The 241568-nt window shown below is 42.0% G+C and overlaps 1 protein-coding gene across 11 annotated transcripts; it reads left to right on the top strand.

Moving 5' to 3' along the window:
* Positions 1-5890: 5890 nt before the first annotated feature.
* Positions 5891-213876, top strand: UNC13B (unc-13 homolog B). 11 transcript variants are annotated; one of them, XM_071425661.1, is made up of 41 exons: positions 5892-6006; positions 32313-32342; positions 35594-35693; positions 39527-39644; positions 40607-40730; positions 48484-48554; positions 51686-51743; positions 63137-63172; positions 69417-69639; positions 84727-85053; positions 86967-87057; positions 128642-128688; positions 132977-133055; positions 134800-134874; positions 135518-135737; positions 143402-143629; positions 143922-144063; positions 152615-152784; positions 153641-153756; positions 155571-155734; positions 157753-157903; positions 158899-158967; positions 161205-161294; positions 162740-162874; positions 163676-163809; positions 164717-164802; positions 172286-172412; positions 177508-177604; positions 178393-178536; positions 178675-178752; positions 179298-179375; positions 186368-186456; positions 189527-189679; positions 191592-191715; positions 198243-198299; positions 202787-202867; positions 203259-203406; positions 206789-206845; positions 209364-209456; positions 210527-210686; positions 211887-213876. In XM_071425661.1, exons 1-41 carry the CDS (start codon positions 5985-5987, stop codon positions 212170-212172), a joined length of 4878 nt encoding a protein of 1625 aa, XP_071281762.1. In that variant the 5' UTR covers positions 5892-5984; the 3' UTR covers positions 212173-213876. The 11 variants fall into 11 exon arrangements, with proteins under 11 accessions (XP_071281764.1, XP_071281765.1, XP_071281762.1 ...); XM_071425663.1 differs by lacking the exon at positions 206789-206845 and having other exon boundaries at positions 5891-6006; XM_071425662.1 differs by lacking the exon at positions 63137-63172.
* The last annotated feature ends 27692 nt before the right edge of the window (positions 213877-241568 follow it).

The raw sequence follows: 241568 nt of genomic DNA, 5'->3' as shown, positions 1-241568 counted from the left end.
AAACTGAAAAGGTGCAAAACACAAATAATACAGTCAGAAACAGGAATCTCTAGACTTAAAAAAAAAAATTCCTTTTTTTTTTTTTAATCTGAGAAAGCAAAATTAGAAGATGGAGTTCATGTCTGGCTGGCTCATGTCTAAATATTAGAAAGACAGAAACACTACTTTAACTGGAAGGTGAAGCTGGCAGAATGATGAACATGAATATGTTGGGATGTTGGAATAGTTCCTGTAGAGTGCCATGGTAAATACCCAAACTATTTGTAAATGAGAGACAGCTGGGGAATAGGGGCAGTGTGACTGTGGGAACAGGGGTTCTGATCCCAGGGGTCTTCTCAGTCCTGTGTCCCATATCACTATCAGACTGCCAGACAGTATGTGTGTGTTGAGGAGAGCATAGTTAAACTAAATGCAGCCAAGAATAAATATTGCTCAAAGTACAGTATTTTTGCTGATCAGAATGATCCTTTCAGCCTAAGGCAGAGGCTTTCAGGGCACCTGAGCATCCTTCAGCTTGTGGATATGCTTCAACAGAAATAGTGTGTCCACCAGGATCAGGGAAGTGATTGTGCCTCTGTATTTGGTACTGGTGAGACCACACCTTCTGTCCTGTGTCCAGTTCTGGCCCCTCAATTCAGGAGAAATATTGAGGTGCTGGAGTGGGTCCAGCAGGAGCTGGGAAGGGGTCTGGAGTTTGAGGAGGAGTGAATGAAGGAGCTGGGGGTGTTTAGCCTAGAGAAAAGGAGGCTCACAGGGAGCTTATCTCTGATAAGAGTGGTATTGCTCTGACAGGGACCTGAAAGGAGGGTGTAGCCAAGTGGGGGGCAGCCCCTTCTCCCTACAACCAGGGACAGGATGAGAGGACATATTCCCAAACTCTGCGAGGAGAGGTTTAGGTTGGACATTTGGAGGAATTCCTTCACAGAAGAGGAGATTAAACACCGCAATGGACTCCCCAGGGAGGTGGTGGAATCACTGTCCTTGGAGGTGTTTAAGGAAAGACTGGACATAGCCCTTTGTGCCATGGTCTGGTTGACACAGTGGTGCTAGGCAACAGGCTGGGCTTGATGATCTCAGAGGTCTTTTCCAACCTAATCGATTTCATGATTCTGTGATACCTGCTTTTGGGAAGGCAGCAATAGTGGCACTGTGCATGCTGGCTAGGTGAGGGATCAGTCCTAGCATGCTTGGTTAGATCCCAGGGAATTATCCCTGGTGGGGTCTCTGCTTCACTCTGCTGCTTACTGCTTGGACAAAGACCCATATTTCATGTGTGTAGCTCTGGGTGTAGTCTGCAGTATAATCCTAGTGTATTGCTCAAGGAAAACTGCCTCAACATGAACAAGAAATGCCATGTCTGGGATGCTTGGTACAATTGTATGAGAAATGGGTTCATTTGTATCAACTCTGCCATGAGCAGTTGAAAGACTCTTCTGCAGAGCAGCTGTAATTGAAAGATCAGTTCCCATGGAAGCTGCTCTCATGTAGAGGGTTTTTGCCCTGAGATGAAAGGACCCCTCTTGCTTCTCCAGCCTTTTGAATATGCATTTGTAATCTAAAAGCTGGCAGGGCTCTTTGTGCTTTTTTAAATGGTTATGCAGTGACAGTGTCCATGCATCTCATCACCCCTAATGTATTTATAATCAGGACACCCTTTGATACCTGCTTCCTTAAAAATTATCCTCACCTCCATTTTGTGGGTGGAGAATTAAGGCACAAATACTGAAGCCTACCCAAGTGGTCATACTGTGCACTGAGAAAAGCTAAATGGCTGCAGAGAGTTCCTGAGCATGCCAAAAGGGAAGGCTCAGTACAGGGACTTCAGTGGCACAGTGGTGGGTTGGACAGGACAGTTGGAGTGGCTCTACTTCAAGAGGCAATTAAAATTAAGCCACTGATTAATGCCTCAAACTTCCAGACCACTGTCACTTCCAGATGTCATCAATCTTTAGGAAAGGACAAGACTGGGACACTGAAAAGAGGATGTTCCAAGCTGCATCCCAAAGTTTGGTTGCTTGTTTGGTGGGGGCTGATGCCCTGTCCACCTTGCAACAGGTGCAGAAATCCTACCCATTGGCAGGCTGCTTCCCTGTACATTTCAGCGCATGCATATGGTGTTTTTTAGCTAGTGCACTGACTATCGGCTGCAATCCATCCCAGAGAATGGTGCATTTCAAGATGTTATTCAAATGTGTATTGCACACAGGCAAACCACCACATCATCTTGTCCCCTAGCGGTTGTGCAAATATTACATTTTATTAATAAAGAAATCGATCACAAATACCAGTGAAAGCCATTTCAGTAGCCTGTTATTTTACAGTCAAATAAATCTGAGGGCTGCCTCCCAATATCAGAATATCAATCAACTGCTTATTCTATATTCAGCACTGAATTCCTGCCAAATGTCATAGGGTAAATTAAAAGCTTTTTTTCCTTATCTTTAGAGCTTAGCCCCAAAAAACAGGTCTGAGATGATTTTTTTTTTGTCAGTTGCATAACAGTAAAAATGGTTTAACAGATCTAAACCCTTTCATTTAAAATAAAGCCCATGCGGGTTTACTACACACTGACTTTCAGCCTGACCCATTCTCTAGTAATAAATACAAAACTCAAAAAAATGCAGAACAAGAAGAGAAGAAGCAAACACAGTGTATGTAGACTGCAAATATAACTATAGTATTGCTCTCTGAACAGGGAAAGTAGAGCAAATAGGCAGGTATAAAACAGGTGGTAAGCTGCAGTGACTGGAGTGTCACCCATTTATTACTTTCCTATTCAACAGCAGGTGAACTGAGAACCAATGGCTGGGGTCTGAGTAGACAGAGAAAATTAACTCTTGCTCTTCAGAGAGTAAAAAAATCAGGTGTGTCAAATTTGGAGTTGACAGTAATGCCTTTGTTTTGTGTTTGCAGAGTACCTTTTGTTGTTCAGGAAGGCAGACATTCTCAGTGTGTATGGAAGTTACTGTAGTGTGCTCACTGCACTGTCTTTTTTCTCTTTAATTCAGCAGAAGCCTCCAATTAAAAAAAAAAAACATACACTGTTGATGGAGTGTGTTGCCTGTGCTACCAGAACACACTGTCAGCTGCACAGTTTAGATCTGGTCTGCTGCAACAGGTTTTAGGGGTTTGCTTCTAGTTAAGCATTTGTGAACCTGGCACTCCCTTTTGTGGATTTTTAGAAACAAACTTGGAAAGATCAGCCATATTTAATAGCTTGAGAACAGCACAGAACTTGGGGATTTTTTACCCCTCTTTCTACTGCAGCTTTTCTATCTCTAAGCTATTTTTTGTATTTATGACAACAATGTCCAGAGGAAGAACTAAAAACAATAACGGAGCAAAATCCACTGGGGAGTGTCACTTCAGCTGGGAAAACTTAAGGAAGTTGATTTCAAAGAGCAAGCATTATTTAGAAGAAGGTAACTCTACCATGCAGAAGTTTTGCAGCAATGACTTTCTCTTTCTTCCAGCCTATCTGAGATGGAAAGGAGAGGAGAGATGGACAGACACACAAGTAGAAATTATTTCTTTTGATTAGACAAAGTCTGGTAAAACATTTACGTCTAATTAGACCTCAAAACTGCAGGGAAATCATAACATCTGTGATAACCCCAGTGTTCACTGTTACTGCTGTTACTGCCGCACTTGCTAATAATGCATTACTATGATTTTAAAATGCATATGACATCATCTGCCCTTGATGAGATAATTTTCCTATTCTGGTAGAGTTTACAAGCTGTGGGCAAGATAGGGACTTGCTGTACCAGGTGCTGTGTGACGCAGTCTGTGACAATTATTGCCTCGAATGTTTTAATTTTTAAATTAGGACCGTCAGAGCAATGGGGCCCAGTAAAGGGAGGAAAACAGTCATGATGAGATTGTGTGGTTGTGGCAGAAATTAGTTTATGTACAGTTCAAACGATTTTGTTTGCAACAAGGCTGTAAAGAAGACCGGAAAGGAAAGGCACCAGGGCAGCTCATGGACCCCTGAGCACACCCTTTTGCTAATGAAAAGCTCTGAGGCTCTGAAGAAATGCAAAGGAGCAGTAGAGATCTGAAAAGGCCAGGGACAGGGCACTATACCCTGCAACACATGGGAGGTAAATAATAATGGACTTTGCAGAGTGAAACACTAACTTGTTTTCAAGTTAACTAGAAAGTTAGAGGCCCCAGCTCACAGGTGGGGCAGCCTTGGATGAGGTACTGCCACAACGCAGAGTCTGCTGCTGCTGCTGCATGGGATGAACTCACAGAGAAGCAAAGCAGAGCTTTTGAGGAGTCTAGCAGCATTTCAGCAGCACTAAAGCCACTTCAGGGGCAAGAAGAGGAGATGTCTTCCCTGGCTGCCTCAGTGCTGGCACTTGCAGCTCCCTGCACTGACAGTTCCCATTCACACTGCTAAGTGGAAGTGTTCCCAGTCCCTTGAGTCTGCCTTTGGTAACACCCTTAGCACACAGTCTGGTTGATTGTTTGCAGGAATATCATAGTTTATCCTTACAAGTGGTTCCTCTTGGTATCTCAGAGATATGTATGTTTTTGACACATTCCCTTCACTGATGCACTTCTGGGCAGCAAACATAAAGGCAGAAATATCTGCTGTGCAGAAATTACATCTCCCTTGTCTAGGTGTGAACCTTGGGAAGAATGGTTGGTTTTTGAAACAGGAGTCTTGTCCTTCACACTTTCTGCAGACTTTGGAGTTGTTCTAAATATTAACTGAATAGCAATCCCATTATATGACATTTTGCTGTTGAGTTTCAATTTCAGAAATTATTTGCTAGATCTTCTGTTTGGAACTAGAAGCACATTCTGCAGTGTTGTGGCTATTTATAGTTTGGGATGAAGCAGCACTAAAAGCATTAGAGGCAATCAGAGAAAACTGCTTGAACTGGACTCAAGGGAAACCACCTCAGGAGGTTCTTTCTGCAACAGGCAGCTGACCTGTGAGCTGCTCAATCAGAAGATGGGGATGCAAACTTTTGGAGGGGTCTGAAATAGACTAGATAGGCAGAGAGCTGGACTGGGCATTACCAGCCACACAAACAGGAGGGTTCTGGAAACCCTCAGAGCTGGCTGGCCATTGTAGCTGGAAGGGTACGGAGACAGAGCTTTAGTACACAGTAATCACATCTGCTTGTCCCACTTTTCCCTAAGTGTTGGCTTATGGCTTTTTCCACGTGAGGGGGGATACAGACAGCTGCTGCTGTGCATCAGTCGAAATTCTTCATCATCAGCTGAGCTCCTCCATCAACAGTGGAGATGGGGAAGGGCCTTGAGGGGAAGCCATCCATATGAGGAGTGGCTGAGGTCACTTGGCCCATTTATTCTGGAGGAGACTGAGGGGAGACCTCACAGCAGTTTACCTCTTCCTCAGGAGGGGAAGCAGGACAGGCACCGATCTGTTTTCTCCAGTGACCAGTGACAAGACCTGAGGGAATGGCCTGAAGTTGTGTCAGGAGAGGTTTTAGCTGGATTTTGGGAAAAAGTTCTTCACCCAGAGGGTGGTTGGGCACTGGAACAGGCTCTTCAGGTAAGTGGTCACAGCACCAAGTCTGACAGAGTTCAAAACGCGTTTGAACAATGCTCTCAGGCACATGGTGGGATTTTTGGGTTGTGCTGTGCAGGGCCAAGAGCTGGACTTGATGATCCCTAAGGGTCCCTCTCAACACAATCCATAATTCTTCTGCTAGCACACCAGAACCTGTCCAAGCACTCCAGTGAAGACACATCCAGGGCGTTCCTCCTCCATCGAGTTCCCTCACCCTCCGGGAGCGAAACAAAAGCGTGAAAAGAAGAGAGCCTAAGCAACACAGCCCCGCGCCTCAGCGCAGCCCGGCCGGCCGGCCGCGGGCTCCCCCTGACGCGTCCGTCGTCACTCGGCCCTGCCCCGGCGGGACGGCCCCGCCCCGCCTGAGGCGCCGCCGCCGCCCGGTGTCCGCGGGGCGGCATGAGGAGAGACGGGGGCGGCTGCCGGGGCCGCCATGTCGCTGCTCTGCGTGCGAGGTGAGCGGGGCGGTGGCGGCGGCGGCGGCGGAGAGGGGGACACGCCTGGGCAGGGTTTGGCTTTGTCCTGGGGGAAGTGGGTTTCAGCCTCCCTGGAGCGGGGACGGGCGTGCCGGTGCCTCCCGCCCTGAGCCACGGGCGCCGCGGCCCGGGCCGCCACCTGCACCCCTGGGCCGGAGGTGCCTCATGGCGAGAGAGCAGGTGCGGGTCCAGGAGCGGCGGTCCTGGCCGGGGAGGTCCGGAGCCCCGGGAGGAGCCGTGGCTGACTTTGGGAGTTGGCTCGGACACGAGTTGAATCGCCCAGTGAACGGCGCGGGCAGGAAGCAGGCTGCTGTCACTCCGTACACTCGCCTTAGAGCGTGCATTGTTATTTCGCATACATTCCTAATTACCTCCTCATCCTGCTATCGAGCCTCGTCCCCTTGCTGAACAGGTTGCGGGAAGCCGGCACTTTCTCTGCTCAGTGGATTATAATGCTGTCTGCTGTTTCCCATTTCTTGCTGCCTTGTGCTAAAAAATAATGATAAATCCGTGGGGGAAACCATCTGCCAGGGCTCACGCTACTGGGACGTGTCTCCCTGCACTGAACGCCGCGGTCACCGGGCGTCCCCGAGCGCAGCCGTGCCCTGCGGCTTAAAAGTGTAGTTTTAATGTTCTCAGCTCCTTTGCCAGGAATGATAAAAAAACTGGCACTGCTGGCAGTTCAGCTCTTCTTTTACACACACGGGTTTATTGATAACAGCTCCTTATCCAGCTGTTCGTCACTCTTTTGAGTCAAAAGCCCTGTGTCGGTGATGGTGTAAGATGCCCAACAGAGCATCTTGAGGTGTGCTCTTTTGTGGAGAGCGCTGCTTTTGGGGAGTGTTTCTCAATTAAGTTTCAGCCCTTTTATTAAACACATGTTTTGTTTAAGGGCTTAGGAGAGGTGCACAACTGCAAAGTTTATCTTAAATATGCTTTTTGTACACTTCTGTGTAAAATGTGAAGTGCAGACTTGTCTAGCCTATTTTGAAGGTTTTGCCAAAATCTCTTCATTGAAGCTGAGTCTTACTAGCCAAAGGATGCCTATGTGTATTACAGGGGTTTTTTAATTCTTGTTGGTGGTTCGTTCTCAAAATGTTTTCAGAGTGTCCTTTAAAGTAACATGGGTTTGATAGCACTTGAAGCTGATTGTCTTAAGAATGTATTTACATGCCGTTCACAAGAAATAGTGAAAGAACATGAACTGAATGATTGAGCTGCTGAAAGTGTCTTCTGTTTTCAAGGTGTTTATTCTTGATCTGTAGAATTTTTAGGACAAAAGCATTTCAGGAGCCTGGAATGGTGTGCTTTTGTGTTTCATTTATTCTTTGTTTGTGTGAAGAGCTAAAGAAGAAATTTGAGGTGGCTGGTGACTTTGTGTGAAGAATTACTGTGAAAATTTTATCTTCCATTTCCATCTGGTGTGTGAAGACAGTAGAAGACACCAGAATTTGTTTAAATAGATGATACTGAACAACTTTATTGTAAGATTGCAGAATGTAGTCAATTTACTAAACGTCAAGAAACATGTTTTCTGAAATAGGCATGACTGAAAGGATGAGCTGATGAGATCTCACAAGGAGCAACCATCTAACATGATATGGAAGTATGTTGAGGTAGAGCAGTGTGAAAAACAAAACAGATACCAGGAGCTGAGATAAAACAACAGGGGCAAGGAGGAGGCGGCTTTATTAATTGTTACTTTTTAAAAAAAAGCCCAACAAAATGGCATTTCTCTTGATTCTTTTACCTTTCCACCGAAATGAACTAATCTTGTTGAAACAGCAGTGAGCTGTTAGTAAGAAAGTTGGAAAAGCTGTTTTTTTTCTATTCAAAATGGTACACATAAAAGACTACATAGTAGTGTGGGGTTGGATGGTGTAGAGCTGAGACTAACAAAGAAAGACAACAAAAACCCCCATGGAATAAATGTAGGTGATTGGGACACTGTTCATAGCATCTGGATTGCAGTTTTCCATATAAAGGAAAATGTGGAAAAAGCCATAAGTGTCAGCGTCACAAGAAGCCTGCCAGTGAGAAGGACAGTGTTTTAATTTATTGATTTATTTTCCACCCCCCTTGAATTGTGTGCATTAATAGTATTTTAATGAATCGCTAATCTAAAACAGTGCTCAGTGTTTGTGACCAAACATGTCTGGGTGCTGCCTTTGTTCCTGAAAGACCAGCTAGCATATATATCTTCTTGATGTCAAGTGTTACATTTCTCTTACTTTCTTGGAGAACAAAGAATTTTTTGTGTGTGTGTTTTTTGTTTTTTTTTTTCTTTTTCCCCGTTGTTTGTTTTGATTTGTTGTTTGTTTTATTTGTTGTTGTTTTGTTATGTGGCATTTTTTGTTTATTTCTTTGGTGCATTTTGTTTGCTTTGTTCTGTTTTTTTCCAGAATCATTGAGCTGTATCTGCCATAGAAATAGGAAACACCTGACAGAAAATCTAAGCTCAGAGGAATTGTGAGTCTGGGCTTGTCTGCAACAGTTCAGGGGATGTGTGAAATAAGCCAGTGGTAATGGGCTGTTGTAGGAGCAAATTAAGGGATTCTTTTGAAGTAGGAAAATATGCAGTGTGTGTAAGTGAAGTGAAGGAGAAAAGAAATCCTGAATATTACATGATTGAGGCTTTTAGGAGACTTCTTCATATTTTGATTCCACTGCTTAAGTGCAAGAGAGGTTGCATACACTCCTGTTCAGAGCAGCTGTGTCCGGATTATGTCTGATAATCTTCTCTTGGCATAGTTTGCTTTATTAGTTTGCATTTAGTGTTGTATTTGTGAAAATAGTACATATTAAATAAAACTAATCCCAGGGAAGCAGTCTAGTTTTTCGCATCAGTCTTGCATTTTTAACTTTCTTGGCTTTCTCTTGTAACTGTTGATTTTACCCCACATCTAAATTAGATAAAATTTATTTTCCTGATCTTTCCTGTCTCCCGAGTTGGTGATGGGAATAACTGCTGTCTCAGCACAGCTTGCAGGGGTCATAGCAAAGTGGACCCTGCTGAGGCTGGATCACTTGGTCACTGGCTCTGTTTATCATGATCCTGACATATAGTTCATGCCCTTTCACCTGCTCACTGTTATTGCATCTTTCTTTGTCCCCAGCCCTTGCTATCTCAAGACTGATGGTTCTCTTCTAGTTTTTCTCCTCTCTGCTTCATAGCAGCTTATGCTATATCTTCGCTGTCACTGTATTCCGAAGTGTTTGACCTACCTGGCCCACCTGATAATTATAATGCCAAGGATGTTGGCAGTGGGGTTCTTCCCTCATCCCTGTGCACAGTACTTGACTTAGTCCCATAAGGTCATGATGCTTTTGTGTTATGTGCCTTTATCTTGGGGTCTGATATCTGTGTGAGATTTGGCTGCCAGAGTTACGTGAAAGAATGACTTGGGTGAGCTCTTGCACTCTAGAATTTCAAGTTGACTGCTCTGTGAAGTGACATTGTCTGGAGGTTAGGAATGATATTTTTTTGTTTGCCTAATGGTTATCTTGTGGCTGCGCTGAGGAATTAGAAGAGCTTGTGACATTTTTGTCAAAACAGCTGGAGTGTTGGAATACCACTCCGAGAATTAACTGTCCATCCCTGCATGGCCAGAAAAATTTGTGTTCCAGTACTGAATTGAACTGTGTTGACTTCCAAGTGAAGTAAACAAAGAAGGAGAATGGAAATGGATGTTGATGATAAAAGAAATGAAAACATGTTCAATCTTGTGGTATACTGAGAGATACCTATACCTACAAGTGGCCAAGTGCCAGGAACTTCTGTTTAAAGGATTTTCCCCCTACCTTAGTGTAATGGCCTCAGCTTACCTCAGTATTCTCTAAAAGACTGAATGCAGTGCCTCTGGCTTGCTGTTACGACTATTCTGAAATGGTTGTAGAATTGAAAAAAAAAACCATATCCACCTTTTTGTAGGTCAAAATGATGAAGAATTGAACATTAAAAGTAGTAGCAGAAATGCAAGGTTATAACACTAGGATATTAAAATAACATAATGATTCATTTAGAATTTGCTGTGTGACTATTATGAGCTCCATTTCACAAGTTGTCCTTAGTCAGGAAGTTACCAGTGTTGGTAATGCTGGAGCACAATAAAGTGCATTAGAAATTTGGGTAATAAGGCTAAGAAAGAAGTGTTCTCTATTGAAAGAACATTTTGTGTTGAGAGTTAAGTTTTAGGTTTATAAAGGTGTAATTGGAGAGAACTTTTTAAGATTTCTAGCTTTTTCTGTTGCTCAGTAAAACCTGCAAACCACGTCTGGCTTTTGATGCACGGGTGATCATCTGATTTCCTGTTTAAAATCCTCACCCTTTCAGCTTTGGGCACTGTTAGTGCAAACAGTGTGGAATCTACTTTTTAGGTATTCAGGGGACTATGAACTATTTGAAATCTCCATATATTTCTCAGTGGGATGAAGGGAAGGTACAGAGGTTCTTCCTGAATTGGAAAAGTGTCTGCTTCCCCCTTGCTCTCATGGTGTACTCTGAGCTGTCTCTTCAGTGTGGGATCTGACAGGCCTAACTTGTTAAAGTTGTTATTAGCATACTCTTTTAATATGCAATAAAGTGCTGCGTTTAATCTAAATGCTGAAAGAACCTAATTTTAAACTCTTAACCGTCCAAAATCTAGTTGCCGCTTACACGGCAGCAATGAAAGTCCAAGCAAATTAAACTGCTTTTTTAATCCAGGACCTTATTTCAAATACTTGACTTGAATGCATGTGAAATGCATATGTCTGATGGCAAATCATTTTCCTATATATTTCCTTTGAAATTTCTTCCTGGATATTTTTTTGTGCCTTGTGGTCAAATTTTACTGGGTGTTTTGAAAAATACTTTAATCACTCCATAAAAGCTGTTCTTGCTGCTCTTCCAAGAGATCTTGAACTGGAGAGATGTGTCTAATAACTCTTTCTCTGTTGCTTTTTTGTTCTGATAATTCCCTGTGTGGTCTTGCAAACAGATTTGGAGCTGCTGTGAAAGTGCGTACAGTCTTCACTAACTCTGCCTCTTTCTTACGTTAGAGCTTACTGGTTAATGCCTCGCATTTACTTGGTGTGGAAGTGTATGTAAGCAGCTTGGTGTTCTTGCCTCTTGTTTGATAGAATGACTTCTGGAGTCAGGAGTTTAAAGTTTCTCTTTAGCACTTGGATTTGCTTTTCTCTGCTGCCTTTACTTTTGACGGTACTTGAAAAGTTTGTTTAGTAGTAAAATTGCATTTAGTATTGTTTTATTGATCTAATCATTGTCAGAGAACTAAAATCTGCTTTACTTGTATTGTTGGTGTGTGCTTATCTGTGCCTGCTTTAGCCATGTTTACCAAGAGCTTTGCTGAAGTGTTGTTTTGCTTGTAAACTGTCACCTGTAAAATTTGGCAGATGCTTTCTGTGACACAGATTCCTGTTCCATAGGTGTATCCTAGCATTTGGATCAGCTCTCTTTGCATTTAGAAATATTTCAGATGGATTTTCTTTTCTCTTAGGCTCTCCTTATACCTGACTAAGCTGCTGTGCATAATTCTGCTTTTATTATTTGCCTTTTGACTGGCATCTGTGTCATGCTTGGTTTTGTGTAAGTGGCAAATACCCAGTTGAGAAAGAATGAAATATGGCAGGCTTTGGGATGGGAAACACCACTGATCATGGCCAGCCTCTCAAGTGACTCTCTATTACTGTTTCACTGGATACTCACCCATACTAAGTCATTTTTCACTTTATTGAGACACTGTTCTACCCTGAGTTGTGTGTCTCAGAAAATTCCATGTGTGTACAGTTTGGATCAGTCTTTCCAAGCTGGTGCTGAATAGTAGGCATCTTTTTTTTTACCAGAACTTTAACTCCTTAGACATTTCAGACGTTTGTCTGGAGTGCTCAGTGATCTGTAGGTACCTGACCTCCTACAGGTGTGTTCTGTGTGTCACCTTGGGTGTCATACTCTGTTCTTCTTGGAGCCTCTTTTCTAATCTTTCTGGATGCATTTAAAACAAAGGTCACTGGGCTACAGACTAGTTCAGTTACATGCAAGTTGCAGTGTCTTAGACCTTCTGATTTTTATTACTTGCGCACCGAATATTTAACATTATTTTCATTTGCCATGGGCTGGAAAGTACCTGATCTCACAAGTGCTTGCTTCTTCCTGAGCATGTGGCAGATGTTTGCGGGATGCTTAATGCTTTTTCACCATCAGCAGTTAAATCAGCTGATGAGTTGGGAGGGCAATACCTTGTTGGTGTTTTGTCTCTATTCAGATTTTTTGTTAAGTCTCTTGCTTTTCCATGCATTTAACTTCCTACATCTTGGGCCACACAACCTGTGTCAATACAGTTTCTTTCTTGTATTTTACCATGGCTTTATAGCTCTTTGAGGCGGAGTGGAATTCAGCTGTCCTTCTTGCTTGAGGAGTAGTGGCTTTTTGGTCCCCTGGAAAACACCTAATAAATGATTCCTGAATCTGATTATGATGGTTTTGGTTCATATTTTTTCTTCTTAGTCAATTGGTAGTAATTAGTCTCAACATTATGAAATTAACTCCCTCTGAAATGTCCCTCATGTATTGCTAGGGATTGTTTTTGGACAGCCCTTGTTCTGTTTGATTTGATCACAGCCACTGCAGGTAACTATTAAATAATTGCTTTGTAGAAGAAAAGGAGAGTGGTGATCCAAAACAGTTGTTCTGCCTGTTTAACAGTTGTTGAGTTGGAATGCTATTTGCAAGTTTTGAAAGAACTGAAGTAGTACTGGCAGGCATATGAGCTCTTCAGCATTTCTCTGTTTAACTGTCTTTATATGAGTACTGCTGTCTTCTGTGATGAGCAGATTTCAGCTAAATACATTATGAAATACATTATGCGCATCTATATGTCTGTTTCAGCTGAGAAGAAAGCTTCAAGTCTAATGCAGATTAAAAAAAAAAACCCTGAGAAATCTCTGGTTGATAGTTTCATTAAAAGATGCAAATGTGATTTACTTGGTGCATCGTAAACATCTAACACATCTCTAACACATTAGTGACATCTAACTCCTTCACCAGGCTTTCAAAATAGATTTCTTACTGTCCTTTTAAGTTATTTTCCCCATTATGAACTTTGAATAATTGAATAATTACACTTAAAAACCCCAAAATTTTGAGTAGCTACAGATCTTAGCAGCCTTTCCCTCCTTGTGTAGCATGGGGTGCAAGAGACCAGCTGTGGCTAGAGGATCGAGTTAGATGATAAGTCCTCAGCTGAGGAATTTTTTTGACTGATGCTGGTTGAACTTACTAAGCACCATATTATGGCTTGGATTCATGTCCTGCTGTTGTGGAAAGTGGCAAGGAATCGGAGCACAGCACTGGCAGGAATGCTGCCTCTCTGGTAGCTACATGTGGGCATCCTAAAAATGAAAGGGAATGCTGCCAACTAATGGCTGTGACTTAGTTTATGCTTTCTCAGCCATATTGCTCTCGAGTGCATGTTCATCCTTTTGTCAGATGAGCTGGGATGGGCTTTGGACAGACCTGTGTGGGAGGTGGGTCCATGCACTCAGCATGGAATCATTTGCTGAGAGAGGTTCAGCTCATGGAAACCCTGTGGTGAGAGAAAATTGAGAAAGTGTCAGGTATGAGTAAATGTTGCCTGCTTAGTTTGCAGGATTTAATTTTTCTGGTCACACTTAAATTTGTAAAAAATCTTAAAATTCCTGGGCAGGATGCATGTAGGGGTAGGAACTATGTTAAAGGAATTAAAAATCCTGATTTTGTTCCCTTTTGGATTGCCTGCGTCTGGGGAGTTGGAGCATTAAAAAACAGAAAGAAAATGTGTCGTTTCAACAGCTTTGTGCTGACCTCAGTTTCTTGATGCTCTTCCTTGGAGTTGAACATACTGTATAAATGGAAAGTGAATTGGACTGGGATGTCTTGTCTGATGAAGGATAAGAGGAGGTGTCTTGTTCAGGATAATCTCTAGCCTAAATCTGTTGGCGAGTTTGAAAAGAAATTTGGCTTCAAGCCTTGACCGTGTCCCTTTAAGGAATACTGGTTTTAACCTTATTACTTAAAGCTCTTGTGACTTAACTCGCTTAAATCTTTACAACCTAAATGCTCTGCTAAACAGACTCCAACATTTCCACCATAGAGACCTAATTATTAGGTATAAAATAACTGCAGAATTATGATTCTAAGTATTGGAACACTTCTATTTTCTCTGCTCAGGCCAATGTAGTAATACTCAGCTTAAAAAACATCATTTAAAAAAAACCCCAACATGCTTTGTCTGTTCACTTTTGGGTTGCTGCTCTGTTCAGGCAAAATCTGCACCATATAACCAACCTGCTGTTGTCTTTGTTGGCATCTGCTGAAAGGATTTTGGATCTGGAGCTAAATGTGGCGGCCCATGAAAGCCTTCACTTTTCTGAGCTGTTGTGGCAGCACAATGCTGCAGTCCATGTGCCAAGGATTCAGGCGTGCTTGGATAAGGCAAAGGGAACTGTGAAGGAACTACATCACCTGGAACATATAGGATATGTAGAGCTTTTATCCAGCGTCATTACCAAACTCCATTTTTCCCAATCCCTAAGTACTGGAAGGGCTAGGAGTACAAGGGGCTAGTTCAGTAATAGCGTCTCCAGTCTAAGGAAAGGCACACCAACTTCGGCTGTTCTAATGCTAAAGTTAGTAAACCACTTCAGCATAAAAACCAGAAATTCGTCACATATGATAGTCAACATAAAGCTGATGAATATGTAAATACTGAATTTCTAGATAGAAACCTATTAGATACATTTTCCTTCCTAAAAGACTTGTGTAAACTTCAGAACAGGTTTTCAGAAAATGTCCAGGGACTTCAGATTTTCGGTACCTGTGGTTATTTGCTTGTAGTTACCACATACTCTTCTGTTCCAACAACCTCAGTCTTTTGCAAACAAAGTCCTTGTGGAGTGTTATAGCTGCAATTACACAGTGGACAGCTACAAATCCTTGTTGTGCAAATCTTCAGTAATTATTTCTTCCTATAGGGCCAGGAGTACCAGAGACATGGGTGCTAAGGCAGTTTGTCAGCTTTGTGTGAGGAAGGAATTTGGCTGCTCAGTAAAACTATTACACGCTTTGTAGAAAATTGTTCCCCTTCCAAATTTCATGTGTTATTCTTCATTGTAAGATTTCTTTTAAGGCAATCAGTGGTATTCTTCAGGAGATTGTTTGGCCTCTTTGTGCATGGGGCTTGGCTTTGAGAGTTGGGGAGGTCATAAATTACTAGAAAGCTGAGATAGCCTTTGGTTTTGGATTTGGGATTTCTGACCTTACCAAAATCATAATGCCATTTCATAGATTAATAAAGTAATGGTTTTAAATGAAACTCTCAATATTTTGTGGTTCAGACATCCCCCAATTTTGAGTTTCTGATCTGAACCTGATCTAAACTTGTAGTGTGTGACTTGAATTTGGCATGCAACGTGGATATGGATTGGTAGGAAGGGAAAAATGGACATGAAACAGTAGTTTTATTTCAGCCTTTCCCACCTGGTATAACTTGCTGCATGTGCAGAATTTTATTAGATTTTGACCTGTCAAATTGAGTAAGTGGAGTCTGTGTATGCTCATTTTAGTAGGAGATTTTTGGAGGAGATTAACTGCTTAAAAACTCCATAGTTATAAGGCCAGAATGGCTTCTTGTAATCATCTAGTATGACCCTCTGTAATACATAGTATTTTTAAAATGTAACAACTTAGACTCTTAACAGAAAAAGATCAGATTCTGAACTAAAATTGATGAAGGATTTTTTATGGGTCTTGGTAGCTTTATGTTGATATGTGACGAATTTCTGCTTCTTATGCTGAAGTGGTTTACTAGCTTCAGCATCAGAACAGCAGAATCTGGTGTGCCTTTCCTTAGGTTGGAGAAGCTATTATGAAAGTTGTATTCCTTGCCCTTCCAGTACTTAAGGATTGGAAAAAACGGAGTTTGGTAATGTCTGTTACTTGACTAGAGGCAAGTGGATGTTATATTATGAGTAATATAATCTGACTGTAATGACAGGTGTTGACATATTTTTCAGTGGTTAAAAAGAGATCAAGACATGCCATGCCCTAATAGATCTCAGTGTTAAATCATTGTGTTGTTACCCTTTTGCTTGGTGGGAGGAGTGTGGTTTACCAGAGCTCTAGCGACAGACCTTTTACTTCTGTTGTAAACTTGAGTTTGAAGTTACTGATCTGTATAAACCTGACACTTTAGTCAAAGATGTAGAAATGTGCTCAGGCTGTATTGGAGGAGAGTAGCACGCGACAGAAGTTTGAATATATATGAGTTAACCCTGTGCACTCTTCCTGGGGGCCTGCATTGTATATTTCTTTTTCGTCACAGAATGTCATGGAATAGCTAGTGCTGCAGATGAAGTTGGGGTTACTGGATCCCTGATAATTGCTACGGTTTTATGAAGTAAATAATATAAGTAAAACATTTGAATTGATAGTGTTGACTTAGTTTTCCTAGAGGGTGCAAACACCTCTAGGTGTTATAAAGCAGGATGGGAAGCTTGTGGCTAAAGTGGTGGGAAGGGGGCTGTTAGTTTAGGACTCAGAACTAGCCCCAAAAGGTTAGAAGGAGTCATGAGGAGTGGGGGTTATGAGAGGAACAGAGGTGTTGGAAGGGCTTTCCTACTCTAGAAAGAGAGCAATAGAGGTGACTGGGAAAATTCCACTGTGGTTTGGTGATGCAAAATTGTAAAGCAGCATTAGTGTGGATAAAAGAGAACCAGCTGGGCTGAAATTGCTTTGGGAAGAGCTGATAAGAGATTTTGCTGTGATAGCACAAGAGATCTACTGCACGTAGTCCAGGATTTAAATGTGGGTAAAAATCTCGTAACATGGTTAAAGCAAAGTATTTTTGGGTGTTCTCACTGTGGAAGACTGACTCTCCACACCAGAGAATATATGCTGTTGGTCCTTCCTGGGGTACAGGGAGCTGTGTTAGCTGACAGTTTTACCATCAGACAGTGACTGCAGCCATAAAACTGGTGGAGTGAACTGTAGATGTGACTTTGAGAGGCACAGAAGATGCTTCAGAGAAATTGGACATGGAAGTGAACTTGGTTTGAATGATCACAGCTGAAGCTAAGTTAAGGTAAACAGATGAATATGTAGGTTAGCAATTGTCAAGCCTCCAGGGAAGCTGAAGAAGCTTTTTGGTGAAGAGGCTGGATACAGAGGAGGGCAGGAAATTCAGGGAAGATACAGGGGTAAATATTAGCATCTCAAATAACAGAAAAGGCTCTACCTAGGAAATTACCCCAGAGCTGATGATTCACCTGTTCATTACGTCAGGATATGCTGAGCAAACAGAGAACCTGTGAGAGGTGTGGGCAAAAAAACAGTTCATAGAGGAAGGTGTATGTTGAGGATCAGAAAGTCCAAGGCTAAGGCAGGGGCTTCCACCTCAAGAGACAAGGTGGCATCTTGCAAGTGGCAATAAAACAGGTAACAGAAGGCACTTTGGTCACATGAAAAGGGGAAACAACCAGCCTCCACAGGGGAAGGAATCAGACTTCTGTGCATGGGGACAGGGAAGTGTAAAGATGGTTTGGGTATGGTCCCTGGACTAGAGGAATTGTTTCTTGTGAAACTGAAAATGATGCACAAGCATGGGAGAAAAAATTTTAATATCCTGCATTTGAATCTTGGTGGTCTGTATCCCAGAGTGCTGAAACATGAAACGCTTTAAATCTGAATTCTGCCAGCAGAAGTTTAACTATGGCTGCAAACAAGCAGTGACATCACCTAACTGGAGAGGAATAGATGTGGTTTCTGTGAATAGGCGGGAAGATAAAGGAGATGAGTGATAAATGTGGGTAAATATGGATCTTGACTTCAAAAGCAGATGGGACTGTAGCAACATGGAAAGTTTAAAGTAAACTGTTAGGAGAGAATAATAAATTTTTTTTAGACAGGTGGAAACGATGTGGAAGGGTATCATATGAAATGTGACACGGGTTTGCAAGAGGAAGATTTTTCTGGGCTAGCTTCTTGTTACTACATGAAAGCATGCATCTATTTGTACTTCTGTAATATCTCACAAATCCTATAGCAGACTTCTTTTTAAAGAAAATCTGAATTGGCAAAAGATGTGTAAATAGTATAAGGAGTTGACTGTAGCAGAAGCTAGTAATGTTGCTAAGACTAGTGGGAGAAGCAGATAGATGTCTTCCACTTGTGTCATGGCAATAAAGAATACAAATGTGTGTGTCAAAGCCGTTCTTAAGAGAAGTCCTAATTATATAGTACATTTTGGAGCAAATAAATATAATGCAGGAAGGACTCAGTGACCCCTGACAAGAGTGAGAATGAAAATGAGTTGAAGTTTTGTACAAAAACTGTGCACTTAGAGGCAAATGGCAAGCATTGCTGAGAAATGTGAAACTTGCTGAAAGGAGAGATGTTGGGCAGTCCTTGTATCACTGCACCATGCTTGTAAACAGAAGCTGATGGGATCTGTTACTTGTGTTCATTAAAAACATCAGGAAATTAAACATGGAGTGAGGAAAAACATGGAGAGGGCGAATAGTGTTGACCTAAGATACAGAAGGCATACACATGCCATTAATTAAAGTGTTGGGTGGAAAGTAGGAATGATTTAAATGGTGTAAGTGGTCCGGGTGTTGGGAGAAGCAGCATTAGAGTTGGACCCTTCCAGTCTTGTGATCCTCACTGCACTAACTTGTGCAGTGAGTTACTGTTCTGACTACTAATTGCTGTATATGCTGACAAACTGTATATTAAGGTAAAATTTTGATGTAGCATCTTCATTATTTATAAATGTTAATAATAAGGAAAAGAACCTACATGTGAAGGAACCTGCTTATACTCAATTGTTACCTAAGGCTGGTTATTTTGGTTAATGGTTTTGATTCTTATTTAACTTGGTATATTTTCACCTTATTGTTTATGGAGGTCCAAATGCAAGCAAGCAGCATGACTTTCAGGAGAACAGTCTTGAACACACTCCTTGTCAACAGTAAGACCTTCTTATGATTCAGTTCTTTGTATACATGCTGTTTTGAAACAGTATTTTGAAAAGTATGGGCAGGTGAATGCTAATGTGTTTGTGAGGTGCAGCTCTTCTAGATGGCAATCCATCTGACTGTCCTATTTCTGCAATTTGTGGGTGTCCTCCAGGAACCAGTATTGTCCGAGCAGTTTGTGAATGTGAAGATTAAAATCAGACTGCCAGAGGTATAGTTTGCCGACAGTGTTTTTTTTATTAGGTTTCCTGTTCCTGCCTGGAATCTCATTCATTTACACCATAACTCATACTCTAACAAGTTCTTCTACTCTTTCTTAGTTGTTGCAGTCAAAGTTATTTCTGTCTCCTATATACTAATATTTTCTCTGGTTTGTGAAACCAAACAGGTAAATATTAAGTAATATAACAATAAGATTTTGTTAATATTTTACTTAAAAATATTTTTCATGCTAGACCAATCTTCCTTCATTATTCAGTGTGGAAAACACAGGTGCTGTTTTTCCTGGAAGCTTATCATTTACTCTTGCATGGTGGGATGTTTTTACTTAAAATATATATATAAGAATTTACGGAATCCACCACAAATGTTCTGTTGCTTTATTTTTGAGTTTCTCTTTTGGTGAATATGCTATACCAGTGAAGTTGAACAGTGATATTTGTTAGCACCATTTTTTAATCTCGGTGCCTTTCAGGACAAGCTTGTGCTCAGTCCTGCTTCACAAGTAGCTGTGTTCCAGTTGGCTGAGTGCTTGCAATGCTGTAACTTAAATCGAAACTACCAGAAAATAGACCAAGGCTGTGATTAGGTGGCAATCACTACTGGTGTGGTTAGTCAGCAACTCTTTTTCCAGGGTGCATCTTGTTTACACTAAGTCTGAACAGGGAGTGTAGAAGCCTGAGTCACTGGGGAGACTGTTCAGGTGACTTTTGTTGACAGGCGAAAAGCACACGCCAAAGGACAAGCACACAAGTGGGTTTGTTCTGTCATTTCTGCTCTTTCCTCTTTGGTACCCCAGTACTAGTGTCTTCTAGCAGCTGTTACCTTGGCTGTGACCAGGCTGTGTGATTTTACCTAGTAACTCTGGCAAGAATCTAGTAATTTAAGTGGCCTTTACCTCTGTGTACAATATCTGAGCAGAAGCTGCATGTGCTCTGTGTCTTGGAAGAAATGATTCTGCGGAGAGGTGTTTCTTTTTTCAAAATAAATACACCTACCCATGCCCCTCAAACCTGAAGAAACCAATTTCTCCATTCATCCGGTTTCTGAATTACTATTAAGGGGTTTTTGTTACGTTTGGAGTTTTAAAATATTTTTTATTTGTGCTTTGGTTTTTTTTCCCCCCACTGACTCTTTTATTGTAAACTAGTTGAGTTGTTGCTTTGTCATCAAAGTCGGTTTACCCGCTCAGACTGGCTCCTAGCAGACTTGATACATTATCAGTCTATCTCTTTTCCTGCCTTCTGCTGCAAGGATATGGTTTTCATTATGCATATTTCCTTAGTCTTTGGCAGCTGGAGGCATATGTGAGTTGCAGTCTGTTTTGTGTAAAATTTAGTAGTGTGGGTTTTGTTCCCTTAATCAATTAAGGCATTTCCAGTAACTTAAAATAATATATTTCTGCCACTAACTTAAAATAATATATTTCTGAACCTTGCAGAATTTGAAAGAAGGGCATATTATGCCACTGAAAATTGGAAGCCTCCTTTACTACTCTGTCCAGTAGTATGTATCTTATACATTTAAAAATTCTGTAAGATTTAATTCATGTTTTTTTTTTTTCATGATAAAGCACAGATTCTAGAGTAGGATGCTGTGTTTTCTCATCATAAACCAGCTAAATTTCAGGAGAAATCAGTAACCTCTAGGGAACCCCTTAAGGCAAAGTACCAAAGCACAGTCTAACAGAATGCGTCTTCTGGGAGAGTCAGACACAATAACTCGCTCTAGTACACTCCACCCAAGCTGTTTTTTGACTAATAATATTAAGGCTGCAGGAGAATATTGGAGAGGCGTGACAGCTTGGATTACTGCTTAGTTCACCTCTTGGTTGGGGAACCAGGTCGCCTGACAGAGCTGTCTGTGTTGCCAGCGTCAGGAGGATTAACCTTTTATAATCTCTGTGATTTGAATAAGAGATTTTGTTCCTGTCCTCACTGCTCAGTTCAAAGCAGCTGCTGAGCAGAAACTTCAGTGGATCTTCAGAAGTGTGTCTGTGTTGGTCAACTCAAAAAGGAAGAAATAGATGTTGCCAGGATTTCTCCTAGCTGTGTTTTTTAGCAACTGATGTAAATGTTTGTAGGGTAAATGTATATAGGTGGATTTAGCTCTGGAATCAGGGAAGTTGGCTAAGTCCTCAGTTTCCTTTTTGTTTGCAAGGTGTTCTGTTACACAAATAGTATCAAATCCATTTCTCCACCACCACGCTCTGCTTCTCCAGCCCCTTGGGGAGGAAACTTTGGACAAAAGCAGAGTCTTGTAAGCATATAACAGCAAAACTTCAGTTTGTGTTTGTTTTCCCACTTCTCAAGAAAAGTATAACTGATCCAGACCAATCACCTGCCTGTGCTAGGTCACGCCAAAACCAGGAGGGATTACTCAGTCAGCTGAGGTGTATGTGTTTGCCCTTGAGGACTGGTGGTGGTAGTAATAAGGTACTTAACTCTCTGCTTAGAGCCCCACAAAGTTTGAAGGATTTTCTTTTGTGTATTGTGGTTAGGGAAGAAGCTCTTCAGTTTTAAAAAAGCCAGACTTTGCTGTGTCAAACAGGTAGCAAAGCATCTTGCATCTTTGATAGTTCCTTTCTTCTTGACACAGAGCAATATGGGTTTGCTTGTGTTGTCTACTTTAAAACATTTGATTCTGCTGTCAAGTGACAACAAATATGTATAGCAAAAAGGCTTAACTATGAAAAGGTGTCTGAAGCATGTATTCCCTCTTGCTTTTGAGGAAATACCAAAGTGGAATTCTCTTGTAATTGCTGACACCCTTAATCATTGATTATGTAGGTGATAGAGGAGGTTTGGTGGTAGAACAGACTGTATGAAACTACTTTCAAAAATGTCACCCGGGTCCTAAGCCTAGGGGCATATTAATTTGTAGAGTAGGTATTGCTGTATCATCATGTCATGCTCTTTTCTGGGAATTGTCTAGATGTTTGTATGGATGAAATACAGGCTAATGGTGTTGTTTTGCAGCCCTCTCTCTCATGGTGTAGTTTCTCTTGGTACAAACTCCTGCTGAAGCTGTAGAAGGAGCCCCTTGGTCTGCAGGGCAGAAGACATCTGGTTTGGGACCCAACTGCAAGATGTCATTGATATCAACGTGGTTTTTGGGAGCTCTAGCATCTAATTTGAGCAGTGAGACTGTCAGACTTATTGCAGCAACCAATGTTTTGGGGGCAATGAATTACAAATCTGACTGACGTTGTCATGGGGGTGGTAGGGGAGACGCAGTAACCAGAAGACAAACATCTGTGAGACAGCAAAAAGGGTCTTTGTGGCACCTTGCTTATGAATATTCTTGTGTTACTTGGTTGTGGTACTTTGTGGAGAAATAGGACTGACACTTCAGAGTCTTTTCTCAGTGAAGAAAACCATCTGAAGGTAGTTTGAATGGTCCACTGTGTCTCAGAGCTCGGGTCTTTGGCTCAGGCAAGTGGCTGTTGAGGTGACAGCTAGGAGCAAAGTGGAATTTCAGGTACATTTTAACGTGTCTGTGGGAAGGTTATGAAGGAGCAAAGCACAATTCTGAATAAGCATCTGAGGATGCTGACTCTTGCCTTGCTAGAATTGACTTGTCAGTTTGCACTGAGATCATGATTGTTGCTAGATAAGTCGAAAAGGTGAGTAACGAGGTAGAGGGCTCTCTGCAGAGCAGTGTGCAGGCTGGAGGCACCTTGTATTCCAGCACTGGCTGTGGGGTTCTTGAGAGCTGGAGCCAACATTTTGTGCACAGCCTTTAAGGACAATAATGAGATGCATTGTGTAGAGGAAAGATTTTCGTCTGGGCACTGGGAGGCTGTCATTTCAGCAGGTCCCAAAGCAGATAGAATATGACTTATGATTCTTGATCATTGTTGTAATTACCTGAAAGATGACTTGAATTCAGGGGATTTGTCTGTTTTGTGCTGGCCAGAGAAGTGTCCTGAGACTACTTGCCTGCCAGCTGAACTGAGGGTCCATGCAAGCAGGAGAAAGGGAGATAGATACACTCAGAGCTTGGAAGACCATCTGCAGTAATGGGAATTTCTGGAAGAGTATGCTGGTGTTGGGAATTCCACTCCTCAACTGCCACCTCGGCTCTCTCCTGCTCAGCATTTCACCACACAAGCTGCCTGGACATAGAAGCTTCTGCACTTTTTCTGGTTCCAAGTGTATTTAATGAAAAAACTGGAAAATATTTAATGGGCTGTTGACACTCTGGATTCACTGGCAGTGCAGATCTGTTTCAGGAGGTTGTAAAGTTCAAGACCTGCATGTTCCCAGTTTTTTTACTGCTTCCAGCATCTGATTCTAGCTTTCTTGGCTGTATGGTTCATGAATGCACTTTTTTTTTCCCCCCTCCTGGACAGAAAAAACAATAATGTCCTGCTTATTTCAGCTGCTCTTTATCTGAAATCAATTGAATGCTTCCTACTGCCTTTCAGGAAGCTTTTTCTGGGATCAGCTGTAAGTAAACTTCTTGCAGCTTCTACTGCAAAGCAGAAGTTCCACTAAGTGCTAATGTTTAATGTAATAAAGATTTGAGCTGTGGTTTACCAAATAGCTTATCAATGTTTTAAGCATTTTATTGTTATGATCTCCTGAGGCTTTTTTGGATAAAATTATCTGCATGTTTTAAAATGCTGGATTTCTTGTGTAGTGCTGAATGGTCATGATGTATTGTAATCTTTTGGCAGTGTAGATTGTGTTCTGTGCTAGCTTTTTAGTAAAATCTACATATTTACTTGAAAGTTCAGAGATGAGGGTACTTCTGGGTTTTGGGACCTGTTAGTTTATGAATCTCCTCCCTCCCTTCCTCTCTGTGAACCCTGTCCTAGTTGCTCTACTTCAAATATTGTTTTCAAACCAACAAACAACAGTCTGACCTTGCATCCTGATACTACTTTCCTGAGAAATGTTGGTGTAAGAATTTGGGAGAGCAGTCTGATGTCTGTGTCAAGGAAGGAATCAATTGCAGACCTCTTCAGTTTTCCTTTTGCATTTAGTCCTCTGTCATAGTTGCCTTCTACAAGTTGCATACATAGTTTAAGTTCCACTTTTCCTGTTCTGTATTTCCCTAGTAAAATTGTTTGTTTGAGATATGTTTCATTTTTCTGTCCAAAACTGTTCACAACTGCAATCCCCATATCTCCTGCAGCATTTTTTTTTTTAATTTCAGTAGTATTTTCTTCACCTGTGAATTTGTGTTGGTGAAATAGTTTGAGGAGTATTTCAGGCAGGTGAGTTCTTGAGGTATGCAACAAACAAGAATATGTATGAAACCCTTCAGTTCAGGAAGTTGAAAACCTGTGCGATGTTAAGTCAGTATGTCAAATCAGATCTGGTAACAGATTAACCTGTAAACAAGACCCAGATGTGTCTCTTAACTGTCTAAATCTATTTTGTCATTGCAAGTGTTTAGAAGTCTACTTGCATTAACTGCCTAGTATATTAAACCAGAATAGAAAGTAAACTGTCACCCCTTCTGTTGCATGAAATACCTTTTAGAGAAGTAGAACCTTTTAAAAGAAGGCTTCTTTTGCTGATGAGGACTGACTTTTATTATAAAATAACCCCCACAGCTGAACAGCTCTTGACAAAAGATTTGCAGAGTTTATCTGCTCCTCCAGGTATACTGTGAGAATGTGGGGAATATGTGCAAATGACAGAGAGGGTTTCCTACACAGTTTTTAAATTTGTTCTGTTCACATTATATAGTAATTTTGGTGGGGATGGAAGAAATGGAATGCTATGAAGCTATGGTGCAAGCCGAGCTGTGCTGTACACATTTACAAAGTTTTATTCAAAAGCTGAGTTGAAAAGTGACAATATGTGCAGGAGGTATGAAATTCCTTGCTTCACTGAAGGGATCAGACGGTTGAGCAAAATAGTTGTATGTACCTTTCATTTTATAACTGGATCAGCACAGTGTATTAACTGTGGGCTTGCTCAGGTTTGTGTAGATTTGCCATCATATTGTCCTGCAAGCTTTCCTAAGTTCATGTGCATGAAATACTGGGGAATAGTCCAGTTGTCCAGTTAGTGTGCTGTTACTCTGATGTTCATGGGCTGTGGCAGTAACAGAGATTTAGACAAGACTATAATATATAGCTTTTACATAAAAATACTAAGCATTTTCTGCTTAGGTTTTAATACTTTGCTCATGAAAGTTCATCCTATACAAGTGAAAATTCTAGCAAGACACAAGTGTTTGAGCCAAGTTTAGTAACCAGAAACATGCAGCAATATCCCCTTGGGACTCAGCTGTGAGCCCCAAGTTGTGGAGTGTATGGACTATGGAGAGGAGCAAGGGGTGCTCTCTTCCTGCAGGTTGTGACTTGTGTGCATGCAAGGCCTGGATCTTAACTGACCAGAGAATTTACAGAGGAACAGGGAAGCATCTAGTGAGGTTTGGCAGTATGAGATGTTTGTACATTATGTAGTGCTTTCCTGGAAATGCTCTATGAAATGGTGCTGAACCTTGAATGGGAATAGTGAGTGTGTGTCCCCTTAGCACAGAGATTTGGAAAACCCTGCAAGCAGTCGCATGTTCCAGCTGCTATCAGTCACTGTCCAGTGGGCAGGAAGGGTGGAGTGGCTGGTGGAAAGCTGTTTGTTGGAAATTGTATCATAAATCAAATAAACCTAGTAGCTTTGTGTGCCTCTGGACAGGGTAATGAATTTGCAGATCATCTGAGCAGGAAGATGCTAATTCATGTGAATTAGGAAGGATTCTAATTCATTTTCAAGACATCTGGCAATACAGAAATCTCTTGGGTAGATCAATTTGCTATCACAGACTACAGATTAAAAACTCTCTTTTGCCCACCCCCTTCCTAAGAAGAATCCTTGAGTAATGTGAATAATGGCTGGTTGCTGAAGGAAATATATCCTTCCCTTTGTTTGACATGGTTCCCAAGGTCTTGGGAAGGGCAAGTCAATCTGTCCTGTGGGCATTCAGAATGGTCAAATTGAAGAAAGCTCTTTGCTACATGATTGAAAAATGCAATATGTGAGTGCTTTGTGGTATGTTGGGCTTTTTTTTTTTTTTTCTATGAACTATTAAAAATTAATGAACTCATATCACATCTTTTCCATTTATTCTGGACTACTTATTAAAGCAGATTGATCCCTCGGTTCAGTTGAGGTAAACTTGACTATCTGGGTTCCCCCACAGTTGTCTCAATCAAAGAGGTAATGGAAATTTGAAGGACTGTTTCAAGTACTAAGTCAGAAAAATACTGTCCTTAGAAGCAACCTCAGTTCTTTGGGCACTGTTGAAAATCTATGCTGTCTTCCTGCTCTCTGCCAGTTACCAAGCAGAGTGGCATTTCACAGTGGCTTTTCCTTCTGGCAGCAGAGTAGTTCTCAGATCAGTCCAGCCTGCCTTTCACATTAAGCAATAACAGAATGTTATCCCCAGTGTACTGTGAATTCAGTCTCAGCTTTTAGGACTGTTCGTCCATGAACGTACCCACTGTGTTTCCATCATGTCATTCTCAAAGAGAATACTGGGGCATAAAGTACTCTCTTCCCTTTTTGAGTGGAACAATGTTTATATGTAAACCAGTGGTTTGTTCTGCCTGGCAGAAAAACAAAGTATGAAGTAATGAATGTGACTTAGGTCCTGTGTCTCTCAGTGGCCCCTGAGGCTGCAGGAGCCTTTCTGCACTAACCAGTCCAGCTCTGCAGGGCTCTGCTGGGAGAAGTTGGAGACTGCTCTGGGCTCTGCAGTTACAGCAGAAGCTGTTGAGGTGCTTCTGAGTGCTGGTGGCTCCCTGGGGCCTCCTGTGCAATTATGCTTCCTTTGAGCTAGTTCAGGGAAATCTCTTCCTTCTGAACATAATTTAACTCTAAATGTATGAGAATGCAGTGGAGCCTTTCTTTTTACACCTGTCTCAGGCTGGGAATATCAAGGTGGCTTTGTCACATTGAATCTTTGTAGCACACTTGGAAACCCACCAAACTGTTGTTTTATCCTGCTTTTCCTTTCTTAGGAATTAGGAAGGGAGGAGAAGAGTTTCATGGCACAGTCAGTACTGCTGTTCTGCTATGGCACTTGCAGTTAATGGTATAAATGATGCTGCTGGGCTTTAATAGGGATAGTGTGAAACAAAACAGTGACTGAGTTAAAATCACAGGTGAGGTCACTTGATGGCCTTTGCTTCCTCAGGCTGGAACACCTTTTGGGTTTGAGTAGTGGAAAAGAAAAGGTTTCCTCACCCTCAGGTGGAAGATGAGAGTGTGCAAAGGCTGTGCATGTTTTGATCTCCAGGACAGGGAAAGAGGTGGTGGAGTCTCCCTCCTTGGAGGTATTCTAGAACCCTCTGGACACAATCCTGTGCTGTGTGCTCTGGGATGACCCTGGCTGAGCAGGGAGGTTGGACCAGATGACCCACTGTGTTCCCTTCCAACCTGACCCATTCTGTGAAAGGGGCTTGTGTGTCAGGGTGGGAATCTCCAGAGGCAGAGAAGTCCTTGTTAAAGGTGCCAGTCTTGAGCCAGTTGCCAGCCTGTCGTGGATTTTATCGGTAACTTCCAAGAAGTGAGTAGGAGGTGTTGATTTTCTGGCTCTGTTATGGGGTATAGCTGTTGGTGCAGAGTTTAGGCAGCAAAATTGTTTCCAAAGGCTGAGTTACAGAAAGTTAAGGGCTGGAGCTGCCTAACCATTCCATCCCTCACAGAAGAATTTCCCTCCCTTCTGCATGCCTGCTGGAGGGCGCATGGGTGTGAATTTGGTGTGTTGACTTAGTCTTGGGTAGTGTTGCTGTGGTCTCTTATTTATGTTGTTTAAGCAACCTTTGCACCTAGTGCTGCGTGTCACTGAACGCTGAAGTCTGAGCACCTGGAAAAGGTGGAAGGAGCAGAGTGAAATGGAAATATGTATCGATTCTGCTGTTCAGCTGGGGAAAGTTACTGTGGAAGTTAGAGTGCTCTCAAAAACACATTAATGCTGCATTTGTGTTTCACAGAGAGGAGGAAGCTATTTATCAAGTAGCTGATCAGGAAAATGCATTTTGAATGCTCTGCTTTCAGCATTGCATTGCTTTTTAAAAGTGGTAATTAAAACTGCGCCCTTCCATTCTTCTAATTTCTCCCACAGCCCCTCCATGGCACTTTATTGTCCCCTGTGAAGGGATGTAGGTTTTGTTCTAGTGTGGGGAGTGACCGGGTGGTAAGTCATGTGCTGGATTTAGTTAGAATGTAATCTTTTGGCCATCTGCTCAGGCACTCCCTGTGTTGCATTCCTCTCCTTTGCAAGCAAGTGTTAAAGGTGATCTGGGATGTGCAGGTGTTCAGAACACTTGGGTTCCCTTTAACTGAATATGACCGTGTGCCTGCTTAGGAGGTATGAGTAGAGTGTTTTCTGAGCCTTGCAGTAATTTGGCATGCCTAATTTTAATTATCTCACTGGTGTATGTAGCACCTGCTCAGAAAAAAGCCCCCATTCAGACAGACTGAAAAATATGTGGATAACAAGGCTTTCTCCTTTGAACTGAGTTTAAGAATACTCTGATGTATGCTCTGCTATTGTTTTTTTGTCCTCCCACAGTGATTCTGGATGTTTTTTTTGAAATTTCTGGCATGTGTTTTCCTTTCCTAGCCTTTAGGAGTTTGTCTGACCCTCCAGTCCTTTGTAAGTGATGACTGTAGAGCATCTGGAATCTTTCTATGGCTTCTTTAAATACTTTATTTTATTTTATTTTATTTTATTTTATTTTATTTTATTTCATTTTATTTTATTTTATTTTTTTATGGTAGGTTTTTTTTTGTAAGTTGCTGGCAAGACTTCAAGTTGATTTCTATTTTATGTCTATTAGAGTAGCACCAAAATGGTGAGAGATGCTTAGAGGGAGGAAAAAATCTCTGGATGAATTTAATGTTTACATCAAGTTTTGTCTGCTTTCTAGTAACTCCATGGAATAGCTGTATCTCTGATATGCTCAAGTCTTTTTTGGAGATTAAATGAATCTTGGTGTGCAGAAAGAGCAGGTGCCTCTCTGTGCATCTCTTTCATGAAGTGCTTGCACATGGCAGTGCAAAGCACTAGGTCCTGCCTTCCTTTCTAATTTTCTATCATTTTCATTCCCCCCCTGGTGTCCTGATCATCCTGTGCAGTGCCATAGGATTGCGACAGTTTAATGTTTGTGTCTGAATGTGATGCACTTCGTGCAAACCCCAGTTTGCTGAGAGAAGCCATTTGAAACTGAACAGAATTTGACATCTCCAGCTGGTTTAGAAATGCTCCTTCACCTGAGAGTGGGAGTACTGTGGGATTACTGGGAGCGAGTCAGGAAATACCTGACTCTTGACCATTAACTTACTTTATGTTTAGGTTTTTGCTTTGTGGCAGTGCAGGAGCAAATGTACCTGTAAAACTCGGTGTTGCTGGGTTCTCTAGAGAATAATTTCATTTTGTGGTACAAGTTTTATATTATAAAAATGATATTTTATATTATAAAAATGTACTGTTACACATGGCTTGATTTCAAAGTACTTTAATGCTGCATCACGTAGCACTGACTTTTCAGCCTTTGTTGTTACGCTGAGTACTAATGCATCAGTAATTAATGTAGAGTTTCAGGACTCAACTTTGAGTCCTTCCCGAGAGCTTGGCATAGAGAAGCTCTAACCAGAGAGAAGGAGTGGGTGTGGGTACAACAGTTTTCTTAGTAGAGTTCCTTTGGAAAGCTGACATTGTTCATGGCATGGTGTTCGGTGCAATGCATCTGACCTGCAAGTTCCCTGGGCTGACAAACAGGCTGGGCCTTAGCAATGCCTAGCAGCCCATTCCAGCTCCAAACTCCCAGAAATTCAAACTCTTATATGGGGAATCCTGCAGTCTCCCAGCCAGTCCTGGGAGATGCTCTGGGAGCTGCAATCTTGCAAAGCTTTCTGCACACCCCTAGGAAGTGCTTTCCCATAGGGCTAATAAAATAAAAACACACCCAAGTAATTTTTCATGGGAACTTTTTTGGATATACTTTATCTTTGGATATGCTGTGCAGGCTTCAGATAGAGCAAAAGAATTACTGATGAGATGAGACTCCCAGGTTTGTGATTCAGCTCTTAGTTATAAGTTCTATTTTTGCAGCTAAAAGTGTAATTCATTACATGCACTTTGTCTAGAAGGGATGGTGCTCATTCCTAGGTGTTACTAAGGATTCAGGTTTTGACATGTGGGTCTGTAGCAGGCTTGTGATCTTTGTTTAGTCTGGCTGCTTCCCTGGGATATCCGTGGAACAGCTCTTGCTGAAGCCCTAAACAGGCAACCCCTCTCAGCTGCTGAGGCAGTGCAGGGTTTGCTGCTTTTCATCAAAGGAACCTCTGAATATTTAAGGGCTGTGGCCACAATGTGCAAATGGCATCTGTCTCTTAGTTTGCATATTGCTGCTGCAGAGGCTGTGTCTCTTCTCTCTGTTTAGGAGCCATGACCCTCTCCAGCTTCTTTTTTAGCAAATAATACCAAATTTCTACACTGGGGTTGCCTCTGCTTCCCTCCTAACAGTAGTGGAGCTTGTCACAAACAGGGAGAGGCCAGCAGAACCTTCCTGTGTGTCCACTGCCTGGTTTTGCCTTTTTTCCCCAGGCACATGCGCTCGTTTCTTTGTCTCCTGCCTCTTCCAAAGGAGGGGAGCGGGGAGGTTCAGAGATTAGCTGGTGCCTGCCCACTCCAGGGCAGTATTTCATTAAATGTCTGCTTTTGTGTGGTATGCAAAGGAACCTAGAAAGTGGATAGATTGTCCTGCATATTTCTTAGTGTTTAAACAGACTTATTTGGAGATTTAAAGGCATTTGTATCTTCAGTCAAGAACACTGACCCACACTATTGTATGTTTTGCTTGCACCATTAAATTCAGCATCAGGAGTGCTTCAGGCCCTGAATCTGGAAGAAAATGAACCCATTTATTTTGGACCTAAGGGCTTGTGGCCTTGTCAGTCTAGGTGAAAGCTCCAGCCCTTTTAACAGTAACAATTCCTAAAGTTCCTTCATGCAGGCTTCTGCCTGGACTGTAAACACTCGCAAAGGAGAATTTCTCAAATAGCAATCTCAATAGACTGTTACCACACTCTGCTGCAGCTCTGAGTGTAGTGGTGTCAGGGCAGTAAAAAATATAAATTAATGTTTCTTTCTAGAACTTTATTATTGAAAATTGCACACTGTGAGCCTCTAATCAGTATTGGTAGCTCTGTTTTCTGGAGGAAATTCTACTGCATCAGCTTTTAAATATTTTTGTTCTGTGGTATATCTTGCTTCCTAGCTTGTTAAGTGTGTTTTCTTCTTGGGGTTAGTTTTCCTCTGGGACAGCTAGCTGGAGCCTAGGGGTGTCTTTTCTTAGTGCTTGCACTTATAGCTCTAGTGAGGATATGAGCTTGCAAAAAGGAAATGTAAACAAAATCTCCCCTAGATAGACATGGACCTTCTCCATCTGGTGAGATAAGAGCCAATACTGTTTTATGTTTTAACAATTCTACTTTTATATATAAATACTGTCCTGGAATTAAATTAGCAGAGTAGAGCTTGTAAAAATGACATTTGAGTTTACACTGCTGTTTGTTTGGCTTATTTAATTCAATTGACTATGTCATAGTATAGAGCTACTTACAGAGCTGCTATTCAGGCTTGATTATTTTCAATTTGTGCTCTGCTATACAGTGTTTGGAGAATTTCCTTGTTTATAAAGAATTGTTTATTTCTTCTAGAGTGTTTGTAAGTAACTTTGTAAGCGATGCAGTATGAAATGACATCTTGCTAAGCAGCAGTAACTTCTGGTTGCAAAGGGGTGATGTTGAGATTGCTTTGCATTAGACATATCACATTGCTTTCCAAACATTAAGCCTGGGATTGTTTTTTTAAATGCCTCACTTTAGAGAGCTGCCATGGGGTACAACGGAGTTTTTGTCTCCAGATCTGTTTAACTGAGTGTGAATTTCCAGCTACCAGGACTGTGCAGGGGGTGTTGTCTAGTTAATATAATGCACTGGGATGCTTTAACTCAAAGGAAATCGTAGCAGGACAAAATCACTGACAATCTCTTATTTTGTTCTTTTCCTTTTTTCTCTTTACAGTAAAAAAAGCTAAACTCCATGGACCACCAGGTAAGTCCTGCTCTTCTGCTTGTTTGCAGCAATGGGGACCCTGGCTCTCTGCCTGCTGTTTGTGCTGCTCCCTCCAGTTTTCCTCCACCTCATCTCAGCTCCTTCATGTTCTCCTTAGAAGTGACCTAATCTACCTTGAAAATCCAGGCAGCTTGAGTTAGTAGAAAACTTGAGGCTGTGACCTGGTGTCACAGTGGTAAGAAACCTCTATCTGCTCAACCTGGCCTGAGCAGGTGATGAATGAGGAAATGTGCTCTTTAACGGTCACCCTTCCCCACCCACCTGGCCCTTTCATCTCATCCTGCCTCTTTCCCTCTTCAAAACAGGGTCTGAAAATGTCCACTAAGTAGAACTGGTGTGTGTGTGTCTGTGGATTTAGTGCCTTCTCAGTCCTGACTGGGTTTGCTGGATGGAACTGCAGAAGTGAATCTGAATGTGGCAGTCAGAAATGGCTGTGCTTGGAATTAAAATCCCATCTGCTGGTTTTGTGTCTGCAACAGCTAGTCACACCCAGAATTGCCCAGAATCTGGACAATTTCTTTTCACTGTGGTTCAGAAGCCAGCAAGGAATCCCTTAGCAAGCAAATAGATTTATCAATTGAAATTTGATGTACAGTTTACAAAAGAATAAGCACTTTTATAAAATTCCTATGAATAAAAACTTCTGGCATAACACCTATTCAGGTGTTTAGATCTGAAACAGTTGTCCACCTGTATTCATAACTTAATTGTTCAGCTTAATTCTTTGGATATAGCCATCCTCAGAATATGGCAGAAAACTTTTCAGGATTCATCCATATTCCATGGCAGATCAAGGTCTGTCTGTGCACCAGCCTTTAATTTCCAGGGAAGGAAAACTGAGTGCCCAGACTGGAAGGGAGACAGTGTCTACTTTATCTTTTCCCTGATCAAGAGACCTGCTCACAAATGCAAAACATTTGTCCTCTAGACTAGGTTTAACTCAGCCAAGGTGTGTAGTTTCACTGACAAGCTCAGCGTCCCAGGAGGATGCAGGAGTAAAATAGGCAGGGAGGGATAATGTAGTAATGAATAACTGGATATGTAGGAATCGCAATTCAGTGACTCTGACTCCTTCCTGAGCTTCTGAATCATATAATTTCTGTTTCTTCCTTCATTGGAAGCTAGATGCTGAGGTGTACTATAGTAACCCACAGCAATGATGCTTAAAAATGACACAACTATTCAGTCATAGAATGTTAAGGATTTGGAAGGGACCTAAAGAATCATCTATTTCTATGCCATGGGCAGGGACACCTTCCACTAGACCAGTGGCTTATCCTGCCTGGCCTCAAACACTATCAGGATTGGGCATCCACAGCTTCCTTGGGCAACCTGAGCCAGTGTCTCAACACCTTGACAGTAAAGAATTTCTTGCTAATATCTGACTAAATTTCCCCTCTTTCAGTTTGTACCTTTTATGCCCTGTCCTATCACTCTGGTCCCTGATGAAGAGTCACTTTCTGGATTCCCTGTAGGCCCCTTCAGATATTGGAAGATTGCTGTGAGATCTCTACACAATCTTCTCTGTGCCAGTCTGGACAGCCCTGATTTCCTGAGCCTGTCTTCATAGAGGAGGTGCTCCACTCTTCTTACCAACTTTGTTTCCTCCTCTGCACTTGCTCCAACACTTGCATGTCCTTCTTATGATGGAGATGCCAAAACTGTATGCAGTAATCCAGGGGGGATGTCACAAGAGTAGAGGGGATGAATTGTCTTCCTTGACCTGGTGCTCACACTCCTTTGGTTGCATCCCAGGATACATTTGGCTTTCTGGGCTGTGAGCACACACTGCTGGCTTATGCTGAGTTACTCATCAGCCAGCTTCATGAGGTTTGCACAGTCCCACCTCTCCAGCCTGTCCAGGTCCCTCTGAATGGCATCCCTTCCCTCCAGAGCATGATTGCACCATGCAGCTTGGTGTCATCAGTGAACTTGCTGAGGGTGTCCCTGATCCCACTGTTCTGTCACTGACAAAGATTATGAACAGTGTCAGCCCCAGTTCTGACCCCTGAGGGACACCACTTGTCACTGGTAGCCAAGTAGACGATGAATCAAAGACCACAAGTCTTTGGGTGTGGCCAGCCAGCCAGTTCTTTATCCACAGAGTGCTCCATCCATCAAATCCATGGCTCTCTGAATTAAAGACAAGGATGTTGTGCTTTGCTCAAGTCCAGGCAGACAGTGTCAGTTACTCAGCACCATCCAACAGTGCCATAGCCCTAGAAGGTCATCAGGTTTGTCAGCTATGATCTCCCTTTTGTAAAGCTACCTTGGTTGTTACACCTTTGTTTTCTATGTGAAATTTTGACAGTATTGACAAAATTGGCTTGAGATCAAACACAGTGAATAGATGAAGCAGAACATTGAAGTATTAAAATATGTACAGTGTTTTCTGGGTATTTAGCATGTCTTGTTGCAGGCTGTTTGAAACTGATAGATAGGCCTGAGGTGATGACTCCCCTTAAAAGGGAGTTTGTTCCTTCTTGCATGCTGATATTCAAACTTTGAATGTGTCTGTGCTTTGCTGCTTTTAGTTTTATTAGAAAAGAGCAGAAATTAGGAAAAAAGTTCTTCCAGAGTTTTCCTTCAGATTTAAAATTAAAAGCAAAACATCTAAACAGAGACTGTCTTGTCTAGATGTGAGTGTGATGTGGTTTTCCTCGGTCAGGTCTGTTTCAGCACACTTACAATAAATCTGTATTTTTCTTCTGCCCCTGACTGGTCTATAAAGTTCTTTTAGACTCCTGGGTGGAAAACTGAACTGGGACTAGGAGAGCAGTTGGGTCAGGAGGGAAGAGATGATATGACCATCCCAATCTCTTGCTTGTATGTTTTGCAAGTTTGTTTTTCACAGTTTGGTATATGTGATGGGTCCTGTGCCTTTGGACTGTCTCTTCTTCCTTTTGTCTGCATTTCAGGAGCAGCATCATACTAAGTGTCTGTGATCTTTAGGATTTTACACTCTTTGTCCCTGTCTTACTGCAAGTGAATACTTGGGGTTTTTTGTTCATTTGTGCTTGAATTTCTAAAAAGGCTGTAATTGAAAATTTGATGCATGTGGAAAACATCTTGAACATTTGGCATCTAAAACCCAGTGATATCTTCCCATATGGGCTTTTCATCTGAGGCCTCCCTGGATGCACTGTATGAGCTGCAAACATTGCAGTGTTGCAGGTGGTGTGATGAAAGAGTATGATGATGGAGGTAACATTTTGTGTCTCATTCCCCAGATAAATTCAATACGTATGTGACCTTGAAAGTGCAAAATGTGAAGAGCACAACGGTGGCCGTGCGAGGTGACCAGCCCTGCTGGGAACAGGATTTTATGTTGTAAGTATGGTGGTGCACAGCATGGTGCTATGGAGATGCTCGTGTTTGAGTCCTTCTGTGGCCCTGGTGTTCATACAGAGCTGCTAGTGTGTGTAGGAACTGGAATGTTTGGGTAGGTAAAACGCACAAGCCTGGTGACAACCTAAATAATTTTCTTTCCTGTTGTATACATTGGGCTGTGTTGGGAGATTGTCTCGGCTGGTGCCATGGAATTGCCAGTCAGGTTTTAGTGAGAGGCTGAGTCTGAGGTTGAACTGGGAAATTACTGTGTGGGTTGGGTCTGGATTGATGTTGTCCTTGGCCAGTATGTGCACAGCTGTGCCTGTAAGCTGAGACACACACACACCTACAACACAGCTTAGCCAAGGACTAAGCCAAGCCCATAGCTGAGCTTAAATGGAGCTCCTGGGCATGGGAAGAGGGCTGGAGAGGCTGATCAGGGCAATTAAAGGCTGTTGTTAGTGCACTCAGGGCCTCTACGAGGTGATCCTGGTTACCTCAGTTGGGAACTGCTCTGTGAGCAGCAGAACCAGTTCTTTCCAGCTTTCCTGGGGCTTCTGGTGCAGTTGGCACTTCTGATTTGCCTTGGTTCTCACAGACGTGACATATAGTCAAGGATTTCCCAGTGTCTTTTAGAATGGTGGGGGTTTTTTTCTGGTGAATGAATGATTTATTGATTATACTGCATCTGCTTCTGTTTCTATAGCTTTGTAAGGCAAATTGAACTAAATTTACTAAAGGTGGGGGCGGGGGGGGGGGGGCGGGAAATGATGTAGTATTCATCTTGTGGGGTCAAAGCTAGTGCTACTGTTTCTCAATATGTTTGAGGTATTTACATAGTATCTGCAGTAAGAGGCATCCGCCCATGGAATTTTTTGAATATGTTTCCTAATCCAGCAGCAGTTTGTTTCTCCTCAGCTGAAAGTGGGAGGTTGTTGCCTCAGGTTAAGGAGGCCACCTGGGTCAGTACAGTATTTTCATCATAGCTGTGCTCCCACCTCCCTTGTTTGGTAGTAATCTGCTTTTGGAGCAGCTCAAGAGGTGTGTGCTCCTGCACAGAGAGTCTGGAGCCTGTCCTTTGTCATCTGGTGAAATGTACACACTCCTGAGCACCGGCATCTGCTCAGTTCTGCAGCTCCTGGTCAGACAGAGGCCTTGGCTGTCACTGATGTAAAGCATTTCAGGACTGGGTAAGACTGGGACAAGGAGTTGAACCTACCATTCAAGTCACATGCCCATACTCAAACTACTAACTCTTTCTGCCTGTAATTTGTGCTCATCCTGTGGGCAGGAGCTAGCTTTAAACCCAGCCAGCTACAAAGGAGGCTTCTCAGTGGTGATTTAAGAAAGCACTTGAATGTGTTGGTTGAAGGCTCCTGTGGTTGCTTCTCCTCCTTCCCCTCAAGCAGCTCCTGGAACTGCGCTCTGGTATCAGCTGAGAGCTGAGCTAGCATGCTGTAAAGTCACTGAGACGCTCTATAATTAGTTGCTAGGGAATATGGAAGCAGAATATTAGCTGAACTACCTTGCCATTATTGTCCCTGCTTTAGCCAGGCAACTCTACAGTAGTTCTGGTGTCTTCTTATAACAGAAATATGACATGTGGGAATGAATGTGTTTTGCATGATCCTGTACATTAAGTTGTCCTAGGGGAAACAGTGCTGGTATTCCAATACTGCTGTTCTCTAGCTGCTCTTTTTCTTTCTGGAGTTGTAAAAGGATTTTGAGCACAGCAGTTTTTCCCTAAGGGAAGGCTGTTTTTACTGTCTGTGCTGTGTTTACCTTTTTCACGAGGCATAGTAGAAGAACAGACCATAAGCAAAAAAAATGCTTCCTGTCTGTGTTTGTTGGTTTTGCTGCCAAACTCCTTGTTAGACAAAGCACTGCAGAATTTGGGTCTCAGGGGTTGTTTGAGATTTGGCTATGTATCAGACCAGTTAAGCACTTCAGTGTATTCCCTGGGGACATCTTCGAATTTTGAAGGAGCTTTAAAACAACTGTGTATTTACTGCATATTTTCAGGAAACACCTCGAGTGAAAGTGCCCACTGATGCTTAGAACACGGTGATTAAATTGCCGTTGAAGTTGTGAGAAATGCCTTTATATAAATCCTATGTGTGTGTGGAAAGGGATGGACACCAAATTTCAGTCTCAGCTTTTGTTCTTACAAGCTGTTCTGCATCTAACCAGAAGATGGAGAAAGGGAGACGCAAAGGCAATCAAAGTCACTGTACAGAAATTCTTTTCATTTATTTTTCTTACCTGGTGACCTGTCCTTTGGAGATCTGTAGAGGAGCCCTTTGGGTGTATCATGACCAGTGTCCTGCTCTGACAGTGTATGTTGAAGCAAAGTACATGGTTTTACACTGTGACTGAGAATAGAGTATTACTTCCTTCCCTTCCCTTTCTGGACTGACACTGTTCCAGCCAGTAGTCAGCCAGTCATCATCAGCCTGCAATCTGATGAATGTCAAGCAGGATGAGGGCAGAGCACTGCTGGTACAGCTGTTTGCCATACTGAGTAACCCTGTCAGAACAGAGATGGAGACTCAATTACAAGATGCTAGCGGTAAACTCTTAGAAGGCTGTGCAACAGCTTGATTTTGAACTGTTGCAGACTGAGCCACTCAAGCACTGGACACTTCTAACTTCAATTCCTGTGTCTCAAACAAGAACAGATGCACTTGGATTTAAAATAGACATTTATATGCTTTACTGTAACTGTAGGGTTTGTCTTGAACCTTAAAGATATGATGTTCTCTTTCAGCTGTAAGAAGGAGACAAAGTTCAAGTGGATGCTTGGATTTGCAGCAGCTCTTTCTTATTTTGCCGTGACGGCAGTCTATAGAAGTAACACAGTAACATGCTTTAAATTTCCTTGATAGCTGTAACATAAGTGTGTTTGGGCAGAGAGTAGCAGCACTGAATGTCCAAGATGCCTACTTTTGGAGATTAACAGTTGCAATAAAGGGAAGCCCTGAGCTCTAAAAATTATGGGTTATAGCCTTTCTTCATGATAAATGTGAGACAGCTGTGATGTCAACAGACAGCTCAGGATTATTCTCTACTTTGTTGTTTTTACCAGTGTCTGTCATGTATGTGTTAGGCTGTTCTGAAGTAGGCATGTTACAAGCCAGTATGCAGAAGCGAGGCATAAAAGCTATAAAACATTGAGAAGAAGCAAATTTGAGATGCATCCTTTTGTTAATGAAAGGAAAGTTGTTTGTGAAAACTTTCAGTATTTCCAAGAACCTGTCACTCAGTGGCTGTGTGGAAGTAGCTGGTGCTGGAGCAGAAGTGGTGACACACAGCCCTGAGAAATAGGTAGTGCTGCTGATGCAGCTGTGCTGGATATGGGACTGTTACTTTTAGCTAGGAGTACCTCCACTCACAGGTTAAGTATTGGCATGTTTGCACCTGCCAGAGTACACCTGTGTTGCTGTGCTGCTAAGGGAGACACTCACTTTGTTAGAAATGGGGTGCCTCATGACAAAGAACAGCTCACCTCTAGGTTTTGGTCCAAGGAACACTTCCTTCTCCTGTGTACATAGCTGCAGTGATGAGTTCCCTACTGGCAGTTCATGCATGACATAGGTCAGAGTTTTAGTTTGCACTCTTTGTGTAATTAGTATTAAACTTTGAGTTACTAGAAACTGGTGTTCCCTGTGAGTATAACCTGCCTCAACCACACACTTCCAGGAGCTCTCTGTAACTTGACACGGCTCTGTGGAAATAGTTCACTGGTATAATCATGGTGGTAATGCAGAACATGAAACAAAATTAGATTGTATTCTGCTTTTTTCTCATCTGTGCTGCCTTTACTTTTCTTGCAGTGAGATCAGTCGACTGGACCTGGGCCTAATTGTGGAAGTATGGAACAAAGGACTGATATGGGACACCCTGGTTGGGACCGTGTGGATTGCTCTGAAGGCCATTCACCAATCTGATGAGGTTAAGCTGACAGAGAACCTGTATTTGCTCCAGTGTTGATAATTAATGCATTACAAATCTGGCCTGGCGCAGCCCAGACTGAGCTCCTCAGCAAAACTTCCGCTTGCAAAGTCAGGAAGGCTGAGTGAGCAGAGAGGGCTGTCTCATCACATTAGTTTTGATTTTGTAGTGAGATCACAACTGAGAGCCCTCACATAGGGCTCTTTGGTTTCATTTCACTTGTGTGGACTCAAGAACTAGGGCCTGATCTGTTAAGGAACACAGACCTAAGTGTCTGAAGTCTTAAGAACTGACTGCTTAGTTTGATGGTCAGATTCCTATGACTTAGTGCTAAAGACCTCTGTTTTGTCCAGCTGACAAGGTAGGCCCAGAGCACATATGCAGTATCTTCTTAGGGCTTCTGGTTGTAGTGTTAGGTGAACCTTATGCTAATATATGTGGACAAAAATGGGAAGTTGGATGTGTCAATGTCTATAACTGTCCTAACTACTGAGTTTGGCAGTTGTTGCAGCTAAGCATTTTTAACTTAAATTTTAGAGTATTTACTTAGAAGATTATTGGATTTGAGCAGGGAGAGATAGATTGTATTTTCCATAAAAGGAAAAGAGTGGGGATGCTCTGCAGTGTGGGCATGAGGTCTGGCTGGTGCTCAATCCCACTCGCTGTCCAGATGCTCCTCAGTCCTGCCTTTGAGGGTCTGCCTTTGCAGTTCCACTGAGAAGGCAGCACTTCTCTTTGCTGCTTGCTCTGGTAGGTGCCTCTGAGATTTGGAAGAAATTCAGTTTGGAAGAAAAAGCCAGTGCATGCTGAATGGATGTAATTTGATGTTAAAATAGGGTTGAAAATGCTGTTGAGCTCTTTTTGGACTGTATTAGCAAATGTGTGAGGGTTGGTGCATAAAGTTGGTGCATAAAGTTGGTGCAGACTTGAATGTTTGTTCACTTAAGGCCTTTGATTCACAGGAAGGTCCTGGGGAGTGGTCTACGCTGGAGGCAGAAGTTGTAATGAAACATGATGAAATCTGTGGAACCAAAAACCCAACTCCTCATAAAATTTTGCTGGACACAAGATTTGAATTACCTTTTGGTGAGTGCATTTCTGTAACTTACCGAGGATGCTGGCAGTGGAGAGAAAGTGAGAACAACTGAAGCTTTATAATTAAGTTGTGTTTTGTGTTCATTCTCAGTTCAGTCAGTATAGTTCAGTGGAGGTCATGTGGCTGGTATTAATTTTTTGTTTGGCTTCTTTCTAACAAGATCTGAATAAGTATGAACTATTTGAAAGTCCCTGGTTGCTGGAATATTTAGACTAGCAGCAGTTTTTTCTTCTAATAGTGTTTCAGGATTGTGTAGTCACACATTTTCTTCCTGAGCAAGAGCATTTGCTTCTTTGAATCTAGACAGATTTGGCTCTAGAGGAGGTCAAGTGTGTTGTTAGAGCTATTCTGTGGTGAGTGCACATAGCCCTCTTAGACATGTGCAGTTCAGTTAGTGAAACATTAATGCTTAGTGCTCCTGAACATTATCATTAGCAGAGTATATAAATAACTTAATGTGGTAAGAACTGCCTTTCTGGCAATTATTTATGGTTGAAAAATGCAAAATACGCAAAAGCAGCTAATTGGAACAAACTGATCTCAAGTAAAGTTGTGTGTAATTTTAAAATTTTATTTTACTTAAGCAAACAAAAACAGCCCCCAAACCAAATAAACCCCAAAAGTAAGGCCTTAGCCAGAATGCATCCTAGGCTTGTATAACTTCTCTTTCCAGCTCTTGGCTGATGCTTGGGATCAAGAACTGAGATGATGTTTTTGGGGTTTGTGCTATTTTTTTTTTTCATGCACTGGGCATTGAAGTGTTTCAAAGTGTTCTGTCATTGCAAGGCTCATCCCTCTCCCTCTGCCTGTTGCATCCTTTTTGCTGCAATGCCCAAGTCAGTGTGAGCAATTTGTATCCTGCTCTAAGCAGGGGTAGAGCATTTGTGCAGGCACTGGCATTTGGTCAGCACCTGTCAGGATTGTTGTGGGAAGAACTTAGGACATCTGTGGGTCTCATACTCTGCTTCCTGGTGCCAGGGGATGATGCAGGCTTGGCCCTGCAGGTGAAGAGTCAATCCAAATTGAGTTTTGTGCTGTGAATGCTCTGTTGTGAGTGTGCACAAGTCCCCTGGATGGTTGTACTTCTGGGAGAGCACAGTGTTCTGTAGGAACAATGGCACTGCTCTTTAAATACAGTTCAGTGTGCAAAGGGGAAGAGGTACCTGACACCTCAGCTGTCCTGACAGCTGTCTGATGCTGGTCAGGAGCCATCCCTCTTCCCCAGGGAAATATCCTGGTGTTCCACTGCTGCTGTTTGTGCGAGGTTTATTGCTGAAGTTACTTTTAATGCAAGAAGAGGAACAAGCCTGTTTTACCTCACCAAAAATCTTGGTTATTTGCTACAAGTGTTGAGGCTTCTTGGACGGACAGAACAAGTACACATAGCTGAAGGCAAGGCTCGTAGCCACTGCCTTCTCATCTGAATTAATTCTGCCACACCTGCTTTTAAACTGTCACTCTTTTGCTTTAACAGAATATGAGGTTCTGGTGTCTCCCTTTGTACTGAGAGCGCCCAAAAGAGAATTTGCTTTCTTCTGCCATTTATATTATGGACTGCATTGCATTTTGAAGTATTTTTTTCAAGCATAAGAAAACAGACTCCATGTAGATATGTTAGAACATCTGAATTTTAAAAATCAAAGTATTTCAGGTAATAATGTGTTTTTGCATTACTTATGTCTTTGCTTACCATGCCAAATACTGAAATAACAGGGACTCTGCACTGTTGTGTTGAACAGTTTTTGTTCTAGAGTGTGAAAAGTTATCTGCCTGTTCAGGGTCTCATAATGTCCAGGAAAATATGGATGCATGAATTAGCTCTTCAAAGGCTGCTCTTCCCTAGAAGAGTGCTGCAGTTTTTGCTTTGATCTCCATTTTCAGTCTGATGTGCCATGGCAAGGTCAGAAGCAGGTTGAAAAGCAGGAGGCACTAAGGGTGTGTCATACTCCTCTAGAAAGTGGCATCAACCCTGCTCCAGTGGTGCTTCCCCTCACACCATGACTAAGTGTCTCCTCCCATCACCTTTGGGACAGAGGAGGACTCTGCACCATGGATTAGGCTCTGTCTCCTTTCCCTTGGAGGGGTGCATGAAGCTCACAGCACTGCCTCTGCATCTCTCCCAATGGATTTGCAGGTCAGTTTCCCTTTGCTGGATGGCAGTAACATGGATTCTTAGTGCCCTGCATGTTAAGATTTTTTGTCATATGAGTTGGGAGCTGCTGCTTTATCCCTACACAGGGAAGTAAATGGATCACTGATGTGCTGTGGAAGTTCTTAAGTCACCAGCTGGGCCATAGAGGCAAGATTTTACTAACAGGTTTGGAGTGACACTTAAGAACATTGTGTGTTGTGTTTTGTTTCCCAGGTGAAGATCTCTGGGCTATTGTAGATGCATGAGAACCAGAGTGATGTGTGGGCTCATGTACAGCTTGTGCTGCTTTTCAAGTTGGGTAAAACACTGCTGCCTGGGATAGCAGCTTTAAAAAACCTGTGTGTTCTCCTGTTTGGCTGTTTGGCTGTGCTTTTTCTATAATTTCTGGCTGCTGTCTCATTTAGATGCACACAGATGCAGTACCCCAGGTTATTCAATGTATTTAAAATATTTCATTGTATTTAGGCGGAGCTTGAGAGGTTTTTAAGGGTTTGTAAAAAAGAATAAATTAATTTGAAAACTAGAAAAGCTGAAGTCCTTGATGTAAAATATGGTGGTGTATGCAAAGAGATTTAGAAACTGGTTTGTTGTTTGCACTATATTTATCCCAGATTAGTTTGCTGTTTCTGCTTCTGCCTTGAATCTTGATACATTCAAGATTCTTTTTCCTGATATCTCTTCTGCTGGTACTCTGGAGATGGGAGCTGCTAAAGCTAAAATAAATGCAAAACATGCTGATGCTGATAGTGGTAGTATGTGATGAAGACAGCTTAGAGATTTTAAATTTTTTTTCTTTCATATAATGTTGTTTTCAAGTATTTACCAGGAATGGAGTTGGGAAGCAGTCATCTCCTAGCAAAGGCTGGTGGGAGTTTAGTCTCTGCTTCTGGTGATAGAAAATAAGCTTTTTTGAGGTCATGCAGGAGTTAGACTTTGTCAATGGCCAGATTTGTAATGGGACAGAGAGCACTGATGGTGGCCCTCATGTGTCCCCTGTGTGTGCCATGGCATGTTCCAGATGCAGCTGTTGCCTTGTGGTCAGTTAGTGTGACACCAGCACGTGCTGTGCAGGGGAGGGCAGCTCTGTGGGCCCTGCTGTGTTTCATATCTCTGTGTGATGGACTGCAGTCCTGGGGACCAGCCTGTCATACAATGCTCTCTGCCAGCCCCATGTTCTTTGATGTGCAGTCTCATGGAAACAGAAGGGCTGCAAATCCTCTGCTACAAAAATGTAACAAATAGTGAGGATTGGAAATGTGAGCATTATATTAACCTGTAGAGTGAGAAGGTTTGTGCTTGGTAGTCTATTAAAAATGGCAATAAACTGCCCTCTTCATGGAAAGAAGTGGTTGTTAGCTGAGACAGGCTGGAGCCACTTTCTCCTCTGATAATATCTGTTTCCTCTTTGGAACAAGAGAGACAGTGGAGGGATACTGCTATCCTTGGTTGATTTAGAAAATTTTCTGGTAGGCAGAAGACAATCTTGCTATTATTGTTTTGATGCGGTGAGTATGCATTGGCACAGATTTTTCAGGATGCTGCTTTCCAAGTGTAAAATTGTTCTGCTTGATAGCAATTTACTCTGTCCCCCCCTTTTTAGAAGTGCAGTGACTGTGCAAATCCCTCACATGATGCAGTACTCAAAAATGCTTTTGGCTCCCAAACTATAACAGTTTGGTTCTGTGCCAAGCAGTTTCTAGTTCATAATTGGAGTGAAGATGCTTTTAGTGTTCTCAACACTCCCAGGGTGGGAGCATGCTGATCTGCATCTAACCATGAGGTAGATAAATGTGCTTTGTTATTTTAGTGTCTTGGGAACTGAACAGGAAGAAAAAACTCAGCTCAGCCAAGTCATTTCAGTGAGAACTTATACACTGGAAAAGGGAAGAAATTTGGGCTTGGAAGAGAGGAAGCCAGGTGAACACTTGCAGGAAAATAGGAGGAGAGAGGGTATAATTTCTGCTTTCAGCACTTGTTCTCACTCCTGCCAAGCTAGGTTTTGCCCCAGCCCAGAACTTGCTACCTTGGGAAAGCTCAGAAGGAACAAGGTGATGTGCAAGGTTCAGAGCAAGGACCAGAAAACCTGAGGAGATGAAAAGCTTTAGGGCTGAAGTGCCTGGTTGTTGCCAAGCTAGAGATCTCTAAGCAGGAATGCTGCCATATTTTGCTTTCTGAGGTGTTTAACTGAGTGGTCTGTATGGATGCACCAAATTCTCCTCTTTTTTCCTTTCTCACTCTGACAAGTCACTGTACTGCTGTGTGCCCATTCCAGGTGTTAGGGCATGCACTTGCCCTGAGCAGACCCACCTGGGACCTCCACCCACACCCCTGCTCCTGTGCCGAGGAATCTCACATCAGCTCAACTTGGAGCCTTCAGTCCTAAGAGATGCTGTGGGAGTTGCTCAGCCCCCACACCAGCCATTGCCATGTCTGTGCCTGCTTATGGACCCTGCAGATTCAGGCCCTGCAGATTCAGGAGCTCAGAGAAGATGGGGTTCAGCTTCCAGCTGAGGATGGCAGTAAGAGCAAGGATAGTAAAGCTTGCAGTGTTTCTGTGTGGCTTTCAGATTAATAAGCACCAAAAGATACTGACTCTACCTGTCTGTCTCCTCTCTGTTGTTTTTCAGCAATTTTTTTTCACTGACATAAGGCCCTACTCCTTGTGTTCATCAAGCATGATGTCAATGGAGTCCTGAGATGGCTGAGGCCTCAGGTGGCCTCTCTCTGGACTAGTTCATCTTTTTATCTTTTAAGCAGAAGTTAAGGTAGTGCAGTAATTTCCACTGTGGTCAAAAGCTGAGCAGTGATGCAGGAGCTGGCCAGGGGATGGAGCCTTGCAAGCAGTCTGTGATCTCTGTGGTAGGGATTTCCACTCTGTGCATTCCAGAGAAGCAGCTTCAACAAAACTGCTGATTGAGGCAAAACACAACAGAAGCTTCCTCAAAACAAAAAAAAATTCTATCTCATTGGGATTTCTTTTGGGCAGGTAACTTGACTCAAGATCATAGGCCAGTTGCTTCATGTTTAAAGTTTGCTGAAAAATAATTTTAATGATACTAGTATTGATGACAAGTGTTTCTCTGAGATCAGGAACATGTCCTTACAGCAGCGGTTATCTGGATAGTAGCTGATCTTTATCTCTGACCTGCGTAAGAAGCTTCAATAGAAGCAGCAGTCCAGCAGTAAAAATCTGCCAGCCCTGTTTATGAAATGGGCATCTGGGCTGTAAGATAAGACCAGTAAATCCAAGAGACAAGTGTTGCTCCTTGATATCTGGGCATGCCACTACATCATGGTTTTTGGGAAGGCATTGAGGCCTCTACCCTGAGACATCCTCAATTTCTGCAGTGTTGATGGTAGTCATTGCTTCACCCTTCCTTAGTCTCTTTTGTCTTGATTTCAGGCTCCAGATTTGAATTGTTTGAGCTCTGACTTTTAGTTCTCGTTTCATGAGTTTTTCTTTACCTCTTAGAGAAATGATGTCTTTCTAAGACAATTCCATGGGCTTTGCTGTAATTTTTCGATTTCTGCATGTCATTGCTGGAGTTTGTTCTCCTAAATCTCATCAGGTTGCATGTTGATAGCCATTCACTTCACTGATTCTAGCCTTCTTTCTAGATCAGTTCTGTCCAGATTTGCTTTGAATGCCAGCCCTAATTTGCACAGACTATCTAATAAATCTGTGAAGCTGTGATCCACAGCCCTGAAGATCAAAAACATGTATGTGTTCCTACAACGCTTGTAGTTGTGGAAGAGTCTCTCATGTTTCTCTTATCTTGTTTTCTGATGGGTTTTCACAACAAAGTAATGTACTGTACATCAGAAAGCAGCTGGCTTGTGTATTTTGGTTAAAATAAATTACTTTGGTTTCTCTCCAAGCAAGGAGAAATGGGTTGTCTTTTTGTCTACTTATTGCAGGTTTTTTGGAGTCAGATCCTAAGCTTCCATAAAACTTTCTCAACTGTGGAGTATTTTAACACCTTGTGTGGGTGAGGCTAGTTCCATAGAAATTCAGTGGTGTTTCTGTTACAAAGATGTGGACATGAGTTCATAGTCCAAGGAAATATCTACTGCTGAAACTTGAAATTCCACTAAATCTGGCATTTACCTGTTAACAGTGGTTTGTGTTCTGTTACCTGCAGTGTTTTTGGCCTTGTTGCTTTCCTAGGATGGTCGTTTGTGTGGCTGAGAGAGGCCACATGTAGAACAAACATTCTCTCAGTTACAAGAAGAAAGCAGTTCTTGGTCCTTTCTGAAAGCATTGTGGGTTCCAGTGGGATGCTCACCTGCCAATAAATCTTCTTATTTTTTTTTCTGTGAGGAGTGAAAGTGGATGTAACTTTTAGAATGACCTTTTCAAAAACCAGGAGGCCACCCTGTCCTGCTTCTCCCATTCTTGCCAATGCATAACTTAGCATATCATTGTGGTGGTGTCCATGGAGTACAGCTCATTGCAGGGAAGCAAACTTACTGGCTCTTTTTGAGGCCACCTGAAGGTGTAAAGAGTCACAGGAGATGGGAAAACCAGCTGAACTGGTATAGCACTATCTTCCTGTCAGCTTGCAGGGCTGGTGGTGTTTTTAGCTGGAGCACTCCCTCCATTTCCTTCCTCTGTGAGCTTTTATGTTTCTGCAGTGGTGCAGTTCCAGGCCATAAATAGGCAGATTTCAGAAGTTGCTACATTCAGGGATGTTGAGTGGCTAGAAAAAAACGCAAACAAAACAATCCACATTTTTTTTTCCTTTTCCAATGTTTTCACACCACTCCATCCCTAAATAATTTTGTGTTAAGCTTTTCACAGCAGGTTATCTGCATCTCTGAGCATGTGCTTTGAAAGGCGAAATTTTGAGTCACAGAAGTCAGTGTTCTATTAGGACAGTATATTACTTCAGGGTGTGAAATAGAAAATAGTTACCACAATAAAAGTGATAATGCTTGCTACTTGCTGTCAGCTTGGTAACTCTTCTCGACAGTGAAAATGTTGTGATTCATTTCACAATGAAGCTGCAGTGTGGCATAAAAGTAAGAATGTGCTTTCATGTGAATATGACTGCCTATAACACTCTTTATACCCTCAAAATATTTGGCTTATTGCTGGCAAAGAAATAAGAGATCATTTATTTTTTGGTACCTAATTTGTGCTACACCAGGAGGTGTGCTCTCAGTGTGCATAAGGTATGCTATTCAAAGGCAGCCCTTGTTCTGCCTTATAAAAATTATAAAAAGCCTCCAGAAGATGCTCTTGTGTTATGTGTTACCAAACATAAACAAGTGTATTAAAATACACTCGCTGTTGTGAAATGGCTCTCCATCAAGCTAATACTTGAAATAAATGTGAACTAGTTTGTCTTTCTCTTTCCTACCTTTGTGTAAGTGTGGATTTGGTTAATCAGCTTTAAACAAGAAAGCAGGTAAGCCCTTGAAATGTGCTGCTATTTACAATGTTTATTTTCCATCTGAGTGGTAACATAAGACAGTAATTTTTCTTAGAAATCACATGTGGGTTTTTTGTGTGTGATCTTTAATAGTAATGGTGATGAATGCAAAGTTACCTGGTTAATAAGGTGGTGTGACTTACTCTTTTGACTTAGATATCCCTGAAGAAGAGGCCAGATACTGGACCAGAAAATTAGAACAAATAAATTCACTGGGAGATGATGAGGTAAATATCTAAACTGAAAGAATATTGTAGCCCTGAATGTCTTATAACTAGCTTTTATTCCTTGTATTGGATCCCTGTGATTAGTGTAAGTACTGAATATTGATAATTTACAAGTCTTCCATACTGCTTACAGAACTCTTTTCTCAAGCATGCTGTTTAGTGTTAAGGAGGAGAATATTCTTCTGCAAGCTGGAAGTGCTTGAAAAGTGTTCTGTTTATGCAGATATGTTCAAAGGAAAGGCAACACCGTGCTTTACCTGAGCAGACAGTGAAACCACTTGAAACCATTTTTGACAGGCTGTGGTAGGTTCTTTTTGTGAAATCAAGTCAAAAAGGACTTTTTTTTGCAGTTGAATATTTCTTTGAAGATGACAAAGCAAGATAATGATTCTTTATTTGAACTGAGGACTGTTGGATGTGTTGGCTTTTGTCCTAATGCAGTTGTTAATGGCTCAGTTTGTGCGTATCTTGTGTTAGAATAAGTTGTAGCTATGGCTTTGGTTCCCTAGCTCTGGTGTGTACTTGGCTAAGCAGCTATAAAATAGAAGTTCCTTTTTTATTTTTAAGAGAGACTGTTGGATGACTAAAATTTTGTTTGCAGTTCATGCTGTTTGCAGAATAAGATTTAACATGTTAATGCCTGTACCAGAAATGAAGTTATAGAAAACCCCAATACTCATATGTTGTTGTTAACATCATTGAGTGAGAGTATGGTGCTGGTGAAGCCTTTTTGACAGGTCTCTTTCCATAGCAAGTGTTTCCATAACAAGATAACTTGCAAAATACTCTACCAATGCAATGACTTCAGGAGCTTTTTGTTCTGGGATCCTTCATCTATTCTTTTCAGTTTATTATGTGAGTGATTTGGTTTACTGCGGAGATGAAGGAAGTAAGGTGGAGTTTATTTTTGACTGAGGACAGACCAATATTCGGGTAGATAAAAACTTAAAGACTTTAGGGCAGCCTCTCCTGCCTTCCTAGAAGTTTGAAAGCCTCTAAGAACGGATGAAAAGCCCAGTCTGTCAGTTGTCCTGTCAGTGGTGCTGCTGTGGTGCCTCCCCGCTCCCGCGGGCTGGAGCAGCAGTTCAGGTACTTCAGCGAGGCACAGGTGCCCTCTAGTGCTTCACTGAGCTGGTACGTGCTGAAAGATATCCTGAGCTTTCTGGGTCTCCCCTTTCCCTGCAGTGCCACACATCTGCTTGCTAACTGTGTGCTCTTATCAAATACCAGTAATGAAGTAATATCTCTGTATTTGGGACCTAGTGATTTTATATTTGTTATGGATGTTCCCTTCGACTAGGGCGAAAAAAACCTGTGCAGGGCCTGACCTCAGGTGGTTCTTCTATAGTTCTCCACATTAGCCAGCCACCCAAAATGGGGATGATTCTTTGCATATTCCTGTAAGTGGCAGTGACTTGTAGCTCAGGCACTTCCAGAGCCAGAGGCAGTATCCTTGTCTTGAACAGCACTCAATGAATTTCTCTTTTGTGGATGCCAGTTGCCCTTTAAATGCACCCAGATCAGTTATGTTTTTGCAAAGGAATTCACCACCTTAATTGTGCATTGCCTGAAGAAATATCTTAATTGCTCTGAGCAAACAAGCCCAGTGTTTGAGAAACCAGCTGGAGGCAGGTTGTTGAAGAAGTTAAATGACTGATTCCCATGCATTCAGTCCCTGCCACTCAGCTTTACAGACCTCACCTTTTGGGCTGCGGAATCCTGGTCTGCACAGTGTTTTTTAGCACAAGACAACTTTGTGCCTTTGTCTACTTTGTTTTAAGTGCACCTATCTCTGTTTGAGATAATGAATGAACAGACAAAAGCTGCAGAGGAGTATTGAAGGAGCAGGTTCATTTGGAGTTCAGATGGTGTCACAGAAAGGCTTTCCAGCCTCTCTTCCTACGAACATTTAATATTCCGTTTTCATTTTGGGACTCTTGATAGCCGTGGAGCTGATGCCTTAAAAAGAGCAAACTGCTGCCATTCTGGGATCTCTGAGGATAATAACTCAGAACCCACTGCTGTCCTGTGCTACTGAAATTGCTCATCAGCAGACTTCCTTTCACCACTCTGTCAACCAGTCAGTGCTGTGAGATCCGGCAGTTCTTGTTTTCACAGTCCTGATTAACTCAGTGGGTTGGCAGTTTGCTGATGATAAGACTAACCACCTTTCAGGATCCCTTGTGCATTTTAAATAGCACAGATTGAAAGATAACTGCAGCGGAAGTCTGCTGTTGTCACATTCCATGCACAGAACTGGTCATTAATCCCTACCAAATCCAAGGAGAGACTGTGTTGGTGGCTGTGTTTTGCACAGGCTGCAGCACCAGCTTGCTAAGTTTGCCACTTCCTTTGTTGTCAGATCTTTTTGTCCTCGCAAATACCGTTCTCATTATTTTGGTCAATTGTCCTAATTTTCTCATATCTTTATGTAATACAAGATAGAAGAGAATAACAAAATAAAACCACTGGCATTCCCCTAGGGAACGCTTTGATGCTGTAACAAACAGCTTTGCAAAAAGTCAAAGCTGGCTAATTGAAATATCTCTGTGTTCTCTAATTTAGTATTAAATGAGATGAAAAATTCTTCACTTTGGATGTGAAGTGGATCACAGGAGAGTTTGCAAGTGTTGGCCGGGCAAACATTGTGTTCTTGCCTTGCCAGGCACATTAATTACCTTACTGCTGCCATCTCCTACTCTGGATTTGGTGCGAGCCCACATGAGATTTGAGCTGTTGAGGCTGTGCTGGAGTGCCTAAATGTGAACAGGCTTATTCCCAGTTTGGAGCTCCCTATCACACTGGCATTGTGGTGTGGAAAGTCAGGTCTTTTCAATGTCTAATTGAAGGTCTCAGAATTGGTAATAGGGCCTGCGCTTGTTCTAAAGCAGACTTCACCTTAAACAGAAGTGCACTTTGTAACGTGATTTTGGCATGAAAAAGAGGACATTTCTGGGAGTGTGTTTAAATACAGATATAATGGAGATTATATTACAGATATTATGCTTATAGATATTGTGCTTTGATCATACCAGGGATATTTTCTCTTATGTGTGGCATGCTGTCATAAAGTTACCATGTGCTTTCTTATCTCTCTATATTCCTTCCTATTTTTTCTTTCCTTCCTTTAGTATCCCTTTCAGGAGGAAGTCCAGAAGAAACCATTGCCCAGTGCTGCCTCCCAGTGTTGTAAGTTAGACTTATTTCTTCTCAATATTTTTTCCTCTTTCAATTTACTTGATTTCCTTTTGTGGTTAGATGTCAAGTGATAGTACATCTGACCGACATTTTCTTATTAGAAGTACTTAAATTTCTGTGCAGTTATGAAAAGCTGTGCTCCTCAAAATATTGCTCTGCAGCTTCTGATGCCAGGAAGTGAAATCAGGCATTGAGTCTTGCACTTGCTCTTGTCCTTGTGTGCAGTAGGCACAGAAAATGTGTTCAAAGTCACTAAGATTGTCAGACCCTTGTAATATTTCTACCAGTAAGAAAGCTGTGTTTTTTCATGTGACTATATTAGGCTATGTTCTGCTAAAACTTCCTGTGTTAAATAGAATTTTTATTACTGTTTAATGAAATTTTAAGAGGCAGAAAATAAGTGGAGACAAGTACTACTGGTAGCCTTTTAAAATGCACCAGAGATTTGTGTACTTGATGTCTAATTTCTTCACTATTACTTTTCAATGCTGCGTTGATGGATGGAAAAATATTTTTACTAATTTCTGCTTGTCTTGTCTTGCATTTTTTATGCTTCTGAAAACATGGATGGAAAAATAATATAGCACTTACTGTATCTGATGATCTGCAAAATTAGATTTCTGAAACACTGCTTTTAACACACAATAGATGAAAGCTCAGTGATGTCTCTTGTGAATGTCTTATCTACTTTTGGCAGCAACATTAATAAAATTCAAGCCTCATAATTTAAACAAATCTTTTATCCTCTACTTCAAATCCTTTAAGATCTGCATATTACACATTGCAGGCTGTTTATCCATTAGGCTGATTATAGGATCGCCTCAAAACTGATAATATTAGGAAATGCTAATTACTGTTTACCTTTTTTGAGTAGAATTAATTTCTCTGTATACTATTGTTATGTTATCTTTAAAGTATCTTCAACAACTCTAGACATTAACCAATTGCCCAGGAAACCTGATTGTGCTGTGTAGCTGGAACATGTCGAACTCTATATCAAAGTATCAAAGTATTCCAGTAATATTTTAATTCTAGCTCATTCTAGGCAACACTTTCTGCGTCCTCCCATTTTGGAAAAAAAAAAAAAAAGAAAAAAAGTATGTTAAGAATAAAGCAGAGGTTTTTTGTTTGGTGGGGTTGTTTTTTTGTTTGTTTGGGTTTTTTGTTTTGTTTGTTTTTTGTTACTTTTTGGTTTTGGGGTTTTTGTTGTTATTGTTGTTATGCTGTTCTTGTTCTGCTTTGGGGTTTTTTTTTTGGTGTGTTTTGTTTTGTTTTTTAAATGGTCAAAAGGGTACAGTTCATTTGCTAAACCTGTAAATAAGAAACATTTTGGGAGAAACTAATATTTGATTAAATCATACCAACATAGTTTGCAGAACCCATAATGTCAAAAAGTGAAAGAAAAACTGTCTGCTGTATGAAGTGTCCAAGAAATGAATGTGTTATTTGCTGAAATTATTTTCCTTGCTCTGTGCTCTGGGCTTTCCTTTTGTTTGAGGGAGGCTGATTTGATTGAATCTCCCAAGTATTGAGATGTATGGGTAAATTAGAGGTAATGCTTCTGTGTGGGGAAAATAGCTGCACCTGTTCCCACATCAGGGTGCTTTTACATCCGCCTGTAGCTGGTTTCTCCCCTGGAGAACCAGCTGGGCTCTTGCAGGCAGACACAATGAGAAGCAGCACTATGGCCACCCTTGTTGTGCTGCCTGTTAACAGCCTGCATCTTGCTGGAAAGTGACCTTTTGCAATATTCAGTTGAAGGCCCTGTGGTTTGAACAATTAATGTCACATAGAAATTAATATAATCATTCATGGGATTAAAACACTCATTAGAATGGATGTTAAACATTTCATAGCAGTCTGTTGTTAATGTATTTAAGAATTTTCAATAAAGCTGATGGCACTGCATGTACTTTGGCTTGTTTACTGCCTGCAAGTATCTGATGTCTATGAATATCTATTTAATATCTATGAATATCTATGGAAAAAATACAAAATAGACATTTAATATAGAGGTACTTTTGAAAAACGAACTCTGCCTGCATCAACTTGTGCATAAGAGTTGTCAGCTTGCCTCAATACAGCACAGTCCTTTGAGACTCAGGAGTTTAGCACAGAGCATGCACAGATTGCATCTCTATTGAAAGCTGACCTGACCTTGGCATGTGACACAGGAGCTCAACCCTTTTTACACAGGAGCAGGGTGGGTGTACTTTACCACACTAAAATGTGTTCAATATGGAATGTTCTTACTTACCATGTGGGTAAGTAATTGGTAGGTATATTTTTAGATAAAATAAAAACATCCTCAAGAACACTTAAGGCTCATCCAATTTTCCACCGCATCATTTTTCATTTTCATTTTCTCAATGTACCAGATGAGGTATGGTTACTGTTTGGAACAGGACAGCAAACTAAGCATTTATTTAGAAGAAGGGAAAAAACATGCTCAGTGTGAGTAGGTTTTACTCCACAAGAATGTTTTCCCAATCCTTCAAAAACCACAAAATTATCTTAAAACCTGAGGCACTATAGAACAAGAGTTCTGCAAAACATTTCACATAGCTTGCACTTAAAAAAATAATTGTACATAACTGCACGTGTGACTGGTGTCCTGCTTAGCCACTCTGGCTACTCTCAGAAGACCATTTTGATGTCCTTGTTGCAGCTAGAGAAAATACTATTCCAGCAGACAGGTTCAGGTTCACTAATTAGGAAGATACGTGTCCTTGCATGTTAAAATTAGATTACACTTCTGCTCTCTTCTGCATCTGTATTTTTGCACATCTTTTACCTTTTCCAAACCAGATTTTCTTGTGATGGTTTCCCACTTCCTGCAGGGATGCAGCTTGTTCTGTTACCTCCCCTGAGCAGAGGCGGGGAGAAGGATGGAGCAGGATGTGAGAAAAGTGGCCCCATCTGAAAGCCAGCCTGTGATCTGAGGGTGGTTTTTTGTCCCTGGGCATGCATGGGCTGCTGCTGCCTTGGCTTGGTGCCATGGGAAATCTCAGCCCACACTGGGAGCTCTAATGTTTCCAGAGATTGTTGAGCTTTCAGGCTCCTTTTCACAGTCTCAAATGCTGTTTTGTTCTTAGAAGACTCTGACCCATAATTTCTGAGGTAATGTGGGATTTGAGCTTCCTACCTATTCTTAAATGAGGCAGGTGGTTCTGTTGCATATATAGTCTTTTCTAGGCCCTGCTGATTTTGGCACTTTTGCCTCTTTCCTTCATTATAGTTAACCATTTCATTTTAAACTCCCAACTGCTGTGCGTCCCTGTGTATTCCTCCTGCCCCAGAATGATCACATGCTTCCAATTGATTTAACTTCCAGTGATCCCAAGCAATAAGCAAAGCACTGGAGTGTCCATGCATCCAGTTTTGTTTGCCTTTCTATTAAATGTAGTCATAATTATTAAATTTTGATATGTCGTTGTTAGAAAACTGCAGCATCTCCATTTTGGCTTTTACCCACAGCCTGAAATTAAATGTAAATTGAAAAGAAAGCAAGGTTTTGTTGTCTGGAAATTCACTTTAAATTATGCAGATTGAAAACATATTATTTGATTACTTTGGCATTGAGTCAATAACCTCTAAGTTATTTATTATGAGGAGTTACAGAAATGTTTTCCTTGTATGCTCAAGATAATTTCTGGACACATAGAAATCCATTATAATCCACAACTGAGTCATACTGTGAGTATTTTAAATGCAACTCTGATTTGGATCAGTTTCAGTGCAAACTGGGATGAGAAGGATACTCTGCATCTTTGCAGAATCAATTTGGCAGACTTGGTTAATATCAGCTGCTGTAAATACTACCCTACGCCATTTGTCAGGGAGTTTACAAATCTGGAAGAGAGAAAGTTTGTTCAGTATGATTTTCAGGAAAGATAACCTAAGTGTAACTTATTGTCCCTTTTCTGCTTCAGTGTTTTTGTTCCATTTCCTTTAGTCCTTTGCTCTATAAAATCCCTGGTTACCAGAGTTGTGGTGGGTCTTGATGTTTTATTGTGGTTTATATTTTTGGGTTTTGTTTTGTTTTGGTGGGGTTGGTTTTTTTGGGGGGGGGGAGGGGATTATTTTGTTACTGTTTTTTGTTTTTGTTTTTTTTAATTTTTGGTTGGTTTTTGTTGGTTGATTGGTTGGTTTGGGGTTTTTTGTTTGTACATTTGTTTGTTTTGTTTTGGATTTTCTTTATTTTGGGCGGGTTTGTGTGTCTGTGTGGTGGTTTTTTGTGGTTTTTTTTTTTTTTTTTCTTTTTGTGTATATGTGTGTGTGTGTGTTTTATTGTAGGTTTTGTTGTGCTTCTTTTTTATCAGAAGAAGGTAAAAATTTTGCTTGGCTCTGGATAGGTACCCGCAGTAGGTTGGTACTGGCAACAAAAGAAGCAATAGCTTCTCATATACTCTTTTACCAGTAGAAAGAATCAAAGCCAGCCTGTGCTTGGTCTGCCATAAGATGAGAGAGAAAAAAACAAGATTACATCTCTTAATGCTCTTTGGAACACATGTGTGTGTGCACATGCATGCAGGAAAAAAATGCTGTAGTTGTTTTAGATACATAAGCAGCTTTTTATCTACTTAAAATCTGGCAAAATGTTTTATACATGTTTTAGGAATGTGTATGGTGCTATTTGATGCCAGATCAGTTTGTTGTTGTGACCCTTCTTTGCACTGATATTTGAAGAAATTTGGTTTTGCAAAATTCTTCTAAATCCTCTGCATGCACTGCTATTTCAAAGGTACCACAAAGGCTGACCCTTGAGAGGTTTCATTCCTGATGCTCACTGGTTTTCTTTTTGGAAGCTAAAATTCCACTGGTGCATCGGGCAGGCTTATTCATTCCCCCTGTTCTAATGCTGAGATGATGATGCTTCCCATGGCACTGTTGAGGAGTTTTGTCTGCTTAACAGCCAGATGAATGCCTTCCCTGCCCCTTACTCCCCAGCAAGCCCCAAACACTGATTTTATATTTGTGCTGTACTATGGATGCAGCATTTTCTGCTGCCATTAATGTGTTACTGGGCTGGGGGTGTCCAGCCCTGCTGTGGGGTGAATGACCCTGTTGCAGCAAATGGCAGAGTATTTGCTTCTTTTCTTCTTTGGTAATAGTATATATAAAAAAAAAAAGAGATCTGCTCTACCAGTTTCTCAAGGCATCAGCATCAAAACACTTAAACAGGCCAGAACATGCCACTCCTAATTGTTCACAGAGGTGCATGATCCGTGACAGTGGAGGGTCAGGCAGCATTGAGAATGCTGGGAGGTGACACTGCCCTCTTTGTTGTAAAGGTGTGTGCTATACATCAAGATTCTTGCTGGTTTTTTGTGGTTACCAGCCTGATTCAGCACTTAAACAACAGAGGTCAGCAGCCACCTACAGCATCTCTAGTCCACACCACTTTGGGAAGGGTAAAGTAATCATTAATGGTTATTTTACCCTACTCAAAGATAGGTGACCCCAAAGATTGTGTTGCAATCCTGTTGTATAGCTGTGCTCTAGTGGGAGTGGAACTTCTGGCTGCAATGCAGTTACAACTCAAAAGACTGTTCAGTGTAAGTGTAATTCAAAACACCACACATGAATGGCTTTATTTATTTATTTATTGATTTAAGCTAGGCCAGGGAAAAACTGTTTTAGTCCATACAAGGGGAACCATTGTGTGAGCTTTTTTGTGATAGTTTACTGCTGGGCTGGGAAAGCTAGATCCTTGGCCTCTCTGCTTCTGGGTGACTGGCAGCTCCTGTTTCTCTTTGTTTAGGATAAATCCCCTCTGGGATACTTGTTTTCCTGTGGCTTTGTGGCACTCGCTCTCTGGGCTGACTTGAAGGCATGATAGATCTGCTGAAAGGAACACAGATTCAAGGTTTTATTCTAAAACATCTGCCTGCAATTTCAGGACTGGATATGCCTAAGGAAGAGTACTCAGCATATGGAATTTAAAAATAAAAATACTGGTTATATTAGGAGATGATACAGTAATAAAGTTTGATGTACTGCTGAACTCGAGAGAACTCTAGGGCTTTGATTTTGCTGCCAATCTTCTAAATAGGGTTTTTTAGTTGTTGTTTTCCTAGAGTATAGGCTGCATTTTGAAAGGTGGTGACAAGGAAATAGTTTTTACTTTTACATAAGACCTGAATGTAAAGTTCTTATTGAAATGTTGAACACTGCCACTATTGACAAGTGTCTCTATAAGCAGTGATCAGACAAAGCAAATATTCATTTAAACACTCTAGCTTTCATAATTTGTCTAGTGCTCTTCATGAAAGCTTGTTTTTTTTCTAATGCAGTTTTTCAAGGACTTTAAACTTTACTAGTCATCATTTAGTATCATAGCAATAGGAGCAATCAATTTGAATTTTTTTATTACAGTGAAATATAAACTGTTTGAAAGTTAAAGATTTTAAACTGGTAGAAAAATGATTCCCGAACTTTATGCACAAGTCATAAATATGTGTCCTCCAGCAGTGAGGCTTGTACTTAAAGTCTGAGATTAAAAGTCATAAGAAGAAAAGGCACCAAATCTTTTATCTCTGCTGCTGTAGATTAAATTCCTCTTTGCTATTATGCATGTATGTCATGTTAGGGGACCAACTGTAGTCCAAAATTGTATCTCAGGAAGGGGTATATAAATCTTGTCTGTAACAGTGTTTAAATCTCTTAGCCAAATATGGTGTGTGACTTGGTAGCCTGGAAATTTGTAGGACAAAGCAGCTGTGTTAGGCATCAATGCAGTGGTAGAAATGTTACAACTTTACATTGAAGATAAAATTAGGTGGCACTCTGCCTTTTTGCTATGGTTACTGATAAGATGCACAAGTTTGTAATAACTTAGTGGGTACACTGGATGATTTGATGTAGATCCAAGCTCTGCTTAAATTTTCAGATCTCAATTGATTTTGTTTAGCCAACATAAAGGTGGCTAAAAGGGCCATCTGGTTTAGTGAAATAAAATACTCAAAAATTTCAGCATAAGCTGAATGTGGTGAACTGGGGAGCAAGGAGAGCATTCCAGTGTCACACTCCAGTACCTGTCCTTGTCTCTGTCAGATCCTTCTAGCTCACTTGCCTCTTGTGCTTTCTTATCTCCTTTTATGCAGAGGCCTTAGCCCTCATCTGGAGTGTTCCAAAACTGAGCTGGAGAGGGTGGTATTTGTTACAAAACCTTCTTTGGCACTGTGCTTACTGAAAACTTGACTTCCTTCTAAAAAGCTATTCAATGTATGTTTTCTATTTTAGAAGCTTATTCCACTAAAATACCACCTGTTTAGTTTTGGGAATTACATTGAACACTGGAAGAATGTAGACTTTTATGGAATCTGAGATCTGTTCACACTATGTTGAGGGTATTAGCTATGGGAATAGGAGATTTTTTTAAGCACAGATAAAGAACTGACCAGAACATTCTGCAAATGATACTTTATCAGAACCAAATATACTATCGGGAGTTTAGTTTGCTTTTATAAACTTACTTAGATGATTTCTGTTTGGGCCTAACATGGGATATAATGGGGGATTGAATAATTCACCAGCATGACTATAAGCAGTGGTCAGCAGCAAATGATAATGTTCTGACAGAGATAGTAGGTCCCAACCAATCTCAGAGGCTTGTGAACAGAAATGAAACAAAGTGGCACACAGGCAGTCAAATTAGATGGCATCAAAAACTTGGAATATTCTGCTTTTTTACAGTGTCCCTGCTGATCCAGGCTTGACAGTGTGAAGTGGGGAGGAGGAGTTCCTCCTTGAATGGTTTCATAACTGAGGCACAGAACAAGCATATGTTATATTCAGCTAACAGTGGAAACCTAGATATGCTTTATAAAATGTGTTAATGACAAAACTGTTTTAGCTTCCAAGACACCAGGCTGCTTGCATTGCTTAGTCCTTAATTGGAGGTTTATATGAAACCTCATTTTTTGAGTACTGAAACTTACAGATACAAAATAATGTGATAACCAAGACACACACTGTTGGTATTTATGAACACATGGAGTGACTAGTCTGACTTGTCTGTATCATGTATTCCATTGTTGCTGTATGTTGTTGTATGGTTTTGGAATTACAGCTTCCCATTTTATATCTGTCTGGACTTCTTGGTGTTTTTAGTTTGAGTTTGCACAGGTTTAAATTTGTCCAAGGGTGATCTGGAAGGGATGTTTTCTTAACAAATCATGGTTATACATATTTCTTTTATGAAGCACAAAAACAACTTGAAAAGGCTAAAAAGAAATTCTGTTTTCATTAACCTTCAAAATATCAAGACTGTCAACTCAGGTCTTCTGCGATTATGCTGAAGGACTGAGATGTATACTGTTAGCTCCTGAATCTTAAATGAAGCAGCATATGTGTTGAATCTTTAATAAATTCATTTTTTTCCAAAATGTTAGACACTAAAATGAAGTGGGTGTTAGTAAAAACAAACAAAAGCAGAGTTTTGAGCTTCTGACTGAAAATCCCTTACTCTCTGTTTTTGCATCTCTTTCTCTGCTCCTGCAGCATTGCTTTCCCCAGTCTGTAGCTGTAGCATAGCCTGGTCAGCCAAACCCAGCTTCTCAGTGGGAGAAAATGTGCAGGGTAAGGAGCTGCTGTCTAAAGGCAGCTGCTCCTCTCTTTGCCCTGGCCTGCTTGGCATTGGCTGCTATTTGCCTTGGGCATGGAAAGTCTGTGGAATTTTCATGCTGTTCATATGGAACTTGGTAGCACTGAGGTGGACAGGTAAGTAGCTGGCTCAAGGTCATCACTGTCAGCTTGAGGACTTTTTTTATCCTCAAAAGAAGGGAGGATGGGTGGTGGTAATGCTTCTCCTCCAAGGACAGACCTTGTATCCATGAGGGTTGTCTTAGCACTTGGTGGTTTTCTCCTTGTTGCAGTTTCAAACAATGAGTAGTGTTGTGCCAACCATCAGGCCTTTTTCTGTCAGGGAGGTAGTGGTTAGGAACATTCTCAGCTGGTTTCAGAGATCAGTCATTCCCTCCATGCAGATTGAGTACAGTGGTTTGTGCAGAGGCTGGCAGTGTGGGATTTTTATCTTTGTAAAATCTGGAAGACAGATAAGCTCCATTTCCTCTGTGTTTTTTCTGATCTGCATACCAGCTTTGGAAATTTATAGTTATCATCTGGTGTTTCTTCCCAGTTGCTCTGGGGTTTTACATGTGCATTCATTTGTGAATAATGACATGCATTTCACTAGAATGTAGCCTGACTGCAATAATGCTGTGTCACTACAGAATTTTTCTGGATCTTTGATAGTAATACAAGCTGCTAATACTTGAATTTTCCTTCGTTTGCCTCTTATTGTTCACCTGAGATACAGACATTTTTGATGTGCTGGGGTTGCTGTTACATGTGTTAGTGTCTTGAGATTTTCAGGAATGGGATACATATAAGCTGTTGTTCAACTTCTCCATTAATAGGAAATTATTTTTAATGGGAACTCTTGGTTACAGCAAATCAAAGCTCAGTGCAGGGCTCTGCCAACATCTCCCTCTTTCCTCAGTCCCTTTTCATATGTCCCTCTCTACTGTCTCTGCTATCCCTGCCTTTGGTTTCCATACCCTTTCTCCATGGTTGTCTCCCCTTTTCATTTCTTCACCATGTCTTTTATTTCTGTTTTCTTTGCCAGCTTGGTTTTGCATTCCTCTTTTTCTTCTCCTTCCCCCCTGAAATAACACTCAGATCTCTGTAAACCTGGTATTTAGGTTTTTGTTGTGAAAAACAAGCCTGAGGTGATGCCTCTGTGGTCAGGATCATGCAAACAATGTTAGGTGGATCCTGGGAGGTTTCTGATGCATTTGGATACATCTTCATCTCACCAGCACACCCGGCTCAGCTGAATTGTCACTCTTGCTGCTGAGTGGCATTTGTCTTATCTCAGGCTGTAGATTGTTGCTGCTTGACTTGATGGACTTCAGTTCTCTTCTCTTGTTAAATCCAGTAAACCAGAATTTCTATACACAGCAGAGGAATAAACCTTCTGTACTCTATGGTAACTGCATGTGTTCAGCATTTTACCAGTGGTCTTTCTAAATCAGCACCATAAAAATTGTCATTCAATTTGTTCCACTTTGTTAGGGCTGCTTCCTTTAATGACCAAAGCAAACATACATTTGTTGCTTTTTTTTTTGCCTTTTTTTTTTTTCTGACTACTACTATAGGAACCAGAAGGTAATGACCAACCTTTGAAATTCTACCAGATATAAAAGTGCCACTTGAACCTGAGCAATGCCTGTGCCTGTGCAAAGCACCACACGTGTGTTTGTCAGAGCCTAATCCAGGGACCTTGAAGTACTGATGTGCATCTGAGGGACTGTGTTGCTTTGTAGACCTTTTGTTTCTGAAAAGAAAGGAATAATCTGATTGTAGCTCTGATGCATCTCTATACCTGGCTGGTAGCTAGAGATGGTAGCCAGAACAGAAAGCTCTTGCTCGTTTTCTGTCTACATGTGATGAATTTGTTTATTCTCAGCTGCACTTTATGCATCAACACTCCTGTAAATGTAACTTTTTAAAGTGTTTTTTACACCGTCTTCTAGAAATGCTGATTCTGAAGCATTTCTTGGAGTTGCAAGTTGAGTGTATGGTTCTGAAGTGATTTGAGGGCTGTATGTACTGGTTTGTTGAATCCATGGTACTGAGTATGACCTTGGGGTGACAATACAGATATTGATAAGTAAAAACTTTAATGTCTTACAAACTTGCTGTGCAGCTTTAGCATGAATTTATTTTCTTCTTCAGTTTTAACATGGAAAGGTTTGCTTACTCTTGCAGGATTAACTTAATAGGTGTTTGCCTTAGAATGTCATGAGAGCCCTTAAGCTTTTACCAGTGTGTATATCTGCCTATCTGCCTTCTCTTCACTTCACATTGTTTACATGCACACAGTTTTTCCTGCTGTTATTGTTGAAGTGATGCTCATCACCGGGTTAACTTTGTTCTGGAAAGGGGGCAGAAATGGAAATGTGAAGTGACTTTTGCCTTTTGATTTGCAGAGTTTAGCCTGGAATCATATACTGCTCTAAACTGGGCTCTGGTTTCTGCAACATTTGAGTATGCTAGGGAATAACAATGTTTAACTGCTCTTGCTAGGTTGACTGATAAGTATTTTGTCTACTTGTGTTAATAAATGCATGATTGCTTATCAATTCCAAGCATTTATAATGATCTCAGTTTTCAGAATGTCTTATAAACAAACTGGACATGAGGTGGAAGCCCCGACATAAAACTAATGTTGCATTTATAAAGAAAAAGATCCCTTAAATTTTCAAGCTCACAATCTGTAAGGCATTTTAAATACATGAAAAGTATGCTTGTGGTTTGTTTTTTCTAAGCTTTCTTTTTCCATTCCTATTCTTTTCTGCCATTTGTGTTACATGCAGGCAACTGGAGTTATTTCGGATGGGGAGAGCAGCTGAGTACGTAACAGTTTGATTTCTTGCAAGCTTTCTGATCGTATAGTGATGCAGCATGCTCCAGTACAAGGAAAAGTGGAAATATTCATGCATATACAAAGTCTGTTCCGTTGTATTTTATTTTACTTTCACTTAGTCTTCATATTTGTGTGGATGGATGGCTGTTCATTTTTTCACTTTTTAGCTTTGTTTTGGTCATGTTTTATATGAGTTGCTTGTGCCTTCTACTGGAATTTGAGGACATGATGGCATATTTGGACTGTTATTCTTGTCCTATAAAGGTGATTCTAGTTTTTTACTTGTGTGTGTCTTTTATGTTGGTCTTCATACCTATGTGAGCCCAAATCAGTGTTTGAAGTAATAGAAAAACACAAGGAAATCTGTAGTCATTGTCTTACTAAGATGAGCTATGGTGGAAATATATTCCAAATACTACAAATAGGAGTAAATCTGAAAGAAGAAAGGACTGTTGCACACCCGTGAGGCTGTAGGTATTGTGTTATGTTCAGCCTCAGTGGGACAAGTATATCATGGCAAAAGTTTCAGGGCTTTGCTTTCACTAGTGCTGAGGAAAAGCTCAGATACTTCAGCTGTCTGTGATCTGTAGAGCTGATGCCACACCTGGAGATTGCTGTGTTAACTTCTGGTTACGCTGCAAAATTTTTGGTTTTTGTTCTAGAAAATGCACCTTCACTTTCTGAAGGTGCCACAGATGCTAACAGGCAAAGTTGAGCAAGCTCAAGATACAGTGTGTGGCTTCCGTAGTCTTTAGAACATGCAAGGGTTGATTAATCAGTCTTAAAGCAAAGGTGTTTGTTCCCTGTGTGCAAGACAAGAATGTGAGTGTTGTTTAGGGAAGCATGCAAAGAAAGATCACTGTGGCTGCCTCCAGCAGGGCAGAGATTGTGCTTCATGCTCTTCCATTTTTGACATAATGGAGTTTGTAGAGGGCGCTCTTACTGCTTCTGAGCCTAATGTCCAGCTGATGTTACAGTGCATTTCATATGTGGATCTGTTCTGCATTCTAGAAGTCTTCCACTAGTGACTTCCCCATTTCTTCTCCCACAACATTTTTTGTCCTCCTTGTTCTCCTCTCTTTGATCAAATGTAAGTTCTTTGTGCATCGTCAGTGTTGACCAACTTGCTTGTGCTGTCAGTGCTGGATGTCTCAATTGTTTATTCTTTGTAGGATAAAGGAGGTGTAGGATAACTGAGGTAACTGAGGTAGGATAACTGAGAGGTAACTAATTAACTTTTTGACACTAATAAGAAGGACTAGTGTCCTAAATAGCTTTCTTTTCCATTTTTAGGTATTTGGAAGGGAAGTGGGATGTTTAAGCATCAGTCAATGAGAAGTCTAGGAAGGCTGTGTACATGTATTTCTCCTGTTTATTTGGAGAGTCAGTGTGTGGTTGTTTTGCTTTAAAAGGTACTTGTATTCATGAGGGTCCCTCCATTCCTCCTTCCCCTTCTTCCTTGCGGTGCTGTCCTCTTTGAAATCATTTTAGCATCCTTACAGTCAACCTCGGGGCAGTGTTAGTGGTGTTTCCAAGTGAGCTCCGTTAGCTTGATATATGAAAAACAATATAAATGAAAAACACGCTTCTAATTGTAATGTTTAAAAAGCAGCTGAGAAGGAAGCAGCAGAAACAGCATATTGGTAGCTGGAAGACTTTTTCCTGGTGGGAGCTTCATGCAAGAGGAGTGCTGTAGCACAGACCCTTGTTAGTTGGGCAGAGGATGCTTTAGGAAAGAGGCATCTTGTACTGCTGACCTAGTTTCGTTTTAGGAAAGGGAAAGGCTTGAAGAAGTAGGGTAGATGTTAAAGGGAGTCTTTGCACTTCAGCCTGTCAGTTCTGTTCTTGGCTGATGAATGTTTCAGCAGCAGAGTATTTTCAAGTGAGAAAAACAGGATTATGAAAGCTCTTAAACTGGAGACTTAGTATTGCAAACATACTGTCTTAAAAATATGCAAATTTCAAATGTATTTTTAAGCTGTGAGGGCAACACAATGAACTAATGACCTGCAAAGTTCCATTTAAATAATTTCTCAAAATCTAGGCAGTTTTAGCATAAAAAAGATATAGAAGAGCCTCAAAAATCATCCTTGTGTCCTTTTGAATTTTTTTCCTTCCTTCTTACTTCAGTATCCTCTTTCAGCTAGTATGCATTTTGGTTATAAGATTTTAGAAAGTGTATTTGTCAGAAGTGACTAGTGGTTCAGTAGATGATGGTGCAGTGGGTTCTGAGACTTAAGGAAAGAAACTGTTGGCAGCTATGATGAGAAGAAGTTTAAATGGATGACAGGAGGGGAAGGTGAATTAGTTGCAAGGCCCATGGTGTAGAGCGAGCAGAGGCTTTTGCTGACCTAGAAATTATTCCTTCAGTTAGTACACTTTATTTTCTTCTACCATTATTAACATAGACAAAAGCTGTAAAAAGCTCAGGGCTTGTTTTGGAGAACTTACGAGGGTTTTGCTTTTGTCCAAGATTTTCCTCAAGTTTGTAGAGGATAACTTAAGCTTGGGGGACTGGATGTCAGCTCCCAGGGGCTGATGACGCACTGTGCTAGGAAAAGCAGGAGGCAATTTCAACTGAATATGTTTTGAGAGGAGCTCCTGCTGTGCCTTGGGACTTTAAACCAGGCAAAACCACTTCTTCAAGTGCATTCATCCAGCCACCTCTAATAATTTTGCTGCTAGTTTTCCTTCCTGTCCTGAAGTTTGATGTAAAGAAAGCTGCCAGAGGCTAAAGCAGCCTAGTTGAGCTGGCGTAGCAGGACTGTAAAAGTGTTTTTGAGGTCAAGATATTAAAATCTGTATGTGTTCTACCCTGCAGCAGTCATGTTATAACTTCCTCCCCCTAACTCCCACTTCTGGGGGTGGGAGTTAGGGGGAGGAATAACAGTCACAGAAGGTATCTCCTTCCTTGATTTCCCCATTCTGTGAAATCCTACTGTGTGATGTGACTGCCCCCATGGGTTTTTTTCTTATGCTCCCTATATGCATGAATATTCAGTAATGAAACGTGAACAGCATGCTTCTGTCCTGCCCTTCAGCCTTACCCACAGCTCTCTACTCAGTAGGTTCAGTGACAAAGAAACAATTTTCATCCCTTGACAGCTCTTTGGTATATGTGAAATTTTTCAGTCTTGGGTAAAAAATTACTGGGTTTTTAGGTTTATTGTTACATGTTTTGTTACCAGTTTTACTGATCTTCCAAGACTGAGGCTAAGCTCCAGCTTTGCTTATAGAAGACTTGTTTTATCACCTGTTTGAAGAAAACTACTTGAATTTATTACACCATGTGTGTTATGAGGCATATTTTGCTGAAACATGGGCTGTAATGCCTCCATTTGAAGGGGCGCTGCATCCCCAAAGCCACTTCTGCAAGTTCTTGTCAGTCTCTTAATTAAAATTTAAGCGTCAAGTATGTTAATGAATGGCATCATCATTATATGCTGGCATTTCAGAAAACACTTTCTTGCCAAGATAATGTTTGCTGTAAGCCACATATGGGCCAGGTTTTAATGCTTTTGATCAGGCTGAGCAATGTCTTTGTTTGAGAACACTTCTTTTAAATAAAGGGAGAGTGCTCATAGGTTAGTTGCAGTTCAGCATGACTAAGAGTTTTTTGAGTTCACTCTTATTTATGAGTTGAGGATTTCTGTCTGGTATTAACATCTGTGGATGCTGTTAGGTTCATGTGGCATACATCAGAGAAAAAACATGTTCCTGCCTCATGGAGCCTTGCATCCTTTAAACATGCCTCAGGGAGGCATTTTGTGTTGTGACCTCAAAGAGGCTTCCTGCTGCTATAAACCAGTAAGAAGTCTGAGAAGTTCTGGTGTTAGCTTTTATAAACTTATATGCTCTAAATGTTTGATTAACATTTATGCTAATCAGCTATTTTGGGATGTTGCTTACTGGGGTTTATGTCAGAAATCTTCCTTTGATAGTGCAGAGGTGAGATGCGATGACTGGTGAACAAATCCAGATAGTGCTTCTGCAACAGTCTGATTAATTTGGAACTCTCTGAGCCTGTCAGCTGGTCAGAGTTGCTGACCCATAGAAGCAGTGTTCTGCTTCCTAATAAACATAACTGTGTAAATCTTTACACTCCCAGTATTAGTGAGCCACTGGATTCAGCTTTTCTCACTCTGATAATTTTACTACTGGTTTGTATTTTTTGTTGCACATTTGAGGCTAGCTAAAATGTTTATCCCTAAAGCTGTTGGTCTGGTGACTTTTACCAGATCTTAAACCTGTATCTCAGTTAGACTGCCTTCAGCCTCTACAAGTGCTGTGATGATTATGGAGCCACAGCTGAAGAACTTTCCATCATACCAGAGTTACTTAGTCTTTACCTTAAATGACAGTTACATCTGATGGAATGAAGAAATTAATTGAGCAGTAAAGTGAGGCCTTAAGAGACTGTTTGGAGCAGTGTGTTTTCTGTCCAGTAGAAGTAATTATTGTTCATTAGATGGCAATGGCTCAAGTCTTGAGCAATAACAATGACATTGCTCAGCTGAGTAATAGCTTATTATTCTTGTGAGGTCAATGTAAGACTTGTGATTGACAAATAGATCAGCCTTTGCTCCACAGACTGGAAGTTTGGTGCTCCTCAGTGAGGTTTGGCATATGAAAGCATTTCTGTATAGTAAATATTGAATATTTTTCCTAAGCACTGAGCTGGGATAAAATTGATGGACACTGTGCTTTTCATAAAGCTGAATACAGCAGCATATGATTGATACTCATTTCTATTCAATTGACTAGAGACTGACAAGAGCGCTGCAGCATTTAAACTACTAAAAGGCAGGAGGCTTAACTCAGTTTTCGGTGTGGACAATCAAATTGAATTGGTTCCACTTAAGAGTGTAGAGCAGAGCTTTTTCAAGTGGCCCATATTTTGCAGATGTTTACTGCTGCTATTTTTTTCTCCTCTTCCATCCACTTTAGAGTGCTAATCTTACTATGTTGTGAAAGAACCGAAAAGATCACCAAGAACAAATTTTACCTCATATTAAAACAAAATGGAAATTGAGTTAGGGGTATGGGAAGCACCCATGGAAGAAAAGGGGGTTCCCTCATGCTGCATTCCATCTACTTGGAATTTCAGCACTGAAATGCAGGGTTCTTTAAGGATCTGACATGTAAAGAGCGCTCTCACTTCATTGTTCAGCCTCATGATGAATGACTGTGTAGGACACACACCACTGGATAACCTACCAGAGAGGGCTTTAGTTTGATTGTCCCTTTTAGACAGATTTGGTGGCAGAGAGAATGAATAATGGCTGATTATTTTCTGTTGTTTCGAGCATGTTAATGGTGCACTCCACTGCCTTATGGTGTGTGTATTTCACTTTAAGCTTGCAAAGATAACCTTGCATCCTGCGCAGCCACACACAGCCATATATTTTTCATACCTTACCTCACTATAACTTGGCATTCTCCTTTCCTGAAGGATTACCAAGCAGAGGTGTTTCTGTAGGGAGAGGGACTCGGTCGGAAAGGAGCTTTTTCATTTGTGAAGGTTATTGTTAGTGTTAAGTACTGTGCTTAAGAAAATTTACCTTTATGTGTTAAATGTAGCAATTTTCCCCTATAAGAAGTAGTGTAATTGTTTATTGGCAGAACTGCTCTCCCAGTTCTTCTGATTTTCCTACTGAGTACTTTCCATTAATTTCTCTTAACTTAAACTAATACTTCCAAAAAAAAAAAAAAAAAAGAAAAAGCATTTAAAAAAATCCAGAAGCACAAAGTTCTGGTTAGGAATGTTGAGAAGAAAGGACAGTATTACAGTTTAAAGGTTGAAAAGTTTTCAGAAAGAGCTCCTTTCCACAAAGTGTTTTTGAGTTTGTGTTGTTTTTTTTTTTCTTTTTGAATATCTAAAAGTTCATTTTGGCAGCTGCAAAGTAACTGAAATTTTAGCTGCTGGGGTTTGTTTGATTATTTTTTTGTTGGGGGGGAAGGTGTTTTGTTTTAAATACAGATGTCTTAATCTGCCTCTTAGTAATGATTAAAGAAAAATGGGAAGGGGGAAAGGAGGGTATGGATCTAATCACTGCAGTTCCTTGGTGCACACTTGAGAGAACTGGAGATTATAGCCAGCTCCCAGATGGAGATACAGCCACAGCAGAAATAGTGGTTTTTTTGGTCATTCTTCCAAAACTAAACGGGCTCCACTGTCCCAGCAAGGCAGCTTGAGAGAGCTGTGCCCTTAAACTGCTTTTGTCTCTTAGCCTTTGAAGATGCTGACAGTGCCGTGGATGACCGGGACAGCGACTACCGCAGCGAGACGAGCAGCAGCATCCCCCCTCGGTACCACAGCACCGTGCAGCCCAACGCCTCCGTGCACCAGTTCACGGGCCCGGCCCGCCTGCAGCAGCAGGGGGTCCTGCGGGATTCCTGTGCCAACTCCCTCCACAATTATGATCTAGATTATCGGGAGCATGTGGCCGCCAGGTGAGTGCTCTCTTATGGGTAGCTCTCCTTGCCCTTTGTTTTTCCACTGCAGACCATGAAGGTACTGAGCTGGCAGAGAAGGGCAGATCAAGGGCTCTGGAAGTCTTCTGGTAGGAAGGTGTTGTCTGTGTTGTTGACCTGGGATTCTGCTGTGAACGAGGAGAAACCTGTGGAGGGTATGTGTTCTGGCAGTTTAGGGAGTAGATATGCTCAACTTCAGGTCATTTGCGCTTGGCTGTACTTTACCGTTACTCTCTGAAGGCTAGAGTAGTGGATAGTTGCTTGCTCTGGTACCATGGCGTAGGTGTGCCTCTCAAGCCAGTGAAACACATTCTAGCAGAGTTATCCTATTGGGAGCTTCTTCCTTGATGCAGATTTATTTTCTCTTCTGGATTAGCTCCAGTTCTATTAGATCTGCCAAAACAATGTATTCAAGAAGAAAGTCTGTAACAGATTAGTTGTTGGGGTTTTTTTCCTTCTGTTCCTGTTACCATTTAACACTGTTGAATGGTGTGTTTTCTCTTTCATACTTTCAGCTGTATGAAAGATAGTTTGTTTGCTCTGAATTTTTTTTTTTTTTACATAACTTAGTAGTGTTTTTTCACAAGTGTTTTTAACTTGTTGAAGTATTGAGCATTGCTGCACTAACTTACCAGGATCATTGGCTGTGAGCTAGAACTAGTTGTGCAAGGTGAAAGCAGAAGATTTTGGACAGTGCTGCTAATTTTGGTCAGCTTGCTGAGTGGTTCTGTAGAACAGGCTAAGCTGCTACTTCTGCCTTTGGTGAGGAAGGAGGAGGCACTATGACAGTTAGAGGTGCAGAGTTCTATTTGTATTATAACTGATTTTTTTTTTACCTTATCTCTCTTGGTGCGAATGTTCTTGTTTGCTAAAGTCTGAACCTAAATTCAGTTATTGTCTTGGGTGACTGAGGTTAAGTTTTGCCCTTCTTGATGTATGATCTTTAATAGTAAAGGGTGAAGTTTTATGGTAACATCTAATGTTGTTACTGTTACTGAGGTTTCAAGAATAGAAGCAAATGTGCCAACAAAATGCATTTACTGCAGTGTGATGTGTCATTCCTAGTGCTCTATTCCTAGTTCATTAAATGTCTTATATATAAGCAAATTATTCCCTTTCCCATGTGAGTCTGTGCTGCTGGCTTGCAGTGGTAAAATTGCTGAAGATCTAATTGAGAAGATGAGCTGAGGCTTTTTCTTTTTGGAAGAGCTGAGTTGAACAGTGATGTTGGACCCCCAGTCAGGGGAAGCCAATGCTGGTGGCATATTTTTGGAGTTGTGTGATTTCTTGGAGTGGTGTTGACAATACAGGTAGTTTTTCATTGCTCACTTTGCTAGGAGGCAGTGTGTATGTGAATTTCTATCTGTATCTAAAAGATAGAGGTGTTTTTAAGACCTTCTAAAGAACCGCTGCTGGTTTAAATTTTTAGAGAATACCAAGCTGGAATGTATTTCTTTTTTTTCCCCCTGATTTCCTTAAGGTATTGATGTGAAAGGGTCTGGACTGATAAAATTTACTTGAAAACCATGAGGTTTGTAGTTTGCTATGGTCTAAAATTACTTTCAGTCCAGAAATGCAGATCTTCAAATGCAGATCTTTTTTTTCAATGGTGATCTGAGAGTTTCTGTTCCCATGTGCGTTTTCCACGTGCCCAACAAGATTCTTTGCTACTTGTTTAATCTTATAACATAAAATGTGCAAATAAGCTTTCCAAAGAGGCTATGTGGGATTCTCTTACTTACCAGAAAGGTATTTCTAACAAGCTAGCTGAAAAGAAGCATGTGGGTAGACCTGAAATATTTTCAAAACAAAGCTGTAGCTGAGTGTTTCAGGAACAAATTGTATTTGACTTCTGTTCCTAGCAGCTCTGAGTGCTGTGTGTCAGGCAGTCACCTGATGAAATCAGTGTTCCTGGCAGACTGCAGCTGATGGTTACTGTGAAAATGAGGGCTTGTAGGAGGCTATCCTGGGCAGACCCAGAGGAACCAGACAAGAACCTGCTGAAACCTGTCTTGAACTGTGCAGAAGGTTATCAGTGCCAAAATGCCTCAGTTGAAAGTGTCTGTTCTAGCACCTGGGTTTTTTTCTTACAATATTTGGATTTGGATGAAAAAGTTCTGCTTCTCTATATTAGCTGTTACATGTGATCATATTCCTGTGATTGAAGTAATGTATTTTCTTCCAACCTCTTGTAAGGATGACAAGCAATATTATTATGTGTTCTTGGAGTGTGTTTTGCTGCCAGCAACCAGTTTGGCTTCAGAAGAACAGACATCTTTCCCTCAGTTTTGGTTTGTGGGTTGTTTTTTTTGTTTGTTTGTTTGTTTGCATTTTGTTTGGGTTTTTTTTGTTGTTTTTTTTTTTTTTTCTTTTTTGTTTAAGCACTAACTTCTTTGCAATGCTCATTTTCTTTAACTGTTTGTCCTCCATACCTCCCTAGTCTTACTCAGTATGATAGCATAGATTCCACTATGAGAATCTACATCTGAGTCTTAAGATCTGTCAGATGAGTGGGTTACCCTCTCTGCACCTCTCTGCCTGTCTCCCCAGTATTGCTGCTTTGAAGTGTTCTTGTGGTACATTTCAGCTGATATTCGCTGTTTGCCTTGGCTGTTTTTTAGATCTGCAGTAGTTAAATGCTGGGCTGGTGTCTTTTTCTCCTCTCATGTGTTGGGTTTCTCATCATTATTTCTAATAGGAGGGATGCTTTGTAAAAGAGCAGAGAAAACACATACAGGAAAAGAAAGAAAGAAAAGAAATTTAGAAAGATTAGAAAGAAAAGTAATTTTCTTTACGCCTAAATTAGTACATTTTTTCGGTTCCGCATTTACAGATAATGGCTCTTCAGACATTCATGTAGCACCCATTGTCTTCAGCTGAGCTCTGGAAGGGCTTGATCCAGTAACTATGGTGGCCCTGGGAATCTTTTGAAAGAAAATGATTTCATTTACTGACTTAAAATAGTGAGCAAGAAGTGTAATAGGTGTTCTAAACTGTGTATAACAGGATTCATTTAAAGTAATGAGCATCTTTCCAATTAGTATAAGTTAGCTAGTACTGTTGGAAATGCAGCACTAATGCAGCAGTAGAAAATGCAATGACCCATCTGTCTTTCAGGATTATCCCATCTGTATCCTATGTTGTCATGTTTCATGCATGGTGAATACTCTTGGATTAGCAGTATCCATAAAATGCCTGCTGTCTTGGCCCTTCTCCAGCACTAGGGGGTCAGGGGCACACATGCCCTCATGCTCCTCAGTTCTCAGCAGTGGATGATGTGAGGCAAAGCTGCATCTTTCAGATGATCATGTTGATATCTTTACATCCACTTTCTACCTGCTTGTTTGTATGTAGATTGTCAGAAGCTGTCCTTGTGAGGTTTAGGTGAAGAAGTTTCCTTGCTATTACCCTTGGGGCTGTTGAACGATTGAGATTATCCTGCTGACCAAGGGATAAGAATTAATCCCAAAATCCCAAGGGTCATTTACTTGGGTTTCTAGAAAGCATCAGATTGTTTCAGCTTAATTGCTGCAGCTTAATTCATTCTCCCACAATGGACAATTATAAATTGATGGATCTTTTCAAATGCGTTATAAATGGGAAATACAGATCCTGAAGATCATCTGAGGCTTATGATGGGCTAATATCCAGCACCAGTGTTTTGATTTTCGTTCTGGTCTAGTAACAGCTCTGAGAATCTTAATTTTGTGTTGTTTAGGGGCACCTTGAGGCTATTAGCTGCAGCAAGAGCTCTCCCAGCAAAGAGGAATGGTGAAATAGCTGAAACTCCTCTTGCTGCTCGTGCCCACAGTTTAGGTTTTGTCCCCTGTCCTCACTTGCCTGGGGTCCAGTGACTTCTAAGTCTCCAGATGAAATCCCTGCTCTGTTGCCACCTCTGGGAGGTAGAAAGTGTCTGAAGGCTTAATGAGTACTGCTAAAACAAAGTCTGCAGCCCAGGGCGACCGAAATGCAGGCACAACATAGTGGAATGGTGCGCGTGGGCACTGCATCTCGAAGTAGTCCTGTTGCTGCAATAAGTGACTTCTTTTCAGCATGCCTAAAAAAGCAACAGCAGAGTACTGGTACTGCCAAGGCTGTGTGCCCTCACTTGATCACAAAAAGCTGTTCTCCCTCAAAAAGGCATTTCTAAATTTTGTGCAGACATAACCGATGGAATCTCACAACCCATGCTGCTTTTTTTGACTATTTGATTGAAGTGTAATGGTGGTAGGTTGGAAGGTTTTCAATTTTGTTATTTCTGAATGTTTCTGATTTTAATTTTCATTTATTCAATGCATGTTTTTCCATTACTATTTTTTCTGTCCTTCCTATAGCTTTTTTTAAAACTGTTGTTTTTCCCTTCCTATTTTTTTTGCTGCCTCTCTTCCTTTCCCTCCCACTCCCTTTATTTCTCATCTTAGACAAGGATCTCTAGCTAGAAATGAAAGAGTCAGGATCATTCCATTTGACACTGAAGATGGAGAAGAAGAACAGGACAGTAACTATGAAGAGCTAGGAAAACTGTTAATAGAGGATTTCTTAGAAAAAACTCATAAAACTAGAAGTTGGCATGAGAAAAATGGGAAAAAGATACAAACTCTCTCAAAAAGAGAAAATTTAAATCACTATGAAAGATCAAGGTACTGCCAAAATGTGTGTCTGGAGTCAGGGTCTGTAGATGTCCCTAGATATCCTCAGGAATATGATACAATTGACAGAAGAAGGAAAAAGAAACTGCGATACAATTTTGAAGAGAGAGAACGAATAAGCCTGCAAAGAAATGGAAGTCTGCAGTTTCCTGGGGAGAAAACAGTTTATTTCAATGGTGTGGCAGCTGATTCTGAACCCATTGATGATTTCCCAGTATATGATAGAGTTAGAAAATATACCAGGAACTCTGAAGGTAAGGGGTTGCCTGCTTATCCAGTCCTGCGACCATACAAAAATGGGTTAATGGTTAAAAGTGGCAAGTTACCCAGCAAGCAGGGGATGAACCATGACGACTCACTTCACCTGAGTAACAGTGAGGACATGAAACACATGAGGATGCTAGGGAACACTTTTGTGCCTGTTGATGTCCTTGAGGAATTTGATAGCAGTGCTTCTGATGAGTTTCAGTACTCGCCTGTTTCAGATGAGGAAATGGGAGAACTTTCAAGAAGATGGTATGATTCTGACATCAGCCATTTGAGAAACATAACTGCTAATTTCCCTGCAAATATGGGCTCCCAGTCAAAAGATGACTCTGATAAAAAACATAAAACTAAAGAGAGCAAGCGTGATCATCCTGTGCAAGACTTAACACTGTCACCTGTTGAAGAACCCAATGAGGAGTACATAGACACAATGGATGAACTTCAGTGTCTAGTAGAATCAGTCTCTGAATATTTGGCTGAAAAGGAGGAAGAAATCAGCAAATTTGGTACATTGCCAGAAACAAAAAAAAATGTTGAGAATGTGCCACTGAAGCAGGATAATGCTGATAATACAGCAGAAGCTAAAAAATCTGAGCAGACCAAACATCTTGCTGCAGAGGAGAGTACCAAAAGCAAATCTGAATCTCTTCCGGACTTGTCAGGTGTGAAAAATACAGTGAATTCCCTCTTTAGTTCTTTCACAGAGAAGGTAGGGTCAAGCACAAAGCAACTCACAGCATCTGTTGAAAAACTTGTGTCTTCCACTCCAGAGAATACAGAAAACAAAAACTCATCAGAAGGCAGAATCTTGAATGTATTTACCAGTAAGGCTAAAAGTGAGAGTTCTGCTTCTGGAGGAGCAGCAGATAGTAAATCTGACACCAAGTTCTCCATTCAGTCTTTGCTACCATCCCAGGTGAGTGGTGATAAAAGAGCCCAGAACACAAACTCCAACAAGCCAGAAACCACTGAGACAGACAGTAAGGCTTCTGCACCACATCCTCCCCAGCAAACACAAGGAAATTCTGGCGACAGCCAGCAGAACCAGCATTCAGTTGTGAATTCGGTTCTAGGAATGTTGAATCCTTTAAAGATCTTCTCTGAGAAGGAAGTGCCAAAACAAGAAGTCACAAAAGAGGAGCACCCCAAGGGCAGCCATGCTGTGAAAGCTGAGGAGGCAAAAAGGAGCGAAGCACCAACTGAACAGATGTCAGCCAGAACCAGCAGCACTGTTCCAGAGGCACAGAAAAGTGAGACCAAAAGTGAGGCAGAGGTAAATGCAAGTAGCACTTCTGTGTCTTCCATCTTTGGCAGGCTCACAAACTCAGTCAGTTCCTTCAGTCTGAAAGCCAATCTTGATGGTCTCTTGGCTCCCAAGCAGCCAGATGTGCCACAGAAGCAACCAGATTTGCATCCTATTACAAGTCAGCCAGGTGCCACTTTGGTAGAGGGTGCACCCATGGCCAGGGACCAGCCTCCTGCAAATCACTCAGAGGATCAGCATCCTGCAGGCCATGGACTGGCAAACAAGCAAAACAGAGGTAATGTGGAACCTAAGTCACAGCCTCAAGATCAGGGTACAGCATCTGAAAGCTTTTTTAGCCCACTTAAAAAGTCTTTCAGTCAATTCTTACTTCCTTCTACTGAACAACAGAAGAGAGAAAGTACATCTGAACATTTTAAAGACCATAAGTCTGAGGAGGATATAAAACAAAGTAGTTCATCAAAGGAAGAGCACTCATTTCCTTTCACTGGAAAACTTCCTTTTATCAGTGGGCTGGGTTCATCAGCAAAGCAGGAGCAGAAGAATGAAAAGGGAGGCTTTATGTCATCATTATTTAAATTTTCTTCTGCAGAAAATATAGCACCTACACAGCATCAAAAAAGTCATCAGGGTTCTAGTAGCAGTTCCCTGCATGAAAGCAGAAACAGTAATTCCGGAAATGCTGTTTCAGTAAAATCTAGCTCAGTTCCAAATTTATCAGACAATAAGGAGGAACTTTTACAAAGGAGAAACATGACTAAAGAAAACCTATCTACTGTCCAGGTAAACAGAGAAAAACACCAGGATAGTGCCTCTGCTACCCTTAAGGCCAAAGAAGAGCAGCAGAAATCTAAGAGTACTCAAGAAGAACCTAGAAATGTGAAAGGAGGACAGATGAAAGAGGGAGTAAATGCAGCAGACTTGAGCAAAGGCTCAGTTGAATCCACCTCTTCAGCCAAAGGGCCAGAAGCTCCAAGGGCAGATGATACTCAGAAGAAGCACACAACAGGTTTTCTTCCTGGCTTTCTTCACATTTCTTCAAATGAAAATACAGCAAATAATCAAGATTCAACTCTTAAAAGTGAGGGTGACAGCCAGAAAACCACTTCTCCTGGATTATTTTCTGGCTTATTTAGATTTGCCTCGAATGAAAACTTGTCTGAATGTAAGCAAGAGAAGACAAAACCAAATTCTCTGGGCTTCATGAAGCTTTTTGATAGAGGTGAGGATTCTAGCTTGGAGACAAAACCCAGTAATTCAGGAATGGTTTCTGACAGTCAAAGCAGCACTGGAGAAAAGCAGGAAGCTTCCAGCTTCTTAAAAAATCTGCTGCCAAAGCCAAAGGAGAAGCAGGATAATGTGAAAACAGTGGAATCTTCCACTACTGGCCACCTATCCAGTGCAAGAGTAAATGAAACAACTGAGCCTCATGTTCCTCACAGTGCACATCCTGTGCTCTCTGAGGCCCTAAATCTGCAAGCCAATGTACAGGACTTGTCTGGAAAGCCTGTAAATAGTAGGCATATTCCTCACCAGGATGCAGAATCTAAAATTCTTCCAACTCCTTTAAACAAAGGATCAAATGAATCTCTCAATTTGACTAATAAAGGCTATAACCCTACAGAGCAGTACTCAGCTCATCAGGAAACAAGGAGCCATTCTAGCTTTGAATGGGAATATGAAGTGGGTGGACTGGCTGGCACTCATGGAATAGCAGTACCAGTTTACTACGTATTAAACCAGAACCCTGTTCTGCCCCCTCAGTTCTTGGACTGGCCTGAAAACGATGTGGTAATGAATCTTTGTAAAAAGGATGGGAATGCAAATGTGATGGATTGGCAGACTAATGCCAATTTTGATGGACAGAGTCTAGATTTAAGTGCGATGTCATATGAGTCATTTGACCAGTTAATGTTCCAAGACATTTGTTTGGAAGAAAACGATGCATGGACTGCTAATTCTCTCAGTGAAAGTTACAGTAACTTTCAGCCCTTTGAAAGAGATGGCAGTTACTCATTTGAAGAGTTGCCCATGGATTTGAGCTACTCCTCTGGCTGTGATGGAACAATGTGGACACTAATTGACCAAGACACTTTAAGTATGGATGAAGGCTTAATGTACTCATCCTATAGCCGGGAGTATCAGGAGTGGATAATGATGCTTGAGCAGGGCGTGTGGTGGCCATCAGAAGATGGTGATTGTGGATACTACATGTACAGTGACAACCAGTATGTGTATTCCCTGCTCACTGATCCCACTGGACAGTATGTCTACGTGTGTGCTCCTGAAACTTACTCCTACATGGACTGCTGGGATTATAATTTCCAGATGGATTCCATTCCAAGAGCTGTGCTAGAAGACAGCACAATTGCTGTTTGTGGTTTCAAAGTCCCTCTTGGCAGTGAAGATGAACTGTTTTGGTTTGCTGAAGAAGAGTGCCTAGATGATTATACAACAAATAAACCCCTGGATTTGTCAGTAGCTTTGCAGAGGAGCGACCAGCTAATGAACATGAATTTGGAAACTTTTTCACAAATGTTTGAGGAGTCAATTTATTATCAGAGAGAGCAGCCATTAGATTTTTCAGGTTATAAACTTCAAAAACTAAAAGTGGATTTCAGACCTGAGAAGGAAACACCAAATCATTCAGAGGAGCCTCCACTAACTCTTGATCTCAGAACACATTCCAGGGCAGCTTTCAATAAATCTCTGAGTAAGGAAGTCCACACCAAGGAAGTTGGTAAGGCTGTCCCAGTGACAACTTCTGGGAGTGGGTCATCTGGATTCTTTGGATTCCAGCTGTTTCAGTCTACTCCTAAAGCTGAAGAAACTGCAGCATCTACTGAAAGAGTAACAGAAGCAAAAAAGACTGAGGAAGATAAGAAAACACCAGTGAACAAAGTTAGCTCCTTATTTTCTGCTTTGGGTGGACTAATTGGAAAGTCTACAAGCTCTGGGTCTGAGACATCAGAAGATTCTACCTCAAAGAGAACAGACACATGGTCAATACCATCTGAAAATAAGGCTGATGTTTTACCACTTACACCAAATAAAAAGTTAGATGAAGAACAAACTGGGCAGAAGTTTCCTGTTACATCAGAACCAAGAAAAAGTACTTCATCAGAACTTAATTTGGGGGCTGCTAGAAATGAAAAGTCAGAATTACACCGGACTGAAAACATCCATGTTAAAAAACCAGGATTAACAAGATCTCCTTCTATACTGAGCCAAACTGCTGCAGATGGCAGGCCCATAGGGGAAGAGAGACCTGTTAAAGCAACTCCAGCTTCCAGGCGTCTTGAAAGGCATGCAGCCATTAATGAACCAAGTCAGCCACAGCCAACTCCAAGCCAACCAGCCACTGAGCCTGAGGAGACATTATTTAAAAGTGCTCTGAAATTGTTCAGTCTTGGAGAAGATTCTCCTGCAACCTCAACTGCCAACAAACCCCAATCTTCTGGATTTTTTGATTTCTTTAAAACACAAGTAAGCAAAGTGCCACAGCCATCACCGGAACCGGAGAAGAGGCAAAGTAATAAACCAGAAGAGGTGAAACAGCCAGAACAGAAGGAAACCTCTGGCATCTCATCTTTATTTGGATCCCTTGGAGATCTCTTCAAAGTGGAGCCTGTGTCTTCTCAACCAACCTCAAGTCCTACAACTCTGCCAAAACCCAACAGCAGGACTGTGACTGAGCCAAGGCAGAAACCTAAGACTGGGGGTCTTCAGAGTGCCAGTATGCCGTGTCTGTCCTCCACCCCCAAGGAAGAGGTGAAAACAGAAGGCATGGACAAGCAGGTCTCTCTTAGCCCCAGGGTGCAAGAGGAACAACAAATTAAAAAATCTGAGGAGTCTCCTGGAAGTAAAAAAGTGCCTCCTGGAAATGTTTCACAGAAGCCAGTGAGTGTAGGTTCCAGAGGAAGCCAGCTGGGCCAGCCAGCCAGGCAGCAAAGCAGCACACCCACGGCCACACCAAAGCAACAGGGAGGTCGTGTAGGAGACACAGCTAATCGGGCAAAACCAAAGCCAGACCAGACGCCCAAAGAGTCAGGTTTCAGTTTGCCATTCAGCTTCTCTGATATCACTGCTCCGAAATCCCAGCCAGCCAGTAAGAGCATATTCTCCTTCTTCACTGTATCAGATGAACCAAAGCCTTCAGCACCTGCTGCTGCTCCTGCTGGTGGGAAGCAACAAGAAACAGAGGGGCTGTTTCATCTGCCCTCCTTCTTCTCCAGTGGTCCAGCTCCTGCAAAGAGTGTACCTCAAAGAAGTACTAGTTTTAGCTTCTTCAATTTGACATCCTTTTTGGATGAAAAGCCACAAACTACTCCAGGGCAGGAAAAAACAACTAAACCAGTGAATTCTGAGCCACCAACTGCTCCTAGACAGGAGAGTAATACAAAACCAGCTAAAACAGTGAATGCTAAAGCACATATGAAGCAAAGTGTTTCCACCGACTCTGGTGTCAAAACCAGCAGTTCTACCATGCAACAAGATGCAGACAATAAAAAAGAAGTTGATGATATTATTGCAGCAGTGACTGGCAAACAAATGTCTAATGACCTCATGATCCCAGAAAATAAATCAGAAAAGCTGGCAGTGGACAATGTAGAAAGTATTGCTGCAGTAGCTGAAGAGAGTGGTTTAGAAAAGCTTCCACAGACCAGTGGAGAGAGTGACTTAGGAAAGCTTCCACAGGCCAATGAAGAAAGTGGCTTAGAGAAGATTCCACAGTCCAGTGAAGAGAGTGGCTCAGAAAAGCTTCCACAGTCCAGTGAAGAGAGTGGCTCAGAAAAGCTTCCACAGTCCAGTGAAGAGAGTGGCTCAGAAAAGCTTCCACAGGCCAGTGAAGAGAGTGGCTCAGAAAAGCTTCCACAGGCCAGTGAAGAGAGTGGCTCAGAAAAGCTTCCACAGGCCAGTGAAGAGAGTGGCTCAGAAAAGCTTCCGCAGGCCAGTGAAGAGAGTGGCTCAGAAAAGCTTCCACAGGCCAGTGAAGAGAGTGGCTCAGAAAAGCTGCCACAGACCAAGGACATTGCAGTAACCAGCTTGTCTGCTGCTGGTCCTTACCTTCAGACTCCTGTGCTGGAGGGTTCTCAGGACCAACTGAGTATTTCCCCAAGGGAAGAAGAAGATGCTTTGGGTAATGTGGAGAAAATGGACAGTGTTGCATTTCCTACTGATGAAGGGCCTTATTCTTCCAAAGAGCAAACTTCTGAAAAGGTTGATCATAGCATGGCCTCAGGTGGTAAGATGGATTCCCAGGGTCTAAATGACTTAAATAGCATGAGTGACTTGAAAAATGAAGTGGTCTCTGAAGAAATACGTGTACAGAATGAGTTGGCAGAACAAAAAGTACCTGAACAAGCTGACAGATTACAAAGGGCACAACAGCCACATGTTCCTCCTAAAATGCCAGAGGCACCTAATTTGCAAAGCAAACCAAAGGAACCTGAGAGTGATAAATCAGTTCTGGATTCTTCAGTTGAAATGTTTTCAAGCTTCATGACAAAAATGAAACCACCTAAAACATTTTCTGGTTTCTTTTCTCAACCTCAAGCTACTGCACCTCCACCTGCACAGAAGAGGAGCTCCTCTTTCTTTGGTTTCTCATCCCTCCCAAGTGGCCCAGCACCAGCTTTCACGAATGATATATTCGGCATCTTCAAAGGTCCAAAAGAATCTCCAAAAGAGATGCCTCCAAAATCCACCCCTAAACCTCAAAGCACTGGTGTGAAAGATGTCACTGGGTCTGTTCCAGCAAAAGACTCTAGGGAGCCAGAAAATACAGCTCCAGCCAGAGAGTCTAAAAGAGATGTCTCTACCTCTGTGAAGAAGGATGTAATAGCTGCTTCAACAGAAGAGAATTCCACAGAAGAGTCTCCTATGAAAACAGAAACTGAGGAGAAAAAGAGCTTGGAAACCTCTAAAGAGGAACCTTTGAGTGTCACTCCAGAAACAGGAGTCTCTAGTGAGAATGAAGCCCTTGAGGTGCTGCAGCAGAATAGTGAAGCACAGCCCTCTGAGGTGGTAGATGCTCTGCCATGCCAGTCTGATCTCAGTGGTGCAGCTGATGCAGTGCAGGCTGAGGCCACTGACCAGGCAGATTTAGATACTTTCCAACCAGCTGTGGGGACTTCAGGTGTAGCAGAGGAAGAAGCTGCTCCTGCAGACAAGGCAGCCTCTGACATCCTTCACGCTGGCTCTACTGATGAGCTCGCACTGGAAATGGAAGCCCAAACTAACACGGCAGACACAAACCTTTCCCAGTTAGATGAGAGTGCTACACTTGAATCAGAGCCTGCTGTTGCAGGGGATGAGGCGAATGCTGGTATTGATCAGCAGGACTTGATCAGTAGTAATGATAGCAAACCCACAGCTCCAGCTGATGAGCCCAGTATTCATCTGCCTGAGCTGAATGAAGAGAAGACAAGTAAGGTAGAAAAGCAAACTGCTGAACAGGAAAAACATTTAACAATTGAGGGGGTGCCTGTAAAAGGGATTGCTTCCAAATCTGACTTCAAGAAACAGGGTAAAGCTAATAATGTTGCTCCAGATGAAAGCAGTAGTAAACCTGTCTTTGAAATACCGAGCATACCCAGTTTGCCAAAATTTGGCTTTATGTCATCTTCTGATAGTGGAAAACCTTTTGGGTCATTCTTCTCTCAACAGCCACCTTCTGCTAATAAAGGAGGAACAGATGAGGGCCTTGTGTCCAGTTTTAAGAAACTCTCTATGTCTCTGTTTGAAGGAGGTGGTGAAGAAAAGGTGAGTAAGCCAGAGAGTGCCCAAGGAGCAGTATTTGGGAAAAAGCTAGATTTCTCTTTTCCCTGGCAAAAAGACATCAAGGAGACCTCTGCCAAAAAGGAACCACATGCACCACCACAGGCTTTGTCAAAACCAGATGACAAGGTGTTAGGAACAGTCAGTTCAGAAGAAAACTCAAAATCTGCAGTCTCGGCTCAAGTGACTGACGCAAATATAGAAGTGAAGTTGTCTTCAAAGCAGCCTGACGCTGTAGACAATGAACGTTCTGAAGAGCCATCTGGTGCAAACACTGTTGATGATACATCCAACAAAGAGCTGGGAGAGAAGCTTGACAAAGAGTCGGAAGATCAACAGAATGTGATTTCAGGTGAACTGCAAAAAGAAGATCAGGCAGAGGAGCATGTGCCAGAGAAGCCTGAGGAGAAGGAAACTGTGCTTGATTCTGCTCCTGATGGAGCAGTTCTGCATCCTGACACACTGGCTGCAGATCTGCATGGCGTGGAACAACTGAATGAGAAAAGGCTAGTTACAAATGAGGCATGATAAATGGGATTTGACCATTTATAATGCAATGCTGCAGCAGTAGAGAGTGGCCTTGGTGTCTGATGTTTGTAGCTCAGTCCCAGTCCCCTCCCTGTTGTCAGTGTTTGTGGTATCATTGGTGGCTGTCACAGACAATATGGCAAACTGCAGTCACTAGTTCCATACAAGCTTTTAGACCATTTCTCCCCTTTTTCCACTCCTTTTCTGTAAGTGTAATTGAATTTCTCATGTTCTTATAATGTGTCCCACTGAACAAGATGTTCTTAGTTCTAATTTCATTAGCCTTTCAGAAGTTAGAGTCTTTGTGTGTTAATTCTGGTGCGTACAATTAACTTTGCTTTCTTGTTTAGTGATAATAATATTGTATTTGCTAAAAAAAAAAAAAGTAACAGTTAGAATGTATTGGTTAGGGAGGAGCATTTTGTTCTCAAAATGCAAGGTAAATATTTTAAAATTTACAGAGAAATTTCACTTACTGATGATAAATTATAGAACTACTTAGGTTCACTTCATGTTAATGCATATATTAAAACACTTTCAGAAATATCAGTGAAGGTATTCTAATGCTTGGTCTTCCTAAAATCAGTGCAAAATTTATTTCATGCAGTTATGAAAGTTCCTAGAGGAAGATACCCATATTTCATGAGTGCAATGAGTCCTGTGCATGTGCCAAGTTACAGTTGCCCTTAAAAATCAGAACAGAGGCCTGCTAAACTTAAATTTAAGTATGTATGCAATTCTGTGTAATGTAAGTGAAACTTGTTCCTCTGATCATACAGTTGCAACTCTGCACTCACAGAACTTCCTGGCTCCAAATTCATCCAAGACTGCAAGAGAAAAATATGAGTGTTGCTTAATTCTTGGCCATAGTTTTCCTGACTGCATGAGAAATCTCCATCTGCTGTATTTTGTTTGATGATTCTAGGAATTCAGTCCTGAAAATGGTGTCTTGAATCACAGAGGTCACACCCCTGTGTGTGGCTTTTCTTTGAAAAATTTTTCTGTTTTTATAAAAGGTTGTAAGTTAAAGGTCTTGACAGTCTTAATCTTGACTGCAACATATTTTATCATAAACTTTTAATCCATAAAAGTGAAGTTAACCTAATTTTTAACAACAGTCACCTTATATAGATGTGATAAAGACCCCCAATTGCAGCAAAATTGCAGAAGACAGAAGCACTTTCACTCTGAATTGCTCTGTTTCCATTCTTATTCCTATCTGGTTATTAGAATATCTTCACTGCAGTTTGTAGCTGATATAAGGTGAAGCAGTAGTTGGTGCAACAAAGACCAATGTATAGAGCATATGTATATATATATATATATATTTATATATACACAAGAAGTATACATGGTCTGTGTGCTGGTAGATTGTGTATGAAGTATTTCTACTGCCTACCATACTTTTGAGGTTCACAAATCTATAGTTACATAATAATCATAAGAATATAATAGTTGACTTCACAGCATGCCTTTTCAGTGATATTTAGTATACTGCTCAGTTTTTTACATGTGCAGGTTGTTTTGTGTTTTTCCAAGCCACTGTTTTTTCTGATGGACTTTCTTACTCTCTCCTAGTCCTGCTGGCAGTAGTAGATACAGCTCCTCTTGCAATGTCAGCCAGGAAAGCTCTCACCTCAGTGAGCTGGAACATTCCCATGAAAGTGCCCACGGCTCTGAGCAGGAGGATGATCACCAGGAAAGGCAGTCAAATCATTCTTACCACAGTTCAAGCAGCTACCAGAAGGATGGTCAGGCGTGGCTCAAGGAGCAAGAGGAGCCTCATGGCAAAGGAGAGGAGGAGAAGGTCTGCAAAGCTGAGGAAAAGCCTGCAGACCATTCTGCAGCTAAGTTACCTCTGGAACTTGAGAAGCCCAAGGATGTTGATGCAGGAATCCAAATGAGGTAGGTGAAGCTATTACCAATTTATTTTCAGCTAGTTCAAAGAGGATTCTTCTATTTGCTGTACATTGTTCTTGCAGCCTTTTCTCACAACTGAGTTGATGTTGTTGGTCTGTGAAACATCTGTTGTAGAGGACCAGTTATTTATGGGACATTGGCTAAGCTGAAGCAATGTTTGCCTTGTGTGCAAAGAGGAACACTTGCTAAAACTGTGGTTTTCGGTGTGTGTGTAAAGAGGAACACCACCTTGGAGCTCATTTGCTGGATTTTCTGTTTCTGGTTTGATGAACGTACTCCAGCCCCAAAATAGTTGCTTTCATTGCTCATGTGGGATCAAGTTTATGCTTGAACAACCAGGAATTACATTTTCATGGTTAGAGCTTCACTACCTCCATTCTTGTAGATTACCACCATTGGCGTTAGTGTTTATGTAGTTGTAGGTTGTAGAGAATTACAGCATGAATAGGCATGTTGGTCTGACTCACTGTGGGAGCTTTTCTTGTCCTTATACTTTGGCTTTCCAAGCTGTCAACAGTACTGAAAACAGGCTTCAAAAGTATTTCATCTAAGTTTGGGCGAGTAGAGTATTGGGTTTTGCACAGGTTTTACAGAAATTTGAAATTTCACTACTTAAATTTGGGAGTGACATTTTTCCTTGAGATAATCAAGTCATTGTAGCCCCTGGATGTGGTTTTACTTTCATAAGTATGAGGGGTTTTTTTTAATCTGGTTCAGTTAGATCCATGGAAAGATGTCTGCCTGTCTGTACCCTTTGGAGGGTACAGCTGGTGTCACTGCGCTTGGATGATAGAATTAACTACAGGAGTTCATGTGTAGGCAAGCCTTACACTAAAGATGAAAAGAGGAAAACAAGACGAGAGAAGTGTTAAACTGTTTTTAAACTCTGATTCACTTTCCTCTTTTCCTTACAGAGCAGCAGGAGTCTTGTCCCAGAATGGCTGGCCTATATTTGTTCACAGGAAAGGTTATTCACATAGTCTATTTCAGGCTAATTTAGGCATCTAACTTGGATGCTCCTGCCTCACTGGCTTCCTTTCTCTCCACCCTCTGGCAGTGCTCTCCTGTCTCCATGGAATAGTCATGGAACAGAGCTGAGTGTTGATCCCTAGAGCTGCACCTGAGCTAGACCTGTAGCATGGATGTGTTTTGGTCTCATCTATGCGGTTGTTTTATACAGCACTGTGAGGTGCGTGCTTTGCAGGCAGGAGGTGTTTGTTTTTATGATTTACACCTCAGCAACATACAAAAGCAGGAATGTAACCAAAGGCCCAAGGTATCACAGGCTTAGGGACTGCAAGATGTGCTGTGGGCACTGAGGTGGAGCGTTGGTGACAGATCTCCCTGTCCTCTTGAAAAGCTGTAGGAAAGAGTGGAGAGACAGAGGTTCAATGCACAGAGGAAACTAAGGGCTGAGCCCTGTTGCCAGTGTTTCCAATAAAGAGGGGCTGTACATTTGTAGCAGGAGGAGTAGGAAGGGGCAGTGGCTAGAAGAAAACTGCAACAGGCATGGAGGTATAAAATCTTCCATCCACCTCTTTATGTTTGTAATTACAATACCATTGTGTTGCATTGGCTTGATCTGGTGTCATTGACGGCTTTCCTCATATTTGCACAAACATCATCTTCCTCCTGGGTTTGGATTGTGTACAGATCATATCTTTCAGCTCATCAGTTCCCAAGATGGTTTCTGAGTTTAAGGAAACCTCTCCTTTAGCTGCTCACTTCCCAGAGCACATGAACAGCTGTGCTGACTGGAGCCTGTTGGTTCCTTCAGAGCTGAAGCTGTAACCAACTAACCAACCAACCAACCAACCAACCAACCACTATGTGGTTGAATCTTTAATGCTACAGGTAAGTATCTTTCATGTAGTGATTTCCTGTTTCTTGTTTTTAAGCTACCAGGGTGACATCGAGCCTCCACCGTTTCCTCCAGCAAGAGCCCGTTGGATTAGAGCCATTAGCAAAGTCCGACTGCAGCTTCAACAGGTAGGATGGAGTATTGCTTTTCTCCTTTTCTGAGCTGCTGTGACTCAAGGTTTCACTTCTTCTTCATTGTAAGGCACCTCTTACAGTTTTGATGTTTTGCAGATGAAAATTGTATTGAATGTATTGTGTAGGACTGCAGCATGTTGTGATGGTTTTAGGGCTCTCTGATTCTACCAGACATTTTTAATATCATTGTATGGAACTAGAGCTGAATATCAGAAAAGATGCAGAAGCTGAGAAATTAGCTCTGAATTTGTAAATAATAATAATAGTGTCTAGGACTTAGGTGGTTTATTCTAAATTGTTTGAAATGAAGACTTTTTCTCAAGGCAACTTGAGGATAGCTTGTTAGTTTAGTAGGAGTTATCTGTATTATTTGTCGTGTGAAAATGTTCCTTGGGGAACTTTGCATCAAATATTTTTATATATACTTATTGAAAGTGGGTGTATAGTAAGTCTTGGTATTTCCATCTCATGAAAGTAAGATTTAAAAATAAATAGTCTTGATTTGGGAAGTCAAAAGGAAAAGGTTGTGACATTTTCTATAACAGTATAAACACTCTTGTTTTAGAAAACACTGTTTAAGAACCAAAAAAGTCGCATTAAAAAAAATTCTTATGGTTTTATCCATCTATATGCCCACAGAAAGATAACATATGGTGTTCATGTTCTCTAGATTTTGCCTGCTAGCCCAAGTGCAGAGTTAATATATTTCACTTAGAAATACTACTTTCTTCTAGAAATGACTTGTTTTGTATTTATAAAAGATTTTACAGTATCTGTCACAATCAGGACTTTATCTTGTGGATTTTTGCAAATTTTCAAGAACTGATTGTTGTTGCTTTGCATCTTGGGAGGCAAAATACATTTTCTCTTGTTTTATCTGGATTGTAAATGCTTTTTCATTTAACAATGGCTTCACTTCTGAGTAGAGAGGCTTTGGATCAAAACTCTCAGTATGACATGGAAAGTGAAGAACACCACTAGTATTTAAGAGGCAATGAGCTTCTGCTATGATTTTGTAGAGTATGCAAACAAAACAGTTTAATTCTCTGCCATGTGGAAAACAAGTGCACAAACAAGGGACAAGAGATTCAACACCACCTGTCCATGGATCTCTCTTTTTCTGAGAGAGCAGAAGGGCCATGAGGTGGTTCACAACTGTTTTGTGATTCTGCTGAATTGGAAGGATAACATGCTTTGAGATGTTACTGAAACAGTAGTTTAGTTTGATAGCAAAATTATTTGCTTTGCCTTGACCACTGCTGACAACTATTGATCAAATTTTCCCTTAAACCAAAAAATGTAGGAATTGGAGCTTTCTGGGAGCCTGCTCTGGGGCTTAGTTGCCTTTTTTGTCTGAAGACTTTTCCTTACCTCTGCTCTAGGTCTCTCTTGTTTCATATAAATCCATATCTCATGATTAGAACAAGGAATACTGGAATAATAAAGGGCTACTGCAAAAACTGGACAAAGCCCCGCTTGCTCTTCTTGTGTTAACTAGATGACCCTTTTTCTTTTAGTCTTTTCTTGACAGGATTTTTAGGCACTTTCCATCGGCCTGGCTTTTTTTTTTATTCTCTCTCCTACTCATTTCTTTATTTTCCCTGAAGTGCAGTGTCCAAAGCTGAATGTAGAAATCCAGCTGCAAGCCTGCTCATGTGCCCTATAGGGCAACCAAGACTTTGTTCTCCTGCCTGTGGTCCTGATATTCCAGGATATACTGGCTGCCCTGCTGTGATGGTGCTTTTTTTATCACAGGCTATTACTGATGTATAGTTAGTCTCTTACACTTTGCAGAACTGAGGTTCCTTCTGAAAAAGAGTTTTGTCTGTTAATGCATAGCCTATCTTTGTGTTGAATTACAGCTAAATTATGGCTTTGCCTTGTCCTTACAGAAGTTGTTTTTTGTTGAGGTTTTTTTTTTTTCATTTTGTAAGCACTTTGTTGTCTGTTTCTTCCTTACCATTTACATGAATAAATAATTCAGGTTGTCTGTGACAAAACCAAAGCTGATGGCCTGTGAGCTACCAGAGTTGCCTGAGGGATCTTTCTTGATACGTTCTTTGAATTTGGCTACCATGATTATCAATTTTTTACCAGTATGTTTGCATCTATTTTAACAGCTTCATCCAGATCACAGGGTATAAAGGTTCTATTATTCTCTCTCTACCCCTTAGAATAATTTAGCTTGTCATAGAATGAAGTTAATGCATTTGACACAGTTCTACTCTTGATGAAACCATGCTCACAGTTATTTCTCTCCTTTTCATGTTCTAGGAGATTTGCAAATAATTTGATTATTTGTTCCAGTCTTCAGTCCCCAGGGACCTGGAGTGTGTGTGTGTGAAGTTAGTGCTTTTATAATTATACAAGGCTTTCTCTTATTATTTTTAAGCATAAATACTTGCTTTGTCTTTTTCAAATCTTCAAGCGTGTTGCCTGTTTCTCAAGTTCTTAGTGCTTAGTGATTATCAGTGTTGCAACATGGAACCTGAGGATAAATGTTTATCAGAGCCCTCTGACTAAACAGAGATAAGGTGGTTGTTTCTTTTTTTTTTTCTTTACTGCAGCCTCTTTTGAATAACTTTCTAAACCTTTTTCCTTTAAAAACTCCCCACAACGGTCCAGTATTAATTCTGTCACCTGTCTGACTGCGCTTGTCCCTTTCACTGAAGACCTGAAGCAATTAAGGCATCAAATTTCCAGCCTACTTAATGCCACCTGATGATACCTTTTCCTATGAATGGCATCCATCCTTTATTTGTCATATTTTTTTGTGTGTTCATTGCTAGATGTTTGATTTTCAGCCTTTTGATTTCTTTCCTGTGCAATCATTTTTGTCCTTAAAAACTTCCTCAGGAAGAGAGTTCAAGCCCTCCTAGAAGGCAGGAGGTTTCTTCACTAGGGCAAGTTCTGACTTTTGTCCAGTGATGCCGTTTCATCAGCTTCCTGAACTCCCTGGTCCTTTAAGCCTCTTTCTCTTGAGCTCTAGGCACTCAGTTTTTATTAGTTTCTGTTCTTGAATCACGTAGTGTTTTCTAGCTTGTCTAATTCCTTTTCTTCTAAGGTATCAGGGCGACTCTCACAGTTTCTTCAGATTTATTTGCATCCTTGTTTCTCTCTGCACTTATGCTCAAATCTAGAGGAGCATCTCTGCTATTTGCTTTCCGTGCAAGTTGAGTCATCAGTTTCTCCACAGATTTTGTTTGAAAGTCAGTGATGCAAAGGCAGACTTTCAGATGAGGATCAGGACTTTAAAGGTCCCTGTGGTGATAGTCTAAGCAGGTGATTCTCTTGGTAGCTAGAAAAGATCATGTCTCATTTCTCTGGTCACTGTATTAACATCTTTCCATTTTCTTTCAGTGCCTAAGACCTTTCAAGAGGACTATCCTTGTTTGTTCCAGCACTTCAGAGCAGGTGGTTCTGTCCTTAGTGTTGGAAGGGATGTCTGCAGCACATTTCTGTGTTCCTCTTTCTCCATGTGCTGTAACATTTCATGAGCACACATAGAGCTCCACCTCACAGATCTGAGGGGCTGGACTCCTATCACATAGACAAATGAAATGATTCTTGCAACCCTTAATTGGTTAATGATCTGTCTGAAATTTGAAAGAATGAAGAAAAAGTCCAAAAAAGAAAAAGACACCCAAGAAGTTTCCATACATGATGTGATTATAAATCCCCTCAGCAATTCAGCCTCCTACCTGGGAAAAGATTAATATTCATGTGAATAATGTACATGCATCCTACATTCTGACCATGAGTCAGAGAAATGTAGTATTTTAATTAAGACTTGACAGTTACAAAATGGCACAGGAATTTGTTACCGTGCATGTTTAAAAAGCTTTGTTGTAGCATGCACATACTTTTTGTTCTTCACTTCTGCTGTTTTTCTTGTTCTGTTTCTCTGTGAAGAGGAAACTGTGAAGAGGAAACTTAATTATGCTAGAATCAACTAGGGTTTTCAGCCCTGCAAAGAATGACTCAGTTATCCTCACCTTCACACTTAGAACTTCGACTACAAAGAGAGATTAATTGATAGTTCATCTGCTGCGTCCCTCAGTGGGAGCTTCTTTTCCAGAAGAACAAACACGTAGCTATTGCATCTTCAACTTGCAGCCCTCAGTAATTGAAATAGCCTCCAGCTAGGCACATAGCTATGTGACTTCTAAAATTATACAAATTTGAATCTGACTTTTGTATAGCAGAAGAATTGCCAGACCAAAGAAAAGCAAAAATTCAGTTAAATAATCAAATGACCTCTCTTACAGACTCTTTTAAGTATATTTAAATATTAGAAGAGGGTATGGGATCTGGGATTTTCTAAACTTACATTGAATTTTGTTGAGGGGGGAAAAAATCTTATGCATAATTTTCCTCTCTTATGTCAGCATCTTAAATACATCAATTGACTTGTTTTTGTTTCAAAACCAAAGTAACAGGAGCGGTGTTTCCTCCTTTTTTAAGTAATGCCATTTTATACCAATTATTTTGATTTAACCTTTGTCTGTCCCTGTTAAATATCAATAGTCTGTTCTTCTTGACTGATACATAATCAGGGCACAAACTGAGATGGCAGAGGTAGTTCATGACAGTAGTTTTCTGGAATATGAAGATCACTTGCAGTAGCAGGGACTAAAGGGGATTTTCCTTTAGTGTTGAGGGTACCCAGTCATATCCTTAGTTTGATTCTCTCATGCTCTATAGCTTCACCTCTGATCAAGCACCTGCAAATATTTAAGAACCACAAGGGTATCAGTTTTGAAACCCCGGTCCTGGGAGGGTGATGTGTTGGTGATTTTGTAGTGTGAACCCTATTTTAGTTTTGAGAAAGCAAGCTGTTGCTGCAAAGCACCACTAACTATTCCCTTCATAAGCAACAGTGGGATGCCCTAAGGAGTCTTTGCTGGACTTAAAGTCATGGTGAAGAGACCAGCAGGGTCTGGTGCCAGTTTTGGTTGCAACTTTGATTGTAAGTTATCTGCTGTCCCTGTGTGAAATCAACCTCCACATCTGTACCCAGGCACTCTGATCTGTAAAATGAGAGACTGTGTGCCTGTGGAGGACAAACTGTTTTGAGCCACTCAGCAAAAGACTGGAAGCTGTCCCTTTCTACCTCTCATGGATCTTGCAGTCCCTGCAATAATTTACTTTTGGCATTTTATTTCCCTTAAGCTTTGTTGCCTAGGTGTCTCTTTATCAGTCCCGTGAAGATGAGTAAGCTCTGCATTTTCAAAGCCTCCCACACAGTGGCAAAGAAGCAAACTGAAGCACCGTGACTCTAACAGAGAGTTACTAGAAACTTCTCTTCATGCAGAAAAAGTACATCTCCAGTTAAATATCTTCCTTCTTTTCTATCTATTGATCTGTGGAGGTTATCTTAACCTCCGCCAAAATACCAACATTCCTGATCAAGTGTTGTAGGGATCAGTGTTGGTGGGGAACTGTAGAACTTTCTTGTGGTCATGAATCTGCTGCTCCTACCCTCAGGTGGAGATCCTGTTGGTCAGGCATGATCCAAGGGTTGCTGCCAGCTGTACTGCAGACTGTCTGCTGTTAGGTGGCTGTAGTAGTCAAATCCTTTCTGAAAATGCAGCTTTTAGATCACTTAGGGATTGCACAACAATAGATATTTAGAAAGCATTCAAATACAGGAGTGCTGGGGACTCTCTCCTCATGCCATAATCTTGCATCTGAGTTTGCAGGCTCTTGCATCTGAGTTTGCAGGCTGGCAAGTCTTGAGACACTCCAAAGCTCTTTGTGCCTTTCCTGAAGCAGCTTTTAGTGTGGGGTGATTCCCTGGGGTTTGAGCCAGGGAATTTATGTCTGTTGTTGCTTCTCTGTCAGGAACAGTTCAGCTGACAGGCTGTGCTCAAATGAGGGAAAGCTTCTTTCTTCTCCAAATGTCTCCAAACATATTCACATCTGTTTGAAATAAAAGCCATTTTTATTTATCCTTTCTGAGATTCCCTAAGAATCTACAGGGAATAAAATAATTTTTTTAATGTGCTTTACAATGAACATTAGAGCAAAGCAATAATTATTTGCACGTACACACCAGAAAATAGTGTTGTGCCTTCATTAGCTACTGTTGTGATTTTTGCGCTGGTGTTTGATTACCCTGCCTCCAGTGGAAAAGATTAGCAGCCTTTCCCCTTTTAGAGTAGTTAAGAGAAATAGTCTCTTGTGAAGCAATGTGGAATGTTTTCCATGGTGACCACAGCAGCTTGGAGCCTGCTCAGTTGCTCTTTGTGCAAGCTTCTCCAAACATATCAATATATTGACATCTCTGCTAAAGCCCAGTTTTGGTGTTGATGATCTGTATCCCCTGGCACACTGGCCATTGGTCCCCTTCAGTTTTCTCAACATCTTCTTGTTGCTTTTTAGAAAAAAATCCAAATGAATTCAGGGGGCTTTGCTTCTCTAGACCTGTGCTGTAAACTGTACATACTGTGTAAGTCAAAATTTATTTGAAGCCTTTAAATGGGAATCCAAGATTAGTTTGCTTTTCTTCTGAAGTTTATTCCATTTATTTCCTTAAAAAAAAGAGAAGGTGCTTGTGCAACATCTGGGATACAGTTTAAAACATGGTGTGTTCCACAATCAGGTGCATCTCTTTCTTTGTGGCAGTACTGCACATTATGTTCAGGTAATCCACTTTGCTGAACTCTGTGCTTCTCTAAGGTCACAATGACAGCACAGGTTGCAAATGGACTGTCATGATACCTATTAATTTTTTTAAGGTAGGTATGTCTAGAATAAGGGAGGAATAGGACTCTTCGTTCCTGATCTAAGTACTGAGTGACACTGAGATTTTGACCTAGGTTTGCCATGGTTTAGAAAAGTGCATTGTCTGCTAAGATGTAACACTCCTTCAGGGAACGACTCTTCTCTGCACTCCCTCAACTGTTCGAACATCTTAGACTACAGAAATATTCTCATTCACATTCTTTATGGTCCTGTAAAGCAAGTTTTGATTGTGACAAGTTGGTGTTTTCTGAAGGAAAAGGTATCTTAGTCACTTCTATTCCTCTCGATGCAAGTGTATCTCTGCTGATCAGAGAGCAAAATGTGGGTGGCAGCAGTGCGCTGGCAATGTGGATAGATGACCTTTGTCTTGTACAACTCCTAGATTCTTGGTAAGACTGTGTATCCATGATTTCTGGCTATTTTTCTCTGGCAACATTTCTCATAGGCTGTCAGGTCACAGCAGTTTCTGTGGTGGTTGTGTACAGAAATGACCTGAGTGTGGCAGGCTGAAGGCTGTCTGTGTGCACATAGCTCATCCCTCTGAACTGAGGTAAACTACAGTAAGCTCTTTTCTCTTGTCTGAAGCTGCCCAGCTTGCATTCACATTTGTACCAAGACTCTTCCAGAAACCTTCTTGACCAAGTGACCTTTCTCAGGACCTGCTGTAGTGGTGAATCTTTCAGTAAAAATGAAACCCAAATCTGTATGAAGAGTGGACTGAGTCCTCTAAAGGCTATAGAACAGCACTAGAAATTGAGCTGAGACAATCATTGCCACCTTATGCAAAACTCCCTTTGCACCTTTTTTCGTGGATATGATAGTGAACAGAATTACAGCAGTATGCTCTGGTGATAGAGGTTGTGTCTGATTTGGAATGGGGCACAGAAACCTGTGGTGTCCTGATCACCTCAACATGACACTCATGCCTGTACTTATCAGGAAAAATTGTGAGAGTTTCATCTGACACTGGAGTAAGCCAGTTGCTTCTGCTCAAAATAGGGGTGCAATGGAGAGGTGGGTGGGGGGACTCCTACCTGCCACATACGCAGCCTTTAAAAATAGCATGGGCTGTTGGGAGAGCCAGACTTCACACTCTTATTTTTAAGGATCTGTGTGGGAGGAGGGGATATTTCCCAGTTCTGTGTATTACTGAAGCAATCTGTACAAGAAATGCTGCACCAGAGAGATAGCAGTGGGCTTCAGCTTACAAAGCACAAGAGTTTAAAAGATGAGCTAACCAGCACTGGCTGAGAGCATCATAAATGAAGCAATAACTGTTCGTGCAATGATAGCAAATGCACTGAATAATAATATAACTTCATAGGAAAGGCCAGAAGGCCAGAAAAAAGGGGCTAGAACTTGACAATTTTTGCTTTTAGTATTGCTTTTCTCTTAGTCGTTTCTTGTTTTCCAAGCTGTGTTGTTACACAACTTGTTTAGATGTAGGGCAGGGATGCCTTGCATGCTTCTGAGCCAGTTTTTGGAGTCATGTATGGATTGTGTAACTGAAGTCTTCCAGTACCGTGCATCCAGATCGAAGTAAGATGATTGTTTTGTTACCTCCCCCCCCCACCATTGTAAAAGTGATAGTCAAAGGTCAAAAAGCTGTTAAATTGCATAATAGAATGCCTGAAGACATCAGTACTCCAGTTCTGCATGGTGCTACCTTGCATGTAAAATCAAATCATAGAATCATAAGATGGCTTGCATTGGAAGGGACCTATTCCAACCCTAATTCCAATGCCTCTGCCATGGCCAGGGTTACCTTCCACTAAACCAGGTTGCTCAAAGCCCTGTCCAACCTGACTTAGAACACCGCCAAGGAGGGGGCACCCACAGCTTCTCTGGACTCCCTGTGCCAGTGCCTCACCATCCTCACAGTAAAGAATTTCTTCCTAATATCTAATCCAAACTTTCTCTCTTTCAGCTTGAAACACTATGTCTGTGTTCTGTCACTTGTCCTTCTCCATCTTCCTTTTGGGCTCCCTTCAGGTACTGGGGAAGCTACAATCAGATCACCCTGGAACTTTATCTTTTCTGGGCTGCACAATCCCAACTCTCTCAGCCATGATCCGTCCCTCTGATCACCTTGGTGGCCTCCTCTGGGCTCACCCCAGCAGGTCCCTGTCCCTCCTGTGCTGGGAGCCCAGGGCTGGATGCAGTGCTCCAGGTGGGTCTCAGCAGAGCAGAGCAGAGGGGCAGAATCCCCTCCCTGCCCTGCTGCCCACGGGGCTCTGGATGCAGCCCAGGACACGTTTGGCTCTCTGGGCTGTGAGTGCCATGGCTGGGCCATGTGCAGCCTCTCACCCACAGCACCCCCAAGCCCTTCTGGGCAGGGCTGCTCTGGGGCTGTTCATGCCCAGCCTGTGCTGGCACCAGGGCTTGTCCCAGCCCAGGTGCAGCACCAGCACTTGGCCTTGTTAAACCTCATGATGTTCCCACAGGTCCACTTCTCAAGCTTGTCTGGGTCCCTCTGGATGGCATCCCATTGTTCAGGTGTGTCAGCTGGAAATAGAGTAGCATTTTTATTTTCTGCATAGCATTCAAGCAAATTGTGATGCAGGAAACTAATGCTCCCTATTAGGATGTAGTTTTTACTGAGTTAACCCTTAGTCAGTTAATAAGAACTTTCTTTGCATCCAGACTCATTTCTTGGCATTCAGATGGGATTTTTAAGCCATCTAATAGACACACACGTACTGTCTGCTGTCTGCTCATATTTAGTCTGGATAGTTTTATGACATTGTGGAGGGCTGATCAGATGAGCTGGATTTAGGTCAAACTGTGTGTTCATTTCTATTGCTTTGATGGTTAATGACTGACACTTTCAAAAGGGATTTTCAGTGGTTCCCTGTTGGTTTAATTTGAAATCCGGAGGTGGTAAAGGTGGGACAAGTTCTTCCTTTGCTCGGTTTTTGAATCTGTAGGAAAAGGCCTGCAGCCTTTCCTGGCAGTCCTTGAGCTGGGTTTATAACACACCTCCTCTGCTGAAAGGCACTTGAGAACATCAGTGTATCAATATCTGTTCTGCAGGAGGAATTTCCTGAGGTTGTTGACAGCTCTATCCTTTGTGTGCTGTAAAACTAAAGATAATTTAGGCATAAAGCTGGGGTGAAATCCCAAATGTATCTTGAGATTCTCATCTGTTGCTCAAGTGTGCAGGTACCAGATGCTGTAAAGATTGAGGTAAATCTGATTGCCAGTTTACTGGGGTGCTCTAGGCAGAGTGTCTCTTGCTTACTGGGTGGCTTGTGCTTTCAGATTTGCAGGATGATGTAGTACCAGGTGAGCAGTGGTGCTGCCCTCTGACTATGGAGGTATGCGCTCAAAACAGGAGTATCCTGTTTAAGCTGTGTTTATGTATTGGACCAGTAAGAGAGGGAAGGGTTATTCTGGGTAAGTGTAAACTCATTTAGTCTGCCATCACTAGTAGGGCTGTAGAAATAGTTTTGAAAAGAAAACTTTTCCTGGCAAATGGGAAATTACTAAAATTAATTGCTTTATGCTCCATGCTACACTGTGGCAAGCAAGGTAGGCAATAGGTCTCTTCTGCCTGTATTTCTTTAATATTTCTAATATGACATGTACGAATCAAATAAAATGATTTTGAGAAAATGGGGACTAATGCAAACATCAGAGAATACAAGTTGGAGAGGGCAGCTCAGGGTGGGAAGGTGCTGAGGTTGTGTGAGATGAGACCAAACAAGTATGGTTCAGCTTAGTAGAGTGGAAGCTAAGAGCAGATGTTGCTGCCATGTACTAATAGAGCATGGGAGTAAATATTGGCAAGTTTGCAGCTATTTAAGTTAAAAGTTCATGTTAGCACAAGAACAGAAGGCCATAAGAACAAATCCAGGCTAGAAATCAGAAAGTAATTTTATTAATTGTTAGTGAACAGGTTCCAAATTGGCTTCTTTGCCCTTTCTAATTATCTAAAAACAGGGGTTTTTTATGAATGCTATTATATGACAGTTGCCTGTGGGAGCAAAGAACAGGGACTTCATCATCCAGACAGCCTCTAAGTAGGCTGTCAGAATTGTCCGTGGAACCACAGCCTCCATCACTATTCCTCATAGCGTGGCCTCCCTGTGTTCACTCTACCCACCTGCCCGCCTTTCCTGCCAAGCTGCCACATTGCAGGACCCTGTGGGTTTCCAAACACAACCAGAGGTGTGTAGGAAAGGTATTTGCTACTTAGAAGCTCTCACTGAACTGAAATTGTGGAAATAATGTTGCAGCCCTTCTTGAGTGGTGGCTTTTCCCTACAGTTGTGCAGCAGACACCAAGGATGCTAGACTGCGTGAGGGGTTTCTTGAAGAATGGGTGTTCTTAGTGACTCATGCCTGGTAATGAACCTGTCACAGGTACAATTTTGTTTTCTGACAAATATCCAAGTGGTAACAGTTCAGAAAATATGGTACACTTTGTAAACAGGTTTGTTCTTAAGTCAGATTTTAGGAATTCCCTATGGGATTTCAATCTCTTATTCAGGAAGTAAATTGCAATTGAATTCATAGTCATTAAAAGTTTTTTAAAAGCTAGCACTTGAAAATTGTTTTATAGGAGACCTTGAAAAGCAATAGAGACAAAATGAGGGACATGCGCTAAAAAGAATATAATAGAGCTGTCCATCTAGGAGCAAATTTAGATAAATCAGTTCAAGACTCAATTCATTTAGCCTCACTTTAGTTAATACTTTAGGTTGTTGCATACAAGAGTATTTGAAACACAAATAGAAATTGCTTTATGTGAAAGATCAGTTTATTTTAACCATGTCTCCATCTGGGTTTTATTTTTGTTAATGAGTCAATATTCACCTTGTATTTTAAGATAGCAAACACATTTTTGAGAAACTGTTATTGAGAAACTGAGAGTGCTAAATTTTAATGCAATTTATTTATATTTTTCTATTTTTGTTCAGTATATTATGTTAGTGCAACAGATTGAAATCATGCAAGTTTTTTTGAGGTATCTCATAAAACGGGTAGTTGAGGGATCCAGTTTTGTCTACACAAATACCTATGGATTGGCTGGTGTATTCACTGTGAATTTTGTTATGCCTAATTTAAGGAACTCAATTTTAAGCAAGTACAACTCTCCTTCATATTTTGTGACATGGATACATGTTACTCCTCCAAATTATGTCACTCTATTTTTAGCTTGAAGCAGTAATAGCTTGTTAATATACAACTGTTTACAGCTGCCAGAATCATCCCTTTTTAATCTGGCCTTTTTGCCCTTTTCTCTGGGAGGTTGGAATGGTTTCTGTGACCTGGGAGCACTGAACAGTGGCAGCAGATACAGGAATAACCCCATCATCCCTGCTCAGTATTTGAGTGTGTGCTTTGGCCCAGCTGTGCTTGCCCCTCGCATCACAGACTTTTGCCCAAGGGGCCAATTGGCCTCTCAGTGACTTGACTCAGATCAGCTATGTTACCAAAGCCTGGTTTATAGTGCAGTTTTCATCCTCTTGCAGAGGCTTTCTTAGTTCAGGCATTTTTAATTTTTTGCATTAAATTTCTTCCTCTGCCCCTCCCAGTTAGCTGAGCTGACTGGATTTCCAGAGCCCCTTAATTCAGGTCCACTGTGAGCTTGTCAAATGCTTTTACTGGCGGTGTGAAAAGTGTGTCTGAGTTTATTAATATGGTTAATATTAATATGCTGGAGTTGACTTTGTCAGACCCCTGATGTGGCAGTTCTTTTTTTCTTGTTCAATGTCTGCGTTAATGGTGTCCTCAGAGACTGACAGAGGCTTGTATGGGGTTTGCAGCAAGTATTTGTGGGACATTTGGGTTCATTAATCAGCTGCTGCCTTCTGCAGGGAATAAAATACACAAAATTTTTCCCACCAAGAGAAAAGCATATTACTTAGCCAGGAGACATAAAGGTGAAGGTAGGATAGTAAACAATGTTTTCTCCCTATTTTTTGAAAGCTGGGGCATGTGTAGGAATGAGAAGGAAAGTGCTGGTAGAGGACACAACCTGTTAGCAGAGGTAGCTGGAGATTGATTTGTAGGATTTTTAGTTGTTATTCCCCTGCCATGTTATTACATGGACAAGCCACTGTGGCTTTTGAAAGTATTTTTCCATTTCCTCTCTCTCAGATCCATGAATTGATTTCTGGTTATTTGATTTAAGATTCTGGAAATGAGTTATCAGAGCAGTAAGTGAAGTAGCTGAAAAGCCGGACTTTTAGTGCTTGATATGCTCCCAACTTAATTACTTTGAGAAATCTGGGGTTTGTTGTCCTAAGATGAGTGTTCAGAGAAGAAGCTCTTGACCTGATGCTGCCCTTGTACTTCAGTTGTAGTGGGGACTTTTTAACTTCACAGGTATGCTGTCAAAACACCAATTAAGCTTGAATTACTTTAGTAATATGATGAGGAGTGCCCCTTAGCTCACTGCACGTAATGGTGGTGTAACTGTAATGGTAGGGTCTGGCCGTGATATAAAGAATAAAGCATGCCATCCTGCTTTGAGTAACACCAAGGAAACAATGTTAAATAGTTTCTTGTTCAGTGAGCAGAAGGACACTCTGTTCTAGCTGAGAAAGGGGGTTTACCTTCAGCCTTCAACCAGAGAAAGAATTGTGGAAGTTCATAGAGTGCTACCTTGTAGGATCAAGGCACTTACTTCGTTCAGCCAAATCCCTGTGTGTTGGACTGACCTTGCAAAATGCATGGACAGTTTTGTGAGAGGCAATTTCCATGTTCTCACTGTCAAGCTCAGGTAGGAAAAATGGGCTCTGCAGTGTGTGAACTAAGCTGTTGTGTTGTGGGAAGCAGGGTTGTCCTGCAGACCACCTGTGGGGGGAAATTTACCCTCCCTCATGCCTCTTAGCCAGCTATATGTGTTACCGTGTAGTTTCCTACCTGACATAGGCTCTGAAGGATAAAGAGCAACAAAACTGAGATGCGAAGAGATTAACTAGACCATCTATCTTCTTCAAAATCATCCCTTTAAAATGTGTGCACTTCCACTTGTTAAAACCTTCTGAGAAAGAGATTTTTTAGCTTCCCTTGATAATCCATCTCACTGCTGATTAAAAGCTTTTCCAGGTGTCTAACCTAGCTTTCCACTGCTGCAAGTTAAGTTTGTTATTTCTTTTTTTGTGTTTACAATAGAGATGCTGAATAGTTTACTTCCCTTGTGCTTGCCGCAAGTTCATGTTGGAAAGCTGTTATGTCTGCTTGAGGTCTACATTTCATATAATCTGCAACCTTTCATTCCCAGGTTTCTTGATCAAAAAAGCAATTACAGCTCCAACTGAGAGTATAATTACAGGTTTTTCTACACACAGCACATGTCTGTGCCCAGATGCCTTTGCATTTTAGGGATGCTGATTATTTAATTAGATGTGCAATTAACACATTGATTGTAATTTTCCAATTTCGTAGGATATCAAGTCCTTATATTTTGGATGCTGTTAGAAGGGAGAGACATGTAATTTGAAGGAGGAGGCAGCAGAGGGAGAGTTTTCTCTGCTGTAAATGCTTCCATGCTGCCTGGTGACTTAAGGTACTTAAGCTGACTCCAGTCTAAAAACCAGCATAATAGTTGGTAATAGCTGTTTTCAGAATGGGGGTATCCAGCTGGTTTAAAGTTTCAAGTTGTCTGAATTGCAGAAGGCGCCATCGTGTTTTCAATAGTCCATCTTCTAATTGTACTTTATAATTAAAAGTAGAGAATGATCATTCAGCTAGAGGAGGACTGCTGTATTTTTGGATGGGCAGCCAAAACCCGGGACAAGAGCTCTGGGGTTATCCTGATGTTTTCAGGAGTATGTAAAGAAGATTTTATGTCTGTCTTTGCTGGGGCACAAGGAGACAACATGCTTCCCACAACCTGTCACCTGAGACAGCTCTGCTTTTAAAGTCTCATCACTCTGATTTTGAAGGCTGGTGTGGGCTGTGACGAGTGGGGTTGGCGTTGTGTCGGCGACAGCTTCTGAAGGGAGCGTGGTGTCTGGGAGCTAAGGCTTATTTGTGCCCCAGAGTTGTTGGAGCCTACTGAATGAGGAATGAAATAGCCTTTTCTGTAACTGTGCAGGGCTGAGAGTGTTTGGGGTTTTTTGTATGCCAAAATCAAAAATGCAAACATCCTCATCAAGACAAGAAGGGTATGAGCAGGTTTAGCACTTGCCTTTAAAGGCTGCCTCACACCTCTGAGGAGAGGCATTGCCATTGTTAGTAACAATGATGGCTGTCAACAAATTAAATAGAGGATGATAATATGAGGGTTTTGGACTTAATGACCAATACTCTTAAGGATTTTGCACCTTAGGACTTCTCATGTGAGACTAGATCTGTTCAGCCTCTGGAGGAGTTTTTTGAGTGGTGCAGTAGCAGCAGCCTCAGAGGGACAGAGATGGGAGAATGCATTGCAGTCAATTTAAAGGTCTCTGATTGCTGCCTGACTGATAAAGATTGCCCTAAACTTAATCTGTGAAGGTGTAAAGTTTGTGGCTCTTAAAAATATTAGTGCAGTGTTAATTCCTTTTTTTATTAACCTCACAAAAATCTGACTCTTTGGATCTTATTACATTCCTGGCCTTGGAAGTACTCTTCATTCTCAGGTATGTTAAAGTCTTTGGTTCTGTTTGTTCAGGTATGTTGATATCTCAGGGTTCAGCAGATGTCCTTACAGTTGGATGTTACATATGGAGTGTAAACACCTTTGCTGTGGAGATGAGTCAGCCAGTGGTTTGGTCTCAGCCATTCACAACAAATGAACTGAGGTTGCCTGTCTTTGGAACATAAAAAGTCCTAATACTTCTGATCTGTAGCATTTTTTTTCAATGAGCTAGTACCATTCTCATTGTCTTTCTATAAAGAAAATAATCCAGATTGTATGAGAGGAAAAAATAAACTTTTCAAAGGATGAGAACCCTGGAAACTTTGGGGAAGATTATCTCCTTCATTTTCTTTAAGTCTTTCAATGTAATTTCAGGCCATTATCAGTTTCCATGGTGCTCAAGGTGCTGTGTGAAGTACCTGTGCCTTTCTTCCCTTCCATGTTTGTATGTTGCCCTTGCCTTAGCCTTTCCTAGAGGGGAAAGAACACCATTAGTGCTTTGAATGGCACTTTATTAAATTTGTTCTTTCATCTGACAGCAACATCTTAAGTATATGTTTCATGAATGTATTCTGGAGCTGCTGTAATGACAGCAGCATCATTGACAGGGCAGTTTAAAATGTCTGAGAATATTCAGTCTCATCTCTTCCAGGCTCTGTCTCAGCAGCACTGCTTGGGTTGTGTGATGCACAGTTCCCCAGAGCTGGTATTCATTGAGGACAGCTGCCAAACAGCAGGAGGTCACTGCTTTTTCATTAACACTTCGTCTTTAGACTCATGATTGATTTAATCTTCTTATGCCTTTGAAGAAGATAATAAATAGCATGTTTTCACTGCTGAATAAATTGATAAACTTTACTCTGTGTATTTGAGCTTGTGAGGTCTGGTGCAGCACTAAACTTAGGCTGCCTTACTGAGAACTCTGTCTTTAGGGAGATGCAGCAGGCAGTGTCATCTGGGACAGATGGTTCTTATATTTTCCCAATGAAATAAAAAATTTGTTTTAGAGAGCTTTTGGCTCAGAGATGTCCAAGGCCATTTGTGAGATGAATTAAACCTGAGAGTGAGTTGGGCATTTTTCTCTGTAGTTCTAGACAAGCTTTTCTCCATTGACTTTTCTGTCTTGACTTCCCCCACCTTGTTTCTTTGTTTCATCTCTCTGTGTAATGTTTTATCCTCTAATTTCCATAGCCACTTATTTTTCTACTTGCCCCAGACCAAGTAGAAATGTTCTTGCTTGTCTTGCTGCAGGGAGAAGGGGCCTAAGTGTGTGAGAGGGAGGAGCAGGACCTTGAAGAGTGCTTGAAGAGTGCTCATTTTCTTTTGGTTAATCCACTCGTGCTCATGAAGGAATTGCTTACTTTTTACAATTTTATCAGTAATTCAGTACTTTACAGGAAGTTGGAATGAAATAGATAATGAGGATTAAAAAAGAAGAAAGGGTAACGTATACCTTGCAGACATCAAAGCATTTGGCCTATATAGCTAAGCCAGGCTTTATCAGTTTTAATAATTCCCTGCTGGCTCACCCTAAAATTAAAATCTGTTGGTGAATTAAAAAACTGCAGTAAGAAGTATTTAAATTTTTAAGTGGAAGTTTATTTCTCTAGTAGAAAGCAAATAACTCAGTGCTCTGAGCCTTAAGGTAAAGCATACCCTTTCTCATAGACTTTTTTATGTGCAATTCATGCCTATTTTACTCATGAAATTATCTTAATTATTTCAGAAAAAAAATCTCTGACAAACAGAGTCTGTCTCAATATCCTATGCATTAGGTAAGGGGTTCTAAATATCTGAAAGGTGTCATCTTCCTTTTTTCTGAGGGCACCTGGTTTTTTTATCTTTTTTAGCCACATTGTGAGCTGTGGTAAGGGCAGTGACATTTCCCAGCTCATGACCTCCTTTAGTAATGTCCCTATGTTCTGTCTATTGAGACTTGTTCACTTTTCCATGTGTTTTTCTCTCGTGTTCCTGTAAGACAGCCATGGGAATATTGGTATTTTATGCAGCGGTGTTTGGAAATTTGCATGGGCTCTTTGTGTCTCAGGAACTGTGGCTGGAGCATTGTGTTTGACTCCAGTACATTTTTGACTTTGATGTATTACTGTCTTGTACTGATGGCTGCAGAGATGGGCATAGACCAAGGAAGGAAAAAATGGGAGGGACCAAGGCAGTGATGGCAAGATGACTTGGCTCCACTTGTAGTAGGATCTTTGGAAGAGTAAGGCATTTAAAAGCCTGTGAGGCTGTCTAGTGGATGCTTCAGGTGCTGTAGAGTGTTCATGTAAATAAAAAAGTGTCTGGTGAATACCTACTATTTTATTTTTAAACTATTGCTATGTAAGAGACCTCTCTTGAGATCTTTCTCATCTTACTCATAGGCAGAGCTTTGAAGATTCTAAGTGCTGTTCAAATCCTGGATTGCATTTTATTTTCTCAGATGGGGTGTCTTCATCCTTATGTGGATGAATTTGATGCAGACTTTCGACTCTGAGCTCAAGGACTATAATTGCTGTGTTTAGTAGAATCATTCCTATTGCAGTCAGAGTCAGTGCTTCATTTGGGCAAGAATCCTGCTTTCCTGGCAGAATGCAAACATATAACCCTGAGATGCTCAGGGTCAGACTCTTAAAATCCTTTAAAGCTAAATCACTTTTCAAAATCTGACCTATACTCCCTGCCCTGAAGCAAGGGAAAGAGCAAAAATGAGAGGGTGTTCTGGGAGATGGAGGATGTAGTGACCATGAGGAACATCTGCCTTTCAGAGGATCTGAAAGGAGGTTGGTGGCATGATTTCTGTGCCTGGCAGAAAGGGGCAGTGCTGTGGCTGCACACGGAAAGAACAGGGGTACAGTTCACCAGTGGTGCTGCTGAGACAAAGTATTGTGAACTGTGACATTAGTTCATACGTGAAACTTGTTACCCAAAACAAACAAATGAGCTGGGACACTAGCCTGGCTGCTACCAGCTGGCACTACAGCAAGGTACTGGGATGGAGCTGTGGGAGCAGAGGGTTGAAAGTGCCAGGAGAATATACACTGCATTGGATATTCTCCTGCATTGCACTGGATATTGCACTGCCCCTGGTGAGAGCAGGACAGGGAGCACAGTGATGCTTATGGAAGAAGTGGTGAATAAAACTTGATATTGGTGTAGGTAAGATATTGAAGGGGAAGTATCGTTCACAGCAAGGCTGGCTCATGAGAAGGTAGGAGGTAATTGAACAGATGGGAGGATAGTGGCATTTCCACAGCTAAGTCATATAGGCCTCTTCAAAATCCCACCCCACACTGTGAAAAGACACTGTTCTGAAAGATGCAGTGAGTTGTTCTTGAGCAACACCAGCACTCACACAGTGCCTTTAATGCTAGAGGCAGAGAAACAGTATTCGGGAAGGAGGTGGGTGTTTGTGTTGGGTGCACAAAGAGGGGGGAGAGCATAAAGGGAGCATTTATGGAAAGGGGAATGTGAACTTGGATCAACTGGCCAGCGAGGTTTTCTCAGTGGCAATTTGTTGGATGCCTCTGGAACAGGTTGTGGGGCAGATAAATGGTGCCTTTAATTCAGGCACTTCTTGCAGGATGAGTGCCTGCTGCTGCTCACTCCCAGGAGAGAAGTGTCAGTACAACGTGAGTGGATCTGATTCTGTGCACAACACTTCTGCAGTCATTCTTTTATGTAACAATGTGACTTTTATTTTTGGGAAATGAGAGATCAACGGGTGTTCAAACCCCCACACTTGTAGCAGAGCTGGTACTAGTCTTCCTTGGAAACTGGATTCATTTCAGCAAGGGCATAGCTGAATCTTGTGGGTTAGTCAGGGGGTGAACAGGAGAGATAAAAATAAACCTCCATCTCAGAGCTGGGCAAAAAAATCTTCTTGGAGCTGATTAATTATGTTGAGTCCTGGGCTTTTTCCCCCAGCCCCCCTTCTCCACAGTCCCGCTGGATGCCAGAGCGCTTTTCCAGCAGAGATCCGCTCGCTGCGCTGCGCTGCCTGCTCTCGTAATGCCAAAGGAGTGCGTTTTGTCTTTAGTCAGATTGGCTCCATCAGTTCGTATTTCCTTCTGAATGGATAATAAAGTGGAGAATCATTTTGAGGCGAGGAGTGAAGCGGGGAGGCTGCGTGTGTGAGGAGCTAGGCAGTAGGCAGCTGACGAGGAGGAGTAAAGTAGCTGCACAGCTTTCTCTCTGCCTCTGAAGTACAATATTTTCTGTTGAGTCACATCTGAAGAGAAGGATGAAGTTTTAACTGTACTTGGTACAGCCTGAGAAAGGGAAAAGATGCACTGTGGTGGGGAACGAAAGAATTTCTGTTGAGGGATGCTCCTGGAAACCAAAAGGATTTCTGCATTTTTAGCTTTTGCAATCATTAGCTTCTGCTGGTTTTTGCTTTTTGGATTTTTTAGTAGCTGTTTGCATTTTTTATTCCTTTCAACATGCCTTCAACTTTATGTGATTTCTCATCCTAGTGCTGCTGTGGAACGGGAAACTCTCGGTGCCTTTAACATTGCTTTCCCTGATACCTCAGATGGGACACCAACAATATGTTGATAATCTCCATAGTGAAAGTTCATTATCTGGTGAACCTTTAACAACATTAGGAATCCTTCAGGACTTGTATTTTCTATGAGAGCAAGCTGTTGTATTCTGTAGTTTTCTAATAATTCTATACATTACCTTTACATTTTAATCTTTTGTTTTATTTTGAAGCAGCAAGGTAAGTGAAAGATGGGAACAAATGAGGTGCCTGGGTATAAACTGCAAGTAGGCAGCAACCAAGGAGAATTGCTCTTTATTTTTAGAGTGAGCTCTCTGTGTGCATGTGTGTGTGTTTACTTTAGCAATACAATAGCTCCATTGGAAGCTGACTGAATTGAAAAATGTGCTTTGTAAAACAATTTACACTTAGGTTGTTCATTTGTATGCTCTATTTCTTAGTTTTTGTTTTCACCCATTAGACACTAATTGTAGATTCCTTATGACTGGTGGAATTGAGGTTGTGTCTGTTTACTTCTCATACTTCTCTGTAAGGAGGGTTTGTATCTCAGCTGGAATTTGACATCGAAATCACTGTGGGAAGAAGAGTAAAAGGGAAAGGAGCTTGGGGATAATTTAAATTTGATAATTTGAGAAGCAAATAACTTGAAGTAATGAATTACTGGTTCGATTCTTACTTAAATGTCACTTAAGAAAGGGGGTTTTTTTTAACACAGAGTATTTGTCATTGGCCTGATTTCTTGTGCTGAGAAGCTTATGAGTTGATGAGATGGAATGACTGGCATGCAGGAGCAATGAGGATGCTGTACAAGCTCGTGAATCAGAGCAGATGGTGTGACTGTTTTCAGATATCTTTTCAGTTTTCTTTCCATTTATATGGGCAGGTTTCTTTTGCTAATGGAGCAAGCCTTTTGGGGATAAACCTAAAGACTTAATACAGAATGCTAAGGTCCTCAGTCCCTGAGATGAAAAGGAGAGCGCTTATAGAAGTAAAGCTGCATTTTTAGCCCAGGAGGATTTTAGTTGCCACGTGCTACGTTTTAATATCATGAGCTGTAAAACCCTAATTATTCCATTTGCTGCATATGGTACCTTCATCAAGCCTGGCTGAACACTGCCAAGTGTCTGTCCTAAGGGAGTGCAGAACAGGTCAGAATCAGTGAGTAAGATTGTGTAGAACCAGTCTGTACCAGGGCTGTGTTTTCTCTGCCCTGACAATAGAAGTAGGGTATCACCCTGTACTGGTGAGTGCTGTCTGTCCCTCCCCTGCCTGAATGTCCCTGTGAGCTGAGGCACTGTCACCTGAAAAACCAGCTCCAAATATCATCAGTGAGTCATCAGAGTTTTGAGAAAATCCTTACTGATGAGTGGTTCATGGTGGTTCTTGTCAGAAATGCAGGACTTGGAGAATTCACACTGTTGGTCCAGCAGTAGTTCAGCATTGGGCTGTAAGTTGGATTGCAAGTAGAGGAGAGGCACAGCACATTCTGTTTCTGTTAGTCTAGGCAGAGCTTTTAGCATCATTCAGCATTTTCGTAACAGTGCATGCAAACCTCATTTAAGTCAGAGGTACTCTGTTTGTACTGTCAGTGTTGTCTGTTTTCTTTCTGGTTAGAGGTAGCTGAATAATCAGAGACCTTTCCCCAAAGTCTGGAAGACATTTCTAGAGTTTTCATCCCATGGCCAGCCAACTTGTCAGCATGCCCTGATAATTTTGTTTCAGTTGTTGGGCTTTTTCCTTTAAACAAGAAGTTGCTCCTTGATCCTGCCCCATATGTTCAATATAATGCTTTGTTCTTAGGGTCCTGATTTGGGATAAATCTGTTTTAAGGAACAATTAATGCTTTAGGTTGTCATGGACAAGCCATCTACTGATGGATTCAGCTGTGTACAAAACCCCCATGCTCTGGAACTACTCAGTTCAGGGTACTGCTGAACTTAACTATTTCCCCATTTGCTCTTAAATTGCTGATAGCTGCTGCTCAGGTTTCATATTTGCTGGAAAGAAGTGAAGTAACTTTTACATAAGATAGACAGAAGCAGCTGTGATGTCTGTTCTTTTGCCTTTTCCTCAGCACAGGCTTGTCTCAGAGCTTGGTGGGTGCCTCTGAGTTAGCTTTCTGCTCACCAGGCATGAGCCTTTGCACTGCCGTGGTCGGCAGCTTGCAGCCTGTGCCTCCCTCTGTGCTTGGGGACAACCCCTATTTCTGTCTCCGGATGCCGCCTTTTCCTGGCTACCAGGTGGTGACAGACCTCATTTGTTACTTCAGGCAATGCATCGCTGTGCCAGGCACTGCTGCCTCCAGCCTGCAGGAAAAGCTGGGATAGAAGGGTGCAGAGGGAATGAGCACGTTGAGGCACTGAGGAATGGAAGGACTGCCTGGTGCTGAGGTGCCCTCCAGGGGTTCCCAAGGCAGCTGGACTTAAAGTGTGGATGTCTCAGTCCCACTCCATCTGTGCTCACAGAAGGGATGCTGTCTGGATGACCAACATTAGTCCCCATTTTACAGAAAGCTGAGACACACTTAACTTCTGGGGTGTCCCCTAAATTTGTAAGAGGGTGTTAAGGAGTTAAGGCAGAAAGTGCTATCTCTTCGATCTACTACACAGTGATACTCTTCTATTACATTGGTTTAATTTTATGCTGTTTTGCAACAGAAGTTTTTGTATTGGTGAATGCCATGAACCCAAAACACTTCCGTGGGTGTTTTACCCTCATAGTTTGTGATTTTTTACTGTTCCTTTACTTACTAGCTACCCTGATAACTTGCTGGTGTGGCAAAGTATTATTCAGATGTGGGGTTTTTTTCCCTTGGTCAGCAGGCCTTGTGTAAAAGGTGAGAAATAGCTATGCTGTGGGAGGTGCAGAACTGTGTTATATGCAGTGTTCCCTGGATCAGTTTTCCACCCTGAGGATGACTGATTGACCTCACCTAACCTTTTGTCATTTCTATCAAACTGCTCCGGAAAGGTTTTAAGTGGTTTTTTTTTCTGAAATGTGTCAGGTGTGAAGGCTGGCTGTCATTGCATTGAAATCTTGTGGGTTAGATTTGTCATAGTTTTTGCTTAGCTGTATTGAAATAAATGTTGTAGGTACCAATACAACCTATAAAATATATTTGGAAGTGTTTAAAAACTTAAGGAAGTTCTACAGATAGGTCTGGGATGTGGTTTTGCAGCTTGAGCAGTAATTCCTGAACAGGAAGCGTTGAGGCTTGGCAGCAGAGGAACTGTGAAAGGGTTATCAAGTAGGTAACCCTAGGAGGTGGGTAATAGTTCTTTTCCTCATATTGTTTTATGTAAAATTATTGTCATCCTTTTGTAACTGCTGTCTTTTCAATGGCATGAATGTATTTACTCTTCAATCTACTGTGGAGTTCCATGTGTCTCTTCTGCACATTACTCTTAGCCTCTATGTCCTGGGGTGAAGATGTTTCTCAACAGTATGTTTTGTTCTCCAGCTCTGCTGCTTTTTGCCCAGGATTGCTCAGCTCAGTACCTTGTTGATCTGATCATCCATGCTAGGACTCAAAAGTTAGAATTTTTGTTAATTATCAGAAGAAGGTTTCAAGAAAGATACATTCTCAGCAGCAAAGCAATAATGCCATGTTCAGGTATGATCCAACCCAAAATTAAATCTAATTATATTAATTAGAAAATTGCAGGCTCATCTCCAGAAGTCAAACAGCAAAACTGATGATAACTCCTCATATCTCTGTCAAGCCTTGTTAGGATTCTTTCAGCAATTATTGTGTTTAAAAATGCTGTAATATTCTCAGGAAGAGTCAATGTTTCAGCATGCTGAGTGCTGGGGCGATGTTGCTATGGCAGCCTTAGCCATGATTTCTTTCTCTTTTAAATGCCAAAATCTTTTTCCTCACAACGTCCTGCATTTTAGTTATTGGTATTCTTCATTTTTAAATGGCACTTTATAAAATAGCAAGACCGTTTATCAGCTATCTTATTTATTGTTGCTTTTCCAAGTGTAATTACTAGTAAAGGTAATGCAATACCACTTTGTGTGGACGATACTGCAAATATAATCTAATCAAAAAGATTTCACTCAGTAGCATGAGTCAATAGCCAGAAAGGCTGCTGTGAAATGTTTTTCTGATTATAGTTAATTGTTTTTATATCTCTTTGCTGGGTTCCTTGAACATCTCATGTACCCTGAGGTATCAGCACCTTCTAACATGACACTGTGGGCTAAAGGTATCTCAGTATTAACCTTAGTGTGATGAAAACCAGATAGCCATTAACAAGGGGTGTCAGACATTGGGATGAGCTGCCCATGGGAGTGGTGTAGTCACTATCCCTGGACATATTTCAAAGACATGTAGATGTGGCACTCAGGTACATGGTTTAGTAGTCGCCCTGGCAATGCTGAGTAAATTGTTGGATTTTATGACCTTAAAGATCTTTTCCAACATAAACAAATCTGTGATTCTCTAAGATAAACATACCATATTTTAGCAGAGTTATTGTGCTCTCACCCCTTTTTTTCTCACCCAGCCAGCCCGCTGCAGTGTGGGGCAGTGCTGAAGGCACACAATGCGGCCTTTGTTTTGAACCATGCTAGTCCAGTGTCTCACAGAACTGAGCATGCTGCTCAGAGGGGGTTGCAGTCACCTCCCCTCTCCCTGGTGAGAGCCTCACTCTCTGTTTTATGCTGTAAGCATAAAACATAGCTGATCCCCAGCTGATCAGTAGAGATAACATAATTGGATTTTTTTCCTTCATGGGATTTCTTGTGTTCTTTTTTCTTATTCGTGGATGCTGGCATGACATGCTTTTACTCCTGTTGTCATGGCAAATCTGTATGTCAGGAGGAAAAGTATCTGTTGTTCATGTGTTACAAGGCTATTTCAGAAGTGTGTCCAGTGGCAAGGTAATGAGATGTGCAAGTGTTTGTGGTAGCTCACCTATTTCCCCCTCTAAAATCCTAATATGTCAGCTTTGTCTTCATGGAAATAACAAAATAACCCAAACATCCCCAAGTAAAGCAGCAGTGTATTCCTCATGTTGGGCTTGAGGTTGGCTCTGTTTTGGGAAGTTGGGGAACATAGAAGTGGTGGTGCCTGTGCATGCTGCTCTCTAGCATGTCCAGAGACAGCTGTACTGAACTGAGCATGGAATTCTCCTGGTAGGAAATGCCTGCTAACAAGGCAGTCAGAACAAACCGTGTGTAGTCCGTGAAGGCTTGCAACATCTGGCAGAACACCAGGATCCAAATACTATTTTCTAAAAGACTTGATTTCTTGTTAATGTGACTCCTGGAGTGATTCTGGAAGGGAAAAAGACTTCAGCAGGGATTTGCATCTAGATTAAGTTTTGGGTTTTTTTCCTGAGTGAACCTGGATTAACTTTTATTGTCGCTTCACATGTCTGTGCTACAAAAAAGCATGTCTCTAACACACAAGACAACACGAGAGAAATAAGGGATCTTTATATGAGACAAGTTGCAGAGCCCCTAGTCTGGAGCATGGCAGGGGACAGGAGCATGCACACAGCCCTGGGTGGAGAGGAGGAGGAGAGGATGTGGCAGGAGGTGCAGAGACACTTTGGGACCAGCCCACAGAATGAGTGAATGCTCTGAGCTTCAGGTCTGAGCGTGGGCTTGGGGTGGGGAATGGAGAGTGGAAACCTGCAGGAGAGGGACAAAGAGGGAAATTCTATTACTTGATTCTTGGCATTCCACTCAGTGGGCAGTGATTTGATCTTTGGTGGTAAACAGTGATTTCCGTTCATTTCCACCCACTGTAGAGAGAGGTAGAAAGGCTTCCCTCTGAGCCAGAGCTGCTGTTCATGTGTTCTGCTCTGGCCTTGTTCCCGGCTTTGGAGGAAGCAGTTTCTGTCCTTCTTGGGGAAAGATGGAAAGGTATTGCTGGTATTTGATGAAATCAAAGATGTGCTTTTGAAAATCTCCAATGAAGTAGATACTCCTCTGTATACACACACACACACACACACACACACACATATAAACACAAATATATACACCTATACATATGCCACAAATACTGTATATAAATAAAAATGACAGCATTGTACTGTTTGCACTGAGCTGCCAGCTTTGGAATGGCTGCAATCTTGCAAGTAAGTGTTCAGCAGGAAAAGGTGATTTCTGTAAAAAGCTGTTGCTCTTCGGTGTTGTGGCAGACAAAGGAATGGAGAGCGAGCTCTGTCTTGAATTGATTTTTTTTAAAAACTGAAGTTATCATTATGCCTCTCTGGTGCCTTGAAAGCTGCATGCAGAAGGAAACATGATGAAGACTGAGTTTTCAGAGAGAAACCTTGCACAAACATATGTAGGCTCTTCTCCTAGCACTTGGAGTTCAGTATGCTGGATAATATTTGAAATTAGCATTTCTGTGTGCTACCCTCAAGCAACATGTGTAGGGAGCCACAACTGTGGAGCTCTTTTTCTTGGCTGCCATTGAATCTGATTGCTTGCTTTCCAAGCAATTCTTGGAGATTCTCCAAGCAATTCTTCTCTCTTCACTTCTTACGACTGATACAGAAGTGATTTTTTTATGTTAAAATATCAGTTATCCACTCAAGTGAAAGTGGCCAAACTGTGTAAGTGGTGGAAGAAGAGAGTCTGAGAAAATATTTCTTATGTTAGCCCTGTTTTATGAGGAAATAGTTAGATTAAAAAAAAAAACAAAAAAACAAACAACCAAAAAATCCCAACTAATTTTTCTGGACCAATGGCCTGAAAATTCTAGAAAATTAAAACTTACTTTCTTTAAAGAAGCTGATAATCAATCTCAGAGAATTTGTTTAGCCTACAAAAGGGCAGGTATTGCCTTTGGTATGGAAGTTCAGCTGAGATGCTTGATGAGGAAACTTAAACCTGAAGCACAGATGCAACCTCTTTTATAGCATATTAATTTAGTTCTAATTATAGAGATTGGTATTTGCAATGCTGCTTCCTCCAGATCAAAAAACATTCTCTCCCTTCCTGCCCACAAAGTGAAACAATAAAAATGAAAGAAAGTTATTGTAAGTCTTAAATAAAACAAGAATATGAGAAAGAATATGTGCTTCAGGCAGCAAGTCCACACTGAATCATCAAATACATTTGTGTTCTCCACTCACCTTGCCTCCGGGAGTTTCCTGTGTGGGTCTCTTGTGTGCTCTACTCTTTGGAGGAAAAACTGGTTGTATGTTGCTTAGTAAGTAAGGCAGTAAAAGCACATGGAAGTTTGAAGTATTGAAGTATTTAACATTGTGGGGCTTTTTGTTTTTATTTTGCTCATTACAGAGGATATTTAAATTGGGGAAAATAAGAAACTGCAAAATCTCCAGAGCTGGAGTATAAGTGACATGCAGAAGCTTCATGCTGTCAGCTCAGCCTGTTTGTGCATATGCTGAGTGTAGCATATTTAACTGCAGGTTAGTTTAGGAGCTTGCAAGCTTTGAGGTTTTATTTGTTTGGTTCATTTTCTGGATTTTTTTTTACTGCTTCATAGCAAAATATTAAGATGAAAATACTAAAATAGCAGAAAGGTTTTACTCCTAAAATCTGTCATCCAGTCTTCTTGCCACTTTACATCACTTTGTGCAATTCCTGTGGGCTACCTGGTACTGCGCCAAGTTAAATTTGATTTCTGCTTTGGTTTGAAGAAAGGTTGAAGATTGTGAACTTGAAAGGAGAGGAAATGTGCAAGGATAGAATTTATAATGTCAGACCTCCGCATTTGGGGGGTAATTAAATCACACAATGCGCAATTGCCAGGAGCTCAAGCTTGAGAATAATTTGCAAACCTGGTAGAAAAACGACCACAGAATTGCTTTTTGAATTTGATCTTTTTTTTTTTTTTTTTCACTCTCTTGAATAGAAGAGGGAGTGAGGAACACTTATTCCAATAAGAACCTGATCTGGGTAGGTGGCCAAAACCAAGACAATGTCTGTACACTTTAAATAGCACATCCTCTTTCTGTCTGATTTTATGTATATGGTGGTTATAGCTTTTGGGGTTTTTTAAGTTCTTCTGCTTAAGTTACCTCGGATATTTCTATCTGAACCAAACTGTAATGTTTTTTTCCCCTCTTTTGGTAGCTGCCTCATGACAGAATAAAAACTGGATGCAAGTTGTGCATTGAGAAGTGATTGATGTGTGCTTGTGCAGCTTGTAGCACTATGAGAAACACAGGTGCAGCTGATGATGTTTGCTAGAAGTAGATTGAAAAAGCAAGAAAATGAATTTTCACTTCTGCACAGAAAACCTGTTGTAAAACTGCAGGGCAGGAAGCAATTCCGGAAGCAAAAACTCCATTTGTTTCTGCGGGACAAAATGAAGAGGCTTCTCCAAGGCCAGGTAGATGATAATTCAAACCATGCACATCGCTGCCAGCTCTCCCCAGTGGAGATTGAGTCAGACATGTTTGTTTGTGGAATGAACAGGAGCTCTCCAAGCACTGAGTTTTCCATGGCTGGAGGGGACTTTCATCAGGATGGAGGACATGATTCCAAGGGAGTGAGTGAAGTGTGTGTTGGTGAGGTGGAACTGAACTGGGGTGGCTACGTAAAAATACCATGTTCAGTTCAGCAGAACAAGAAGGACTTGCAGGGAAGTTCTGATGGTATCACGCAGACCTCTTCTGAAATAAAGGGCAGAGTGTCTGAGGGGCAGGACCTTTCTTCCCTGAGCATTACCATGAGCTGGAGGGATGCAGCTGAAAGGCAAGGATGCTTTCCCAAGGAAAAGACCATTGCATACAAGAGTCGAAGAAGGCAGTCAAGAGACCGCTCAGCTGATGTGGTTGATTACATTGTTAAAGAGCTACAGGGAATAAGTCGAATCCAGACAGAGATTGCAGAGCTCCGTCAGCACCTCACCTTGATAAAGGGCTCTGTGGATGAAGTCTCCAGCTGTGTGGACACTGTCTTGAGTGAGATAGAAGGCCTGCAAAGTGGTTCCGGTGGAAAAACCCAGGGTACTCGAGAGCCAAGAAGGGATGTACAAAAGGAAGAACCAGTGTTATATTTTTATGGCATCCCAGAGAAAGATGATGAAAACACAGTAGATCTTATCTGCAGCCTTTTGTCTGAATATCACTGTTTCAATGGGATTCAGTGCAGTAAGTATATAAAAGATGCTTATAGGTCAGATATTGGTACAGGCAAGCCATTAATGCCAAGACCAGCAGTTGTGAAACTTGTGAGTTGTGAACAGAGAGACTTTATTTTACAGAAGTCTATCCTTCTGCAGAGCTCAGGGGTCCGGGTTGCTACCAGTGAGGAGCAAAAGAGGCAGAATGGCCAGAGGGGCCAGAAAACAGATTCAGTCTCTTCGCAGTCTGGCTTGAAGAAAAACAATCATAATTCTGTGAATCCTGATGAAGCTCAGAGAACTGATGCAGTTGGGCACCTTCAGACTGACTCATGCCAAGTTAAGTATAAAAGCACAATTAGGACAGCAGAGTGTGCAGGGGAGAGACCTGATTGTGTGCAGAAGTCAGCCTTTACCAAGAAGGACACCTTGATACTTGAAGCTGGAAAGGAAGCAAAAACAGTAAGCTGCAGTGAGCAGCCTTCAGATGGCAGGGACCTTGCTGAACCTCCACAGGTGACCAATTCACCTAAATCAGGTGATGGGAATCACTGCTGCTCATCTGACTCTTCAGGCCATGCAAGCCAGATGTGTGCTTCAAGTAACGGTAGTGAGCAGAGGCTTGACACTAAAAGCATCACTGAGAATTCTTCTTCTCTTCTAGAAAAAGATGAGGGGATAACCACAGAAGAAATTGAAACAGACTATGATAACTCTTGCAAATTTACCAGTGCAGAGAAAGGTGATGTTCAAAGAGAAGATGTTTCTAGTGGGGTGACAACCATTAGCTATGATCATACAACAGATGAAATGGCTGACAGTAGTGACAGCTTGAAAGATATGATCCAAATGGACCTGAATGATCAAGATCCCACTGATCAGGTCTTTAGGGATGTCCTGGAAAATTCCCAGTATTTCCTTGACCATTCCCGGGACAACATTGATCTTGTAGACATGAAGTTTTACACTAATAAGCTTGGGAAAGCTATTCACCACTTCAGGTCTGCTCTGCAAGTGGTGTTCCATAAACTGGAGACAAGTGATTCTGAAATCCTTTTGGAAAATGATAGTGGCTTACAGATGGATGATGACAACACGCTTATGCTGACCAGTTCAGGTATGGGTGGCAGCTCTGACTACTTTGCAGAAACCCCTCCTAGTCAGTCCTCTGAGAGCCAGGCAAACGCAAATGTCAACAGTGAAGCATCTGCTCAGATGCAATTTGCTCCTTCCAGTCTTTCCTCTGTTTCGCACGAGCCTCCTGTTTCCAGTGTGCTACCATCATCTGTCTGTGAAATCCCTGCTAGGCAGCAGTTACCTCCTGAGGAGCTTGGAGAAGATGGGAACTGCCTACCTGAGCCAGGAAAGGAGTGCAGGCCCATGAGCCTTGACAAGGTGTGCGCAGAGACCATCTACCTGAACAAATGCATCAACAATTTCAAAAATGTGCTGAGGGAAAAGAGACAAATGCGTAGGAGACTCTTAAAAGAATTAGCACAGGAGGGAAACTGGAATTCTGCTGAGGAGACAAATTCAGGTAAAACGAAAAAATGTTTTTAAGGACATGTCAAAATCTGGTATTTGTGCAGCCAGTGGCCAACACTTCATTCTGTGGGTGAACTGTGAACATTTTGTGAGTTTATTAAAAGTTGTGAGCAAATAGTTACAAAGACAAGTACGTGTGCTGTACAACAGTACTGACAAAACCCCCTAAAATTTACTGTGTAACATGCTGAAATGCCAGTTAGCAAGCTTCAACTTTTTTTTCTTTTTTTCTTTGAGAGAGGAAGATTTGCACTGCTTCTTCCAAATAGCAGGTGTTGAGGTTTTTCGTCATAATTCGTGACTCGGTTTCTTGTTAAATATAATAGCTAAGACATGTGATAACAAAGTGTGCATTTGAGCTATAAGTAGCCAGATTTGCAGTTTTGAGAGTTGAGTGGATCTAGACTTTCAAGTGACTCTGTCACAAAGTGGGAGTTCTCAGTGTTTAATCACTTCTAGATATTATCCTAGTAGAGACCTTTTAAATAATAAATACTACTACTAATAATAGTTTAAAAACTGGAACATTTAAACTTGTATTTTGGTATTGTTTCCATAACTTGTCTTTGAAATGGAAAATTTTTGTTTCTGGGGAACTACATCCCTTATTTCCGGCACAGATTTTGAAATGTGTGACCAAAGCAGATGTGAGCTGATACAGTGGTGGAGCAGTGTTGCTAAACTCATTTCCTGAGTCTGTGGGAGATAGAGCTGACTGGCATCTTTTGATGGGACATGTTTTGACAGCCTTGATTTGGTAAAACAGAACCCAAAGTTGAAGTGTAGGTCCATCTTCCCCCTTCCTCTCCAGGCAGTGAGAAGGCTTTCTCAGTGTCATCCCTATGAGTCACTACACAGTTAAGGAAAGAGGCTTTGTTTCAAGAGTGGAAGTTATTTTAACTATATCTTGAAATCTTCATGTGAACATAAAATCTTGTTGTGAACTTTCTTGTATCAGATACTGAGTTCACTCTTCTTGTAATCATGGAAACTGGTCAGAATGATCAGGGGGCTCTTCTCCCTGCTGAAGGAGTCATCTAATGCCAAGTGCTTTTCCAGTGACTCTGCTTTCACTGTGAAGAAACTATCTGTCAACCCATACTTGATTTCTGTATCAGTCATCCTCTCAGTTATGCAGATCATAAAGCTGGTAATCAACTCTCTGCTTTATTATTTTATGCAAGGTCTTTAGTATAGAGTTGGCTCAAACAGTAAGTTTTTAATGAGGGAAACGATGGGATTTGTTAGTGAGCTTGGCACAGATACTTTTTTTTTGAGTAGTGTTTGTGTGGTGCTCAAGTCCTGGGCATATGTCCTAATTTTAGAACCTGAGAGAACAGGCAGTGGTTTGGATTAGCATGTGCCACAGTACAGCAGAAGTACTGAAATAGCCTGTTTCTGAATGTGAGAGGAGGCTGCTCATCTCAGCAGAGTTTGAGCAGCACAGGCATGTTCACAAGGCAAGAAGTAGCCAAAACAATTGAGAAGGAGGAACAGAGCTGAGCTTTGTACCTTAGATCTGGCTCCAGGATGAATTGGGATTTCTTGTCCTCCCCAGTTCAACTCTCTTGAACATCATCCAGTGATGTGACAAAAAATTTGTGGTACTTGTGTGCCCCTCCCATAAGGATAGATCTATAGTAGATTTGGCAGTTGAAGCTATAAAAATAAGTGTATGATGAAGTCACAATGTAGGAAATGTACTCTGAGAGACAGAAGGAGTCAAAGATAGTGGAAAAAAGTGTATGAAGGATAAGAAAAGAAGGACCTTGGGGAGAAAACCCTGGAGATGCCAGGAAGCAAAGCAGCCCAGACCCTGACAGCTAGACAGGGAAAGAGTTAGAACTAGATGATCTTTAAGGTCTCCAACACAAAACATTCTATGATTCTGTGACTCTCTGAAACAGTGTTGTTTTCGCATGCATTTTTCAAGAAAGAGAAACTGCAGTTCTGTGTCCTATTTCTATGTACTCAAGTTTGAGCCAAGCTTTTATTTTCTTCCTTTCAAAAAAGCATCATACCTGGAATGCAATGAAATATTGTTGATCTGCTTTTTTCCCCAGCTGTAGATGAGTGTTTCTGACTTACTTTAAAAATGTAATTTGTTGTTAATAGCCTTTTCAGTTCTCAGATAAGGTCCACTGAAAACCCAGTTCTGCAGCTGTTTTTTGGTTCTGAACCTAAACGTCACATTTGCTCAAAAGTTCAGTTCAAGGTATTTTCTTAAATGTGATTGGCAGCAGCCTCCAGCAAAGGAATGGAAGATAAGTTTGAAGGTGTTGGTAAATATGCATGTTTTGGTGAATCAGAGATGATGCACTGGCATAAAGGTTTAAATTATTTATAGTTGAACACAGATGCAAATTACTGAAAGAACTTGGAACTTGGTAGATGCATATAAATAATTGTTGTATTTAATTGGAAGTCAAAAGAAAAAAAAATAAAATGTCCCTGAAAATCTGAGGAAGCTTTTAAAGTTTGAATTAAAAAAAAAAAGAAAAAAAGTGTAAGTGAAGATGATGATAGTTTGAATTTGTTTAAAGTAAAGCCCTGAAATGCTAGAGATTTTATGATATTTAAGGTAACTGCTCAAAAGTGAAATTGTGAAAGAATTCTGTGATCAGGGTTTAGCCAACTTAGTCACCATTGATGAAGCTGTGAATGCACGTGCTGTAGTGAGACACAAGATTTCAAATCTGTGTCTGCAGTTACTCAGAGCTTTGCCAAATTTTACATTTGGCCTGAAACTGTCCCTAACTGCCTTAAACTTGATGGGCCTGAGAAATCAAAGATGAATACGGATTTTAAGCCAAAATATTTTTTGTGGGTTTTTTTTTAATTATCCAAAAATTAGTCTAATGCAAGATTTATTGCTTAGTATTTATATAAAAATAAGTTTGACCTACATTTGAGAAGCTCTAGTGCCCTGAGGTCTTAAAATTTGGCAGTGCTAGCCTGTGTCAAGGAATTTTCTGTGGAAAATCAACCCCAAATGAGCGGAGTGAATACGCTTTTGAAAAATATGTAGTTTGCATATGCTCACTGGTAGCTTGCTACTGTTGAGCTGTTGCTTTGCCAGAGACTCCATCTGTCCTCAGTGTTTTCCAGCCGCGGGCTAAAAGCAGGGTTTCCCTGCTCGACGTGACTGAGAGCCACAGCAGACCTGAGAGGGGACACGAGCCCAGGTCTCCCACGTCTTCTGCACTTCAAGACTCCACAGGAGAGGCCAGGAAGGAGTAGAGTTCAAATGCAAAGGAATTAAGAACCCAGGAATGAGGGATGCCTGGATCTTCCTGAGACACACTGAAACCACCCCAGGGACCAAGTCAGGAGAGATTTGGCATGGGTTGGAAGGGCTTGGGGTGACTGTGTTAAAAGAAGGACAAAACCAAATGACTTAATGTGGAATTGTGTCTGTCTGCGTGAGAAGGTTTTGCTTAATTAAACAGGACAGGCAGGGTTACTTCAGAGAACAGTCAGAAGGATCCATGCCAAACAAAACACGTTCCCATCTGAGTCTGGAAGGGACTGCAGGTTTCCTCAGTTTCTCCAGGTCAGCTGGTCTGTGCAGAGCAAATTGCCAAAACAAAGCCCTTGTGCCACACTGGTGGTTGCAGCATCCTGCTGCTTGTGATTTTGCCTCTGTTAGCTCCAAAGGTGAAGCCTGCAGGGTGGCCCAGAGACTTTCTGTCCTAGTGAGCATCCATGCAAGCATGTCTTAAGGTGGGAACAGGATTTTTATTTTAGCTAAAATCCAGCACTTTGTTTTCTAAAGTAATTTGACTTCTCCTTAGCAATTGAGTTAAAATAGCTTCTCTATTTTCCTGTCTTAGTGATTGCATGTCTGTAATTACACCCATATAGACAGTAACTTCAAAAACTATTTTTGCTTTTAAACCAATTTGAGTGTCTCCTGTTGCCATGAAGATATTCCTTCCCCTCCATCTTTCATACACAAATGAGTAATAGGATTCTTCTGTGCAGATAGAGAATTATCTGATTGGAAGACTTAAAAAATATCATGTCTGTACCGGAAGTTTTGAGTATGACTCTCATGTAACTTTACTAGCCTTGAAATTGCCTATCCATAAACATGAGATTTCGTGTAGGAGGCTTCAGGATTTTTTTTTTTTTTGATCAGAGGAAAATTGCCTAGATGTATAAACTCAGAAAATATCTCTCTGCATTATGATATTTGCAAAAGCAAAGTGTGTTCGTGGGAGCTGCCAGTTTCCTCGTACTGGGCAAAATATACAGGGAGTGAGGAAGGGAGAAAGGGGGATGTTTCAAATGCAGGGATGCAGGCAGTAGATGCAGTCTGGGGGAGAGGGGAACAAATTTGTTCCTCCCTATAATAAATCCAGGTTTTTTTTCCTGTATGATAAATGGCAGCTCCAATTCTGTGTTAAGATTACTTAAAATTTTTCAGTTAATGAAACAGGAACAGTAACTCTAAAAAGATCTCTCAAAAGCATATATTTTAATGCATGTGCAGTTATGGATAATATTGGATGAGTTTAACTTGAGGTTGTCTGTTAGAGATTAATTGTCTGGTGCATGTCCCAGGAAGCACATGGGAAAACTCTGCTGCACGAACGTGTTATCAACTTGAGGCAAACCTTTACCCCAGTTTCTATAAAAATCACTATACAGAACTCATGGCAGAAATCTGGTCTACTAACTTTTGTTCCTCTCCTTCTTGTCTTTTTTTTTTTTTTTCTTTGCAGAAGGAGGTAGAGGAGAGCTCCAGGTTGTACATGTTGTCCCTTGTAACCAGCATCTCTTTCTGAAACCCCTGTGTGTGCGTGTCTCATCTTCCTGTAGCCAATTGATCCTGCTGAGGCGCTGAGATTCCATTTAGCATGTTGTGATTGTCTGAGGCATTGTTAACACTGTGTATGAGTAAAGAGTCTGTTCAGTGCCTATGACCTTGTACAAAGAGGAAAACATGAATGCTTGGAGTGATGTCCTCCCTTTGGTGCTCTGTGGGGTGTGTGTGATGTGCACAGGCACCGCGTTAGTAGAGGACAAGTTGTTCATCTTGTCTTTTCCAGTCTTCCTCTTTATGGATCTTGTTTAAACCAAGTATTTCCTCATTTTTCTTCAGTTATATTATTTCATTTCATCTCTGTCTGGCTTATCCACTTTCATCAATTAAAGTCAAAAATATGTCTGGACCGTAGTAGTGAGATTAATTAAACCCGGGTGCTGAAAGATGTCTGCTGCAAGTCCCGTGCCTTTTTAGGTAGTCACTTTACTTTGAGCCAGAGCCCTGTGCCCCATGGGAAAGGCAGAACCTTCTCCTTAATACACGCAGTTGTTGTCTTTCTAGTCATGAACTGGTTACCTCTGCCCATTATCCTGTGGGCAACAGGTAACTCTTTCCTCCTAGGAGGATCTGCAGAATTATTTTGTTGACTGCTGTGTGCTTTGTCAACAATTGTGTTAGCAACTGTATCTCACATAGAGAAATTACTGGCTTTTGGAATCTCAGCTCTTTTATTTTCATGACTCTGTGCTGTGCGTATTCAGTGCCTGCTGTGCTTCCTCCTCTCCTGTAGCTGTATAAATAAGGCAAAACTGGCTTCCAGGAGAAGCTGAACCTTGCACGGATTTTTGGGCCTCCATGCAGATGTCATCCCTTGAGTCCAATGAATTTGCATTTCTAAGCTTTATTGGCTCATATATCAGCAGTTTTGTTTCCTTCTTACTGGTAAATATCTGTCAATTAATGCTTTTTCAGGAATGCAGAGATAACTGGTGTCAAATATTGGTGTTAAATACAGTCCCCTTTTGACTTCAAGGCAAAACCACTGTAAACCTCCTTAAACTGTTCATCTGGTAGCTAGAAAGGTGGTACTGGATGATGCATCAGTTGGAAGGAGCTTCCTTTGGGGCTCTTCAGCCCTTAATAAATGGATAATATTGCAGAATACAGAATGAATTTAAAATAATCCCTTGACTTGTTGAAGCTTTGGATTCCATGTAAAATGCTGCATACTTGAGTGAATGAAGATATTGAATCACAAGACTGACTTAATTGGGAAGATTTAGTTCAGTCCGACTCTGTTAATGCCACTGAAGACATGCACTAATTAGGCATGACCAGAAGTTTAATTTAGTCAGTTGCTCCTTGTTTTAGCTTGATTCAGATTAACCTATATCTAACTGAGGGTTTTGAGGTTTAATAATAAAACATGGTATTTGAAAACAAGTTAGGATGATTTTCAAAACAAATAAGATGTCATTATTGATTTTTTAATCTGTTTAAATAAAGTGGCATAAAGCAGCTTTACATGTTTTACATCTGATTTTTATTTTAAGAGGATAATGTGCTAGACACAATGTACTTAGATGTGATGGAAAATTACATTGTTAGGAAGCCTTTTATGTGGAGAGCTAGATACATATAAAAGGTTAACAGATCTGTGGATGTTCTTTCTTTCCCTTGTGATGCTCCAGACTTTGTGATTTATTTTATATCTTTTTTTGCCCCTCTGTCCATTTTATGGACCTTTGCTTCTACAGAAGTGCATAATTGTTTGTTTTGTCCATTAAAGTATCTTCTTGTGTATGAGAGAATTTGCAAAATTTTAAAATTGCAGCTTTGTTAAATAACTTCTCAAGTTACTTGTAAGCCCAGCTGCTGCTTTTCCTTAGTAAGCAAAACTCCTGTTGTTTCCTTTATAGGCTTCACCAAACATTGACTTCCCTGTGACTGAATACTTTGACTTAAGTAACCATGTCTGTTGCCTTGTTTAGTCCAGGGCCTTCATTTATGCTGCTCTGTCGCTGACATAGTTTTTCTTCCTGGTTCTTTGTTGATCAGAGACTTTAATTACTTGAGAAGACCTTTCAGCAGCTGTTTGCAATATACTATACAGCTTTACTGTGGGTGAATATACTGCAGTGCTAGGGTGACAAGCACTTCCCCATTTTAAAGTATTTGTTGGATAGTAGGTATAAAAATGTCATCCACCAGCATCAAAATTTTTAAAAATCAAATAAGGATGTGATGGCCTGTTTTATTTACATGTTTGTTTCTCTGTTGTTTCAGTGCTCTTATATGTGCTTACTGGAGGTTAAAAAAATTAAATTTCAGATTCAGTCTGATGTGGCTGCTTTCAAGGAAAGATCAAATGACAGAGCTGTGCAGAGAAGGCCATGAGCCAGCAAAACGCTTTCTTTGACTTGCAGCATGTGGATGGATGACAGGGTGTTAAATGTGTCTGCTTTCCCTTTGCCTTCCCATTTGTCCTTGGGAAAGACAGTGTTAAAAACTCTCACAGGTGTTGCAGTGCTCTTCTCATGTGCTTGTTGTTTCTGCTGCTTGCCCTGGCTCTGACCAGCTCAGGCTGCTGCCGTGGGCTGAACTTGAGGAGACTGGTGGCTGGTGACAAGTCCCAGGGCAGCTGCTGGAGCCCTGCTGTGTCCTGGCACGACTGCTGCCTTTGGAGAGTTGGAAACTCACCACCTGCAGCAAATTCATCTGGATGGACAATACTAGTGTGTGCTTTCTTTAAATAAGGAGGCATATGTGAAGAGTTCTTACCCCCAAGAAGGGTGCACACTGTGGATTACTTTGTTTAGGTGGCATTGATGGAGATGTCTTAAACCCTCATGCCAGCACATGTAGCTAATACAGCCTCTGCTTCTTTGACTACTCTTGCACTTCGTCAGTGCAAGAAGGGACTGCAGAGGACTTCTTGGTGACTGCCACTGTGTGATATTATGTGCCATTTCCTTTTAATATAAACCTCCCAATGTCATTCTCTAGAACTGTTATGGTTTGGTGTCTGCTTGTCCTTTTGAAAGACTTCTACGGAGGTGTCGTCATGACACATCTTTGAATTTTCATCCTCTGTTTAGCTGTAGTTCTTCTCCTATTCACCTGCCTGTTGAACAAGCACAGGAAAAGGTTCTTTTTGCTAGAGTAAGCAAGATGTTTTGTTTTTCTCCTTATAGGATTGTGTTTACATACTCCAGCTGCTTTTGCCATTTTCCTTTGTAATTATTTTTTACTTTGATGCAGAATAAAAAGATTTCATATGCTTTTCTGAAGAAATCTTGCCAACATAGTACAAAGGTATTTATGCTTTTACTTCTGTGGAGACATTGCATTGGACTTGTTCTATGGATTATGTTCTATTCCTGCCTGGCTGGATCATAGAGGCTTATGGTCAGTGTGGTGACTAGAACTCAAATCCATTGTTTCATGCTTTTCTCCACTGAGGAACACCTTGTATCTGTCAAATTCATGGCAGCCTTTGGGACTTCGACCTTGATATTTTTTCCATGTTTGATCCTCCATCATTGCCGTATTTACTGCCATCAGTTCTTTCTACCGGACCTATGAGTTCAGTGTCAATAATTCTCCTGGGTTTGTCATTTCCAGATTTTATCAGCAGATCCTACTTACTCCCACTAGCTTCCTTATTGCGTTGTCCATGACTGGCTCAGTTACAGTTACTTGTTTATCCACCTGAAAGCTCCTTCCTCCTCCTCAGCTTATCCGGTCTTTATTAACGTCATATGGCACTGCATCAAAAGGGTTTTTTTGAAATGAGAATTCAGTTCATCATTCATTTTATAGTTAGAGAAAAATAGTTGCTTTGTGAAACAAAGCCTGTTTTTCAGTAGCCTCCATCTTAATTCTTTCCTTCATGTTTGCTCAGAACCCTTTCAAGCTTTTGAAGCCATTAATGGTCCTAATCTGGATCACATTTCCCTCTTCCACACATATACACTTTAACTGTGAGTACTGCATTGGCTCTTCTACAGTCTCAAGGCATCAGCCCTCGTTTGATGGATGTCAGGTGCTGGTTCTCTTGGCATTTTCTCGGGGAGAAGGCTGCCTGGAACAAATTAGCTCTTTACTTTGCTTTCAGCAGATGATAACTCCTGCTTTCACACAGCCATCACCTGCTTTGGCCCTGCATCAATATTGCCACTTACTGAAAGCCCTTTTTTTGTTTTGTGCTATTATGCCCAGTTGATTTTCAATCTTGACACCAGAGAATCTCTGCCTTTTGTTTTTATTCGCATGTCTGAAAGACTTGGTAAAAATAAATTATATTTTTGCTCATTTTTTAAAGTGATCTGGAATTCCTGGCAAGTTTTACTTGCACATCACAAATCTGGGACATGATGTAGGTTTGTTTCCTGATCATACTTTCTGCCTTCCCCATGTCCACATTCCTGGCTATTCTCTGTTGACTTGTGGTTGCCTGTAGGAAATTGCTTAACTAGGTAACAACTTTCCCTATATCTTTCCTTCCCCCTTACTCCCAGATTCTTGATACTCTTGTGGTCTCCAGTCTGCAGTGAGCACACTGTTTTGTAGTCTTTTAATGTCTCAAATATCAGTCACATTTCATTCTCATGTAAAATGATGGAAAACCTTGTTATTACTGACTTCTGCCATCAATGTTGCCACGTTTGTGTTTGTCATTCTCTGTCATTCAGCATAGCTGAGCCATTGGTGTCAAGCTCAGCCCAGTATGAAACCTTTGTCCATTTTAGTGTTGCTTTCTAACCACAGCTCTTCCAAGTGTTCAGATGCGAAGGTAGAGATGTCCTCTCCTGTGTGCTCAGAAGGATCTGGTTGCATTTACTTCATGAAATCTCTCTTGACCAACAGCTGGTTCAGATCCCTCTGGAGAAAATGCAGATTTCAGGCTGAGGGGTTTTGGTAGCAAAGCTTGGTGAAGCCTTCTGTGCAGCTGTAGCTATGGGGAAACGTGCATGGTACTGGACTGTGGGTCTGGGCCCCTTCCTGCTCTGCAGGCCTGTCTGATCATGCCCATTCCATTATGGATAACATCGTACTGTTCAATCTGTTTAAATACAAAATAATAAACTTACTAATAGGTAGTCTTTAAATCTGCAAATTCCCTAATTTGTAGGACTCAAAAATACAAAGTTTGGACATTTGCTTCTGTTCAAGTTGTTACCTCAAAGAGAATGTCTTTCCTTGGTTATTTCTGCTCTTCTTGGGAATCTTTGTTTGTCACCTGTGAACAGTGTGGGGTTGCACAACTCACTCAGAGCATAGTTTAGGAAAAAAGAGCTTTCTTCTGGGGCTGTGTTCCTTTATTTTGCAATAAGAGTTGGATTCTTATTTCCTGACTCAAGCTCCTTTATTTTGTTGACTCTCAGGTTTTGAGTTCCATGGCTGGAAATACTTTCTTTTTCACTGTGTGCAAGTTGCAGCCTCCTTTTTCTCATGGCAGATGTCACTATCTGAGGTTGGAGTTTTAGCTAGCATCATCACCTGCTTAGTCCTTTGTGAAAGCAGCATTTCTTTCGGGGAGTGCAGGAGAACATATGACCTGTGAGCTGAAACAAAGAGGTTTCTAGTTACGGATAGCTGTTTTCCCCTTATCCAGAACCTATTGTTTCTTCCAGGTACATTGCAAGTGTTCAGATACTTATCACTTCTAATTAGTCCACTCAAGATCCGAAGAGAAACGGTCTATGAATGTAGTCTTAATGTGAACATAAAAACATGGTTTGAATTCATAAATATGAATCTCCACATTTGCATTCTGTGGTGTTTTCCGTCACACTGTGGAATCCCTGCAGTTGACCTGCAAGTGGTGGCCCTTGTTTCATGTCTGTTAGAAGTGAAATACTTTTAAATAAATGAGTGAAGCTACAATGGGACCTCTTTGCTTAGGAGACTAAAGAGTCTTTGCATTTGGGCATGAGCAAAGCTCACAAGTGTTCATACAGAGGTTCATGTTAATCTGTCATTTATGCATTTCATAGAAGCGCTTTTAATTTATAACATCTTCATTGTGACCATATTCATGTTAAGTGGTGACCTGTAGTAACAGGAGCTCTCCAGTAACTTGTTGGAGGTGGAAAAAAAGAAAGCATTTGTCTTCAAGACTGCCTATTGAATGTGGAGTTGCACTGAACAGGCTCTTCAGGTTCTAGTCCTGGCTGTTCAATGAAATTGCATAGTCTGTCTGTGTCTGTATGACTTACCCTGACATCTTGGTCATTGGAGGTGCTTGAACGAGTTTCTGTATGCATTTGCCTGCATGCAGTATGGTCTGTTACCCTTTCTGCAGAATACAGTACAAATAATTTTCCTGGTGTTTCTGGAAACTTTCATGTTATTTTCTTTTTCCCTTCTCCCACTTCAGGGCCAAGATGAGGCTGATCCATCAAAACCACCCTGGCTCAAAGGAGGGTAAGTGGTATTTTGAGACCTTTTATCCCCTGTATTTGTAATCAGAGTGTGCTTTAGAAGTCTGTAGTTCAGTCTAAGTAAAAATAGCATTTATGATGTTTTTAATAAAATAATCAAGTGGCCAAGCCTCACTGAAGGCCAGGCTGCTGCTGTATGTCAGTCTCTTCTAAAGCAGTGGAGGTGGGATATGCAGCTCTTCCACAGAGACCTGTGATTAAGAGTAAGGCTATAGCTGCAGTGTATAATCTATAATGTGTTGGTGGCAAGTGCTTATGTCAGCAGTATTAAATAATTGCTGCTGAGCACCTCAGAGTGGTCCCCATGAAATCCTTTCTCCTGGATCATTCATTGGTGGCAGCAGAAGGGAAAGAGTAGCTCTGAAGGAGTGCTGTGTCTTCTGCTCTTAAAAGAAGATAATAGGTTTGGGGGAGCCTTCTGTATTTGCGGGGATTCCTTGTAGTAGTTAAAACTGCACTAACTCTAGGAATTATTGCAGTCTGTATTTTTAAAGCATTGCTCATCATGCCTGTTTTGGACAGATGAGAGTGATCAGGTCGTGCATTCTCTCCACAACACACTGCTTGCAGCAAATGAAGCAGACAAATTCTGTTTGTAATTGCAGCGTGACACTCTGTGGTAATAGGTGCCAGCATGGCAGCTTCTCTGGGATCCTCTGGCAGGAAAAAGACAGTGACACATTTTACAGGTTATGTTCCTGGTACATGGTCAGGGTGATTTGGTTTGATGGTGGGGCACCCATTAGGAGCTGTCAGTCAGCAGCAGCAAGATTCGCCCTGAAATCTCAGCCAGACATTGGCTTGCTTAAGTTAATTCTCATACTACTTAAGGAAGCTTCCCTAAAAAAGCATAAAGTTAAATTGGAGGCTTCATTATATGGCTTTCTCCTTTTGGAGTCATTGTTCTGTGGTGTTGGTATTCCCACAGTCACCTGCGGATGCCTGGAGCTGCCTAGCAACCCTCTGCTTTTCCCAAGGAACCTGGGACTTAGTGAGTGGGCTGCTGGAGAATTGGCAATTTGCAGGAGCAGGAGGCAGTGATTTATTGTAACTATAAACAGCACCTTCTCCTGCTTCAACAAGAAGACAGTGTACTCAGTTTATTGGTTCATGCGCATCAAATTATTTCCTAGCCTGAAAGGTAGATACACCTACAAGTCCTGAATTATTTAAACATGTGTTGTCAATTCGAGGCATTGTTTGCTCTAGTCTGTAATTTTTTTCTTTTCTACACAAGATACAGCTGAACAGTCTGGCTAATGTAGTTTTGAACAAAAGTTTGTCATACTCACTCATCCCATGCAAGGGATTCCCAGAGAAGGTGGTTGTGGGATGTAAACCTTTAATTCAACCCTTGGCCACATTTTGGCTTATTAGCCTCAAAGTATATTAAATTATTTATGTTTGGAGTTGTTCTTTCAATAGGAAGATTGCAGTTGTGGTGTCCTTTGAAGGAAGTAGTCATCCTCTGTTACTGCAAACCACCTTAGCTTGCTTAGATTGTCAAGATTTAATAGAAACCTCTGTGTGATACAACTTGTATTAAAAGATGAATACGTGCTTCAAGCAATTTTCATTTATAGTATAATGCAACAGGAGCTCCCTGTCTGTAATCACTGGCTTTGGAGATACCACTTCAAATAAAATGGACAATTGGTATTATGGATCAGTTTCTGAGTGTAGTATCTCATATCTGTATCTTTTATTTATTAGTGCAAATTATCTTCTTATACAGAAATGCTATTCACTCCTCAATACAGCTCTCTATAATGCTATAAATATTACATCCACTGCAGAGGCGAGTTATCCTATTACATATAAAACTGCACTGTGCACATTTGAGGCACCGTCAATTCTTCTGTAATTAAGTGAAGTAGCAGTTGTGCTTGAATAAAGGGACTGAGGTAGATAAAAGCACAACACTTTTGAAAATTAGGAATTGTTAAATTTTTTTATTAATATTAACAAGCTAAAAGCAGGTCATCTGGGTGTGTAACTATGTATGTACTAGTACACCTCTCTTCAGTGACAAATACAAGCACCTTTCAAATACATTTGTCATCCTAGCTTACCACTGTTTCTGTCATAAACCTCAATCTATCAAAAGTATTTTGCAACAAACCAAGTTGTAACTAGACATGTTTGTCAAGCACAATAATTTATATAGGCTCATCTTGAATTTATAAAGCATGCAATTTTAATGTTTCTCTTCTTTCCTGGGAAATGTCAGAGTATCGCAATTTCCTTTCAATTAAATTAGAAAAAAAATTTGAAATCAGGTAGGAAAAAGCTGTTAGCCAGGAGCATTAACTCTGGAGTTTTACTTGTGATCATTTTGTTGAATCTTTTCAGGTTATACACTCTCCCTTTCAATTTTATATATGCTTTGATAATTCAAGGGATTTACACAAATCCTTGATGCAAAGCTTATCAATAAGCTGTGCTGTGGTCCAGGTAATCCCGGGATTCTTTGCATCATCTGAGTAGTCTGCCATGACACCTATTTTACCTCAAAATAGTATCACCAGTATCGGAAAGGTTTTTTAGCATAAGGGCAGCAGACAAATGTGGCAATATAAACATATTTCTTACTTCTTTATGTGTGTGAGATTTTTCTATAATAATTCAGAAGGGATTTTTGCAGTATGACTTTGTCAAAAAAATTTTCTGGAATTCTCTGTTGGAAGTGATGATAGCCTCTAGTGAAAAAACACAGCGTGGCCTTGCTGTGAGGATTTCCAGTATTGGAAAACTGCACTGTTGGAAAACTGGGGAGCTGACATGGCTCTTGCATTTACACGTGACTGCTCACCTTCCCACCAGGCTTGTTCAGCCAGCAGCAGCTGTCAGCTCAGCCATGGCTTGGACATGTCACCCTCCTACACCCCATCAAAAAAGTCAATTATACTATTACAATTCTGTCACATGTTTCTGTAATAATGGACTGCTTTCCTCTTTGTCACAGCTTCATGCTAGGCTGTGTTGTGGCATCCTTGTCCATTCTCATGCTGTAGCATGGGTTTGGTCACACTGGATGTTTTGTTTGGTGGTTTTTTGCTTTTGGCTGTATTTAAGGGGTCTTGAGTAGGCCCTGCTCTCTAATGGCTGCAGGTTGCCTCTTGTCATTTATCAACCTCATAATTTTCATAGCATGTGTGAATTTGTAGTGGCAGTTTGATTTCCTAGATTGTTTGGAAAGGTAGTTTTTATGACTGTATGAACAGTTTGTACCACACTCCTTTTTCCTGTAATTTTCCTGCAGAGCATTTTGACTGGGTATGTTGTACCAAATCAACAAAATAACCAGGCTGAAATTGCCAGCCAGTTTATCATACAAATACCAAAACATGTAAGCCAGAGTGGCAGGGAGTGGAGACAAATGGCTAAAGATGAAGAGGCAGAGGGTTCCCTTGCAGTCTCTGTAATCGAGAAGACCTCAGAAGCCATATTCTTAATGTTAGCAAGGCCTGAGACCAGAGTGGAGATGGGGAGGGTGAGAGAGACACTGAGAAGTGCTGTGGATTTTGCCTGCTGGGCTGGGTGTTCATTGTGGGGAGGAAGCTACAGCAGAGAGATGTGTGCTCAGTTTCCAGCTTTAGGAAAAAGCATTATCTAAAGTCCTTAGAGATGGATGCATTTACTGGAGGCCTTTCAGCTGGATTAATAGACCATCTTCAAGTACAGGGGTACATCCATGTGGTGTTACCAGTAAGTGGTAGGATCCAGGTATAATTATCCAGGCTGGTCTCATTGGGAAGGGGAAGTAGGTCAGAGTGTTTTATTTCATCAGGCTCTGACTGTTGCTGGGGTAATCACCCTTCTACTTCATTGTCACTTCTGCCAGCAAGTGCTATCTCTTGTATGTACTAGTCTGCATGGCTTGAAATGCTGAGCACCACAATGGTCTCTTTTATAGAAACAAAAATAATATATTTTCTCCTCTGATGTCAGTTTTTTCCTAACAATTATACGGTCCTCAAGGGCCAGTATTAAGTGTGTTCTAAACTAGAATCAGAAGATGGCAGCATTCTGCCCTGGGGCTGATCCTCTTTGTTGTGCTCCCTCCCAACCACCAACACCAGGCAGGAATGTCTGGATTGTTGCATGTGAAGAAGATAAACACTTAATCGTTTTTAGCATTAACTTTACACTTTCTTAAGTATAATCTTCTGGCTGTTTTTCTTGCTTCAGTAAAGCATCACCCTCTTCACCCTTACCAACCCTAAATTAATTAGTTGTTTTGTTGGTTTTTTTTCCTCCTGAATTTCCAGGCCTGCAGGTGGTCTCTATGGCATCGATAGCATGCCTGATCTGCGCAAAAAAAAGCCAATTCCACTTGTCAGTGATCTGGTAAGAGATTTGTTTGTTTCTCTTCTGCCACACAGCATTTACACAACTGGCTTTACTTTCTTGATATATAGGCACATTCATTGTCACTTCAAGAATCTCAAGCGTTTTATTAAATTAATTCTTATACTAAAGGGTTAGGAGTACTGCTTAAAAAATCTCAGTGAGAATGAGCTATGGTTTTGTAGACAATTTCATTCATTTCACAGAATTAGGGTATTTTTCAAGTTTTTATCCTTTTTATTTTACGCAAAATATTTTATTATTTTTAAGCCTGCAGAATTTTAAAAGGTTTCCTAAAAGTCACATACCTTAGGGAAAGTTATAACATCCGTGTGAGGTTTGGCAGCTTACCAGAAGGCTGGAATTTTAGAGGATAGATAAACGAGCATATGTGGTTGGATTTAAAAAGCTATTTGCAATATTGCCAGTAGACTTCTGCACTGAGGAAGCATGTGAACCAAGTGAGTAATGAGGACAAGTTTCATATGCTTGTATGATAAGGCTTCTGCAGGACAAATGGTTTTCTCTTGGTTGTATTCAGTACACGTAGCGATTTCATACTTGAGAGAAATGCTGTAACAGCTGAAAGACCAAAGTTTCTATATCCTGTAAATCATATGAAAAGATGCATACAATTTTGTCTGCCAGCTTATACATGGGCAGCTTGGCATGTGTCTAGCTAACTGCTTGTATCTTAAATTGTTGCAATAATGGCATTAACTTGTGTTACTTCCCTTGAATGCATTCATTCTCTCTGTTCACAGGCCATGGTAAGTGCAGGTGAAGACTATCCATCAAGTCTTTACCAGAAAAAAACCCCTTACTTTATGTTATTCCCCCCTCTACTTCTTTGCTTTTTGTTTGAACCTACCTTATTGCAGTGAATGCGTATCGAATACTCTGTCCTGCTCCATCACTGTTGGAATGAACTTTTTCAGTCTCTCTTGAAACAGCATAAAGCAGAACATAAGTGGTACAAAACTGATAAGAGTTGGATGATTTCAAAGCAAGTCCTGCTATCTTTAAGTAGCCTTCTCTGCCTTCATGTTACTGGAGAGGCTGTAGAAATCCCTTGTATGCTACTGTGAGGTGCTGCAAAGACACTGCCCTGGGCTGTCCACAGCTGCAAAGCAGTGCTGGCATGATGTGAAAGGCGGTATTCCAAGGGGAAAATGCAGTTCATTGTGTTCAGTGATGGCTGATGAATGTGATACACTGTCACATTCAAACCTCTGCTCCCAACTCACTCCCCTCTCTTTTCTCCTTGTTACTTGCAACCTCTTTGCTGTCACATTTTGGGGTGTTGTATGTTTTGTAAAGCTGGGGAAATAATCTCCCTTTGGATATGAATGAAGTTAGATACACAAAACTGAGTTTGTTGTAGTGACCTCAGACAGCAGAAGGGCTACTGTTGCTACCAGAAAGTAAAAGTGGAGATGGGAACCCAGGTTTCATTGGCAATTCTTTGGCAATTCAGAGAAATTCTCTGGCAATTCAGAGAAACAAATAGAAATTTACTAGAGTGAGACTGATTATGGACAGATGGAAACAAGTTGGAGACCTTTCAGAGTATACATTTGACTCCTCTGAGATGTGAGCAGTCATTTAAGAAACCAGCTTAAATTCAGTAGATTGCTGGTTTGGTGTCTGGCATGACAGAGTCCCCTTGCTCACATCTCTGGGCATGTAATGCCATTGCACTTGTAAATGTTGGTGGTGAATAACAAACTTTCTTCTTCCCTAGTCACTGGTTCAGTCCCGAAAAGCCGGAATTACCTCAGCAATGGCTACTAGAACATCTCTCAAAGATGAAGAGCTGGTAAGTGGGAGGGTTACTTGACTTCTCTTAATTCTGACTAAGCAAATTAAAGTGATTTGGCTCTCTGAGATTCAGAGCCAGCTTCACAGATGTCTGGAAATATAGATGCAAAGCTTCCTGTATCATTTGGTCAAAGAAACTAAACACATAAAAGTAATATTTAATGTATCAATATAATCCTGAAAAATGTAGAAACACAGAATCACAGAATATGCTGAGTTGGAAAGGTACCCATCAGGATCATTGAGTTCATCTCCTGGTCCTGCATAGGACACCACAAGAGGCATCATTTGCCTTGATGATGCTGTCAAACACTTTTTGATCTCAGTAATCTTACTATTTCCTTCCATGCTATGTGCCATAAGGGATAGTGTGTGAAACTTGCTTTATTCAAGGTATTTCCCATCCACAAATTTCCCATAAATTGTTGTCTTCCAGTTTTTTTAACGCCTGGGGAGACACTTTTGGAAGGCAAGGGGTGTCCTCTGACACTGCATGCAAAAATTTGATGCATTTGTCCACCTAAAATGTGTAGCTTTATAGCACTGGTCATGCCTTTTCCTGTAAAATCGTTGCATTGGCTAGCAAAAATATGCTCAGTCACCTCCCTGGATGTTGGTTTACATGTGCTCTTGCCTTTCAGAAATCTCATGTCTATAAGAAGACCTTGCAAGCCTTAATTTACCCCATCTCTTGTACAACCCCACACAACTTTGAAGTGTGGACAGCCACAACTCCTACCTACTGCTACGAGTGTGAGGGGCTCCTGTGGGGCATCGCACGGCAGGGAATGCGCTGCGGGGAGTGCGGGGTCAAGTGCCACGAGAAGTGCCAAGACCTGCTCAATGCTGACTGCCTGCAGAGTGAGTAGAGTTCAGTGGAGTGTGGCTGCTCCAGAAATTGTTGCCAGAGCCTTCCTAAATGTACTGCTCATATCTCAGGGATCAGTGAAGCTGCAGTGATTGAAGTGACTGTGTGTTTTCTGAAAAGGTGCCATTGGGCTAAACCCCTTCCTTGGGGCACAGACAGCTCCACTGATGCAGAAAAGCTTCACAGCACTGTGCTTGATGTCCTTTTAAAGAAGGTTTAATTCTTTACTCTTTCACATCTGTTTGTTGGCTTTGGTTGATTTTTTGATGGCTGGTTTGGTTTTTTGCTTTGTTTGCTCTGTTTGTGTCAGCTCAGGTTGTGTATTTTCTAGCATATCCTGCATTGAAGTATGGGTTGGATGAAGAGGGTATGAGGCTGAATGTTCTGACATTTGTTCTCTCCCCCCTGCCCTGGTACTGCAGTCAGGATGCTTGTTCCAACCATCAGTCTGTGCCCCTGTTTTAAGCTTTTTAGAGCAGCACTGGGCTCGTGCTTAGGGTATAGAGTTCCTGAATTTAGCTTGGATTATCTGTACCAACAGCAGCCTGGGGGAAGGCATTTTGTCTTTTCAACAGTAGGCCTGCTTAGCTGAACCACTCTAGAGACCTAGGGCTGAGTTAACAGAGATGGTGAGTCAGATACAAAGGTGTTGTTCGAGTATATGGGCAGTATTTCATCTTCCTACTAGCATTTCTGATTATTTCATTGGTGTAAAAAACTAAATAAAAAACAAGTCATCTCTTCAAGGAACTCTGTAACTGTGCAGAAAAAATGACACCTTACACAAACAATGGAGAAGTTTAAAAGGAATTTGATTAAAGGGGGGAAGAAAAGAGAAAAAAGTATTCATTTAGGCATCTGCCTTGGTCCAGTTTTTCTTATTTGCTTGAAATACCATTTCTTAATTCAGTCTCAAATTTATATTCCTGCTTGAGAGCAAAATACCTCAGTCTAAATAGAATAGAAATTCCTTCCTTGTGTGTTAAATGTTGAGTAGGAAGGTGTGGCTCTTTTTGTTCACTCTTCTTTTCAGTGTAACTTGATGGATTAAGTCTAAGGAATCAGAAAAGTTTGTGAAGTATGAAGGGACTTATTGCAAATTCCTTTCAGCAATTCTACGAATTTGAAAAGTCGGATCTTGTGATCTGAATTGGGCTGCAGTTGTTTGGGAAAGCCAGGCTGAGTGATTCAGCAAGGGATACCAGTGAATCATAGGTCATTTGTTTTTTCTTACAACTCTTCTTAACACCCAAATGGATATTGTTTATACTTGTATTTTTGATGAGTGCAGAGTCTTGACGTTGTCAATTAGGTCTAGGGTATTTACAATGCCTTATTTGTAAGACACATCTGATCCTGGCCAAACACCTCTGTCTCCCAGTTGCTCAGCAGTTCTAGATTTGTCTTTGAGAGCTGGGAGGTGAGTTTATAGCATTTATTGCATCATTGGCACCTTGGCTTTGTAGAGACCTTTCTGTGACTAAGCAAGGAGCATTTGGTGCAGGAGAATGTAGTTTGGTCATAGCTCAGTTTTCTGTCACAGTCTGATGTGCAGGGTCAGTTCCTGAGAATAACCTTTCTATTTCTGGAGTTCACCAGAACTCTCTGCTAACTGCTAATTTTCAGTATTTGAAAATCTCAAGGCATCCAGGCTGGATTCGGATGCATACCCATGATGCTGTAATGCAAGGGAGTTGTGGTATCTCAGTAAGGGAGAAATCTGTGGAGAACAGAGGAGGATTAGATTTGCACCAGCAGCAGAGAGGAAACAGGCACAAAGCTGTTGTACAGAGCAGTAGTCCTGAAGTTGAAAACAGCAGGGGAAAACCTCTGTATTAAAGAAATAGCTAATGACTGAGAGGAAGTATGTTCCTGCAGAGGAGGGTTGTGGCTATCCATTTTCAAGAAGGGAGACTGCAGATGGGAATGGGTACTGGAGAGAGTTCAATACTAATGGGAGAAATATGAGAATGTCTCGCATGATACAAGATTGTTAATCTTTCAAAAGAGATGCTTGGCAGTATGGGACAAGAGGGAAGGAATCATGCTGTTTCAAAAAAAAAAAAATAGCTGTACAGCTGTACTAGGTCTTCCCTAATAGAATGTTTCTAAAGGGATGTTTTGGAGCCCAGGGCAGAGATGTAGGAGATCTGCATGTAGTGCACCTGCTACGACTCTGGCTTTCTCTTACAGTTTACAGATATCCGTGTCTTAAAGCCTTTCTGGGCAGCAGATACTGTTTCATAGCTGGCAGCAGTGGCTCTGTGAATTGGTTTAGTCCTTGTTTGAACCTGTTTTTGCTTTCACCATGTTGGTGAAGAGGGAGACAAGCTACAGGGAGTAAGATGATCTTTTTAAGCTCATTGTTTACAAAAGAGTAAAAGGGCTAAGTTGGCTGTGAGAAAATTAAAGGTAGAAGTAGAAGACAACTTCAGTGATTCAGACTCCCTGAGAACAGGGAGTCTCTGGAGCTGAGATACTGAAGAATAACCATGGGGGAAGCTTTTTGTATCTCTAGCTGTAATTACATAATCTTATGCAATGGACTGTGGGATGTGATGTTGTGTTTTTTCACAGAATAGAAGAAACAACTGGAAATTACATTTCATATATAACAAAACATTAAGTAAGAACTTGTTATTTTATTCAGGGGGTTGCAGATGTTTTCACATTTTCTTTCAAAATGTAAACTCAGGATACTTCATCATGCAGAGTTACAGAAACAAAGAGGAAACAACTGAGAGTACACCAGGCTTAAAAAGTGTGAAGCATGTAGAAAGGTAAAACCCAACCAAACAAAAATTTTCCTTACTGAGTTCTAGTAAGGTGTCCAGAATCAAGGAATGGAAATTGTGAGTGGAGTCTGCAGGGTTACCCACTGTGAATGTGGAAGGTATCATTAGCTGGGTTAGAGATGTAGAGGAAGCTGGAGATGGTAAATGTGCAATGAAAAGATAGAAAAGACAGAGGATAGTGGTGGGAGTTGGAGAAGGGGGTGAATGTGCCTCTGGAATGGGAAAACAATTGTTATCAATACTAGAAACATATTAAAAGGCAATTTCAGGCAACTGTGTTCTTTACTTTGGTGTGTTCATGCTAAAGTTCTTCTAACTGGAACCAAAAAAGCCAGAGGAAAATGGAGAAGTTTAATTTCTTTTTATACATATGTTTGAAGAACATAGTCTGTGCTTGAGGAATGAGAAACAGGGTGTCTGGGGGACAAACAATAGTTTAGAGATCCCATAAATTCAAGACTGAACTTTCTTGTATACTGAACTCAGGAGGGATTTTTTCCTAACAGAAGCTTTATTGTTGCTGTCGGCAAAAAACCCAAAACATTCTCAAGACATATCTTCACTTATGTCTATTTAGGGCTTCCAGAAAATGTTACAGTGGAGTAAAATGAATTTTCAGACTGGTAACAAATACAATTCTATTGATTATACCTTGATGCCTCAGGATATATATTCACTTCAATCTGTGTAAGTCTTCCAGAAAATGTTTCATTGGAGTAAAATGAATGTTCAGGCTGGTCACAAATACTTTTCCATTGTTTATGCCTTAAAATTTTGGGTAGACACCTGGGGTTTTATTCCTTAGATTTAGAATGTGCTGTTTATCCATTTTCCATCCTTCGTACCTTTCTGGGGAAAGTAATTCTCCCAAGTCTTGTAGAATTAAGTTTGATTCTCTCTTCTGAGGGTATTTTTCTTTGTCTCTATGTTTTTAAGAAACTTATTATCTGATACTCTAAAAAAATTTATCATCAGTGTGGGACTGCACTGGTGAAAAATTCAGCAATGCTTTGTTGCAATTTGAATCAAAGCCCATTTGCAGACTGCTTCAGCAGGGCTATTCCATGAATTGGTGGTGTCTGAAGTGCAATAGCCTGGAATCAGTTGCAGTATGTGTACTGCAGCCTCCTGGTTCATAGTGTTGTAGAGTTATTATTCTGATGATAGGGCACTTACCTTTTTTATCATAATCTCATAAATACCTACTCAAGGGACAGTGCTCTCTTTTTAGCCATCTGCTATTCTTGGAAGTAGTGGAAGTCTATTCTGAATGGGTACTTTTCTTTTCTTACTTGAGTGAGAGTGGATAGAGGGATGTTCTTTAACATCCCCAGGGCATGCAAAGCTTTTGGAAACTGAGCTTTTGTCTCTTGCCTTGAGCATTGCTGCAGTACTAACTGAATTACAATGGGTTGGGCAATTCTGGTATCAAAGAAGGAGTAAATCTGGAGCTGGATGAGTAGGAGACAGAGGAACAAATGCAGAGGAGTAATTACCAAGAGGGTGGAAGGAAGGAACATTATGTGAGCAAGAGCCTGTAAGAGGCCCGTACAGTTCTGGGCTAGCTTTTTTAATTGATGCATTTTGACTCAGGACTGTGAGGCAGGTGTGATTGTTGCTTTTTGGATGAGAAACTTTTGTGTGTTGTACTCCGGGTTCAGAGGCTGCAGTTCTGAGACCGAGTCAGTGAGTGGGGGGTTAGTCAGACAAATTAAGTCATGTGCTAATCATCTTGGCTTCTGAGTTGAATGATGGTTAGACACCATGGTGATGAACAGTTGTTTGCTCCCAGAGTCCTATGTAGGAAAATATTTGCACAGAAGGAAGAAGGATACCTTTATTTGAAACTTGAATATCTATTTTAAGTTTCAAGAATATATAATTCCTAAGCATTATCCGCCTACTGAACAGCTGCCTTCTATCCTGACAGTGTTGCTTTCTTGAATTCTTCTTAAAGCATAGAATAACAGCACTGGTGGTGTACTAATAGCTGTATCAATACAATTCCCAATATAGATATATTTGCTTTCTGTTTCCAGTCATAAATTGACTGATAATTCTGTCATAGAGAAAAAGAAGGAAAGCCCAAAAGCTGTACATGTTACTTGTATATTCCAGTGCCTTTCTGTTGATATTCACAGGATTTGAAAAGCTGATGCATTGACCAAAAATGTCTTTGCAGCTTGAAGAAGCAATCCCAGTCCAAGAGCAGGAAAAGCACCCTCTGCCACTCAGTATAGTGACATGTTTTGCATTTAAAACACGTACATGATAGTTAATTAGTCCCCCAATGGTTGCTTTAGAAGCCCTCTTGGTTTTGTACCAAGAAGCAGGTGTCAAAATTAAGAAAGAGTGTGTTGTTGAGACAGCAGAGCAGATACTGTCTGTTCTTTGTTTGTCTGTATTGTTAAATAAGGTGTCTGTCTGATTCAGGCTTTTGCCCTGCAATTCAGGCACAGTCTCTGCAGGCAGAGGGACCTTTTCCAAGGAAGGAATAATGAAGCTGCCTGGACAAATTATCTGAGCATAGTGGGGAAGCAGTGTGGGTGGAGGTGAGGGGTTTCCTCTGGAGTCACAAGGCAGAGCCAAGTGTTGGAGGTGACTAGAGGGCTGTTGGGGTCTGTGTGTCATGGCTTGAACATCGTGCAACCCAGAGTGCCCTGGGCTGCTGCTAGGCTTGCAGAGGGATAAATCCACTGTGCCAGGTCTCTCAAGGTTGTGGGGATGTTAAACATGTTTTTTATTAGAATTCCTCCATTTGTCCAAACTTGCATTATAAGGCCTCATTTGATGCTCCTGCAGTGCTTGCATTAAGGCTAGTTTTAATTGGTTCTTAATTTCCCTGAAGTCAGAAAAGTCAGGGCAGAGTTGATGTCTTTGGATCATGACAGATCTCAGAATTCCAGCTAGGAAAGGCAAATTGTTCAGTTTGGCCTTTCCCAAATTCCCAGTAGTTTTCTGTAGTTCTGCATATAAAGCATAGAGTCCGTCTCCATCCTCAGGAGACCTAGTTCTGTTAAAGCTGAATAGCACTTCTTATCTGAAGTTCAAAGCATAGCCCCTGGTATCATTTCAGTTTCATATTCCTTTAATAAATGTTAGGTGCATCACCGGTGAGTAGAAACAGCAGGGACTGTGTAATTAATTTCAGTATTTTTGATTTCATTTCATCTTAAGCCAACAACAGGAAACTCTGGAGCATGTACTTTTTATTGTACTAAATGAAATACTGAACATCAGGCCTCTAGCAAGGAAAATGAAAAAGTACTCAGGTAATGTAAAATTATGGCTTGTTTCACACCCAGGTCCTTAATAACACACTTTGGTATGCGGTGTCCTTAATGAACTTCTAACACTTCAGTGGTTACAGTCTATTGCAAGCTGAAACTCTTTTTATTCTCTTTGCTTATGTACTGCTGGGCTCCTCTGTGTGTGTGTGTGTGTGTTCATAGGACTTTTTTTATATTTAGTCACTACTTGCTGAACAGTATCGTAAGAAACCAAAACTGTGGTTTCTTATAGCATGGGTACTTCAGAAATCATATTTGCTCACTTCTGGAAGAAAACAGAAAACAGTCATGGATCTTTGTGGATCAATGACTCCCTTTGCACACATCTTGCACCTGCTATAATATATATTTTTAAGGTAATTTAATATTTGGTGAATACTTGAATTGAGGACATTTTTCCTGGGACTAATCTTACTTTAATTAAACTATCCTAGAGAAGAAAAACAAACAAAAGTATATTACATTAAACAGAAAGGTTATGATTGAATGTGTTCATAGGACTTTTCTACTGGTTTAACTTAATCTGACTTAAGATCATAATTTGAAATTGCTGCAGACAGTGTATAGAGAGACTGTGTGCAATCCTGAGTTCCTGCTTTTCATTTCACACCTGAGTTACCTGCCCTGTTAGCTCACATTGGTGCTTTTATTGATGCATGTCTCACATCTGACACAGTAGTCAATTTCTAAATTCTGACAGTAAAAATGATTGTCAGAATTGAGTAGGAAGTATTTGGTGGTGGGAGTAGTCTTATCTCATAATTATATGAACTTTGAAATTTTTTTTAGGTATGCAAGTGACCAGAGGCTTCTCTTTGGTCAGATGGGGTTGACTACCTGTGCAGTTATAGACTCTGTGCCTGGCTCTTGTGTTTCCAGCTGCTGGACACTGTGGTAGCACTACATGCTTATAATGGCTCAGATTTTGAACTGTTGAGTTTGCTGTTTTACAGGTATTTGTTGTAGTTGATATACCTATGCAGTTCTAGAAATTGATTATTTGAGTTGTCTCTGTGTGAACTGATAAAATAGAATGGCGTCCAGAGAAGCAGGACACATAGATTTGCAGTGACTCTAAGCTCAGCAGGGAGCTTTGTGATACACATGGGTTGAAAATGCCGACACTGGAGACTCATCTGAGCTTCTCTTCTGTGGTGCTGGAGTGCAGCTCTGAGACAAGCTCATAGGTACTATTTGTAATGGGGGTCCTATGTCCTCTTCTTAGCACTTGCCTAAGCAAGGATTTATTTGTTCATAGCAAGGTGGTGAGAGCAGAGGCCATGCTGTTAAGAACGTCAGTCCTGGGTGTTCTTCAGCTGTAAGGATATTAAATTAACCTGTTGTTAGACAGGCAATCTGATCCCAGACTATAGAGGAACTACTCCTTCTGCCTCCAAATGGTCCAAGGTCTCTGTGCACGTTGGAACGGGGGGAAACAGAGTGTGAATGTCAGTATCAGGAGCCATCATGTGAAGGGTAACTTGTAGCTTGGATCCCCCTGTCCAGATTCAGTGAGACATGATTTTGTGTGTATTCATTCCTGATGAGCATTGTGTATTTTCTGGTGCACAGGAGCAGCAGAGAAGAGCTCAAAGCATGGAGCTGAAGACCGGACCCAGAATTTCATCATGGCCATGAAGGATCGGATGAAAATTCGGGAGCGGAACAAGCCTGAGATCTTCGACTTGATCAGAGATGTGTTTTGTGAGAGCAAAATGACACATGCTCAGCAGATGAAGACAGTGAAACAGAGTGTGCTGGATGGTACCTCAAAATGGTCAGCAAAGATCACGATCACTGGTGAGTGGGATAGTCGTGGGGTCTCTTGGTATCACTTGGGAGCCTCAAGTAAGAGAGTTAGAGTGGAATTATAACTCTGACCTCTGTGTCTTTCTGCTGAGTGCACATACAGGTAGCAGGTGCAGATACCCCCATTGCAGGTGCTGTAGTGCACCATGAGCTGCATCTCATCAGAAATGCTCTCATGAGGCATATTCCTGTTTCTCTGGGCATTATGAGCTGATACTTCGGGTGGTGGTCGGATACATTGTCTTGTTGCAGGGTGGTGGTAACCCTTCTGTTTTCCTTTCAGTGGTGTGTGCCCAGGGTCTGCAGGCCAAAGACAAGACGGGGTCCAGTGATCCATATGTAACTGTTCAAGTGGGTAAAACGAAGAAGAGGACAAAAACGATCTTTGGGAATCTGAACCCTGTGTGGGAAGAGAAGTTTTACTTGTAAGTTCTCTGACAAGGACTCTCAGCTCCATGTCACCTGTTTGTATGATTTGAGCTTTGACAGCTGTGTCTTCTCTCTCTGTACGCATTCCCACATCACCTGTAATTTGGGATGGTTCTATTTTTGCTCAGCGTTGTATGTGTGTGTGTGTGTGTGGAGGGTTGACATCTTGAACAATGTATGTAGTGCACACCTATTTATCCTGTCTGTCTTCCTTGTGTATATACAAATTGTCTGCTTTATGAACACTTCTATACTGATGTTCCGAGAGAATGCTAAAGGGAAAGGAGAATATTTTAAATCAACAGCTATTGTTCCTGGCTAAAAAAATTCCTTGTAACATGAGAGTAAAATTCGTGTAAAAGACTAAGGAAACTTCTGTGGCCTATTTCTGGGATCTGCTACTATTTGGCAACCAGGTTTAAAGGTAATTAGTTTCCAGTTGTCTGCGACACCAGCAGCCTCTTCTCTCAGTTTTGGAACATCAATGCAACAGTAACTCAAAGGAGTTATTGTTGCAAGGGAGAGCTTCCAAGATTACCAATGTGTTGAGGTCTGAATTTAAAGCAAAGTCTGGAGGCACAATTCTTTAGATAACATTGTTCTATCCTGCTTTTATTGAATAAGTATATATTACTTATATATTACTCAGTTTGTCATTGAAGATGTTAAAAACCAAAATGGAGACATGAAATCCAACTACTGTTTTCTGGCTGATCTCATTCAACATCAACAATCTTTATTTCCTTTAATGTGGAAGGTCTTCCATTGTACCATCTCTCTTCTTCATTTCTTTTCCTCCCTGTTCTTTCCTAAACTGCTTGGGGGGGAGCTCTCTCTGCAAAGTGCAATTCCTTTGTGTTTTAAAATCAGTTTCATATCAGTCCAGCTTTGTCTTTACAATGTACAGTAGAAACAAAAATTATTTTTAAGCAGTTTTGAGCTACTCATTAACATCAGAAAAATCCTGCTGCTATTTTGAATGAGTAAGCCCCTGGCTTTATTCTTAGTTTAATCCGAGGTAACATTTCTGCTTGGTAAGTGGTAAGAATGCTTGGTGCCATTTGGATAACTCTAGTCACAATAGCAGCAAGTCTGTGTGGGAGCCTTAAGGACCTTGATTTACCATGCCAAGTAGTTACCATGGTATTTGCAGTGTGCTCCCTTCTAATTTTAGGAGCCTCAGCAAATACTCTGTTTAAAGATAGATAGCCAAGTGTGATAAATGTCACCATTTTAACGGTGACACTGTTTAGACTTAATGGCCATGTCTGTGATTCAGCAGATAACATGCTCTTGGACATTAGAGTTGATGCTACATTCTGTCTTGCCTATGGTGGTTGCCTTCCTTGCCTTGAAGAAGCAAGAGGAGATGAAGGAAATGAGCATAGTTTCCACACTGATGGCTGGAGAGCATTCAGTACTGCAGTTTATTGTTTCATTAGAAGGTGTCAAAATTCACCTTCTGCTGGATGAGGAGAGAGTAATTTAGAAGTGTGTGCAGCACTGGTTTTCTACACACCCGTGTTTCTATTTTGCATTTATGGATCTTTTTGCAGCTTACATCTTTTTAGGTTCTAAAATTTTCTAATCAAATGGAAATTTAATTCAACACATTCAGTCCCAAAATACCCATTACATACCAGGCTTTTTTAGAAGAGATTGTCAGGTCAATCAAGAGATTGTCAAATTTTATGGGGTTGGATGGGAAGGTGTCTTTGATTCTTGAAATGAGGCTAATTTCTTGTAGTGAGAGAAAGGTGTGCTGGTAGTTACTGAAAGCCTTGCAGTAGATATGTGAAAGCTTTGACGTTCAAAATGGTTAAACAATTAAAAAGGAGCAAGATGTGTAAGTAGAGAGGTCAGGTCAGTTACTAATGTGTGTGTCAACAGTGCTGGCTTGGTGGACTTGTTTGTTGCTGATGTTCATTAGGTGCCTAGTGCCTTCCACGTGATCACTATTCCAATGTGTTTTCAATGGTTGAATGTAGAGCCAGAAATCTGTGTGCACAGTCATTAAAACCATAACACTGTTATTATAACCACGGCATGAATGAAGGTACACGTTGTACAAATTAGTGATACAATTCTTTCCATAAGCTCAATAAAGTTTATTAAAAGCAGCTTAAATAGGTTTGAAAATTTTTATGTCTCTGGTATTTTAAATAGGGGGGTTTGTACTTATTTACAGTGATTGACAGAAAAGTATATAAACTTAAACATCTCTCCCTAAAAATGGCTTTGTTAATTTTCCATGTATTTTCAGAAAAAAAAAAAGTGGTAGGTTTGACCCAATTCTAAAGTACAGATTTAGAATCATATTTTAGAAAAGGCAAAGTTCAAAATGCTTTGGGTTTCCATTATAAGTGCTTTTTAGGTCATTACTAGCCTGTGTAACTGTAGGCATCTGCTTTGATTAATCACCAGTTCTTGCAGTGTGTTCATGTTGCCTGAGCAAGCAATTTGCAGGCTGTTACTTTCTGAAAATTATCTCTTTTTATATTTACATCTATAGCTTTAGGAAATAGGTTGTTATGGAGAGATTTTTGTATATTTTATCAGCATTTGAAGACCTTTGAAAACATAAGGTGTTGATTTTTCTGCTCTGTTCAAAGCATTGCAGGCTTGATGCAGATTCTGCATATGTGGTGCTTGGCAGCAGGAAGCTTGGTGGGGGACTCCAGCCACTGCTGTAGCATAGTGTTCTGTGAACATGCACTAAGGAAACCCTGCTTTCCTTGGATTTACATCCTTTCCTCCTGCAGTAAATCCTGATTTCTTTCCTCTATTTGTGATGAGCAGGCTTATAGATGTCCTCCTCCATTTGCTGTGTTCTCTCCCCATGCCCTGAGCTCTCTTCCCTTGCCCTCAGCTCTAGCTGGACAGAAGGCAGCATGTGTCCTGCCTGCAGCTGGATTCTGAGGTGTGTGTAGTGGTTGGTCCATGAGAGCCAGCTGGCTGCAGGCTTTCCAGGGACAGCAGCTGGTATGGGTTTCTCTTCTCAATCTAGCTGTTGTTTTTTTCTCACAAAACCTGTTGGATCATAGAAGCTTTCATAACAAGTCTGCATAACTCTTATTTCCTTAGGAAGCAGTCCAGTAATATTAGAAGGAAGCTATTTTTGCCATATTCAGTGCAATTAAAACAAGACAGTAATTCCCCACTTGGACATGTTTTAGACTGTTGGTGAAAATTACAGGGCTCCTGGAATCTTTTTTTTCTGTAAAGGCTGAAGTTGAGCATCATTTTGCATGGGTTACAATAGGAGACAGTGCTTAGGAGGATAAAGCTGACCACAGGGCAATTTCAGCTTTAAAGGGAGAGCTCTGGGATTGTTTGGAGGCAGCTTTTCCGTACCTTTTGTTCAGGGAATGCCATAATCTTTAAAGACTGTGAGTACTAAATGTTACTGTTCTCTCTGGCGTAGGTGCAAAATTACTTGTTCATTTTACATTAATATCCCCTTGAAGTTGTATGGTTTGAGTACAGCTGTGTTTGAGGCTTTGAATGGTGGGTATGAAGTCATTGCCTGGAACAGATTACATTGTCTCTGAACAGGTTGCAAGAGGCATGTTTATTCTTTCTCACTGCAGAAGAATAACTGAGTTAAAATGAATGCAGGGCCTCCTGCTAGCAGACAGCAAATATTTTACTGTGCAGAACCCACATGATATGAATACCTGTTAATCCTTTGGGAATGGTGCTACTCTCAAGTAACCACTATCTAGTTACCCAAAGGCTTCTGTTTCCTCCCAAAATTTTCCTTTTAGCTGCTGAGCAAGTTGTCAAGCTCAACATCTTTCAGTTATCTCTGTGATTATATGTGCTGTTCCAGAGCTGTATTTTAGACTTTTTCTGAGATCACTGTGTTTATAACAATTGCAACTGTCCCCCTCAGAGTCCCTTCACTGTGTGGCAGAGGCCATCCAGTTTGTCTTGCTTTCTTTAATCTCCAGGTACTGCAGGTACTGAAGCTGGCACTCTGATAAAATCTCACTTGTTTTCCTGCTCAGTTACCAACATGAGACTTAAATCTGAATGCAGACCTGAGGCCTCGTGGCAAGCACCAATTGGAAAGCTGAGTTAATGTAGCTAGTGATATAAAATGCAGAATCACTTCATCTGCTCTTTGTAGTTAGACGAGGTGCACCATTAATTTGTCAGTTGGTGTTGTAACATTGGGTAACAGCAAATGATTGTACTTGTTCTCCTAAGAAAAGAGCTTCATGCTACTAAGAAGTGAAAACTCATTTCTTTGTTCTTAGACAGCAAAAACGGGCTCTCAGGGCATATTATTGTGCTGTCATGCTTAACTTACAAAGTACTAAGGATTTTCCTTCGTTCTCTTTCCACTCTGATTTTGCCTTAGGTGTTTTCTCCACTGTCCTTTTTTCTCCCTAAAAGAGGAGTCTTGTCATCATTTAGAAATGAGCCTCTTCTGAGAAGTTTTTGCCTTCCATTCTTGCTGTGGTTGGCCACAGCTCAGCTGCCACTTGGACCCTGCAATGTTTTGACACTTCATTTGTACCACATTTGAATCCTCCTGCTTTTTCAGTTGTACCATTTCTCAAAACAACTTTTTTTCTGCTCCTCCTCTGTATGTTGTTGCAACTTTTTACTGGTCTTTCACATACTGGTTGCTACAACTACTCCTTCCTTTCTCATTTTCCACAAAATAACTACCTTTTTTTAGGCTTTGCTCCTCAGAAGCAGAACTGTACTCTTCAAATGACCACAGGTCCTAACATCATGCTGATCTGTTCTCTCCTTTGCATTTTCCCACCTCCAGTACTCTCATCCATTATTTCTTCAAGCAGGTCTTCACTTTCTTTCTTTCTTTTTTTTTTAGCATTTTATGAAAAGTTCCCTGCACTGGACTGTGGAACTTTACAGGCCCTTCTTCAGAACTGTGTCAGCAGGAAGGAAACTGCTCACAGAATATGAGCACACAGACATTCACCAGACTCTTTGAACCATAAATATTTTTGGTTCAATACCAAAAAAACCCCAGAAATACAATAAAACTACTTAATTCTGGGCTCAACTGACCTACATTAAAATCTGCAAAATGTTGTTGCTTCCTCTGGTCTTTTACTTTCCTTGTCTGTTCTTGTGTAAATCTATGTGTTGTGTTTTGTCTTTATTAGCCTGTCAGCTCTACAGGGTAGAATTAGCAAATTCAGCACAAATATTGTTGGGGTTTTTGTTTTGAAGACTGAATCATTGGTTCAGAAGTAGTATTCTGGTCATTTTTTGACACTTCTCCTTTTTCTTTCTCTCCACGTTTTGAAGGAGATGAGGCACAGTCAATGCCCTGTCCCAGATGCCTGACATCATCCAAGCCCATCTGTCCCAGCTTTTACAGACTGGCAGGGATCTCAGAACTAAGAATCATTTCCTACAGTTTTTTTTCAGAAGTTGGAGCTGCATTAGAGGGATACAAATTACTAACTTCATTGTGGGAGGAACTATAGTGCAAATTCAACAGTTGCTTGTTCTGTTTAGCCACCAATATACTAATTACTGTGTGTGTGGGCATGTCACTGTGTGAGCAGACCAGAATTAACCACATCTTCGTGTGCTCTCGTGCTTCCCCTCAGCTGGGCATGGGAAGAGACCCAAATATTGACAGTGCAGGGGACGTGTGTGGGTGTTGGGGCTTCGGTGCTGTGTAAGACTAAAGGGGAATGTGGCAAAATGGATCGAGCTAGAGAGTGGGATAGTGAGCAAGTCAGCAGAACCGGGCTCAGCTGCTTCCAGTGCAGCAACGACTGGCTTGAGGCAGAAAATCTTAATGGAAAAAAAAAATCTGATTTTAATTTTTCTTTTAGATTTCGTATGCTCTTTCTGGAAAATGTAACTTCATTTGGTAGCTTGAAGTGTAAAAGCAAGTGCTTTTATAAAAATGGCACCACTCCAAACACTGAGACAATACGGGTAAAAAATAAAGGGTTTGAGCCATGTACATAGCAAACCTGGTTTCTAATCTCTTGATCTCTGAAATGGACCTGAAAGTATTTGGTAATTTCTTCCTTTTGGTGGGGTCACAGAGTGTTTCTTTTCTCTGCATCCTCTTGGGAAAAGCTGTGAGAGCTCAGCTGTAGGAGGGTGGACAGACATGTGTGTGCATGCAGTGAAATCAAGCTTCATAAAAACATAACAAGAAGTGGGGCAGGCATCTTGAGAAATATACCAGCTGCTGTATTAATGATGGGGAGAGCTTCTAGCAGCAGAGCTTGTTAGCCACAGTCTTACGGAGTTGTGTCACTGTCACAAATTGGAAGCTATTAGCAAGCCCAAGTCTTCCAACATTCATGATTCTGTTTTGGGGTGCTCACTTAACAGTGAACTGGTTTTGACGCAACTGTGTTACTTCACCAAATCAAGGACTATGGTTCCACAGACTTACTCTTTTGATGGTAAGCTACCAGCTCAAGGCTTTCAGCTGTGGTAAGCAAGTGGTAAAGCTCACTCTCTGGCATGGCACCAGCACAAAGAAAGCAAATTGAACAGTCTCTTAAAAACAACAAGGAAAGGTGTGGTAAAATAGAAGCTTTAGTAGCTCAGTAAAAGCTAGTGGAAAGCTTCCTGTAGGATGTTGCAGTGAATTATGCTGCTGTCTTTGAGTGAAGGATGCCAGCCACCTCAGGAGCAGGGGATGATGCGTGTGGGACTGCTTAAGTTAGATTTAGGTTTGAACAGTCAACGTTTTCCTTGAGGAAGGACCATTGGAAGCAAAGAAAAAAGACTAAAGTGGTCCTAGCAAGGAGCTGTCAGCCAGAAGGTGATGTCTGAAGAAGGCGTGTGTCCCAGTTGTGTTTTGAGGCACTTGTGCATTTCTGAACACTGAGCCTCTACAATGTGCCAGGCTGTACAGTAGTGCACTGTGTCAGGAAAAGAGGATTTCTTTTACATGCTTAGGCTGTATTGCTGGCAGACATGGCAAAGCACTCGGATAAATCTGAGAGCTACAAAGAGCAGCATTTTGAACCATTCCCTGCTTGTGAACACTTGTTTGCATGGTTTTGTTGGGAGGATATTCTTGAAGTAAAGGAGGAGGAAGAGGAGAGTGAAGATGGGAGACAAACATTGAACCTCTTTTATTCTGAACTCTAAATACAGATTTGATTGCACAGTAAAGGCAGGGAACAGTGATGTGCTCTGCCTGTGATCCGAGCTGCATGGAATTGCCTCTAACCTTTCCATATAATTCCCAGCTATTCCCCTCTACTGGAAAAATCAGTAGGAGCTGCATGGATGTCTGTTAAACATTGTCCAGAATCACAATGGTGGCAATAAGAGCCCAAATGGTTTCTTGGCAGAGAGCATGCTCATAACCTGCCACATCCTATTGACCAGGCTTAGCAGAGCTCTTCTGACCCATTTCTTCTTTCTCCCTGTTGCTTAGCAACAGATACAGCATGTTAATGTTAAAAAGGCTGGAAAACAGGCCTTCAGCAGCAGTTGCCTGTTTTCATAGGTTTTATGTGCTTGAGGGTAGACATTTGTAGTGGTTATGGTGAGTAATCACCCTTGTCATGGTCTCATATGAGCATTCAAATTGCTTTATTGCATGCCCTGTAAATGAGCAGAGCTGTTATAATAAGGTTCTACCCACTTCTGACATCCAAGAGCCTGTTTGGATATACAAAAGATATCTGAAACACCTGAAAAATGGGGGTAGAGTCTTTAAATCCCATCTCTGCATTAAACTGGAGGGTGCTGATTCATCAAACAGTAAACTGCTTCTTTTAATTGAAATGTCTTTATTGATCTGCCCAGAGCACAAAGTATCAGTCTAAGCTGTGAATAATAGGCAGAATCAATTCTAGTAATTAAATACCAATGCTGTAACTACTGTATCACACCCGTTCTCCTCAGGCAGTGTGGTGTATCATCTGATTGTAATGTCTTATGCATTGATACACTACTGCTTTGTGACTTGCTTGAAGTCACTCCACCTGAACTATTTATCCTTTGTTAGAACCCAGCACAAAGGGTGTTTGTCACAGGTCTTCACTTTGCTAACCTAGAAACTGCATAAAGACAGGTAGCCCTTACAGCCTACAGCTGAGCAGGAGGTCATTGATGGAGAGAGCTGTTGAAACCAGTTAGATGATGATTGTCATTTTTGTGGGGGTGTGTGCTGGCATTAACCAGCCTAGCTATCCCCTGGCTTCTGTAGGCTTCACAGCAAAACTGACAGCTGTGAAGAGAATTCCCAAGTTCTGTGTGCTGCTGCTGAGTGAGGACAAGCAGCAGAGTCACACTGCTTGAGAAGTCAGAAGTTGGTGGCTGAGGTCGGGCAGGGTTGTCATTCAGCATGCATTTGGAGTATTTGCCATGTCACAGGAGCATTTAGAGTGCACCAACAAGGTGTTGTGTTGTTCATATCAGACACTCCACTTTTGAATAAATGCACATTGTTTTCACTTTGCTAATGCATCTCTCTGATGTTGGAGGAGTGGGTCAAGAGGAGTACAGAGAATGTAGCAAATAAATGTTGGCTGCATTGCACACTCTTAAAATTACATTTTCTCTTTTTTGCAGTGAGTGCCATAATTCCTCTGACCGGATCAAGGTGCGAGTGTGGGATGAAGATGATGACATCAAGTCTCGTGTCAAGCAGAGGCTGAAACGCGAGTCAGATGATTTCCTGGGGCAAACAATCATTGAAGTTCGCACTCTGAGTGGAGAAATGGATGTGTGGTACAACCTTGGTGAGCAGGGCCTTGGGGCTGAAAACTTGTTACGTGTTGGTTTGGAAATGTTTGAGAGCACTTGGATGCATGTGGAGAATTTACAAGAAGGGAAAAAAGTTTACATGGTTTCAGCAGCATATGATGCTGCTACAGAGCAGCTGCAAAGCTGATCCCAGTTAAAATGGAATGTAACCTGCCAGAAGGTTGATGTTTTTCTCTGTCAGCTATTTAAAAATATAATGGAAGAAATGCTTGGAGCACGACTCTTATTCCACGTGCTGTCCTGTGTTCTTTTTTTTGGTGTGAATACAAGCATTTTAGCACTCTGTAAGAACATCAGGTGCATTGCACTGGGCTGGCAAGTTGTTGAGACCTTTTTCAGTGACTGTTGTAAAGGGTACCAGCAAGCAATCAGATGGTGCTGAGTTGACAGGCACATGAACCTGTCATCTCCTAGGAGATCCAAAATCTTCTTCCAGCAGTTCCCAGGAGTTCAGGGCTATGGTGAAGTTAGGGACAAATTCCGCATCAGTCAGCCCTGTTCTCAGAAAGGAATCTGTCCTTGGTGGTTCTAGTTCAGTTGACTGAATCCAAGAGCCTATAGCACATTTGCTGGCAGAAAGGGTGTCTTATGTCCAAAAATGTGCATAGTTCTAATTAGATGTGTCATATTGAGGGTGTATCATGGCAGTTGTTTTGCTCATGTCTACCTAGTATTATTCAATGTTTTGAAAGAAAAAAGAAAGTTTTCACTGTGATGACTCAGCCCAGGTTCCAGCGGTTTCCAGCAGTTTCTTTTGCCAGTGTTGTCATCCTAAGATGGCCGTGCTCTGAACATGAACAATGCAATAATTGCTGATGGTTTGCCTTCTAGAGAAGCGAACAGATAAGTCTGCAGTGTCCGGGGCTATTCGCCTACAAATCAGTGTGGAGATCAAAGGTGAAGAGAAAGTGGCTCCATACCATGTTCAGTACACTTGCCTTCATGAGGTAAGAAGTGTGAATATCTGTTCATTCTGACTCTTGAAAAAGCAATTTTCTGATCTTTATTTTCTTGAAATGTTCCTCCTTGCCCTAGGTGAGCTTTCTTTTCCCTGCCATGCAGTGGTAACACACTGAATCATCAAACCCACATTTGTCAGGGAGCAGCTTTAAGCTGTCTCTCCGACACTGGCTGGCTCAGTGTGTCCCAGTGTCACAGCTGTGCTACTGTCAGAGATCAGGCTTTGGTTTCACTCAGAACCCATGATGAGTTTAAGGTGGAGAAACCTGTGAATTTCCTTGAGTGATGTTTTCAGCAGGTACTGTATCTCTGTCTTTCTTTAGAGGAAGCATACTAAAATGCATTATGAGTAAATTCTGATTGAGGAGTCTCTGTCTTGGGCTGTTAAGTGATGCAGGTATTGGTGGTATAAATTCTTTTGTCCTGCTGCAGTGGTGTGTAGTCATGAACAGCTGTTGGGGAGCAGAAGATTAAGCTGAGGTTTCTGGGTACTGACTTGTCTCAGGATGGACTGAGCTAGACAAGCAGTGCTGCAGAAGTTGGGAGAAATCCAAAGATGACTTGTGAGAAAGACTAAAGGGAAAACCCTGTCTTGGAGAGATGCCCAGTCTGTCTGTGTCAAAGAAAAGGCAGGCAGCAGGGTCAGTCTCAAAAGTGCCTGAATAAGGAATAGTCAGAACCCTGTATACAAGAATATCCTGAGGTCAGTGAGGGTTAAGAAAATTCATCTTACACAGAGAAGGACAGTTGTATCACAGAGAGGAATGTTAATCTACAGGAACAGTATGTTTATCCAGCCACTGAGCTGGAGGAGCTCTGTGGTGTCTTCTGCCCTTACTAGGGAACTCTCTGTAAGACAAGTATGAAGCTCAGAAAGTAGGCTTCTTTTAGTAGGCTGTATTGTATCCTTCAATACATATTTATTATTTTTCATTTCAGTGATGGCTACTATTTAGTAAGCTGTTTTGGTTTTGTCCTTTGAACATGCATGTTCATTTGCTGCTCTTTTTTTTTGCAAATAGGTATCTTCTTAACTATCACATTTTTCTTTTGTGTATTCTAAAAGGAAGATGATTTGCAGCAAGAATAATATAATCAGGAAAAATAGTACTGTAAAGCAGAGTCCTCTAGCTACTAATGAGATCATTAGACTTCTGCATCGCTTACTGTAGGGAGCCACTCTGAAAGGCTGATGAATCTGTAAGTGACATGAATTTGAGGATTACTGTCAAGCCCGCTGAGCTGAATGTGCAATTTCTGCATAGCAATACTAAGCTGAAAACTTTTGCAGTGTTAGATAAAGTGAAAGGTTACGTTGAATAATAATAATGCGAGTGTCTAGTTGTTAGGGGCGATCTTAAGGCTATCCTTTTCAGGAAGAGAAATCTGTTTGGACTGTTCTGTATAATAATAATTACAATCCTGGTACAGAGCTGTAACGTCAGCTAGTTTAAATAGCTTGTCCATATTAAGGCATTTTCATGATGAGGACAGAAATGCGTAGGTTTGAGGAAAACTAATTAGTGTATGGTTTCAGTGCACTGAAGCACTCTTCTGAATCATTCACATTGTCTACTGGGTAAAGTTGTAGGTATGCATGTGAAAAATTCAGCTATGAGATTCGTTCAAGAAGAAAAGAAGGTAAAAGCAGAAAATACAGAGTGGGCAGGGGGAAAAAAGAGGAGGAGAACAAAGAAATTTGTGATAGTGCCACCCCATCAGCAGTTTCATGCTCTTCATGAATCTTGCTTAGTGGCTTCAGCAGCCTCACATACAGACTTGTCCTTGTTTTGTTTTTCAGAACCTCTTTCACCATCTCACGGATGTGCAAGGGAATGGGGTGGTGAAGATCCCTGATGCCAAAGGAGATGATGCATGGAAGGTGTATTTTGATGAGACAGCCCAAGAGATCGTGGATGAATTTGCAATGCGTTACGGCATTGAGTCAATATACCAGGCCATGACGTAAGATGCATTTCCTGTGTTCCTTAGTGCAGATAATTGGTGTAACTGATGGATGTAACTCTCACTGTTTAGCAGGTGAAGTGTATCGATAATGGAAAGCTTGGCAGTGGCAGCTGCTCCTTACGGGTCTTACTGTGAATGGGAAGAGACTTCCTGTCTTTGAATCCCTGGTGTCCTCAAAGTCTAAAAATTACTGTCTGCTGTTTCTGTTTTGAGACTCCCCAACCTCTCTGAGAGATCTTCTGTTAAAAAGGTGTTGGTCAAGGTACCCACTGAAGGTTTCTGATGATACGAGAAGGGATGAGGTTTTGTGGAAGCATTTGTCCTAGATGTCTGTTGAGTTACAGGTCTTTGAAGACACTGATTTCCCAGGTGCTGCTGAAAGCACTTCCAGAAAGTTTCCGTAATGTTGCCAGTGATTTGTCCTCTTCGGAGTTAGGTTAATGCAGTTCTGTATCTTCAAAGAACCTTCTCCTGGTCACTATATTTTTACTTGTATTTGGGATTAGTTATTCTTCTTCTTAAAGACTACTATTGCTATACTTAGCTCATTTCTTATTTCAAATGTAATATAAAATGTAGCAGACAAAAGTGAACTTTTTCGCATTAGAAGCTAAAAGTTTTGGGTTATGGGTCCTTAGATGAGTTATGAGCTGCATTTATGTCACCTTGCAAGCAGCTTTTCTGCCTATTGGTTTAAGCCAAAATGGAAAAGAATTGGCAGGTTTCACTGGAAGTCTAGTCACTGCTTATAGCAGGGCTAACTTGAAAGTTGGACTAGGCTGCTTGGGGATGTGAAAAATTTCCAAGGATGAAGGTGGAAGCCTCTCTGATTAGACCCCCATTCCTCACAGCTTCTCTTCTTAAAGCTAAATGAAGCCATTTCATGTGCTTATATTTACCCAGTGCCTAAATGACCAATTGGTATGTAAGTGTTATGTAACAAGCATGGTTTTAAACTTGAAGAGGTTAGATTTGGGATAGATAAAAGGACAAAATCTTTTACAGTGAAGGTGGTGACACAGTGCATGGATAGGCTAGGCTGCCCAGAGAGGTGGTAGATGTCCTGCCTAACCTGGAAGCTTAGGTTCAAGGTCATGTTGAATGGAATTTTGAGCAGCCTGGTGTGGTTGGAGCAGTGGGTTCCTGATCACTGCAGAGGTTGGACTAGATTACCTTTGAAGGTCCTCTCCAACCCAAACTGTTCTGTGATTCTATGAGTCCCTCAGGGAGAAAGTTACATTTGTAAAGTGGTTCCCAGATTAGATTGAATTTCTCAGTGAGTATTTCTGCATAAAAATGCCCCATCTCCTCTGCCTATTGAAATGAACTTGCCATTTCCCATGATATAAGACCTCTTAAGCTCTGATTTTTTTTTTTATTTTTTTTTTTTTAGGATTAAGAGATTTTAAAAAACTTTTTTAATCATTTCACAAGCCTGGATGCTCCTGGCATAATTCTGAGATTCCCTGGAGGAGGGTTCCCTGATTTTAATGAGAGAATGGGAAAATGCAAATGAGTGTGCACACTTCTTGCAGGCTGAATGGGTTAGCCATAAGGAATCACACATATCAGTGCAGCACAGAAATATTAGCATGTACTCTCACTGGCCATTAATGCTTTCCAGCTGCTGCCACCTCATGACACCTCAGAACCTCTGTCTGCCTCAAGCAGCAGCAGCAAATCGTCTCGATTTCCTTGTGTCAGGCTTGGTTCTAGGAATTGGCACCAGGACCCAGGGCGTCTCTAAGTCATGTACTGTCGGCAGCAAATGGCTGACAAGCTGTTTTATGATCTGGAAATGGCTGCAGTGAAGGGATTTCTCTTTGTTTTGAGCTGTTGTCTAGATGGCACCTTTCTGAATAAAAGCTCTGAGATGCTGGAGTTCTGTAAAGTGGTGAAATGTAACTTCCATCTGTTCATGGTGCCCGCCAGCACAAAGGGTCTGTTAAAGGGATAAAGTCAAGTCCTACTGCACAAAAGAGACCAGAATGGCTTACATCACTGTCCTTTTGCAGGCATTTTGCATGTCTCTCTTCTAAATACATGTGCCCAGGCGTGCCAGCTGTGATGAGCACCTTACTTGCCAATATCAATGCCTATTATGCACACACCACTGCCTCCACAAATGTGTCTGCTTCGGACCGCTTTGCAGCCTCCAATTTTGGGGTAGGTTTGTGGGTTTGGTGATGTTGCGATTGGACTTCTTTAATTTGCTACAGTGCTTCCACCCTTGAGTAAATAATTTATTCTGTTTAAAGAACATTAAATTTGTGAGGAGTTCGAAGCAGTGGAACTCTTATACCAGACAAAGAGCATGGGTTTATTGTCTTCATCATCACACATTTCAGATATCAATCAATGTAACGCATTGTGATGTTGATTCTTTGTGTTCACATTACAGTGGAGCACAGATGGTATGAAATGAGCAAACAATACTAACTCTGCATATTAGTGCTGTTGGTAAAATATACCATGCGATCTCCTAATTTCAGAACTTTGTTTTTTAAAAACAGCAACTGCTTTAGGAGGAAAAAAGCACCACCACAAAAGAAGTCTATCCCCTTAATGGTTAAAATGTTTTGTATATAATTTGTGGTGGAGTTGAGTATGCTGGAAAAGTATTTGGAAAAGCTCATGCTTCCCATCAGACTGAGAATTTATTAATAGATTGAGGAGGTGTTCACAATGCCAAATCAGAATTCAGTGGAGAGACCTGATCTCAAGAAGTTATGTCACAAGAAGCCTGTAGTACTTGTCACTTATCTAGATAAGATCACAGAGTTGTATCATTGCTCTGAATTAGACCCTTTTCTGCCTGTAATTTATTCATCTCTGAATAAGTATTTTCTCTCAAATACAAGTTTGGTGTGAATTGCAGATGGAAAGTCAGAATGGTTTTTGTTCTGCCTCTACTTCAGAGTGACAATGGAGTGTTTTTTCTGACAATTGTGATGTTTCACAGAACATCACAAATAATTACAGTTCTAAAGTAAATCCAAGAATTGAAAGAAAATACTGTTTGCACAATGCCATGTATCCATACTGCTTTCTCCTGCTCTCATGAGATCTGATACTGATTACCTGATACTTTGCTGCTTACTCTGAACATGGATTGGACAGTGGTGATATGTGAATGTTTATTGGTGCTCTCTGCTCAACAGAAAGAACGATTTGTAAAGCTTCTGGATCAGCTTCATAATTCACTTCGGATTGATCTCTCAATGTACAGGGTGAGTGGGAATAAACAGAATCCTTTCAGGTATTCTGGTGGGCAGAGTGGAAACACACCATTTGGAGTTCTCTTACATTTCTAACTTCTTGCATAGGAATTGTCATGACAAACTTGTTCTCAACTGTACCATTTTGTTTTGCTCATGGACTGAACTTAGACCTCATTTTTTATTTCCATTGTAATTTGCTCAAGACTTTTGAAATAATTTGAGCAATGTGAGCTGTGCTTTTCTCTGATACTTCCCCAGAAGTTTCCAATCCAAGTTGGATTGGATAAAATAATTTGAATTGCTCTAATCAGCTACTTCGGATATCATGTAAAAAGAGAAAATAGACTTGTTCTCCCCTACTATGAAAGAAATATTTTAGAGCACTGTGTTGTCAGTTATTTAAAGTTTGGCAAACTTGAATAACAATGTAAGGTCAGGTTTGAGATCCCCCCCACTTCAGCAGATTGTGAAGAGATGAGTTTCAGATGTTAGCATTAGTCCAACAAGCTTTATAAACCCTCCACTTTCTTTCCTTGCTAGTCCTTGAGTCAATATTATCTTATCATGTGACTTGGCTGTCTTTTTCCCTTAAATTCCTTGCTATATTATTTCAGTCAGTGACTAATTCATTGAAAAGTTTGAAAATTGTGGCAAAATGTGAGCTTAGATTTTATTTAGTTATCCACTTCTGATTTTAGCATTTACCTGAAACACAGAAAAATGTATAGAGGAGAAAAACATGAGAAGATAAAGAGAAGTGCATTAGGAAGACAAAAAAAAAAAGGAAAAGGGGAAAGGTGCAAAAGAAGATAAAAGGAATATTGTGTGAAGAGCTATTCTAAAGCTACATTACTAGAAAGAAAAGGTCTAAATAGAGGCAACTGATCCACGGAGTAGCAGAGGGAAAATTATCAACCCATGACAATAGGAATCTGTAACAGTGCTGCCTTTTTTGTTTGCTTGGTGTTCAGTAAAAGCTGCTTTTGGGTGGCTAATGCAACTGAAATGTGCACAAACAAGATCTTACATAAAGGACCAGGAGAGATTTGTGTAGTTTAAATAATATAGGTGTAATCTAATTGACGTTATATTTGGAGAAATGGCTGAAGCATTATGGGAGCATTTAGTAATTATTTTAAGACCCTAAAGGGCAGGTTAAGTTTTGAAAGAAAAGGTGTTAGTTTGCAGCTTTCCAAACAGGAGATAGCAATTGATATTCTTCAAATAGTTTGTATTTACGTCTTTACCCATGGAAGTCTTTGATTTTGGTAAATACCTTGAGTTCCAGAGAACCCATGTGTGGACAGCTTAACTTTTAAAAGGAGAGTTGTCCGAGAAGGACCATCTACAAATGACTGCAAAAAGCATTGAATTGCCTTCAGTGGTTAGCTGAACTTCAGTAATACTCAATTATTACTGTCAAGAGAACGCATATTTTTCTGCAAGTCCTCAGTAAAAAGTGAAAACTGTTCCCTTTTGCTCTTTTCACCTTCATATCTAATAATTTTTGAACGTGCAGATATGAAGAGATTATGTGAAGAGAAGGTTGCTCCTGCTGTTTTACTTGCAGCAAAACAAATCCCATCAGCTTGAATGTAAGAACATGCTGAGGAGCATGAATGCTGTTAAAGGACACAGGCCCACAGGAGACAGTGGGAATGTTGGAAAGGGCACAGTGCCTGAGGTTGGAAAGGGAAGAGTTTTGTGCAAAAAGCAAAGCTAGCTGCATTCAGCATATGTATTTACATATGGCATCTCACAGGGTTCTATCTAGTTCCAGTACTGTCTTATGGGAACTGTGCTAATTTTTCCTTCTTGGTCTTGTTTACTTCTCTGGAGAGCTGTTGAATACACCACACCCCTTGGCATCTCAGAAGAGAAGCCAAAAACCGGAGCATTGAGTGCAGAAAGGAAAGGTCTCGCACAACCTCAGGCAAAAGGCCAGGGCTGCCAGTGGTGAGGCTGTTCCCAGCCTGCTCCTTCTACAGCCAAGGAGACCATCCCTGCCACCAAGGGCTGTCAGTCTCCTGGCATCCACAGACTTTACATTTATATGAGAAGCTATTTAATTAAGCAAACAGATAAGCTTCTGCAGCAAAAAGGCCTTATTTATTGAGCATTGTTTTGACTGGTACAAGCTTCTTGAGCAGGAAATGTTTCCAAGACAGTTTCCTTATTTAGCACATGCTTGAAGCCTTGCATGGATCTGACTGCTTTCAAACAGGATTTCCCTTTTCTGTCAACAGAATAACTTCCCAGCCAGCAGCCGTGAGCGGCTGCAGGACCTGAAGTCTACAGTGGATTTGCTGACCAGCATCACTTTTTTCAGGATGAAGGTAGGGATATGGGTGGGGATGGGAATGGCATCTCTGCAGTTTTTTTTTTTCCCCCAGGAGTTGATTTCCCATTTTCAAACCATTGTTTCATGTTGTTTTTCTTTAGACACTCAAGGAAAATGGAAATAATCTGCTGACCATATATAAACATCCACATTTTGTCTTTAGTTTTCTGTATTTTGCATTATGAAGATGTAAATTGCTTTTCCCCTATTATTCTTGAGTCATAAAAATGGCACAACACTCTCCCACCCTCCCTTGCAAAAAACCAGAAAAAAAAATTGGAGAGGAGGAAGAATAAAGGGAATTGTCTAGTTTTAAGAAGATAATTTGCTTTTTTAATAACATTAGGAAGGTTTTTCACTATCTAGTAAATATTTTAGAGTTCTCTTGTGGAGGATCAGATACTAAAATGGGATAATATCTCTCAGTAGAGATCCAGGAGGGTTGTTATGAATGCTAATGTGCTGGTTTCAGAGTTAAGTTTATTGTCCTAGCAATATGTAATGAGATTATTTTATATTCCTGATTTTTAGCTTCTAAACTTTTTTTAAAAGATTACAACCTAATATCGTTGGTTAGTACATGCCACTTAAAAATGTTGATCTTATCAAAAACAAAGCAAGTGTTTAATTTGAGCTACTTCAAGAAGTGCTTAAATTTTTACACGTAAGCCCTAGTGTAAATGATGATTTAGATCTTTATTTTAAGAGTATTCATTCAGACAGTCTGTCTGTGTTGGAAGCTTGATTTACAGAGATACTCTGAAAAGTTTAGAGGTACTGAAAATAACAAAATTGTCAGGTTATAGTTGTATTTGCAGGGTGACAATTGCCTGTCAGTTTAGTTTATAGTACCTCTGCAGCATTTTCCTAAAATAGTGTAACAACGAAATAATGAAAACAGCTGATGTTGCAAGAGGAGAAGGTGTATCATGGCATGTCCCTAATGATTCTGGTTGCTTTAAAATTCAATAAAGCTTGTGATGAAAGATGTCCTTAATGAAAGTTTTTTGTATTTAAAGGCAGATGAGTGGTCTTTGGCAAGACTTTGCAGATCAGATGTAAACTGCTCTGCAGGTCTGTTGCACATTCTTCCCATGCTGTGGAAGATTGCCTGCAGGCTTTGTAACAAAGTCCTATAAATTCAGCAGAAATTGTGTGTTTGGCTCAGATTATACACATATCGAGCCACATGATGTCTGTTCTGGGGAATCTTCCTTGGCACATCAAAATCTCTTTTATGCTTCAAATGGTCCTGTGGGGAGATAAGTGTTGTCACTACTTTTTTATGCCTGTGGAGAGTGACCCATTTGTGGTTTCAGGTCACATGTTGCTGAAAGCAGATCCACCAAGCCTTGAGTGGTTTCCAGAACACTGATGTCCTTTCCCTGTTTGATTTATGAACTGTGCTTTGTTTGACTCTCTTTGTTGTCCCCTTGCCAGGTCCAAGAGCTTCAGAGTCCACCCCGAGCTAGCCAGGTGGTGAAGGACTGTGTAAAAGCTTGCCTCAATTCCACATATGAGTACATTTTCAACAACTGTCATGAGCTGTACAGTCGGGAGTACCAGACAGATCCTGTGAGTAGCTGATAAGCAGGCAGAAATTGAATTTTTCTTATTTTCTTAAGATAATTACAAGAATAATAATTGATTCAAAAAGCCAGCCCAAACAAAGTTGTGTGACTTGTTATCTTCTGAATGCAGAAAATCTGTAATCAATTAATGAGCACTAATTAGTAAGGGGAGGATGATAATTGTTTTACACTAACTAATTATGATGTATTTTGCCAGCCTCAGCAGTTATTTGTGAAGGGAAGGTTTGATGTAGTTTTGAGTGAGCAAAAGCCAATTACAAAAATGTAGGCTGATCAAGGAAGCTGTCATTAGCATATGTAAACCTCAAGCAGTGAGATTTTGCCTTGTTTTCAGGCACCCAGTATCCTGCACTGGGTTTAGGAGGTGCCTCTAGACACAAACTCTTCTCAAGTGTGTGAGAGCTCCACTGGCCTCTCTGTAGTAATGCACACGCAACATGTCAACAGGGATACAGTCACCAACCAGGTGCCTAAAGAGCAAGTATTTGGAATAGGCTTAGGGCAAACGATGTCTCAGCAGGTCTCCTGGAGTCTGGCCTGCTTGTGGTGTGTTAGATGACAAAACAGGGATTAGTTGGGTTTGAGGCCACCAGTCAGCAACGTGGTTTGGCATATTACTGTGTTTTGCATTAGATCAGACAAGTCGCCAGCAATCATTAATAATTTTAAGCTCTTTGGAAGAGAGGGTCCACAGGTGTGCTTGGAGTTTGCATGGTGATCTGCATTTGCCAGCTTTTTCTTTGCACTTACATTTTATGCTGGTTTTCCAATGGCTTCCTTTCAGAACAAAACTCAGGACCTTCCTGCCGAGGAACAGGGTCCCAGCATCAGAAACCTTGATTTCTGGCCCAAACTCATCACTTTGATAGTTTCCATCATAGAAGAGGACAAGAATTCTTATACCCCGGTCCTGAATCAGTAAGAATCCTCCGTGTCATGTTTGGCTAATGCTAGTCTGTGTCTGCTCTGCTTTATTTGTTAAACTGCTTTCTATCTCTTCTGTCACTTGTGCATTTATAGAAGTACTTATCTTGTCTGTCTGTCTTTCTGTCTTATCTGTCTCTGTCTATATAAATAACTTTTTGATTGGGATGGAAGAGTTTCAAAAGGTTCAGTTACGATGGCGTTCGAGCACAAACACCCTGATTATTACAATCCTGAACTCAGGGAGGCACCTGAAAATGGGGTGAGAGTTCTTTTGGTTTTTTCTGATGTTGAGCAGTTCCGGGGTGCACATTAATGCACACAGTAGTGCTGTGGTGCCTTACACTGTGGCTTAGGAACATGGTGTTCAGTGCAGCACTGGGAGATTGCACTGGGTGGAGTTTGCATAGCATTGGAAAGGACCCTGAAATGGGTCTGTTCAACTGGTGGATACCCCTCCTAGAGTCCCACAGGGCAGAGAGAGACAGAGATCCTACAAGGTATTACACACAGAGACCAGGATTGTGCCCTAATTATCATTGATCTAACATGATTAGCAGTCACCTGTCAGCCTAGTAACCTTCAAAAAGGAGAAAGAAAAAAAATGGACAAGGAAGGGGAAAAAGGTGCAAGGGCATAGAGATCACATTCCGAGTATAACTGTGTGCACCTTTTCTAGGAAAGATATGCACGACCTGTCTTTCTGAGTTAAATAAATTTTTTAGTTTACTTAATCTGTACCACAGAGTCTAGTCCATGATCTCTGATTTTCACCTGGTCATTAGGGTGAAAGAAGCATCTGTAAAGTTGAGCTTTTTAGCTTGTAGCAGAGCTCAGAGGTAAATAAGGAAGAGCCCTTTGCTTTGACATATGCCAAAGCCTTTTCCAAATGTCCCCTCAGGTTTCCTCAGGAGCTTGCAGTTGGGAAGATCAGCGCAGAGGTGATGTGGAGTCTTTTTGCCCAGGATATGAAATATGCCATGGAAGGTAAGAGAATGTCTCACTGCTGTTAGCTGACTTTTATTGCTGGTCTCTTGTTCTCCATCCCTTTGGTGAAAATGAGGCTTAAGCTCGTGAGTAGCATCGCTGGTGGGAGTGGGGATTTTTAGTGGTTTGTTTGTTCGTGCACAGCTGGTTTATGGTCAGAACTGAGGCTGAGATCTGGATAAGCTGTAGACCTCCATGTCAGGCTGTGTCGCAAGCTGTTCAGTGACATTCCAGCTGGTTTGAAATCAGAAGTTCCCTTTGGCCTAGAAGTTAAAATGGCTTGGATCAGCAGCCAGCAGCAGCTTCATCTTCCATTGTGCTGTGGTAGAAAGGGTTGGAGAAGTTGCTGGACTCTGAGTTGTGCCATGGCTCTAGTTCGCTGGATAATACAGCACAGGTTGTCTAAGCCATTGGCAGAAAGATGCTGTTATAATAATTCCTGCTGCAGACATCTTCATTTCCAATTAGTCTTTGCAATAATTCCATCTGCAAGTAAGGAGAAAATTTTACTGTTTCTGAAAATGAGTTAGGCATGCAAAACCCAGCAAATGTCCACAAAGAAATTCTTCTTCTTGCAGTACTCTTCTGATGGTTGGTTTCTGAACTTGATTTTAGTTCTATATGTTGATTTTCACAATCTCACCAACTTTTCACAAGTTTCAGAGAGCATCCAGCTCCCACTGTCTCTGCAGGGTTGGGCTTTATGATCATTCGCAAGGTGAGACTGTGATAAAACAGAAGTGCCAGTGCTGTCTGCAGGGTGCTAGCTGTATTTATATTCCAAACCAAAGTCAAGCTACTACTTTTGGCCACTTAAAAAATTTTGCTCAATCCAGTTGTCCTCACTTTGACCTGAACTCACTTACAGGAGTGACAGCCAATTAGGCTCTTCAGATTGGTGGGAAAAAAATGCTGCCAGTAAGACAGCTGCCTGCATTTTGTTCTTTGGAAACAAGTCTGTGGGTTTGCTCTGTAGGTGAAAAAGATTGACTCCATTTATTTTATTAATCTCTGTCAGTGCAACAGATGTAGAGACTGTGCTGTAGGGGGACACTCTTTGCCAGGTGAAGGCTTGAATCTGACATGCTGCAGGGCTGGATGAAATGTTCTCAGTTTTGTGTTAAGAACATTTTATATATGCTTGTACCCCACAGTGCTTTTTGTCTTGTGAGGTCAAGCTCATGTAAGACAAGAGACTGGGAAGAAGGACTGTGACCTACTAACTATGTTCAAGAGTCTCTTCTATAGTGACTGTCACTCCTTGCTCATGTGTTAGAGATAAGGCAATGGTGATCATTTCATGTTCTCTTTCCCTAGAAACCATTTGCTCCTGCAAACCATTTTAGCTCCCCTTTCAGTTTTGTCCTTATTTATCTAGGAGGGACAGAGCACCTTTCCTATGAAGACAGACTGAGAGAATTGCATTTGTTCTGCCTTTGGGTTGACTGACCTACCTGGGGTACCTGAAGGGAGCCTACAAGAACAATGGAGAGGGGCTTTTTACAAGAGTGTATAGTGACAGGACAAGGGGGAATTGCTTCAAACTGAAAGAGAACAGATTGAAATTAAGTATTAGGAAAAAGTTCTTTCCTGTGAGGGTGGTGAGGCACTGGCAGAGGTTGCCCAGAGAATCTGCTTTTGCCCCATCCCTGGCTGTGTTCAAGGCCAGGTTGCATGGGGCTTGGAGCAGCCTGATCTAGTGGGAAGTGTCCCTGCCTGTGGCAGGGGGTTGGAATGACATGGTCTTTACAGTCCCTTCCAACCCAAGCCACTCTATGGTTCTTTCTACTCCTGTGTGCTCTTCTTCAGGAATTCATAATGCAATTTCCTCTCATACATGTTAAAAGTGCCCTATTTTCCTCCTTTATCTTCAGCAGTGAAAATTGCAATTGCATGTGTCCAGATCTGGTTGCTCACCTTCCTAAGAATCCCTTTCCCTGTTGCATCCAAAGTGCAGCTATATGACTGTCAAAGGGGACATGATTTTTTTTTTTTCTTTATTTGGTTGCCAGTGCCCAGATTAGCTTGGTGTCCCAAGTTTTCTCTTTTCATGTCTCATACCATGTCCCCACTGATGACTCTGGGCTTATTTTACCCTTTCCTGATATCCTTCTGGTCACTTGTGAGCTTCTTAAGACAAGCATTGGTATCACCCATGAGTTCCTCAGTGCATAGTAAATACTTGTTGAAAAGAGCATCCCTCTTCAGAATATTTCTTGGTGACAGAAGTTGATATAAATGCAGCTGGTGGACAGGGATTTTGCATTTTGAACAAAAATCTAAAAACTGCATGGTAATTTATTTGTAGTCTAACTGTTCAAGTTCTGCAGAGGGTTGAACAGTGATAGAGTCTGTGTTAGGATGTGTCTCTTCCAAATATATATTCAAGAAATGCTTAGGGTGCAGAATTCTATTTGAGGCAAGTGTGATTCCTCACACTGCTCTGCTCTCCAGAAACTTGTGAAGATAACCTTTAGAACAAGCTCTACAATAATTCAATTACAGGCCTTACTACATACATTTTAAATACAGATGATTGCATTAGCTTGCTGCATTTTTTTTTAAACTAGGGGAAAAGGGATTAAAGGAAACTGATTAAATGATGTGTAGGATGATAATTAGATTTGTCAGCCTCAGCTCTTGGCTCTGTCATTTCTCAGGTTCAGCTGCTGGTTTTTCTACCAGTTAACCTGCACCAAGAGTTTCATATTCCTTTTCCCAATTTGTGGCATAATCCCTGGGTACATTTCTTGTCTGCTCTGAGATCAGGAACTCTGCAACAAAAGCTAATCTATTTTTTGGAGATATGTGCACATGAGCACAGAGTATAGTATTTGCCCCTAATTTTCTTCATGGTGTTTTCCCTTATGTTCTGTTCCTAAGTTCTGGATAACATGAGCTCATTCACCTCACCAAGTGGTAAGTTCATGCTCCTTGATGGAGCTTGTAGCTGTGAGTAGACAAAGACTTTTATTTGTTACCCATAGTTTTAGCACTTTGGATGTAGTATGTAACACTAGTTCTAGAGTTCTGTAGTTTTTATGCCAGCAATAAACAGACCTGCAAAGAAGACTTGAAAGACCCTTCTGCTGCTGTAGATCTGGAGGGTATGTGCTGTAAGGAGACTTTGGAGGAGAAGGAGTTCAGACCTGGCTGCGTGAAACTGCTCCCTCCCTCCCTCCCTCCCTGCCTGCCTCCCTCCTTCCAGCCTGATGCTTCCCCACTGCTCTCCAGTAGGCAGTGTGGAAGAGACTTGGGAGGTTCAGGTGGGAGATGGCTTCTCCGAGTTGGAAAGCAGTGCCTGGTGGCTGAGTTTTTCTTCTCCCCATTGTGCCTATCTCCTCTAAGCTGGAGCTTACCCCCATATGCACCATGCAGCCTGTGCAGGACAATGTATAAATCCTAATTCATACCTAGAATGTGGAGGGATTTGGAGCCGGAGTTCGTGCCAGCCTGTGGATGCTGCAGCAGTGTGTGCTTTCGGCACCTTCTGGAGCGTTAGATTGCTATTACGTAAAATTTTGAATCATAAAAGTGAAACACCTATTCTCTGTATAAATCAGCAGCTGGTAGCAGTAGCCACGGCAGCAGTGTGCTTGACTGCTGGGTTTTATGCCTTTGGTTGTCCAAAGGAGCCTCAGTGTGTGAGGCACAGCAGAATCTCCAGGATCTACCCTATTTGTTTTCTCTCTCCCCCAAAGCAGTGACTACTCAAGGCACAATGCACAGCCAACCCAGCATTTCCCTGTTTGCTGGGACTTTAAGAAGTGTGCCTTGTTCCCCATCAGCCCAAGAGTAAAACAGGTTAGATACACACATCCCAGACTTGGTTGGCAGGCTTATGTCACCCTGGAGTCACTGTAGCGTAGAGGATAATTTTCCAAGCTGTACAGTTGGCTCCACCCCTGGGACACTGCCCAGTGCTCAAGCAGCTGGATATCCTCTCTGTTAGCACACTAACTGTAGTTAGTAGTTTTCTCGTTGACCTCCCTGAAACCTCTGTCACCCAGAAATCACAAACACCCCAAGCAAAGAGGCGTCTGCTCTTCTTTTGCTAGAACACCTTAAAAGATAGTAATAGAAAATCAACATCATCCTTGACAGCAACATTTCATCTTAGTTTAGACACATCAGTATTAAGAGAGCTGCAAATTGGAAACATCTCTGATAGGAAAAGAGACTGAGTAGACTTGGCAGGCAGGATTGAAATAAATCATTCTGCCACTTTCTCACTTCTAATAAGGAGAAAGGGATCAGAGGCACACACAGATGCCAGCTATCTAAAGTGTTGACACTTCAACAGCCCTGGTACCTATTAGAGTTTCTGTACAGAAATTTGACATTATTTGCTGGATGTTAATCCATAAAAAACTAACAATCAAGAAAAAAAGAAATCTGTGATTGAGGAGTGTGTAGGTAGAAGTCCTGTTCCCTGCCTGAAAAGGAGAACTGGACATAATACTAGACAGTGTGCTGCTAGGCAGCAGTTCCCTATTAATGCCGTAATAATATGGCCTTGGTTACTCCAAAAGCTTTTCTCTGAAGAAGGCTGTTTGCAGCTGAAATCTGCTAAGGAAGTGTGGGAGACTTACAGAGCTCTGTGGTCTTTTCAGGATAAAACACAGCAGTTGCTGCATGGTATCTGTGTCCTGTTCTGTTGCTGCTGCTGCTAAGCTCTTTTAAAGCCAGCAGGTTATAAAGCAGAACAGAAATGTTCTAAGAGTGATGGCTGCCATGATCTTCACTTTTTCTAAAACGGGTTTTCAGTGTATGCCTCTGACTGATGTGTTTCGATGTCACCTTCAGGTGGTCTTAAACATTTCCACTTACAAAGGAAGCAACTGATCAAAACTATGTGAGGTCCATTGAAAGGGGAAGGGGAGATGATGCAAGCTGGGGATGGGGAGGTTGGGTCTTTGTTGGCTTTCCTCATCCTCCAGAATGTTTGAGCTGTTCATTCTTGTCTTCTCTCTGTCACAAGCCCCTCCTTTCTTTCGAATACGTAAAGTTCTCTTCTATGGTGGTAAGACCTCTCCTTTGTTTCAGTTTCCTGTGATTTATCCCTTAGTGTCAAGTGTCTCCTTTAGTGCCTAGATGGCCAGGTAGTCCTAGTAGCTGTACTTGGGTTTATGCTTCTGTGGCTGTTTTGCATCTTCTTCTTCTGCAACTTAGAAGTGTTTTAGATGTCCTAGAAAACAGGAAGAAGCTTGAATTGCTTGCTTTTATTGCATTGTTTAATTTTGAGGAACTAAATCTGATTTAAGTCCTTTTTACATCCAAGTCAGACCTTTCCTCCGCAGGAACAGCACTTTCTACGTGTGGGAGCAGCAGCTGGCAGCAGCACACATCCGAGTTAATGAAGTTATAATTGTCCATCAGTTTCCTCACTCACAGGGAGCAGAGCAGGCACAGTTATTGCTCTGTTTGTTTCCAGTTTTAGTTCTACAGAGGGAGTTCTCATTTTCTTCTACCGTTGCTTGAAGTATAGCAGAGGGTCAGCAGTTCAGACGCTGAGTGTACTCCTGCTTTCTTAGTGCTTAAGAAAGATATGAGGTTATTAATGTAAAACAGGAATGGACTTTACACAGTTCCCTGTGGAGTGAAATGGACCATCGTACATGTAATTTGTCCATTGAACCATCAGTCCTGAGGATTATGTCTCTCGGATATTGGGCATTTTAATCTCTTCAAAACAAAGATTGAGTTTCTCTTTCTTTTATTCTTTTTTTTTTTTTTTTTTTTTTTTTTTTTTTTTTTTTTTTTTTTTTGAGATTGTATCTGTGTGGGTCTGTGATGTGAGCTAGGGGGAAATGTGTATTACACTCCTACAAAAGCTTGCAAACAAACCACTGGAACATTCAACTGCTTGATAGTTGACAAAGGTTTATGGAAACATTTGGCATGAACATTTCTCTGGATTTTCTGTCTTCAGTTGGGTAATTCACACCTGATTTGGATTTTATTCTTGTCATGTTGATGAAGGTTCATGAGAGATGTGGAAGTTTCTCAATGTTTTGAATTAGTTGCAAGAATTCACATTTACCTGAAAATAGATAATGTTGTAAGATAGGCATGCCTATCAGTTAATAAGCCATTCAGAGTTAAGAAAAATACTCACTCTTTTTAACATAGCTGAAACCTGTCTGCACGTAAGCGGTGATGCCCTTGGAAAGTTACATCATTGATGAGGTTTCCATGTTAAAGGCCAAAAGGAGAGTCTAAAGTGAAATACTGGGGTAAAAACCTGAGGCTAAGCCAAAATCATGTATGTTTTAGTACAATATCTCACAGTGTAGTCATGGACTAGCAGCTTGCTGTGGTGCTAGAGTGAACAAAGAAGCTTGGCACAAAATGTATTCCTGCTGTGAAACTTGGCAGAAGAAGGAGATGGATACAGACAGGAGGCACAGGGGAGCAGCAGTGCAGAATTGATCACCTGATGATGCAGGGTCATAGTGCAGGCAAAAGTCAGCTGCTGAGTCCTCATATCATGAAAAAGGAATTAATTTTAATCCCTTCAAGGAAGATTTGGAAGAAAAGCAGTGCAAGTAGAAGGATCTGCCTGTGTAAGCACATGAGGGGTGGCTTGGGAGAAAGCATTGAGCTGCTTTTGGGAGAATTTAGCAAGTATTTTAAATACATAATTGTGGGCTGATCAGAGGTGGGAGTCAATTACTGAAGGATGGTAGTGTGGACGTAGGCTGTGAAGAGCCTTGAGAGTGAAGATGTGGACCATACATTTCTCCTGATAAGGAAGGGGAGCAGTGGTCTCTGGAGATGATCTCTGCAGAAACGTAGGGCCAGTGCTTTAGTGGTGTAGGTGTGTGGGAAGGGTTGCGTTGTGGAGGTACAGGCATTATACAGGGAGAAACTGCATTTTTCCAGCATTGCCTGGGTACAAAAACATAAGGAAACCTTGGCAGGAGGAAGAAGCTCAGCAGTAGACCCTGCTTTGTGGAAGAGAAATATTAATTTCTTCAAGCGGGAGCAGGGAAGGCTGCAGTTCCTGTGTAGCTCATTTGATCTTGTTTGAGTCACCCTGTCAAACTCGTGGTGCTTTCTGCTGTTGTCTCATAGGGGATGTAATGTAACATGTTGCTATTGCCTTTGTTTATATCCAAGAATAAACAGATTTTCTCCCCTTGATTTTTCCCCTGCAAAGATGGAGTCTCAACTGTGATATGTTAAATGAAAAGGCCATGAGACATTGCTCTGTTTTTATTGCTTCAACAACAAAAGAATGTTCAACAAATGGAAGTATTAATTAGAGCTACAGAAAAATCTCTAGAGCCCCAATAGTCCCAACCTCCAAGAACTCCTGCCTGCTGCCAAAACCCTGTGTTGTGAAGATTTTGTGGCTCTATAGATGCTTCATTCTCAACACCCTTGCATTCTGCAGACATGCTTCATAAGTCCTTCCCATGCCCGGTGTGGTTACAGTGGTGAATTCATACCTAACTGCTTTTTTTCCCCTTCCTTACAGAGCATGAGAAACACAGACTGTGTAAAAGTGCAGACTATATGAATTTACACTTCAAAGTGAAGTGGCTGTACAATGAATACGTTCGTGATCTGCCTGCCTTCAAGGGAAAAGTGCCTGAATATCCAGCGTGAGTGTTTTAAGTCTCCTGTAGTAAATCCCCACTATCTATTTCCTTTTGTTACCTTGGCAGTAGGGTGGCCATTTGGATCTCCTGTGGCTGCCTTCAAGATACATCATTTCTTACCTCTCAGTTTTCTGTGTTTGTGTACATGTTTTTCCCCTGTGGTGTTCTGTGCCACTGCCCCTCACCCAGCTCAATCCATTATTGTACAATATCTCCCAGCATTTCCAAAGCTTAGCAATGGCATGGACAGACTTAAAGCTACTCTGTGCCTGCAGTGTGGGCAGTTCTTGAATAGAAGATGTGTGCCGACAGATATGCTTTATGAATATATACTGTACATGGATGTCATATGTACACACACACAACAGGATTTTTAAGTAAAGATAATGTTTTTTCTTAGTAAGACTGGGTGGCTTAGTTGGAAGCATCAGACAAGCTGTTGCTCTTGAGCTCTAAGCAGTTGTTTGCAGCTTCTAACTTTAAAAGAGCAACAATAGATTTCAGACCTGGAGAAGTTGTATGAGACCAAAAGGTTGTGAGAAGGTGTATGAGACCAGAAGGTTGTCTGAACAACCTGAGGAAAATGGTGTAGCTGGAGTCCCACACCTGCCTCAAGCAACAACAGGTATCCTGGGTCTTAGCAATGCTTTAACTGGTTTTCAGAAGCTTTCAGTGATGTTTGCTCCACAACTCCTTTTATCCTGTGCTTCACTGTTACTCCTTCACTGGGTTTTAAGGATTTAACATACACTCTCCTTTTCACCCCCTCCAAATCTTTCTTGCTTCAGTTTGAGCTTGTTATAGCCTATATATAGGCTGCACATAGAGAATAAATTGTTCCTGCTTTACAAGAGTAAAATGCTTTTCTCGTGCTTCTTTATGGTCTTCTGCTGGTTCTTGTTTGTTCCTAGCTTTCCTTCTAAGTGGGGTTTACTCACCCTTTCAGGACAATTTGTGTCTGAGCATAACAGTTGGCCTTAAATATTGATTTTTCATCTAGACCTTGCCATGCATTGCCTTGCAGGCAGTGCTGTTGCTTTCATGTGTCATGTGCTGTGTTGAAAGCAACCTTTTTTATTTTCTTTTATTGAGAGGTATTGCTGACTAGCGGTGCTCCCAGTGGGCCACTGGCTGCTCTGCAGGCACCCTTAGCATTGTGCCCCACCACACTGCTGTTCCCACCCTGTACATGACTGTTCTGTCCTGTCTAAATGCAGCACGTTACCCCTCTTAACAAACACATTATTCCTGGACTGTGTTTCCAGTTTGGCACTTTGAATTCTCTTGCCATGATGTTGTGCATGCAGTCCCTCAAGCCTGGTGCTAGCTGCATGCTAATCAGACTTGAGGCAGTTGGGCATAATTGCTCAGTGTGGGCTGTGGGCCTGATTAAGAAATCAGGTCAGCAAGAGACATAAGCTGCTCACTGAGCAGGATGCTAGAGTGGCAGTCTCAGAAGCCCCTTTCTCTTTGCTGTGCCTCTGAGTCAGGGCAGTCTCATGCAAGCCATCAGATATTCTTAATCTCTCTTTTTCTCCTGTGTAATCAGGATAATGATGCTCGGTTTTGTTCTGCAGTCTGTTCTGCTCTGCTGGCCTTTGTGGTAGAGCTTCAGTGCTCATCTGCATTTGCAGCCACTGGCTTTGTTACTTCACCCTCCTATTTCAGTACAATAGCCACATTGTCAGACATAGGTGATGTTATCTCAACCGTAACCTTCACCTCTCACAAAGTATCCCCCTGATATGAATTGTCCTTTGATTTGCTTCATCACAAGTATTTTTAGCCTCAGAACTTCCTTAAACAAAGGAGTCCACACATCAGGTTTGCACATTGGTAAACTCCTTAGATGAAACTAAATTGCTGCTCTCCAGACAATGGTTTGCCTGTTGATGCCTCAGGTTTTAGCTTTTATATTTTCAGATTCTGTACTGCTTTAGTGTGTAGTTCTGAGCTTCATATTAGGGGATAGTAAGCTCTCTTCACAGAGTAGGGAAACAAATCAATTCCTTTTCTAGCTGGGGACCAAGGACAAATGATCCAAATCTCAGGCCCAAGAGCACAAATAATGGCAGAATGAAGAGAGAAAAACAAGAAGGGTGGGACTTCATAACCTAGAGTTATAACTGGACAATTAACTCCAATACGCTAATGGACCAGAACTTCTAAAAGTGAGAGACCTTGTGACAGGTCTTCCATTTTGTGACCATTTGGGTTCATCTTGGGTGTAGCCCTGGCTGGGCTCTTGCACTGCCCAAGGTGTATCCATTGAGACCTTTTAATAAATACCTACTTTATTCTTTAACTCCATCTAGCCTCTGTTCTAGGTCAGCTTTACAAGGCATCACTGTCTGTCTACTTGTCAGACAAAAGGCTATCCACAAATTCACTTTTCCAGTTTATAAACTCTGAGAAACCATGTTCCTGGTAGTCTTGAGATATGATTGAACAAAGTGCAGGGTGCAAAGTGTTGAAGTTTTTATAATCCCTTTATTTTCAGAAGCTCAGAAGTGTTGTCTGAAATGGAAGTAGCTATATAACTAGGAGTGTATCTTCATAACTTCCTCTCTGCCAGCTAAAAGCTGTGAAGAGTCAATTCCTGAAAAAAACCCAGCTTTTTAGGTGTGTAAATATGTGCTTTGTTTAAATACTGATCTTAGTGTGCAGGTAGCATTGTGGCTCTACTGGAGACTGCCTCCTCTCTGGTGGGGGAAGATATTCCTTCCTTTGAGATCCTGTTCATTTATTCAGGCTCTCTTCATCAAACACAGTATTTATTATTTTACTCATGGGAGCCCTGTCTGCCTTCTTGCCTTAGTTTTTGCTGAGGCACAGAGATTGTTCCTTAGATACCCACAGCAAGTGAGCAAGATTTATTCACCTGCAGAGTGTGACCATGAGGGAGCCAGGCTCATGGCCAAGCTGAAATGGTAGCCTTTTGTGTTACCTCACTGTTGTGCAACCAAGAGAAGTGAACTTACATTTAGTCCTGAAGTGCTGCTGCCTTTCCCAGGCACTGGGAAGGACAGGAGTGAAGTGTATTCTGTGCAGACCTTGTTTGGAGTGTTTGACTGTGCCATCTGGAGCCAGGCTGTGCTGACCCCTGTGAGCACAGAATGTCTCTGAAGCAGCACCGTGAGCCACTGCTGTGTGTGAGTCATTACAGCGTTTGCTTCCTGACCAATAGTTGAAGCAGAGGAAGGAGAAGAAGATATTTGCCATGTAACAACCTTTTGAAGCTATTTCTGCATGAAATCAGATTATTTTTATTCATTTCTCTGCTAGATAATTTTGCATATTGTTCTGGATATGTTGCCTTCATAGTCCTTGGAGTCCCCTGACTTGCTCAGCAGCCCAAGCTGATAGTAAAATATTATAAGAGGTATTTGGCCAAAGATAGTTCTAGGTCTGTGTTACAGCTCAAAAAATAGTTTGGCCCTGAATGTACACATGGACTGGAAGTATTTGTAAATTATTTGCATCTCTTAGGTTTTTGTGTCAGCCAAAGGACAAAATTGAGGCTGGCTTTGCAGATGTACGTACAGAATTTCCTGATCTAAGTGGTTCATTCAACATTCATAATAAACCTCTTCCTGAAGGTAATGATTTCTTTTATTAGAGGGGGAGCAAATACACCACTCCTACCTGCCTGTTTTCTCTGCCACCTTTGCTTAGACAATTTGGCAAGACAGGTATACCGAGGCACTTGATTTTGTGTAGCAACATATGGTATTCATAAAAATGGGCAGTGTTCTCAACAGCAAATGGCTCTTTCTTGTGAATGTGGTGCAATAACTAAGGATGAATGATAATCAGGATGTTGCTCTCCTTCTCAGAGTGAAAACTGTGGCTTATGGCACGAGCAAGTAATCTTCCTTGCACGTTGACCTGTGACATGTGAAGCAGTCAGCAGCTCACAGCCTGGGAACTGTGAAACAGGTGGAAGATGTATAGTTGCTTCCTTGTGAAGTGCCTGAGTTCCTTTATAAGGCTTAAGCTGTTTAAAATACACAATTGCAGTTTAAAAGAAAACGTTGAAAGCTTGAGAAACTTGCAGCAGACTTCAACATATGCTGACTTTTAGGAGCCTGAAGTGCCATTCAAAAGGAATTCTTCCAGAATACAGGAAGTCCATATGTCTGTGACAGTCTTCCACTGTTGCTGTCTATAATAAATAGGGCTACATAGACAGGTTGCTGTTGGCATTTTAACACTGTGTCAGTTACAATTTCCAATATTAGCATTGATGTGCTTTATATTTCAAAATGTAGAGATTATTTAAGGCTATCTAGTATGCTCTGCCTGTGAATTTGCTCTTGATCTCCCTCTCATGTCTGGCACGTGCTTTCATGTTCTTTGCAAACTCAGCCCACAATTAGCACAATCTCTATGAACACAGCTGCCTGTGTAGAGAAGGCTGTACTCTGTAAAACTCATATAATAATCTTTTGTTTGGACTGAATTACACGTGGACACTTCTTTCTCTCGTTTGTGAATGCTGTTTAGTAATATTTGAAATGAAGATTTGCTTCAGCTGTGCTGTGTTGGCACTTGCATGCAACAACCTCTAGACAGACACATAAATAAGGCTGTAAGTGCTATGTTACTGCTTAAACACAGGCAACAAAAACACACACACACCCTTTGTGTGTCCCTTGGAGCTGAGGACAGAGCGACCAGCTGTCAGATCCCATCACTGAAGCTGCTTCTCAGCTTGCCTATTTTCACACTGCCTGTCTGGTACACCCAAGTGAGCAGCAGGACAGGTGCCTGTGGGTCTGGAGGTCTTGTGCTCTCTGGCACGTGGATGGAAGGGAAAAACATGACAAAGTGCTTTGAAGTGAAGCAAAGTTAAAGGTGGCTCTCAGGGGGGCTAAAGGGGAAGGTACCAAGAAGAGAAAAGACAGGAAGAAGGACAAAAACAGCTCAGAACCAGCCCAAGTGATGGTAACAGGCCCTGTTAACTTATGTAGAGGTGCAAGTATATTTGGGAACTTGGACTGCACACATGGGCAGCAGCATTCAGACATCTGACAAGGCTTGCTGGCATTGGGTGCTCCTCTTCCTCCTGTAACTTGCTATCTTTGCTCCCCTGCAGGTGGTTTGAGCAGTTTGTGATGCAGTGGCTGGATGAAAATGAAGATGTTTCCTTAGATTTCCTGCACGGTGCTCTGGAGAGAGATAAAAAAGATGGGGTATGTAGGTCACTACTTGGTGCTACATCATACAGTGCACAGAACCAAATAAAACAGTATAAATTCAACTGTCTTATAAATGGAGGATGTGGTCCTTTTTGCTACCTAAACAACTGGGAAACTCATTTATTTTAGTACTTTACAGGTCACAGAGAACTTTTTAATAGCAAGGTGTATATCACTTATTTTTGTCTGTTCTGCTGCTGTTAATCTGTCAGCCAGTGGTTTGGTGCTCTCTCAGCTCTCTCTGTTAGGGAGAAGTAATTGAAATAGAAAATTGAGGCACTTAGCATGTACTTAGTCATGCAGTGAGAATGTGACCTTAATCCACTGACAGACCAATCTTACTCTTAATTTGCTGAGTATTGCCAATGCAGAGAAGAGCTTTCCTGTTATTCAGTGACTCTTGGCACTGTAGTCTGTGATACTCATGCAACATTCTGTTTAATAGCTAAATCTAAAAAAAAAAATTAAAATAGCTCTTTACTCTCTCCTTCTTTCCTCATTAACTGGCAGGCAAACCATGCATTGCATTAAGGATCTCAACATCATCATACATTTCCCTGGTGCTTGTCACAATCATAGTGAAGGACAGTAAATTTATAATCCAACCAAAAAGGTTATTTATCTCCTCTAGGTCTTCTTAAGAGTTTTTGACTAATTCTGAGGAAGATGTAGGTTTTGGTAAAGTTACTCTGCCTTCAGTGTGGCAGATGATGGAAACACCCATGGGTGGGTTTATTTCAGATCTTTCCATTTGACAATGATTCTCTGTGCTTCTGTTTTAGTTCCAGCAAACATCCGAGCACGCTCTGTTCTCTTGCTCGGTGGTGGATGTGTTCACCCAGCTCAACCAGAGCTTTGAGATCATTAAGAAGCTGGAGTGCCCAGACCCTGTCATTGTTGCCCACTACAACAGGAGGTTTGCAAAGGTAATACCCTCAGCATCCAGATGTTTATCTTTTCTTAAGGTGCTGTAAGACAGTAGGTTTTTTTTTTTTTTTCTGCTTCCTGGAGTTCTTCTGCAGTGGTAGAGGACAAGTAACAGTGCTCATGTTTTTTCTTCACAGACTATTGGAAAAGTGCTGATGCAGTATGCTGACATACTCTCCAAGAGCTTTGAGTCCTACTGTTCCAAGGAGAAACTGGTGAGTTATGCTGAGCTTCCCTTTTCCCTCAAAGAATCATGTAATTGTCCTGATGAAACCAGACTCACATTGCACCTGACTATGGTGATGGTGTAAATATTTTCAGTGTTGTTTTTTATCATCATCTGGATGCTTCTGAAGTTTGAATTCTGGCTTGGACCTAAAATAAAAACAGGTCCTGAAGATGATACACAAGGTTTGGAGGCTGTCGGGTCCCCTCGAAATTAACTTCCACACTGCCTGTGTTGTGTGATTAAAAAAAACAGAAGTGGGCACAATTGCTCTGTAGGTCTGGTACTTAGAGAGGTCTGTTCATCTGGGTATTTTGCAAATAGGAACTGACCATACCATTTCAAGCTGGAAAAAAATGAATTTTTTTAAAATTATTTTTTAAAATACATGTGAGTGCTGAAATCTCTGCATGAAGTGCCTCCTATGTAACTCTCAGATCTGGTGGTACTTGGGAAAGGGAGTTGAGGCACAAAGTCTCCCACTGGTGACAGTGTGTTGGCATCCTGAGCAATCATCTGCTTTTGTCCCTTCAGCCTTGCATCCTGATGAACAACATCCAACAACTGCGGGTGCAGCTGGAGAAGATGTTTGAAGCCATGGGTGGTAAAGAGGTAAGAGAGTTCAGAATCCGAGTGTTATCCTCATTCCTCCTGCACTGTTGTTGCTGGGTTGTTTGCATCATATTGGTTCTTGAAGACTGCAGTCATGAGGAGAGCCTTGGGACACCTGGCACCTGTAAGTGTGGGGAGACAGCCATGACTGAAGGCTTCCCAACGAAATCTGTCATCAAATGCTGGAACAAACATTTTGGAGCACAGAATAGCATAGAAAAGGAAAGATTGGCTATTGTGCTCCCATGGGCGTGGCTGGTGGAGTCTCAGTACTGTGGGCATTGAATAATTTTAGATGTCATATAAATGTGGGACAGTGCCTTTAGCATGAAATGTCCAGTATGTAATACATTACAGACATGCAAATGAGTTCTCTGCTCATGTTTTGAGGGATAGTCGCATGTGTCCATTTGTTATGAGATGGTAATTTTTACAGAAATAATATTTTACTCCTCCAGGTCACTGTTTTTGTTCTGCTGTAATATATGTATTTTTTTTTCTCTTCTTTTTTCATTGCTTTTCAAGATTCAGGAAGATGAAGAAAAGCCTGCTGATGCTGATGTTAGGAAAAATTATTTTCAAGTGCATTTTCTTTGGTTGTGTTGTGATAGAATCTGTGCTATGACCTGTACGCCAAGAGAAAAGTCAGCTTTGCTGATGGACAGCTCAGTTTTTGCCTGTTTTGCTTTTCTAAGTCTTGCTTGTGCTCAGTGGCAGAATTCTGTGAAGTGGCAAAAATCTCAACAAAGAGATTTACCCCATGAGGCAAGGAAAACTGCTGTCATTCTTTCACATGTCACCTCAATAATCCTAATTTCTGAGTCCTGCATCAAGAACTAGCATTATATGCTTCCTGCTGTAATAGCAGCAGTAGCTAAATACTCATTTTTGGGAAATAATAAACTTGTGATGAAATGTTTATGAAGTGGCCTATTAAAGTTTAGTGCCTGTGCATATAATTTCCTTTAAGGAATCAGTTTGCTACTATTTTCTGTAGTGGTAGCCATTAAGTAGGCTTTCTCTATGTTTAAAATTGAAAATATCCCTTGATACTGTATTAAATAAATGGAGTAAAAAGGTGTTTCTTGAGGTTATTGGCTACTGTCCCTAGACTAAGTCCCTTCTCTGCATTCTACCCTTTAAAACCTTCCACTGGAGGTGTAAGTAAGGTAAAAAAAGGAGTAATGAACCCACTATTTCCCCTGTACCTTGGAATCAAAAGACTGGAAGGGGAGAGAAACCCAGACAGTGAAGAGTAAAACAGGAAGAAATGTGGCAAACACAGTAAGAAGCTGTGGGGTTTTTGTTTTGTTTTGTTTTTTTCATTTTCTTTTCAAATGGTGCTTATTGCACTTCATAGGGCTGCCACTGATCACCAGATATAAATTGTGTTGTGTTAGGTGCCTGCACTATCTGCTGTCCCCGGGGGTTTCCTGCTTGGTGACTGTGTAGTACATTGCTTCTTGACTCAAAAACTGCCAGGTTCTCTGTTTTGCTAGAGTAAACAAGGTCTTGTCCTGGTTTGCATCTAGTCTATTGGCTGCAGATTGAACCTGACAATTGGGTAACAATAGGTGAGATAACAGTTTTGACAATGGAACTGACTGGAAATGCATCTCTGGGTTCTATCCTCCTTCAGGAAGGACAGTTCTTAATTTCTGTGGCAGATTTTTTCTATGGTCATCTGTCCATGACACAGTAGCTTGCACAAAAGTAAGCATTATCCTGACTGCTCTATCCAAAAAAACTTCCTTGGGAGAGTAAGAAACTAGCATAGTGGTATGCCCTGGTGTTCAGCTGTTAAACTTCTTGTGTTCTCAAAGGTGTTCTTGAGAGCCAGGTACCAAATATTCTGTTGTTCCTGTGGCAAGTGTGTTACTTGTGCCATGTGTGCAGCCAGACCTTCAGACTGGGTTCAGTTACTGTGTGCTTGTGGCTTCATCTGCTTCTGGTTCCCAGATCCATCTCGATCTGCAGCTGTAGCTATAGCACTGCACAATTCTGGAAAGCTCTGAAATACTGCTGCTATGTGGTGTTCTTTGCCAGTGGGTCTAGAACACACCCCTAGGGAAATTCAGGTCACTTATTCCCTTTTGGAGTGAGGGAAATGAAGGGACAGGGCTCACCTGTGGTCACCCTGCAGTGTAGTGGCATAACATGGAACACAAGTGCTTGCCCAATACTATTTATTGAGATTGGGCCCTGGATATAGTGCCTTTCTTTACATTCTCCTCCACCCGCTGCCCCCATTGAGTTATGGTACCTTTTCCCTCACTTTTCTTATTCTTTTCTGAACTGTAGTACTCAAAACAGGGCAAAAATTGCCCAGCATCTCTGAGTTTAATGTCAACATCATGTGGTCTGTGAACATTACTACTCAGAAGCAGTAAGGACAGCAGCAGAGCTTTAGAAAACTCTCTTTGGAGGGATTCCCTTGGGTCAAGGCAAATATATATAGATGTAAACAGATACGCATACACAGTGAAAACTACCTTAAATAAATTTTAGGAATTAAGATAAATGCTTTTCTTTCCCTTCTGAGCTGTATTGATCTCATGGGATCAAAACTGTTTCATCATGACTCAGGAGCATTCTCAGACATCCCAAAGGCATGTGTTGGAAAGGCAATATTTATGAAGTGGCAGATAGCATTAAAAGCATAATGAAAAGTGTGAAACTGGAGGGTGAGTCCTGGATATCTTTTGAAACCTTTTATTTCTCTGAACCATCCCCAATACAGCAGCAGAGCAGAGATTATAATTTAGGTCTCTGCTGGGATGGGCTACACACATTCAGTGGTAGTGTTTGCCTGAACTTGACCCCATTTATTTAATTATTCATACTTTACCTAATAAAACCTAACGTGACTTGCATTTTCTACCCAGCTCTGTGGTTTTCCATCAGACTTCAGCCTGCAGTCCATAATTTTGCTTAGCTTTTCATGAGTAATGAACTCATGGCAGTGAAATTAAAAGGTGCTGTACTGCACTGCACACTGCTGGAGTCTAGATGTAGTGTGAAAGACTGGTTTAAAACATTTCTACACCTTTTTTCCACAAGGGAAGCATGTGAGCTGAGTATCAGAGACAAGCACTGCCTAAGGAACCCAAGAAATTAGCTGCTGAGCAGCAGCATATTGTCATCATGCAATTTTCATGCCTTTGGCTTCAAACTAATCTTCACAATTAAAGCTTCAGGAAACTCTCCTCTTAATGCTTTGCCAGGGTGAGCCCACATTTTAAATCCTAAGTTCACCACCTGAATAACAAATTGCAGGACAGCTTAGAAACAGCCAAGACTTACATAGAAATATGCTCAAAGGATTTGAGATATCTGGTGTTTGCTCCTCTTTAGCATCCCACATGCCATAGCTAAGGCTGTCCTAGTGTTTGAGAAGTTGGCAGCTATTGTTCGGATTCAGTGCTCCATGTTTCTTACTCTTGAATCCTGCAGGAAAGTGGGGAGATGCCTGAAAATTCAGTGCATGTCCTTAAAGGGGAGTTGGATCTGCTGAGCTCCCAGGGGCTGGTGGAGGGAGGCAGACCAAAAATCAGCAGCTTCAAACTGGAGGCAGATGAACTCCATAACTTGCTAAAGCTAAAATATGTTAGCAGGGCATAATTCTTCAGCTGCTGATATGCCAGATCAGACCTGATGATTTCATAAAGTCTCTGCCTTTTATAGATACGAATTGATTAACATCTTTAGCTTTCTAGGAGGCAAGAGTCATGTCTCTCCACCTACATCACTGACAGAGAAGCCTTCCAGTTCTGGCCACTCACACTTCACCAGTGTGTGTGGAAACCAAAGAAGAACTAGTTCCATCTCCTGGAAAATTTGGAAGCCCATCACTGCAAATTCTTAGGCTCCGGTGTTCTTTTTCATGCATGAGGAAAGGATGAGAAGATTATCCTAAATTCAAGTTGATAGCACTTCTGTATAAATGCCACCATTCAGATGAGCAGAGGACTTGAGGTTACACTTCTAAATGGGTTCAGATGAGACTCTGAAGCCCAGATTATCTCAAAAGCCAAGTCCCAAATATTTCCAGAAAATTAACGGAGACTTGATTTCTTCCCTGAAGTTTAAATATGGGATTAGCTTTTCCCTCTTGCACCTCAGTTTTCAGCATCACACATTTAGCCTCAGACACAGAACTGTAGCTATGCCAGCCATTATTTCTACTGGAACTGAAACATTTGCTCAGAGATCAGAAGCCACCTCACTGTGGCTACTGGCCCATGTTTTGCACAGAGAACTTTTCATTCTTCCTCTGAATTATCTCTCATATACCCACAGAATGGAGATCATAAGCTCTGAGAGAAAGGGTGTGGATGTGACATGTGTCAGTGACCCAGCTGCCTAATCCTCTTTTCTGCTATACCAGCCAGATTTATCATGCAGTCCAAGTACATTTCCTGCTATCAGTGATAGCTGATATGCTTAAAATTCATTGACTGAGCAGCAACAGCAACACTGTTGTGGGTTCATTTAAGCACTCTTATCAGTGCTTCACCACATTGGCCAAGTTTGCAGTTAATACCACATGCTGCAGTACTCAGTAACTGACATGTGATTTATGTGTGGGAAACAGCAATACACACCTACCAGCACCTTCCTAATGAACTTATATCACACTCAGATAATTCCCCAGACTTTGCTTTTGAGCCAAAGCAGGCCAGTGCCTAAGCATTAACCATCAGTAATGTGTTATGCAGAGTCCTTGCTCCCTAGAAGCAGTTGCTCAGAAAACAAAAGCTTTTCTAGCATGACAGGGAACTTTGTGGATGCTGAATCAGAATGCTTACTACCAGGGTTTGGCTTCCTGAGGATGAGGCTGGGCACCTAAAAGTTAGATGTGGGCAGCTGTCTTGCCAGTTGTACCCAGAGAGCTGTGTGTGAGCTCGTGTTCTGGAGCAGTGAGAGTTCTTTACCACAGATAATGGAGCTCGTCCCCTTGGCAAAGCATTGTGTCAGCTGTCTCTTCTGCAGTACTGGGACAACAATGCATTTGCTATGAGGATGATCAGTTTGCAGTGAAATACAACAGTGAGGGGAAAGCTTAGAGGTAGCCAGGGAGCTCTCCAGGCCACCTCACAGGAAAATAAATCATTGATTGTGCAGTTCATGAACCAGGGCAACAAGTTGTTGATCCTGACCTCAAACATCATCTAGGCTCTGCATCTGATAGCTTATAAAGAAGTAGAAGTGAATAGTGAAGAATAATTGTCTTGTGCTAAATTCTTCTGGCTTTTTTTTTTCCCCTGACTGGAAAAGCAGTTAATTGAAATGTTTTGATGAATCATGAACTGGTCCTAACTCAAATCTGTCAGAAATGGCTGAAATCAGAGGGCAATTCAGTGCCATTAATAGTAGAGCAAATCAGGCAGATTGTGACTCATTGTGCCTTTACGCAGTAGGAGGGAAGGATTAATGTAAGGGCAAGAGAAACCACCACCGCCAAATGCTGTTTTTATTTTGTTACCTACAAGCTTTGCTAGAATGAATGCTGATTGTCATGACATTAGCTTCCTTCTGCCGTCAGAGCAAGAGTGTTACAAAGATGATAGGAAAAGAAATTTACTTTAATAAGGGAAAAATAATCAGAGGCAGCAATGCCTAAAGTTACAATGCCTAAGTAATCATCATTTGCTTGATTGTTGGTTCTTACTTTAATTACTTTTAAAATTCTGATCCAGAAGTTTCATTAGCACAGGTTCAAATGCATAATAGAGTCAATTTTCCATGCCAGCTTACAACAGGAAAATGAGCAGATCAGATTCCAAATCCCCTAAGGCTCGGCTTTCTCTGACAGATGCTGAAGCAATATGAAGAGGGCTTCAGCACTGATTTTAGAGGTGGGAACTCCTGTCGCGTTCAAATCCTGTATAGATGGATATACCATAAAAGTCTAAACTGATTTTTAACCATGGTACTGGTACCTGGCTCATTACATTCCTAAAGAGATGCTCTGCCTAGGAGGAAGCTTTTTGTTTTACAAACGTCTTGCTTGCCTACACAGGCAAATCTGTTTTACAAGTTACTTTTTATGAGCAAATGATGCCAAAGCATTCATCCTGTGTTGCTAAGTGTACACACAGGTATGTTGCTCAGAAGTGGCTCGTTTGAGGCTGGAGGGGTGATGGCTGGAGGGGAGCTGGAATACAAGACTCTGCAAATCATGTTCAATTTAAAAACAGGTGGCTTTGCACTGATAAGAATGGAGGAAGCACTTCCTTACAGAACCTGCCAAGATGTCAACAGCATTCATGTAGTGCTTGGGGAACTTATTTTTTGTTTTCCTCCAAACACTTGTGTAGTACAAAAAGCTCTGTCTGGTTCCATGTGCGGATAGAGCTATGTTTGCTCAATACCAGTAGCTGAGATTATACTTTCCAAAAATGATCAACAAAAGTGCACAACAGCTCCTGCCATGATATTGTGGCCAGGTTTTCAAAATAGCTGGGGTCCAACCTTCTGAAAGCAGTGACTGAGTCAATCTTCAGTTAAAATACTTGATGGCAGGAAGGAAGGTGAAATAGCTTCTTTCAAGATCATACATGGAGAATTGCACAAGTAGTAACAGCCAGTCTGCAGAGCCCTGTGTCCTTCTAGACTCAGAGGGGTGACATGACCTGTGAGCCCAGGGCAAAGCACAGCACTTGATGGATTCTCAGCCCTAGTACACTCTTGGCCACAGGGAGTTCACATTCCCTTTCTTCCTCAACTTCACAAACATCAGGAAGGATATTGAAAGGTTATGGGAGCCTGGGGAAATTACTTGCTGCTTTTTAGGCAAATATCTGCTGACTGTTTCACAGCTTCTGTAGCAGCAGCAACACGCAGTGGAGGAGAGCATCCTACCTGGGAGAGTCCAGTGGGGATAGTTCACCTGCTTATTAAGTGTAGCCCCAACAGTGAAGAGAAGCACTGCAGAGGACAGTGGACTGCCCTCTGTGTTCAAACTTAAATGCTTTTTTTTTCATCCACAGTTGGATGCAGAAGCAAGTGACCATCTCAAAGAGCTCCAGGTGAAGCTGAACAATGTTTTGGATGAGCTCAGTGCAGTGTTTGGTAACAGGTCAGTACTACAAAGTCCTTGTCTTTGAAGCATTCCTTTATTTCATCTAATCTCATTTAGTCAGGTTATGAAAGAAAAGAAACTCCTGTGAACTGCATTGTATTTTTCTTTTTTTCCTAAATTTATGGCCTTTAATATACAGAGACCATCTATAGAAGTGAGAAACATTTTTGAAGTCTTTCTCTTCCTGTATTTCTCTGCTTGGAAATGTAGCACGGAGATCTCTCAACTGTGAAATTTATTTGAATTACACAGAGTGATTTTTTTTTTCAGTAAGTAGTTCTTGTCAGTAACAGAATTTCCTGCTCCTTTACTGCTCAAAAAGCAGTTTCCAGCTTAGTGTTTATGGAGCAGCATTCTTGTTTAAACATTCTGCTCTAAATGTATGAAACAGCTGATTGATTTCTGATTGTTAAATGAATACTGGAATAAGAAGGAAGCAGGTTTAGAATCTGAGATTGACCTGTTCTAAAGCTTCTGCAAATGTTATCTAGTGTTTCAGGGAGCTGTCTTAAGCAATGCCAGAGTAATTGATGAGAAGTAAGTTTTATTGCAAATCATGTTTTTCATTTACCTGAGGATAAAATGAGCTCAACATTATAAGACTTCTGTAGTGAACTACAGAGCATGTCAGTTAAGTGAAATCTAAAATACAGAACTCCTGACTGATCTTTGAAAACAACCACTTCCCATTACAAACCCCATTCATTTCATGTTGTGCTGCATAACAGGATTAATGCAGGCATGAATGCAGTGTAGCTTGAACACAGGCTAGGCAGAGAAAATTGTACCAACTTGGCCTCATGGGGTCAACAGGTTTGCAATTCTTATGGCTAAAAAATTATAGTGGGATTTGTCAAAGACTGTTTGAATTTCACCACACAAAGCTAAGCAGGGAGATAAGTGAGCAGTTCCCATGGCCAGTGCTTCAGCAAGAAATGGAAAGACTCAAACTGTAACTGAATGGAATCAGTAAAGTTCATAATTAGGCACAGAGTGACTGAGAAATAATGATTAGGGAGGTGAATTCTTTTAATCTGAATATTGTCTCCATGGTGCCGTTGCTACAAAACAATTTGGGGACAATCTTGACATATGATAATGTGATTTAAAGAGATTATTCAGTATCAGTGTACATATCGGGTAGTGTTTTAGAGAGATGAGCCAGCCAGAGATGCAGCCAGTCAGATGTCTCAGGTGCTTAATTTATTCTTTAACAGTCTTAGAGAGTGAAAAGTAGAGCTGCAGTTCACTATACAAGCATGATCTCATAAAGGATATAAACTTAGGAGATAAGTCAGATATCCACAATAGTCTGTGCAGAGTCTGTAAACAGTTACTCTTTCACCTCTGTGCATACCTGACACTGCAGATCTTAACTCTTCTTCATCTGTGTGAGATTAGCTGTACTTGATGAGAAGGCAGCATATGTCCAGAGAGCCTCACTACCCTTGTGCTGAGAGAGGATTTCATCTGGACACAGAAGCATTTTCTACTTTGAGAGGAGATAAGTCTTGGTAGGGTTTATCCTTCATGCAAGGCTAGCTCCTGTTTGTTCTTGAAGGCTGTAGGAGTGAAGGAAGGAATTCCTGGAGGATTTAGGGAGCAGCAGGCCCCATCTGACAGCATAGGTGAAGTTGTTTTTTTTAGCTTGCTGCTGCCGAGGGCTCCTGTTAAGCTGTACATTTACACAAGCTTCACTTTCAGGTGAACCTGTTGCCACAGTAACTGATCTATTATTTTTCCTAAAATTGGCAACCATTTTCACTCATAGCACATTTTATCCATGAGGCCATTGTTATTTTCCATCCTTGACTTGGAAGGGTTTAAAGCATCTTGAAGCAAGGCCCTGCAATTGATGAAGCAATGGGAGAACTGTGGGGTGGGATTGGCCGGTGACAGAGTAGGAACTGTTAATTGCACAGGAAATTTTTTATGCTCTTTTATTTGATGTGGCTTAGGTCTCTGGTTAAGCTGACATTGCAGCCACAGCTGAGTGCTGCAGGACTCTTTCTGCTAGAAATAGGGCACATGGGAGACAGCTCTGGAATTTTTCCAATGAGAGGCAAGCTAGAATTGAGCAAGAAGGACCACAAGGCTATAGGTGGCAGAGCAGGAAAGGTGACCTGGTGGAGAAGAAAGGTGAGAGCCATGGGACGCTCACACCCAACCCATAGCTGTCCTGGTGGCTTGAACGTAGAAGTTCAGGTCATTTATGCAGATGTAAAGCTGGCTTCCAAACTTTTGTACCTCCTCTTAAATCTTTACCCTAGCTCCTAACACTGGCTTCTCTTGCTGGCTTCAAACCTCTGTGCCATTAATGGATAGTTGAATGTCACTTGTAGTGCCTGTTGTTAGTAACTGTTCTTTTAAATGTCAAAGCATTTTCCTTTATTTGCTGAATTGATTAGTTGTCAGCTCTGCTGATCTATTCATAATTTTAAATCATTGCATTATTTAATTTTGAATCTCCTCTTAGCAGGAAGAGGTGGAAAAGTAATTGTGCTTTAATACCTTGTGTGTCACTTCGTTACAGGGAGACTGCACTTTGCACAGCTGAGCCCTGCATCCCAGTTTGACACTTGGCATGGGCTGTATGGCAGTGGACTGGTTTAAGCTGGTGCCTGCCTTCAGGCTCTCTCTTTTATTTCAAAGACTTAAGCTAGGATGGGTCATAACTGGATTTCTGCTGATGGACCCCTGGGGCATGCATTGTCATTGCTCCATGTGATATTCCAGTCTCTGTGGTGGAGAAAGCAAAGGGTGCAGCAGGGTGCTTTGAACTAGGGATAACAGTGTTTCTTGAGGTCAGGAAAGGATCATTTCTTGCTGCAAGATGAATGAACAAACTCCTCTCAAATATGCTTGTGTCTCCTGTTTAGAGGTGGTCAGCTGTGTGTGGGTGGTGGGCATAAGGAACTGGAGAGCATGCCCCTTGGTACCAAATACAGTAAGGAAAAGAGCAGCAAGTCTTGTGAAAGAAAAGTGTGAGACTGAGTGAACTTGAAATCTTTTACCTTGTATTTCTGCCACTAATAGTATTGTTTTTGCCTCTCTCCTATCTGTGCAGCTTTCAGACACGGATTGATGAATGTGTCAAGCAAATGTCTGATATCCTCTGTCAAGTGAAAGGGACAGCAAATTCTGCTGCTAATGCCAGAAACACGGTTGCACAAGATGCAGATAATGTCCTGAGGCCACTGATGGACTTCCTGGATGGAAAGTAAGGGAGTGTTCAAATATATGCTACATATACAGTTCATTGGATTGGAACAAGAATGAGGCAGAGGGGAAAATAGCTCCATGTTCTTGGATTGTCACTGAGATTTCCAGTCTCCAAATTTTCAAGAAGAATTAATAGCTTTTCTTCCCATATCTGCTTCTCACAAGCCATGGATGGGCTCTTCAGCCTTCATTCAATCCAGTTATGACCCAAAGCACACTCCAGTTCTTCTTTCTACCTCTGGCAATTATAGCAATCAGCAAAACACACTGCTGATCAAGTCGTGAAAAAGACTGATTCTAAATTTTCTAGCTGTGGTTTTTTTCCTATAGGGATTTTATTGTAGCCAATTAGCAAGCATATTGCAAACAGTGCTTATGTACTTGATACATATTCTGCTCAGTACCACAGTCCTGTCAAACGTGTATTCTAGTCGTACCTGCTGCTGTTCTGACTAGCAAATAAGCTTCTGAATGATGGGACGTGAACATGGTTGATCCATTGCTTTAATTAACTGTTGCATTAGTACCATGCAGCATGATTCAGCTGGACAAGGACAGTTAAATTTCAAGCCAAGTCTTGAACTGCAAAGAGAAACAGTTTTTAATCTTTGTACAAGTTAAACTTAATGCTGATGCACATCAGTTCTTCATTTAGTAAGGGATGACCAGCAATTTTTATAATAAATGCTGCAAGAGATATGAAGTTTGACAACTTTAAAATATAGGGGGTTTAGTTGCTCTTAGTGTTGATTATCCTGTCTTTTTTTTTGGGTCACTGTGTTCTAAGTGACTCTCTGCAGCAGTCATTACATCTAGGAGCCTTTTCATTTGATCATTTTCCATGCATACCTTCATGAATCCTGAAAATCCATATTCCTTTGTACCATTGGGAACGTGGTTTGCTACAGGCTTGCCATCCAGCTGTGGAGCAAGTAACTTTGATTATGATAACCCATGCTTGGATTATTTTCTTCTCTCCTTTACAGGAGGAGAGTATCTTTTTAGTGCCTCCTGCATCCCACCCTTATCAGTCCTGTCCGTGTTTGTTTTGTTCATTTACTATCTAACCAGCCGTGGGAAGAAGGGAGGTTGGGAGAAGATGTTACACAATGGAGAGGAGTCAGCTGTCTTAGTGGTACTGGCCACAGAGTTCCTGTTCACAGTGTGATCAGTAAATGCTGAAGTTCAACAAAACTTTGAAAGAAGATTCTAGCACTTTTGGCCTTTTTTATAGCCTGTACAATAATAAAGGAAGAAAACCTAGGGAAATAAATCTCCTTGTATTAGAGCAGATAAACTCATGGCAGGTGATTGGTGAATGCAGTCATGACAAAATATGGAGTTGTCCCAGAAATATTTTGGGGTGGTTTTTGAGGTGAAAGATTTAGCAAACTTCAGCAGCTTTCAGAAGTTATGCAGGAATTTCTGCACAACACTCTGGAAAGTGTTAATTTAGGTATTCATCAAAAATCATTATAGTAACCCCTTGAAGCTTAAAACCTATTATTATATATTTATAATTTTTTCTGTATACTCTATAAACCAAATATGTCTTCTTAAAGAGATCATGTTCAATGGTACCTGCTCTTATTTGGATCATATATATTATTCCAATTATTATTACATGTATTATTCTGCCTATCACCAAGTGACACCTTCTGTAATCCCCAGGTCAATAAACAGAAATTATTGAGATCAGAAATGTCAATCATCCATTTTGTGTTTTTAGTGCTAGACTCCCAATAGTGAGCACACATTCTATGCTTTAGAAAAGGGAAGATTTTTTTACCCTTAAAGCAATTGTTACAACACACTGCTTTGGATAGGGCACTGAATCTTCCATATGCAGCTCCTTTTTCATTGGGTATTGTGCTCTTTGAACTTACCCAGTTCTTGCTCTTTCCCTGCAGCCTGACACTGTTTGCAACTGTGTGTGAAAAGACAGTGTTGAAACGGGTGCTGAAAGAGCTCTGGAGGGTGGTAATGAACACCATGGAGAAGCTGATTGTGCTGCCTCCTCTTACAGACCATACGGTAAAGCTTTTTATCCTTCCTGACTCATACCAGAAAGTGTTGCCATTGCCTGTGTAACTCATCCCCCTGACCTAGTGAGTCATCCATCCAGGTAAATTTGTCTGCATGTAGCCTGCCTGAGGATGGAAAAACATGTCTGTAAGTTGGTAAAGAAAGGGAGCATCTCTATTTATGGTAGGGTTTCAAGACACAGAGCACGCTGTAGAAGAAAACACAATTCAAAATCCATGATCCAAAAGGAGTTTCTGTCCAGTGTATCAGTTTGCACTGAGTAGTGTTTTGCAATCCTCTAAGGAGAGCTGTCCGTGTATGTGGGAATTATGGAACAGTTAGGCTTCATGGCCTTCGGTCATGACCTGCAGCCACTTTTGCCCTATCATCTGTTAGCCAGAGTGTCTCTCTATATAGATGTGGTTGATTTGAGCTTGATTTTTAAAATCAACCATCCCCCATTTTACCCCCACAGAAGGTTTTAACACCAGGATTGGCTGGCAGGATTTCTCTGTGATGCTGGAAAGTTGGAAGTGAGTCCAGATAGTTTTTCTTCAAAGGCAGTCTTTTATATAATTGTTCAGCTGTGTGGACATGCTGGATGAATGTGTGTTGTGAATGTAGTGCTGCTTTTAACAATAGAAGATCAACTCTTCCCCAGTTCTGAGAAACCAGAGAAACTGATTAAATGTCAGTCATGCATGCCTAGCTGCTCTGGGGGATGACACTCAGTTGGAGGCAGTGTGAAGTTTGGGATGTAACCTCATTATTTACAGATGATCCAGAACTTCTTTTCATCTGGCTGTTAGAGTGAACTTGCAGTCTGTAGCTGAGTTATGCAGCCTTACTTTTCTCCCAGTGGCGGGTAGAACAATAATGGTTTTCATTATTCAGCAGTTCCCTAACATATCTGCACTGGGATTCTTGGGTTGCAGTGTCCAGGGAAGTGATGCAAACCTGCCTCTTGCTATAGTTGTCTCTTGCTCTGGGAGGGAAGGCCCTTGTCTCTGGCCTTGATGATGATGATTTTAAATAGAACTGTTGGGATGAAGTGCACTGTTATACCTACAACCGTGAAATTAGCATGAGGTGTAATTTGCTAAAGACTGCTTTCTCTGAGCTCAGATTTGGAGTAATCATTTCTGCTTGCCTTTGTGATTTGTAAAGAGGAAAAAGCAAATAAATTTAGAAAGGTGAAATTTCTTTGTCTTGGTTGAATTGCTTTTAAAAAGGAGTCTTTGGGGGCCGGTGCTAAAATCATCATGTAGAAGCAGCATTAACATGACCCATTTGGAATGGAATCACTGAGATCAAGGGCCTCAGAGAGAACTAGGGAGGAGCTGTTTGAGCTTTATGCTTGCTAGTTTTGGATTTCAAAGGCAGAGTAGGAGAGTGATTCAGTACTTGTATCATGAAGGAAGCAATAACTGTGATCAGCCAATTCTTCCAACCTGCAGGATATTGCTATAAGCCACTTAAAGTTTTTTTCATAGTTTCTTGGTGCCATCATTTCAGTTTCAAATGGAGAAGCAAATTGAAGCATATGCTTTCTTGTCTAGATAACACAAAATGCTCATAGCTGGATTTCTTGGCGTCTAATTAGTTGTATGGTAGCAAGGAGGCTGATCTAGTCTAAACTGGAAATGAGTTGCTCTTCTAGAAAGACAGTTACGAACAATGCAATGATTAAAATGGCCTTGTCTGCAGTCCTTGAGCAGGGAACTGGTGGTGAGGCTGGATGAGCTGCAAGGACAAAGACCTGCTTCCACTGTTCTCTGGGGCATAGCCATTTATTCTGTCACCACCAGGTTTTCATCATTCAGTGAAGGCTAGCTGGGCAAGGCAAGGCAAAATTTGGGACTGCCAGCATGGGCAGAAGCAGTACTTTCTTTCTGCTGTTCTACTTCTGTGCCAAGCTGCTCTTAGCTAATTTGGCTTGCCTTTTTTTTTCTTTTTCTTTTATTTTTCCTTTTTTTTTTTTTTTTCTTTTTTCTTTTGCAAGTACATCAGACACAAATAGCCTCGGGCACTGTAACACACTTTCCTCCCAGCCCTTAGCAACAGAATGCCCTAGTGGAGCCTCTCTGTGTTTGAACGACCACTGATGGGGATTTCTGTCCTAAAACTCATGTGCAGCCCTTAAGAAGTAGGAGATATTCATGATAGAAAAGAATCTCTTTTATGGAATATTTTATCTTCTTTCTGCAAAACTGCTGGAGGTGCATAAGTCTTTCTGATGGAGGTCATGGAAACCTTCTACTCAGGTAGAAGGTTCCCATCACCCTGCAGTTTGCCTCACCTCTCACTTGCGTGACCCTGCCACTGCACAGTGCTTAAATACCTCTCTCCAGACTTAACAATTCCACTTAAGTCCGCTTCTGGAAGATTCTGTGGTGTGGGGCTCAGGTGAGAAAGTGCTAGCACTGTGAGGGATCCAGTGGGAACAGGGCAGTTTTACAGCCTCCCACTCTGACGACCTGATATGCGGCTCCTTCATGACTTTCAGATGGGTGACTTCTCTGAGCATTCTCTGCCTGTGGCTTGTGAGATTAGTGGCAGTATGATCCCAGTAACTCACCAAGTCATTCACACGTCACTAATTTTAAGAGCCAGCATGTAATTAAACACCTTCTGTCTTGGTTGAGTGGATATACACTCTGGGAATCTGTATTTTGGGGTTCAGTGCACAACGCTTGGTGATATTAACAGAATAGTTATACATTTCTTAACTGCTTACGATGAAACTGTACCATGCCATCAGTGACTAGTCAGGTGAGAGAAGTGCTTAGTTTACACCCAGGTGATTCCTTTGGAGCCTCTCCTTTATTTATTTCACATAGTACCCTGCAGCCATTCACGTGAGGCTCTGTTTGTGCTTGCTCCTGCTGTACTTTTTTCTACTTGTCAGACTTGTCATCACTAAATGAGACCATCTTCCAGGATAAGAACTAAATTTTCTTTAAGCTGAGGACAGAATTTGCATTTGACTTCCAGACTGCCTGTTTTTCAGGCTCATCTGCCTGAGCTGCTCCAGAGCTCTGTGGTGGAGGAGAGTGTGGCTTTAAGAGGTTTTCTGAAACCTTTCTGAACTTCTGTTATTTTAAATGAATCCTCTCCCTTGTGCTAGCTTGGAGCAGAAAAGTTGAAGGCTGCCTCTGTGAGGAGAAAAAGCTTTCTTAGCCTTGAATAAAATTATGGTCTGTGAACTGCATATGTGCCTAGTTCTCTGTACTGACAGGTAATTATTTTCCTCTTTTCATCCCCACTTTTAAGCTTATTTTGTCAATTTTTGTGGTTTAATACACCACAACAACTAAAAAATAGTTTTATCTTAATGTGTGCTAACAGACGTTGCCAGATAAAACAGAGTTTTTAAAATGAACTTAAATGCTGTTAAATTATCAGATCTCATTGTTGTTGAACATAGGAATTACAAAAATATGGGAAATAAATGTACAGTGTGAGATAAAACTTCCTTTCAGTGTTACGTCTCAGAAAAATAAGCATCACGTATAATACAGTTTCCAAAAAAGGACTGGAATCCAAAAAACTTGCAGTAGGCTTTTGTTTCCTAACTTTGTCAGCTGAGCAATAGGGACAGTTAAGCTTTGAGGGTTTGAGTCACTTGGAGTGTAAATCAGTGCTCTTGGCTTCCAACAATTAGACTTGAGTCAGCAGATGATTCTTCTCTGCATGCTTTCACAAAAGGGACAAAAAAGCATCAGACCCTTAACAAGGAACTTAAAATCTCTGTGTTGTGGACTATTGGTGTGTTTCTTGTTTCTGAAGAGTTTACGAAAGTACAACTAACATCATGGAAGAGCGAGGAAAACCAGCAAGAGGGCCCATTCCCTTTCCAGCTATGCTGCAGAGCTAGGCATGATTCATGATAAGGATTTAATTTGTCCTCATACTCTATCCTTGACATTTTAATCAATTCCATTGTGGGCAGCTTTTCTCAAAGCTACCTGATAATTTAAGTTCAGTTGTTGTCACTCTCTGGCACAACTGGAATAAGTGCTGTCTGTAGAGCTTTGTGGTATGTTTTCTATCATAAATAACTTCTCTGAGGAGTATGGCATCTTGTTTACAAGAATGCCATTTGGCAGAGGAAGGAGTTGTCCAGATTTTCTTTAGATCTTACCAGCACTGATGACAAACTCAGTGTAACAGCAAAATAGTTTCTCCTTGCAGATGCATTGACAGAGATTGCCACTGATTGACAAGGATTTTCTTAGCGTGCAAGAGCTGGGAGTTATCTGAGCAGCTTTGTTCCATGAAGCATGTCCAGTCACTAGCTATTGCTCAGTGTTACTGACCTGCCCTCCTTAGAAGCTTGAGGCAGGAAGACTACATGTCTGAGCTGGTTAATGTTGTTGTTCAAATGTATATAAAAAAAAGTGTCCAGTGAATGCTGAAAATACTGAATTAAGAAAGGTTGATGTTACTGTGTTTTTGAGACTACTCCCTTTTTCAAAATTCCAGATACAAAAATGTTTTCGTTTTTGTTTCCTGCATGGTCAATGGACTCAAAACCTTAAATTTTAAGACCCTGTAAGTCAACAGATTTTCATGGCAAATCGTACAGAACAGCAGGTACATCTGTTGGGTAGAAGAGGCTGGTGAAACCCCGTATGCAGGTCGGTTATTTGGCATGGCCCATAGTGAAATCTCTCTGTTGCTGCTGGTGTGCAGTCATGCTCAACCTTCCTTGCTGGAAATACATGGAAATTTGTGCTCTTTCAGATTAGAGAGCTGTTCTCTTCAACACTACCCATTGGATACTGACAGCAAGACAAGCTCTCCTTCTCATTTCAGAAGCTTTCCTTTGTAGATTCATTGTGCTTGCCTGCACTTTCCTCTCCACCCCTGCCAAAAGTTGTGAATTTAATCATTTATCAAGAGCTTCTGTTTAGCTAGAAAATCAATAATGTTCATTCTGTGTCAGTTTGTATTCAACAAACATAAAAGGCTGAGGAACAGTGAGGGTTAGCTGGTGGTTACAAGTAGAGCAAATCAAGAGGTGATTTCTGGTTTCAGGTCACAGAGTCTTTCAGCTTGAAGAAATTTCCAAAGCTGGAAAAACTAAAGAAAAGGCCTTTCCTCACCTTAAAAATTCAGTTATGGGCTGCTCTTGTAATTAGCAGAGGGTGTCCAGTTGCCCTAGAGTAGGTCTTGAGTTTTCCAGTGTTACATCTATAAGCTGCCTGTTTTTCTTCTGGTATCCCAGGCAGCAGGTATCGAGACTTTTTGCTGAGAGCAAACTTTTAGAGGGGATGATGTTCATTTTATTCCTTTTAAAAAAAAAATATTTCACCAGTGATCTTTGCAGTAGTAGCCAGTTCCCAGTGTCTTCTCTGCAAATCCCTGTGTGAAATAGTTCTTGTTCCACAGAGTACTGACCTAAAGAGCAATGAACAAATGCCCAGGAAGACACCAAAGGAAAGCTGAATGACACTGGCAGGGGCAAAGGGCAGTATAATAATTCTGGGTTTACATCTGCTTCATTACAGTTTGAGGTATTTTGGGGTGGGCTGTGGTCAAGGCTGTTGTGGTTAAGTGGGAGTGTTGAAGAATGTTAAGATAAGAAAGGATAGTAATGGAGAGGGAAGGAGAATTGGATTTACCGGAGATCTTTTGTTCGTGAAACCAATCAATATAAACAGATTGCTTTGCCAACCTTATACTGCATGCCCCATCCCAGGTTAGATGGGGCTCTGAGCAAGTAGCTCTGAGCTAGTTGAAACATGTTTTATGTGTTAACATTTATTTTCCAAATGCCTAAATAACCAGTTAGTACATAGGTATATGTAGCTTTTAAACTAGAAGAGAGTAGATTTAGGCTAGATAAAAGGAACAGATCTTTTACAGTAAGACTGGTGAAGTGACTTGAAGCAAGATTTCCTGTCACTGGGGTTCATCTTCCCTTTGTGTTTCTTCATTGGTTACACAGCTTTAGTAAGGCACAGTGGGGGAAGAAGAGCCATTGGCCAAGCTCTAGAGCATTTGAAGGTGATGCTGTAGTATTCACAAGACTTTGACAATCTCTCACGCCTGAACAGCTGAGCTCCAGTTTTGTTTGTGATCTGATCTCTGCTTACCTCCACCATGGTGACTGGGCCCTGCCTCTGTGGACGGATTCTCATCATCTTGGAGTTGTGTGATCTTTTGCTGTGGCCAGTCTTTGTGTGTATTTAGATGTGAAATCTAGAGGAGTGTTTGGAGACGGCCTCCACTCCAACCCTGTGCAGTCCATTTGAAGGTTCATCCTGTATAAGTGAGTGGTTGCTGTAAGCAATAGTGAGCTGGTTAGCAAGACATTATGCTCTGAAATAGCTTTTGTGGTATCCACAGAAATGCCAGGGTTTCTGCTAGGTAATAAACTGGCAAGGAGAGTCCAGTTGTTGTGCCTGGCCTTGGGGTGGTTATGTGAAGTGGCTATGAACTGACTTGACTTGCTCAAAGGAAAAATATGTGAAGCTTGTTTATAACCTTTTTTTTCCCCCCTTCTTTCTTTTCTAACTCTGCAACCATAGGGCACACAGTTGATTTTCAGTGCTGCTAAGGAACTGGGACACTTGTCAAAGTTGAAGGTATTGTCCTGCATGGCTTGTGTTAATGTCCCTGTGGTAAGCCTGAAGTGTCATAGTGCATAGCATGTCCTGTGCTTCCAGTGGTTTGTTGCTGAATGCAGTTGTAGAGAAATGCCTTTAAATGCATTAAATGTGCTTTTAAATGCATTCTACTAACATTAGCATAGTGCTTAACATTAAATCTTACTGTGTGTTTAATCATCAAAGTAGTTTTTCTCTTCTGTATACATGGTGCTAAGTCTGGTACATTGATTTAAAATGAAAAAAAGGAAATTTCTCAATATCTGGCCAGCTCCTCCGTATCCCCATTTATAAAAGGGAGTCCCTAATGCTTGGAAAGGCACTTGCGTTAGCTGTGGGTGAATTACATGGACTGTTAAAAAAATAACTGTTGCTTATGGAAGAGAGCCTGTGTCTGTAAATTCCTTCTGCGTGGGCTCCCTTCACAGGCAAGCTGGCATTTAGCATGAAGGCTCTGTTGATGTGTTTTGACAGTGCATGACGTGACAGTGCATGACATGAGCATTATGAAGTGCACACCACCTCATCATAAGCGAATCAAGCACTAATTCAGTGATCACGACAGGAATGGTATGAAAATAGTGACGCCTCACAGCACTCAGATTGTGCTCTGCTGTGGTTGCAATTGTGCTACAAGACTGGTATTGTGCAAGAGGAGGAGGTCTAAATCTCAAGTGTCACAGTGCACAGGTTGCTGCGAGGGAGATGGAGCTGGACCTGAACTCTGTGTCAGAGCATGACCAAGGAAATCTTCCCAGTGCAAAGGATATTCTCCTAAGTGATTATTGCAGTTTCAAAAGCCATTTGTCCCTTCCTGCAGTTTTCTGGTTTTGTCTTGCACACTAGTACAGCTGTCTTCATTCACCTATTTCCCTTGCCCAGCAGATACATTTTCCATACATGTTCATGTGGCCAGTGCACAGCTCATTTAAAACAGTGCTTATTAGCAGTTCTAGCAAGTGATCAGGGCTTGCAGGTATGTCATTAGATGTGCACCTGTTCTCCAGCTACATTTTGAGGCTGGTACATAGCAATTAATAGTCACCTAGCATAAGCCTCCAAGTGTGTCTCCCCAGGGAATAGCTGTCACTTGTGCTGAGTGATGGCCTTATGCACTCCCACGGTCAGGCTGTCATCCCTGGTGACATGGTGTCTCATGAGGATTGCGTTTCCTTCCCTGCTTCCTGCGCCTGCAGTGATGTCTGTTGCTTCCATGGGAAAAATGGGGAGAAAGGAGCTTTGTAGCCAGCCTGGGAGAGTGGCAGCTGAAGCACAGCATCCAAATGAGACCCCTGTTTCCTGAGTTTCCCTTTTCTCTTGCAAAAGCATCAGCAAGGACTCATCATGTCTCCACATGATGAAAAAGAAGCCATTCCTGCCTTTCACATCTACTCCTGGTGTCTGAAGGCAGAGCTCTGAATTTGCTGTTTCTTCCCCCAGGTCACAAGGACAGTCTGTGAGTTCCTGTGGTTTGCTTGCATTGGGTGTGGCCACTGAAATTCACTGTTATCTTTTACTTGGTTCCACATTTTCTCATTACTGGAATTTCAAAGCATGTACAGGGCACCTTTTGCCAGGAATGGGTTGGAGCTTTGCTGTTTTCCATTTGCACTGGTTGGGTAAAGGTTGTTCCCCAGCAGCGGCCCGTCTTCAGTTCAGTTACTGTAAAGCTTAACTTTGGTGACTCTGGGCTGCATTTTTAGAAATGCACGTAATCATGCAAATCAGGCAAGCCCTGGTGTGTGTTCAAGCCTTTATTTGCATATCCACATATAGAACTGCAGCATACAGGTACACAGGATTTTACATGTGGCAAGACAGTTGTGCTCAAGTGTGAAAGTGTCTGAATTTTGGAGACCATAAGGGAAATGAGATTGTGTCCAAACATTTCCAGTAGAATAGGAGTGTTACGAGAGTAAGAATTGCTGGAGTCTGTGTAAGAATTGTGGATATTCTATTTTTTGTCCTTTTGTTTTTGCAGGCACATACAAGATAACAGGGAAGGCATGGTTCTTCGGACCCCCCTCCTCTGCATTTTTTAGTTCCACTAAAAGCTTGGGAAAATTATGGGATGGATTTTAAGCATTATTGCTCTTAAATAGGACAGGGAGAAGAGAGCCCTAGTGAATCAGATAACTCAGCTGAAAACTGAGACTGACAGACCTGACAAGCACAGGCTCTTGTCCTGATGACAAATCAATTTCACAGTGTATTTTAAAATGCTCAGAAAGCCAACCATAAACCTGACTCCTTGGTGCCACATATCTGCCTCCCACTTATTATCAAACTCTTTCTGCACAGTTTACTTAATAGCCAGCAACTGGAGCAGGGAGTGGCTGCCTTCTCTCCCTTGGCTGTCCCCAGGATAAACAGCCAGGCTCTGACCACAGAGTTTCTTCTGAAAATACCTGTGGAGGGTACAAGGATGAGGCTGAGAGATCAGGAAAAGTTTGTTGGCTTGTTTGGGGTGGTTTTTGGTTTTTTTTTTTTACTTTTTCTGCTTGAACTTGCATAATTATTTGATGTAAATATTTGTTTCTTGCTTCTGGCTGGCAATCTAGGAAGTGCAAGGCAGCGCTGTGCACAGTTCTTTATAGGAACAGTGTGGGATTTGCAGAGGGCAGGTATGCACAGGAATGACAGTGTGGGCTCCTGAGTAGGTGCAAGTATTACCAGTCCAGTCTCTGGATTATTTTTACATAATGTGTTGAAGGAAATGACACTGGGAAACTCAGAGAAAGCAGTGATGTGTTGCTGTGCATTGACAGCATGGGCACGGGCGAAGTGGCCTCTCCGTGGGACTGAATGAGCTCTGTAGGTGTTTGAGAGAAAAGTGCTGACCACCTGCTTTCTGTGGCAGTTGGGGCAATCTGGCAGGCAGGCCTAGAAAGTCATTTTAACAGATGTGAAAGTAGCTCTGCCTTGGGAGCACAGCTACCCTGACTAAACTGGCCTTTCCCATGAATGTGGCCTTGGGCTCTGTCTGATTTTGTGCTTAATCTGACTGTGAGACAGAGAAAAGAACACTTTACCCTCTGTGCACTGAAGTCTCTGTGTACTGAAGTGTGAAGCCACATCATCTTCAATTGAATTACCCCCAGCTCATGAAGAAAAAGGAGGAGAGTTATTGCTCCCCTCAGGACAACATATCACAACAGAAGGCACACTGCAGCTCACGAAGTACTGTGCCCCTGCACACAGTCCCCAGACCAGGGACATCCTGTGTGGAGGAAGAGGCACATTGAGGCACATCTCTGCTACTCAAGAAAGCAAGGTGTGAACTTGTCTGAGAAACTGACAACTTGAGAGGCATCTTCAGTGCAGTTCAAGGCTTCACTGTGTAAAGTTGATAGCTAGATGTCTATGAGAAGTGTGGCAAATGCCTTATGGCTGCCCCTAGACTGCAGAGAGCCCTGTCTCCATCAGGCAGGAGATGGATTGCAGTGGATAATGAATAGGGACAGCATCAGGCAGTGTGAACAATCAGCAAGCTGCAAGATAGCCAGCAGGTTTGTCCCTGTGAAACCCACACATGATGCCACAGACTAGGTGTGCTTTACACAGAGGCAATTTAGCAGATGTGTCTCCTGGAAAGTGTCTAGGGGGCCTATGATATGTTTAAAGTAGGGATAAAGCCTTTGCCTGATTGGTTTACACCTTTTTTATGAATGGTTTAGGGCCCAACCTGAAGTCAACTGGCCTGACCCTCCAGCTACTCAGTTAAAATATGGGTTTGTTCAAAGCTTAGGTTTCCTAAAATACGCTGTTTTCCCCTGAGATCTAGACTAAGCATCAGAGAAAGAGCTTAGTGAAATGCCAGAGGATGGCACATCCTTGTAGTCAGCCAAGACTCTTAACAGGGATGTGCTTCCACTGCAGAAAAGGGAATTCTTTCCCAAGTGATTACTGGCTTTTTGCTGTTAGAGTTGGTGGGTCTTAATGGGAACAATGTCTTCTTTTAGCAAATCCATTTTCTTTTTGTTTTCTTTTTTTTCCACAAATGATGGAATGAATTAGTGACCTCTGTAGTTGGAAGAGTTTAAAAAATCCACAAGCAACAGATATATAACAACTTTCACTAATGCCTAGTTCTCAGAATTCCTTGATTTAGATGGTATTTGGAGAGTCTTGTTGTGGCTTTTCTAGAATGACAGTGGTGTCAGGCAGGCTTCTGTTTAGGTTTTCTTGAGAGACAAACTGTGATTTTAAATTGCTGCTTACCTTTGTCCATTTCTTTCCTTATTTATGTCTTCTGTGCCTGCAAGAAAGAGAGAAAATTAGTTTATTTTCAAGTTAAGCTGTAATAAATTACTCTGAGAGACTCCATTAAGCATTCCTTGAACAGCTGAATTAATGCTGCCACCACGCAGATACATCGTGAATCTGGAGAAAGTGGTGATGCTGGGGACTTCTTTTCCTTTAGCTTCTGACAGCACACTCATGTCAAATACAATGGTTGTTTGCAGGATCATATGGTGAGAGAAGAAACCAGGAGCCTCACTCCAAAGCAGTGTGCTGTTCTGGACCTGGCACTGGATACAATCAAAGTAAGTGATTCCATTTCTGTTTCTGCTGTTCCCAACTCCATCTCCAAGTCCTCTTTGGGAGGACAGTGCCTGTCCTACTTTGTGAGATGGCAGGAGTTTGTCCCAGCTGTCACAGTGATAAAGGCTCTAAGTGAAGACTGCCATGTATGTGTACACCTGAAGAGGTTCAGGGGACTGGCATGCTGGGGTCAGCATGTTTATATTTAAGTGCTTTGGAAGAGGAATACCATGAGCAGTTGGTATCAGCTGGTCTGAGGGCTGGGTTTCCAGTATAGAAGCTGTTTTGTGAATTTTTCCAGCTGTTTCCTATCCATATGCACAACTGCTCATACATGTTGGTTGCTGGTTGCATTTCTTGCTCAGTACCTTTCCCATTTCTTTTTGCTCTTAGCAATATTTCCATGCTGGTGGGAATGGTCTGAAGAAAACCTTCTTGGAGAAGAGTCCAGACCTACAGTCACTTCGATATGCTCTCTCCCTCTACACTCAGACCACGGACACTCTCATCAAAACATTTGTCCAGTCTCAGACAGCTCAGGGTAAGACTCTTTGGTGTTGGCAGGAATCTTGGCTCTGCTCATAATTTCTCTCCCTTGTACTGCCAGTTTGTAAGAGTGCTTTTGGCAGTAGCATTTCTGAAAGTGTGACAGTTTGGAGCTTGTGAATCTGGGAAAGAGGAAAAGGGGGTTATTTGCCACACCATGACTACATTTGGGGAGAGCAGAAATATGTGAAACATAAGGCCTGGGGTGTTTGTGGTCTTTTTTTCTCTGCAGTCCTCACTTAACAGTCACGTTTCATGAATTAATGTGGGTGGGTGGCTTAAGCAAAATTTGAAGTTACTGCATTGAGGCTTGTGCGGTGGTGTGAGGCACCATTTCAGCAAGACACCACTGCAGAAACCTGTCAGTGCCTGTGTCACAGGCCAGCTGTGTGTGTGTGACACAGCCCAAGTGGCCCTGACTAAGGCTAAGTGACAGCAACGTGATGACTCACAGAGCTGCAGGCTGCTTGTAAAGGGAGAAGTCTCTGAGGTGAGCAGCAAATGCACTGTTTTGTCTGCAGCCAGTACAGGGTATGTGGGAGCTAGATGATTACAGATTGCCACACAACATATTAATAAGCTGCTGGGATGGGTCACCAAACTGTTTGGTGACTCTCTGAGAAGCCTTATGGCTTAGTGGTGCTGTTTCATTGAATGTGGAGGGGTAAACAGTTAATTTTGTTGCTTTCATGTGAACATCTCCATATTATTATACAGAATAATTTGGTCTCTAGTCAAGGACCATCACTGGCTGATTGTAAATGTCATTATTCTCAGTAAGAGGAGACAGATGCTACAAAGGGTTGGGTCTAAACAAAAACTGGTATTTCTGTGTTTTCAGGCTGTTTCATTAAGAGCCTTGCATTAAACTACTTCATCCCAGCAGCAAAGTCATACAACTCCTGGCTTGTCCTTCTCCAATCTTCTTGAATGGGATCCTTTTTTTTCAATCCTTCCAAGCCTAAGAGAGCTGGCAACCCCACAGACTGTACTAACTCTGCCAGCAGGTCATCACACCAAGTCCCAGCATCAAGGGGACAGCATTCCCTAGCTCACATATGGTCCCTTGTGTGCAAATGAGGCTGCTTGATACTGGCATTCCCTTAGCAGTGTAGGTAGTTCAGAGTTTCTGTGAGCAAAACATGGTTTGTTTCTAAAGAGGAAAGTTTAGTTTAGTTTTGGTGGGTTGAGTCATCAAGAGGAAAGCTCAGAGGGGACCTGAAACTACCTGGAAGGAGATTGTGAGGTGCAAGTTGGTCTTTTTGCCATGTCTCAGGTGAAAGGATGAGAGGAAATCGCCTGAAGTTGTGGCAGGGGAGGTTCAGGTTAGATATTAGAATTTATTTTTTCATTGAAAAGGTGACTAGATATTGGAATAAGTTGCCCAGGGAGGTGGTGGAGAAGTGTACAATTTCTAGAAGTGTAAAAGAGGTGTCTGAATGTGGAATTTAGGGACATAGTTTAGGGATGATTTTGGTGGAGCTGGATTAACAGTTGGACTAGATGACCTTGCAGGTCTCTTCCAGCCATGATGGCTCTGTAGTTCTGTGATCTCTGCCTAAAGCAGCACAGTCTAGTCTTCCTTATGTTCAAATATACTGCATTAAAACACTGAAATTAAATTAAAAATCTGTACCTTTGAGAGAATGGTCCTGTAGCTGTGTCCCAGCAGAGCAATGATGACATCCAGTGGCCAGACAGGTCAAAGACTGCTACATCCACTAGGGACTCCAGGAACCTGGCTGTTGCCATCACTTACACAAAGCACGTTTTAATGGGGAACTTGAGTGCCCATTTGAGTGAGTGCTTACAATCCTTGCTGTTCCGTGCACATATTTCCCATTATATATCCAAGCTAGTTTTTTATGTGGATACTGTTAAATTACTGTTAAATTGTTAAATAAATGCTGAGCTAAGGTGTAAGAAAATGTGCAGCACTGATGTCCTGCAGTCTGTACTACAGTCTGGGGTACTTAAAATTAGAGAAAGGAAAGTGCTCCATTGAAGACACAAAAGTGACAATTCAAAGATGATATGAGAAAGTGGCTTCATGCAATGCATGATTTGAGTGTAAAACTTCACTGAGGGCAAGTATTTAGCAGAAACACAAAGATAATGGAACATTATCATTACCTCTCAGAAGCAGGAATATACAGGGCTGCCACAGAAGTGGGTGCATGGGTATTTATATATATTTTTTTAGAAGCTTAGAAAGAATGAAGCTCTGGCTTTAGGGCATCATATACACACGTTACGAGGTCATCAATTAGATCTCAAAGCTGACTGATGACACTTCTTTGTGACTAATTCTAAGCCACTGTAGGGAACAAGTACTGGGCAGCTGGCCCCTGGTCTAAATGAGTATCTTGTACATTAGTAGGCTTGAGAATTTTGGACCCTGTTTGGGGAATAAAAGATTTGCGCTATGCCACCTAATATCTGCAGAATCAGTGCTGAGTTATCTCTGAGAAAGGCATGACTCTGATCTCTTCCCTGTGCTGACCGGGAATGACAGGACTTGAGGGAATGGCCTGAAGTTGTGTTAGAAGAGGTTTAGGTTGGATATCAGGGAAAGGTTCTTCCCCAGAGGGTGGTTGGGCACTGGAACAGGCTCCGCAGGGAAGTGGCCAGAGCACCAAGCCTGTCTTGAGTTCAAGAAATGTTTGGACAATGCTATCACGTAGAAGGTGTCACTCTTTGGATGGTCCTGTGCAGGGCCAGGAGCTGGACTCAGTGACCCTTGTGGGTCACTTCCAATTCTGCATATTCTGTGATTCTGTGACTCCCCCTCTCCCACTGGGGCTAAAGAAGGATATTAGTTGCTTACTCTTCTCATTAACTATGGCTGGTAGATGGGTTTGGAGAACTGCACACAGGTTGGAGGGACAGAAGGGACAGCACTATTATTTACAGCTCACATTTGCTTACCAGAGCTCTGTGACTGAGGTTTCCCTTTGCATAAGTGCCACAATCTCCTGGGAGGACATGGCTTCATGCAGTATCATTTAAAAATGCTGTTTGCTTCTCTTACTTCCCTGCTCCGTGGTTGCACCTTCCAGTTTGTACCTACTGCTTTCATGTCATTACTGAGTAGGCTTATATAGCACTATGCTGCTAAATGTTTGCTCTGCAGATTGGATCTGGGCTGCAGTTTAGTTATGCCAGCACAAATTCTGTTCTGTTTTAACCCAGACTATGCCTTACTTGCAGACAGCCTTGCTCTCCAAATCCTGGTGTAGAAGATCTAGGAGGATATTTTGTCTGTTAAGAGCTTGAATATTTGCCTTGTGTTTAAGTGACATTGCTAATTGTGTTGTAATTCATACTCTTCTCTCTTTATCCTGCTTGCTTTCTTGCCTTTTGAATTCATGTCTCAGTGCATGATGGGAAAGGTATAAGGTTTACCGCTAATGAGGACATTCTTCCTGATAAGGGTATGTTCAAGATTAATGTTGTTACCATAACAACATTACCCAACTGCCTTGCTTTTCAAATCATCTTGCCCATGCTCAGAAACCTTTTCCAGAGTCCTGTTCCCTGTAGTTCCCTTGTAGAAGTGAACTTCCACTGAATGCTTGCATCCTACAGACTGAGCCACAGGTTGTGTGGTTTAGAAGTCTGTACCTTGCCTGAGAACCTGTTCCCACGCTTGAGATTTATTCATGGGATATGAAAGCTGTCTTGAAAATGGACTGGTTTTTGGGAGATGCTGCAGAGTTGTTCCTCTTCCCTTTACCATGGGATCTGTGTTTCAAGTCCTGGGCTTGCATGCGTGTGGTCTGCTGAGAAGGGCTACTGTAATACATGGGAATGCTGGATATGCACTCAAGGTTATGGCCAAGCTTGAACCATCTGGCTTGAGGGGGGGTTATCTAAAGGTCTGGATGCCCAGGAGACCCTACATATATTAAGTCTTGCACTGTTTCATCTCTTAATTTATTTTTTGCTGTCCAAAGTCTTTTTATTATCTCAGGTGAAACACATCTATAACCCTTTGCATGAGCTCAGTTCTGCAGTTTCACCTTTCAGCATTGCAATACCAGTGAGGCTTTCATGTCAAGAATTAAATGTGCTTGTCACTAAATGTACAAGTGTGTGTATGTGCACAGTTATACATGCTCAGAATATTTTTGTGGGCCATCTTCAGAGTAGTTTTTTGTCTTCGAAAATTTCAGTTCATAGAACAAGATTTTTATATGAAAATACAAGAATGAAGGTAGGAAAAAAACTGTAATATGAGTCTTGTCTTCTTCAAAGGTAGTGGGATGATTCTGCTCTTACTCTTCTGAGGCATCAGGATCTCCTTTACAACCTACTAGTTAACACTAAAGATTGATAAAGATCTGAATGTTTGGTGGCTGATGTTTCTGTGGATATGGCCATTACATACTGTTGGTAATTCTGCCTCTTCCTGTGGAAAATGCCAACAATGAAGTGAAAGACCCACACCAGCAGATGGATCAGTTCAATAAATAAGCCTACCAATTTTAAAGCTCTGTGCTTATATACAGAAAAAAAGCAATAATGCCCTTCTAAGCAGGGAGGAAACAGTATGTTCAAGACCATATTTGTTGCACCCTAAAGATTATTTAATGTACTCAGGTCAAGAATGAGAACCTATCCTGAGGTAATAATTTGAGGTTCTGTTTTGGTTGCTCAGATGCTTTTACTGGTATAGTAATGTGACTTTCACTGCCTACAGTTCTGTGGCATGTAATTTTCCTCAGAGAACTGCACCAGTTGCCACTCAACCTCTTGGTTTTTAAATGAGTGTTTTTGCTGCTGCAGACCATTCTTGTGAAAGTTGACTTATTATATCAGTCTAATCAAAATGTTTATGTAATGATATCCTTCAATCTATCTCCTTATCTAGAATTTCAAACAGACCAGTTTTTCACTTAGTAATGTATCTTACCCTCGAATTTGACAAAATAACTGCTGTTCATAGGTACTCAATTACCCTCTAGATATCTCAATTGCATCAGCATTGCTAATTGTCAAGCTGAGGTCAGGCAGTTATCAAAGAGAAAGTCAGAAAAATCTCACTCTCTTATCAAAACTTGATTTTCATTTTGCAAAGCAGTCATTTTCTGTAATTTACATGACATCTTAACTTTATTACCCAGAAAAATGTCATTTCCACATATTACATGATGATAATTATGATTAAAAGTTAAAAAGTTGGAAAAAATCATAATGTATGAATTGTAATGTTCATGAGATCTCCCTCTTTATGAACATGTTATCTTTTCCTTCTAAAACTACATCTTGTTTTCTCCCTGGCTAAATGATAAAGAGAAATAAGTATGCAAATTGTGAGTGCTTATCTCTCATCATTTTTGATGCACAACAAAGAAAGGGTTTTCATCATCTTATAGAGGGAAACAGATAAACAGTCAGGATGACAACTTGTGATGTACAACATGCAGGAAGATTCTTGTAGGGTGAGACTGCACTTTGGCTCTGTGCAAATCACTAATACCTACATATGTATTTTTTCCCCCTATATTTCCTCTGTTGTGTGCTGTCCTCTCCTCCTTTTTCTTTATTGTTGAATTTTTTTGTCCTCCCTTCTTCCCTGAGCAGACAAGAATGCCAATGTCCACCATTGGAATGCCTGCATGTATACACAGTAGCTTGGCAGGAACGTCTGAAAAATCCTTGCTCCCTGTCAAGGTCCACTGTTGATACCTTTTAAATTCTTTAAAAGCCTTCACTAGTGTTCTCAATAGGATGCAATCTTTGGTGGAGTGGAAGAAGTGTTGGTGTTTATGTGTGCTGGGCATGTGAGCCTGATGTTATCTTGCACTACCGTGACATTCTCGGTGCTGACTGAAAAGCTGGCTCTGGGAGGTGTGCTGTGAAAACACCACATTGTCTTCCTGAGGCCATAATGTGCCAATGACTAGTAATCCATGTGTGCATGGGGGGGTGTCCATTTCCTCCCAACAGGCTCTGGTGTGGATGATCCCGTGGGAGAAGTGTCCATCCAGATCGACCTGTACACCCACCCAGGAACTGGGGAGCACAAGGTCACGGTGAAAGGTATGGCAGAGCACATGCTGCTGCTCGGGCTCCACGGGCCAAATGTCCAGCTGGCAGTCAGGATATTTCTGTGTTAGCTCGTGGGATCTCAGGCCAGAATTGTTTTCTCTGTTTCACATCAGGGACACGTAGGGAAACAGCAAATGAGCTTGTCCAGCTGGTGACATGGCAGTGCACAGCCCGGTTGTTTATTGGCAGCGATGTATTCAAGTAAACAAAAATCAGATGGTGGCTCTCGCCAGGCGCCACAGTTTAGTCTGTGCTGCAGAGAGCGGGGCAGGCTGATCTTGCGAAACTGCTCAGTGTACACCCAGAGATCACAGAGGCCCTGAGAGCTCAGAGGCTCCTTTCCCCAGTCCTGAAGGCCACACTGGTCCCTGAACAGCCACTCTGGAAATAACCAAAGCAGTGATTCATCCCAGGGTTGCTTTTCCTCCTTCATCTCCACTTGAATACAGCATACTTAACTACTTCAATTTCCTCTGAAGATTTATATAAACAGTTCTTTGGGCCTCTCTTCTGGTTAAATCTACACTGAAGTGCAAAAGCTGGTTTTCAAAGCTATTTCCTCTGCTTCAGTCTGCTCCCTGCAGTGACCTGAGATAGAATGAGAATTAAAAGCTAATAATTCTGGATCCTGAAACCACACGCAGCTCATGGGCTTTGTTTTTCTTACCTGCAGTCCCATTTTCCTTTTCAACAGAGACTTTAATATTGGCCTCCAAAATGCCTCTTTTTTTCTTATCCCAGACAGAATGGTGATGTAAGCATGGAACAGGGCAGCCTGCCCGGAGCTGGAGGAATGCCTGTTTTCTTGGGCTTATTTCTTGACAATTTGTATGGCAGAAGTTACATACTAATGCAAACATTAAATTCCCTTCATAGAACTTAACCTAGATCAAAAAAGCATATCCTTGCATTACAAAAAAGTCCTGCCCATATGTATTGTGACATTCTCATGTTTTGAGTTAGAAGCAAGAAATTGAAAGCAGGGCAGAGCTGAAGGATGTCCAGAGCAAAAAATACAAATGAGTATTTTCTGTGAAGCAGGTTGTGACTCTCTTTTGCAGTTGTGGCAGCCAATGACCTGAAGTGGCAGACGTCTGGCATGTTCCGTCCATTTGTTGAAATCACCATGATTGGGCCCCACCAGAGTGACAAGAAGAGGAAGTTCACAACCAAGTCAAAGAGCAACAACTGGGCTCCAAAATACAATGAAACGTTTCATTTGTAAGTCTCAAAAATATCCTGAGGATGTGGCATGGCAAGTGCAGATGCAGAGGGACAGACAGGGTTGTCCAGTGTCCCCAGACAGTATGCACAGGGCCAAGAAGAGTACATGAACCAGTAGCTTGGTCCTGTCTTTGATGTCTTGGCAGAAAAGCTGGATTATGGAAGTTTTTACTGTGGGTGGGACACAGAGGTTTGTTCTATACCAGCAGTGTCCTTTGGCCACCTTCTGAAATGCTCTCTGTGTGTCCTATGAACACATTTTACTCTGCTCTGTCATTTTAATGAACTTTGTATTTTTTATTGGTAGAGTTGAGGCTAAAAGTTCATTTTTATTTATTTCTTAATCTTAATGTACGTTTTTATCCCAACTTGACCTGTGGGACATGCTTTCGGAACTCGTTTCCAAGGATACAGCCCTTGGAATTGGTAGCAAGTTGCACTGCTAAAATTGCTGTGTTTCTCGGCATTGAGTATTGATCTCTTCTTCTTTCATTTTCTTTTATTACTACAAGGCCATATTCCTTCTTGGGAGGCTTAACAGAAGGAGCTGCAGGCTTGAACTCTCTCAGCTGTCCATATAAAAATGAGATGAGGAGAACTGACCAGCAAAAGGCTATAAACGTCTGGGGGAGAAGGGAGAGAAGGGGGTGTTCATATAATTGTTCTGTTCTCTGAGGAAAGGCAGCCTTCCTCTAAGTGAAGAGATTTTCTTCCTTTTATTCTTTTAATTTTAGAAACATCAGAAGGGTTGGGGATTTATTTTTGTTAGCTTTCACATTAATGGAAGGTCCTGAATCTTAACAAAAACTTCATCTAATTAAAGTAGTAATTCTGAAATGAAGCCGCCCTTAGCAGAAGCCGAAATGTTTAAAGTCATCTGAGTTGAAAATCTATTAGCATGGCTTTAATGTTTCCCACTCCTCTCGTTTCACAGTTTAACACAGACACAAACACACACAAGTTGCAAAGACAGCTTGAAGGAGGTTCCTTGTTTTTTCTTCTTCAGTAACCAGGTTTTCTTTATCTGCTATAAATCAGCAAAAATGCCCACATGCTGCAGGTTTTACTTCTCTCCCTCTGACCAGGGTTTTCTGTAGAAAGGAGTTTTCTATGACTTACCACAGCCCTCCAGTCAGGTGCTGGCACCTTTGTTTTTGCAGGCCAGACACTGTAAGTGAATTTGTGTGTGTTTTCCAGCATCCTGGGGAATGAAGATGGCCCCGATGCCTACGAGCTCCAAGTTTGTGTGAAGGATTACTGCTTTGCCCGGGAGGACCGGGTTCTGGGGATAGCAGTGATGCAGCTCAGAGACATAGCAGACAAAGGAAGCTGTGCTTGCTGGTGCCCCCTTGGGCGCAGGATTCACATGGATGAGACCGGACTCACAATCCTGAGGATTCTCTCTCAGAGAACCAATGATGAAGTTGCCAAGGAATTTGTGAAGCTGAAATCTGAGTCCCGCTCCACAGAGGAAGGCACCTGAGCTGAGCTGTTCCCTTTCCTCTTCTGCCTTGTGCCAATATGTGCAAGTGTTCAACAATTCTTTTATTAATTGCAAAAGGTTTTTTTCATGTTGTCTTTGTCAGCTCCGATAGCGCACGTGTGCTGTATAGGAAACAAATCCATCAATCTGATGTGAATTATTTATTTTTTAGTAGCTGGGTAAGACACCGTAGAGAATGAGACAATCTCTTCTTATTTAACATGTAAATTCTGCTTTGTGTATATAAATTATTTTATATTGGAGGCTGGAATTGCTGGGTTTTGTTGATATGCAGCACTGTGATTTTATCCTCTGAATTTGGCAGGCATTAAAAAGGTTCTGCGTAATCACACTACGATGCAAACACAACTGTGTGGAAATTGGGAGGAGATGATTTGGGGGGGTTTGACAAAGCACAGTTATCTCTCATTGAATTCACGTACTGTGGAGCTGCCTGGGGATCTTCTGACACAGATTATGCCAACGTGATAATACAGACACCTCAACATCTGCTTAAAGAAGAAGAGGTTGCAGATGCTCTGAAGATGCACACCGAGTGAATGTACCTCCACGGATGTGCTGCTGTGAGTGTGGGCCAGAACAGGGCCACAAGCCTGGGGTGGGGCCTGAGATCTCGTAGCCAAAAGCTGCAAAGGCAGCGCATCAGGAGCAGGCTGCAGCTGTAATTAGCTGGTGTGTCTCGGAGAATACAAATCCCCACGTGCTGCTGGGAGTCCCTGATGGCCGTGGGAGTGCTGTAAGCTGCTCGGCTCTGTAAGGCACGCTCGGGCTGCCGTGACCAACATGGTCAGGAAGGGATCGGCGTTAGAATTGTAGAGTTAGAGCCATTACAAATCACATGGCTGCTATGTGCTTTTTCCACTTCAATATTCTTTTGTTAGTGCTTGACAGAGGATTGGATAATTTAATATTGCAGGCTTTCTGTAGCATTTTATTACCCTGGAGTAGCTAAGACCATTCCTCACTATGAACCCAGAAATGATGGCTTGCTTGGGAGAGAGGAACACACCTCCCCTCTACAAGCCTTCAGTCTGGAGTGCTGGTCAAGGGGCAGCACGTCCATTTGCTTCTGATCTTGGAGATGCTGTTGACCGTGCTGTGGTTGATCCATGCTGATTGTCATTAAACTTATAATACCATTGACAATACCATTGAAATATTTTTGCACTGTCTTAAAAAGAAGCATCCTGCTTTTGTTTTCTTAAAGAAACAAAACACTGTCCTGAGCAAAGTGATTGCAGGGAGGTCAGAATTTCTGACTGAAAATTAGTGAGCAGGAAGGTCTGGAATGGTGATTGCACCTGAGGCATGTTTGTTGGAGGGTTTTTATTGGGGATATTTTTGCTTTTCCAGCTGCCCTTGTGCTCTGGAAAGTGCAGCTGGAACAAGCCAGTCCTTGCCCATAAAGTACTGTAATACTGTCAATAAATTCAAGGACTGCATATTGAATGACATTTTTTTTCCTATTTTCTCTGACACTTGTGTAGCTGTATGATGTGACTCCTGTATTTCATGGGCCTGCTTGTAGAGTTCTGAGACAGCACATCTGCTTTGTTCTTGTCCATGGTGTGTTATAATAATGCTCTTCAAAACTCCACACTATTTGTCATGATTTTGAATCATTGTACGTGCCATTGTTATGAGAACTGTTAGTATGGTCTTTAATAAACTCTTTTAGCAGCATTTGGACTTGTGTGTTGGAGCATAATTGTGATTGGGTTTCCTAAACCATGGAGGGCAGAGCCACTGCTGCATCTTTGGAAATTACTCAGGTTTAGCATGTAGATTTCTTTAGTGCTTTAGATGCCTAGCAAGGAGTATGAGTCAGACAGTTCCCCCCTCCTCCATGGTGCCTCTGTCTGGGACATCCTTCCCTGAAGTCCTTGGCTTCTGATAATACTCTTGAGACATCATGGAAAAGCATAAAAAATAGCTTACTTACTTTTTTCTCCTGTCTGGCCTTTAAGTCACATTTCCTTTGTACTCAGGATTGTCTCCTGAAGGTGCTGAATGGAAAGGCTCAGACAAGGCAGTTGGATACTTTGCAAATAATAGATGAAGAAAAATAATTATATACCAAACTTGATTCATAACTTTCAGCCTCTTATGAACATTAATACTCTTTAGATGGCATGCACAAGAGATGAAAGCGTAAGCCTTCTTGATGTCAAGTAAACTGCTCCCCCTCCTCATTTTTTGGGAATTCTGCCAATTTCCAGCAGACAAGGTCAGATAACTCAGAGACTCATATTTCATGATAACGTGGGTCTCTGAATTTCTGTGATCTGAAATGCCATTTTTTTCCTTAGTTAGCATATGCTTAGCAACAGAGTCACTTGGGAGGCAGTCCTGAAAAGCAAAGGAATCAGGGAACATTGGATATTCTTTAAGAAGTAAATCTTAAGGCACAAGGCACAGGAGGAGTAAGACATCTCCATGTGCCAAAGATGAGCCAGCAGGGAGGCAGACCAGCCTGGCTGAACAGAGAACTTGGGCTGGAACTTGGAGAAGAAGGGGAAGTCTCTGACCTCTGGAAGAAGTGCCAGCTTGGGACAACAGCAAGGACTTCTAGGATTATTCAGGGAGAGCATTGAAAGGGCCAGAGCCCAACTAGGACTTCATCTGGCTACTGCCATATCAAACAGTTTCTACAAATATACGAACAACAAAAGGAGGGCTAAGGGCAAGCTCTATCCTATATTGGGTGTGGTGAAAAACATAGCCACAAAGGATAAGAGAGGCTGAGGTGCTTTATGCCTTCTTTGCCTCAGTCTGTAATAGTAACCCCAGTTGTTCTCGGGGTACACAGCCCTGTGAGCTGGAAGACAGGAATGGGGAGCAGAATGAAGCCCCCATGATCCAAAGGAAATAAATGGTCAGTGACCTGCTGCAGCACCTGGATGCACACAGGTCTGTGGGGCAGATGGGATGCACCCAAGGGCATGAGGGAGCTGGTGGAAGTGCTCACCAGACCTCTCCCATCATTTACCAGCAGCCCTGGCTCACCAGCGAGGCTCCAGCTGAGTGGAGCTTGGCAAAAACAGAGCCCCTCCACCAGCAGGGCCAAAAGAAAGAGCCAGGGAACTACAGGCCTGGCAGCCTGACCTCAGTGCTGTGGAAGGTCATGGGGCAGATCATCCCAAGTGCCATCATGGACACACACAGGAAACCAGGGGATCAGGCCCAGCCAGGATGGGTTTGTGAAAGGCAGGTCCTGCTTGACCCACCTGACCACCTCCTGTGACAAGGTGACCCACGTGGTGGGTGAGGGAAAAGCTGGGAATGTGTCTGCTTGGACTTCAGCCAAGCCTTTGACACCATCTCCCACAGCATCTCTTGGATAAATATGGCTGCTCATGGCTACTCACTGTTCACTGGGTGAAAGCTGCTTGGATGGCCAGGCCCAGGGAGTGGTGGTGGATGGTGCTGCTGCTTGGTGGCTGGTCACCAGAGGTGTCCCCAGAGGTCAGTGCTGGCCCAGTCCTGTTTATCTTAATTGATGATCTGGGTGAGGGAATTGAGAGCACCCTCAGCCAGTTTGCAGATGGCACCAAGCTGGGTGTGAGTGCTGATCTGCTGGAGGGCAGGGGGGCTCTGCAGAGGGATCTGCACGGGCTGGATCCATGGGCCAGGGCCAATTGTGTGAGGTTCAACCAGGCCAAGTGCTGGGTCCTGTCCCAGGGTCACAACAACCCCCTGCAGCTCCAGGCTGGGACAGTGGCTGGAAAGCTGCCCAGTGGGAAAGGCCCTGGGGGTGCTGGTCAGCAGTGGCTGAACATGAGCCAGGGTGTGCCCAGGTGGCCAAGAGGGCCAAGGACATCCTGAATGTATCAGCAATGGTGCGGCCAGCAGGACCAGGGCAGTGACTGCCCCTCTGTGCTGGGCACTGCTGAGGCCACACCTCAAATCCTGGGCTCAGTTTTGGGCCACTTATTACAGGAAAGACTTGGAGGTGCCGGAGTGAGTCCAGAGAAGAGCAAGGAGCTGGGGAAGGATCTGGAGCACAAATCCTGTGAGGAGCAGCTGAGGGAGATGGGGGTGTTTACCTGGAGAAAAACAGGCTCAAGGGAGGACCTTGTGCCTCTCTACAAACCTGAAAGGAGAATGTAGGCAGGTGGAGGTCAGTCTCTTCTCCCAGGTAATCAGTAACAAGGGAATGGCATCAGGTTGCCCCAGGGAAGATTTAGGCTGGATACTAAGAAAAAATTTTGTCACTGAAAGGGTTGACAAGCACAGAACAGGCTGTCCAGGGACATGGTGAAGTGAACATCCCTGAAGGCATTTAAAAGATGTGTAGATTTGGCCCTTGGGGACATCATTTAATAGTTGAGTTGGCAATGCTGGGTTAATAGTTGGACTTGACGATCTTAGAGGTCTTTTCCTTCCTACTAAAATTATTCTATGGTTCTACAGCTATTACATAATTCAGCTAACTTAAGTGCAACTCAAAGCCTTGGCTTTGTCATGGGGAAGTTGCTGAAGTTGATGGCATGTCCTGAAAGGTGTGTAGTTTAAAGCATGACTTTAAAGCCCTAATTCAGTACCTGGTCAGGTGGTTCACAGGTTTTAACTCATCAGAATTCCTGCTTGTCATCACTTCAGCAGGTGCTGCAGTGGAGAGAGACCAATACAAAGCAATTTAAAGGAAAAAAGGGTTGCCTGTAACCATGGAGAACAGGCCTGGACAGGGCAAAGAGGTCTGGCTTTTACAACAAAGCCCAGAACCCAACTCTGCTGAAGGTACTGTTTATCCACTAGTCTACCACTTCTCTTGCCATCCAAGCTTGACAGATTTTTAATCATAGCATCAGTTTCCAAAAGCATTGCTTTGTAACATGTTTACCTAAAATTGTTGGCTCATCTTGCTTCATTTCTTGGGTTCACAGTAATTGTTATGCTTTGAAATTTTCCTTTCTGCCTGAAAAGCCTTGCAGTCTACAGACAATCAGGCTTTTGCTGCTACCTATGGCAACAATACTGTGGTGTGCACATGAATGTCTTTACTCTGAGCATTCGTCAATAGCTGGATATAGGACATACACTGTAGGCATAATATATGTAATAATGAATAAATGAACAAATAGAATACTTATTTTGTGAATATCTATATGCTGGTGTACCTGGGGTGGAAATGGCTGCCTTTAGCTGGAAAAGACTGTTCCAGGAACAGTGTGGCAAAGATGACAGGGAGTGGTAAATGGTCTGTTGTTCCACGCAGGAATCATCTGCAGATGATGCAGACATCAGTTTTCAGCAGGGGGGAGCTGAGAGCTGCATGCTGGAAGCAGGTGGGTGAATTCTGCCAGGGTTCTCACAGTTCTTGCCCAGGAACTTTCTGTGAGGCCTGTCACTCGTTTCAGACCATGAACCTTGCCTCCAAGAGTGGGTACTGTCCAGAGCAGCTGTCTACAGAAGAGAAAGGACAAGGTAATGTAATGATGTTTCCTTCTAATGCTCTTTGTGCTGCTGGTGATTTTTAACTACAGAGCTGTTCCTGACTCTATGATTCCTCTCTAATAATGTTTGTATGTTTATATAATGTCTATATGTTTCCTATCCCTTTTAGTGCAGTTCCATGGATTTACAAGTTCTTTTAGAACATGACCTATCTTTTATTTTGCACATGATTCCAACAAATTAATGGGGCATCCTCTGTTATTTTTTTCAAAGAGAAACTTAAGTGCTTGTCTTCCTGCCAATGGAGATATTGTAGATCTCTATCTTATCCCACCCTAGTCGTTGCTCTTTAGGGTGGCAGTGTCCTTTGATAGTCTTTGTCCTTCTTTGAGCCTTTCCCATTTAAAGGATCATTTCTGAGCTGTGAGGACCAGGAATATTAAGACTGAACAGCATCCACCATGCAAAATGTGGATCAGCTTCCAGGAGGAAGCCTTTTGAGAATAACAGTTTTCTTCTATCTGAAGAGCAATGGTCAGTAGTTCAAAAAACACTTTCCTTTTTCATCAGAGGGTGCTGTCAAGCTGCTGGGAGGAGCAGAGATGGTGCCAGACCTTCCCAGTGACAGAGAGACCTTTTGTAGGATCCCAAAAGAGGAAGTTGAAGAGGTTGCTGCAACTTGTGAAGTCAGGCTGAGAAAGAAAGTGGTTACCCTGATGAGAACTGGTGAATGGTTGAGACCTTTTGGCAATACTTTCATTTCTAGACTTCTAATAATTTAATATATTAAATGATTTTGTAGGAATAGGGAGAAAGAAAACAAGCCTGGTTTTTGGATTTCAGAGGCTTTTTGATCTTTGGGAAATCACCTTCAAAGCTGTGGCTAACTTGGGTCTGTGACATCACCATAAAGCTTTGCTGGGGGAGGGAGATAACCGGACTCAAAGGGATGATGTGTGCTTCTGTGAGCACATGGTGAGGATAAAAGGTCCATATAGGAAAGGATGTTGTGTTTCTGGGTGTGTGATGGATGAGAGCAGAGACCCAAGGGCAGGAGTGGGAAGGGTGGTTTATCAGCCTTCCTGGAAGAGATTAGCAAATTGATGGATGGAGATAAGAAGGCTGGGAGTGACCAGCACAGACACTGAGAAGGCAGACAGCACTTGAAATGTGGGATTGAGTTTCTGGACAGCATCAGGGAGGGAGTGGGCAGTGAAATGGCAGTGGATAGGTCAGGCTGAAATGGCATTTCCTTCAGACATGTCATCTTCCTCCTTTTCTGCTCTTATGCTCTCATTTCCTCCCTTCTCGAGAAATCTCTGGACGTGGCTCTGTGAACATCTGCAATAGCCTAATGAAGCTGGCAGTATTCCCTGGAGCTTGCTGGAGCATTCGCTGTGGGTCTGAGCCCTTCCTGGGGGTTGTGGTACATAATCCCTCAGACTCCTCTTTTAAACTAGGAGGGTGGATGCTGGAGGATTTTTTTCAGGATCTCATTTTTCTGGTATTTTATCTTCTCAGTTGTTGCCTGAGATTATGTCCAATGTAGAAATATTTGTTCTTGCACCAGTGTTTTTTACCACAGTAAAGTCTCCTTGGGTAACACTGTCATCTTCACTGGACTTTGTTCTGCTACACCAGACAAGAGCTGGGTTTTTGCTCATAAGCAGTTCTCTCAATTTCCAGTCCCACGTGCATAACTTCTTTTTGTTTCTCTAATGTACAGCCTCTCTAGCACCACCTTCCCCTAGCTTTAAGAGGTACTTTTCATTATCACTCCCCGCCTTTGTGGACTTCTAATATTTCTCTGCACATTTCTACAATGTCACCCCATAGTCCTTTCATCAAAATTTCCCATTTTGCAATGTATTCAGTGGGAATTTTTTTAGTCCATCTAGATTTGAGCTTTCAGATATGTACCTAGAAATTATATTTGCTCACCCACATGTGGGAAGATTCAGCTGGCTCACAAATGACACTGAATGCCTTTTATCATCATGTATTTACTCCTGCAGGCAGCCACTGCTCCCATGTAATCTCAGAAATAATGAGCCAATTTTCAGAAATGTACACCTTGAACAGGTCAGTGTAGAGAAACCACTGATCAGAGCCAGGATTAAGCTGCTTCTGCACATTCTAGCTCTGTCAAAACCATGTTGTATCTCCATTCTCTTTCCATCCTTCCTTTTACTGTTCTTCAAGACTTCTAAAGCCTGAAATGCTGCTCAAGTCACCTGCAGAAGTCAGAAGTCACTTGGATATTCCATATATTTTAGACAAGAGCTCCACCTTCACAGATGAATAGACCCTCTCTGCCTTTAGTTCCACATGTCAGTGTTACCAGAAGTCTAACATGGAAGTGATCCTTTTGTGTGGATCAGGGGAATTTGAGCCCTCTGAACTTCTAGTGACCATAGCACAGTATATTCTATTTCCTTGTTTTCTGTCTCGGGCTGTTTCTTTCTCTGTGGGTGACGTCTGAGGCCAAGCCCTTTTGTGGGACATTTTTTCATCCGCCTGTCCTTGCCCACCTTCTTCCTGACCAAGAGCATGCGACAGAAGGGACACCAGGCTCCCTTTGAAACCTGTCCCTCAGTCACTGTGAAGAGAGTTTATACCCAGCAGGGTCCCCAGGAACTCACACCAAAACACCAAGAAAACCCTCCAGCATCACTCCAGCAAGCTCAAATTCTCAAAAAGCCATGATGACTTACAAGGAGGGAGCAAACCAGAACCACAGCACTGCAACCCCCTTTGCCAACTCCTCTCTCCAAAATGTGTCCAAGTCAGAGAGGGGCAGAAAAGCAGGCAGGTGAACTGTGCCTCTCTAATCCAGACCCTGGGGACCTCTGCTACCACAACCGTGCTTAACACTGAGCAACTGCAAGTTTGTGAGATGCCTGAGCTGATTCCTTTGCACATTTTGTGTGTTGCAAGACACTGAGAACCAGAGCAGTTGTGCTCTGGGAAAGAAGAGCGATGGTTTTTGGCAGCCAGCAAGGTGACAAGGAGAAGTCTGGAACTGTAATGTGCATTATTTCAGTATTGAATAGAAAACACTTTGTGTCAAATAATATAAGCATAGTGAAAGGTCAATGAATACCACATGAAGTGCAGTCTCGTCCCGCGGCCACAGGAGCTGACAGGTGCTGGTAGCCGCTCCCGGAGTGACTGGTGGAGACCACGAATCCCGCCACTCCCAGGTCCTCTGCGAGAGCCCCGGGCAGTGGCTCCATCTGCGGCGTGGTGGTGCAGGCGAGAGCAGGACTGCGAAGCACTGAGGCGAAAGAGGGAAGGAGTGGACACACCTATGAATGCCAAGGCGCTCTACAAACCCAGGCAAGGCCGGAAACGGCGTCAGAAAAAAGCCGTTGGGGAGGCACTTGTAAAGGGGAAGGGCATGACACGAGGAGCCACGAGGGACCAATGAACGAAGCCCAGGGGAGGAGCGAGGGACACAACTGAACCAATAAGAATGGCACAGGGGAGGGAGAAGGCTCAGGGGACAAATCATATGTTAAGTATGGGATGATTGACATAGAAAATTCTCGAAATGAAGGGGGCTGATTACAATGATGGACTGGTAACTGGCGGGAGGAACAAACCATTAGGAGGGAGAACATGGGGGGAACCGAGGGTCAAACCAAAATCTTACCTTATAAAAAATAACCAACTTTACAATAAAACCTGTATAGCACACACAATGCTTCAATAAAGTTTGGGCCTTTGAGCACTCAGGATATCCACAGGTCTGCAGTCCTCATCACAAACTGTGTTGAAGACAAGACTTCTTCCAGTCCAGTAATTGTTTCACTTTGAGACAAAGGCATTAGCTCCAAGTTCTGCCATGACAAGGTATATAGTGCTCAGTACTCTCAATCTATGCACCTCAAAGAATCTTTATATTTTCCTCTGTTTCCTTGGCCAGATTAACTCAGATGGACTTTAACCTGTTGTTATTTATCTTTACTTGATTTTTCTTTGTGAAGTCTTTTGTTGTTGTTTCAGAAATCAAAAACCGTTTACTAACCCTTACATATCAACTACAGGTAACTATTCACTGGGAAACAGTGCTTTTATAAGTTACTCTTTCTAGTATTTTTGCTTCTTATTGGAGCTAAACCCAGAATAACACCTCCTTTTATCATCTCTGTGACTGTGTAGTGACAAAACCTGTCAGCTGTCACATCTGGTAGTGCCATGATTAATAGAAGCTATTCGCCAATTGCTGAGATGCTGTTTTCCTGTAATGTCAACTGTCAGCCAAAAAGATTTTCATCTATTTTCCATAATTCTGATAATATGAGAGCACCAACCCTGTGAATGAGCCTACCGGGAGGTGCATCTGAATTAACTGAATTCTGCAAAGAAGGAAGCGCTCTCACTGCCTGCTGGGAATCTTTTTTTCTCTTCTCCCCACCCTCTGCCCTTGTGATGCTCTTTCTCAAGAGTCCCTCATGACTCACTGGTGTTCAGCAAACTAAGGAACATAAGCCTTGTCTGTCAGCATCTCCAGAAGCAGAAAATACAATTTACAGTGATTTGTCTCCTTCTTAATCACAGTTAGAGGTGCAGAGAGGTGTATGGCTTTGGCAGCTGGAAGGGGTGATGAAGTCAAAAACCCTTCTTTAATTTAAGTTGCTGATAAACATGGTCAGTTTATCCTTCTCTGGAGCACAGCAGCTTGTCAGGCTGCAGGTCCTTATTTGGAATTATTTTCATGTGCCTGGAGTCAAGCCTAGGTCATCAGTTTCATCAAAGGAGGAAATTTCTGAGGATGACCATCACAGATGCAATAAAAACACAATAGAAACCAAGGTTTTCTCTCAAAGCTTGGCAGCAGCAACAGCTTATTCCCCTGTGTGTATTTGTGTGTGTCTGTGTGTATGTGTGTGCGTGTGTGTGTGTGTAGTCTGAAGACATAAACGGCCTCTGTGTTTCAGTAAAGTTCCATGCTCACTTTTGAAACATTTTCTAACAAACCCACACAGGCTTTTACAAATACCCTCAATCCCCACGTGCTACAGATGTGAAGCTTTTGGGGCATTTTCCTCCTTGCTTTTCTTCTCCCCGCTGGAAGTAGCAAAAAAGCCATGAGCAGAAGTGGGAGGCCGTGGGCAGTGCTGCATTTGGAGCAGCTGATTCCTGCAAGCCACCCTTTCCTGACAACACCTGATGGCCCTGCAGAGCAACCCTTGCACATTTTTCTGCAGAGGGGAGCTTGTACTCAAGCCTTGACACTGGAAGCAGGAAAAACAATATCTTGTTCTTTCAGCTGGAGCCCAAATGAGCTAAACTCCAGCCGTTACTCCCCAAATGAAGGAGGTTGTGAAGGCTTCAGTCACCAGGTGAGTGCTGCACACTATCAAATCTGAAAGAGACAAATTATGAAAGACATTATAGCAAAATCTCTGCCAGAGGAAGTTTTGCTTCACAGATTTGTTGCCCCAGTGACTTTTTTTGGGGGGAGCACTCTTGAAAAAGGGAAAACATGAGTGTGTCAACCCCAGGAAAACAAACCAAACCCCTCCCACTGGGTCAGCTCACAACCTCACCTGTTCAAATGGTTCCTGAATTTCTGTGCCTGTAAAAGTTTATGGATTCCCATAAGCCAGCAGGTACAAGCCACACTTCCCAACAGCCATCTGAAAATTGGCATGATGGTGCTTGGTGATCAACCCTTTCCTAGTCAGATTTGGTCCCTACCAATAAAAAGATGCCTCTTTAAGCAATATACAGCCCTTAAATTTCACAGTTGCAGTGATGTCAACAATGCTTTTCCACTAAAAACAGCAATAAACAATAGGAGACTTATACATTTTGCTTGGGAGGTCTTTTTCCTCTCTGCCCTTGACCAGTCATTTACTGGCTTTATCTTGTATGTCACAATATTTTTTCTTGTCCAGATAGCCAAGGTGAGTTGTACCTGTGTTCAGTATTTTGATTTTGACATAAAAATGTCAGCAGGATTCTTCCATGCCATCTGGACTAACTGTAGCAATCAGTCATTTTACTGAAATTTCAAAATTCTTGCCTAATATGTATGAGGTTTGAACTAAGGGGAAGAGGGTAACATGACTTGAGGATATCCACTTTTAGTTTTCCCTGCATGATGTGGGATGGAGAAATGGGAAATAAATGTGGTTTACTTCTTGGAATTGATACATCTCAGTCTCCAGTGTCTGTCTGGTGCCATCCTGGTGCCAAAGCAGTAACAGCTCACCCTTGGCAAGGTAAGAGCTCACATCTGCCCTGCAGAGCACCACCTCTGTGAGCAACAGTAAACCAAGAGCTAATGATGCTGCAGCCAATTTTGCCCATGCTGTGGGCTCATCTGAGTCCTGTGATGTGGTTTGAGAACACTGACAGAGAAGTGGGACTTGGCAGAAAGCGTTGCTAGCATGAGTTTTAATCAAGGTCATCAACTCGTGTCAGAGAAGAACCCACCATTCTCTCATCATTTACTGCCCCAGCATCTGCCCAGCTCACTGCAGGCTTCTCTTACATTCACCTCAGCAATGATGACTGCAGGATGTCCCATCCCTGCAGCTGTTCAGGGCCTGGCCTAGTGTGTGGCATCTCTGTCCACAGCAGGGGAATGGAAATGAGATGATCTTTAGGGTGTCTTCCAACCCAAACCGTTCTGTGATTCTATGATTCTCTGTAAAACATCCATAAAATTAGAGCAAGGGAAGGACCAGCATGTCATTTCACCTCATCTACTGCGCTGCCCAGGTCATAGTGCACCACCAGTGAACTCTGAATTCAGCTGAGTGGCTTTGGATGTATTTGTCAACTCTACCAGAAAAATATTCTTTATCATGCTGCTAAAACTCTAAGAAATGGAGATCAGCTCTTGGTGTTTTGCCCTGTTGGTTAATGGTTTGGGAGTTTTTAGTTTTCTAATACTCATTTACTTGGTTTGAGACTTTGAGACACTTCTTTGTTTTACACTTGTGGTAGAAGGTCCAGTGTTCAGAGCAAATAAATGGGGGAGTGTAACTGGTGATGTCTATCTGCAGGTTTACCAGAGCAGCATTAGAGGCTGAAATGAATCCAAATGGACCCAGTCAGTCCAGAACAAAGAAAGAAATGCCACGAGATAACACACCATTGCCAGGCCATGTATTTTAGTATTTCAGAAGCCTCCGGGAAGGATCAGGCAGCATCCCACCCATCTCCATCTCACTGAACAGCTGGTTGGAAATAAGCTGAAACTAAATGCAGGTTTCTTCCTCCTACCTTTCCTGTGAAGCACCAGAGTTGACCTTACACACTCCTCCATGGTTTATAGGCACCTCAGAGCTTCCCTTTTCTGAGACATTTGGTTGCTGCATGTCATGGTTTAGGAATGGTATTCCACAATTTAGTAGTCTCACTTAAGAAAAAACAAAACCTAAAACCAAACCAAACCAAACCAACAAAAAACCCACCACAAAACAAAAAAACAAACAAACTAACAGCAACAGAAAAAAAAAACCAAAAAAACCCCAAACAAACAAACAAACAAAAACCACAAAAAAAAACCCCAAAAACAACAAAAAAAAACCACAAAAAAACACCCCACACAACAAAAAACCCACTACCACCCACTTACACTCCCAAACACTTCCAGCTCAAAACACAAAGGGATAACAACAATTTACTGGAAAAAGCAACAAGATAAGAAAGTGAACAGTAACAATTATAGTAATAACAAAAGGTGTGGGAAAAAGAAACTATTTACACAGAAAGCCCGTGGCAAAATACCAACCTGTCTTCCCCTCCACCCAAGGCTTCCTCCCAACTAGAAAGGAACATCCTTCTTCCTGGAAGTGAGTGTCCCTCTCCCCACCCCTGGCAATGACATGAAGAGGTGTTGAATTCCACAATGTCTTGGCCATGCTCCCTCCCTCTGATCCCAGCTGGAACCAGGCCTGGGCATCTCACTCAAATTCCCAGGGTCACACTGGTTAATGGATTTGGGATCAAGCAGTATTCTTTCAGGTCATGTTGACTGGAGATACAGGGGGTTTCCACCCAGCTTGTCTTCAACTAACTTTTCAAGCTCCTTTGGCATCCCTATCCCAGGTAAAGGTTTCTCCATGAAAAGGCCTGGCCTGCAAGAGACCCCTCAATTAATCCCACTACCTGGGATGATCAGGCCAGCCCTTTAAGAACTGAGATATTTTTGTTAAATAGTGGTTTGTGTTCTTACCACCTTCTGATCTACACTCAACCTATTCCTCAGAGCGTCTGATCTGACTAGAGAGTTCTACAGAGTAGGAAACCTAGGAAGGAATTCTTTTATTTCCCCTTTTTTGCAAGTGTTGCCAAACAAAAAAACCCAAAAAAAAGGTCACTGGTCTACAAATCTGGGAAGCAAAACTTGCTACAGCAGAAATTTTGCTTTCATTTCTTTCATATCTTGTCACTTTTGGAGAATGGATTTGATATGGGTGGATTTCTCACCCAGATGACACAGGTCTCTGGGAAGCCTTTGGGGGCCCCATAGCCTCCCAGATTTGTCATTTCCATGGAGCAGCTGTTTTGCAATTATGTAATGAACCCCTTTGCAGAACTAGAAGCACTGACACTGGGTATTTGGTGAGGATAAAATTTTCTTGTCCAATGTCAAGAAAGCAAACCTCGTTTTTCTCTGAGAATAAGCAGAATTTGCACAGACCTGCTACTCCAGCATGCCCAAGTCCTGGCCCGCTCATGGGCCTTCAGCCAGGACTAACACATCCTTCATCACTGCTTAAGGTCCTGCCTCTCTTAGGACCCTACCTGGGCAGGCTGATAGTGCACAATCCAGGTCTGTGCAGTAGACAGACACACAGGGATGAGATCCTGGGACTGCTGTGGCCTTGCTGGCCCACTGCCTCTCCAGCCAGCCAAAGGCTTCTCCCTGCCAGGTTAATTGTATTGCTTTCCTTTGGACCCAGGTCTAGCAGGGCTATTGCTGCAGCACACCACAATGAGTTCATTAATAGAGAACTTGGAACAAAGGCTCATGAGACATGATGAAAATCATGAAAAATCACAATTGTCTGGGAAAAATAAAGTGATGGAGAGTTGCTACATATATAAAATAATTGGTAAAATAACAACTGTTAAAATAGCATAAAGTGCTATTTTAACAGAAGAATAACATGGATTTTGGGTAATTTTCATGCTGTCAGGCAAGCTGACTTTTCTGGCTCTTCATGACAGCCTGCAGTGGTGCCAAAGGCTGTGCAATCACGGTGTGTATCCCTGTGTTGAATGCTTGGCATGAAATCAACCACCAGAACTGAAGGCACAACTGGAAAGGCAGCTCTGTCATCACAGAATGGTTTGGGTTGGAAAGAGCCTTAGAGACCATCTCGTTCCAGCCTGCAGCTGTCCGGCCAGTGAAAGGTGTCCCAGCTAGCTCACCAGCACAGCTAGCAGCACAGGGGGGCACTTCACCCCATAGCCGTGCTTCGGGTCAGCGCCTCAGGCAAACGCCCAGCGCTGTAGCTGCAGGTGCTGCCAGGTGCAGGACAAGGCCGACAAATGGCTGCGGTCAGCAGGGAAAGAAGAGAGCGCTCTCCAGTCGGGGCAAAATCCAGGTTTATTGGAGATCCTAGGGATGCCAGCAACCGAAGAGGATGGGGGAGGGATTACATCAGGTTATAAAGGGTGTGGGAGGCAGGGGTGGAACCAGGTCGGGAGCAAATAGGAATCCAGGGGGGAGGGAGGTACAGGGAATTGACATACAGAAAAGACCAATGAAAATAACTTGGGGGAGGGTCCCTGGCCCCTGATCCAATCACTCCGAGACCTAGACAGAAGTTTCTGGAGAAAAGGGTGGTGGCAGGGAGTGACTGGCAGGGCACTGAGGTGGGGTTGAGGGAAAGATACATTCGGTTACTCGGGAAACTGGGGTGGAGTGTAAAAAGATACAATGGTCGCTATAACAACTGGGGTGACAGGCAGTAACTGGGAGGGGAGGGAGAACCAGGGCAGAACCATTTTAACCTAGAGGGGGAATGGAACAAACCAACACAATGCAACAACATCTCCCCCTTTTTTGTTTAAAAAGAAAAAGAAAAAAACTGATGATCTAAACAGAAGTAAACTGAACTTGGTTGTCTTACTCAAAGTCCGATTATTCATCTCCAAACCATGGGTGGCTCAGGGTGGCAAGGCCCCATTGATCTTCTTCTGAGGCTTCTGCCTCCTCCAACTGTCCATCTTCAGAAGCCACCACCTGGTTAATGTCTGTGGTAGGAGCCATCCTACCCAACAACCGTTTAACTAATTTCCAAATGATAGAACATGCAATTGAAACTACAACCAAAATAAGAATAACCAAAAGTATAGTCCTCAAAATCGACCCCACCAACCAGAAAGGCCTCATCCTGAAAAGATGTCCCCCAGCCAGTCTGACGTCTCTTGCTTGATGTCGTGCACTAGGTCTTGCATCTTTTGGATAGAAGCTCTCGTATCCTTGGCCTTGGATGATAAGTTCAAGCAGCAGAGGCCCTTGAACTCCTCACATCGATGATGGTGGAGGAGTAGCAGAAAGTCTATCGCTGCTCTGTTCTGAAGACTCACCTTCCTTGTTATTTCCTCGTCTGATAAGTGGTCTGAGAGAGCGGCTGATGTAAAGTTGGCCTGCTTAGCAACCCAACACTCTAGGCGGGCCAATTCACCTAGAGATTTAGCTGTGGATACCCAAGGCAAAAACAGGGTAACTGCAACTGTTTTTGGTTTAGACCAATGAGTAATTTCTGAGTCACACTCAGCATCGAGATCTGTAATGTCTCTTTTGAATCGGGCCGAATTTAGTGTGACATTTTTCACTTTCCAATCTCTAATTTGGGTCATGTTGGGTGTAAACAGTGACAACTGCCTGATGGTGCAGGGACCTCCGATAAGGTGAGAGGGGATGCCTGCCCACGCTCCGTCTCTGCAAATTAAAAACACTCCCCAGGGTAAAGCCAAGGGTTTGCCTCCAGGGGTGGACGGTGCATTTATTTTTGCAACAGACTTACACCACTGGTCGGTGGAATACTCCTTTTTAGACTGCTGCACCACCTGGAAGCTGTTACCCATGGGGGCTGAGATGAAAGGTGGAAAGAACTGAAAACAAAGGGAGGCATTGGCAGAGCCGAGTAGTTCAAATTCGAATGGACCAGTATCTAAAAGCACCAGCCCTTTGATCCCATTCCTCCAAGCCACCCCGGGGTCAAAGCCGAATGGACGGGCGACCCTATTTGAAGTTAAAGCAGCAAAAGAGGTGGCAAGAGAGGAGGGAAAATCATTTGGATGGAAAAGGATCCCCACAAGGCATGACGACATTGAGTCCTCTGCTGAGCCGGTGTCAAGGCATATGTGATCCTGGCCGAGGGCTTTGGCAAGAGTCCACCAGACTTTTGTCTTCGGCTGAGGGACAACCCAAGGGCCCAAAGGTGGAACGAAGGACCCGAGTGCTATCATCAGCAGGATGATGTTGATTTGGAAGGGGGCCATCCGGGTGTTGGTCACTAAAACAAAAAAGAAATATGATTAAGGAATGGTTTGAAAAATTGGGTTCTGCCCTGAGGAAGACTTGATGGAGGTCAGAATCAAGGGTGAAGGATCTCTGCCTCCTTTGCCAACATGCCTCCTCAACCTGTGCCACCACTCCAACCTTAGGCGCCTTCTTGGGGAGGAAGGGCCGAACCCACTTGGCTGGAATCCACCTGAGACCCAAGGGAGTGGACACACAGGCATATCCCCTCCCCCAGGTGACCAGGTCGAATGGCCCTTCCATCTTCCAGGTCTCTGGATCCTTAACAAGGAGAGGGGGCCTGGCTTTCAGCTGCAGCTGCTCGTGTTGCCCGAAGTGCCTGACAATTGGAGGGTTTAGATTGTCAAACGAACAGTTTAGAAAATTGATGGTAAAAAGGGCCTTTGACAGTCAGACATGAGGGGACTCCACCTTCACGGCTGTTCGTTGTTGTTCAGGAACCCTCTTTAGGCTCTGGTGGGTCCTCTCAACCACGGCTTGGCCTGTCGGGGAATAGGGGATGCCAGTCTTGTGCTCTACTCCCCATTGCTGCAGGAAGCTTCTCAGTTCCCTAGACTTATATGCTGGGCCATTATTGGTTTTGATGACCTTGAGGATGCCCAGGACAGCGAAAGCCTGCACGAGATGTCTTTTGGTGTCAACTGCCCTTTCACCTGTATGGGCAGAAGCATAGATGGCACCGGAGAAAGTATCCACAGACACGTGTACATAACTCAATCGGCCAAAAGAAGGGACATGCGTTATGTCCATTTGCCACACCTCACAGCTGGAAAGGCCTCTGGGGTTAGCTCCAGAACTGAGCGAGGGGAGCTGATGGGACTGGCACTGGGGGCATGTAGCCACGATCGCCTTGGCCTGTTCATGCATAAGTTGGAATTGCCAAACCAGACCAGGGGCGTTCTGATGGAATTGCTGGTGACTGATCTTAGCTTGACCAAACAAATCAGGGAACGGGGCCATTTGAACAGGAGTGGCAAGGGCATCGGCTCTCCGATTACCTTCCGCAATGAACCCCGGTAAGTCGGTGTGTGACCTGACATGCATCACAAAGAAAGGTTGCTCTTGGCGGGAGACTAACGTAACCAATTTGGAGAGTAAGTTAAACAGTGGGATGTTAGACACCTCTTGAAGAACCGCATTTTCTGCCCTGGACACTACACCTGTGACATAAGCCGAATCTGTGACCAAATTGAATGGTTCCGAGAACCTCTCGAAAGCCCTGACGACTGCGTCCAACTCAGCTACTTGTGGAGAACCCTCCACCTTCACGACCTCAGCCTCCCACCACTGAGTTTGAGGATCCTTCCAAGTCATTATTGACTTGTGGAATGCTCCAGACACGTCAGTGAGAACAGTCAGGGCATTCAAGGGAGTTCAGCTCTGAACCTTTTTTAGTGATAGAGAGAATTGCACATCCTGATTAAATAATTTGTGGGCCGACTGATCAACAGTAATTTGGCCGGTGTAACTGTCCAGAGCAAATTGTAGCATTTCATTGATCTCCAGCAGTTCATCAAAGGTTTTCCTTTTGAACTGGCCCAATTCTAATTTGATGGGGATGTGGATGCATTCAAAGTCACACCCTGCCAGCTCCCTGATCCGTGATCTTGCTTTACGAATCAATTCTGCCACCAGCTCAGATGGCTGTGTCATTCTTTTGGACCTGTGATGGCTGAGGAAAACCCACTCTAAAATTAAGAGGGGGTTCCCCGAGCCTTGGTCCTTACCCTTGATGGTCTTGTCCCATTGAAAAATCACCCCGTGGAGGTGTGGCAACTTTCCTAAAATGATAAATCCGAAAGGGAGGCCCGGTTGGTATCTGTGGGCCTGCCTGGCCGAAATGGACTCCTGGATTTTCTCCAGTGCTGCCTGAGCCTCTGGGGTAAGTGATCTAGGAGAACTGAGCTCCTCTCCTCCTTTCAATAAATTGAAAGGGGGGCTAGGTTGTCGGTTGGAATTCCCAGCTAAGGCCTTACCCAGTTCAAAGACCCACACAGTTGATGGATGTCCGCCAAAGTCTTAATATTAGTTTTGATTGCCAATTTTTGCGGAACAATGTTACTTCCCACCTAGTTATTTCCAGACCCAGGTACTTGCAGGGTGGCATCTGTTGAATCTTATCCTGCTGAAGCTCGAACCCTGCAGCAACCAATGCATTGATTGTCAGGTCAAGAGCGTGGGTAAGCATGTCGTCAGTCGGAGTACAAATGAGGATGTCATCCATGTAGTCGTAGATGATGGCATCCTCGGCAGCTGTACGTATTGGGGACAGCAAGGAAGCAATGTACCATTGGCAGATCACAGGGCTGTTCTTCATTCCTTGCGGAAGGACCCACCAATGGTAGTGCTTGCTTGGGGCTCCATGGTTGATGGCAGGAACCGTGAAGGGAAAACGTGGGGCATCATCCGGGTGAAGGGGAATTTGGAAGAAACAGTCTTTTATATCAATAACTGCCAGATTCCAATCTTGGGGGAGCATCATTGGGGACATATCCCTGGTTGAAGGGGACCCATATCTTGAATGATGTTATTAATTTGGCGGAGGTCGTGAAGGAGCCGCCACTTTTCTTTGTTTGGTTTCTTGATGACAAACACTGGGGAGTTCCACTCTGACATGGTCTCCACCAGGTTGCCTTTAAGAAGCTGCTCCTTGACGAGCTCGTTCAGCGCCTTCAATTTCTGTTTGTTGAGCGGCCACTGCATTACCTGTACTGGTTTATCTGATTTCCAATTCATTTTCCAGGTCAGGCACTCTTCAGTGACCGCTGCCCAAAAAACCTGAGGAGCCGCTGGAAGGTCAATTCGGGCTCCCCAATGGACAAGGAGGTCCCTCCCCCACAGGGGTTTCATATAGTCTAAAAGGAATGGGCGTATAGATGCCAATTGCCCATCCAGCCCCTTAATTTGCACGATGCTCCTGGATTGTTTGGCCAATTGCAAACCTCCGACACCACGAATGTGACCAGCCACATCCTGCAATTCCCAATGTGACGGCCATTCCCGGGAAGAAACAATCGTCACATCTGCCCCTGTGTCCGAAAGACCTTTAAGAAGTTTCTGGTCTCCCCCCCTTGAAAGCTGGCACGTAATTTGAGGTTTGTCCCACCCAAGGACCTGAGCCCAGGCCACTGAAGGATGACTTTCTTGCGGTAGTTTGGTGGGCGGGCCTGGGACCCAGGTTAGCTCAGGCACCAGAATGGCCTGAGCGATGACCTGACCGCCGGGCAGGAAGAGGGGAGGACAGACACAGTACAGCCCCACCGAAAACAGTCCCAGGTCCAATGTCAGGAGACCTGGAACAATGTTGACTTCGAGTGGTGCGAACTTTGTGTCTCCGACAACTACATACTTACATCTGATCCGTCCCCAGTTACCTGGGCACTCTGGACACACGGTTACCAGATGGAATTTGGAGTCCTTGAGGTATAGCGGCTCCATCAGCTGCAACCTGTTTGTTTTTGGAAACAGTGGCTAGAATTGGCACAGGTCGGAGGCATAATAAGCATGACAAGTCCGGTGTGAGAAAGTTGCATTTAGTTGTAGCAACAGGTGGTTCTCCCTTTTTCCCCTTCCCGCCAGATGTTGACAAACCCGCCGCATTTGTGTCCTCGCACAGGAGGACAAAACTGAACTGTGGGTCTCTTAACTGGAGATTTGAAAACCGGGATAGAGGGGGAAGGAGAAGGTCCGCTAGGAGTCAGGCCAGGACTCCTAGGGCAGGGGGATTTGGAACTCTGAGGGGAGCCAGGGGAAGGGTGGACACCCTGCGCAGTGCTGGAGTGGGCTGCTCCTCACAGAATCCCAGATTTGGGGCAAGCAGGGGAGGGAGAAGGGCTAGGAACAGGGGTAGAGGAAGAACTGGGGAATAAACTTGCTGACGATGGCTGTCTCTGCAATTTCAAATGGGATTTTAACACAGATTGAATTTGAGAAGTCCAAAACATGATTTTTGCTAAAGAGGTTTCTCCTCATCTAACCAAATCCTGTACTTTTCTATTAACAGACTCCCAAAAATTGGGGTTGTCAACTTGAGCAGGGGAAACCTCAGGGAATTGGGAGAACAGCCATCGCATTAACTTTCGTAATTCTTTTTTGGGAATGTCGAAACCCCCCCAGCAAGGATACCCACAACTTGGTTAGATGCTCTCTTTTGAGCTGCCGAGAACTGAGCACCCATTATGAAGATACAAAATAGGCCAACTCAAACCACCCATCACTCCAGAAAACTTAAAATAAAACAAGAGCCCTGCACCGCCCCCTGTCAGAAAAAGGAGCTGCACAGCAGAAAGAGAGGAAAAAATCACCTCAGACCAGTTATGGTACCAAGGAGTAAATGGATCAAAAAGACAGGGGAGAAAATCCAGTGGGGGCGAAAAGAAAATTTGGAGCAGTGGTCCCTGCTGGAGAAATGACTCCTGGGGTGCCGGGAGCTACTGTTCCCAATCCCCTGGGACCACCACCCACTAAAACTGGGTCTGCTCAACCCAGGGGTAGTTCCGCAGCCAGAGAGGCAATACTGCCTTGTCTGTGGGATCCAGCAAAATGCTCAGGTCCACTGACGGCCTGGATTCGAAAGCCTTCTGGGCCCCATGTTGGGCGCCAGGAACTGCAGCTCTCCGGCCAGTGAAAGGTGTCCCAGCTAGCTCACCAGCACAGCTAGCAGCACAGGGGGGCACTTCACCCCATAGCCGTGCTTCGGGTCAGCGCCTCAGGCAAACGCCCAGTGCTGTAGCTGCAGGCGCTGCCAGGTGCAGGACAAGGCCAACAAATGGCTGCAGTCAGCACGGAAAGAAGAGAGCGCTCTCCAGTCGGGGCAAAATCCAGGTTTATGGAGATCCTAGGGAGGCCAGCAACCGAAGAGGATGGGGGAGGGATTACATCAGGTTATAAAGGGTGTGGGAGGCAGGGGTGGAACCAGGTCGGGAGCAAATAGGAATCCTGGGGGGAGTGGGGTACATGGAATTGACATACAGAAAAGACCAATGAAAATAACTTGGGGGAGGGTCCCTGGCCCCTGATCCAATCACTCCGAGACCTAGACAGAAGTTTCTGGAGAAAAGGGTGGTGGCAGGGAGTGACTGGCAGGGCACTGAGGTGGGGTTGAGGGAAAGATACATTCGGTTACTAGGGAAACTGGGGTGGAGTGTAAAAAGATACAATGGTCGCTATAACAACTGGGGTGACAGGCAGTAACTGGGAGGGGAGGGAGAACCAGGGCAGAACCATTTTAACCTAGAGGGGGAATGGAATAAACCAACACAATGCAACACCAGCCCCCTGCCATGGCCAGGGACACATTCCACCAGACCAGGTTGCTCAGAATCCCATCCACCCTGGCCTTGAACATTTCTAGGCATGAGCTATCCACAGTTTCTCAAGGTGGTGAGAGATTACAGGTGAAGGCAATACTCAGCAAGAGCTGGCATGCAGCCATGATTCATGCCTGGAGACTGGATAGGCTCCCAGGTGACCCAACTGACATAATCTGAACTGGTCACTGCAGTTAAATAAGGGGGCAGGAATCCAAGCCCTCAAAATATTGTCCATGCTTTGCCAAGGTCTAAGCACCTTTCCCACGAGATTGAAGGAGAGTGCTGGCTTAGTCACACACTTGCTTACTGGTTCAGGTCGCCATTTTCAAAGTGAAAGATAACACATAAATGTGTGTTTGCGTGTCTGAAGCAAAGGGCAGTATATCTAGTGGTAGTATTTCACACTCTGACTCCTGCAAGGAAATAAAAAACACCCCAAAGCATCTCATGAGTGTATTTCTCCTCGGATACGGCTCATTGAAGTTCAGCGTAGAGCCTGTCCTTAAAAACGTCACATCCAACCCAAGCCATTCTGTGATCTCCTAGGACTGACAGTGTCCAGAGGCAGTGGAGGGGGAAATTGGAGTGATAAGCAGAAAAATAACTTTTCCCTCTCCTTTGAAATCTTGCAGACGTGGTGCTGAAACCAGCTCTCCTGGAAAGCACAGCAGCTCGCTGTGTTGTAAATTCACGTACGCTGGGGCTCCTCCAGAAATCTGCCAGCAGAGAGTTGGGAGAGATCAAAGCCTTAGGTAAGTAGGGCACCTATTATAGACAGCATTTATCTTTTCTTGAGAGGAGAGAGCAGGAAGTTTGATGATTTTGCAAACCTAAACCAAAAGTTTATTTCTGTAGCTGGGGGATATCAGAGTCGTCTTCACAGAGGTTTTGAATTTGCATCTCTCAACAGCTGATGTTCCCAGCATGCAAGGAACATACTGAGGCACTCCAAAAACATGTAGGGAAAAGGGGAAACGATGCTAAAAAGGTAACATTATTGTTTAACTTACTCCCCTGACAGTTAAAACTGTGCTTGGGTTTATCAATGTTGAACTTATTTCTCTTGTTCTTATTTGTCAGATGGTATTTTTCAAAATAATATTATAGATAATAGATAATCAATAATAGATAATAGATAATATTGTTGGGTTAAAGAGAAGCTTTTAGGGTATGTCTGTGATATAGCCTTAACTCAAATTGTCCTGGGAGGAGATGGAAAGCTCTTCACATGCTCAGAACGTGGGAATATGTGAAAAGTCTTAGAAAGATATAATTCCTACCTAGTTTTTCCTCCAAAAACCTATTCCAGAATCTTGGAAACTTCAAGTACCTCTTGGGACACATCAAATAATGAAAAGCCAAAACCTACATAAGGTTTTCAGTAAATTTGGGAAATTTGAGCAGTGGGATGTATTCTCATATGGTGGATGCTGCAGGTCAGTTTCACTGGGGGTCCTTGGCACTTGACTGTCTAAAACTGAAGGTTGGAAACAGCCATCTGGCCTGGAAAATATAAAACCTTTGGCCAATCCTCAGTTAACACATAGTATGTTAGCTTCATTACTGACTTCAGCTAGGACAGAAAATGGCCCTTATTAACTCGTTCCACAAAGGGAAGCTGAGTCTCATGCATTCTGCTTTGCCTGTCATGCTGAGGGAGTGTTTTAACTTAAAGGTTTTATTATAAAAATGTTAGCCATTTTGCTTCTTGAAGTCCTTCACCAAAATTTCACCTCTGCCATAATGGTTATCAGTATGTCTGAGTCTGCTCTTGTGGGGGATTAAAACTGTATGCACTATGTTGTTCTCAATGAGCACTGTTGTGCTTGAGTATGGGATATGTTAAATAAAAGTATTCTGTGATGTTCTAGAGTTCGTTGACCAGTTCAGTGCGGATGATGCCAGACAGAGATATGTCAGCCATCACTTGCAATAATATTTTTAATGTTTTCATTGTAGAAGTTCATGTGTGTTCAAGGATTTCAAGCTTAACACATGTTGTGATCTTTTGTTTGCTTGAACTGTTAGGCCCATAGGGTCAAATTCTAATTTATGATCCTGTTGTAAATTCAAAGTCCTGTCACATTAATGATGTTACCTATGAACCACACTGATGATGTTAATTGCGGCTCATGTTAATGATGTTAATTTCAATCACAGAAAAAGTGAGATGAACCTTGCACAAGACTTGACTTACCTCTAACAAAATCAGCTCTGAACTGACCATTGACCCCTATATGAGGTTGAGTTTCACCTTTATTGGGGCCAGATTTTATTTTCTTACTGTCCTCTAGCTGCTATTTTATCCAGATGCCTCTCATGGCTTTTAATGTCCTTTTCTTGTAATGTTCTCTACATTTAACTGCTGGTCAGAGAGCCAAAAGTTTTCTCTTTTCTATTCAGCCATGAATGAAAAATGTCAGTTTTCCCGGAAGCCTTAGAAATTGTTGCTTTGAAGGTTATGTCACTGATATTCTCACAAACTGCTCGGAAACTGAGACTTTTCACAGCAGCCAAAGGGAAGTAGGAACATGAATCTTCTTGAAATTCAGAGGAAGGTGACAACCACACTATAGCAAAAGTTAAAAAGGAAACCTTGGTCAGGAGTTCTCATGACAGCAGTGGGTTGTCGTGACTACATGACCATGTGCTGCTTTTAGACTCAGACTGTGGCACCCGTTCTTTACTTAACACCTCTTATTTTTAATTTTCCATCATGATGAAAGCATCAGGGAGTCTGTTTGTGCAACAAACATCCGACATGCCTTAGAACAAATCAAGCCAGTGCTAACAACACCAGGGAGGGCTGTAGAATCCTAATCAGGAACAACAAACCCATTTTATACAGAGCTGTCTCTCCCTGGGGTCTTATGCTATTCCTTCATATGTTTCGGAGTGAAAGGCTGTTTATAGCCCCATTATAACATGTTTAGCATTAAATGTCAGGAAGCATCTGCTGGAATGTTTCTCAGTAGGAGACTTCTAAATTCTGCAAGTGAGTTTGGGTAGCTGTCCTGAATATACATGGGAGTTCCCTCCAGAGATTTAAATCATGTCTTTGAAGGCAAGTTAATGCTGCCTTATTGCAAATATTCTTCATAGAATAGGGTTCTCAGTAAATGGTCAGGCTGAATATTCAACAGCAGACATTTTGTTCTTCCCTCATTTCAGTAGCATCCACTCTCTGGCCCATGTTGTAGGCACCACCGGGAGATTTCTATTGCTGTTATTTCTGACATGTGTGAAGGCACCCTCCCATGACATACTGGTTTCAGTCATAAAGCTGGTTTAAGGAGTTAATATCTGCCTAACCCAAGCACCATGGTTCATCTTATGTGGATTGTGACAGTGCAAGCCTTTGTGGGACCCTGTTTTGAACTCAGTGGCTGAAAAGATGTATTAAAAAAAAAAAAAAAAAGAAAAAATTTGAAAGCCTTTATGTCTGATTTGTCTGACAGTAACTTCAAGGACATAGCCAGAGCTCACCAGTTGTCACTACACTGTGCAGACATTGCTTTAATGCCAATGAATCAGATCACAGATTTATAGAATGGTTTGGGTTCAAGGGCTCTTAAAGATCATCCTGTTCCAATTCAGCCACCATGGGCAGGAACACCTTTCACTAGACCAGGTTGCTCAGAGCCCCATCCAGCCTGGCCTTGAACACTTTCAGGGATGGGGCATCCACAGCTTCTCTGGGCAGCTGTGCCAGTGCCTCACCACCCTCAGGGTAAAGAATTTCTTCTGAATGTCTAATATAACCCTACTCTTGTTCAGTTTTAAGCCATTCCCCCTTGTTACTATATGCCCTTGTAAAAAGGCTCTCCATCTTTTTTGTTGGCTCCCTTCGGGTTCTGGAAGGCCACAGTTAGGTCACCCTGAAGTCTCCTCTCTCCCAGGCTGAACAACTCCCATTCTCTCAGCCTGTCTCCACAGCAGAGCTGCTCCATCCCTCTGATCATCTTGGTGGCCTCCTCTGGGCTCACCCCAGCAGGTCCCTGTCCCTCCTGTGCTGGGAGCCCAGGGCTGGATGCAGTGCTCCAGGTGGGTCTCAGCAGAGCAGAGCAGAGGGGCAGAATCCCCTCCCTGCCCTGCTGCCCACGGGGCTCTGGATGCAGCCCAGGACACGTTTGGCTCTCTGGGCTGTGAGTGCCATGGCTGGGCCATGTGCAGCCTCTCACCCACAGCACCCCCAAGCCCTTCTGGGCAGGGCTGCTCTGGGGCTGTTTATGCCCAGCCTGTGCTGGCACCAGGGGCTGCCCTGACCCTGGTGCAGGACCTTGAACTTGGTTTTATTAAACCTTATGATGTTCCCATGGACCCAACCCTCAACCTTGTCTAGGCCAAGGGGGAACAAGGGACATAGAGGGGGGTTGTACCTTCTTTGACTTTCCTTTTCTGGTCAAAACACCCATAGAAGCCCTTCCTGCCTTTCTCTGTGTGCCTTGCCATGTTCAGCTCCAGCTTTGCCTTGGCATTCCTTACCTGATTGCTGCAACACCATACTTCATCTCCATACTCTTCCCAGCTCACTGCCCTTGTTTCTACTGCCTGTGCATTTGCTTTCCCTCTAGTTTGACCAGCAATTCTCTACTCAGCCATGCTGGTCTCTTGCCTTCCTTGCCTGACTTCATGCTCCTAGTGATTGCTAGCTCTTGTGCTTTATGGGAGATGTTCTCAAACTTCTGACAGGTCTGTTCCAATCTCTTGTACCTATGGGCAGTGTCCCAGGGGGTCTCCCTGAAAAGCTGGAACTCTGCTTTCCTAAAGTTCAGTTCCTGACCTTTACCTCCTTACCTGACCACATCCCCAGGACTAAAACTCCATAAATGCATGGTCACTGTGGCTCAGGCTGCCTCCAGTCTTGATGTCCCCAGTTACCTTTTTTGAGTTGGAGACCAGCATATCCAGTGCCACATCCCCTCTGGTAGGGCTGTCTGGCTCAAGAAGCTGTATCTTTCATTCCATAAGTTTCCTGGATTGCTTACAGCCCCCTGTGCTCCTTTCCCAGCAGATGTTGGGAGGTTGAAGTCCACCAGCACAACTAAAGCCTACAAGTGTGATGCCTCCCATAGCTGGAGCAAGAAGGCTTCAGCAACAGGCACCTCTTGATCAGGGAGTGTAGTAAACACCAGCCACAAGGTTCCCTTTGTTTCCTCAGTCCCTGATCCTTACCCACAGGCTTTCAGCTTGCTCATGGCTGTTCTTCAAAGACAGCTCTTCATACTCAATCCACCTCTTGATGCAGAGGGCACCCCCCTGCCTCGCTTTCCTGCCTACTCTTTCTGAAGAGCCCGTATCCACCGTTGCACATGGGATTTATCCCACCAAGTTTCAGTCATGGCAGCAAGGTCACAGTGTTCTAACACCACACTGGCTTCCACCTCTTCCTTGTGGTTGCCCAGGCTGTGTGCGCTGCTGTAAAGGCACCTCAGCTGGGCTGCCAACTGTGTCACCTTCCCAGGGCAACTCCCCTTAATTCCTGTGAGATAATTTCCGGGTGTTTAAGTGGAATATGGTAAGGGAAATGATCCAACAAAAATGCAATTTTAATTTTTTTTTTTTCCAAATCAGCTTCCAGTCTGTACATGGGGGCAAAGGGGAGCTTCTGGCAGTGGGTTTTGTGTTAATGTGGATGTCCCATGAAACTGCCCTGGTGGTTTGTAGGAACCTGTCTTTGTTTGCAGGAAGTTCTGTGCCAAACCAGTCTGAGGTTTGGTGTCCCTAAATCAAAGTGTGCATTTCTCCTCACACCCAACCAATACATGTTCTTGAGACTCAGTTTTGTATATCTGATGACCTTTATGGTCTTTGTGGCGTGCATGGCAAGACCCAGTGAAGGAAGTAGGGATAGTCCTTGCCCAAAATGTTGAATGAAATTGTGTGGTTGATGAATGCATCTGTGTTTCAGGGCCTGTTCTTTCATTAGTCTTTATCCTTTCTTTTGGATATGTAGAAGTCCCAAACCCAAATATCTGACACTTCATCTGTCAGTTGAAACAAAAAGTTTAAATCTAACAGCAAAAAGCTTTCAGACAAACATTCCTAATAACAATTTTGAGTCAAAATTGGGATCATATTGGGAATTTATTCACCATTGAAAACAACAATTTTCACACATTTATATACACTAAAACACCCAAGATTTTTTTTATAAACACTCCCAAAAGTCTGCCCAATTTATTGCATCATGGCATAGGTGTTTCATTTATTTTAATTACTACCAAGGTATCTCATCTATCTTTGTTTAATGAATAACCCAAGTTTTATCCAGCTAAACAGTGCTTTATTAAATTCACCGTCCTGGTTAGACCATTACCATTGATAAGGTTTTCTGAGGTGTACAAGCCTATGAAGTGGGTCCCTTACTGCACCTGCAATGTATTAATCAAGTTTTCTGGGGTGTATAGACCTTTGATGCCTTAACTTTCTCTAGTTATCTTTCTTGTTCTGTGACATCTAATTAATCTGTAGTTATATGATAACCATTAAACAATTCTCTATTGAATTTTGTCCTTCAGCTATTGATTAAGTTCTCTAAGGGGTATGGATCCATGTAGTTCCTTTTTGCAGGTGCAGTGAGGTAATTTCTCAAGGTTTTTTACTGACACTCAGCCAACGCAGATCTAAATGAAAACCAGCTAAAATCACAGTGAAACATTCCTTAACTAATTAAACATAGTACACTACAAAATCTTTAAAGAGTTACAAAGCTGGCTAACTAAGATACAGCTCCCTGTCACAGTGTCATTCCAAGCTTTCTTATCCCTGAATGTCTGGTGTGCTTATTGCTGGCACCCACAATAAGCCACGAGAGATTTGTCCATTGCTGTGCCTCTTTCCCAGCACATGACAGCCCAGCAGGAAGCCACAGCCCGGCAGGATATTTCTAAGGTAGAAACCAAGGGTGAAGAAACTCCCTCAGTAGCTCTGAAACAGGCACTGAATTCACAGAGCATAAGAAAAAAGGGTTATTGGTGAGACCCAGAGACCACAAGATGGGAGAAAGCAGAAATGCTCCCAAAAAACGTTGTGTCTTGCAAAGGGGACAACAACTTTTGAAAGAACTCCTCTGGAAGAGATCTTCTGGAAAAGTGCTGAAGGTCCTTAAGAGAAGAGTAGATCGTGTAAGCAGCTCTTGCAAC

Source organism: Agelaius tricolor, unplaced genomic scaffold (genome assembly GCF_023055355.1).
Source record: "Agelaius tricolor isolate 1412-34295 unplaced genomic scaffold, bAgeTri1.0.p SCAF_4, whole genome shotgun sequence".
Lineage (NCBI taxonomy): Eukaryota > Metazoa > Chordata > Aves > Passeriformes > Icteridae > Agelaius > Agelaius tricolor.
Note: the sequence above shows the minus strand (reverse complement) of the source record. Positions and strands in the feature narration are given on the sequence as shown.

What these genes read in the sequence shown, in the direction of transcription:
- UNC13B (XM_071425658.1), top strand. Translation starts at nt 115,053, where the DNA reads ATGATGTTTGCTAGAAGTAGATTGAAAAAGCAAGAAAATGAATTTTCA. An exon ending in AGCAAAGATCACGATCACTG is followed by an intron (nt 143,630 to 143,921) that starts GTGAGTGGGATA and finishes TTTTCCTTTCAG; the next exon opens with TGGTGTGTGCCCAGGGTCTG. An exon ending in TTGCAGCCTCCAATTTTGGG is followed by an intron (nt 157,904 to 158,898) that starts GTAGGTTTGTGG and finishes TCTGCTCAACAG; the next exon opens with AAAGAACGATTTGTAAAGCT.